Source organism: Aquarana catesbeiana, linkage group LG01, assembly GCF_042186555.1.
Source record: "Aquarana catesbeiana isolate 2022-GZ linkage group LG01, ASM4218655v1, whole genome shotgun sequence".
Taxonomy (NCBI): domain Eukaryota; kingdom Metazoa; phylum Chordata; class Amphibia; order Anura; family Ranidae; genus Aquarana; species Aquarana catesbeiana.
Window position 1 is genome coordinate 39,950,601 of NC_133324.1, and position 288,358 is coordinate 40,238,958.

The 288,358-nt window shown below is 43.5% G+C and overlaps 2 protein-coding genes across 2 annotated transcripts in view; both read right to left on the bottom strand.

Annotated features, from left to right (window-relative positions):
* Positions 1-15,547: 15,547 nt before the first annotated feature.
* On the bottom strand, positions 15,548-232,377 carry LOC141129130 (vomeronasal type-2 receptor 26-like). The gene is made up of 6 exons (XM_073617334.1): positions 232,160-232,377; positions 136,698-136,989; positions 130,242-131,024; positions 52,768-53,001; positions 42,546-42,669; positions 15,548-16,440 (listed from the first exon to the last, which is right to left on the bottom strand). The coding sequence occupies exons 1-6, from the start codon at positions 232,375-232,377 to the stop codon at positions 15,548-15,550; spliced, it is 2,544 nt and encodes an 847-aa protein (XP_073473435.1).
* A 55,497-nt stretch (positions 232,378-287,874) lies between these two features.
* Positions 287,875-288,358, bottom strand: part of LOC141129958 (vomeronasal type-2 receptor 26-like) — a 239,840-nt gene continuing 239,356 nt past the window's right edge. The window contains exon 6 of the mRNA XM_073618127.1: positions 287,875-288,358. This exon is cut by the window's right edge and continues 409 nt beyond it. Coding sequence (XP_073474228.1) covers positions 287,875-288,358 — 484 coding nt within the window.

Below are 288,358 nucleotides of genomic sequence, written 5' to 3' on the forward strand. Positions count from 1 at the left end.
CAACCTGGCAGGCCACAGGAAAAGGGGGGGGGTGAGGGAACAGCCCCCCTCCTGAACCATATTAGGCCACGTGGCCTCATCATGGGGAGGATGCTTTGGAGTCACCCACAAAACATCTTGCCCGGTGGTTGTGGTTGTGGGGGTCTGCGGGTGGGGGACGTATCAGAATCTGGAAGCCCCCTTTAACAAGAGGACCCCCAGATCCCGGCCCCCCTATGTGAATTGGTAATGGGTACATTGTACCCCTACCATTTAACAAAAAAGTGTCAAAAATAGTAAAAATGACAGGAGACACTTTGGGACAAGTCCTTTATTTAAAAAAAATGTAAATCCATCTTACGCTGCACCAACGAACCGAAAAACAAACAAAAAAAACATGCAACAGTTCCGCCTTCATGGGAGGCTCCTGCACACTGCACACTTCTTCTCGATCACAGCTTTTATATAGCTGGGGGAGGGGCCACTCGGTGACATAAATGGGTGACCCCGCCTTCTTCTGACGTCATGTGGCATCAGAGGGGGCGGGGTCACCCGTTTACGGTAATGCTATGCTAATTTAATGCTAATTTTGTGCAATTTACTTTAACAGACCTGCCAATCCCTACAAGCCCTACACTAATCTCTCCCTGTGTAGTTTATCAGCAGTACTCCTTATGCTTTCCCTATCACAGATAAAGCACATGTAACTATGGATGCTGTGACTTCACCCTATTATAGTGAGGGGGGCTTGGTCATCCAAAAGCCCACTTATGGGCCTTGTAAGCCAGATTATCTAAGTTCAAAGTTCAGCAAGTGCATTATGATTTTTTTTTTACTTTTATCTGGCAATCCATGCACTAATTGTGATTGGGATAACCTGGGATGCCTGATTGCTTAATTTGAATCACATTAAAAATAAAATGAATTTGTTTTCTTTAAAAAAAAAATCATCCACAACAAATTCTGCCAGGGGTATGTCAAATTATGAGCACAGCTGTAACTCCAGCCCTGTACAGTATATACATGTAATAAAAGAGAGAACATGTAATAAAAGAGAGAACACTGATCTCAGTAAAGATCCCCCTGAGGATGCCCGCACAGGACCACCAGGGATGCCACCCAGGACCACAAGGGATGGCCACCATGGATGCCCACCATTTATGCCCAGCCAGGGCCACCAGGGATGCCACCCAAGACCACCAGGTATGACCACCAGGGTTGTTAATCAGTGCCTATTAGAGGTGCCAATCAGTGCCCAGCAGTAAAGCCTGTCAGTGCCTCCTCATCTGTGCTGCCTATCAGAGCCATCTATCAGTGCCCATCAGTGCCACCTATCAGTACCCATCAGTGCCGCCTCTCAGTGCCCAAAAGTGCCACCTATAAGTGCCTATCAGTGCCACCTATCAGTGCCCATCAGTGTCGCCTATCAGTGCCCATCGGTGCTGCATATTAGTGTCTCATCATCAGTGCCCATCAGTGCCACCTTATCAGTGCCACCTCATTATTGCCCATTGTGCCACCTTATCAGTGCCCATCAGTTCAGCCTCATCAGTGCCCATCGGTGAAGGAGAAAATATACTTATTTACAAAATTGTATAGCAGAAACAAAGAATTTTTTTTTTTTCAAATTTTTTTGTATTTATTTACCAATAAAAAGGAAACCCCAGTGGTGATCAAATACCACCAAAAGAAAGCTCTATTTGTATTTATTTACCAATAAAAAGGAAACCCCAGTGGTGATCAAATACCACCAAAAGAAAGCTCTATTTGTGGGAACAAAATGATAAAAAATGTGTTTGGGTACAGTGTTGCATGACCGCGCAATTGTCATTTAAAATGTGACAGTGCTGGGGGGGCGTGGCCGGCTAGCGAAGGAGATGGCCGCTTGAAAACACTGCTCTGCATACAGCCAGCTCGCCGGAGCTTTTAACGGTCATCCAGCGCCATAAAAAGAGGCATAATTATCTTCCAGCAGGTCGGGCATCCTTCCGCTACATGCCCCGTAAGCAGAAAGACCGGAATCCCTCTAGAAGAATGACGGACTTCTACTCACAGCCCCGTCGCTCCTCCAGCCAAGATGGCGCCGGCGGCTCCCAGCCGCACAAACGTGGCTTCACTAAAGACACAGAGAGACGTCTGCAGCACTTCTCCCCAGACTTCTCTAACCCACATCAGACGCAAGGCAAAACCTCCCAGTCCTCCTCCTGCTCTTCCAGCCCAGTGAAGGCTAAGCTCAAATACCAGGACACACCGATCTCAACACTGGAGGTGAGTGACATGACAAGCCCCCTAGACGACACCAGGGAACTGCAGGACTCCATTACTGAATTCCCCACAGTAAATCAACCAGTGATGGATACTACATTGAAAGATATGCTGGTATCCTTACGTAGCACACTCCATGCAGACATTTTGTCACTTGCTCAGCAGTTTAAAGCAGAAGTCAGAGAGATTGGGGAAAGAGTCACACATGTGGAACATAAAATGGGAGACTTTGCCTCCACTTTTAATGAGCTAATAGATGCCCACAATACCCATGAAGATGAAATCACATGGATGAAAACCAAAATCGCAGATCTGGAAAATCGCTCCAGGCGCAATAATATTAAAATTAGAGGAATCCCCGAAGAAATCAAAAACACAGATTTAATGTCTTTCTTTACCGAGGTGATGAAAGACGCCCTACCAGACCTCCCGCTAGAAGATTTATTAATCGACCGCATACATAGGTTACCAAAACCTAAGCACATCCCTGCGCATCTACCCAGAGATACGATAGCACGTATCCACTTCTTCACGACGAAGGAGAAATTAATGGCGGCCTTCAGACATGCAGATCGACTCCCGGATCATTTGCAGTCACTGTCGCTGTTTGTAGATCTATCTGCTCATACCACGCATCAAAGAAGACAACTTGCCACCATAACGAAGCCCTTGCGAAACCACCACATTTCTTACCAGTGGAGGTACCCGGCAAAACTCCTTGTCACAAAAGATGATCGCCTCTACACAATCAATTCCTTAAAAGAGGGCATTCGCATTCTCCGTGATTGGCAAATCCTGGATCCAGACACTGAAACTACAGACAAGGCGATACCACTGCACGCCTCTCCTCATGACAAGTTTCCTTCCACTAATCTAGGGCCTGGATAAAAATCTTCATAATCAAGCTGATTTGGCTCCGGCGAGCTAGTACAATGCATAAGCTATCCAATCTTATCACAGTTGCAGTTGTTCCCCTGAATGTTGCGGACAACTACCCGCTCAGGTTCTACATAGAACCATACCTTTTTTTTCCTTCCATTTTTGGATATCTGTCCCCATAAGAACAGTTGGTTCTTTTACCCTTTTCCTTACCTATCCTCCCTTCATTATCTGACTGTGACATACCCAATTGCCAACTCCCAGCACTAGTTGCACCATATTGACTAATTTGGACTTACTCGCAATAGGGACCCCTGCGATACCCTTAAAACACGGATTACCATCTACATCCCACTTTCTTAATCCTCTGTCAGTTGTAATAACAAGTTAAAGATGGCATTTAAAATCTCCTCACTGAATGTTAAAGGCCTGAACAGTCCATTTAAACGACAAACAGCATGGAAAGAAGCAGCACGTCTCAATTGTGACATTTTTTGTTTACAAGAAACACACTTTGCCTCGAAAAACCCTCCGACATTCAACCATAAAAAATTTCCCCATATATTCCAAGCTAATGCTCCAACAAAAAAAAGAGGAGTCCTCATTGCGATAAAAGACTCAGTAGCATTCACTCTGACCTCCTTGACAGTGGATCCTCTGGGAAGATACCTGGTGCTAGTAGGACAGATTAACAATATTCTCTACACTATCGTCAACGTATACTTGCCCAATATCAGACCGATCTCAGCTTTGAACAAAATTTGGAAAAAGGTCCACCCTACTTGCCAGGGTCACATTATCTTGTGTGGAGACTTTAACGTCATAACAGACCGCAAAATGGACTTGTCCAACTCCTCACCAAGTCGTTCTCACAGAACAACCCTAGCGAACTTCCTGGACTCAGCTTCCCTATTTGATGTGTGGAGATGTCAACACGCCACAGAAAAGGACTTTACCTTTTTTTCTCATGCCCACAAATCCTACACCCGCATTGACTTTTTCTTTACAGATAAATTTCTTTTGCAGGAGATCCAACAATCAGAGATTGGAAATATTACGTGGTCAGACCACGCGCCTGTGTCCATTTCACTGGGGAGGGGGAAGCTAGGGACGAGAGCGAACAGATGGAGAAATGATGCTGTGCTCATGGCTAGGCCTGAGAACAAGCTACAAATACAAAAAGCACTACAGGAATTTTTTGACATAAACGCTCCGTCCACGGCGGACCCCTTCACGCTGTGGAATTCGCACAAGGCATTTATTAGAGGAATATTAATAAAGCAGAGTGCCACCGCTAGGAAGCTTAGGTCACAGCGGCTTAATACTATACTTGCATCTATAAAATTATTAGAACAAACCCACAAATTGAACCCTCTTCCACATATATTGACGAAACTCAATCAGGCGAGACTTGATCTGAGAGAAATCCTAACAAACCAACACCTTAAGCAACTAAGAGCTTCAAAAGCAAACTTTTATCTCCATGGCAACAAAGCAAGTAAATTACTTGCAAGCCAACTTAAAGACAGAACAGCCAAACAAAAATTATCCCACATATTCCACCCCAATTCAGGACAAAAATTACTGAACCCCCAAGACATTGCAGAGGCCTTTAGGATATATTACAGTACACTATATAATCTCAAACAACAGGAAGGCATCCCTCAACCCACACCAGATACCATAGACAAATTCTTGAACTCAATTAATCTACCCCTCCTATCTCCAGAAGACAGACTGATTCTCAACCAGCCCTTTACACAAGCAGAAATCCTTAAAATAATTCAATCACTCCCACATGATAAAGCACCCGGTCCTGATGGATTTTCCTCGGAATACTACCAATTCTTTCAAAATACCCTTTCCAAATATATGGAGGGGGTATACAATGCCGCTGTGTCCAGAGCTTCCTTCCCGGAAGAAATGTTAACTGCAAACATTATTACCATACCAAAACCGGGGAAGGACTCTGCATATGTACAAAATTTTAGGCCTATTTCGCTTTTAAATGTTGACCTGAAGATATACGCGAAACTTATCTCCAATAGGCTACAACCCTTTCTACCTGATCTGGTGAAACCAGATCAAATGGGCTTTGTTCCGGGCCGCCAGGCCCCTGATGCTACCAGACGGGTCATAAATCTAATCCACCAGGCGGAGACCTCTCGAAGGCCTTCTCTGCTGTTGACTTTGGACGCGGAGAAGGCCTTCGACAGGGTCCACTGGGGTTACCTGGCTAAAGTACTGGAAAAATTTGGTATAATAGGTGAAATTTTCTCTGCCATCACGGCCTTATATACGGTCCCGTCTGCCTATGTTTTTTCAGAAGGTCTATTCTCTAAAAACTTTATGATTTCAAATGGCACAAGACAGGGATGCCCCCTATCCCCGCTCATTTTTGCATTAGTAATGGAACCCCTAGCGGAGAAAATTAGGTCCCATAATGTCATTAAAGGGATAAAGGTAGGTGAAGATCATTACCCAATAACTCTCTTTGCAGATGACATTATTTTAACACTGGAAGACCCAGCCGAATCCTTGCCAGAAATACATCAGATCTTAACCGAATTTAACCAAGTCTCCCTGTACAAAGTCAATGAAACTAAATCTAACATATTAGGCATTAACATTAGCAACTCTTTACAAACCTCCCTACAATCCAAATTCACATACCCATGGTCTTCAGGTGCTCTATCCTATCTAGGTATTACCTTAACATCACCCCTATCCAATCTTTATAAAGAGAACTTCGTACCACTTTTATTAACAATACAAAAAGACACGACCAAAATAAGTAAGTTTTTCCTATCCTGGGCAGGTAGACTGGCAGCTTTTAAAATGTCCGTCCTACCAAAAATTTTGTACTTTTTTAGAACACTGCCAATCCAGATCCCAGCAGCCTTCTTCAAAAACTCTCAGAAAATTCTCTCTACATTCTTATGGAACAAAGGCAAATCTAGATGCAATCATCATATTCTTCGGAAACATAGAAAAGCAGGGGGCATGGGGGTACCTGACTTAAAGGACTATTACTCAGCCACACTATTAGACCAATTAAGGTTCTGGATTACACAACCAAATTGTAAATCATGGAGTAGTATAGAACAATCAGCAATCTCACCGAATACCCTGCAATCACTTCTACTAGCTAACGCTATTTCCCCCTCATTAAATACAGGCTTAAACCATCCTACCATATCAGCTTCCATTCTAGCTTGGAAACAATTCCTACAACATGGCAATAATACAAACAAACAAATAGATACCCCACTCAACATAGGAGTACTTAGACTCATTAATCCAAATATAACAACTTTCAAATGGGAATTAAAAGGAATCAAAGAAATTGCGTCCTTATTTAGGGATGGTGAAATCATCTCTTATGAGGAGTTAACATCTAAATATGAGTTGCCAAAGGGTGAGTTTCTCACATATGCGCAAATAAAATCCACGTTAACTCACAATTTGAATTTGAATGTAACGATCTCACAAGATGCCTGGAACTTCTGGACATCCCCAATACCCAAAAAGAAAGGTATATCATACTTCTATAACTGTCTTCATGACAAGCTCACCTTTTGTGTAACCAAACCCCTGAACAAATGGGCCATAGAACTAAACGATGATATCTCAACCAATCAGTGGCAAAAAGCAATATCAAACAATGTATCATTTTCTAAGTGTGCTACGTATTGGGAAATGGCACAAAAACTCCATCTTAGGTGGTATTACACACCATACACAATAGCTAAATTTACCCCTGAACAAAATAACCAATGCTGGCGAGGCTGCGGCCTGATAGGAACTCTATCACACATGCTATGGTTTTGTCCCAACATACGTAGTTTCTGGAACTCAGTGTTCAAACTCATCACTAAACTAACCAGGCTCATAACTAAACCTAACTTTAAATTAGCTATTTTGAGCATCGACATAGGAAACTTTCCAAAGAGTCTCAGGCATGTGACTTTACATACCCTGTTTGCAGCAAGACTGATTATCATGAGGCATTGGAAGTCAACCAAGGCCCCGAATGTTAAAGAGGTGACGGGCCTACTGTCTGAGACGTATTCTTTGGAACAACTAATGGCATATAAAGCAGGTGGACTAATCAAATTCTATGAAAAATGGGCCCCATGGAGAGAATTCCACAATCATACCTAGTCCAATTCTCGAAAAATTAACAGGTCATGTCAGGACAGAACATTACAAGCAATTGGGTATCCCTCCTATCATACCTTTACCTACCCCCCTTCCCCTATCCTTCCCAGCTTTTCTTCCTTGTTATGGTTCACCCTCATCTTCTTAGCTAAACAGAGTTCGAAATAGAATGGTTATTCTTTAATTAGACTTCCACAGATTGTTAATACCTTGGACATATAATTTGTCTTTACATAACAACTATGCTAAGATATATAATGCTTATGTTGAAATTCATCTATGTACATGTATAACTTTTCGAGCTACCATTACTTTAACCTACTGTGTTGTAATTTTTTCTTAAATTTAATAAAAAACATTTGAAATAAAATGTGACAGTGCTGAAAGCTAAAAATTGGTCTGAGCAGTGGGGGGGGGGGGGGGGGGGGGCTGTATTGAAGTGGTTAAACCAAAGAAGTTTATGGAGTGGAAACAAGATGCCCATTGCAGGGGAATATTCTCAGTGGCTTTCAGGCATCCAGCTATCCCAGGGGGCAGCGGTGGGGCATTGTGAAATCACCCACAGCTCTTGAAAGTATTGGAAGTTGAGGCTTAGGATACCATTTTTTTTTTCAGCAACTCCTTTATTTTTTATCTCCTTTGCAGGAAATTTGGTTTCAGGGCTAAGATCCATTTTAAATAACAACAGGAGAAGATGCCTGGACAGTGTGCATGAGCACAGATTCTTTGGGAAAGCATTTATGTACAAGAAAAAATTGTGGGCATTGTCACCCCATAATTTAAAGTGTAAAAACAAGGACTTTATATCAGTATCACCAGCTGCTATTTTCATGAAAACTAGTGTTTAAAGTAAAAAAAGGGCTTTGCAGGTCATACTATCATGTTAAATCTTATATTTAAATGGTTACAATTACACCAACATGCTGGAGTTTTATTAATTGACATCTATTCCCTTACATAGCATGTGTAGCAGGGCAATCTAGTACCTCAAAGGCATAATGGTCACCTTCAGCCAATAGTACATCCTTGGAACTAGGGATGGGCCGAACGACCCCCTGTTCGGTTTGCACCAGAACTTTCGAACATTGTGAAATTTCGTGAACCACATAACTAATCCCATTGGAGTCTGTAAAAAAACTGTAAAAATCAAAAGTGCACATTTTGAAGGCTTATATGCAAGTAATTAGGCATACAATGGTTATGGGGGTCCGGGTACTGCCCTGGGGGACATGTATCAATAAAACAAAAGTTTGTAAAAAACGCAATTTTTAAATGATCAGTGATTTATTGATGCTTAAAATGAACGCATTAAAAATTAAAAATTCCGTTCAACTAAGGGGTCCCCTTAGTCTACCTGTAAAGTTGTGCATCTGTACTGTGTACAGAAGATGCTGAACATATAATTGCATTTATAAAGTCAAAAAAATTACTTTTTCCCTGCAAGCTTTCTTTATTTTGTAAGCAACAGCTTGTGGAGCCAGTCTGCATGATGATGCCACAATGTAGTGCACTGGGAACAAGATTAGAGATTTTTTGGATAAATTCTGGTGTCTCTTCCGCAAGACTTTGTATAGAAGTAAGAGGTTTGGAAAAATTGCTCTTTGGGTATCGATGGCACCTTCACACTGTAACCCTATAGAGGTACTCTTGATGTAAGCAAGAATTGGCCTTGCTGCCAAAAATTTAAATGATATGCACCTGTCAAACAGGTGTGAATAAAGTGGATCGTCGACTGGAAAGCTCTCCATCTCTGTTTTCGCCCATAGATAATCGTCCACCATGTGATGCAGACGCTGCCTATGTGATGTGGAAGCTGACAGCCCTGGGCGGCAAAGAACTAAAAAAATTGTGAAATGCATCACTTAGGCAGCCGCCTCCTCCACCGCTCCTCTCTTGACCAACAGAAGCCTCAAAACTACATTTTTCATGACACTGTAACCTACCAGAGTCAGGAAAAGCATTGGATAAACTCCTTTTTAAGGTGTCTTCAAAAGATTTCATCTTCTGCTCTCCATTGGGACGGGATGAGTTCTAAGGCTTTCCCCTTGTATTGGTGGTCAAGGAGGGTTGCCAACCAAAAGTGATCCTTCTCCTTTACGCCACATATTCTTGGGTCCTTTCGCAGGTTTTGAAGCATGAGGGAGCCCATACACCACAAATTTGTGGAGGCATTAGAATCAGACTCCTTGGGGTCACTGAGAATTATAGTATCTGGAACTGCCTCCTCCCAGCCACGTACTACCTCCAAGGGTTCTGGGGATGGAAAGCCATCTCTTACCATTTGATGTATGTCTTCCTCTGCTTCAATGCCTCCCAAACTGACAGAATCCTCCTTCTCCCTCTCCTCTTGTGTGTTCTGTGGTGTAGGAACAATGATGTGGGCATTGAGAGGAAAGGAAGTCCTCCTCTTCGTCCCGCTGCTCTGCCTCAAGTGCCCTATCCTAATGCCACACAGAGTCTGCTCCAGCAGGAACACAACAGGGATTGTGTCATTGATGCATGCATTGTCACGGCTCACCATCCTTCTGGCCTCCTCAAATGGTGACAGTACAGTGCATGCATCCTTTATGAGCAGACATTGGCTTGGGGGAAAAAAGCTGAGCTGAGCTGGCCTGAGCCTGTCATACTCACACAGGTACTCATTGATGGCCCTCTGTTGCATGTGCAGCCGCTTCAGTATTGCCAAATTTGAGTTCCACATAGTGGACATGTCACAAATCAGGCAGTTTACAAGAAACTGGAATTCCCGCTCAATTTCAGCCAACTGAGCACTGGTTGTGTATAACTTCCTGAAATGGTTACAGACTCTTGCAGATCTTCCAACCCTGGGCACCTATTTAGAAAAAAGCTGCACTACCAGGCATGGCACATGTGTCAACATTCCCTGTCTAAGGGCGAACAGGAGGTTTGTGCCATTATCACACACCACCATTCCTGGCTCCAGCTGGCATGGCATGAACCACCTCTGGGCCTGCCCCTGCAGAGCTGCAAGAATCTCTGCTCCAGTTTGGTTCCTGGAAGCACTGCATGACACCTTTAAGCCTGATTTATTGAATAGCCCCTTGAATGCTTAGGGGGTACTTTTGGTTCATAGGACAATTCAGCAGAGGAGGGCATGGAGGAGGAGGAGGAGGAGGAGGGGGTAGATCTGACAAATCTTGCATCATCACCACTAGCTGTATGGAGACATGGGGGCACAACAAGTTGCAGCACTGAGCCCTGTCCTGCATCCTTCAAGCTGCAAGCAGAGTTACCCAGTGTGCTGTGAACTAAATATATAATCTCTGACCATGCTTGCTGGACCACGTGTTAGCAGTAATGTGGACTTTGCAGCTGACTGCCTTGCCCAACTATGCCACAACATTGCCTTTCATGTGATGGTACAGAGCTGGAATGGATTTGCGTGAAAAGAAATAGCAACTGGGAACCTGTAATTGTGGTACAGCACATTCTGCAAAGTGACCATATCCATCTTTGCCTGTGGACACAGATACTGCTGGCCCCCTGACAGTGCCATGGGAATGTCTGCCTCTCCTTGTTGTCCTCCCAGACATGATGGGGGGTGCTTATTAACAAAATGTAATAAAGATGTGGAAATGTGTACGTGGATGCACTTTAATCAATGGATAGTGGTGTTTGGTGCACTTTAACTTGAATACTCACTACACAGACACACTCCACTGATACACCATAATATGCTGCAATAAAACTGCACTGATGCACTGCAATATACTGTGTCAAATGTGCAGTAATGCACAGAAATATACTGAGTTAAACGTGCACTAACGCAAAGAAATACACTGCGTTAAGTGGCACATAACGCACTGAAATGTACAGCGTTAAACTTGCAGTAACGCACTGAAGTATACTGTGTTAAATGGAAGGTAACCCACTGAAATATATGGCGTTAAACTTGCAGTAATGCACTGAAATTCACTGCGTTAAACATGCACTAATGCACAGAAATATACTGCATTAAACGGCATGTAACGCACTGAAATATACAACGTTAAACTTGTAGTAACGCACTGAACTATACTGCATTAAACAGAAGGTAACACTCTGAAATATATGGCATTAAACATGCAGTAATACACTGAAATATCCTGCGTTAAAAGGCACGTAACGCGCTGAAATATACGGCGTTAAACTTGCAGTAACGCAATGAACTATACTGCATTAAACGGGAGGTAACCCACTGAAATATACAGCGTTAAACTTGCAGTAACGCACTGAACTATACCACATTAAACGGAAGGTAACACACTAAAATATACGGTGTTAAACTTACAGTAATGCAGTGATTGAACTATACTTCATTAAACGAAAGGTAACGCAGAGTAACGCACTGAAGTATACTGCGTTAAATGGAAGGTAACACACTGAAATATATGGCGTTAAACTTGCAGTAACGCACTGAAACTGTAAGAGAACTATTAGTGTGCACTCGTTCGCATGATGGCTGCAGATGCCTGTGCTTATCAATGCGCATGCACGGCAGATGGCGTACATGTGCAGGAGCGCGCCCATAATGCCAGTTGGCACCAGGCGGACCATTTTAAAGAAGTGTTCTGACCCCAGACTGTTGCTGACTGGTCTTTAGCTGTACCCTGATACCTGAATCCTACTACTACCTGCTTGTTACCGTTTGATGAACCTGGTTTGCCTTGACTCTGCTTCTGGATCCTGCTTCTGCTCTGACTACTGGTTTCTGATCCTGGCTTCCCATTAGACTCTGCTAATGCCTGCTGCCTTGTACTGCACTGCTCGCCTGTTACCAGACTTCGCTCCTGCCTGCTGCCTTGTAACTTGCTGCCCACCTGTTACCAAACTCGGCTACCCTTGAGACTCTGCTCCTGCCTCTGGCGTTCTTCCTCATCACTCTTCAGGTGTCTGCAACCACGGTCCTGCGACCCGCTGCGACTTCTTGTTGCAAGTCCAACAGGAACTTTACATCACCTTATGTTCCAGTACCACAGTTCCTGCGGAGTGCCTCCTTAAGCCCAGGTGATCCTTGGTGCAGCACCACCTATCCTGATCTGACAGTTTCCCTGTTCATCCTGGATCGCATCCTCTGCCGCAAGTCTCCGGGTCTGCAGCTGCAGGCACTCATGTTCCTCCTGGTCCTCGGTTCCCTCTGTTCCACTTCCAGCGGGACCTGGGCTGGAGATACAAGAGAGGCCGACCTTGCCATTTCAGTCTCCAACCAGGTGCGTGACAGAAGCATACTGTGTTAAATGGTCACTACACTCACACTGACTGAACTATCACTAGATTCACACTAAACTGCTATTCTACACTGACAATAGAATCAGAATTACACACTATAGCACACTAACTGTCTAGTAACACTGAACAGAGCCCTGTTCTATCTCTCTCCCCACAGATATCACACTAAAATGGGCGCTATTGAAAGAATACTTTTATAGTGTGGGGCAGGACTAAGAGCAATGAGCTATGATTAGATAGAGTCATCATGACAGTGTCCAGTCATGGCTCTGACAGTGCTCTGTGCCCTGATTGGGCAAAGCTTTCATTGCTTCAGCCAATTAGGGATTTCAATGCACGGTGCGGTGGCACAATGCATTGTGGTCATTTGGCAGGCCGAACAAATGGTCGAATGCACCGATAATTTGGTTGTTCATTGGCTCAAGTCTCATCTGGTACATCTGAGGTACCCCTGCCCAGCAGTGCATTCTACTCATCCAGATGCCAACCAGCAGACATCTCATCACTCAGCCTATCGCAGCTGGCAACCCCTGCTTCTTTGGGCACTGCACCCCCTGTCACAACCTTCAAGGGTGCCCTGCACTCAGCTGCAAGGGAAGCCTTCTCAGCACTTCAGCCTTTGACCAGGTAGGTGACAGTAATAATGTATATATTTTTTCATGCCTGATGTGTGAGTGAGAGAGTCGGGAGGACTCAAAGGTATCATGAGAGGACTGGGTGAAAGCAGTCCTGTATGGATGCAGAGTCAGTTTGGGAGGACTGTGGAAGCTTAGCCAGGAGGGCTAGTGAAAGGGGCAGCTGCAGCCATTAGGACTGCCAGGGCCTGAAGAGTTGGTGCTGGGATCAGTAGCCACAGGAAAGATAGCTGGGCTGTAGGACTTTGCTACACAAACAAGGAGCCCGTGCTCCCTGCCTGTAATGGGCCTTTGCTACCTACCTGATTTAGACTTTTTGTCAGATCATCCAACAGTGTGCCGTTTGGTCCTGGGAGTTATAGTGCCTCAAGTGTTGTGCTGGAGGGAGTTTTGTATCTGCAAGCAAGTTTGTGCAGGAGTCAGAGGAGAAGTGTACATATGGACTGTAAATCGTTGTGTCCCTGAAAATTCTTTTTGTTGAAAAGTCAAGTGGGAATCCCATAATACCCCAATCCCTATCCAAGTTTATCCTCGTCAATAAAATATAAAACAAAGCAAGGGATTGTACTTTGACTTAAGTGTGCTGTAAAAATGCGGTGTGTGGCTGTGCAGGGTGGGGGATCCCTTTATACTTGTGACTCCTTAGGGGTGCGCTACACTTATAAATTTGAGTGGATGGTAAATTGGGGGGTTCATGAAGAGATCGTTTGAACAACACAGAGGGGCAAGATTCTTCCATGTCACTGAGGAGGGGATTTTTTGCACTTAATATTGTGGAGACTTGATTTTCACATGTTGCTTGTGATTTAAGGGAATTTGATCATTTTGCACATTATTTGGCACTTTTATTGTGGTTTGAGTTTTTGTATGTTAAATCATTAGAGATGGCATACATACACTATTATGGGGCCCTTATGAGTAAGAACATTCATTTCAAAATATATTAAAGTGATATTAAAGGCAAAAAATTAAAAATACATGTCATACTTACCTGCTCCTGGCCCCTCCCTACTATCAAGTGCCCCCAGAACAAGCAGCTTGCAATTGGGGAACCCAAGCAGATGCGCTCCTGAGCTGCTGGTCTGCGTGTCCATTTAGTCATGGAGCTGTGTTTCAGCCCCACCTCCTCTCTCTCCTCATTATTTCCTCATTGGCTCACTGGCCGTGATTTACAACAGTGCTGCTGTCTCAGCCAATGGAGGGGAGAGTCCCCAGAGAGCCGACTCTCTTATGCACATTGCTGGATGGAGAAAGAGCCCAGGTAAGTATCAGGAGGTGCTGGGGGGGGGGGGGGGGGCTGTTGAACACAGAAGGCCTGTTATAATTATGTTAGCTTAAAGTGGTTCTAAAGGCTAATGTTTGATGTCTTCTTGGGAATAAAACCTCTGATTGAACAATGAGCACCTGGAACCTGTTTTTAGCTTTGGAAGTTTTCATATCCGGATCTGGCAAGGTTGGAGTAAGAGTATTGTCTCTTCGGCATTGCATGGGGAAGCAGCAGTTTTGAGCCCATGTTCACATTGGGCTGATTTGGCATGCGATTTGACAAATCGGCGGCTATTGCTGGCAATGGCACTGTCCGAATCGGTGCACTGCCGGCTTTGTGCCGCCACACTGATTCCCAAAAGTAGTTCCTGTACTACTTTTGGTGACTTCGGGGGCGATTTGAATATATATCTGTGCATAAACTTGCACAGATGTCTGTCAAATCACCCCCAATGTCGAACTGCATTGCCGGTTTGAAATTGTGCAAATGAGTCAGTGTGAGCCTGGGCTCAAAGAAATTTATACAAGGAGAACATTTTTTTATTAGGTCCTATCAATAAAATACCCTTTAAATGGAGTCAACTTATCACTTAAAATGTGAACTTACTAAGAATATGCTGCCATCAACTTTAAATAATATTAAAAATGAATTTAGAATACACCAGCAAAATGTGTTTATTAATTTAGACAGAATCATCTACATACAATATAATCAAAGTGACCCTGACACTTAAATAATGAGATTACAATTAGCTTATAAAAGATCTTTCCAGAAGACGGTGAGTGAAATTTTCCCTCTTTTGCAGAGTGATGGGTGGCTCTGATATCTGATAGTTTAGGATGTTTTGGATACTTTGTCCCCCTCTGGTCACTGTGGTTCCTCCTCAATGACTACATTGTTCTGTAGTGATGTATCTGCTGGTTGGAGGAACCACTACACCCAGCAGGGGACAAGATTTCCAAGGAACCCAAAGCGTTTGATACCACCTGTGTCCCGAGCAAAAATTAAATTCACCTTCCAAAGGAGAAATAAGTATTAAATGTCCAAATTTAACAGTCTTCATTCTCAATACACTAACAAAATATGAAAAATAAAAATAATAACCCAGTAACCCAGTGTTGCTTCATATATATTAGTGGATAACTTTTTTTGTATTCAGGTCAGGTCTGAACAGAATTATGTAACATTTTGGGAAAAATATACAGCCAAGAAGTCCAATACTTGATGCCATTATAGCAAAAACCTCCACAGCCACCATGTATTTTCCTCTGGTGCTCAGATAGGCCGGGATCATGGCAATCCAGACACTGCAGAACACCAGCATGCTGAAGGTGATGTACTTGGCCTCATTAAAACTGTCCGGTAATGTCCTGGCTAAAAACGCTATACTGAAACTCACAGCTGCCAGAAGCCCCATATATCCCAGGACAGAGTAGAAGCCGATAACTGAACCCTCATTACACTGAATGATGATCTTTCCCTGATAAGAGTGAATGTCCTGGTCCTGGAAGGGCGGAGAAATAGACAACCAAGTGATGCAGATTATTGCCTGAACCAGTGAGAAGACACAAATAATGAAATTGGGCAGTGTGGCTCCCATCCATTTCCTCCAGGGACTCCCAGGTTTGGTGGCTTTAAAAGCAATACACACCATGATACTTTTGGCAAGTAGAGAAGAGACAGCAACTGAGAAGATGACACCAAAAGAGGTTACACGCAGCATGCAGGTCACATCTACTGGATGGCCGAGGAACAAGAAGACACAGAGGAAGCTCAGCATGATGGAGACCAGGAGAAGATAGCTCAGGTTCCGGTTATTAGCTTTAACAATGGGGGTGTCCCAGTAATGTATAAATATCCCCAATATTAAACCAGTCAGAAGACAACAGAGGATGGAGACAACTGAAAATACTGCAACAATGTTATCATCAGTGTAGGAGAGAAATTCCACCAATTTTGGAACACACCGATCCTTCTTCTCATTTGGCCATTCATCATCAGGACATTTCATGCAGTTTTCACTATCTGCAGGAAGAACAATACAAACACAATGAGCATCGGTGTCAGAGTTTCTGAGAAAACAGCTTGTCTTGTGTTGCATCACAGCTAGCAGCTGAACTCCCATCAAAGCTTTAAGAGAAATTATAATAAATATCGAATAAAATATAGGTCTCATGCACACAGGGCATTAGAAAAAATGAGCAAAGCCACTACCAACGCTGGGAAAAAGCACCTGTAAAAACATGCTTTTAGTAGCTTTTTGCATTGGCGTTAATGCAAGTTTAGCCACGCTAGCTTTTAGCAGTGTTTCTCTGCCTCTATTCAAAATTAATGGTTCCCCATGAGAGCCCATTGATTTGAATAGAAGTCGCACCACAAGTCGGATCATGATGATCCGACTCACAAGTCGGATCATCATGACCCGACTTGCAGTGCGGCTTGTGCGCTGAGGATCTTGAAGAGGAGCCCTTGCCAAAATGAAAAAAACTGGCGTGGGGTTCCCCCCCAAGAGCATACCAGATCCTTTGGTCTGGTATGGATTTTAAGGGGAACCCCCACGCCAAAAAAATTGGCATGGGGTCCCCCCAAAATCCATACCAAACCCTTATCCAAGCATGCAGCCCATGCTTAGACAGGACAGTCAGGAAAGGGGGAGGGATGAGCGAGCCCCCCCTTCTAGACCATACCAGGCCACATGCCCTCAACATAGAGGGGTGGGTGATGTTGATGGGGACAATGGCCTCTTCCTGACAACCCTGGCCTGGTTGTCTGGCTCTGCGGGTGGGGGACTTATCAGAATCTGTAACAGGGGGGCTCCCAGATCCCGGCACTCCACCCTATGTGAATGAGTATGGGGTAATGCTGGGTCTGTCGTGTGCCATTACTTATATAGCCATGGGGCGGGGCCACACAATGATTTAATAAGGAGGCCCAACCCTTTGTGATGTCACCGCCCAGGACATGATGGGGACGAGGGCGCTTTAATTTTTTTTTCTTATTTATTTATTTATTTATTTTTATTTAACACTGCCCCTTTAAAAAATATATATCTGATCACTTTTATTCCTGTCACTATAAACATCCCTTGTGACAGTAATAAGCAGTAACAGGTACTCTTTATGGAGGGATCGGGGGTCTAAATGACCCCAAATCCCTCCTTTGCACTTCAAAGTATTCAAACCGTCAAAATCTGTGTTTTAGAATACTGACATTTTTTTAAAGTCTGCGCCATTGGCACCTGAGTAAACTGGAAGTGATGTTGTGATATCGCTTCAGGATTTTTACATCGGAGACCCGATCAAAGTAGATTCTAGCTTCGTTTGGGACTCCACACAGCTGCAGGCATCACCCCAGTACAACCACTTCAACTAAACGTACACGTACGTGATTTGGCATGAAATGGTTAACAAGGGGGCCCCCAGATCCTGTCCCCCCATTGTTTCTCCTCCTTTTTAGTAATAATCCCCTGTTCAAATCCCAATGAAAACAAAGTTTTAAGGGCTTTGTTAACCCCTTCACACCGACCATACGCAAGTTTGCGTTCATGGCTTGAAGAGGTTTAACTGGGGTGATGCGTGTAGCCAGCGGTCGGCTCTTTAGTGATAACTAAAAAAATGACAGAATTCAGAATTGCCATTTTTGGCGACCTAAATACTTTTAAGTGCAAAGGAGGGATTTGGGGTCTTTTAGACCCCCTATCTCTCCATAAAGAGTACCTGTCACCACCTATTGCTATCAAAAGGGATGTTTACATTCCTTGTGACTAGGGATGAGCCGAACACCCCCCCCCCCCCCCCCCCCCGGTTCGGTTTGCACCAGAACATGCGAACAGGCAAAAAGTTGTGTGAACACTGTTAAAGTCTATGGGACATGAAGATGAAAAATCAAAAGTGCTACTTTTTAAGGCCTATATGCAAGTTATTGCCATAAAAAGTGTATGGGAACCCGGGTACTGCCCCAGGGGACATGTATCAATGCAAATAAAAGTTTTTAAAACAATAGTTTTTTCAGAAGCAGTTATTTTATTAATAATAATTATTAAAACAATAATTAAAACAAAAAAAATTAAATATTCCTTTAAATATCATGCCTGGGCGGGGGGGGCTGGGGGGGGTCCCCTTAGTCTGCGTGTAAAGTAGTGCATCTGTATGATGAGTTTTACAGTCCCACAGCAAAATGACATTTCTAAAGGAAAAAATGTAATTTAAACTTGCTTGTGGCTTTAATGTATTGCCGGCTCCCGGTAATATAGATCAAATTCCAGGAAAAAAACAGTGTGGGTACCTCACCCGGTCCATACCATACAGGTCTGGTATGGATTTTAAGGGGAAATCCTTGCCAAAAAAAAAATGGCATGGGGGTCCCCCCCAAAATCCATACCAGACCCTTATCCAAGCATGCAGCCTGGAGGACAGGATAGGGGGGGCGAGCGAGCGCCCCCTCTTCTGAACCATACCAGGCCACATGCCCTCAACATGGGGAGGGTGCTTTCGGGTCCCCCCCAAAGAACCTTGTCCCATGTTGATGAGGACAAGGGCTTCATCTCAACAACCCTTGGCTGGTGGTTGTGGGGTCCTCTGGGGGAGAGCTTATCGGAATCTGGAAGCCCCCCTTTGACAAGGGGGTCCCCATATCCCAGCCCCCCCTATGTAAATGGGTACCAAAAATGTGTATTGTACCAAAAAAGTGTCAAAAAGTAAAAAACACAAAAGACAGTTTTTGACAATTCCTTTATTAAAAAAAAAAGAAAAAAGTGTCCCGTGATGTCCATTCTTCTTCAATCACAGCACATGACGTCACTGGGTGGCCCCGCCCTTGCCTATATAACAGCTGTCGCCGTGAAAAGACAGCAGTCAGTGGGACGCCTCCTATTGAAGCAAAAGGACATCACTGGACACTTTTTTTCATTTTTAACCACTTCAATACAGGGCATTTTCACCCCCTTCCTGCCCATGCCAATTTTCAGTTTTTAGCGCTGTAATATTTTGAATGACAATTGAGCGGTCATGCAATGCCGTACCCAAATTAAATTTACCATTTTTTCCCCCACAAATAGAGCTTTCTTTTGGTGGTATTTGATCACCTCTGCATTTTTTTATTTTTTGCGCTATAAACAAAAGAAGAGCGACAAGTTTGAAAAAAACACAATATTGTTTACCTTTTGCTATAATAAATATCCAAATTTAAAAAAAAAAATGTTTTCCTCAGTTTAGGCCGATATACATAGTTACATATAGTTACATAGTAGGTGAGGTTGAAAAAAGACACAAGTCCATCAAGTCCAACCCATGTGTGTGATTATGTGTCAGTATTGCATTGTATATCCCTGTATGTTGTGGTCATTCAGGTGCTTATCTAATAGTTTCTTGAAACTATCCATGCACCTCACTGAGACCACCGCCTGTGGAAGGGAATTCCACATCCTTGCGGCTCTTACAGTAAAGAACCCTCTACGTAGTTTAAGGTTAAACCTTTTTTCTTCTAATTTTAATGAGTGGCCACAAGTCTTATTAAACTCTCTTCTGCAAAAAAGTTTTATTTCTATTGTAGGGTCACCAGTACGGTATTTGTATATTGAAATCATATCCCCTCTCAAGTGTCTCTTCTCCAGAGAGAATAAGTTCATTGTTGCAACCTTTCCTCATAACTAAGATCCTCCAGACCCTTTATTAGCTTTGTTGCCCTTTTTTGTACTCGCTCCAATTCCAGTACATCCTTCCTGAGGACTGATACCCAGAACTGGACAGCATACTCTAGGTGCGGCCGGACCAGAGTCTTGTAGAGCGGGAGAATTATCATTTTATCCCTGGAGTTGATCCCCTTTTTAATGCATGCCAATATTCTGTTTGCTTTGTTAGCAGCAGCTTGGCATTGCATGCCATTGCTGAGCCTATCATCTACTAGGACCCCCAAGTCCTTTTCCATCCTAGATTCCCCCAGAGGTTCTCCCCCCAGTGTATAGATTGCATTCAGATTTTTGCCACCCAAATGCATTATTTTACATTTTTCTACATTGAACCTCATTTGTCATGTAGTTGCCCACCCCATTAATTTGTTCAGATCTTTTTTCAAGTATCCACATCCTGCGGAGAAGTTATTGCCCTGCTTAGCTTAGTATAGCCTGCAAATACAGATATTGAACTGTTTACCCCATCCTTCAGGTCATTTATGAACAAATTAAACAGGATTGGTCCCAGCACAGAACCCTGGGGGACCCCACTACCCACCCATGACCATTCCGAGTACTCCCCATTTTTCACCACTCTCTGAACTCGCCCTTGTAGCCAGTTTTCAATCCATGTACTAAGCCTATGGTCCATGCCAATGGCCTTATTTCGTACAGTAAACATTTTATGGGGAACTGTGTCAAATGCTTTTGCAAAATCCAAATTCACCACGTCTACGGGCCTTCTAGCTGGCAACTCACCTCCTCATAGAAGGTTAGTAGATTGGTTTGGCAAGAACGATTCTTCATGAATCCATGCTGATTACTGCTAATGATACCGTTCTCATTACTAAAATCTTGTATATAGTCCCTTATCATCCCCTCCAAGAGTTTACATACTATTGATGTTAGGCTAACTGGTCTGTAATTTCCAGGGATGTATTTTGGCCCTTTTTAAATATTGGTGCTACATTGACTTTTCTCCAATCAGCTGTTACCATTCCAGTCAGTAGACTGTCTGTAAAAATTAGGAACAACGGTCTGGCAATCACTTGACTGAGTTCCCCAAGGACCCTCGGGTGCAAGCCATCTGGTCCCGGTGATTTATTAATGTTAAGTTTCTCAAGTCTAATTTTAATTCTGTCCTCTGTTAACCATGTAGGTGCTTCCGGTTATGAGTCATGAGGATAAACACTGCAGTTTTGGTTACTGAAGCCCCCCGATTCCCTCATGAAGACTAAGGAGAAGAATAAATTCAATACCTTCCCCATCTCCTCATCCTTTGTAACCAGATGTCTTTCCTCATTCTTTATGGGGCCAATATGGTCTGTCCTCCCTTTTTTACTGTTTACATACTTAAAGAATTTCTTGGGATTTCTTTTGCTCTCCTCCGCTATGTGTCTTTCATGTTCTATCTTAGCCATCCTAATTGCACCCTTACATTTCTTATTGCATTCTTTATAAATTCTGAATGCTGAGGATGATCCCTCAACTTTGTATTTTTTGAAGGCCTTCTCCTTTGCTTTTATATGCATTTTTACATTTAAGTTGAGATATCCAGGACTTTTGTTCGCTGTTTTAATGGGATGCATTGGCTAATGCCCTTATTTAATATGCTCTTAAAGCAAACCCATCTCTCCTCCGTGTTCTTTGTTCCTAAGATTTTATCCCAATTTATGCCCTCTAGCAAGGTTTGTAGTTTAGGGAAGTTGGCTCTTTTGAAATTCAGTGTCTTTGTATTCCCTTTATGTTTCCTATTTGTGTGATTTATACTGAAACTAATTGACCTGTGATCGCTGTTACCTAAATTGCCCAATAATTCCACATCCGTGATCAGGTCTGTATTGTTGGTAATCAACAGATCCAGTAATGCTTTATTTCTAGTTGGTGTGCCTATCATCTGACCCATAAAATTGTCCTGCAAGACATTAAGGAACTGGTGAGCCTTAGATGAATGCGTGGTTCCCTCCGCCCAGTCTATGTTTGGATAATTAAAATCCCCCATCACGATAACACTTCCCATCCTTGCTGCTAATCCAGATTGTGATAGGAGATCTGTCTCCACTTCCTCCCTCAGTTTAGGGGGCCTATAGCATACTCCCAGTATTATTTTCCCCTTACCTTCATCCCTTTGGAGCTCTACCCAAAGGGATTCCACCTCCTTCCTAGCTCCCTTAGTGATGTAATCTCTCATATTCACTTGTACATTATTCTTGATATATAGGCATACCCCTCCCCCTTTTTTACTCTCTCTATCCTTGCGGTAAAGGGTATACCCTTGAATGTTTGCCAGCCAATCATGAGAGCTGTTGAACCAGGTCTCTGAAATCCCCACAAAATCCAAATCCTCCTCCTACAACAGTATCAACATTCTTCTACATATTTAAAAAAAAGAAAATCTCAATAAGCATATATTGATTGGTTTGCGCAAAAGTTATAGCGCCTACAAAATAGGGGATAGATTTATGGCATTTTTATTATTATTTTTTTACTAGTAATGGTGGCCATCTGCGATTTTTATCATGGCTGTGACATTACAGTGGACATATCGGACACTTTTGACACTATTTTGGGACCATTCACATTTATACAGCGATCAGTGCTAAAAACGTGCACTGATTACTGTAAAAATGTCACTGGCAGGGAAGGAGTTAACACTAGGGGGCGATCAAGGGGTTAAATGTGTTACCTAGGGAGTGATTCTAACTGTAGGGGGAGTGGACTGACTAGGGGAGGAGACCGATCGGTGTTCCTATACTAGGAACACACGATCAGTCTCCTCTCCCCTAACAGGACGTGGATCTGTGTGTTTACGAACGATTGTGAGTGCCCGGTGGACGTTGCAGCCTGGGATAAGCTCCTTGGTGACGCGGTGGGCACGTTCGCACCCCTTATACTGCCGGGAAGCCGAGGACATCATATGACACCCGCCCAGGATGGGAGATCCTATATGAGGACATCATATGACAATGGGCAGGTAGGGAAGTGGTTAATACAGTAATTAATTAAGTAAAATAAAGGAATTGTCAAAAACTGTCTTGTGTTTTTACTTTTTGACACTTTATTGGTGAACGGGTAGGGGTACAATGTACCCCTACCTATTCACATGGGGGGCAGGATCTGGGAACCCCTTTGTTAAAGGGGACTTCTAGATTCTGATAAGCCCCCCACCGGCAGACCCCCACAACCACCGGGCAAGGGTTGTGGGGATGCGGCCCCCAAAGCACCCTCCCCATGTTGAGGGCAAGCAGCCTGATATGGTTCAGGAGAGGGGGCACTCGCTCGTCCGCCCCCTATCCTGACCTGCCAGGTTGCATGTTTGGCTAAGGGTCTGGTATGGATTTTGGACGCCAACACCATTTATTTTTCAATTTTGGCGCGGGGTTCCCCTTATCTACTTCAATAAACTGTGTTATATATACTACACTGCCTGCACTGACTGAATATAGAGTCTACACTGAATGCAGAGTGTATATATATATGAAATACACTGCCTGCACTAAATAACCTGCCTGCCTAATTTAGCTCAATCTCTCTCTCTCCGTCCACCCCAACATCACTATCACTACATCGCCGTTGGAAGCAGCCTTATATAATGTGGGGTGTGGGGACTTAGTCTCCCTGAGCCATGATTGGCCAAAGGTACCCTGCCTTTGGCCAATTATGGCTCTCACAGCAGAGCGTGCTATGAATGGCCAAAGCGTATAGGTCAGGTGCATGCTTTGGCCAATCATTAGACACCAATGTGTCAGGGCTGGGCTCAGCCCTTCCTTCTCAAGGCTGGTCGTGCAGCTGTCGACTAATTGCCAGCTCCTTTCTTTCAACCGTGACTTACCTGTTGATGATATATGATATACCTGCTCATCAGCCTGCCTACTTAAAGTGGTTGTACACATTATGTACAACCACTTTTACCTACAGGTAAGCCTATATTAAGGCTTACCTGTAGGTGCTTGAAATATCTCCTAAACCTCCACGGTTTAGGAGATATTTACTAAACAGACGAGTGTCGATGACAATGGTGCATGCGTAGTCATGACTACATCGATGACTACGGCACATTGTCGATGACTATGGCATATTGTGCCATTTCTATTAGGGGTCATGCCGTGACTGGCGGCTCCCGCGTGCATGCGTGGGAGTGATGTCATGCGACTCCGGCCAGTCACAAAGCCGGAAATTGCAGCCCCAGAAGGAAGAGGGGCGAAGATGGAAGCTCCCTGCTCAAGGGGACAACAGCGACAGTGTGGGCTTCTGTGTCAGGTAAGTGACATATAATGGGCTACTATGTGATGCATAGTAGTTCATTATGTTTTACCTTTGCAGGGAAATAAAGAGGAAGTAAAACCCACCAGGGTTTACTTCCTCTTTAAGTCATCAAGCCCAGATGATCTCTGCCTTCGCCTTGGTCACATCTCTAGAGAATTTCTCCTGTGTTCCTGTTAAAGACTTGCTTGGCTGACATTCCTTCTGGCTCCAGATCTTGCTTGCTGTTCTACTACGCTGTTCTCTGGCTCCCTGGTATTTTGACTTGTCTGACTATCCGTTCCGGTTCCTGAACTTTGGCTATGTTTTGACTACGTTTACGTTTTTATTATTATTATTTTTTTATTAGTGTGATTTAACTGTACCTCAGTCTGATTCATGGTTTCTGACAGTAGGCAAAGGCCATGAATTCAGAAGATGCAGTCAAACCACTTGTTGGTAATATTTTTTCCAGATTGGATGAGCAGGATCACCACATGGATCAGTTTGCCATGGGGTTACAAACGCTTCTCCAGTAAACCTGTGTTGCAGGCTGTCCCTGCTGCTGCTCAAGTCTGTGCAGGCACCTGACTCGAATATTACCTCTATAAGAATTAAGTCTGGTTCCGCTCTGCTTCCCCAGCGATTTGGGGGTGACCCAGTCCAATGCAGAGGGTTTCTCAACCAGGTATACTTTGAAATGCTGCCCCAGGCGTTTCCCACGGACAGAGGCAAAGTAGGTTTTGTGATATATTTGCTTTCTGAGAGAGCCTTGGCCTGGGCAAACCCTCTATAGGAGACGCAAAAACCTGTTGTCTTGAGTTACCCAGAGTTTGTGGCTTCTTTTAAAAGGGTATTTGACGTTCCCGCACGCTCTGCTTCAGCTCCCAAGTGCCTAATGTCCTTAAAACAGAGTACAAGAACTGTTGCCCATTACGCCATTGAATTCCCTACTCTGGCAGCAGAGGTTGCTTGGAACAATGAGGCCCTCGTGGCTGCTTTTTCCCATGGTCTCTCGGATACCATCAAGGATGAGATAGCAGCATGAGACATACCCACTGAGCTGGAGAAGTTGATCACGTTTGCCATCCTCATTGACTCCAGACTCAGAGAAAGACCTCCTTTTAAGGAGCGCTTACGGAAGCCTCCTGTACATCGGTCGTATGATTGTGCAATTGACCTTCAACCTGGTGCCATACCCCCTCGTGGCTGGGTTTACCCTTTGTCAGTCTTGGAGGATAGGGCCATGGAGGAGTATGCTGCAGACACACTTTTGAGGTTTCATCGGCAAATCCTCATCTCCTGCTGGTTTCTTCTTTGTGAAGAAGAAGAGTGGTGAACTGAGACCTTGTATTGATTATAGGGGTCTCAATCATTTCACGATTAAGAATACCTATACGATTCCATTGATTACGGAGTTATTTGACCGCCTCAAGGGAGCAACAGTTTTCACAAAGCTTGATTTGAGGATTAAGGAGGGCGATGAGTGTAAAACTGCGTTTAATACCAGAACAGGCCATTATGAGTACCTCGTAATGCCTTTTGGCCTTTGTAACGCCCTGGAAGTTTTCCAGGAATTTATTAATGATGTCCTCTGAGATTTGTTGCAGTTATGTGTGGTGGTTTATCTCGATGACATCCTCATATTTTCCAAGTCCCTGGAGAGCCACCACACAGATGTCTGAGATGAAATCTGGCTATGTTTTGTCTATGTTTACTTTGTTTACTTTTTTTTATTATTATTATTATTATTATTATTATTAATAATAAACAAGTGTGAATTAACTGTACTTCTAGCACCAGACCTCCTCTGTAACTATAACCTGGTAACCGTTACATTTTTTTAAATCGTTGCCTATGGAGATTTTTAGGTACCATACTTTGTCGCCATTACATGAGTATGCGCAATTTCAAACAATAACATGTTAGTTATGTTCTTACTCAATGATCATCTTTCACATTATAAAAACAAATTGGGCTAACTTTACTGTTTAGTTTTTATAATTCATGAAAGTGTCTTTTTTCCCCCAAAAAAAAGTGTTTAAATGACCTCTGTACAACTACCATGTTACATAACATATTGCAACAATCACCATTTTATTCTCTCGGCCTCTGCTAAAAAAAAATATTATAATATTTGTGGGTTCTAAGAAATTTTCTAGCAAAAAATATGGATTTTAACTTGTAAGCAACAAATGTCAGAAATTGGTTTAGGCATGAAAGGGTTAAACTTATAGGTGGGGCTATTGGAAAATTCTTTATACGTGTTGGTATCATTTAGAATATTTTAGGATTCTTTTATGTGGTCCTGTTTATCGCAAATCACTACTCCCTCACCCTTGTCAGCTGGTCTGATCTCCAAGTCCTTTTTCCTTAATAAACTTTTCATACTACTATCAATCTGGTTTATATATTTGGGTGTTTTTTTTAAGGATATTTGTCTAGTAAATTTATGTATATCAATATACAGTATATATTTGAAAATTGATTAATTCTGATGTATTGCCTACCTCATTTCTTGAGGCCATAAAATGTCGGGACAATTCCCCCCAAATTACCCCTTTTTGGAAAGTAGACCTTTGAGGCATTTAGTAAGAGGCATGGCAAGTTTTTTGAAGTTGCAATATTTTGTTACATTTTTTAAAAACTGAAGAAATTGAATACATTTTTTTCATCATTGTTTAAGCTTTTTTTAAAAAAAATACTGGTGATAATATTTTTTTTAAAATAAGGAAAAAAAAGGTGAAAGTGCATTACAGCATTAACATATACCTGATGTGGTGGTGATCAGGGACACTGACTAATAATATGTTATAAAAATTAAAAAATAAACAATTTTTTATTAGATTTCTTTAAAACATGTTTTTCATTTTTTACTTTTTCCTTCTACATTCTTTCATCAGAGTAGTTCAGTGTTATCATAATAATACAATACTACTCTGGGGTCTGATCAGGGTTTATTTGTTTATTTTTTTACACTTTGCTGTTATAATAAAGATCATAATAACAGCAAAGTTTTCATCTGTCATGAATGGGTTAACCAGTCATGAGAGCTAATTTACTAGTTAGCTGCAATTGGCTACAGCTAATTTCATGGTACAGGGTGCTTTGCCTGGCCCGGGAGCCATATGATAGCTGTGGGCCAATCACAGCATAGGCATTACAGCTGTCATGAATTAATTTATTCATGACAGCTTTGTTACCATTGTGATCATGTGATCACATAGCGTAATGTAAATTGTACATTCATATACTGGTGTTTTTTCAACTCTGGAAACTTGTGGGTAAACCAACTATGCTCATTGCACCATAATAACCAATAACGCTCTGGGGCAGTAGGCATTGTGCCATTAGTTGGTATGATTTTGGCAGCCAGCCTGCCTGCAAAAATGGCAACTCATGATGCTAATCCAGAGCAGGCAGCATGCAAGGCCACCCCATCATTCAGGAGTGTCAGGAAACATGAATCAGACTCAAACAGAAGTGCAGTAAAAATCACACTTTAAATGTTAAAATAGTACAAACAGAATAAATGTGGTCAAAGGTCAAAACATAGCCAGGGTTCAATAACCAGAGTGGGTAGTCAGAACAAGCCAGTAAAACAAGAATCCAGAGATCAGCGTAGTCAGAAACAGCAAACAGAATCAGGAACCAGAAGGGAAGTCAGCCAGGCAAAAGTCTTTAACAGGAGTTTGAGGCTTGATGAGTTTATTCTCCCCCTGGTGACGGGCATGCGCCTCTCCAGCAGGGGGCGAACTTTCCATCTAGGTTGGTGACGCTGAATAGTGTCCCTTACTGTGGGGCTGTTGCGCGTGCACATTGCTGTTCTCACGCATGTGCAACAGGGAGAGTCGGACCCGGTGACGTCAGCACTTGACGTTGTGCGGCGCCGTACGTACATCTGGGTTGGGGGTTATGTAAGGCGATCTCATTGGCCGCTTCTACTCAGACGGCTGACACCCAGGATTTCCCATAATCAGCTGTGCAAGGTAAGCTTTGCTGTTTACCATGGATTCGAAAAATGAAGTTATTCTTGCCTTATCCTCTCCTCCCTCTAGCCTTGTGTTGTTTGGTTCATTAGCAGGGCTCCATATCCTAGCGAGCTCCATTCTGACCATACACCCTTGGCAGGTCATGGGGAGTTTGTAGGCACTGTTTCATACTGAGATTATTTGCCTTATTATTATTTTTATCTTTATTTTTAATTATTTTTGTCATTTTTTTCAGACCCCTCTATATTACTCCAATCATTGCTGAGTATTTTTGGCTATTCCCGGGTGTCATAATATTCTTTATTGTTGGGTGGGTTATATATTATACTATTTATGCCAGTGCACTCTATCCCTGGTGTCCTGTAGGATCTGATGGCTTTCCTCCTTCTTGCTTTCCTTCCTTCTACTTTTCCCTCTCAGTTTCTCTTTTTCCCCCCTTCCCACTCTCCCCATCCCTCATTCCCTTACCTTCCCCCTTCCCTGTCCCCCCTCTTTTTCCCCCCTTTTTCCCTCCCCTCCTTCTCCCTTCCCATCCCCCCCTTTTTAATTTTTTCTTTTCTATTTCTCTTCTCCCTCTTTTCTCCCCTGTCCTTCCCTATTCCCATCCACAGTGTCCCAGTCAGAGCATATCTCAACCCTATTGGTACTAAAACCAATATATTTTTTATATTTTTTACCTTTAGTCTGTCCCAATAGCCCCCCGTGTCCGCCCCCCAAGGGAACATCCGTCTTGAGTGTCTCAGAATTTGGGCAGTTATTGGTGAGTTTTGCTATACATTGCTCAAACACTCCAATATTACTATGTATTACCATGCATTTTCAGTTCACTGCACCTTACGAATCTTTTATTGTAATTCTTATTATAAGTTTTCTAGATGTTATGATTGGAGGCCTCCTGAGGAAGCGGCATTGGCCACGAAACTGTTGAGGCAAAACGTCCTTTTTCACATCATTGTGCCTCCACCTATACATGGGGGTTTTATTCATTGTCATTTTAAATGTGTGCTTAATTGTCTACCTTGTAACAACTTTCAAGTTGTTCTTGTTGTAAATTGTATTTTTTTTTTGTAATTAAAATAAATTGTATTTTTTATCTATGTCTTACTCTTTACCTGGGTACCACAATAGTCCAAAAAATTGTCTTTTTGGAGCTCTAGGGCATTCTTGGAGTAGCCCTTGTTATATTCTCTTCATCTTATCTAGTATACTATTATAGGATGATGGTACCCTTCCCCATATGATATCCCTTGTCAAACCTCTGTGGCAATACCCTTTCATGTACTAACTGGGTGGACAACACACCCTGATCTTTGGATCAAAAGACCTTTCTCTTTATTTGCCACTAATTTATTTTGTTCACAATTGTGTATTTCATTTTTTCTTTTTTGGACTATTCTTCTAATTTGTTAATAACTTGGTGTTTTTCTCCCATCTTCTAACTATATTTTGCAATTCCACATTCTTAGGAACTGTTTCTGGTACATATTGTTTGGGGTTATGGATGTTCTGGGTCCAGCATGGATGGACTTTATGTTCACCATCCAGGCAGGTTGTTTAAACAATCAAAAAACAGAAGATGAAACCAAAGTCTTCCTGGATAGGATGTTTAACTTACTGAAAAGAAAGTCACATCTTTATTGGCACATCCAATACTTTGAGTCTTATATTAGAGAAAAGGTATGTCCTCTAGGCCTTCAAATACAGGTCTTCCCAACTTTAAATATTCTTCCCTTGAGTTCAAAAAATCATGGGAAGACACGCTGACTAAATGCAGCATGGAATTGATGATACAATTAACTACCCAGTACCGGGCAGACATGATAGTGCTGGATGGGGAGATTGATCGACTTATTGACCAATTTCCCAACATCAAAGACTCCACCTCCTTCACTGTCAAGTGGAAGGAGGTGCAAGAATGCCTAGAGGCCCTCAATAAAAACATTATCGTTAAAAAACAAGGTAAATTTATCCAAGATAAGCTGGCCTTCTCTGAAGGGTACGCTTACAAATGGACAGGGAAACAATATCCTAGAAGGAACACGTTCCGAAATTGGACCACAAGAAACTGCTACTGTAACTGACCTTACTGAATCTGATTCCTCTATCTCCTCATTCTCCTCACAGGCTACATCACGGTCGATGAATCTACGTGCACCGGGTATCCCCCAAAGAAAGATCCCTCACTGGCGAAGTCCACCCCACTAAGGATCCCAAAAAAGGAAAAAACATGGTAAAATATTCAAAACACAACAGCCACCACGACCGGGGGTGCAGACCCCCCAAGATGGGGTTCTGCAACCCACCCTACACAATATTATCCCAAAATTACTTCAACCTAATATTCAAACATTGCTTCCTCATCCTAGTTTTTTAGCACAGACGACTCCAGAATCCACCCGACAGGGGAACCTGGATGCGTTCGTGCAAAAAACCCCCACGCCCGGCACTTCTCCAAATCTACTAATGTAGATTCAATCGATAATTCACATACATTTAACATTATCAATCTCACACCCCACGTCTTGACTCTGGAGGAGAAACAGGTTCTCCAGCTGGGTTTGGGCTTTTGCCCTTCGATATCCATTGATATATATGAAACCATTAAAAATGTATACCTTTTTGCTCGGAACCTTACATATAGTTTCATCTATGACCAGGACCGCAAATAATTAAATCTTGAGAAGGAACTAGCAGAGAGGACCAAGAACTTTACCATGGCTGAATTTAGGGCCTTGCACGACTTGATGCTCCTTTATGATGAGGGAGCGATTGAGTCACCAGACCCTGATACTAACATTGATCCACCTGGGCTGACCTCTGGAAATTTTCCCGACTCATCTCAAGTCAATCAAAAAAGACCGCAAATAAATTCAAACTCAAGTCTCGTACATTCCCTGACCTTATGACATGTCCCTTGGTGTGGGCCTTCTTATATGAATCCATCAAATCCCTTAAAAAGCAAGACTGGCCAGTACTACCTTCTAATCTAACCAAAAAACAAAGCAGGGCTGTTAGCAAACTCCAAAAGAACCCGGACCTGATAATCAAACAATCAGATAAGGGGGGCAATTTGGTGCTTATAACACATCAGCAGTACCAAACTATGTGTTTGAATGTGTTATACAATGCTACCTGGTACTCTCCTATTGGTCCTACCCTTATTCAAACTTTTACTGCCGAGTTTCAGAAATTAATTGTTGGGGCATTTTGGGAGGTCCTCATTGATGAGGACACCCTAAAATTTATCAATACTCAGATGCCACGAACGCCAACTTTCTACGCCCTGCCTAAGACTCATAAAAATCTTAAATAACCACCTGGCCGACCCATAGTCTCTGGCAAAGGATCCTTGACTGAAAATGCCAGCAAACTAGTTGATATGTTTTCATGCCACACGTATCAAGCCTCCCCCCTTTTATTAGGGACACTACAGATCTTCTGCGACACATCAAGGGGGTTCAGATCCCTCCAGACGCCCTCCTCATGGCCATCAACATCGAAGCATTGTACTCGAGCATCCCCCACGAGCAGGACATCCGGATGGCTGGCTCCTTCCTTATGGAACAAGATTGCAATACTTGGCCGTTGAATAACTTCATTTTGAGTTAGATTAGAGTTTATTCTTACCAGAAACTACTTCATTTTCATGGGTCAGCTATACTTACAAACCCAAGGCGTGGCCATGAGCATGTCCTGCGCCCCCTCCTATGCCAATTTATACCTAGGGGGGCGGGAAAGATCAATTTTTGGAGATGAATCTCTACAACCATTCTTAAACCATGTGCTCTGTTGGCACAGGTTTATAGATGACCTATTGGTCATCTGGACGGGCACTGAACAACTCCTTCTTGATTTTGTCAAACGGTTAAATGTTAACCAATTTCACCTTCATTTTAACTTTACCTATGACACCCATAGTATTTCCTTCCTGGATGTGAAAATCATCAAAAATCCCTCCGGTAAATTGATTACTGAACTAAATCGCAAGCCTACAGCAGACAACACACTTCTTCATGCTTCTAGCTCTCATCCCCATCCTCTGGTATACAGTATTCCCTATGCTCAGTACTTGAGACTGATACGGAACTGCACAGAGGACGGGGATTTTCATTTACAAGCAGATGCTCTAAGTACATGCCTGTTGGCTCTGGGATATAGTCGCACCAATCCAAGGAAGGCCTTCAATAGCGCCTTTGCTCGTACCCGACAATCGCTTCTATATGGCCCTCCTTGTACCAAGCAATCTTCAACTGTTAAAATCATTACAAAATTCTCGATCCATCATAATCATTTGCGCAATCTTTTGTCACAACACTGGCATCTACTTACTGAAAAAAATATGTAGGATCTACTCCGGAATTGGTCAATAGAAGAGCCACTTCCCTTAGGGATAAATTCACCAGCAGCCACTCTAGGACCCATTTACTATTATCGGAGGGTCCGAGTGGCACTTTTAAATGTGGAGATTGTCTACACTGCCTGTGGATCCAGGAAGGACAGAATTTTACCCTCCCAAATGGAGAGATACTTGTACCTCGGCAACATGCCAATTGTGGCACTAGAGGGGTCGTGTACCTGATGGTCTGTGCCTGCAAGGCCTTTTATGTAGGCAAGACCATCAGGGAACTACGACAGAGGTTGGGTGACCATTCGTATGCTTCCACTAATGGCAAGCTCACCACAGTGGGCCGCCACATAGGGATTCACCATCAATTCAACTCTGATTGTGTAAGATTTTTTGTTCTGGAAGTGATTCCAGAAGATCCCAGAGGAGGTGACTGGGACTGTAAAATCCTAAGACGAGAGTCAATTTGAATTAATGCCCTCACACCTCCGGGCCTCAATGAGGCGCATTCATACAAATATTTTCTATAACTTCTTTATGATTTCCTCCAACATGCCCTTCTCATCCTCCCTTTTGTGGTTCTCCTCTTCTGCTTGTGTCCAGGACATCTTCCCCTTGTGGGTTTCTCCTGGCTTTTTGTTTTGCGTTTTCTGTGCTCCCCATCTAATGTGATTTTCTTGTCTTATTAATCATTAAACATACCCCCCTTTGTTCTTCTATTACTTTTCCTCTGGTCCACGTGTACTAACATACACCTCTGAGATGTGCTAGTGCAATTCAATGTCCTACTAATGTAATTGCTTTTTTTTATATCATTTTTTAGTTCTATCCATTTGTTGTTAGATTTTAGTTGGTGAGATTTATTGTCTTGTAAGCAGGGCTTTTTTTGGCAGACAATAGGTGCAGGAACTCACCCTTCCAGCCCAAATCCCCTCCCACAAACATTCCCAAACCCCACCCCAAATAACGCCCAAACTCCACCCCCAGACACACCTTCCTTAGAGGAGAGAAGTACAGTGGCGTCAAATAACTGTAGTAAGTGAGGCCTTAGAACCGTGTATCACACATGGTTCAGGAATGTGTAACACACAAAGTACAGGAGTCAGGATTTTAAAACACACAGGGCTCAGGAGTGTGTATTGTGCAATTGTGAGCGGTGCATATCACACAGGGTGCAGAAAAAAAAAACAGCAAACAGGATAGTACTTACATTCAATGCGAAGCGTCCCTTGTTCTCAGAAATATGGAGCATATAGCCCTGTGTACAAAGTGCAGAGGTCAGGAATATATAACATAGAGCCCAGCACACAGAGAACAGTAGTAAAGCTATGTAATATGCAGTCCAGCATACAGAGTGCAGGGCTCAGGGGTATGTAATACAAAACCCATTATACAGCATTCAGGAGTACTATCCGGAGGCCTTTAACCACTTGCTTACTGGGTACTTAAACCCCCCTCCTTCCCAGACCAATTTTCAGCTTTCAGCACTGATGCACTTTGAATGACAATTACGCAGTCATACAACACTGTACCCAAATGACATTTTTATACATTCTTTCCCACAAATGGAGCTTTCTTTTGGTGGTATTTAATCACAGCTGGGATTTTTATTTTTTGCTAAACAAACAAAAAAAGATGGAAAATTTTGAAAAAAAAATCATGTTTCATAATTTGTTATAAAATTTTGCGAACAGGTAATTTTTCTCATTCATTGATATGCGCTGATGAGGCGGCATTGGTGGGCACTGATAGGCTGCACTGATGGGCTGCACTGATGGGCATGGATAGGCACAGTTAAGGCGGCACTGATGGGGACACATAAGGCGGCACTGATGGCCACTGATAAGATGGCACTGATGGGCCCTGATAGTTGTTGAGGCACTGATTGTGGGCACTGATAGGTGGACACTGTGGGCACTTATAGGTGGCACTGATGGGTGGCATTGTGGGCACTGATGGATGGCACTGTGGGCACTGGTAGGCGGCACTGTTGCCTACTGCTAGGTGGCACTGGCAGGGGGCACAGGTGGGCACTGAGGGTCTGCAGCAGCTCGCTGTGATCGGGACTGATGTCCCTCTCACAGCCACTGGTGATCAGCTTTCTTTTCCTCCTCACGCTGTCCACTGAGCCAGCAGATGACAAGTCTGTCTCTGCACTCTGTGCAGGGACAGACCTGTCAGAGAGTCCACTCTCCCCTATGGGGGGGATCCGATGATTATGGACCGCCTGTTCATTTTCATCCGATCCGATCCACCAGACGGATGGAAAATAGGGTTTCCATCCCTCTGGATTTTGCGGATCGGGGCGGATCAGATGTCAGCGGACATGTCACCGCTGACATCTGTCGCTCCATAGAGATGTATGGAGCGACCATTTAGATCCGCCTAAAAAACTGCCAGGCGGATCTGAACGGTCCACGCATGTGAAAGGGGCCTAAAGCTTGCCCCAATCCACAGCTCTCACCTTTGCCACCCACCTCTGCACCCCCAGCTTTCCCTACAGCTCTCATCTCTACACAACCTCCCCCACCCTCCACAGCTCTCATTTTACACAACCTGCCTTCTGCCCTCTGCAGCTCTTACCTCTGTACAAAGCTCCCTTCCCAGTTCTCCTCTCTGGACAAATTTCCACCCCCCCCCTTACTGCACAATCACCCCCCTTTCCCTTCTTTCACAGTTATCCTCTCACTGTGAACTCAGTCTCTGGAGGGCTATCCCCCCCCTCATTTTTCATTCAGAACTCCCTCACCTTTTCCACTGATGATCCAGTGCTCCAGTCCATGTGTTATGCCTCAGACAATTGAGAACTGTAGCTGGGGCAGATTTTCAGGGCTTCTCTGCTCCCTGCTCTGTGCTATAATGTGAGAAGAGGCGGGGACAGAAGCTGCTGCTTGAATCAACACAGGCAGCTGTATATTGCCGTGCTGGGACCCGAAAATCTCAAAAGGCAGCAGCCCTGTGTGCACAGCGCTCGTGTGAGATAGGTCAGAGCAGAGAGGGCTGCCTGTCAGAGGTGCCGGAACTGCGTTCCACCGAGTTCCGGCTGAAAAAAAGCCCTGCTTGTAAGAACAGTCCTCTGTAATTTCATAACTCTATTTATGTATTAATTTGGATCTTGCATTGGTGTCCCTTCTGGGGACTAGTCTCTCTTGCTTCCCCACCATTTCGGCACACTATTCACCTGATTTTATTCAGATCTATGCCCTTCTCTACCAACATCACCCCCCAATATCTGTAACGGCTTGAGGAGTTTATTTTCCCCCTAGTGGCGGGCATGCACCTCTCCAGCAAGGGGCGAGCTTTCCATCCAGGTTGGCTCCTCCCCCTGCTTCCCTGTGGTGATGCTGAATAGCGTCCCTTACTGTAGGGCTGTTGCACATGTGCATTGCTGTTCTCGTGCATCCGCAACAGGGAGAGTCATACCCAGTGACATCAGCGCTTTACGTTGTGCTGCACCGTACATACATCTGGGTTGGGGGTTATGTAAGGAGACCTCCTTGGCCGCTTCTACTCAGACGGCGGACACCCAGGATCTCCCATAATCTGCTGTGCAAGGTGAGCTCTGCTGTTTACCATGGATTCGAAAAATTAAGTTAATTCTTGCCTTATCCTGTCCTCCCTCCAGCCTTGTGTTGTTTGGTTCATTAGCGGGGCTCCATATCCTTTTCAGACCCTTCTATATTACTCCAATCATTGCTGAGCATTTTTGGCTATTCCCGGGTGTCATAATATTCCCTTCTTTATTGTTGGGTGGGTTTTACATTATACTATTCATGCCTTCGCACTTTATCCCGGGTGTCCTGTAGGATCTGGTGGCTTTCCTCCTTCTTGCTTTCCTACCTTCTACTTTTCCCTCTCAGTTTCTCTTTTTCCCCCCTTCCCGCTCTCCCCATCCCTCATTCCTTTACCCTCCCCCTTCCCTGTCCCCCCTCTTTTTCCCCCCTTTTTTCCCTCCCCTCCTTCTCCCTCCCTTCTTTCCTCCCCTTCCTTTTCCCTCCCCCTCTTCCCCTCCCCGTCCCCCCCTTTTTAATTTCTTCTTTTCTATTTCTCTTGTCCCGCTTTTCTCCCCCTGTCCTTCCCTATTCCCATCCACAGTGTCCCAGTGTCTCAGAGCATATCTCAACCCTCTTGGTACTAAAACCAATATATTTTTTATATTTTTTACCTTTAGTCCATCCCAATAGCCCCCCATGTCTGTCCCCAGAGGGAACACCCATCTTGGGTGTCTCAGAATTGCCTTGCTCTGCCCATTTGGACAGTTATTGGTGAGTTTTGCTATACATTGCTCAAACACTCCAATATTACTATGTATTACCATGCATTATCAGTTCACTGCACCTTACAAATGTTTTATTGTAATTCTGATTATATGTTTTCTAGATGTTAGGATTGGAGGCCTCCTGAGGAAGCGGCATTGGCCACGAAACTGTTGAGGCAAAACGTCCTTTTTCACATCATTGTGCCTCCACCTATACATGGGGGTTTTATTCATTGTCATTTTAAATGTGTGCTTAATTGTCTACCTTGTAACAACTTTCAAGTTGTTCTTGTTGTAAATTGTATTTTTTTTTGCAATTAAAATAAATTGTATTTTTTATCTATGTCTTTACCTGGGTACCGCAATAGTCCAAAAAAAATTATTTTTGGAGCTCTAGGGCATTCTTGGAGTAGCCCTTGTTATATTCTCCTTATCTTCTCTTGTATACTATTATAGGATGATGGTACCCTTCCCCATTTGATATCCCTTGTCAACCCTCTGTGGCAATACCCTTTCATTTAACAGGAAACCACAGCAGAGTGTATCTGGATATGTTGACCAAGGCGAAGACATAGGAGACATGATCCAGGGAATTTAAGTAGCCAGCAGGGCTAGCTGACGAGCAGGATATGAACATCAGGTGAGTTATTGTTGAATGATGAGTGCTTGCAATTAACCGACAGCTGAGCAGCCTGAGCTCTGAGAAGGGAGGGCTGAGCCCAGCCTTGACAAGGAGAGGATGGAAGTGTGTTTCTTCCAGACTTGCTCCACTTTCCACCTTCTACCACACTGCTGGAGGGCTTTGATGTGAATATGTGGCTGTGTGATTGGGAGTACTGTGTTATGGGGGACTGTATGATGGGGGGGGGCTGTGTGATGGGGAGCTCTGTGATTTGAAGGGGCTCTGTGATAAGAAGACTTTGTGATGGGGATAACCTGATATGATGAGAGGACTCTGACATATAATGGGGACTTTAACAGATAGGGAGGACTCAGATGTATGGGGGGGACTCTGACATGCTGGGGGCTCTTTGATGTGAAGAGAGGCTTTTGATGGGAAGTTAATTAATCAAGGTAGGTGAGTGAATGAATGAATGAATGAATGATTTGTAAAGCGCTGCAATTGCGAACTGAATCGCCTCAAGGCGCTAGATGTATTCTCTGTAGCCAGCTTCTAGAAAAGGAAGGTCTTTCGTTTTTTCCTGAAGGCCTGGTGGTTTTCTTCCATGCGGAGGTTGGTTGGGAGAGCATTCCATAGTCGAGGTCCTTGGACTGCAAATCTACGTTCTCCCTTTGCTTTGTAGCGGTATTTGGGAATGATGAGGAGGTTTTGGTTAGCTGATCGAAGACTGCGATTCGGTGTGTAGTGTTTTATTTTTTCCCGGAGATATTGCGGAGCGTTTCCTTGTATGCATTTATGGGTGAGGCAGAGGGTCTTGAATATGATCCGATTCTTCACAGTTAGCCAATGTAGGCTTTTTAGGGATGGGGAGATGGATTCCCAGGGCTTTTTTCCTGTTAACAGTCTTGCCGCCGTATTTTGGATGAGTTGCAAGCGCGCAAGCTGATATTGGGGTAGACCTACGTAGAGGGAATTTGCGTAGTCGAGTCGGGAATTGATGATTGTTCCCACAACTGCCGCTTTGTCCTCTTCTGGGATGAAGGGGATGAGTCTGCGAAGCAGGCGGAGGAGGTGGTGGGATCCGCTCACCACCGATCCTATTTGTGCATCCATTGTCATTCCTGAGTCAAAGATGACTCCGAGACTCTTGACTTTGGTGCTGGGGGAGATGGTCTGTCCGAGGATGGAGGGTGGTGTCCACGGAGTCTTAATTTTGGAATTTTTGTTGGCTTGCAGGAGAAGAAGTTCTGTTTTTGATCCGTTGAGTTTGAGGGAGCTAGTGGTCATCCAGTCATTGATTAAAGTGAGGCATTTCTGTAGTTGCTGATGATGATCTTTTTGTCCGTTAATGCGAAGGTAGAGTTGGGTGTCGTCTGCGTATGAGTGGAAGCAGAGGTCCGTTTTCCTGATGATATTGAGAAGCGGGCGGATGTAGATGTTAAATAGCACTGGTGACAAGGGTGAGCCCTGAGGGACTCCACAGGAGACTGCCCGAGATTCCGAGGTGAATGTTCCTAGTTTCACTGTCTGAGAGCGATTCTCTAAGAAGGATGTAAACCATTTTAGGGCAGAATCTGTGGCTCCTGCAACTTCTGAGAGGCGGACAAGTAAAGTATTGTGGTCCACTGTATCGAATGCTGCGCTGAGGTCTAACAGTACCAGGAGACTCAGTTCTCCGTCATCTGCTGCTTCGGGGGGGGTCGTCCCATATTTTGAGAAGTGCTGTTTCTGTGCCATGGCCTGGGCGGAAGCCTGATTGCAGAGGGTCCAGGAGGTGGTGTGTCTCCAGGTGGTGTTGTAGCTGCTGTACTACTGCTTTCTCTATAATCTTGGAGATGGTGTTGAGGCTTGTTATTGGTCTGCGGCAGTTAGGGTCTTTAGGGTCGAGATTAGGTTTCTTTAGCAGGGGTTTGACGATGCCTTGCTTGAGGGAGGTTGGCACAGTCCCTTCTTTGAATGATTGATTTATGAGATGTGTTAGGGTGGGGGCCAGGATGTCGGAACATTCTTTGAACAATTTGGTGGGGATGATGTCGTTCGGTGATGTGCTGTCGCGAAGGCTTCCGATGATGTTTTTAGTCGTGTCCGTAGTGATTGGGGACAAAAAGAACTTCGGTGGTTGAGTGATGTTCGTGTCGATATGCTCTTTTTGCATTGGTTGGGTGAGGTTGGTTGTTATTTTCTGATGAATTGCTTTCCGAATGTTGTCGATTTTGTCGATGAAGAAATCTGATAACTCATTGCAGAATTCTTGAGTATCGTTTGCAGGGGGCTCTAGGCAGGTCGGGTTCATTGATTGAGCAACTATTTTGAAAAGTTCCCGTGGGCGGTTTAAGGCGGATGAGATGGTGTCTGCAAAATGTTCTTTTTTGGCTTTGAAGATTGCCTTGTGGTATTTCACCGTGAGTGCTTTGTAGTTAGCATGGTTTTCCTTGGTGGGATTTCTTCTCCAAGTTCTCTCAGCTCTTCTGCGTTCTTGCTTGAGTAGGGTGAGAGTGCCATTAAACCAACTCGAGTTTTTTTTGCGGACGGGTGTTCTGCGTTTTGGCGCCACGGAGTCTGCTGTTTGTAGTAAAACATTGTTTAGGGAGTTGAGTGTTTGTTCCGTTGAGAGGTTTGGGTTTAGCAGAAGAATTTTGCTCGACAATGTAGTTTTGAAGAGTTCAGAGTGTAGTTTCTTCTGAGATCTATTCCAGTGTGTTGCTGTTGCCCGTTTCTGTTTTCGGAGGATGGTGTTAGTGGTGATTTTAAATTTGATAGCATGGTGGTCCGTCCATGGTAGTGGAGTGTTGTCAAATACGTCGATGTCCATATTCTGTTTGAAGATGAGATCTAAAGTGTGTCCTGAACCGTGCGTAGGAGCATTTATCAGTTGTTGCAGGCCAAGTTCTTCCATTTGGTTAACGCAGGCGGTTGCAATAGGGTCTTGGGCAGAGTTTGCCCACAGATTGAAATCCCCAAGTACCAGAAGGTTTTTGGTTTTCAAGGTGTGCATTGAGAAGAATTCAGTGAGCGGCGTGAGGAGATTGGTCTTTGGTCCTGGTGGTCTGTAGCATAGTAGTATGTGAATGGTGTCTTGAGGTGTTGTTTGAAGATGCAGTGAGAGTGTTTCCATGAAAGGCACTGAGTTCTGTAAGTTTGGTTTGGTGAACCCCAGGTGCGATTTGAAAATCACTGCTAGACCAAAGTGCATCATCAAAGTTTTAGGTTTCCCATTGATAAGAAAAATTTACATTTTTTATATTTTAGACAGGGTACCTCTGGAATTTGCATACTTTTAAAGGGTGCCGCATCTGGAAAAATGTTGAGAAACACTAGTCTAAATATATTTTCCTGGTGCTACCCTATTGTCCACCAACAAGTGGAGACTTTGCATAGGTCCCATACATGTTAACTACATACATATTCCTCCCCTTTCTTTAATTTAGGTAGATACTGTATCTTTGGGATGTCAACACACCTGTAAATAAGTAGATTATCTTGTTAATAATATAAATAATATAATATAATAATATTTTCTCCCCCACGTGCCTTTTCCCCTGTCTTCTCTTTCAAGATCAATGGCATAACCATCAAACAATCCCCGCATGCCACCATTCTAGGTGTAATCTTGGACTCTAAACTCAACTTTCCCTTTGGCCTCGCATCCAATCACTGTCCAAAGCTGTTTTATGAGAACATTTCAGTCCCTGTGAAGGAATCACGCACAACTTTTGCTTAATAAGAAGAGGTGAAAATTCCAGACCAGCCTGAAGACTGCAGCAAGAAAATAAATTATAGGGGGGGCTACATTTCAACTTTAAAAGATATCTTTCATGTAGTATATGGACTTTGAAGTTCTAGATCTCAGTGCTATGATCTTAACACAATAAGAGCCCAGTAAACTGTTTGTAGTTAGTTTGAACTCTGAGTACACAACGGTTTCCCTCAATAGTCCAAAAACCTATAAGTTACAAGTAGTATTACACCATCCCACATGCTATTCCCTGCACCACTAGAGCATAATATACTCTGCTTTTTCACCCCAGATGATGCCCTATGGGACGAAATGCATCAGGACGGACTATTGATGCCACTGATACCGCCATTGTTTTTACTATAATCACTTTTTAACTACCAGAAATGTGAATGTTATTCTTTCATTATTAATAAACAAGATATGAGTTTTTACGGAATTACGCACTTTCTTGTTCCCTTCTTCTTTTACACACATTTGACGTGTTTGGGCAGGGGTCTTCAAACTGCGGCCCTCCAGGTGTTCAGGAACTACAATTCCCATCATTCCTAGTCATGTCTGTGAATGTCAGAATTTTACAATGCCTCATGGGATGTGTAGTTCTGCAACAGCTGGAGGGCCGTAGTTTGAGGATCCCTGTGTTTGGGCATACTCCTCTAACATATTATCGGAAGTTTTGCTGGTCCCCTGGAGTTCGTGTCTTCTGTGGCAGCTGTCTTTTGGGCCGATTACTATAGATTGACCCAGTGGGTGTATACCCATCTGTGTCCAATCTTTCTGGTAAGCCTTTAAGAATATAAGGTAGTGGATTTTCTATCAATTCTCTCACCAAAGTCACATCCTTATCATATATTTTATTCACTTTTTTGGATCACCACTATCAAGTTCTCTATGGACTTTAATGAGATTGTGATTTACATTTATGTCATCAAGGACACTTATATGATTTAGTGATTTTTCACTAATACAACGTTCAACACTTTTTACATATTTTTATGTGATTTTATTTTTTCTTACATGATTTTTGCACAGTCATTAGACATTTGAGATTTTCATATTCTTAGCGCTGCACTTTTTTTCACTGTATGTTACATTTCGCATAAGTTGGTCCTCTGCTGTGCTGGCTGCTTCCATTGTTTTAAAGGGATAGCGCTGTATATATATATATATTTTCTTTCCATGATATACTCTGCTTTTGCACATCCGTGAATTTCAGTGTAAACTTAAAAACCATTAATAAATAAAACTGTATATAATTAAGGTATACCTGTCTTATTGGATATTTGCCCTTCTGAACATGGGACACAGTCATAGCAGCAAGAGTGGATTGAAGCTCCTGGCTTTTTTCTGTATCCGGGCAAACAAGAGTCCACACACTTAGATTCCAGCTTCTAAAGAAGAAGTGGAAAAAAAAATTAAGTCTCCTTGTGTGAAATAACATTGGAGATTCAATATTAGTGTGTTGCAAAATGTTACTGTATCTCCTATCCATTGTTTCCATTGCACTTTAAAGTGCATGCAAACCCCAAATCTATTTTTCAGTGGGGCTTCCAACATAGTGTGTATAGTCTGGAGATCCTGCCAGGAACAACACTTATTATTTCATTCTTCAATACTAAGCCACTGCCCCACACTGTAGGAATACTCATGGCAGGCTGACAATGCTGCTGCTAATAATGAGGCAGTTGTTTAGCATTGTCAGCCTTCTACAAGAAGTCCTGCTACTGGTGTGATTTCCATGTAAGAAACTGCAAAGGATTCCCAAAAAATGAATTGCTTAAGAAAACTGAATACATACAGTTACATAGTTACATAGTTAGTCAGGTTGAAAAAAGACACAAGTCCATCCAGTTCAACTTTAAAAACAATAAATAAATGAAATAAAAAATATTGTACAAGCCAATATACCCAATTTTATACCCTCAGTTGATCCAGAGGAAGGCAAAAAACCCCAGCAGAACATGCTCCAATTTGCTACAGCAGGGGAAAAAATTCCTATCTGATCCCCCAAGAGGCAATTGGATTTTCCCTGGTTCAACTTTACCTATAAATGTTTGTACCCAGTTATATTTTGTACATTTAGGAAAGTATCCAGGTCTTCCTTAAAGCAATCTACTGAGCTGGCCAGAACCACCTCTGGCGGGAGTCTATTCCACATTTTCACAGCTCTTACTGTGAAGAAACCTTTGCGTATTTGGAGATGAAATCTCTTTTCCTCGAGACGTAAAGAGTGCCCCCATGTCCTCTGGGTTGACTATAAAGAGAATAACTCAACACCAAGTTCACTATATGGACCCCTTATATATTTGAACGTGTTGAATACAGTATATCCCCCCTTATTCTCCTCTTCTCAAAAGAGAATAAATTCAGTTCCTCTAATCTTTCCTCATAGCTGAGCTCCTCCATGCCTCTTATCAGTTTGGTTGCCCTTCTCTGCATTTTCTCCACTTCCCTGATATCCTTTTTGAGAACTGGTGCCCAAAACTGAACTGCATATTCCAGATGAGGTCTTACTAATGATTTGAACAGGGGCAAAATGATATCTCTCTCTCTGGAGTCCATACCTCTCTTAATACAAGAAAGGACTTTGCTTGCTTTGGAAACCGCAGCTTGGCATTGCATGCTATTATTGAGCTTATGATCTACCAAAACCCCCAGATCCTTCTCCACCACGGATTCCCCCAATTGTACTCCCCCTAGCATGTATGATGCATGCATATTCTTAGCCCCCAAGTGCATAACTTTACATTTTTCAGCATTAAACCTCATCTGCCACATAGTCGCCCAATTAGACAGTGCATTGAGGTCGGCTTGTAAATTGGAGACATCCTGTAAGGACGTTATTTCACTGCATAGCTTGGTGTCATCTGCAAAGACAGAAATGTTACTTTTGATCCCAGACCCAATATCATTTATAAAGATATTGAAGAGTAAGGGTCCCAGCACTGAACCTTGGGGTACACCACTGATAACCTTAGACCATTCAGAGTAAGAATCATTAACCACTACTCTCCGAATTCTGTCTTTTAGCCAGTTTTCTATCCATTTACAAACTGATATTTCCAAGCCTGTAGACTTTACCTTACACATGAGCCGCGTGTGGGGAACTGTGTCTAATGCTATTGCAAAATCCAAGTATACCACGTCCACAGCCACCTCTCTGTCCAAGGTTTTACTTACCTCTTCATAAAAAGAAATCAGGTTTGTCTGACAACTTCTGTCTTTCATGAATCCATGCTGTTCGTTGCTTAAAATGTTTTTTTCCAGCAAGAACTCATCTATGTGGTCTTTTATTAAATGCTCCAGTATCTTCCCGACTATAGAAGTTAAACTAACAGGTCTATATTTACTTGGTAAAGACTTTGATCCCTTTTTAAATATAGGCACCACGTTTGCCCTGCTCCAATCCAGTGGTACTATTCCCGTCATTAATGAGTCCCTAAAAATTAGATACAATGGCTTTGAAATTATAGAGCTCAATTCTTTTAGGATCCCTGGGTGGATTCCATCAGGTCCAGGTGCTTTATCCACCTTTATTCTGTCTAAATATTTCTGGACCATATCACTTTTGAGCAATTGTGTATCATTCGGGGCTGTGTCACTACCACCCCCATTATGGACATGATCTCCCCCTCTTTTGTATACACAGAGCTGAAGAAAGTATTTAATAAATTTGCCTTTTCTTTGTCCCCAGTCACCCACTCTAGATTCTTTTGTAAAGGGCCTACATGCTCAGACCTGACCTTTTTATTATTAATATATTTGAAGAATTTTTTGGGGTTTGTCCTACTATCTTTTGCAATCTGTCTTTCGTTTTGAATTTTTGCATCCTTGATTTCCTTTTTACATATTCCGTTAAATTCTTTGTAACATTTAAACGACACTAGTGTTCCTTCATTTTTATATTTTTTAAAAGCTCTTTTCTTTTTGTTTATAGCTTCTTTAACTTTGGCCATGAGCCGCATAGGTTTTGATTTTAGCCTTTTAAACTTATTGCCCATGGGAATATACTTTGCAGTGAGGTCCCAAACAGTCTTTTGAAGAATTCCCATTTCTGTTCTGTGTTTATCAATGCAAATATTCCCTCCCAGTCTAAATCATGGAGAGCAGCCCTCATCCTTGGAAAATTTTCTCTCTTGAAGTTAACTGTTTTTATCTTTCCCGTATGTATTTCTTGTTTACAGCTAACATCAAATGAAATCATGTAAAGATCACTGCTACCCAGGTGTTCCTTTATCTGGACATTAGTAATAAGCTCTGCATGGTTTAAGATTACCAGGTCCAACAGAGCTTCATTCCTAGTTTGGGCCTCAATAAACTGGACCATAAAATTGTCCTGTAATAGGTTTATACATTTTTGCCCTTTAACTGTCCCAGCAGTGCCATTACTCCAGTCAATTTCTGGGTAGTTAAAATCCCCCATTATTATCACTGTCCCAGCCCTTGCAGCCCTTTCCATCTGTGCAAGGAGCTGAGTCTCCACCTCCTCGTTAACATTGGGTGGTCTATAACAAACCTCAATGATTAACTTTGAACTACGCCCATCTATATGCAGTTCCACCCATAATGCTTCAGACTCATCACACTCTCCATCAACCAGGTCCTCTTTCACACTTGCTTTGAGATCACTTCTCACATAGAGACAGACCCCATCACCTTTCCTTTTTACCCTGTTTCTCCGAAAGAGTGCATAGCAAGGAATATTAATAGCCCAGTCATGTGAGGATTGAAGCCAAGTTTCAGCAATACCGATTACATCATAGCTCAGTGAGACATGATGCCTAACATACTGAAAAAATGATTTTGGGATTACATGCACTTTGAAGTGTAATAAAAAATATTTTTTGTAACTGAATGGTGTCAGCTTTGCCCTGTTTATTTTTTTCATTTTGAACAATTATAACAAAATGATGTCAATGGTATATTTTCCAGAGCAAACAGGAGGAATAAGAGAGTATGGGTTACATACACTTGAAATAATTTTATATATATTATGATGAACCACCGAAGGTAAACTATATCACCTTCAATGTGTTGCCAACATCCCAAATTAGTGCGAAAGAACAAGAACCCTAGAAATAGGGAACTTATGTACCCCCAGTACATTGGGACTGTATAGGCGAACAGAACAATTACGTTTTAAGTAAAATTATTATTTATTTAGAAAAGACATAAAAACAAGACATACTGAACATAAATCTCTACAAAAGTGCTTATGCAGTGAATTTTCTTTCATATGATAATTATATACTTCCATCTATAGATACATGTTTCTCTGTAGGCCTAACATGTTTCAGGACGATGTCCCTTCTTCAGAGGCATATTGCAGAGAGAAATATTATATGTATGGAAGACACATTCTGAAAGAACAAGTGAAAGCAATTTACATATTGAAGTATTATGCAGAATGAGCATTTCACAACATAGCATCCGACAATGTCCACTATACGTACCAAAAAGCTGGTCCTTAAAATGAGAATAAAGTGCATAACATATGCACACAAGCAAACTTTTATATCAGATGAAAAAAGAGAAAAAAAGGAAGTGATTTAATAAAATAGCAATGGCCATCAGTTAGCCGAATGACAGGAATAGCTCCGCAAAGGCTCCCAAATGAACGGATGACCCTGCCACATCCCCAGAGTGGCCCTAAAAAGCGGAGCGAAGAAAAGGGAAGGTTTGTATGAATTATCAGATCATATTAGCTTATTATAAGCGTTTTGATTTGCTATAGATTGCTTTCTCCATAATTTTAAGCAACATGTATGGCTTTATCTTATAACTACAAAACCAATAATTCCAAAACTTCTAACTTCAAAAAGGGAAAAAGGGAAAAGTATCAAAAAGAATTTTAAACATCAAAGGCACCGCTTGTACCCCAATCTTTATATTAAGTGAATGTATTTTTCCCTTGTATATAGACAGGTGGAAGAGGATTAATTATACAGCTACAGGCTTAATCACCTGAGCATGGTTAAGGAAGTAATAGGGGGGATGGCAGGTATCCCTTCTCCTTCCTTGCAAAGTGCATAACAATATATAAAACAATAAAATTTCTCTCATTACTTACTTATTTGGGTTTGGCTATATCGACCGGGCAGCTAGAGTGTGATGAGCCTTGATAGATAAGATTTCACACTGGGCAAGACGCCAAAAGCGGCTTTTAAATAGCCACCGGCACCTGCGCAGTGTGGATCGCGCATGAAGTGTCAGCAGAGGTGGATTAGTGTCGTTGCACGTGCGTCATACAAAGCGACGAGCATAGGCAAATTACATGAGTGATGGCCTAAGGAAACTACCGGGCCGCGACGTCCTGTAGTCCCTGGAAGATTGCGTCACCGCAAACAGCACACAGCGCAGTGACGTGATGAGGGTGCAGTGCATAACGCAGAAGAAGACCGTGCAATATACCACTAAGGAAGGGAGAGTCCAATCATCGCCATGACAAGTGAGGGGGCGGTGCAGGAAACCAAAAAACGGGCAGCTAAGCCGTGTGATAGGCTGTTAAGGAAACCTTTTAGAGGAACATATTACAAAGGAAGCTCCATCACGACCAGACAAACAGGCAAAATTTAAGAAAAAATCAGACAAATTTCCGTCTTTCACAACTAATCCTAAGCTAGCAGCATTCATAACATCCATCACATCAGAGATCAAAAAATTAAAAAACACTAAATCACAAATTTCTCAAAGTAATCTCACTAAAGATGAACAATTAGTTTTAAAATCCCAAAAAAGAGAACACTCCCTCACGATCAAGCCATCGGACAAAGGTGGGAACATCGTCATCATGACTAATGAGCAGCATAGAGACATGTGCCTGAAGGTTGTAACCAATCCATCATGGTACAAACCTATCTCAAAGGGCACCATAGACAAATTTCATGGTGCCTTCTATGATTTAGTTGATAAAGCATTTTGTAGCGGGGCCAAAATACATAAAAACAAAAAAAACCCTCCTGGTCGTCCCATCATCTCCGGGAACGGTTCTATAACCGAAAATCTAAGTAAATTCGTAGACAGCCATCTCAGACACTATGTTGCGGGTCTATTCTCATATATCAAGGACACCATTCACCTGTTGCAAAATCTGGAGGAGTTACATACATTACCACACTCGCTTCTAGTGGCCATTGACGTAGAAGCACTATACAGTTCTATCCCGCACGGTTTAGGCCTTTCAGTCATTAGACACATTTTATCACAATCTCACAAAGATGACCGCAAACTAAATTCTTTTCTTTTGGAAGCGTTGGATTTCATTCTAACGCACAACATTTTTTCGTTCGACGGCTCCCACTACCTACAGGTGCAGGGGGTTGCGATGGGGACTTGTTGTGCCCCATCATATGCCAACCTGTACCTGGGGGAGTGGGAGCAGTCTCTTCTGTCAGATGATAGCCTTTCGCCATATACCACCCATGTAGCGGCATGGTTCAGGTATATAGACGATATATTCATGATATGGAATGGTACATCAGAGGCCCTACATACCTTTATACAAATCATGAATCAAAACAATTCTAATCTATATTTTTTGATGACTTTCAGTGACACCTCTATCACCTTCCTTGATTTAAGTATAACAAAATCCATAGACGGTTCCTTATCCAGCGGCCTCTATCGGAAAGAGACCGCTAGAAATACCATCCTACACGCGTCAAGTTCACATCCTAAATCATTAGTCCTATCTATCCCATATGGGCAATATTTAAGACTTAGACGCAACTGCTCAACTGACACTGATTTTGTCCGGGAGGCAAACAAATTAAGAGAAAGACTCCTAGAGCAAGGATACTCGCCCACATGTTTGAAAAAAGCTTTTAAATGAGCTCACGGACAATTAAGGCATAACATTTTGTTCTCTAAAAAAAATCTTCTAATTCCCAACCAGTTATTAGATTAATCACCACTTATAATAAACAGCATGGGACTATCAAAAGCATCTTACAGAAACATTGGCATCTATTACAAATAGATCCCAACCTAAAATCACATATATCCGCAACACCCACCATTACCTTTAGAAAAGCACGCTCATTAAGGGACCACCTTGTAAAAAGCGAATATATGGGTACCTTTCGATCCGATACATGTAAGAGATTTGGAACCTTTACCTGTGGTGGTGGTTGTCCGTGCTGCCGTTGTATGAACACACAAACTAAATTTAAATTACCAAATGGCAGAGTGTATAGGCCAAGACATTTTGCTAATTGCAAGACCTCTGGGGTCATCTATTTTTGACATGCCAATGTAAATGCTTTTATGTCAGAAAAACAAAGTTGGAGTTTCATAAAAGGGCGGCACGACATATCACCAGCATGAGGCAAGCGGACCCGGACCTTCCTCTGGGGCGACATGTGCGAGACCACCACACGGGAAAATTTCCCCTTATCCATTTCACCATTCTCGACCGGATTCATCCGGACACGAGGGGTGGTGATTGGAATAAGATCTTGCTCCAGAGGGAGGTCCGCTGGATCGCGAGCCTCAATGCAACACAATTTCCAGGCTTAAATACCCAAGTGAGCTTCTGTCCATTTCTAGATGGTTTTGTATCAGGAGGATGCGAAAAAGAATAAGAATCTAATATTGCATACCCAAAAATATCAAGGATATGCATACTTAGAGGAAATTCCTAAACAATCTAAGGGTAATGGGATAATTGATTTTGATTTTGTGAAAGATTTTTCCTTTCATATTTTTATAATGCTGTTTTCTCTGTTATGTAATGCTGTTAATATATCTGTGAACGCACACTGTTTTATATATTGTGCTTAATATACTTATATACTTGTGCATGGTGCCGACATCATTATAAGATGAATATATTGAATATATGTATATATTTGATTGCCTTTTTAATCTCTGGCTATGAAATTCTTTCCCTCCTCCCATTCAAGATAATGCACAGTTTCATACGTTGTCCTGCATTCATTCATTCTTGTTACCCTTTCGCCATATGTATCCAACTGTGTCCACTGCATTTAAATTATTGAATCATTTCTGAGAATTAATATGTCTATACACTCAGATGTATGCTCACTAAAGACATTATTTTTGTTTTTGATATACAATTTTTTTGCCCTTGGTTTTAGATTTATCTCCGCCCGGCGCACAGGGGCCATGCCGGTCCATCTATGATGACGGCCTGGCATCTTCCTACACTGCAGATTTGTCCGGTTCCCAGGCATGTCATGACGGTGTTCCGTGCGTCGGTGGGACTTGCCTGCATGACGCTCCCCCAGCGCTTAGGCGCTGGGTGGGCAGCCTGCAGACTTGTCCCTGGGGCTCCATCATTGGATGTCCCTAGCCTTAAGTCCCCTGTTCTTTCATCACTTCCCTATTTTTATTGGTTTAATATTTATTATTTTACTAGTATGCCTATGTATTTTTTGGTTTCCATGGTGGTGGCTGTATTTTCCTTAACAGCCTATCACACAGCTTGGCTGCCCGTTTTTTGGTTTCCTGCACCGTCCCCTCAGTTGTAATGGCGATGATTGGACTCTCCCTTCCTTAGTGGTATATTGCACGGTCTTCTTCTGCATTATGCACTGCACCCTCATCACGTCACCGCGCTGTGCGCTGTGCGCAGTGACGCAATCTTCCAGGGACTACAGGATGTCGCGGTCCGGTAGTTTTCTTAGGCCATCACTCATGTAATTTGCCTATGCCTTTGTATGACGCGCGTGCGTCATATGCGACGACACTAATCCACACTTCAAGCGCGATCCACACTGCACAGGCACCAGCGGCTATTTAAAAGCCGCTTTTGGCATCTTGCCCAGTGTGAAATCTTATCTATCAATGCTCATTACGCTCTAGCTGCCCGCTCGATATAGCCAAACCCAAATAAGTAAGTAATGAGAGAAATTTTATTGTTTTATATATTGTTATGCACTTTGCAAGGAAGGAGAAGGGATACCTGCCATCCCCCCTATTACTCCCTTAACCGTGCTCGGATGATTAAGCCCGTAGCTGTATAATTAATCCTCTTCCACCTGTCTATATACAAGGGAAAAATACATTCCCTTAATATAAAGATTGGGGTACAAGTGGTGCCTTTGATGTGTAAAATTCTTTTTGATACTTTTCCCTTTTTCCCTTTTTGAAGTTAGAAGTTTTGGAATTATTGGTTTTGTAGTTATAAGATAAAGCCATACATGTTGCTTAAAATTATGGAGAAAGCAATCTATAGCAAATCAAAACACTTATAATAAGCTAATATGATCTGATAATTCATACAAACCTTCCCTTTTCTTCTCTCCCCTTTTTAGGGCCACTCTGGGGACGTGGCAGGGTCATCCGTTCATTTGGGGGCCTTTGCGGAGCTATTCCTGAATCCAGAGGATAACCATCACGCCCGCCATTCGGCTAACTGATGGCCATTGCTATTTCATGAAATCACTTCCTTTTTTTCTCTTTTTTCATCTGATATAAAAGTTTGCTTGTGTGCATATCTTATGCACTTTATTCTCATTTTAAGGACCAGCTTTTTGGTACGTATAGTGGACATTATCGGATGCTATGTTGTGAAACGCTCATTCTGCATAATACTTCAATATGTAAATTGCTTTCACTTGTTCTTTCAGAATGTGTCTTCCATACATATAATATTTCTCTCTGCAATACACCTCTGAAGAAGGGACATCGTCCTGAAACATGTTAGGCCTACAGAGAAACATGTATCTATAGATGGAAGTATATAATGATCATATGAAAGAAAATTCACTGCATAAGCACTTTTGTAGAGAATTATGTTCAGTATGTCTTGTTTTTATGTCTTTTCTAAATAAATAATAATTTTACTTAAAACGTAATTGTTCTGTTCGCCTATAAAGTCCCACTGTACTGGGGGGGTACATAAGTTCCCTATTTCTAGGGTTCTTGTTCTTTCGCTTGAAATAACCTGAGTCTAATGCCCAGTACACACGGTCGGATTTTCCAATGGAAAATGTCTGATCGGAGCATGTTGTCAGAAATTCCGACCGTGTGTGGGCTCCATCGGACATTTTCCATCGGATTTTCCGACACACAAAGTTGGAGAGCAGGAGATAACATTTTCTGACAACAAAATCCGTTGTCAGAAATTCTGATCGTGTGTACACAAATCCGACGGACAAAGTGCCACGCATGCTCAGAATAAATAAAGAGATGAAAGCTATTGGCCACTGCCCCGTTTATAGTCCCGACGTACATGTTTTACGTCACCGCGTTTAAAAGAATCGGATTTTCCGACAACTTTGTGTGACCGTGTGTATGCAAGACAAGTTTGAGCCAACATCCGTCGGAAAAAATCCTAGGATTTTGTTGTCGGAATGTCCAAACAAAGTCCGACCGTGTGTACGCCCTATAAGAGTATGCGTAAAATTCATGGTTGATGCTCAGAAATTTTATTGCTTGAAATAAATTTTACATATCTTTTGTGAAAACTGTAAAATGAGTGACCAATGTCATGAAAAGTGAGTGCCTTATGTGCTTCTCCTCACCGTATTATTGCCATAGTTCCATGTTATATTGCTGGGGTTCATATAAAGTTGGTCTTCTTCTTTACCCCATGGTGTGTACGAACCAACATACGTATCACCTGTTCTAAAGTTTCGGAAAGACTTCACCCAATTTACTATTTTGTAGTGGAAAGGAAATTCACCATTTTCATCAAAGAAGGTCATTCTGTCTTCTGTCCTAAATCGATTTTTTATTTTTTTCACATATTTATGCAACTGGAGGACAGAAAAAAAAACCTTAAACAAGTTAAATCTATAAGTTTAATTTTTTTATATCTTGCTTTCCCTTGTTTCTTCATTCCCCTTTATCAACACTTTTTTTAAAATAAAATATTCTGGTTATATTATATATCTTATTTTAAGTGCAATCGTTTTTTATTGATTTTGTGGTACACGCAGGGGATGCCAAAAGTAGGCTTAGCAAAACAGCGTGATCAAGTACGCATGTGGAATATGTTTTAAAGGAAATAATATTAATCAACAGGGGCCCCTGAACAACGCCGAAGGCCAACATAGTGTGCCTGAGCGCTCAGGGGCTGAGGTGTGGAATAAACCACAAAAAAAATTATGGAAACAAGTCTTAGACAGGGTATTTAAAAAGGCTAAAGGAATTTTTTGGGGGGGGGGTCCAAGGGACAGGGGGGAAAGAGAGAGATAAAAAGAAAGACGATGAAAGAGGAAAAGAAAGGAAGGTAAAGGAAGAAAGGTACCCCAGGCCTGGGGAATGGGCAGGGTCAATTAATCAGGCCTAGGCTGGTCGGATGCAGGGTAGGGAGAGCTTAAGACCACCATGGGACCCACACCTTGAGAAATTTAGTGTGAGAGTCATGGAGGATACTACTCATCTTCTCATTGATCATGAGGGCCACCAGGATGTTCCCCACCTCCGCAAATGAAACAGTCGGCTTTTTCCAGGCCCTGGCTATTATGCGTACATAGGTACATGAAAGAGGGTAAATAACTGTCCAAAGTCCCTTGACCAGAATCACACCAGACACAGGCAGGACAACCAGATATGAAGTTTGTATCCTCGACGGCCGCATCCCTGAAAACATCTATCATTGTAGGATGAGTTCTATTTGGTGATGCGGGCAGGGACCCAATACCAGTGTAGGAGCACCTTTTAGGCTGCCTCCAGAGTGGTCGTGTTAAAGGAGCACTTTGCAATATTGGGTCAGGCATTACTCCAATACACCAAATCAATTTAGGATAGGTCTCATTCCCATCTTGATACATAGATGGTGAGGCTGGGGTACTGCTGGAATTGAGGGAGTTAAATATCTAGGAGATGGTACTTGGGGCTCCTGGGGAACTCAGACAAATATGTCCAAGGGGTGTTTTCTGGTATGGGAAAGTATCATGGTGTCTGAGTGAAGATATACATTGTCACAATTGGAGCTAGCAATAAAACTTGACTGAAGGAGCTTTGAGGGTCTCTTGGATCGAGGGCCAGGAGGGGAACGTGCGAGATCTGAGAAAGTGCCGAACCTGCGAGAACCATGAAAAGACATGAGGTTGTTCTAAGCCCAGGGGAAACATGGGGTTATTCAAAAGGAAGAGGCGTGGGAGGAACAGAGACATGAGCCTGCCAGAGTACCGGAATGAGTCCCAAAGCTTTAGGCTATGGGCCATTAGGGGGCTACTAGATGGGGGGCGAAGTTTGGGGGCGTCAAAGCAGGCTGGAGATGAGGACCGATGCACTGTTTGGAATCTCCTGAAGAACACAGAGAGGGATGTCAGATGTGGTCTGGAGCAGGGTGAGCTGGGAGAGTTGTGCTGCTTGGTAGTATTTTGTAATGTTTGGCACTCCAAGCCCTCCTCGCAAGCTATGGGCATTTAGGGTAGAGAGTGAGACCCTGGGGCACTTGTTGGCCCAAATAAAGGAAGGAGGGAGGGGGTGTAGGTAAAATGTAGGGATTCTAAATGGCAGGACCCGAAAGAAATACAAGATCTTTGGGAGGACAGTCATCTTGACTGAATGAATGCGGCCAATCCAGGGTGGGAAATCTCCAGAAAGCCATAAGAGCTGTGATGGAATGTAATAATGGATAAAAATTGGTGGGAGGGATAGGAAGGGGTCCGTTTGATACCTAGGTAGTCTCGCAAGGAATCGGCTCAGCGATATGGGAAGGTAGCTTGGAGGTGTGAGACAGAGGATCCTGGAAGAGAAATGTTTAGTGCGGTAGTTTTGTGTGGATTGATTCGGAGCCCAGAGATGGCAGAAAAGCGGGTCAGAAGGGACTGTAAATTAGGTAAGGAAACTAATGGATTGGTCAGGGTTAGTAGAGCATCATCTGCACACATATTCACCTTTAGGGTTTGCACTAGAACTTGCGAACAGGCAAAAAATTTGTGCGAACACGCAAACATCGAACATTAGAGAGGAAGTGTCAGATAAGGGTACTCACCGAGGCCGAGATGCTGAGAGCGGTAACCTCTTGCGACTAAGCGCACTCCACTCCTGAAGATGGTACAGGGGTGAAGGGCACAAAGAGGCACGAGTCACAAGCAGGCTGGGCAGGTCTTGCGTGAAGGTCACTAGCAGGGAGACAGCGGTGCAGGACTGGAAGGTGCTGAAGCTCAAGTAGGAAGATGAACAGCTAATCCAACAACAGGCTGGGGGTCAAACACCGATGACTAGCAAGAGTCTCTTAGATTGGCAAAAACAGTCTAGTGCAAAGGACTGTTAGCAGGTCTGTCAGCAGGCTGATGACTTAGTACTGAAGATTGATAGCAAAGTCCGTAAACAGGCCAAGGGTCAAACACAGGTAACTGGAGACAAAGTCTGTGAGCAAGCCTGGGGTCGAGCACTAAAGAAAATAGCAAAGTCCAGGAGCAGGCTGAGGGTCAATCACTGGAGACAGGAAGCAATATCCGTAGACAGGCCGAGGGTCAAACACAGGAAGCAAGTGGAGAAGTCTGAGAGGCAAGCCGAAGGTCAGATGCAGGAAGAGATCAGAGCAGGTCAAGGTCAATCTGGATCACAACAGGTAATCAAGAAACAGGATACAAGCAGGAAACACACAGGAACCAACAGCCTTCAAATTGCTGCGCATCCTCCAGCAGCTTGTAACCGTCACTGTGGTCGAATAATTCTGGGGACTCCTCCGTGCATGATGGTTGGCTTATGGAAGGAGTAACATCCATAAGCCAACACGACAAGGAGCCGGTGCAATAGGTCATTTTGGCAGCTGTGTTGGAAGGCAAACTACTATGAGCCTAGGTGACAGAGGATGAGGAGGATGAGGACGGCTTTGTTATCCACTCCACCAACTCTTCTGCATGTTGTGGCTCAATAACATGGCCAGCAGCAGAAAAAAAGGACAAGCATGCCCCACGGCCACCTGCAGAGAATGCACCATGTCCACAACCACCACTGTTAACTGTAGACACAGAGGCTGCTTGCCCACTTTTAGTGGCCTGTGAGTGTCTGCCCCTCCATGGTCTTCCAGACATGATGGGGATTTTTTTCTTTTCACAGCACACTACACTGTATTATATACTGTGTACACCACCTGAAGTGTAATAGAAACTGTACACTGGCTGCACTGTATTATATACTATATTATATATTATATATATATATATATATATATATATATATATATATATATATATATATATATATATATTGATGCCACAATATGCTGCAAAAGTCCACAGTGGGAGAAGGGCTCAGAGGTATGGTCCAATACAGAGGAAAGGGTATAAAGGATAACCAAAAACCACGATTGGGTCACCGGGGATAGTGTGTCCTTCACCAGATATAAGAGGTAAACACTCTTACTGGATGGTGTGGACTCATATGCCAGCGGTAGTGGGTCAAGCAAGCAGGAAGAACCAAGTAGGGGAACTCCAAGGTTGGACACTGGACCTCTCACACAAGGGATTGGAGTTGGAGCTCAAGCGGAAGTCCTCCAAAGTGTAGGTAGTATGGGTCAGCATGTACATCCAATGAACAGTATGAGGATCATGGAAAGAAAAATGCCTCCATATGGTGTAGATTAAATGGGTAGGTTTATTTAAAAAGTAAAAACATCGGGGGGCGCATGCGCGGGTCAAAGCTGGACGGTCGCATCTGAGGGGAGCTCCAAGCACAGCGGGGACTTCAGCACCTTCCCTGGGGCCATTAAACTGCTCCTTTCACTTCAAAATCTACCTGCAACCCCGGGGGAACGAGCGGTGCGTCCAAGTCTCGCCGCGGGAAACCAGCGCAAAAGTCCCTCGCAAACTATCTCCTTAGGGTCCCAGAGATGGCAGGAAAGCCTCAAGATGGTGCCGAGACACAGCACACTCCGGCCACCGCACACAGCCCAGCGGTCTCCCCTGTTCATTCGTCAGGAGATGATGAGTACACAGTGCAGCTCACCAAGGCTGACCTGGGTGATAGCCTTGCCTCTATGTATACAAAGATTGCAGAGAAGTTCCTGACCGAACTCCATAAATCTACAAATACACTGCAGCAAGAGATAGCAGTCTTAGGGGGCAGAACAGATCTCCTAGAGACAAAACATGATGAGCTGCAACTGGCTTACACGGGTCTCCGCAGAGATCATGAATCCCTCACTGAGTCTGTCTCCCAGCTCCAGGCTCACCTGGATGATTTGGACAACAGAAATAGACAGAAAAATATGAGGATAAGGGGGGTCCCTGAGGTGGTCATGGATTTAATCCTGGCTGTCCACAAACTGTTCCGGTCCCTATTGCTTGCATCCCCTGTGGCTGCTTTTTCCTGTGAAAGGATTCATAGAGCCCTTCGCCCCAAACCACCAGAGGACAAACCACCTAGACATATTATCCTATGCCTTAAAGAATACCTGGTGAAGGAGGAGATGCTTAAGGCTTCCTGCAATACCCCTAACATTATGCTAGATGGGATCAGGATACAGATTTTCCCTGACATATCCCCATCCACACTAGATAAATGCAGCAAGATGAAGGAGATCACTACACCACTCCAAGAGGCAAGAATCCGTTTTAAATGGGGATTTCCTTTTAAACTGAAAGTCCTACATAATGGTACTACATACACTGTGGTCACCATCCAAGAAGGGAAGGAGCTCCTGGTCAAGCTAGGTTTATTGACTAAAGAGGATCTACCTAGGATGCCCTCCACCTCTTGCCCTTCAGCCACCTGGGCAACCCCTTCAGCACAGGGGGATCGCAGAATACAGAGGCAAGATCTCAGGGATAAAATAAACTGACCTAACAGCACTTTCCACTAGTTCTGGACCCCATACCTTTATTTTTTCCAAGATCTGGGACAGGACTAAATATTTAAAGAGAACCACCAATACATACGAGGGAGGTGAGAATTGAAAAGCTTTTTCCAGTAACTGTGCCTCACCCCCCCTGTGGGTCATTTACTCCTTTTTGCACCATTTTTCAACTTGAGTGCTCCCCACTGTTCCAGAGCACAGCAGCTCCCATTTGATTGTCCCCCCATTCTTTTTAAAGTGCACAGTGAGGCTGAGACAGACATACTCAGGTTTGGGGTGGTAGGTTCCAGACTTCCCCACTGTCTCGCATTAAAAGGGAACAAAAAAAAAGAAGGAACAATTATTCTTTTTTCCAAGTGCCCTTTTTTTGCATTATAACTTTTGGGTTTCTTTGTTTCCCAGCAGGTTGACAAGAGTGTTGGACACTAGTGTCCTATTGTTCAGGAATTTTTTTTACCTGACCCCAATGGTTTGTTTTTTTATGGTTTTGTCCTATGTTTATGCCTTTTCTGTTTACGGGACTCTTTATTATGGTAGAACCTACCTTGCAGTTCTGGGTAGTGTCACCCTACTGGCTCCACCTACAGGCAGCCCTCTCAGGGGTATCACAAATATACTTAATACGCCGGGTGCTCTCACCCTGCGTGGGTGGAAGTCCCCGGCAGTCCGCTCCTCGGGACCCTCCCCCAATAACCCATGCCTATTTAGCAGCCCTCATTTAAAATGGGTATTAAAGTAATTTCCCACAATGTCAGGGGCTTTAACTCCCCCAAAAAAGGAAAAAAGCCTTTAAAACATATAAACAACTAAAAGCTGACATCTTACTCCTACAGAAGACCCATTTCTCTGAAGCCAATCACCCAACCTACTTTGATAGATCCTATGGCCTTGGGCATTATACTGCTTTTGGGTCCAGGTCCCAAGGAGTGGCGATCTTTATTAGAAATAACATAATGTTTGATGTTGAACACATATACAAGGATTCAGCGAGCAGGTTTATTATCCTTCAAGGTTCATTACAAGGGAAGAAAGCTATTATAGCCAAAGTATATGCCCCTAATGATTCACACTCAACCTTCTTTGAATCTTTTTTCCAGGTCTTAGACAAATACTCCTCCCCACACTTACTGCTTGGAGGTGACTTTAACTTGGTGGCACACTCAGCTCTTGACAGAAGTCGAGTTGATAGTGTCACCAATGCTTTCCCCAAAACCCTGAAAACACTGCTTCACTCACACCAATTGGTAGACACTAGGCGGGCACACAAGGTGGGAGCCCGGGAGTATACTTTCTATTCCCACCCCCATGACAGCTATTCCAGATTGGATTACCTGTTCTGTACCGCTATACTCCTTGCAAACTCTACCACTGCAGCTATACATTCCTGCCCTTGATTAGACCAGGTAGTCTCCCTAGACATCACACACATCACTTCCGTCACTGGTTGGAGACTCAATGAATCCCTCCTCAAGGACCCAGTCCTAGTATTCAAAATTTCTAAACACATAGAAGAATATTTTGCCACTAATGACACAGGCAATATCTCTCCCACAGTTTTATGGGCCGCTCATAAAGTGGTAATTAGAGGACACCTGATCCACATAGCAGCAGCTAGGAAGAAGGAGAGACTTGCTGATATCACCAGACTTACTACAGACCTTGATAAACTATACCTTCTGCATACCCAAAATCACTCCCCAGACCTACTACATCAAATTAATACTAACAGATTAGAATTCGATAAAATCCTTTCAGAACAGACTAAGAAATCCTTGAGATGGTTGAGAGCCAAGTTCCTGCTACACAGTAACTCGGCCTCAGCCATGTTTGAGAAAAAGCTCAACCAATCCATCCAACCCCCCCACACATACAAACTTAGAAACCCCAATGGAAACTTGGTCTCCCACCCTTCAGAGGTATTGCAGATATTCTCCAATATTTACAATGAACTTCTCTCACCACCTACCTCATCCCCTGACCGCTCCCTCAAGACTTGGCTAGATAATTTACCTCTCCCTGCCCTTACACAAGAACACCTTCAGGAGTTGAATGTCCATTGCTCCAACTCTGAAATAATCACCATCATCAAATCTCTAAAACCATCCAAAACCCCTGGCCCAGATGGATACATGGCTTCATATTCTAAAAAATTTCAAAGCAATTTAATTCCCTATCTTAAATCCCTTTTCAATCACATCTTTAAAGGTTACGTTTTCCAAGATGATATGATCATGGCAAATATGTCCCTGATCCCTAAACCTAACAAGGACTAATCTCCCCCCCAAAATTATAGGCCAATTTTGGTCATCAACACCAACCTGAAAATAATTGGCTGCATCCTGGCAGACAGACTCTCTAATAACATCACCTCCTTAATCTCCCCTGACCAAACGAGATTTATCCCGACCAGGCAAATCACAGATAATATTAGACTTGCTTCCAATATCATACAAGATCTTTTCTCATGCAAGATGCTTCTCGTGAGCCTTGACATCCACAAGGCCTTCGACAGCGTGTTATGACCGTATCTCGAATTGATCCTTGAGAAGTTTGGCTTCCTAGGGGCCTTTGTCCATGAATTCCGACACTTTACCATCTCCCTTGCACACGGATAAAACTCCCAGGCTGCAACTCAGATTATTTTACACTGGGCAGGGGAACAAGACAAGGTTACCCTTTGTCACCACTTTTATTTGCCCTAGCTATTGAGCCCCTGGCCCGTTCTATCAGCCTAGACCCTAATATTAAGGGATATTTAAATGGGAACCAAGAATTCAAACTTAGTTTGTACGCAGATGACGTCCTATTGTTCTTGACAGACCCAATCGTTTCTATGCCCAATCTAATTTCCATTCTACGCAAATTCCAAGACATCTCGGGTTTGGGAGTTAACCTCTCCAAATGCTCTGCCCTCCCAATAAATTTTCCCAAAATATGTTTTCCTCCATTCAATCTAACTTTAGCTTCCCAATGGAAGGACAGACGCTGCCTTATCTAGGCATCAAATTAGCCCATACGCGCCACAGACTTTACCTTGCTAACTACCCTCCAGCATTTGCACGCATTTGGCAGCTACTACACACATGGAGCCCATACTACATCAATAGGGATGAGCCGAACACCCCCTGATTCAGTTTACACCAGAACCTGCGAATGAACTGAAAGTTTGGGCGAACTTTAGAACCCCCCATTAAAGTCTATGGGACTCGAACGTTCGAAATCAAAAGTGTTAATTTTAAAGGCTAATATGCAAGTCATTGTCCTAAAAAGGGTTTGGGGACCCGGGTCCTGCCCCAGGGGACATGTATCAATGCAAAAAAAAGTTTTAAAAATGGACGTTTTTCGGGAGCAGTGATTTTAATAATGCTTAAAGTGAAAAAAAAAGTGAAATATTCCTTTAAATATCGTACCTGGGGGGTGTCTATAGTATGCCTGTAAAGTGGTGTGTGTTTCCCATGCTTAGAACAGTCCCTGCACAAAATGACATTTTTAAAGGAATAAAAGTCATTTAAAACTGCTTGCGGCTTTAATGTAATTTCGGGTCCCGCCAATATGGACGAAAATCAGTGAGATGAATGGCATGGGTACCCCCCCAGTCCACCAGTCCATTACCAGGCCCTTTGAGTCTTGTATGGATATTAAGGGGAACCCCACACCCAAATTTAAAAAAGGAAAGGCATGGGGCCCCCAGGCCCTATATACTTTGAACAGCAGTATACAGGTGGTGCAAACAAGACAGGGACTGTAGGTTTGTTGTTAAGTAAAATCTGTCTGTAATTTTGAACTGGTACATTTTTAAATTGTAGTTCCAGCCAAAAAATAAATTTTTAAGCTTTTAACCACTTGAGCCCCGGACCATTATGCTGCCTAAGGACCAGAGGTCTTTTTCCAATTTGGCACTGCGTCGCTTTAACTGCTAATTGCGCGGTCATGCAATGCTGTACCCAAACAAAATTTGCGTCCTTTTCTTCCCACAAATAGAGCTTTCTTTTGATGGTATTTGATCACCTCTGCGGTTTTTATTTTTTGCGCTATAAATGGAAAAAGACCAAAAATTTTGAAAAAAAATGATATTTTCTACTTTTTGTTATAAAAAAAATCCAATAAACTCAATTTTAGTCATACATTTAGGCCAAAATTTATTCGGCCACATGTCTTTGGTAAAAAAAATGTCAATAAGCGTATATTTATTGGTTTGCGCAAAAGTTATAGCATCTACAAACTAGGGTACATTTTCTGGAATTTACACAGCATTTAGTTTATGACTGCCTATGTCATTTCTTGAGGTGCTAAAATGGCAGGGCAGTACAAAACCCCCAAATTAACCCATTTTGTAAAGTAGACACCCCAAGAAAATTGCTGAGAGGCATGTTGAGCCCATTGAATATTTATTTTTTTGTCCCAAGTGATTGAATAATGACAAAAAAAAACAAAAAAAAAAAAATATTACAAAAAGTTGTCACTAAATGATATATTGCTCACACAGGCCATGGGCCTATGTGGAATTGCACCCCAAAATACATTCAGCTGCTTCTCCTGAGTATGGGGATACCACATGTGTGGGACTTTTTGGGAGCCTAGCCGCGTACGGGACCCCGAAATCCAATCACCGCCTTCAGGATTTCTAAGGGCATACATTTTTGATTTCACATCTCACTACCTATCACAGTTTTGAAGGCCATAAAATGCCCAGATGGCACAGAACCCCCCAAAATGACCCCATTTTGGAAAGTAGACACCCCACGCTATTTGCTGAGAGGCATGTTGAGTCCATGGAATATTTTATATTTTGACACAAGTTGCGGGAAAGTAACAATTTTTTTTTTTTTTTGCACAAAGTTGTCACTAAATGATATATTTCTCACACAGGCCATGGGCATATGTGGAATTGCACCCCAAAATACATTTAGCTGCTTCTCCTGAGTATGGGGATACCACATGTGTGGGACTTTTTGGGAGCCTAGCCGCATACGGGGCCCCGAAAACCAAGCACCGCCTTCAGGATTTCTAAGGGCGTAATGTTGTGATTTCACTCCTCACTACCTATCACAGTTTTGAAGGCCATAAAATGCCAAGATGGCACAGAACCCCCCCCAAATGACCCCATTTTGGAAAGTAGACACCCCAAACTATTTGCTGAGAGGCATGTTGAGTCCATGGAATATTTTATATTTTGACACAAGTTGCGGGAAAGTAACACTTTTTTTTTTTTTTTTTTTTGCACAAAGTTGTCACTAAATGATATATTGCTCAAACATGCCATGGGCATATGTGGAATTACACCCCAAAATACATTCTGCTGCTTCTCCTGAGTACGGGGATACCACATGTGTGGGACTTTTTGGGAGCCTAGCCGCGTACGGGGCCCCGAAAACCAAGCACCGCCTTCAGGATTTCTAAGGGCATGAATTTTTGATTTCACTCCTCACTACCTATCACAGTTTTGAAGGCCAAAAAATGCCAAGATGGCACAACCCCCCCCCCCCCAAATGACCCCATTTTGGAAAGTAGACACCCCAAGCTATTTGCTGAGAGGCATGTTGAGTCCATGGAATATTTTATATTTTGGCACAAGTTGCGGGAAAGTGACAATTTTTTTTTTTTTTTTGCACAAAGTTGTCACTAAATGATATATTGCTCAAACATGCCATGGGCATATGTGGAATTACACCCCAAAATATATTCTGCTGCTTCTCCTGAGTACGGGGATACCACATGTGTGGGACTTTTTGGGAGCCTAGCCGCATACGGGGCCCCGAAAACCAAGCACCGGCTTCAGGATTTCTAAGGGCGTTAAGTTGTGATTTCACTCCTCACTACCTATCACAGTTTTGAAGGCCATAAAATGCCAAGATGGCACAAAACCCCCCCAAATGACCCCATTTTGGAAAGTAGACACCCCAAGCTATTTTCTGAGAGGCATGGTGAGTATTTTGCAGCTCTCATTTGTTTTTGAAAATGAAGAAAGACAAGAAAAATGTATTTTTTTTTTCTTTTTTCAATTTTTCAAAAGTTTGTGACAAAAAGTGAGGTCTGCAAAATACTCACTATACCTCTCAGCAAATAGCTTGGGGTGTCTATTTTCCAAAATGGGGTCATTTGGGGGGGTTGTGCCATCTGGGCATTCCATGGCCTCCGAAACTGTGCTAGGCAGTGAAGAGTGAAATCAAAAATTTATGCCCTTAGAAAGCCTGAAGGCGGTGCTTGGTTTTCGGGGTCCCGTGCGCGGCTAGGCTCCCAAAAAGTCCCACACATGTGGTATCCCCGTACTCAGGAGAAGCAACAGAATGTATTTTGGGGTGTAATTTCACATATTCCCATGGCATGTTTGAGCAATATATCATTTAGTGACAACTTTGTGCAAAAAAAAAAAAAAAAAATTGTCTCTTTCCCGCAACTTGTGTCACAATATAAAATATTCCATGGACTCGACATGCCTCTCAGCAAATAGCTTGGGGTGTCTACTTTCCAAAATGGGGTCATTTGGGGGGGGTTTGAACTGTCCTGGCATTTTATGCACAACATTTAGAAGCTTATGTCACACATCACCCACTCTTCTAACCACTTGAAGACAAAGCCCTTTCTGACACTTTTTGATTACATGAAAAAAAATTTTTTTTGCAAGAAAATTACTTTGAACCCCCAAACATTATATATTTTTTTAAAGCAAATGCCCTACAGATTGAAATGGTGGGTGTTTCATATTTTTTTTTCACACAGTATTTGCGCAGCGATTTTTCAAACGAATTTTTTGGGGAAAAAAACACACTTTTTTAAATTTTAATGCACTAAAACACACTGTATTGCCCAAATGTTTGATGAAATAAAAAAGATGATCTTAGGCCGAGTACATGGATACCAAACATGACATGATTTAAAATTGCGCACAAACGTGCAGCGGCGACAAAATAAATACATTTTTAAAAGCCTTTAAAAGCCTTTACAGGTTACCACTTTAGATTTACAGAGGAGGTCTACTGCTAAAATTACTGCCCTCGTTCTGTCCTTTGCGGTGATACCTCACATGCATGGTGCAATTGCTGTTTACATTTGACGCCAGACCGCTGCTAGCATTCGCCTTTGCGCGAGAGCAGGGGGGGACAGGGGTGCTTTTTTTTTTTTTTTTTTTTTTTTTCTTTATTATTTTTTTGCTTTTTTATCTTATTTTTAAACTATTCCTTTCATTTTTATTTTTTTTTATTAATTTTATTGTTATCTCAGGGAATGTAAATATCCCCTATGATAGCAATAGGTAGTGACAGGTACTCTTTTTTTTTTAAAATTGGGCTCTATTAGACCCTAGATCTCTCCTCTGCCCTCAAAGCATCTGACCACACCAAGATCGGTGTGATAAAATGCTTTCCCAATTTCCTAATGGCGCTGTTTACATTCGGCGAAATCTAAGTCATGAAATGCTCGTAGCTTCCGGTTTCTTAGGCCATAGAGATGTTTGGAGCCATTCTGGTCTCTGATCAGCTCTATGGTCAGCTGGCTGAATCACCGGCTGCATTTTCAGGTTCCCTGTTGGGACAGGAGAGCCAGAGAAAAACATGGAAGACGGTGGGGGGGCATTCCCTCCCACTGCTGGCAAAAGCAGTCTAGAGGCTAATTAGCTGCTAGGATTGCTTTTACATGAAAGGCGACCGCTGGCTGAAAAGAATGATACCAAGATGATACCTAAACCTGCAGGCATCATTCTGGTATAACCACTCAAAGTCCAGCAACATACCAGTACGTTGCTGGTCCTTGTTGGGCATATATTGTAAACTTTTTTTTCATGCAGCCTGTGGGCTGCATGAAAAAAAGATATTGATCGGTGGGTATGCCCACCATTAGAATACCTCCCTTCATCCACCCACTTCTAATGATGGGCATACATGCACCATTTATATATGCCGAAGCATGGGGGCATCCTCCCGCAAAAGGCAGGAGCAAATTGCTCCTCCACCCACTGCTGCCCCCACGCTTCGGCATATATGCTGAAGTATGTAACTGTAGTGGTGAAATCACCTCCGACAGCGCTGGAGTCACGGCTTTATATATCGTGAGAGCAAACGCTGTTGCTGTCAAGATAAATAAATCCGCGCTGCAACTGAATGGCGTACCTGCTAAGCAATACAAAAAAAAAACATAGTAAAAAATAAAACATTTAACGCAACCTGTGCCTAAAATATATATATGCTGAAGCATGGGGGCATCCTCCCGCAAAAGGCAGGAGCAAATTGCTCCTCCACCCACTGCTGCCCCCACGCTTCGGCATATATGCTGAAGTATGTAACTGTGATGGTGAAATCACCTCCGACAGCGCTGGAGTCACGGCTTTATATATCGTGGGAGCAAACGCTGTTGCTGTCAAGATAAATAAATCCGCGCTGCAACTGAATGGCGTACCTGCTAAGCAAATGATGGTTAACAATAAAACAAAGTAACATTACAGTATAACAGTAAGACTTACCATACCTGCAAAGCAAATACAAAAAAAAACATAGTAAACAATAAAACATTTAACGCAACCTGTGCCTAAAATATATATATGCCGAAGCATGGGGGCATCCTCCCGCAAAAGGCAGGAGCAAATTGCTCCTCCACCCACTGCTGCCCCCACGCTTCGGCATATATGCTGAAGTATGTAACTGTGGTGGTGAAATCACCTCCGACAGCGCTGGAGTCACGGCTTTATATATCGTGGGAGCAAACGCTGTTGCTGTCAAGATAAATAAATCCGCGCTGCAACTGAATGGCGTACCTGAAAACAATAAAATGGTTACCAACAAAACACAGTAAACAGTAAAGTATAAAAAATCTGAAACACAAACATGGTAAAACATAATAACAATAAAACATTGCAGAATAGAATAGAGTAAAAAAGAGCAGAACAATAGAGAGAGAATAGAGAGAGAGAGAACAATAAAACAACAACTATTTTTGGTTTTTTTATTTTATATTTTTTTTGTGTTTTTATTTTTTTTTATTTTTTTATTTTATTTTTTTTTTTACACTTTTTTTTAGTAACTTTTAACTTTTGTAACTGGTTCCAGGTTTGGGTCTCTCAAAATGCAATGGCATCTTGGGAGACCCTGTGTTAGTGTGCCTAGTCTGTGCAGTGTTGAACCCTACGCTAATACTCAACTAGTGTATGGTAGCGTTCAAAGCATTCACCCATGCAAAGACCAGGATTGCCAGGACAGGAGGGACAATAAGACCGGGTGTCACGCCTAAATCCGCGCTTGCTACAGACACAACATCTTTTTTGGGGGGCTCGTTGGGTAGGGGTACTCGGGATGGCATAAAGAAAATGCCTCTCATGCAGCCGGCTTACTGCATTTGGTTGGGGAAGGTGAGGTAGAGCACCGTCTGGAAACAGAAGGGCTCTGACGATCTCTTCCTGGAATTTAAGGAAGGATCCAGTCCATCCTGAAGCTCTGTATAGCACATGAGCGTTCAGCAAAGCCAATTGAAATAAATAAACAGACACTTTTTTGTACCAGCGTCTGGCCTTACGGGCAACTAGGTACGGCGCCAACAACTGGTCGTTGAGGTCCACCCCTCCCATATTAAGGTTGTATTCGTGGACACAGAGGGGTTTCTCCACAACACCAGTCGCCGTAGGAATTTGGGTCATCGTGTCTGCATGAAGGGAGGTGAGAACGAAAACATTCTTCTTATCCCTCCACTTCATAGCGAGCAAATTATTATACTTCAAGCAGGCTCTCTCCCCCAGCCTAAGACGGGAATCTACAAGCCGCTGGGGAAAGCCCCGGCGATTAGGTCGCACGGTGCCACATGCTCCAATCTGCTGATCAAACAAGTGACTAAAAAGTGGCACGCTCGTATAATAATTGTCCACGTACAAGTGGTACCCCTTTCCGAATAAGGGTGACACCAAGTCCCACACTATCTTGCCAGCGCTTCCTATGTAGTCAGGGCAGTTTGTCGGCTCTACGTGACTATCTTTGCCCTTGTAAACCATAAAACTACATGTATAGCCTGTGGCCCTGTCACAGAGCTTATACATCTTGACCCCGTATCTGGCACGCTTGCTGGGAAGGTACTGTTTCAATGACAAGCGGCCAGAAAATTTAATCAGGGACTCATCAACGCTGACAACTTGATGGGGGGTAAACAAGTCTGCAAAACATTGGTTGAAGTGGTTTAGGAGGGGCCGAATTTTGTAGAGCCGATCGTATGCAGGGTCTCCACGAGGACGACAGAGTTCATTGTCGTTGAAGTGCATGAACCGCAAAATCTGCTTGTATCGTGCCCTGGCCATAGAAGCAGAGAACAAGGGCGAATGGTAAATTGGGTCAGTGGACCAATATGACTGCAACTTACTCTTTTTATTCAACCCCATGAGGAGGGAAAGGCCCAGAAAGGTCTTAAATTCGGAGACCGTAATTGGTCTCCAATCTCTGGCAAGGGAGGACTGGGGATTAGCGGCGATGTGTTGACCAGCGTATAAATTGCTTTGGTCCACAATAGATCTATAGAGATCTTTGGTGAAAAACAGTGAATAAAAATCCAGTGGCGTAAAGTCAACTGTTTCCACCTGAATTCCGGGTTGGCCAGTGAAAGGGGGAAGTACGGGTGCTGCAGAAGTGGTGGGTTCCCAATTTGGATTGGCCAATGCAGCAGGAAGGGCACTATGGGCACGACGGGCCTGTCTTTGTCTTCTTGGTGGCAGCGGGACACTACTAGTGCTTGCCACCTCACCAGCTTGAACTGCACTTATGGGACTCGCCACGTCACCAAGTGTTACTGCAGTGCTGGATGTACGACCAGGGTGTACTAGGCCGCTGGTGCTTGCCAGTTCACCAGAAGGAATAGCGGCGCTAGTACTTCTCTGCTCCATACGAGAGCCCTGCAGTTCTTGCACTTCAAGGACAGAAGAAGAAGATTGGGGTCTGATACGCCTGACTCTAGCAGGGACCACAACTCTGTCGTCAGAGCTATCTGTCATGGAGCCGCTGTCCTCTACAGGTTCGTATTCTGAGCCTGAACTTGACAGATGAGTGACTTCCTCTTCACTATCTGTCATACTCAGAAACGTGTAGGCCTCTTCACTAGTGTACCTTCGATTTGCCATTTTGGGCTCTAAATTTAGGGGTACACTAGTGAGACTCACAGGCAAAAAAGCTCCTGACTGTCAGCGACTAATTCAAAACGCTACCAAAAAACTGTTAGCGATCGCAGGGATCAGGCCTGACTCTGCGAACGCTGCAGTTATGTGTGCTTAGTGTTTTGTAAGTGTCAGTTATCGATCGATACTGCACTTGGGTGGGCTGGGCAGGGCTGGGCCGAGGGGCAAAACGCAGGTGCTAGCAGGTATCTGGGCTGATCCCGCTAACACTGCGTTTCAGGGAACCGTAAACTGCTGGGGAGTATAGATCTGATCGGATCAGATATCGATCCGCTCAGATACTATAGCACTAAGGGAGGTGTATGCTGCGTGCGTGGGTTTTAGCGGTACTGGCGCTAACCTGACGCTGCCTGGGGCGACGCAGACCTTAGCTGACCCTAAAAATGTAATTTATATCACCGCCGGGCAATTAGGGGGTTAAACCTTTATAAGGTAATAAACGGCGGGTGCCCTAAAACTATAATAAACTGTAATAAACTATAATAAACTACAAAAAACAAACTAGCTAACCAGCGTCACCCGTAACACTTATACGGTGATCGCTGGCGAAAGGGTAAACTAGGGGGCAATCAGGGGGTTAAAACCTTTAGCAGGTAGTATATGGGGGTCCCTGTCGCTATAAAACACTGACAGCGAACCTATATACTTACCTCCCTAACTAGCGTCACCTGTGTCACTAATACAGCGATCAGAAAAACGATCGCTTAGCGACACTGGTGACGGGGGGTAATCAAGGGGTTAACCTTTATTGGGGGGGTTAGGGGGGTACCCTGGACCTAAGGGGGGGTACCCCAGACCTAAAGGGGGCTAACCTAACTGCCCTAACACTTGTAACTGACACAAACTGACACCAATGCAAAAAAAAAAAATGCTATTGGTGTTAGAGTGACAGGGGGTACAGGGGGGTGATCGGGGGGTGATCAGGGGGTGATGGGGGGGTGACAAGTGTGCCTGGCGTGTTCTACTGTTAGTGTAGTGTTGTGCAGACTTACTTGATGTCTTCTCTCCTCGGCGCCGGATCAAAAAGACCGACTCGAGGAGGGATGACATCACTTCCTTTCCCTCTGTTTACATTACAGAGGGAAAGGAAGCATTTTCATTCGCCGGGAGCGATCGGGAGGGGGTGGCCAACAATGGATGGCCTCCCCCTGACCTCTCATCGCCCGGGAACAAATGGCGACTGCCTTGGGCACCAGGGGGGGGTCCGATCGGACCCCCCACCCGCGGAAGGCAAATCACGTATATGTACGTGATTTTGCCTGTCCGTGCCACCTTGCCGACGTACATCGGCGTGAGGCGGTCGTCAAGTGGTTAAGTTATCACCCCTGTAACATTTGTTTTGCTGTCTGTGCAACTCTTCAGAAGATTTCACCTCACTTTCTGTCCCAATGACAAATGTTTTTTGAAAATTTGGGGTTTTTAGTGAAACAAGGATTGGTGATAAAGCATCTGTGAAGAGGAGACATGTTTTTCCCATATTAACTCTTACAGGAGAGAATTTCCCTTCCTAGGGGTAGATTTTATCTTACTTCCTGTTGTCTCCTTCCGTTTGCAAGTAGGAATCATTTGTAAGTTGGATGTTTGAAAGTAGGGGCCTTCCCTATATACTCTGCAGAAATTGGGGCCTCAGGTGTTGGTGTTGCCACAAAACTGTAAGTCCTCACAGTTACACTTAGTGGGCGCTTGAACGGGCCCTGCTGTAAAATATTATATCAAGAATTGTATTTACATGCACCTGTTGAACAGGGGCAGAAAAATTGGGCCTTTGGTGGTGGTGGTGTTGCCACAACACTATAAGCCCTCACAGTTACTCTTGGTGGGCGCAGGAATGGGCCCTGCTGTGAAATATTAGATCAAGAATTATAATTACATGTCCCTGTTGAACAGGGGCAGAAAAATTGGACCTTAGGCACTGGTGCCACAACACTGCAACCCCTCACAGATGCTATAGTTGGAGTGCAGGAATGAGCCCTGCTGAAAAGTATTGCATCAAAAATTGTAATTATACGCCCCTGTGGGGCTGAAAAATTGGGCCTTGGGTACTGGTGCTGGTGCCACAACACTGCAACCCCTCACAGATACTCTAGTTGGAGTGCAGGAATGAGCCTTGCTGCAAAGTATTGCATCAAAAATTGTAATTACACGCCCCTGTTACACAGGGGCAGAAAAATTGGGCCTTAGCCACTGCTGCCACAACACTGCAACCCCTCACATATGCTATAGTTAGAGTGCAGGAATGAGCCCTGCTGCAAAGTATTGCATCAAAAATTGTAATTCTACGTCCCTATTAAACAGGGGCTGAAAAATTGGGCCTTGGGCACTGGTGCTGGTGCCACAACACTGCAACCCCTCACAGATGCTATAGTTGGAGCGCAGGAATGAGCCCTGCTGCAAAGTATTGCATCAAAAATTGTAATTACACACACCTGTTAAACAGGGGCTGAAAAATTGGGCATTGGCCACTGGTGGCGGTGCCCAGAACCAAAAATGTTCTTACAAGCTATCAGCATGAAAATTGAGGAGGAAAGGGATTGTAACTCAGCATAACAGAATAGTCACTCAGCATCAGCATAGGCAGTCTTGAAGGGATCTCACATTAAATAAAGAAATCAATCGGTTACATCAGCATCAGGTGCTTGGTAGCTGGTGATCCAAGACTGATTCCTTTTTATGAAGATCAGCCGATCGACCGATTCGGTGGACAGGCGCACCCTGTGCTCGGTTACAAAGCCTCCAGCAGCAATGAATGTGCGTTCCGAAAGAACGCTGGATGCTGGACAGGCCAGTAGCTCAATTGCATACTGTGCAAGCTCTGGCCAGTGATCCATCCCCAAGACCCAGTAACCCAGAGAATTTTCGGTGGGAAAGGTGTCCAAGTCTGATCTTGCCCCTAGGTAATCCTGCACCATGTGAATCAGACACTGGCGATGGTTGCTGGAACCAATCAGACCTTGGGGCTGCGGACTAAAAAATTGTCTGAACGCATCGTTCAGACGGCCACCTTCTCCACCACTCGTTCTGTGATTGACCGAAGCCTCAGCAACACGTTTTCCAGGAGGACCAGGAAATCGTAACCTCCCAGGCTCTGGAAACGCATTGCACAAACCTTTCTGCAAGGCCTCCTGAAGATGTTTCATCCTCTGCTCCATCTGCGATGGCAAGATAAGGTTCGCAACCTTACCCTTGTAACGTGGATTAAGGGTTGCCAGCCAGTAATCATTCCTCCCCTTGATACAACGAATATGAGGATCCTTCCGCAGGCTTTGCAGGATCGGGTTTTGGTCCAGAGTCCTCTGGGTCACTAAGGACGACCTGATCAGCAGCCACCCCCTCCCAGCCACGTACAAGTCCATGGGTTTCTTCGGACTGTAAACGATCCCTTGAAGACTGCTGCTGATGCTGAGTGCCAGGCTCCACCTCCATGCTGACACAATCCCCCTCCTCCTCCTCCTCCTCTTCCTGTGTGATCAGCAGGCATGCAGGAACACTGTCTGGATAAAGAGGGGTCTTGAGAGGTAAGGAAGTCCTCCTCTTTCTCCCTCTGTTCTGCCTCAAGTGCCCTGTCCATTATTCCATGCAGCGTGTGCTCCAACAGGTGGACAAGAGGGACAGTGTCACTGATGCATGCACTGTCACTGCTCACCATCCTCATGGCCTCCTCAAATGGTGACCCTGATCATAGCCCACTGGCGTGTGGAAAAAAAAACAAGGTCCCCTGACCCTGTCCTGATGCCATAGTCACATAGGTACTCATTGATGGCCCTCTGCTGTGTGTACAGCCGCTGCAGCATGGCCAATGTTGAGTTCCACCTGGTGGGCATGTCACAGATTAGGCAGAGAGGAGGTTGGTGCCATTGTCGCAAACCACCATTCCTGGCTTAAGCTGGCATGGCGTCAGCCACCTCTGAACCTGCCCCTGCAGAGCTGACAGAATCTCTGCCCCAATGTGGCTCCTGTCCCCCAAGTACACCAGCTCAAGCACTGCATGGCATCTTTTGGCCTGCGTACTTGCGTAGCCCCTTGAATGCCTATGGAGCACCGCTGGTTCCGAGGACAAAGCACAGGAAGAGGCCATGGAGGAAGAAGAAGAGGAGGGGTGGAGGAAAGCGGTGTGTCAGAATCACCATTAGTAGCATTTTGGAGGCGTGGTGGCGGAACAACCTCCAAAATTACTGGACCTTGTCCTGCATCCTTCCCAGCTGCCAGCAGAGTCATTCAATGCGCCGTGAAACTTATGTAACGTCCCTGTCCATGCCTGCTGGACCATGAGTCAGCGGTAATATGCACCTTACTGCTGACCGCCCTGTCCAGCGAGGCCAAGACATTGCCTTCCACATGCGGGTAGAGAGCCGGAATCGCCTTCTGTGAGAAAAAGTGGCATTTGGGAACCTGCCACTAAGGAATCGCACATTCCACAAACTCACAGAAGGGGGCAGAGTCTACCAACTGAAAAGGTAGCAGTTGAAGTGCTAGCAATTTTGCCAAGCTAGCATTCAACCACTGGGCATGTGGATGGCTGGGAGCAAACTTCTTTCTGTGGTGTAGCAGCTGGGGCAGGGAAATTTGCCTGGTACAATCTGACATTGGTGTACCGATAGCAGATTGCCCCCAAGTACTTGGCTGTGACACACCTAATTCTACATCTTCTTTCCTCTCAGTGCAGGTCTCAAATAGGACTGAAGGTATAAAGGGGTTGGAGATTCAAGCTGATGAGGAGCAAGGAGAGGTTCTCTTCGTTCTTTGGTGTGGGTCTTTTAGGTACGCTTGCCAACGAACTGCATGGCAGGTCAACTTATGTCTGGTCAAGCATGTGGTGCCCAAGCGGGAGATGTTTTGGCCACGCGAGATACGCTTGAGACATATGTTGCAAATAGCAGCGGTGCGATCTGATGCACTCATCTCAAAAAAGGCCCACACCAAAGAACTTTTGGAATAACGCGCAGAGACAGCATCGCTGTGCACATTGCGGAGCTCTGCGGTGTGATGCAGTCAGTGTGCTGCACTTAAGCTGGCCCCTGGAGGGCATCCTGCCTCTTTGGTGATGTGCCTCCTCCTCTCTCCTATCAGGCACCTACATGGAGTCAGTGACCTCATCATCCCCTCCCTCCTCATCACTGGAGCAAACCTGGCAGTATGCTGCAGCAGGGGGAACATGACTGCCAGATTGCTGTCCTTCTTGGGCACCCCCTCTCTCTGGGCTCACGTTACTGTCTTCCTCTAGCTGAGTACCATCATCGGAGCCTTCAAAATGCTGGGTATCCTCCTGGAGCATGTACCCAACACTGTGGTCAAACAGTTCGGGGGACTCCTCAGGAGGACATGCTTTGGCTAGGGAAGGAGTGACTGATGCCATTGAGCCGAGGGAAGAGGCCGCGTTGGCAGCTGTTTTGCCAGACAAAGTACCCTGAGCCTGGGTGAGAAAGGATGGGGAGGATGAGGACGGCTTGATCATCCACTCGACCAAGTCTTTCGCATGTTGTGGCTCAAGACGTCCAGCTGCCGAAAAAAAGGCCAAGTGTGTCCCACGGCCACGTGCTGATGAGGATGCACCGTGTCCACGACTAGCACTGTTGCCTCTAGACACAGAGTATGCTTGCCCTCTTTTATTGGCTTGTGACTGTCTGCCTCTCCTTGTTGGCCTTCCAGACATACTAATGGCCTGCAGTGAGATGTAGCTGCACAAAACTGGGATGTATATATATACCGATTATACTGCAGCTAGCAGAATCAACTGCTTGCCTGTAGTATTATTAGTATGAGAACACCTGCACTTGTCTTCAGGTAGCTATGCTGTAGGTGCAACTGTGCAGGGTAAACAGTACACTAACTGGAAATACTTCAAGAGCCTTCCTGTGCTATTAATAGGATAATAAGAAGCACACAAGCACTTGGCTTCAGGTAGCTATACTGTAGGTGCAACTGTGCAGGGTTGCACAGTACACTAACTGTAAATACTTCAAGAGCCTGCCTGTGCTATTAATAGGATCTGAAGAAGCACACAAGCACCTGGCTTCGGGTAGCTATACTGTAGGTGCAACTGTGTAGGGTTGCACAGTACACTAACTGGAAATACTTCAAGAGCCTGCCTGTGCTATTAATAGGATCAGAAGAAGCACACAAGCACCTGGCTTCAGGTAGCTGTACTGTAGGTGCAACTGTGCAGGGTACACAGTACACTAACTAGAAATACTGTAAAAACAACCGCCTGCCTGTTAGTATATTAGTAAGAGAATAACAGGAATGGATCTAGCTAAACTGAATACAGTGTATATATATATATATATATATATATATATATATATATATATATATATATATATATATATATATATATATATATATAACACCTGGGATGTATATATATGCACAATATACTGTAAGTGCAGCTAACTGACTCGACCTGCCTACTCTATCTAACTTAAATCAAATGACACTGTCTCCCTGTCTATCTATCTCTCTCCACTGCAACACACTATACATGGCCACCATGTAGGTGGCCTTATATAGTGTGGGGCATGTACTAAACCCCCTGAGCCATAATTGGCCAAAGCCTCCCTGGCTTTGGCCAATTACGGCTCTCTGTACACACGGCACTTTGGTTGGCCAAGCATGCGGGTCATAGTGCATACTTGGCCAATCATCAGCCAGCAATGCACTGCGGAGCTGCAGTGAATTATGGGCTGTGACACGCCACTCGAATTTGGAGCGAACGGCCCATAACGTTCGTAATTCGGCGAATGGCTGAACACACAATGTTCGACTCCAACATGAAGCTCATCCCTATATATAAGCCTTTAAAATTAGCACTTTTGATTTCTCCCATAGACTTTTAAAGGGTGTTCCTCTGCTTTCAAATTTGACGCGAACACCCCAAATTGTTTGCTTTTTTGACTACTGTAAAACCTAAATCATGTGGGATACAGGTATCCCAGGCATACAGGCAGCAACATCTGCCATTATCAATATTAGGTCCTCTTGGTACTCCACTTTCTCCAAAAGTCTGATGGTATCTTGGGTATCCTTAAGGTAGGAAGGAGCCAACTTAACCAATGGTTGAAGATGGAAATTGATGTAGCGTCCTATTCAGGATGTGACTGAGTAAATCCCACATACTATGGGGCATCCAGAGGGATTGACAGGGTCTCTATGTACTTTTGGCAAATAATACATTACTGGAATACGGGAGGCTAGGGGGACCAAAAAGTCTTTCTCCTTTTTATCCAAAATCCCCAAGGCCAAGCCTTTTTTAACCAACTCAACAAGGGTCTTTTTGTACCCAGGAGTTGGATCCCTGCAAAGTAAACTGTAAGTGATCTGATTGTTAAGAATCCTATTCATATCTTTGTTGTAATCATCTTTGTCTAATATGACAATCCCCCGCCGTTGTCTGCAGGGCAGATGGTCAAATTTTTACGTTCACATAGTTGTTTCAATCCAGCCTTGATGGCTGGATTAATGTGAACTCTTTTATTTGCATCCAGAGTTCTTTCTGAATGCACATTCAGTGCTTCTGGAGGCTTTGTAATGGATCATAGAGTGCGCCTGTCCACAGACTCCGTTGATAGGCTCACATTCACAAAAATGAATCAGTCTTGGATCAGCAGCTATCAAGCACCTGATGTTGTAACTGATTGATTTTTCTATGGATGTGGGATCCCTTGAAGACTGCCTATGCTGAGTGACTATCCTATTCCTCCTCAATCTTGATGATACTAGCTTAAATAACAATATTTTTGGTTTAGGGCAACACCACTGCCTAAGGCCCAATTTTTCTGTCCCTGTTTAACAGGAGCATGTAATTACTGCGCTGTTCACAGATAATTCAAATAGAGAGACAATTGTGCTGCTAAAGGTACACATAAAATAAATGCAATTTCATACAAATAATAAATGGCAAATGTGACTGATATCAAAGTGCACAATGCATGATAAATTACTACTGAGACTTATATCAAAGTGCAAGATGCATAATAAATGCTAAAAGTGCAATATTACTTCTGTATCTTAGATATGTGCAAGAAAAAAATATAAAAAACATCAACCAGAGTGCGCATGCGCGAGAGCTCCGTAATGGCTGCTTGAGCCGGAGCTCCGCTTTACCCTGGACCCACGGAGCACACCACCAGACCAGCCAAAAAATTGGCATCCCACCTCGGGCAAGCATCCCAGCACCCTCCCGCATGTCCGGTCCTGCGCCAAGACGTGACCTCAGACCGCAATTCGCACAAGCACAGCGGGAAGGGAGTACCAAGATGGCCGCCGGCAATGCTGTTATGCAGCCACATGCGGCCTTGGAAAACAAACTTCCAGAACAAAGGCAAGTGATTTTCCCTGCCATTCTCACTTACTCCCAGGTGACTCAGGGCACCTTTCAGGCCCCTCCAGTACCATCAACGGCCTCCATGTAATCCCTAATAGGGATGAGCCGAACACCCCCCTGTTCGGTTCGCACTAGAACTTGCGAACAGGCAAAAAATTTGTTCGAACACGCGAACACCATTAAAGTCTATGGGACACAAACATGAATAATCAAAAGTGCTAATTTTAAAGGCTTATATGCAAGTTATTGTCATAAAAAGTGTTTGTGGATCTGGGACCTGCCCCAGGGGACATGGATCAATGCAAAAAAAAGTTTTAAAAATGGCCGTTTTTTCAGGAGCAGTGATTTTAATAATGCTTAAAGTGAAACAATGAAAGTTTAATTTTCCTTTAAATTTCATACCTGGGCGGTGTCTATAGTATGCCTGTAAGGGGGCGCATGTTTCCCGTGTTTAGAACAGTCTGACAGCAAAATGACATTTCAAAGGAAAAAAAGTCATTTAAAACTACTTGCGGCTATTAATGAATTGCCGGTCCGACAATACACATAAAAGTTCATGGATAAAAACGGCATGAGAATTCCCCACAGGGGAACCCCAAACCAAAATTTAAAAAAAAAAATGATGTGGGGGTCCCCCTAAATTCCATACCAGGCCCTTCAGGTCTGGTATGGATATTAAGGGGAACCCCGGCCAATTTAAAAAAAAAAAATGGCGTGGGGTCCCCCTCAAAATCTATACCAGACCCTTCAGGTCTCGTATGGATTTTAAGGGGAACCCCGCGTCAAAATTAAAAAAAAATGTCCCCCCCAAAAATCCATACCAGACCTTTATCCCAGCACGCAACCTGGCAGACCGCAGGAAAAGAGGGGGGACAAGAGAGCACCCCCCCTCCTGAACTGTACCAGGCCACATGCCCTCAACATTGGGAGGGTGCTTTGGGGTAGCCCCCCAAAACACCTTGTCCACATGTTGATGGGGACAAGGGCCTCATCCCCACAACCCTTGCCCAGTGGTTGTGGGGGTCTGTGGGCGGGGGGCTTATCGGAATCTGGAAGCCCCCTTTAACAAGGGGACCCCCAGATCCCGGACCTCTCCCCTGTGTGAAATGGTAAGGGGTTCAAAAGTACCCCTACCATTTCACAAAAAACTGTCAAAAATGTTAAAAATGACAAGGGACAGTTTTTGACAATTCCTTTATTTAAATGCTTCTTCTTTCTTCTATCTTCTTTCTTCTTCCTTTGGTTTCTTCTTCTTCTTCTGGTTCTTCTGCTCCTGAAAAAACAGCCGTTTTTAAAACTTTTTTTTGCATTGATCTTTGTCCCCTGGGGCAGGACCCAGGTCCCCAAACACTTTTTTTGACAATACCATGCATATAAGCCTTTAAAATTAGCACTTTTGAATTCTCCCATAGACTTTTAAAGGGTGTTCCGCGGCTTTCGAATTTGCCGTCAACACCCCAAATTGTTTGCTGTTCGGCGAACAGCCGATTGTGCGGCCTATTAGGGATGAGCTTCGTGTTCGAGTCGAACATGAGTTCGACTCGAACTCGAAGCTCATCCCTAATAGGCCACACAATGGAGGATCTCTCCTTCTCCCCAGAAGGGCCTGCTCTGCCTCACCTGCAAACATCACCATCCTCAGGCATGCTGGCGCAGAATCAGGCTACACTGCATCATTACATATTCTTTAAATTATCTGACCTCCTGGACAGGGGACTGGCCAATACAGCAAACAAAATCACACAAGACCTCAAGTCAGACTTTTCCAACCTGGGTTCACGAATGGAGGCCATTGAACATAAGCTGGACATTATGGTTGCTAAAACCAACCAGAATGCCTCACACATACAAGTTGTCCAAGACCAACTGGACATTGCCCTCTCCAGAATCGACGACCTCGAGAATAGATCCAGGAGAAACAATTTTAGAATCAGAGGCTTACCCCAATCTGTCACAGAGGTCTCTTCAGCAGTCCAGAGCCTGATTAAAGACTTGTTGCCCAATATTTCATCCCATCGCCTGGAGCTTGATAGAGCCCACAGGCCCCTAGGGCCACCTAGGAAGGACGGGTCCCCAAGGGATATTATGGTGAAGCCACACCACTATACGGTAAAGGAGGAGGTCATGCGACAGTCACGCTACAAGCAGAATCTACTCTGCCAAGGCCATCAAATACAAATCTTCACTGATCTCTCCCCCACAACCATACAAAAGAGAAGATCTCTAAAACCCCTTCTCACAGTCCTCGCCCAGCAAGATATCAAGTATAAATGGGCATTTCCATTTGCAGTCAAATTCTCTATACAAGGAAAATCACACTCCTTCTCCAACCTACCGGAGGGAGAGAAACTACTCCTGCAACTCAAACTGATTTCACAAGAAGCTTCCATGGATCTAGCTATGGCTACAGCGAGTTCTTCCAAGCGCCCGACCCCTACAAGTCCGGTCTCCCCCCTCTGAGACACAGGAATAAGCAAGAAATCCAAGGACGGCAGACCACCTTAAGACGAAAGATTACCGCAAGTTAAGTTATATCTAGTCTTCTCCGGGCCTTCAACCTCACCAGGATGGCGATCTTTCCTGTTGTAGGGGCTAAAATGCCCCCTATTTTTGTTGCCATACGGGACAGTCTCTTCAGATTTATTCCCCAGTTAATGTTCCAGCAGGGGTCTACATTTCCCCCTTTTTTTTATGAAAAGCAGACTCTCTCACACTACGTCTTAATAGAGTTTTGTCCAAGATGATTCTCTGTTCAAAGTTTACTGTAATGACACAGGTACTCATCACCTTTGATGCACCTAATGGAGACCTCAAGATACATTTTCCCCTTTTCCAAATATGGACTAGCGGGGAGGAACCCGTTCGGTCTCTCTATTTAGTGAGGATTCCAGGAAGGGATCCCCTTGCTGTCTCCCCTTGAAATCTACACTTTCCCACAAGCACAGATTGGGGGGTTGCCCCGAGAGATCTCACTCGGGAAGTTCTCCAAGTTTTTCCTGTTACGGTAAAAGGGAGAGAGGAACAACTTCTTTTCTGCAACTTATGTTTCGAGGGGGGACTGTTCCTTTCTTTGCTAGGTTTATTTGATATAAATGCATTTGGTAAAAGTTAACTAAGGATGGTTCCATACAACCCAAGTGGGTTTAGGCTGTGTTTCATTATATGTTGATTCCCATGCTGACACAGGGGTCCGGGGTGACCCACATGTGCATCCACCTATCACTAAGAAATTAGTTTTGGTTTCAGAGTGATGGGTCGTCGACCTCCATATAGGGGTTTTAGACGCCCACAGGCAGGAGTCTGGCTGACTTATTTAAAGTCAGACCGACTAGTCTTCATAAAAGACATTTTGTTTTTCTTATTGTTTTTTTTTCCTTCTCTTTACTCTTCCATAACTCTTTTTCTTTTTCAAGCCGGTCAACAACCCGGGCTGTGGCTTAAATTCCAACGCAAGACAGGACCCATTCCTACACGCTCCCAGGCCTCCAAAAGCAGAAGTTGGCAAAAGGTAGGTGACGGTATACACGGTAGCACTCCACCCCTCTGTTCGGATGGCTAACCCCTCACTAACTGGGTCGTTACTTAAAATCGCTTCTCACAATGTCCAAGGACTAAATTCCCCTAACAAAAGGAGAAAAGCTTTCGAAAATTACCGTTCCCTTAAAATAGATATCACTATGCTACAGAAGACCCACTTCCCAGCCCGGTACAACCCCAAATTTCTCCACGCACATTATCCGACCTTCTATTTAGCCAATGCAGCTAACAAGACCAAGGGAGTTGCATTATTATTCTGTAAGCACTGCAATTCCTCCCCTATCTCAGAATATAAAGATCCAGAAGGCCGATATATTTTGATAAAGGGGACAGTGGAAGGCAGGTTGTATTCTCTTGTATCCTACTACACTCCAAATAAAGGCCAATCCCAATTCTTTCAAAACCTATTTAGGACCTTGAGCCCACTCCTAGGGGGTTCGATCATATATGGGGGGGACTCGGACCTGGCCTTTGACCAAGGGCTAGATAAATCAAAACCACCAGCAACCCAACTAACACGTCCCACCAAGACAAGCCTAAGTGTAGTAAGACTTTTTAATTCACAGGACCTGGTTGACATATGGAGGGAATTGAATCCCACAAAAAGAGACTACACACACTATTCCTATCCACACCAACTTTACTCTAGAATCGACCATATTATGGTCTCCCCTATATCGATTCTGACTGCACAAAAAGCCTCCATCATTAATACTGCATGGTCGGACCACTCGTTGGTCTTACTCACCCTGCAGAACACTATTATCAGAACTCTGATGTCTCACTGGCGTCTAAACGAATCGCTCTTCAGTAATCCCGTACATACCTCAGAGATTGGAAAGGCCCTAAAAGAGTACTTCACAATAAATGACCAGACTGACATATCCCCCGAAACGCTTTGGGCGGCCCACAAAGTTACCATTAGGGGTAGACTAATTCAGATAGCAACCAGAATGAAAAAAGAAAGAATGCTGGATGTGCTCAGACTAGAAAAAACTTTCTCTGACCTTAAAGCTAAACACAAAAAAAAACCCTCTAAAAACCTTCTTGACAGACTTGACGCAGCAAGATTAGAACTCAACCTGACCTTAACTGCCAAGGGGAAGAAACACATTCGCTGGAGCTGAGCTAAATTTTATACACAAAAGGACAAAATGGGCCATATGCTGGCAACAAAGCTTTCACCAAGATCCCACAATTTCACCCTCCCCAGGATTAGGAGACCAGGACAGACGGCAACAGCAAATCCCGACAAAATATTAGCTGCCTTCCATGACTTCTATTCAGCACTATACGCCCCCTCCGCCACAAACAGAGGCTCCTTGATCACTGACTTTATACGAGACTTACCCATGCTGACCCTATCTGCAGAACACAAACACATAATGGAAAACCCCATTTTAGCAGATGAAATTAAAGATGTCATTAAAAACCTCAAGAAGGGATTGGTCCCAGGACCGAATGGTCTATCTACCCCTTATTATAAAACCTTTGGAGATATCCTTGCCCCATATATGGCTAAGTTCTACAACTCCAAAACTTCAGGCTCCCCATTGTTCCCCCATCTCAATACTGCCTACATAGCAGTAATCCCCAAACCAAACAAGAATCTAGAAGAAGTCGAAAATGATAGGCCCATATCCCTAATAAATAATGATCTAAAGATCTTAACAAAAATCCTAGCCAACTGTCTGTCCTCCTTTATTAGTAGATACATCCACAAGGACCAGGTGGGGTTCATACCTGGGAGACAGGGGCCTGACCAAACTAGGAGAGCCATAGATATCATTTCTATTTTACAGTCTAATTGGAACAACGGTCCTAAGCAAGAAGGGATGCTTCTGTCAATAGATTTACATAAGGCGTTTGATTCCATTGATTGGCCCTACATATTCGCTATTATGGAAAGATAGGGGTTTGACCGTCGCTTCATGGGGCTACTTCACTCTCTATACTCCTCCCCGAAAGCCTCGATTCGCATACATGGTCAATACTCTAAGCGTTTTAACATTTCTAAAGGTACTAGACAGGGATGTCCTCTTTCCCCTTTAATTTTCGCTGTCGCCATCGAAACGCTAGCAACAGCAATACGCACAAATACCAACATTCAAGGGGTAACGTGCGGCTCACAAATACATAAGTGCGACTTATTCGCCGAGGACATGCTTATATTTCTAACATACCCGATTACATCTCTACCAAATCTCTGCAAAACGCTCAAGGACTTCTCAGCCATTTCAGGTCTCAAAGTAAATTATGACAAATCACACACTCTAAACATTTCCCTGAAGCCAGACATAGTTAAATCGTTACAAAGCGCCTTCCCCTTCAAGTGGAGTAAGAGTTCTATAGATTATCTGGGGATTACCCTTACAGCCAAAATTGAGAACCTGTACTCCTCTAACTTCATTCCCTCATACTGGAAGCTGGAATCTGATTTAAAAAATAGGGCGAAAGGCGAACTTTCCTGGCTAGGAAGGATTCACGCCGTAAAGATGACATTACTGCCCAGACTGTTATATCTTTTCATCCTGATTTGTGTCCATAAGGATCACTTGAAATCTTTCCAACAAAAAATTAACAAATTCATTTGGGGGGCTTCAGGTCACAGACTACCGCAAAATACACTATACAGACTGAGGGAGAAAGGGGGACTGGGTTTGCCGAGACTGCTCTGGTACTACCAGGCAGCCAGACTCTCACAGCTTTCTACAGTGCATTCTAAAACAGAAAAACCTGATTAGACTCAAATAGAAAGACAGGCGGCCCCCTCTTATACCCTTGACTACCTTTTAGGGATTCCTGCCAAAAACAGACCCCCGATCCTTTTGCCCATCCTATCCCAATCTCTTGCCTTGTGGGATAAAGTAAGAATGAATCACTTATTGATCTCAGAATGTCAACCCCTCTCACATATCTTTAATAACCCCAATTTCATCCCAGGTTTAAAAATCAGATCCTTCAAGTGGTGGTTGGATAAGGGGTTGTACCTGATCGGACATTTTTTTACATTGGCAGGCCCCATCTCCATGAAATTCTACACGGAACAGCTGGAAATCCTGACCTCGGAACAATTCAGATTTCGGCAGATCCAGCACTTTCTCCAAAAGATCTGGAAATCTAAACCAGCCCCTCCTGCGTTCACCCCATACGAGACTTGGTGCCACGGAACAGAGGGGTGGAATATCCATAGTCTACCGGTCACTGGCCCAAATGCCCAATAAAGCCCCTTATATGACTTCTTGGGAGGAGGATCTCCAAATAAGATGGAGTCTGGAGACTTGGCAGACTTGGCAGACATCTTTTTCCAGAGCTTTTAAGGGGATTCAGAACATTTCTTTGATCAAATCCAATTTGAAAATGATGACCAGCTGGTACCTTACACCAGCTAGGTTGGCAACCATGTACCCTACAGCCAATCCTCAATAGTTTAGAGGTTGCCAACTAACAGGCACTATGGTCCATACTTGGTGGGAATGCCCAAGTACTTAGGTCTTAGGTCCTTCTGGAACAGGATGTTTGCCTTAATCCAGAAGGTCACCACACATCAAATCCCCAAAACCCCGGCTATTGCTCTTCTTAATGCCAATTTGCCTAGGATACCTAAACCGACACGCAAGCTGATTCAATTCATGTTGCATTGATTATAATGGGCAGTCATTTTCCTGTAGCCCAATGCCTAAATAACTTAGCAGCCATTTTTCAAGGGATCGTCTGTACTATAGGAGCACAGCCATTTTGTTGGTTATCCAATAACATGAATACAGTACAGTTCAGTACAAAAGGTGCAGGAGGGCCCTGCTCGCAGAGCTTACATTCTAAAGGGATGGGGTGGTGGTACAAAGGGTAATAGCTGCAAAGAATAATTTGATGGGAGTGGCTCGGGGACAGTTGTTATGTGGTTTGGGATAGGCATCCCTAAATAAATGAGTCTTCAGGGATCTCCTAAAGGTAGACAGTGTAGGGGCTGATCGGACATACTGGGGCAGGTAGTTCCAGAGGATGGGATGAGGTGTATTAGTCTAGCAGCAGCATTCATAATAGACTGAAGGGGGGGTAGCCTGCTTAAGGGTATGCCATTAAGGAGAGAGTTGCGGTAGTCAAGGCGGGAAATAATCAAGGAGTGAATAAGTTGCTTTGTGGTGTCATTAGTTAGGAAGGGTTGAATTCTGGAGATGTTGCGGAGGTTAAGGGCAGGATTTAGCCAGTGATTGGATGTAGGGGCTGAAGGAGAGGTCAGAGTCAAGGAGTACACCCAGGACACTGACATGTGTGGAGGGACCAACGGTTGTGTTGTTGATTAGGGATGAGCCGAACACCCCCCTGTTCGGTTCGCACCAGAACATGCGAACAGGAAAAAAGTTCGTTCGAACACGCGAACACCGTTAAAGTCTATGGGACACGAACATGAATAATCAAAAGTGCTAATTTTAAAGGCTAATATGCAAGTTATTGTCATAAAAAGTGTTTGGTGACCTAGGTCCTGCCCCAGGGGACATGGATCAATGTAAAAAAAAAGTTTTAAAAATGGCCGTTTTTTCAGGAGCAGTGATTTTAATAATGCTTAAAGTCAAACAATAAAAGTGTAATATCCCTTTAAATTTCGTACCTGGGGGGTGTCTATAGTATGCCTGTAAAGGGGCGCATGTTTCCTGTGTTTAGAACAGTCTGACAGCAAAATGACATTTGGAAGGAAAAAACACATTTAAAACTACCCGCGGCTATTGCATTGCCGACAATACACATAGAAGTCCATTGATAAAAACGGCATGGGAATTCCCCAGAGGGGAACCCCGAACCAAAATTAAAAAAAAAAAATGACGTGGGAGTCCCCCTAAATTCCATACCAGGCCCTTCAGGTCTGATATGGATATTAAGGGGAACCCCGGCCAAAATTTAAAAAAAAAATGACGTGGGGTTCCCCCTAAATTCCATAGCAGACCCTTCAGGTCTGCTATGGATTTTAAGGGGAACCCCGCGCCAAAAAAAAAAAAAAAAACCAGTGTGGGGTCCCCCCAAAAATCCATACCAGACCCTTATCCGAGCACGCAACCTGGCAGGCCCCAGGAAAAGAGGGGGGGACGAGAGTGCGGCCCCCCCTCCTGAACCGTATCAGGCCACATACCCTCAACATTGGGAGGTTGCTTTGGGGTAGCCCCCCAAACCACCTTGTCCCCATGTTGATGAGGACAAGGGCCTCATCCCCACAACCCTGGCCGGTGGTTGTGGGGGTCTGCGGGCGGGGGGCTTATCGGAATCTGGAAGCCCCTTTTAACAAGGGGACCCCCAGATCCCGCCCCCCCTGTGTGAAATGGTAAGGGGGTACTTACCCCTACCATTTCACTAAAAAACTGTCAAAAATGTTAAAAATGACAAGAGACAGTTTTTGACAATTCCTTTATTTAAATACTTCTTCTTTCTTCTATCTTCCTTCATCTTCTGGTTCTTCTGGTTCTTCCTCCGGCGTTCTCGTCCAGCATCTCCTCTGCGGCGTCTTCTATCTTCTTCTCCTCGGGCCGCTCCGCACCCATGGCATGGGGGGGAGGCTCCCGCTCTTCTCTTCTTCTTTTCTTCCTTCTTCTCTTCTTCATTTTCTTCTCCGGGCCGCTCCGCACCCATGCTGGCATGGAGGGAGGCTCCAGCTGTGTGACGGCGCTCCTCGTCTGACAGCTCTTAAATAACGGGGGGTGGGGCCACCCGGTGACCCCACCCCCCTCTGACGCACGGGACATGATGGAACTTCCCTGTGGCATTCCCCGTGATGTCACGGGGAAGTCCCGTCAAGTCACCGTGCGTCAGAGGGGGCGGGGTCACCGGGTGGCCCCGCCCCCCATTATTTAGGAACTGTCAGACGAGGAGTGCCGTCACACAGCGGGAGCCTCCCTCCATGCCAGCATGGGTGCGGAGCGGCCCGGAGAAGAAAATGAAGAAGAGAAGAAGAGAAGAAAAGAAGAAGAGAAGAGCGGGAGCCTCCCCCCATGCCATGGGTGCGGAGCGGCCCGAGGAGAAGAAGATAGAAGACGCTGCGGAGGAGATGCTGGATGAAAACGCCGGAGGAAGAACCAGAAGAGCCAGAAGAACCAGAAGAACCAGAAGATGAAGGAAGATAGAAGAAAGAAGAAGCATTTAAATAAAGGAATTGTCAAAAACTGTATCTTGTCATTTTTAACATTTTTGACAGGTTTTTTTTTGGGCTACCCCAAAGCACCCTCCCAATGTTGAGGGCATGTGGCCTGGTACGGTTCAGGAGGGGGGGGCGCACTCTCGTCCCCCCCTCTTTTCCTGTGGCCTGCCAGGTTGCGTGCTCGGATAAGGGTCTGGTATGGATTTTTGGGGGGACCCCACGCCGTTTTTTTTTTTTTTGGCGTGGGGTTCCCCTTAAAATCCATACCAGACCTGAAGGGTCTGGTATGGAATTTAGGGGGAACCCCACGTCATTTTTTTTTAAATTTTGGCCGGGGTTCCCCTTAATATCCATATCAGACCTGAAGGGCCTGGTATGGAATTTAGGGGGACTCCCACGTCATTTTTTTTTTTTAATTTTGGTTCGGGGTTCCCCTGTGTTGAATTCCCATGCCGTTTTTATCAATGAACTTCTATGTGTATTGTCGGCAATGCAATAGCCGCGGGTAGTTTTAAATGAGTTTTTTCCTTCAAAATGTCATTTTGCTGTCAGACTGTTCTAAACACAGGAAACATGCGCCTCTTTACAGGCATACTATAGACACCCCCCAGGTACAAAATTTAAAGGGATATTACACTTTTATTGTTTGACTTTAAGCATTATTAAAATCACTGCTCCTGAAAAAATGGCCGTTTTTAAAACTTTTTTTTGCATTGATCCATGTCCCCTGGGGCAGGACCTGGGTCCCCAAACACTTTTTATGACAATAACTTGCATATTAGCCTTTAAAATTAGCCCTTTTGATTTCTCCCATAGACTTTTAAAGGGTGTTCCGCGGCATTCGAATTTGCCGCGAACACCCCAAATTGTTCGCTGTTCGGCAAACTTGCGAACAGCCAATGTTCGAGTCGAACATGAGTTCGACTCGAACTCGAAGCTCATCCCTATTGTTGATACTAATGGTGAAGTCAGAGGGGGGGGGACCGTGAAGGAGGAAATATAACAAGCTCAGTTTTAGAAAGATTAAGTTTGAGGAAGTGGTGTGACATCCATACCGATATTTCATTCAGTAAGTTTGAGATCCGTGAGGAGATCGAGGGGGTGAGTTGAGGAGTGGAGAGATAGATCTGGGTGTCATCGGCATAGAGGTGGTATTGGAAGCCATGGGATGTTATCAATTGGCCCAGGGAAGAGTGTCATGTACCTGAAGGGAGACTGAAATGACAAGGTCGGCCTCTCTTGTATCTCCAGTCCAGGTCCCGCTGAGAGTGAAACAGAAGGAGCCAAGGAACAGGAGGCACACAAGTGCCTGCAGATGGAGACTTGGAATCCTGTAGCAGGAAGTTGCAGCTGGTCGCAGGACTGTAGTTGCAGCGCAGGAAGTCACAGCTGGTCGCAGGACTGTAGTTGCAGGCACTCGGTTAGTTGTGCTGGGCCGAGATGGGCACCAGGGCAAGGTCACAGGGATAGCCAGGTTTGTCAACAGGCGGGCAGCAGGGTACCGGAACATCAGGCAGAGACGGGTCAGATGGGAAGCCTGGTTTGTCAACAGGCGGGCAGCAAGGTACCAGAACATCAGGCAGAGACGGGAAGCCAGGATCAGAAACCAGAGATCAGGTAAAGCAGAGTTCAGAGCCGGGTAAACAGGAGTCAAGGTCAGCAACAGGAATCAGGCAGAACAACACAGGTTTCAGGGTAATGGGAACACAGCTGAAGACCAGTCAGCACCGATCAGTTGCTGGGGCCTCCTTTAAATAGGCCGACTGGTGCCAACTGGCACTAAGGCGTACTCCTGCGCGTGTACACCGGGCACCGTGCACAGTCATCTGTGGTCTCCCTTGCGCGCGCGCATGTGCACCAGCGCGAGCCAGCGATTTCTGCTGGTTTCCTTACAAAGAGGTATAGAGTGAGAATAGGAGAGGCCCAAGGATGGAATCTTGAGGTACCCCAACAGAAAGAGTAAGGAGAAGAGGAGATGGAGTTGTAAGTGACACTGAAAATGCGCTGAGATAGGTAGGAGGAGAACCAGGATAATGTAGAATCACGGGGGCCAAGGAAGTGTAATTTGCTGAGGTGGAGCAGGTGGTCGACTGTGTCAAAGGCAGCAGAGAGGTCTAAAAGTATGAGTATGGAGTAGTGGCCATTGGTTTTAGCAGTTAGTAGGTTATTGGTGAGTTTTAGTAGAGCAGTTTTAGTAGAATGTTGTGGGCGGAAGCCAGACTGTAGGGGGTCGAGAAGGTTGTTGTCCATGAGGTAGCGGCTCATTTGGTCATGGCCAAGGCATTCGATGAGCTTGGAGGCAAACGGGAACAGGGAGATGGGTCTTAACTTATTCAAACAGGTGTGGTCTAGTGAGGGGTTTTTGAGTATGGGGGTAACCAGTGCATGTTTGAGCGGGGAAGGAAAGGTGCCAGAGGAGAGAGAGAGGTTGAGGATGTGGGTTAGGGAGTTGAGGATAGAGTGGGAAGGTGGTCGCAGTAATTAAGAGGGGACAGGTTCCAGGGGACAGGTAGTGAGGTGGGCCATGGAGAGGAGTTTATCAACTTCATCTGTGGTAACTGGGCAAAAGGAGGAGAGTTTGAGTGTGGTGTTGGACCTGATATGTTGGGTAGGGGAGGAATTAGAATGCTGGATATCTCCTTGCGAATTATGTCGATTTTGCTATTGAAGTGGTTGGCAATCTGTTGAGCGGTAAGCAAGTTGCTGGGTGGGGGCAGTGGGGGGTGAAGTAAGGAATTAAGGGTAGAAAAGAGTTGATGAGGTTTGGATGAGAGGGTTTTGATGAGAGTGTTGTAAAAGGTTTGTTTAGCAGTGTGGAGGCAGGAGTTGTATTTGAGAAGGGCAGATTTGTAGAGGGTAAAATCTTGCAGGGATTTAGATTTATGCCATGCACGCCATGCATATATTAATGTATATATATAAAATACATGTAAAAACTACATATATAAAATATATATATATATATATATACACATAAAAGGGGGGGTGTATCTAGGCGGGCATATAGGATCGGATTGAATAGCACACTGAGAAACGCAATAAAAGAGAGCTAAAGATAAAAATATAAAAATATTAAAAATAAAATTCCTAAAAATTGCTAAAAATCGATAAGGATAAGGAAGCAGTTGAGGTCAAATTCAATGTTCAGGCTACGGGGCGAAAAAGTATCTAGTGTAAAAATCCATTCAGACTCTAACTGACTAAGGGTCCTAACCTTATGGCCTCCCCATCAACGTTTGATGTATTGTTCTATTCCCCAGAATTTTAATTCACTTGGGTCTTTATTATGGCATAGAAGAAAGTGTTTTGATACGCTATGTTTATCATACCCATTCATGATATTTTGAACGTGCTCCTTGATGCACACCTTTAAGAGTTTTTTGGTGCACCCAATGTATTGTAAGCCACATTTACACTCTAGCGCATAAATAGCTCCTTCTGTGTTGCAGCAAATAAAGTCTTTGACCTCATAGATGTCTCGTGTACTTGGATGTACGTGGATGTGAAATTAAATTTCTTTTCATTTGGGCGTTTGGTTCTTGTACATGCAAAACATCCTTTAGCGTGTAGAAAGCGAAACCTCTTGTTTGTGGATCCAGTACATTTTTCACTACTTTGTCTCGTATAGTTGGTGCTCTTTTGTATATGAATCTAGGGTAGTTTGGTAGTACTCCTTGTAATTGTTTATCTGCCAGAAGGATGTACCAGTGTCGCTTGATAATTCTTTCTATCTTCTTGTGTTGTACATTATAATCAAGAATGATAGGTGCTACTTCTATTGTTGACTCCTGCTTGTTTTTTTCTTAGATTAATTCATTTTAAATCATTTCTGTCACTTCAGTTATCTTCTCTTTAATGAATAGACTATTATATCCTTTCTTGGTGAATCGTTGTTCCATCTTTTCTGCCTGCTCCAGGAAAGTGTCTAGATTGGTGCAATTCCATCCCAGTCGCATTAGTTGTCCTTTGGGGGCATTGAAAAGCCAATTCTTGTGGTGGCAGCTCTCAACAGGGAGATAGCTATCCCTATCTACGTTTTTAAAGTGTATTTGTGACATTAATTTGGAGTCTTCTTGTAAAATTTCCAGGTCGAGAAATGTTATATTTTTCTCACTAATGTCCCAGTTCAATTTAATATTTCTGTCATTGATGTTTAAGTGTTCGAAGAATAGGGTCAGCTGGTACTGGTCTCCTTTCCACAAGATGAAGACATCATCAATATATCTTTTGTACATCATTAGTTCCTCACGTCTATTTTTAAAAATATTTTCCTCTTCCCATTGGGCTATGAATAGGCCTGCCACACTCGGGGCAAAAGTGGTTTTAGAGGAAATTAAGGATCTGAAGTTAAAGAAGAAGGAAGAACCAGGCTATATAAGAAGTGGCATTAGAAAACTGATGAAAAGCAAAGATCTTGTCATCAGACCAGCGGAGGCGAAATTGTAATGCTCTCTAAAGAAGAATACCAAATCAGTATGACGAGTATGCTGGAAGATGAGAATACATATAGTAGACTACTGAGTAATCCCATGTTCAAGTGCAGAAATGCACTTGAACAAGTAGTACACTTAGGGTATTTAAAATATACTCAACAAAAAAGAATCCAGATTTTTAATACCGGACTCCTGCCGTACACTGATTGTATATTCACTTCCAAAAATACATAAAGACAAAACAAATCCACCTCCTAGGCTAATAGTAAATGGAATAGACTCGCTCACCTCCAGAATGGGCCAATAAATAGACCATTGCCTGCAACCAACCGTACAAAATACAAGGGCATACCTTAGGGACACAAAACAGATATTGATTGAGAACATCCCGAAAGAAGATGGACCCTGGGTGATGGCCCCTGCAGATGTATCATCCTTATACACCATAATACTCCATTACCAAGCGTGTGAAGCTGTTAAATGGGGTTTGAGGACACATACCAAACTGCCCTGTGTACAAAGAAAGATTTTAATAAAATGTCTAGATATTTGTTTAAAGAATAATTACTTTTGTTACAACAAGAATTATTACAATTTGCCCCGAGTGTGGCAAGCCTATTCATGGCCCAATGGGAAGAGGAACATTTTTTTAAAAATAGATGTGGTTGTGGGGGTCTGCGGGCGGGGGGCTTATCGCATTCTGGAAGCCCCTTTTAACAAGGGGACCCCCAGATCCCGGCCTCCCCCCTGTGCGAATTGGTAATGGGGTACATCGTACCCCTACCATTTCACAAAAAAGTGTCAAATATGGTAAAAAAAGACAAGAGACAGCTTGGGACAAGTCTTTTATTAAAAAATAACCCCCTCAATGCTACAGGGGCTTCCCCATGGCTTCCCCATGGCGTCCCATGGAGGCGGATCGATTACAGCTTTTTATTTTCTTTTTCAGTCCATTGGGCGGCATGATAGAAGATGAATGGACATCGCTGGACATTTTTATTTTTTTATTTTTTTTTAATAAAGCCTGTTACAGTTCAGGAGGTGGGCCACTCTCTCATCCTCCCTCTTTTCTTGAGGCCTGCCAGGTTGCGTGCTCGGGTAAGGGTCTGGTATGGATTTTGGAGGGGACCACTACACCATTTTTTTTTAAATTTTGGCACAGGGTTCCTCTTAAAATCCATACCAAACCCTCAGGTCTGATTTGGATTTTGGGGGCACCCCTACACCATTTTTTTTTTAAATTTGGCGCAGGGTTTCTCTTAAAATACATATCAGACCTGAAGGGGCCTGGTATGGATTTTAAGGGGATCCTCACACAATTTTTTTTTTACATTTTGGTTCGGGGTTCCCTTAATATTCATATCAGATCCAAAGGGCCTGGTAATGGACTGGGGGGAACCCATGCTCTTTTTTTCAATGAGTTTTATCTATATTGCCGAGACCCAACAATTCATTACAGCCGCGATCAGTTTTACATGACAATTTTTCCTTTAGAAATGTCATTTTGCTGTGGTAATGTTCTAAACACAGGAAAAATGTGCCATTTTGCAGGTATACTATAAACAGGCACAATATTTAGAGGAATATTTCATTCTTATTGTTTCACTTTAAGCATTATTAAAATCACTGCTCCCGAAAAAACTGGCGTTTTCAAAACTTTTTTTGCATTGATACATGTCCCCTAGGGCAGGACCCAGGTCCCCAGACACTTTTTTATGACAATAACTTGCATATAAGCCTTTAAAATTAGCAATTTTGATTATTCATGTTCATGTCCCATAGACTTTAACGGTGTTCGTGTGTTCTGCCAAATTTTTTGCCTGTTCGCATGTTCTGCTGCAAACCGAACCGGGGGTGATATCCAAGATACAACAAAACATCATGAGGAAGTGTTGAATTCTCTGTTAGATCAAATGGATAATCAAGAAAATAGAGACCATAGGCAAAATATACGTATAAGGGGCCTGCCTGAAATAAAACAACATTTTGCTGCATGAGCGGGACAGGGATTTCAGTTATTATTCCAAAGTACACAGTGTATATTGAAGGATCGATATGTTGACCAATATTATCTGTGTTATGTAGATTCATCAACTATTGAGTCAATCACCATGTCAGACCATGCTCCAATAAGTTTCTTTTCCAATATTTTTATTCAAAATTTTTTCAAAAGATATAAGATTCAATTTTTTTTACATATTTTGTTTAAGGTATAAGAACCGATAACAAGTTATTTATACACAATAACCAAAAAAAAAAACAAAAAGAAAGATATAGGGAGGTTACACGACAGATAATTCCATATTGTTATTAATTCCTTATTGTGTTTCATGCATAGCTTGAGGAGTCGCAGGTGGGGAATTCTCACTCCCTGACTCCTTGACTTGGTGTAACCTTCTAATGATACTCCAAAAGCAGCCCTAGGGCTTCAATTAGCCCCATACTCTTCGAGGCTTATTATATATAGTAAGGTAAAGAGAAAGAAAGAAATAGGAAAGTGAAGAGTAGCGAGTAGAAGAAGGTGGGATAGGCGCACTCTTGTCTTAGAGCGAGGGATTCCTAGGTATCCCATCGCATTATGTATTCGAGATATATTTTATCCAAGGGTCCCATATTCTTTCAAACAATGCCATTTTGTCATTTAAGATAGCGGAGAGACATTCATTAACCATAATCCATGACAGTTTAGATTTTATGAGATGAAAGGGGATCGTTGGGGACTTCCATGATTTAGCTATTGCTATCCTTGCTGCTACAAATATAAAAGTTATGAGTTTTCGCATGTGTTTCGATGCTCCTTCCACTGGGCGTCCCAACAGTGCCTGCAAGGGTGACTTGATAATGTGCACTTGGGTAAGTGAGTATATAAAGTTGTATGTACAGATCCAAAATCTACGCACTTTTGGGCAGGGCCACCAAGTGTGTATCATGGTGCCTTCAATGTTGCATCCCCTAAAGCACTGCGGGGAGGCCCCCGGAACAAAAGCTGCCACTTTCACTGGGACCATATACCATCTCACCAGAACTTTATAGTTTGCTTCTATCAAAGAAGTATTGATATATGATTTGGATGCCTGGAGAGACAGTTTGTGCCAGTCTTCAGCTGTTAGGCTGATACCTGTATCTTGTTCCCATTTTTGCATGTAAAACAATTTCTGAGAGGTTGATGATAAGATACTATATATCAATGAAATATGACCCGAGTGTTTGTCTATGGTTCTGCAAAAATTTTCCATTTGGGTGGATTTAGTTAAATCTGGACTACGGTTCAATGTAGTCAAGAAGTGCGCTATCTGGGAATAGCGGTATATTTCTGAATTTGGTAATTGGTACTTTTCTTGCAGAACCTCTTTCGACATAACCCCTCTGTGGTCGCATAGATCAGCTATCCATAGCAATCCCTTGTTGGTCCACCATTTAAATTCATGGGGACGGAGACCTGGGGTGAACATAGGATTATTTAGTATTGGGGCCAATGGGATATGAGGAGATTTAAAATTATAGGTAGTAGCCAGTCTATCCCACAAATCTAATGAAAAGGATAAAGTTGGACACATTATTGTCGGCCTATCCTTCGGTTTCATCCACATTAGGTGGCTAATCTCCTTATTTGGAAATAACGCTGTTTCCATTATCATCCAAAGTGGATTAGATTGTCGGGTATGGAATCGTACTAACTGAGATAATTGTGCTGCATGATAATATTTTATCAGGTCTGGTACTCCCAGTCCACCTTTTAATTTAGGAGTGTATAATGTTCGTCTATTCACCTTGGGTCTCTTATTCCCCCAGATAAGTTTATTCTGAAACTTCGCTAGGTCTGCTCTATCTATTGCTATGGGAAGAGTCTTGAACAAGTATAATACCTTCGGTATTATAGTCATTTTAACTGAGTACAGTCGACCGAACCAAGATGGAGGATTGTTTGACCATCGTTTGAGATCCTCTAATAATTTTTTAAACATTGGGGGGTAATTATATTTGTATAGTGTAGCTAGTGATGGGGTGAAGAAAATACCCAAATATGGAAGAGCTGTGTCTTGCCACTTAAATGTGTATGAATTTCTTAAGGTCCGGATTATATGCGTTGGTAATACCACATTAAGGGCTTGGGATTTCGAGTGGTTCACTTTTAGGCCTGGGATTAACGTAAATTGTTTTAGTAGCATATGCAAAGTGGGCAGTGTGGTGATCGGAGAGGAGAGGAGCATCAACAGATCATCCGCGAACAATGCGCACTTATGTTCCCTGTCGCCACACTTAACTCCCTGTATATCTGGGTGGGCTCGTATCTTTATAGCTAATGGTTCTAATGCCAGAATGAACAATAAGGGGGATAGTGGACATCCCTGCCTGGTTCCTCTGTGTATGTCTATAGGTTGAGACCGAAAACCCTTGACAATTAGGTGTGCTGTGGGAGTGCTATAGATATTTTCTAGTATCTTCAGGAAATTCGGGCCAAACCCATAGCGTTTCATTATGAAAAATAGATAGTCCCATGACAGGGAGTCAAAGGCCTTGTGTAAGTCCAGGGAGATCAGAAGCGCTCCTCTCTGACCCCCCCCATCCCATCCTGAGTTCAAGGCAGATATTATGTTAATAATTCTTCTGGTCTGGTCTGGGGCCTGTCGATTGGGGACGAATCCCACCTGGTCTGGGTGAATATATTTTGATATAAACGAATTTATTCGAGTGGCCAAAATTTTTGTCATTATCTTCAGGTCTAAATTAATTAGTGATATTGGGCGGTAATTTGCGTAGTCTCCATGATCTTTATTTGGTTTAGGTATTATATGAATATAAGCATTGTTTTCATGTGTTGGAAGTGGGTTTCCTTTTCTTAATTCATTAAAAAAAGAGCATAAATGGGGAACTAGTATTTCAGTGTATTTACGGTAGTAATGTCCAGAGAAACCATCGGGACCTGGTGCTTTGGAAGGGTTTATGTGTTTAACCACTTCCCGCCAGCCCTATAGCGGATTGACGTCCAGGAAGTGGTTCTGTTATCCTGACTGGACGTCATATGACATCCAGCAGGATAACATGCCGCAGCGCGCTCCCGGGGGCGCGCATCGCGGCAATCGGTGGAGCGGTGTGTCAGTCTGACACACCGCTTCACTGATCTTGGTAAAGAGCCTCCGGCGGAGGCTCTTTACCACGTGATCAGCCGTGTCCAATCACGGCTGATCACGCTGTCAATAGGAAGAGCCATTGATCGGCTCTTCCTCACTCGCGTCTGACAGACGCGAGTAGAGGAGAGCCGATTGGCGGATCTCCTGGCAGGGGGGTCTGCGCTGATTGTTTATCAGCACAGCCCCCCCTTAGATCACCACACTGGACCACCAGGGATCGCCACTAGGACCACCAGGGAAGGGGCAACATGTGGATGGCCAGGTATGTACCCCATGGCCATCCACATGTGCCCAGTGTGCCAATCAATGCCCACAAATGGGCACTGATTGGCACCATTATGTTGCAGTGATGCCCAGCAATGCCACCCTTAGGGGCATCACTGCAAACAAGCAGTGCCATCAGTGCCACCCATCAGTGTCCATTCATGCCACCTGTCAGTGCCCATCCGTGCCCATCAGTGCCCATCTATCAGTGCCCATCCATGCCCATCTGTGCCAACTATCAGTGCCACCCATAAGTAACCATCAATGCCACCTATGAGTGCCCATCAGTGCCACCTATAAGTGCCCATCTGTGCCACCTATGAGTGCCCATCAGTGCCGCATACCAGTGCCACCTATCAGTGCCCATCAGTGCTGCCTATCAGTGCCCATCAGTGCCGCCTATCAGTGCCCATCATCAGTGCCCGTCAGTGCCACCTCATCAGTGCCACCTCATTGGTGCCACCTCATCAGTGCCCATCAGTGCCGCCGTATCAGTGCCCGTCAGTGCCCATCAGTGCAGCCATATCAGTGCCCATCATTGAAGAAGAAAACATACTTATTTACAAAAAAGTTTTAACAGAAACAAAGAAAAACTTGTTTTTTTTTCAAAATTTTCGGTCTTTTTTTATTTGTTGCGCAAAAAATAAAAACCGCAGAGGTGATCAAATACCACCAAAAGAAAGCTCTATTTGTGGGAATAAAATGATAAAAAATTTGTTTGGGTACAGTGTAGCATGACCGTGCAATCGTCATTCAAATTGCGACAGTGCTGAAAGCTGAAAATTGGTCTGGGCGGGAAGGTGTCTAAGTGCCTGGTATTGAAGTGGTTAATAGCTGCGGCCCCTTCCCCTGCTGTAAACTCCGCCTCCATTAGTTCTGTGTGGTCCTGCTCCAATGTGGGCAATGTGATGTCGCTGAGGAACTCTTCTGCTTTGGTTTTATGTAGAGGTGTAGGGGCCTCATACAGTTTAGAATAAAAAGAGAAGAATTCCTGCAGTATTAGCTGTGGGTTCTGTGTAGTCAGACCATTATGTAATCGTAATTTAGGTAGGGCTGGTGTGTATGGTCTAGGAGTTAGTTTCCTAGCTAGGAGTTTATTAGGTTTATCCCCCATGGTATAGTATCTATGTCTGGACCATCTTATGTTTTTTTCCGCTTTTGTGGTAAGGCTCAAATTAAGGGCTGTGCGAGCTGTATCGATCTGATCTCTGAGATCAATAGATTGATTTGTCCTTTGTTCTTGCGTGAGACGTTGTAGTTCCTCCGTTTGTTGTTTTATCGTGTGTTCGCGCTCTCGTTTCGCTCTAGAGGCTAGCTGAATCAGCTTACCGCGGATGGTGGCCTTGTGTGCCGCCCATGTTATAATTGGGTAAGGGGATGAGGGAAGATTGTCTCGGAAATACTCCTTAAGCGCTAGCTCTATTTCCTTCGCAATAATAGGATCATTCAATAAGGATTTGTTTAATCGCCACGACGACGGTTGTGATTTTGACCATAGGTCTGTAAGAGTGATTTGTATTGAAGAATGGTCTGACCAGGCCATGGGAATGATTTTGGTCGATGAAACAAATGGAAGTAGCGGGGAAAGTGTAAATAGATGGTCCATTCGGGAATATGTTTTGTGTACATAGGAATAGAATGTAAAGTTTCTAGACATGGGATGGGCATTTCTCCATATGTCAATCAAATCATAGCTATGGAGCAGGCGGGCAATCTCTCCGCTTTGTTTTGGGGTATGTTTTAGGAAAGTTTTGCCCGGGTTGGATTTATCTAAAATTTGATCTAATGAGGTATTGCTATCTCCTCCTAGGATCACGTGTCCCTCCACATGAGGCATTATAGTTGTTAGCATTGTGCGTAAGAACTGTTTTTGTCCTGTGTTAGGGGCATAGTAAGAGAGTAATGTAACTACCTTATCATGTATTTTCCCCTTAGCCATAATATAATGCCTTTCTTTGTCCCGAATGATATTAGTGGGTGAAAATGGTATATGTTTTGCTAAGCAAATTGCTACTCCCCGTTTTTTGTCCGGTCCATTTGATAAAAAAAACGTGGAGTATCGTGCATGCAAATATTTAGGGGCAGACGTTTTCGAGAAATGTGTCTCTTGAAGTAATAAGATATCAATTCCCATTTTATAGTATTGTTGGAAGGCCTTGATTCGTTTGACAGGGGAGTTCAGACCCTGTACATCATGTGTTAATACGGTGTATTTTGTAGAGGATCTATTGGTCATAAGTGTTCGGCAAACTGTACTCACGTTTTAGAGGTCTTCTCAGATGTGTATAAGAGTCCCATTTCTGTTTCAGGAGTGCACCAAGAGAGAGAGAAGTTAGAAGGAAAGAAAAGCAAATAGGTAGAGTTAGAGACAAATTGCGCTTCGTTCTTTAAACTATAACAATAACAATTCAACAGTGTTATTAAGTAAAAAATAACCATCGCACTGTTTAGCATTACGATCTCGGGGATATTTAGCCCCATTATGTTGTAAAGTTGCCTCCACTCGTGAAGTAGAGGCAAGTTCACTAAAAGTGGCATGCGTTACTGCCCTGACCCTCCTTGTGCTGTAACTGAGAGGGACTTAAAAAAGAAAAAAAAAAAAATTGGGGGGGAGGGAAGGGAAAATCCAAAATGAAGAGCAGTGTCAAAAAAAATAGACAAGGGGGGGGGGGTAGGGAATCAAATGTAGCCTGTAAAAAAAGTGGGCAAGCTTTCTAGCATGGTGTTCGCCTAATTAGGCATTAAGGCAGTCTGTTCTCAACAGGTAGGTATTCTTCAGTAGATTTTGACCAAAGTCTGGCAGATTTTGCCTGAGCAGTGTGGCTGATGATCTATGAAAGATTTTGTTAAGCGTTCAGGTTAAAGGATGCGATTTCCTTGTAGTAGATCTTCTCTGTTGAGCCCACAGGGGCGAGACCGGACGACCATCATTATTTGGGGATTCAGGATGATGTGAATCTCTATTGATTATTCCCAATTCTAGAAGTAACTCCTCTCCCGACTGGAAACTAGCGAAGGAATGCGACTTCCCTCTGTAAGTAAAGGACAGTCTGAATGGAAAAGACCAGCGATACTTGATCCAATGGTTAATCAGGTGTGTCAGCAGGGGCTTCAGTTGTCTTCTCTTGCGGATTGTCGCCTGTGATATGTCTGCAAAGATCTGGACTTTATTTCCTTGTAGCGAAATATCTCCTTTGTTTCTTGCTTCCAGCATTATTTTTTCTTTAACCCGATAAAAGTGCGGTTTGACTATCACATCGCGGGGCAGACCATCCGGTCAAGGAGCTGTGAGAGCTCTATGAACTCTATCTAGTTCCAGCTGGTGAGTTGCAATGTCGGGTATTAGATCCTTCATCAAAGCATGAACAACATCTTCCAGATCATTTATTGACTCGGGAAGACCTCGCACGCGAAAATGATATCTTCTTGACCTATTTTCCAGGTCCTCAATTTTCGCATTGGCTTGATCCAATTGGTCTTGTAGTGATTATAACATTCTGGAATTTTGGTTAACTCTTTTTACAGTACTATCCATTTTTGATTCTATGGTGTCTAGCCTCTCTCCTATGGTTTGGAAATCATCTTTTATCCCAGTAGTAATAATTGTGCAAGCTTTGGAAAGTTCCTGTTGAAGGAGGGCAGAAAATCTGGCAAGTAGGACAGCATCTCCTGAATAAGCAGTGGGCTCTGATGTTTGAGGCTGTATTGAGCTATTTTGGCTCAGTGCTATCTCTGCTATTTCTGCCATGTGTCTGTCTGTGGATGAGGCAGGAGAGTTATTAAACTGTACCACTCTGTCTGGGGAGACTGACAGAGGGGACATGTCCAAACAGGCTTGTCGGGGGGTCAGTGGTTCTTCCTGGGACTGGGATGAGAAGGGGTCTCATCCCAAGCCATCCATGGATGCTTCTGGATGTGAGAGGGTGGATTGCTGCGGTGCCGTCTGAGTGATGGGAGGCTTTGGCTGTTGTACTTGAGCGCCAATCTTCCCCTGGGCCCTCTGGTGTAATGGAGGCGCTAGCTGGGGGGAATGGTGCTGGGATCGGGGGCTACCCCACTCCTCCTCCTCTGTCCCCTGCACCTTACCGGGCTCTGGTGTCTGTCTGTCCGCATGTGATCCACCTCCGCATGCTCCCCTCTGTCTCACCGCCGCCATCTTAGGCCGAGGAGACTGCTGCTGGGCCCGTGTGAAGCGGGACTGTTGTGGCTGTTTCTTCCCTTTTTTTGAGCTCCCCGCAGCCCCCGCCTCATGATCCATTCTGTGGATATGGGCTGGCTGTTCAGTGGCAAACCGGGCATCCCGTCTGGCTGATTTTAGCTTCTTTCAGGTCAGGGCTTGCGGAGCTCAGTTACTGCATGTCCTGCTCCAGCGCTGCGCGCATGTGCACTCGCTCCAATAAGTTTAACGACATGTCCGGTATAGTTTGGGAGCCTGGAAAGAACATGGCGATTGAATGAATCTATTTTGGATGATAAACAGAATGTGGAATCCTTGTCCTGCACACTAGCACTATACATTGAGACCAATATATCAGAGGAGGTGTCTGGCCAAGTGGTATGGGAAGCCCACAAGGTTGTCATCAGAGGGGAGTTAATTTCAATGGGTTTGAGTATTAAAAAAGAGAGACAGAAGGAAATGGTTATGCTCTTAGAGGAAATACATAAACTTGAAATTAAACATAAGGCCCATTTAAAACCTGGGGACGCGCAGAGACTGGAGAAACTGCGGACAGACTTACAACAGCTTCTCGATCAAAAGTTCAAAATAAACATAGATACTTTGCCCACCGATTTTATGAATAGGGGAATAAGGGTGGGAGACTATTGGCTAGACAAAGAAACAACAGGATTCACGCCATGTTAACACTATAAAGACAAGCGATAAGCAGATAGTGGACTCCCAAGCAATAGCAACTGAGTTTTTTTTGCTTTTATGCGTCTCTATATAACATAGACTCAGTTCCTGTGGGGGTGGAGGAGGGTGGATGTTTGGATAGAGTTCGGGAATATCTTGAGGCCTCAGGGCTACATGCCATTCCATCTGTGGCCTTGGAGGAAATGGAAAAAGCAAACGCCATTGAAGAGCTGGGTGGAGTGATTGCGGCTTTGCCATTAGGTAAAAGCCCATGACCTGATGGTTTCACAAATATGTATTATGAAAAGTTGTCCTCAATCCTGTTGGTTCCTCTTTGCAGATACCTTAACTCTATCTTGGTCTCTAACCCATTGCCTCCAGAGGCATTGTTGGCTTATGTGACGGTTCTCCCGAAGGCAGGGAAAGACCCTCAGTGCTGTGCCAGCTACAGACGCATCTCCTTCCTTAACTCTGACACTAAGCTCCTGGCTAAAATTCTGGCCCTAAGGTTGCAAGAACATATAGTTAAATTGATTCACCCAGATCAAACAGGGTTTATGAATGACCGAGAGGCTAGAGATAATACTATTCATGCCCTGCATGTATTGCATTGGATGTATAATGGACTGAATCGGACCCCAAGTGTAGTAATTTCAATGGATGCTGAAAAAGCATAGGGTGGGGTGGGAGTTTATGGTCAGAGTTTTGAGCATATGATGGGATGTGTGACGGCACTGTATTCAGATCATAGAGCAAGGGTTAAAGTTAATGGTAGACTATCACATTTTTTTGAGATACGGAATGGGACTAGGCAGGGATGCCCACTGTCCACATTGTTATTTGCTATGGTGCTGGAAACCTTTCTGTGCACAGGAAATAAGAAGATCAAGGGAATTTGTATTGGATCAATGGAACATAAGATCTCAGCCTACGCAGATGATTTACTGTATCTCTCTCCTCCTCAAGAGTCTTTGACGGAACTGATGTTGGAAATAGACAGGTTTGGCCTTATATTTAATTTTAAAATAAACATTATGAAATGAGTGTTGATGCCGAGCCATGTGCCTTTGAGGATGAGGACCACCTTGCAACAATCTTTTCCTTTTGTTTGGCGCCTTGATTCTGTATTCTATTTAGGGAACTATATCTCTTTAGATATAAAGTGCCTATATGATCTAAATTTTAGACCCTTAATGGTATCCATAATAAAAGACTTGTAAAAGTGGAGAAGTCATACTCTGACATGGTTTGGCAGGGTAAACATACCGTACCCACAGATATTCTTTGAACAAATCAGGTTGGCACACAAGATTTTGAGGAGACCAAAACGGGAGAGTGGGATGGGACTCCCGGAAATAGCGTTTTATTACAGAGCCATGGCCTTGGTTCGTATAATGAACTGGTGCCATGACTCTGCTAGTAAAATTTGGGCACCCTTGGAGAAAACATTAGCAGGTAGGAACTTGGCTGGAGCCCCTTGGATTCCAGTTTTTTTATAGGGGGTTGTCAGGCTATGCATCACCATTTACAAAGACAACACTATCCACTATCCACTTGGGATAGAATGAACAGTATGGGAAAGTTTGCCCCCCCAATATCCCCTATAACCCCATTGGAAGGATTTCCCTGGTTTTCCCTGGGGGAAGAGAAAGGGAATTTAGATCGTTGGGGATTGGATGGGAAGGGTAATTGCGCTGTCGTGGCCCCACAGGATAAATTGCTTCCATTGATGGATTAGATTTGAATACTGGGGGAAATACCATCAACCGACAGACTTGTTTAATAAGTGGAAGCATCAGATCAGGCCAGGGAACCCGCTTACTATTTTTGAGGAATGGTGTGTTAACTTATCAGAGCCGGGTCATATGTTATCTCAAATGTATAGGCTGGTTCTGAGCACCCAAAATATGACAATTCCCTATTTCTAGGAATGAGCCAAACACCCCCCTGATTCGGTTCGCAGCAGAACATGCGAACATGCAAAAAGTTTGTTCGAAAGCGCAAACACCGTTAAAGTCTATGGGACACGAATGTGAAAAAACAAAGGTGCTAATTTTAAAGGCTTATATGCAAGTTATTGCTATAAAAAGTGTTTGGGGACCTGGATCCCTGGTCCTGCCCCAGGGGACATGTATCAATGCAAAAAAAAGTTTTAAAAACAGTCATTTTTTCAGGAGGTGTGATTTTAATAATGCTTAAAGTGAAACAATAAAAATTAAATATTCCTTTAAATATCATGCCTGGTGGGTGTCTATAGTATGCCTGTAAAGTGGCGTAGTTTTCCTTTATTAAGAACATTACTACAGCAAAATTACATTTCTGAAGGAAAAAAGTCATTTAAAACTGCTTGCGGCTGTTGGGTCCATGCAATATAGATAAAAATCACTGAGAAAAACTGCAGCCCTTTACAGGCCCTTTGGGTCTGTTATGTATATTAAGGGGGACCCCGCCCCCAAATTTAAAAAAAAATGGCATGGGGGGCCACCGGGCACTATATACTCTGAACAGAAGTATATATACTATACGGCCTGCCCTATAGACTATGCAGAAAATTGGGCCTTAGGTGTTGGTGGTACCAGAACACTGTAAGCCCTCACAGTTACTCTTGGTGAGTGAAGGCATGGGCCCTGCTGTGAAACACTATATCAAAAATTTTAATTACATGCCTCTGTTCAACAGGGGCAGAAAAAATGGGCCTTTGGTGGTGGTGGTGCCACAACACTGTAAGCCCTCAAAGTTACTCTTGGTGGGTGCAGGAACGGGCCCTGCTGTGAAATATTAGGACATGTGCCAAACATGGATCATTGGTCAAGTGTCCCTGTCGGAGGGCAGAGAGAAGGTTGGTGCCATTGTCACACACAACCCTTCGTGGGTGAAGCTGGTGTGGCATTAACCACCTCTGAGCCTGCCCCTGCAGAGCTGACAGAATCATTGCCCCTGTGTAGCTCCTGTACTCTAAGCAGACCAAATCAAGCACTGCATGGCATCTTTTTGTGCTTGCGTAGCCCCTGGAACGTTTATGGAGCACCGCTGGTTCAGACCACAAATCTACAGAAGAGGCCGTAGAGGAAGAAGAAGAGGAGGCGGTGGAGGAGAGAGCTGTGGAAGAATCACCAATAGCATTTTGGAGGTGTGGTGGCGGAACAAGCTCCAACAATACTGGACACTGTCCTGCATCCTTCCCAGCTGCCAGCAGAGTTACCCAGTGCGCTGTGAAGGAAAGGTAACGTCACTGCCCATGCCTGCTAGACCATGAGTCAGCAGTAATATGCACCTTACCCTGTCCAATGAGGCCAAAACATTGCCTTCCACATGCCGGTAGAGAGCCGGAATGGCCTTCCGTGAAAATAAATAGCATTTTGGAACCTGCCACTGAGGTACAGCACATTCCACAAATTCATGAAAGGGGGCAGAGTCTACCAGCTGAAAAGGCAGGAGTTGCAGTGCTAGCAATTTGGCCAAGCTAGCATTCAGACGCTGAGCATGTGGATGGCTGGGACCGAATTTCTTTTTACGGTTTAGCAACTGGGGTTGCCTGCTAAAATCAGATGGTGGTGTAATGATAGCAGACTGGCTGCAAGAACTTGGGACACCTATTGCTATACCTTCATTCCTCTCACTGCAGGTTTTTGAGAGGACTGGAGGTATAGTGGGGTTGGAGATCCCAGATGAGAAGCAAGGAGAAGTCCGTCTTTTTTTATGATGTGGGTCTTTCACGTGCTGTTGCCAATGGACTGCATGGGAGGTTGTAATATGTCTGGTCAAGCATGTGGGGCCCGAGCGGCTGCTGTTCTGGCCACGCTTGATCCGCTTCAGACATAGGTTGCAAACAGCAATGGTGTGATCTGCTGCAAACATGTCAAAAAAGGCCCACACCAAGGAACTTTTCTAAATGAGCGGGGAGTCAGAAACGCCCTGCACCTGCGTAGCTCTGCAGTGTGATGCAGTAGGCTGGCTACCCTTAAGCTGCCCCCTAGAGGATATCCTGCCTCGTTGGAGTTGTGCCTCCTCCTCCTCTCTTCTATCAGGCACCCAAGTAGAGTCAGTGACCTCACCATCCCCTCCCTCCTCATCACTGGAGCAAACTTGGCAGTATGCTGCAGCTGGGGGAACATGACTGCCAGCTTCTTGTCCTTCTTGGGCACCCCCTCTCTCTAGGCTCACGTTACTCCCTTCTTCAACCTGGGAACCAACATCGGAGCATTCAAAACACTGCGCATCCTCCAGCAGCATGTACCCGACACTGTGGTCAAATAGTTCGGGGGACTCCTCCGTGCATGATGGTGGGGCTATGGAAGGAGTGACTGTGGACAAGGAGCCAGTGGTATAGACCGCTTTGGCAGCTGCATTGGAAGGCAAACAACTCTGAGCCTGGGTGAAAGAGGATGAGGAGAAGGGGGACGACTTTGTTATCCACTCCACAAACTCTTCTGCATGTTCTGGATCAATAACATGGCCAGCAGCAGAAAAAAAGGGCAAGTGTGCCCCACAGCCACCTGCAGAGGATGCACCATGTCCACGACCAGCACTGTTGACTGTAAACACGAGCCAGGTTACAGACTTTTAGTGGCCTGTAAGCCTCTGCCTCTCCTTGGTGGCCTTCCGGTCATGATGCAGATTTTGTTTTGTGTACTGTGTACATCACCAGAAAAGTAGTAGCAACTGCATTATGGCTGCACTGTATTGTGTAATGTGTAGTATACCAACAGAAAAGTAGTAGCAACTGCACTATGGCTGCACTGTATTGTGTACTGTGTACACCACCAGAAGTGTAGTAGCAACTGCACTACAGCTGCACTGTATTGTGTACTTTGTACGCCACCAGGAAAGTAGTAGCAACTGCATTGTGGCTGCACTGTATTGTGTGCTGTGTACACCACCAGAAAAGTAGTAGCAACTGCACTACGGCTGCACTGTATTGTGTACTGTGTACTGTAATATTCTATTTTTTTACGGTAATAATAACGATATTTCAATCATTCATATTGATGAGGAAAGTTCCTGTAAAGTCAGTTCAGTTCTCGTGTAAAAACTTAAAAATTGATTTAATAATAAAAATAGCAAAATACTATAAGAACAAAATCAAAGTATAGAATGGCATTAATAATGTATTGTATTCTTAAGATGAAGATTGAATCAGATGTGTGTGTTTATGTAGATTAGGGATGGGTTAAACATCCCCCGGTTCGGTTCGCATCCAGAACATGCGAACAGGCAAAAAATTTGTTTGAAAACGCAAACACCGTTAAAGTCTATGGGACTCGAATGTGAAAAATCAAAAGTGCTAATTTTAAAGGCTAATATGCAAGTTATTGTCATAAAAAGTGTTTGGGGACCTGGGTCCTGCCCCAGGGGACATGTATCAATGCAAAAAAAAGTTTTAAAAAAGGCCGTTTTTTCGGGAGCAGTGATTTTAATAATGCCGAAAGTGAAACAATAAAATTGAAATATTCCTTTAAATTTCGTCCCGGGGGGGGGGTGTCTATAGTATGCCTATAAAGTAGCGCATGGTTCCCATGTTTATAACAGTCCGAGAGCAAAATGACATTTCTAAAGGAAAAAAAAGTCATTTAAAAATGGTAGCGCTAGTGCCAGCTATTAATGAATTGTCGGTCCCGACAATACACATAAAAGTAATTGAAAGTCATTGAAAAATTAAAAAAATGCGTGGGGGTCCCCCAAAATTCCATTACCAGGCCCTTCAGGTCTGGTATGGATATTAAGGGGAACTCCGTGCCAAAATTTAAAAAAAAAATGGCGTGGGGTTCCCACAAAACTCCATACCAGACCCTTATCCGAGCAAGCAACCTGGCAGGCTGCAGAAAAAGAGGGGGGATGAGAGAGCAACCCCCTGCTCCTGAACCGTACCAGGCCACATGCGCTCAACATTGGGAGGGTGCTTTGGGGTAGCCCCCAAAGCACCTTGTCCCCATGTTGATGGGGAGAAGGGCCTCATCCCCACAACCCTTGCCCAGTGGTTGTGGGGGTCTGCGGGTGGGAATCAGCATATCAGGATCTGGAAGCCCCCTTTAACAAAGGGGACTCCCAGATCCTGGCTCCCCCCATGTGAAATGGTAATGGGGTACATTTTACTCCTAGCATTTCACCCAAAAAAGTGACAAAAAAGGTAAAAAAACACACACACACAGCTTGGCACATTAAATAATAAAAAAATTTCCAGCGATGTAATCCTATGATCCACGAACGATACAGCCTCCTCCATAGGAGGCGCCCAGCAGAATGATGTGTGACTTGGATGACAGTTCTTAAATAACCAAGGGCAGGGCCACCCGTGACAGGTGACCCCGCCCCCCTCTGATGCAAGGGGAAATACCGGGGTTACCTAGTGACATGTACGGGTGACTCCACCCCCTCTTTTTTCACTTTTCTGAGTGAAATGGTAGGAGTACAATGTACCCCACTACCATTTCACAAAGGGACGGGGCTGGGATCTGGGAGTCCCCTTTGGTAAAGGGGGCTTCCAGATTCCGATAAGCCCCCCCGCCCGCAGACCCCCACAACCACTGGGCAAGGGTTGTGGGAATGAGGCCCTTCTCCCTATCAACATGGGGACAAGGTGCTTTGGGGGGCTACCCCAAAGCACCCTCCCAATGTTGAGGGCATATGGCCTGGTATGGTTCAGGGGGGGCGCTCTCTCTCCCCCCTCTTTTCCTGTGGCCTGCTAGGTTGCGTGCTCCGATAAGGGTCTGGTGTGGATTTTTGGGGGAACCACACGCCATTTTTGGGGGGAACCCTACGCCATTTTTTTTTTATTTTGGCACGGAGTTCCCCTTAATATCCATACCAGACCTGAAGGGCCTGGTAATGGAATTTTGGGGGACCTCCGTGCATTTTTTTTTTTTTCAATGAGTTTCAATGACTTTTATGTGAATTGTCAGGATCGACAATTCATTAATATCCGGCACTAGCGCTAGCACTTTTAAATGACTTTTTTTTCCTTTTAGAAATGTCATTTTGCTCTCGGACTGTTATAAACATGGGAAACATGCGCTACTTTATAGGCATACTATAGACACCCCCCCAGATACAAAATTTAACTTTTATTGTTTCACTTTAAGCATTATTAAAATCACTGCCCCCAGAAAAAACGGCAGTTTTAAAAAAAATTATTTGCATCGATACATGTCCCCTGGGGCAGGACCCAGGTCCCCAAACACTTTTTATGACAATAACTTGCATATTAGCCTTTAAAATTAGCACTTTTGATTTCTCCCATAGACTTTTAAAGGGTGTTCCGCGGCTTTCGAATTTGCCGCGAACACCCCAAATTGTTCGCTATTCGGTGAACAGGTGAATGGGCGAACAACCAATGTTTGAGTCGAACTCATGTTCGACTCGAACAGACAGCCCATCCCTAATGTAGATGTGTGAGAAGCTGTCCAAGCTTTCTTCAATGTCTTATGGTGTCTCGTGTCTGCTAGTAAAACTCTTGTTCAACTCCTTTTACTCCTAAATCAAACCCATGAAAATAGCCCCCACCTTCCTAAAAAGGGTTGGTTTGTCTTATAGTTATATATACTTTAACTAGACCCCAGTCTAACGCCAGATGTTGAAATACAACACCATCTCTATTCAAATCATTCCATGGGGATTGGCAAGACTGCTATGTGTAACGTTTTAAACATATACAATATAAGTTTCCTTTAACTTCTAAATCAAATACTACATATATCAGTAGGTATATTATATTCACTTAAAACACAATGTTCTTAACACAATTAGGGTTGTTGTCACTGCTGGTTTATGCTGCCTGGACAGGTCCCCTCAGCTCCGGGACTGACATTAGTGGCCAGGTTGACTTGCACGGCTGTGCTCCCCCCTCTGCGCAACCACATGCATGTAAGTAGTAAGGACAAATGTATGGAAGTGTGAGGGGATGTTGCACATTCCCTGCATTTGCCCACCCATTTTCCCGATTATCACAATGTCCCTACTATTATTTTTATCTTCTCAGATGTTTATTACGGTCTTGCTCCTGACGAGTGACATAAGGTCCCGAAACGCGTAGAGCTAACAACTACCATTACAACTATCCATTCATGAATTCACTACGGCCGTTCTTCTCTACCAAGTATTAGTTCTCCTTTTTTCCTAATGTGATGCTTTAATGCATCCTTTTACTGATTTCAGTATTACCTACACTGCAATTAATCACGCCCTTATGTGACCCGTGCAACTGTAAAATACTGCCTTACATTTTCTACTAGAGTCCAGATGCAAGTTTTTAATATTAATTTCCTACTTATCTTATCTCCACTATTATTTCTAATGATGCTTTAATGCGCTAGCTACTTTTATGAGCATTCCTACAATACAATTAATCATGTTATTACGTGACCTGTGTATCTGTAAAATATTGTTTTATAATATGATAATGTATCTATATGTGATGATTTATCTTGAAACAATGACATACTATATGCAATGTATTTTCAATCTATGTTCTAAAAAAATTGACTCAATTAATAAACCACTTCTTAATTCATTTCTTTACTGTATCCATGTGCTTCACTCAAAGTCCCGCCCCTTCACAAACCTTTCTAATATACTAAACAGGATGGAGGATGGGATGTAGTTGGTCCCCCATCCTCACTTAAAGTCCCACCTTTCCATTCCTTTGTTCACAATGTTCTTATTAATATCCTAATCAAGAAATATTGTAATATAAAGAAATAATGATTTTAACTAAAATATTAACCTTTACATCTTTAAAGTATGTGAATCCTTCCTTCTCACCTGTGATGGGGGAGGTGAGAGCTCAATTATTATTTAAGATCTAATCCATTCATTCATTTGTTAATAATGAATATTCTATCATTTCCCTCTCAAAATGATTGATTAAACAATCTTAATCATTTTCTTATCTAAATCCATTTATACTTCAAATGCATCACATTCATATCCATACATACTTTTAGATCTTAAGATAATTGATTAGAATATATTTTTTTCATTTTGATTCTATATAAGGAAAGGTGAACTTTTTAAACCTTTTGCTTCATATACCATAAAAATATTTTCACCCTTATTTTTTTGTTTTTCTTTTACCAAATAACCAATCACCTTAATTTCATAATTCATAAATGTAACATTGTTGTACAATACTTTGAAATATGGATGTCACTTCAGAAATATATGTTTCATACTTTCCCTCCAAATTATGTTTAGCATAAATCTATAATCCATACAACCTTTCAAATAATCTTTGTCAAAATTTTAACTTAAAATATGTTTCTTAACTTCAAATCATTCATATATGTGAAATGATTTTTAAAAATAATTACATATTACAATGTAACCGTTAGTCGTAACTATTTGTCTATTTGACTTTAGTCCTTGTCTATTTGACTTTAGGAAAAATTTACTGTTATCTTAATTAGCATCAGATGTTCCTTCTAACTAGAATGACTCTATTGTAAGGATGTTTAACCTTTCAACTCCGAAAATACACTATTTGCGATTGTAAAAATTGATGTGTAAAAAATATCTCATCTTGATATGATAAACATATCATGTCACATAAAAATGGTTTATGTATAAAAACTGCAATATATCTGATAGATACATTATTTTATCAGTAGTCAAAAAGTCAAAAGTCAATTATTTTTAGAAGTTTCTCTCTTATTAGAGATCTTGAGGTTTTTTTCTTCTTCTTCTTCCTGCACTCTGTAAAGTTGGGAAAACTTTATTGAACATTTAAACGACAACAATAATTATAATGAATGAATCTCTTGTGTCAAATCTTCTCCCAGAACTGATGATATTAATCTTCAAGGTTTTGTTTTCATCTGGAAGGTCTAGCAATATAAAATGTCTCTTCTTTTGGTGACTTACAATTCAAATCCTGAAATAGAATGCAGTATCATGATTTTGAATTTAAATTAATGCAAAATATACCTTCATTTAACTTATTCATTTTACATATCACAATCCTAATATTTTATTATGACATAAAAGTCATATTTTAATAATAACATTTCTAATTACCTTACTTTGCTCTATTTCTCTTAAACTGACCTATACTCCTTACACTATTATTATTATTAACAAGAAATGTTTCAAATCAACCCCAAAAGACTGAAGCAAACTGTATCCATTCACTTCTCCTCTTTAAGATTTAGAGTAATGCAGGCTGTACTGTAATTTTTTTTGGCACCATTCACTTTAGCATTTTCTGTAGAATTTTTGCTGAATACCATAACCATTCTTTGGATAACACAAAGAAAGACCTGCTGAACAACTCTTAATATTATTAACAAATGCTGGCTCAAAGCCTCTCTCAGCACTTGTTCTAAAAATACAATTTACAGGCTTTCTGAATACATTTAACTGAGAATGTTCTGTTACCAAATTTACCTGTATAGTTTTAAATGGTAAAGTTTTGAAAAATGGGCAATATTTGTCATACAATTCTCCTAAATTAATTCTCTTTAAAATAATTTTTAATGACAGATCAGGTGTCTGTAATAGGATCCTACTAGATCTCACAATCTTTTCTATTACTTTGACTGCAAAATAAACACTTAACAATTGCTTCATATGTGTGTCAAAAGTCTTTTCCATTTTTAAGAAAAAAGGGTGGGGGGGCGGTGAGACTTTATATGAAGCACAACACCAAAACCAGATGAATCAATTGGCTGATACTATAAAATATTTAATGGCGCACATGGATGCATGTGGGACCGTAAGTAACATATAGCAAATAACATAATAATATGTTATGTTAATATTTTATAATATAGTATTATAATACATACATAGAAATGTACACACACATGTAAGTGTTGGAAATGCATACATATACATAAAGTTAATACATAGTAAATATTTTTAAACATATTAAATGTAGCCCAAACTTGCATATAAACATGATTAATTGCACACATGATAATATAGAATTGATATAAGGTTCTTCAAGGTAGTCACATGGTAAACGCATGGTAGCCGTGACAATACATCAGTATATAGCTCTACGCTGGTTAATGGTTAATCTGTGATATAAATCTGTCAATATTGTTTATTTATATTAATTACTGAAGGATGCTTCTACCTAGGGTTGTGATTGTGCTGAGGGTGCATTTTGTTTGCTTCACTCCCAAAGACTGCAACGCGCACTGGGGCCCTCCCCTCCTCTCCTGTTTTTCAGACATGGGGGGATGGGCAGACACTCACTGCATGTCGACACCATGCCCACACGCCGTGCCTTTGACGCCACGGGCCGACGTTGTATATCCGTCTGAATGTGATTGGAAGGAGGGTCGTGATGGTCAGTTTCGAGTTTTAATTTTCACTCTAACATTGACTCCACCTTCCCATCAGCATGCAGCGTGACGTGGGTGGGGTCCTGTGGCGATGTGGAGGGTATTCATTCCACACCCTTGTGGAGCACACACTCAGTCTGCTCCTTGCACCTTGATGACACTATGTACATCTCTGGACTATGCTTTATACTTCATACCAAGGGTAATAATCGGTCCTCTATTTATGGTCTTTTGTGCTATCCTTCTTACCATCACTCATTCTATGGTGAGCTACTCACTTCTTTCTACTTTACACTTACGATCTAGTCTCTGCTTTTCTTTCCTTCTGTGTTGATTCTTGTTATCTTCCCCAATCATTTATTGTGTAGGCACTTTGCTGATATACTTTATTTACAATTTTTTCCACAGAAGCCCCATGGGCCCCTATTCAGCATTTTTATTACAACCACAGTCATTTATTGGGGATGACATCTCTATTGATGCTTACTTCCTGTTTTCCATTCACCGCTGCTGCAGTCACCCCCACCTCAGTTTCCGGGGATGATGTTTCCTATAGTGCCTCCAGATACTAACACTACCCATGTTTTTTTAATATTGTAGCCTACTTATAGGTAAGAGTGCTGGGATTCAGTTGTGGTTCCCCCTCTTCCTGTTACTTTAGTTTACTATACTATTTGGTATTTATATTTTATTACAGACATCCCTAGATTGCATTTGCTCCTGATGAGTGTAATTTATCCACAAAACATGTGTAGAGCTATATACTGATGTATTGTCACAGCTACCATGCGTTTACCATGCGACTACCTTGAAGAACCTTGAATCAGGTCTATATTATCATGTGTTCAATTAATCATGTTTATATGTAAGTTTGAGCTACATTTAATACATTTAAAAATATTTACTATTTACTATGTAGGAACGTTATGTATATGTATGCATTTCCAACACTTACATGTGTGTGTACATTTCTAAGTATGTATTATATTACTATATTATTTGCTACATGTTACTTACTGGTTTTGGTGTTATGCTTCATGTAAAGTCCCACCATTCCCCTCCCCCCCCCCCCCCTTTTTTTTCTATGATTCAGGGATGGAGACATACAAACTCTGTAGTAGTTATTGTCTCATACAAAGTCCCAATATATCCCAAATATTTATTAATGAACCTTTTCCATATTTGTCAAACCCCTGGAGAAAAAAACTATTATTTTCTGATCACCTTCTTTTAATTGAGACTAAATTACTGAGATGGAATTCTCAGATACATCAGTTTGCAAAACAACAGGCATTGACTCACCAATTTCGACTGTATTTAATGAAGGAGCAATCTGCAAGTCCCCTTTCAACATTTAAAAGGCATCAATGGGGAGTTTGACCCCATTGATCGAACACAACATCTTTTTGTCTCAAGAAATCAAATAATGGTTTAACTTTATCATCATATTTCTGTAAAAAAACTCTTTTCAACAATTTACTTCACTCAAAAATGTATATAATGCCTTGTAAGATGTTGGAATTGGAATAGCAGAAATATTTCTAACTTTTTCCTGTGATAACTGTCTCTGTCCATGACTAATTTGCATATGAAGAAATGTAACTTGATCTTTCATCAACTGAACTGACCCCATGTTCAGTTTTAGCCCTGCTGTTTGTAACAGAGTAAATAACTCAGACAAAAGATTGACATGTTCCTCTACACTAGGGATATGCAATTAGCGGACCTACAGCTGTTGCAGAACTACAAGTCCCATGAGGCATAACGAGACTCTGACAGCCACAAGCATGACACCCAGAGGCAGAGGCATGATGGGACTTGTAGTTTTGTAACAGCTGGAGGTCCGCTAATTGCATATCCCTGCTCTATACTCTGTGTAGACAGCAAAAACTTGTCCACTTTCTGGAAAATACATTCTGGTCTAGAAATTTTTGATAATACTTTCTCCAAACACTTGTGCACTAAACCGTCACTAATATCCAATCCTGGAACTATTCTTGTGCAGGCATACATTTCTTTATTAAAGTTGAAGGCAAATTTATATTGACAACTTTTACTTAATGGTACTGAAAAATGACTATTGGCAATTTCCAGTACTGAAAATACTTTGACCTTGGCATCCATGTGTGACATTAACCACTTCAGCCCCGGAAGGTTTTACCCCCTTCCTGACCAGAGCACTTTTTACAATTCGGCACTGCGTCGCTTTAACTGCTAATTGCGCGGTCATGCAATGCTGTACCCAAACAAAATTTGCGTCCTTTTCTTCCCACAAATAGAGCTTTCTTTTGATGATATTTGATCACCTCTGCCGTTTTTATTTTTTGCGCTATACACGGAAAAAGACCGAAAATTTTGAAAAAAAATGATATTTTCTACTTTTTGTTCTAAAAAAAATCCAATAAACTCAATTTTAGTCATACATTTAGGCCAAAATGTATTCGGCCACATGTCTTCGGTAAAAAAAATGTCAATAAGTGTATATTTATTGGTTTGCGCAAAAGTTATAGCGCCTGCAAACTATGGTACATTTTCTGGAATTTACACAGCCTTTAATTTATGACTGCCTATGTTGTTTCTTGAGGTGCTAAAATGGCAGGGCAGTACAAAACCCCCACAAATGACCCCATTTTGGAAAGTAGACACCCCAAGGAATTTGCTGAGAGGCATGTTGAGCCCATTGAATATTCATTTTTTTTGTCCCAAGTGATTGAATAATGACAAAAAAAAAAAAAAAATTACAAAAAGTTGTCACTAAATGATATATTGCTCACACGGGCCATGGGCATATGTGGAATTGCACCCCAAAATACATTTAGCTGCTTCTCCTGAGTATGGGGATACCACATGTGTGGGACTTTTTGGGAGCCTAGCCGCGTACGGGGCCCCGAAAACCAATCACTGCCTTCAGGATTTCTAAGGGCATACATTTTTGATTTTACTCCTCACTACCTATCACAGTTTTGAAGGCCATAAAATGCCCAGATGGCATAAAACCCCCCCAAATGACCCCATTTTGGAAAGTAGACACCCCAAGCTATTTGCTTTGAGGCATGTTGAGTCCATGGAATGTTTTATATTTTGACACAAGTTGCGGGAAAGTGACAAATTTTTTTTTTTTTTTGCACAAAGTTGTCACTAAATGATATATTGCTCACACAGGCCATGGGCATATGTGGAATTGCACCCCAAAATACATTTAGCTGCTTCTCCTGAGTACGGGGATACCACATGTGTGGGACTTTTTGGGAGCCTAGCCGCGTACGGGGCCCCGAAAACCAATCACTGCCTTCAGGATTTCTAAGGGCGTACATTTTTGATTTTATTCCTCACTGCCTATCACAGTTTCGGAGGCCATGGAATGCCCAGGTGACACAAACCCCCCCCAAATGACCCCATTTTTGAAAGTAGACACCCCAAGCTATTTGCTGAGAGGCATGGTGAGTATTTTGCAGCTCTCATTTGTTTTTGAAAATAAAGAAAGACGAGAAAACATTTTTTTTTTTTTCTTTTTTCAATTTTCAAAACTTTGTGACAAAAACTTAAGACTGCAAAATACTCACTATACCTCTCAGCAAATAGCTTGGGGTGTCTACTTTCCAAAATGGGGTCATTTGGGGGGGGGTTTGCCACCTGGGCATTCCATGGCCTCCGAAACTGTGATAGGCAGTGAAGAGTGAAATCAAAAATTTACGGCCTTAGAAAGCCTGAAGGCGGTGCTTGGTTTTCGGGGTCCCGTACGCGGCTAGGCTCCCAAAAAGTCTCACACATGTGGTATCCCCGTACTCAGGAGAAGCAGCAGAATGTATTTTGGGGTGTAATTTCACATATTCCCATGGCATGTTTGAGCAATATATCATTTAGTGACAACTTTGCGCAAAAAAAAAATAAAAAAAATAAAAAATTGTCTCTTTCCCGCAACTTGTGTCACAATATAAAATATTCCATGGACTCAACATGACTCTCAGCAAATAGCTTGGGGTGTCTACTTTCCAAAATGGGGTCATTTGGGGGGGTTTTGAACTGTCCTGGCATTTTATGCACAACATTTAGAAGCTTATGTCACACATCACCCACTCTTCTAACCACTTGAAGACAAAGCCCTTTCTGACACTTATTGTTTACATAAAATAAAAATTTTTTTTTGCAAGAAAATTACTTTGAACCCCCAAACATTATATATTTTTTTAAAGCAAATGCCCTACAGATTAAAATGGTGGGTGTTTCATTTTTTTTTTTTCACACAGTATTTGCGCAGCGATTTTTCAAACGCATTTTTTGGGGAAAAAACACACTTTTTTACATTTTAATGCACTAAAACACACTATATTGCCCAAATGTTTGATGAAATAAAAAAGATGATCTTAGGCCGAGTACATGGATACCAAACATGACATGCTTTAAAATTGCGCACAAACGTGCAGTGGAGACAAACTAAATACATTTTTAAAAGCCTTTAAAAGCCTTTACAGGTTACCACTTTAGATTTACAGAGGAGGTCTACTGCTAAAATTACTGCCCTCGATCTGACCTTCGCGGTGATACCTCACATGCATGGTGCAATTGCTGTTTACATTTGACGCCAGACCGACGCTTGCGTTCGCCTTAGCGCGAGAGCAGGGGGGACAGGGGTGCTTTTTTTTTTTTCTTTATTATTATTATTTTTTTATCTTATTTTTAAACTGTTCCTTTCATTTTTTTTTTTTTTTAATCATTTTTATTGTTATCTCAGGGAATGTAAATATCCCCTATTATAGCAATAGGTAGTGACAGGTACTCTTTTTTTGCAAAAATTGGGGTCTATTAGACCCTAGATTTCTCCTCTGCCCTCAAAGCATCTGACCACACCAAGATCAGTGTGATAAAATGCTTTCCCAATTTCCCAATGGCGCTGTTTACATCCGGCGAAATCTAAGTCATAAAATGCTCGTAGCTTCCAGTTTCTTAGGCCATAGAGATGTTTGGAGCCACTCTGGTCTCTGATCAGCTCTATGGTCAGCTGGCTGAATCACCGTCTGCATTCTCAGGTTCCCTGTTGAGACAGGAGAGCCAGAGAAAAACACGGAAGACGTTGGGGGGGGGCATTCCCTCCCACTGCTTGTATAAGCAGTCTAGAGGCTAATTAGCCGCTAGGATTGCTTTTACATGAAAGCCGACCGCTGGCTGAAAAGAATGATACCAAGATGATACCTAAACCTGCAGGTATCATTCTGGTATAACCACTCAAAGTCATGAATGGTGTACCTGAAGACAAAAAAATGGTTAACAATAAAGCACAGTGAACGGTAAGGTATAAAAAATTGCATACCTGAAAAGCAAACATGATAAAACATAATAACAATAAAACATTGCAGAATAGAATACAGTAAAAAAGAGCAGAACAATAGAGAGAGAATAGAGAGAGAGAGAACAATAAAACGCCAACTATTTTTTTTTTATTTTATATTTTTGTATGTGTTTTTTTTTTTTTTTACACTTTTTTTTGTAACTGTAACTTTTATAACTGTAACCGGTTCCAGGTTCGGGTCTCTCAAAATGCGATGGCATCTTGGGAGACCCTGTGAAAGTGTGCCTAGTCTGTGCAATGCTGTACCCTACGCTAATACTCAACTAGTGAATGGTAGCGTTCAAAACATTCACCAATGCAAAGACCAGGATTGTCAGGACAGGAGGGACAATAATAGCGGGTGTCACACCTATATCCGCGCTTGCTGCAGACATGACATCTTTTTTGGGGGGGTTCGTTGGGTAGGGGTACTCGGGAGGACATAAAGAAAATGCCTCTCATGCAGCTGACTGCATTTGGTTGGGGATGTGAATGGGGGAAGTACGGGCGCTGCAGAAGCGGTGGGTTCCCAATTAGGATTGGCGAATGCAGCAGGAAGGGCACTATGGGCACGACGGGCCTGTGTTTGTCTTCTTCTTGGTGGCAGCGGGACACTACTTGTGCTTGCCACCTCACCAGCTTGAACTGCACTTATGGGACTCGCCACGTCACCAAGTGTTACTGCAGTGCTGGTTTGACTACGACCGGGGTGTACTAGGATGCTGGTGCTTGCCAGTTCACCAAAACGCTACAAAAAAAACTGTTAGCGATCGCAGGGATCAGGCCTGACTCTGCGAACCCTGCAGTTATGCGTTTAGTGTTTTGTAAGTGTCAGTGATCGATCGATACTGCACTTGGGTGGGCTGGGCTGGGCCGGGCAGAGGGGCAAAACGCAGGTGCTAGCAGGTATCTGGGCTGATCCCGCTAACACTGCGTTTGTGGGAACCCTAAACTGCTGGGGACGCTAGTATAGATCTGATCAGATCAGATATTGATCTGATCAGATACTATACCACTAAGGGAGGTGTATGCTGCGTGCGTGGGTGTTAGCGGTACTGGCGTTAACCTGACGCTGCCTGGGGCTGGTGCTTGCCAGTTCACCAAAACGCTACCAAAAAAACTGTTAGCGATTGCAGGGATCAGGCCTGACTCTGCGAACGCTGCAGTTATGTGTTTAGTGTTTTGTAAGTGACAGTGATCGATTGATACTGCACTTGGGTGGGCTGGGCCGGGCGGAGGGGCAAAACGCAGGTGCTAGCAGGTATCTGGGCTGATCCCGCTAACACTGCGTGTTTGGGAACCCTAAACTGCTGTGGACGCTAGTATAGATCTGATCGGATCAGATATTGATGCGTTCAGATACTATACCACTAAGGGAGGTGTACGGTGCGTGCGTGGGTGTTAGCGGTACTGGCGCTAACCTGACGCTGCCTGGGGCTGGTGCTTGCCAGTTCACCAAAACGCTACCAAGAAAACTGTTAGCGATCGCAGGGATCAGGCCTGACTCTGCGAACGCTGCAGTTATGCGTTTAGTGTTTTGTAAGTGACAGTGATCGATCGATACTGCACTTGGGTGGGCTGGGCCGGGCGGAGGGACAAAACGCAGGTGCTAACAGGTATCTGGGCTGATCCCGCTAACACTGCGTTTTTGGGAACCCTAAACTGCTGGGGACACTAGTATAGATCTGATCGGATCAGATATTGATCCGTACAGATACTATACCACTAAGGGAGGCGTATGCTGCATGCGTGGGTGTTAGCGGTACTGGCGCTAATCTGACGCTGCCTGGGGCGATGCATATCACCGCCGGGCGATCAGGGGGCTAAACCTTTATTCGGTAATAAACGGCGGGTGCCCTGACACTATAAAAAATAAACAAACTAACCAGCGTCACCCGTAACAGTTATACGGTGATCAGTGGTGAAAGGGTTAACTAGGGGGCAATCAAGGGGTTAAAACATTTATTAGGTAGTATATGGGGGTCCCTGTCGCTATAAAACGCTGACGGCGAACCTCAATATTTACGTCCCTAACTAGCGTCACCAGCGACACTAATACAGCGATCAGAAAAATGATCGCTTAGCAACACTGGTGACAGGGGGTGATCAAGGGGTTAAAACTTTATTAGGGGGGGTTAGGGGGGTATCCTAGACCTAAAGGGGGGTAATACTCACTGCCCTAACACTGTAACTGTCACAAACTGACACCAATACAGTAATCAGAAAAAAAAAAAAAACTGCTTGGTGTCAGTTTGTGACGGGGGGGGTGATTGGGGGGGGATCGGGGGGCGATCGGGGGGGGGATCGGGGTGTAATGTGTGCCTGGCATGTTCTACTGTTTGTGTGTGTGTTGTGCACTCACATTACAGTCTTCTCTCCTCGGCCCGGAACGGAAAATACCGAGCCGAGGAGAGATGACATCATTTGCTCTGCCTCAGTGTACAATACAGAGGCAGGGAAATGATCCCATTGGCTGGGAGCGATCGCGAGGGGGGGCCACGAATGGATGGCCTCCCCCTCACCACCGATCGCCGGGGGACATTTGCCGACTGCCGCAGGCACCGGGGGGGGGTCCGATCGGACCCCCCACCCGCGGGCAGGCAAGGACGTACAGGTAAGCCCTTTTGTCTGCCCGTGCCGCTCTGTCGACGTACATCGTCATGCGGCGGTCGGCAACTGGTTAAATTAAAAATTGGAACAATAGGTTTGTTTTTTGTAATGCATTTATTCAGTAAATCAACTGATAAAGAATATGAATCAGCAGCAAATACAATTATTTACCACTGATTGTGCCTTCTTTAATATTCCTTGTTGTAAAAATTATTGTACAATGTCAGAAACTGGACTTATTGATTCTTGTGGCAACTTATTTTGAATTTGAGGCTTAGGATCTTTTCCATCAATTTCTATTTCAGTATCTTTAAACAAATCTGTACCAATTTTGGTCTGACTCCAAAGACTTTTATGAGATCAAACCAATGGATCCAATATGAGATTGGTTCCTGTATGTAGCCAAATATAATCTGAAGACATGTCAGTGACTGCTGTACAAATACTTCCAACATTACTGTACATTGAGGGTTCTATTAACATAGATTTGGGCCTAGATGAATCTTTCCATATAGTAGAATTACTTAAATCAATAATCCAATTTAATTTACTAATCACATCTATGCCTAAAATAGTCTCTGTATTTTGGCAACACCAGATATCTATCTTAGTTTTCAAAAGTCCTGGAATTTCAAAAGTCACATAAGAAACTTTAGTTGCAACTGTATTTTCTTTCCACTGAAACCAATTAAATTACATTTTGGATAATTAATACTCACAGGTAATTTGTGTTTAGTTAAACAGAGTTCAGCTCTTAAATCTATTAACCATTTAGTTTTCCTACCATTTAATAAACCATGTACCCATGGCCTTCTACCTTCATCTATTAAAATTGGAGAAACATAATTTAATGTTGGAGAGGTCTCAGAAACTTTTTTCTTAAATCCTGATGGCAATGGAAGTAATCCATCTCTCTCTTTTTCAGTATTGTTTGTCATATTGATTGAACTGTCATTAACAGTCAACGAACTGATCTGTTTGACTTCTGAGGCATAAGGCAAATCAATCAACCTATAGTTTGGAGAAGGATAAATAAATTGCTCAAAAATGTACTCATTTTCTAATTCCAAAGTTTTTCTTTGTGAATCTACTTTATATTTTAAACATTCTTTCTATACATGGCCACATTTCTTACAATGTAAGCAAGTAACATTTTCTGTCTGCTCTGAAACTTTAGTTCTGCCTGTAACGTGTATCTCACCACCTCTGGGTGTGGTCTTACACGTGGCAACTCTCTGATCACCATTTTCCTTTTGTCTGTCTAGATTTGTGCTTACTGCATATTTATTCATTAATTTTGGTTTAAGCAAACCTTCATGATCCTGGTCTTCTATTTCTATAGACCGCATATCTGGTACAAAAGACTTCTGTTTAGAGTTTGCACTATCATTACTCACTAAACTCTTTACTTTATTTTGAATAACTGAATATATTTTATTTGAATTGCACTCTGCAAATCTTCTATCCACTCAGCCAAACATACACTGTTATCCTGCTGAGTCTCTGTTTTCCCTTTTCTACCAACAACATTTCTTTTAGGAACTCCTGCCATCATTGTTTCATAAACTTTAATTAACCTTATCAAATTTATAACCCATTTGCTGAATTTCTTAAAAGTAAATTTTGATTGTTGTATCTTAATATTGGCCCGTTGGCATTCATTGAACAAATAACTCCATAATTCATCATCTTTAACAAATTTTAACAGATTTTTTAATTCTAATTTACTCTCGATAGACAATTCATCAATAAAATTCATTACTTACCAATGTAGAAACAGCTTCCTTCATGTAACTCGTGTTCCCTCTCTTGGCAGGAAATTACGTCATCAAGAAACAGGATTTTCTGGCACGTGCACAAACGTCTCACGAATTCTGATGATTCTATGATTCCAAGTTCATTCAATGATGCTAAAAGTTAATTTGCTGTTTCTATTTCTCCTGAAAGCTTGACTGCATAGTCAATACTTGTGCTTGTATTCCCTCTCAGCAAGCGGAAGGAGAAATAATTCAAAAATGTTCGATATTCGGACAAAATTAAGCTGGCAAAGACTTTTATATTCTCATTTCTATGGTAATTATAATGATATTTCAATAATTCATATTGATTAGGAAAGTTACAAGAAAGTCCTTCAGTTCTCGTGTAAAAACTCAAAAATTGATTTAATAATAAAAATAGCAACATATTACAAGAACAATATCAATGTCATTAATAATGTATTATATTCTTAAGATATAGATTGAATCAGATGTGTGTGTGTGTGTGTGAGTGTATGTAGATGTGTGAGAAGCTGTCCCAGCTTTCTTCAATATCTCATGGCGTCTCGTGTCTGCCAGCAAAAAACTTTTTCCAATTCTTTTACTCCTAAATCAAACCCATGAAAATAGCCCCCACCTTCCTAAAAGGGGGTTGGTTTGTCTTATATTTCCACAGACTTTTTTTTTTTGTATAATTCTCCTTTTTTTTATTGCCACAGACTTCTAACTTCCAGTCTAACGCCACATGTTAAAATACAACACCATCTCTATTCCATGGGGATGGGCAAGACTGCTATGTGTAAAGTTTTAAACATATACAATATAAGTTTCCTTTAACTTCTAAATAAAATACTACATATATCAGTAGGTATATTACTTTCATTTAAAACGCAATATTCTTATTAATATCCTAATCAAGAAATATTGTAATATAAAGAAATTATGATCTTAACTAAAACATGAACCTTTACATCTTAAAGTATATGAATCCTTCCTTCTCATCTGTGATGGAGGAACATGAGTGCTCAGCTCAAGATTCCTAATTACAAACACATGTTTAGTTCTCCATAGAAATGCTTATAAAGCTTATAACCATGCATATCACTTTTTCCATACATAGAAGAGATATAAATATATATATTTATATATACAATTAAATTATTATGTAAGAGCTAATCCGTTCATTAATTTGTTAATAATGAATATTCTAACATGTACACCACCAGAAAAGTAGTAGCAACTGCACTACAGCTGAACTGTATTGTGTAATGTGTACACCACCACAAAAGTAGTAGCAACTGCACTACGTCTGCACTGTATTGTGTACACCACCAGAAGTGTAGTAGCAACTGCACTATGGCTGCACTGTATTGTGTAATGTGTACACCACCAGAAAAGTAGTAGCAACTGCACTACGGCTGCACTGTACTGTGAACTATGTATGCCACCAGAAGTGTAATAGCAACTACACTATGGCTGCACTGTATTGTGTACTATGTACACCACCAGAAAAGTAGTAGCAATTGCACTACGGCTGCACTGTATTGTGTACTTTGTACACCACCAGAAAAGTAGTAGCAACTGTACTATGGCTACACTGTATTGTGTACTGTGTACACTACCAGAAAAGTAGTAGCAACTGCACTAAGGCTGCACTGTATTGTGTATATATATATATATATACAAGACTGTAAAGACTGTATATATAATATATATATTAATACACCGCCTCTAGTGTATTAGAAACAATACACCACGGAATGCACTGTACATTTAGGCTACACTGGATGCAGAGTATATATATAGATATATATCTATCTATTTATATATATATATAGATAGATAGGTATATATCTATATATATATACACTACCGTTCAAAAGTTTGGGGTCACATTGAAATGTCCTTATTTTTGAAGGAAAAACACTGTACTTTTAAATGAAGCTAACTTTAAACTAGTCCTAACTTTAAACAAATATACTCTATACATTGCTAATGTGGTAAATGACTATTCTAACTGCAAATGTCTAGTTTTTGGTGCAATATCTACATAGGTGTATAGAGGCCCATTTCCAGCAACTATCACTCCAGTGTTCTAATGGTACAATGTGTTTGCTCATTGGCTCAGAAGGCTAATTGATGATTAGCAAACCCTTGTGCAATCATGTTCACACATCTAAAAACAGTCTAGCTCCTTCCAGAAGCTACAAAACTGACCTTCCTGTGAGCAGATTGGGTTTCTGGAGCATCACATTTGTGGGGTCAATTAAACGCTCAAAATGGCCAGAAAAAGAGAACTTTCATCTGAAACTCGACAGTCTATTCTTGTTCTTAGAAATGAAGGCTATTCCATGCGAGAAATTGCAAAGAAATTGAAGATTTCCTACAACGGTGTGTACTACTCCCTTCAGAGGACAGCACAAACAGGCTCTAACCAGAGTAGAAAAAGAAGTGGGAGGCCGCGTTGCACAACTAAGCAAGAAGATAAGCACATTAGAGTCTCTAGTTTGAGAAACAGACGCCTCACAGGTCCCCAACTGGCATCTTCATTAAATAGTACCCGCAAAACACCAGTGTCAACATCTACAGTGAAGAGGCGTCTGCGGGATTTTGGGCTTCAGGGCAGAGTGGCAAAGAAAAAGCCATATCTGAGACTGGCCAATAAAAGAAAAAGATTAAGATGGGCAAAAGAACACAGACATTGGACAGAGGAAGACTGGAAAAAAGTGTTGTGGACGGATGCCAAAGGTGTGCAATGCTGTAATTGCTGCAAAAGGAGGATTCTTTGATGAAAGCAAAGTTTGATGTAAAAACAATGTTATTTCAAATACAAATCATTATTTCTAACCTTGTCAATGTCTTGACTCTATTTTCTATTCATTTCACAACGTATGGTGGTGAATAAGTGTGACTTTTCATGGAAAACACAAAATTGTTTGGGTGACCCCAAACTTTTGAACGGTAGTGTATACTAGATTGACTGTATATATATATATATATATATATATATATATATATATATATATATATATATATATATATATATATATATATATATATATATATAGATAGATAGATAGATAGATAGATAGATAGAGATATAGATATAGATATCTATATATCTATATATATTTATATATATAGATATATAGATATATATATATATATCAGATACACTGCCACTAACTGAATAACCTGCCTGCTTAATATAAATCATGCTATCTCTCCGTCCACACCAATAAAATTACACAGGCCACCATGTTCACGTGTTCATACAAATATTTTGTCTGTTCGCAAGTTCTGGTGCAAACCGAACCGGGGTGTTCAGCTCATCCCTATGCAGGAGGAGAGAGGAGTGAACATTAGAGAGGAAGCGATTTGCAGGAGGAGATAGGAGTGAACATTAGAATTGAATTTCATTGAATTGAATTGAATTGAATTGAATTTTAATGTTCAAAGTTAGAGGGGTTTTTAAACTAGGCGATGGGGGGGGAGGGTCCAGAGGTAGAGATAGTCAGCACGGAAGATATTCCAGAGGGTAGTATTGGGGGCATTAGTGGTAGGTTAACCAAAGCACAAAAACACAAGGTAAGTATAGTAGCAAGTCCTAGTTGCAATCTCGAAACACCCAATACAAGGACAATATGCGACCGGTCTAAACTATGTGGCATGTTCACCAATGCCAGGAGCATGGCGGACAAGAAAGGTGAACTAGAGATACTGTTGTACGAGGAGGATTTGGATTTTGTGGGAATTTCAGAGACCTGGTTCAACAGCTCTCATGATTGGCTGGCAAACATTCAAGGGTATACCCTTTACCGCAAGGATAGAGAGGGTAAAAAAGGGGGAGGGGTATGCCTATATATCAAGAATAATGTACAAGTGAATTTGAGAGATGACATCACTGAGGGAGCTAGGGAGGAGGTGGAATCCTTATGGGTAGAGCTCCAAAGGGATGAAGCTAAGGGGAAAATAATACTGGAGTATGCTATAGGCCCCCTAACCTGAGGGAGGAAGTGGAGACAGATCTCCTATCACAATTTGGATTAGCAGCAAAGATGGGAAGTGTTATCATAATGGGGGATTTTAATTATCCAGACATAGACTGGGCGGAGGGAACCGCGCTTTCATTTAAGGCTCGCCAGTTCCTTAATGCCTTGCAGGACAATTTTATGGGTCAGATGGTAGACGCACCAACTAGAAATAAAACATTACTGGATCTACTGATTGCCAACAATACAGACCTGATCACGGATGGCAATTTAGGTAACAGCGATCACAGGTCAATTAGTTTCAGTATAAATCACACAAATAGGAAACATAAAGGGAATACAAAGACACCGAATTTCAAAAGAGCCAACTTCCCTAAACTACAAACGTTGCTAAAAGGCATACATTGGGATAAAATATTAGGAACAAAGAATACGGAGGAGAGATGGGTTTGCTTTAAGAGCATATTAAATAAGGGCATTAGCCAATGTATCCCATTGGCTAATAAATTTAAAAGAGTGAACAAAAGCCCTGGATGGCTTAACTCCAATGTAAAAATGCATATAAAAGCAAAGGAGAGGGCCTTCAAAAAATACAAGGTTGAGGGATCATCATCAGCATTCAGACTTTATAAAGAATGCAACAAGAAATGTAAGCGTGCATTTAGGACGGCTAAGATAGAACATGAAAGACACATAGCGGAGGAGAGCAAAAAAAATGATTTAAGTATGTAAACAGTAAAAAATAGAGGACAGACCATATTGGCCCCATAAAGAATGAGGAAGGACATCTGGTTACAAAGGATGGGGAGATAGCGAAGGTATTGAATTTATTCTTCTCCTCAGTCTTCACGAGTGAATCGGGGGGCTTCAGTAACCAAAACTGCAGTGTTTATCCTCATGACACAACACAGGAAGCACCTCCATGGTTAACAGAGGACAGAAGAATTAAAATTAGACTTGAGAAACTTAACATTAATAAATGACCGGGACCAGATGGCTTGCATCCGAGGGTACTTAGGGAACTCAGTCAAGTGATTGCCAGACCGTTGTTCCTAATTTTTACAGACAGTCACTGACTGGAATGGTACCAGCTGATTGGAAAAAAGTCAATGTAGCACAAATATTTAAAAAGGGCCCAAAATACATCCCTGGGAATTACAAACCAGTTAGCCTAACATCAATAGTATTTAAACTCTTAGAGGGGATGATAAGGGACTATATACAAGATTTTAGTCATAAGAATGGTATCATTAGCAGTAATCAGCATGGATTCATGAAGAATCGTTCTTGCCAAACCAATCTACTAACCTTCTATGAGGAGGTGTGTTGCCATCTAGATAAAGGAAGGCCCATAGACGTGGTGTATCTGGATTTTGCAAAAGCATTTGACACAGTTCCCCATAAACGTTTACTGTACAAAATAAGGTTCGTTGGCATGGACCATAGGGTGAGTACATGGATTGAAAACTGGCTACAAGGGTGAGTTCAGAGGGTGGTGATAAATGGGGAGTACTCGGAATGGTCAGGGGTGGGTAGTGGGGTCCCCCAGGGTTCTGTGCTGGGACCAATCCTATTTAATTTGTTCATAAACGACCTGCAGGATGGGATAAACTGTTCAATCTCTGTATTTGCAGACGATACTAAGCTAAGCAGGGCAATAACTTCTCCGCAGGATGTGGAAACCTTGCAAAAAGATCTGAACAAATTAATGGGGTGGCAACTACATGGCAAATGAGGTTCAATGTAGAAAAATGTAAAATAATGCATTTGATTGGCAAAAATATGAATGCAATCTATACACTGGCGGGAGAACCTCTGGGGAATCTATGATGGAAAAGGACCTGGGGGCAGGCCTGTACTGGCCATCGGGACTACAGGGAGTTTCCCGGTGGGCCGATGGCTCAGTGGGCTGGTTTCAGTGACAGCCTGTCAAAGTAATGGCTTTCTTGGTTCACCCTCAACTTCACACAGTGATGTGAGAAAGATGAGAAAAATACAGAGGAGAATAAGTGAAATAGTAAAACAGGTTAGTGAGGACTCCTTATGTTATGCTACTTATGTTTTTTTGCACAATTGCGTATAGTTTATATACTGTTTTTGTGCTTGTTTGCACAAATAAAGTGGGCCGGTCTGGATGAAGTCCAGGGCCAAATTTTTATCCCAGTCCAGCCCTGCCTGGGGGTCCTAGTAGATGCTAGGCCCAGCAATGGCATGCAATGCCAAGCTGCTGCTAACAAAGCAAACAGAATATTGGCATGCATTAAAAAGGGGATCAACTCCAGAGATAAAATGATCATTCTCCCACTCTACAAGACTCTGGTCCGGCCGCACCTGGAGTATGCTGTCCAGTTCTGGGCACCAGTCCTCAGGAAGGATGTACTGGAAATGGAGCGAGTACAAACAAGGGCAACAAAGCTAATAAAGGGTCTGGAGGATCTTAGTTATGAGGAAAGGTTGCGAGCACTGAACTCTCTAGAGAAGAGATGCTTGAGAGGGGATATGTTTTTGATATACAAATACCGTTCTGGTGACCCTACAATAGAAATAAAACTTTTTCGCAGAAGAGAGTTTAACAAGACTCGCGGCCACTCATTAAAATTAGAAGAAAAGAGGATTAACCTTAAACAACGTAGAGGGTTCTTTACTGTAATGCCCCGTACACACGGTTGGACTTTGTTCGGACATTCCGACAACAAAATCCTAGGATTTTTTCCGACGGATGTTGGCTCAAACTTGTCTTGCATACACACGGTCACACAAAGTTGTCGGAAAATCCGATCATTCTGAACGTGGTGACATAAAACATGTACGTCGGGACTATAAACGGGGCAGTGGCCAATAGCTTTCATCTCTTTATTTATTCTGAGCATGGGTTGCACTTTGTCCATTGGATTTGTGTACACACGATCGGAATTTCCGACAACGGATTTTGTTGTCGGAAAATTTTATATCCTGCTCTCAAACTTTGTGTGTCGGAAAATCCGATGGAAAATGTGTGATGGAGCCTACACACAGTCGGAATTTCCGACAACAAGGTCCTATCACACATTTTCCGTCGGAAAATCTGACCGTGTGTACGGTGCATTAGAGCGGCAAGGATGTGGAATTCCCTTCCACAGGCGGTGGTCTCAAGGGGAGCATCAATAGCTTCAAGAAACTATTAGATAAGCACCTGAATGACCGCAACATACAGATATATAATGTAATACTGACACATAATCACACACATAGGTTGGACTTGATGGACTTGTGTCTTTTTTAAACCTCACCTATTATGTAACTATGTAACTATGTCCCATAGACTTTAATAGGGTTTGCATGTTCGCTAGAACTTTTTGTCTGTTTGCGGTGTTCTGGTGTGAACCGAACCGGGGGCGTTTGGTCCATCCCTATTAACAACCAACCCTCTTTGCCAATTTGTCCACTGGCTTGCGCTCACCCAACAAATACATTTCAAACTAACTTTACCTGATTAAATCTGGTAATGTTAAAACAGTGATTAAACTTGTTGAAAATATGTATAGCTTCAGCCATAGCTTCTACCGCAATAAAAACTCGTACCGATTCTCTGAAAAGCACACTTTTGTCAATTGCTGAAATAAGGAATCTTAATAAATTCTGTCTAGAAATGGGAACATTTTGGAAATAAATATTTCCCCCATTTTGAGTTGATGTTATATTGTAAAATGTAACGATCAGATCATCCATCAGCTGTTCAATTTGTGAATGTTTTGACAGTAAATTGACATCAAACATAATTTCATCTCTAAGAATTTGTGGATCAGAATACTGTAAAGACAAACTTGTTATAAAACCTATGAAAGCAGTTGTCATTATGATTCCATCTAAAGACCAGCCTGAGGAAAAGATAAGAATATTGTTTATATTGATCTGAGTGTATTCAGAAAGGTATTTCCCAGCACTGCTTGTGAAGGAGCCACAAAGTATTAAAACGTTACAATGTACTTTACTAAGTGTGTCTCTCCACTGATTTATTGTAGCAGAATTGTCAATCATTCTTTTTTCAAAAGCCACACAAATCTCCTGGGAAGCCAAATGTCTCTTCAGAATTTGTGCTTCATTCTCTCCGGCATCATTGTCTGAAAAAAGTATTCCAACCCAATTCCAGCCAAAATGCTTCACTAGTTTGGTAATTGCTAAATAATGGACAATATCATTCTGAACGGTCCTGAAAACATGCTGGTAAAGGCGTCTGTCACTTAATGTGTAATCGGTGGCTCCATAGCTAATCTGAAAAGATAAGGATTAACTATAAATTCTAATGTTGATATATTTGCAGATTACATTCATATCCAGCTGCCACTAAAATTATCATTTGAGACCGCACTGTACAAATATATAAATCTCTGATCTTTCTGATTAAATCAGCTAAATATCTTCCATGTGCATCAAAACAAAAGTCTTACAGAAGCTGGAGTAGTCAAGCCTGGCCCCTGCCAGCATTCTGTAGAGAAGGATGTTTACTCTTTGCATTGAAACAGTGGTCTGCCTGAAGAAGTGCAATGTGCCCCCTGTTGTGTCAGTTTTATAGCTCTCCAATCAACAGCAAGGGTCATAAGAATTATATGCCAAAGCTTGGACTTATCAGTGGGTATGTTGGACCTTATTTAGAAAACATTGACCCCTTTCTGTAGCAGGCTGGCAGGGGACTGACTTTCCTACTCAGGCAAAATTTTGCATAACAGTGGCTTTGCTACGGGGTGGCTTCTAGGGCTATAGCCCTGAATCTGGGGCCCAAAGCCCCAAGTCTGTTACTGGGTGCAGCCACCCATGCTGTACTCCCGCTGCGGCAGTCCCGGCTTCTGCTCGCCACTAGGGATGAGCTTCGAGTTCAAGTCAAACTCATGTTCTACTCGAACATCGGCTGTTCGCAAGTTCACCGAACAGCGAACAATTTGGGGTGTTCGCGGCAAATTCCAATGCCTCGGAACACCCTTTAAAAGTCTATGGGAGAAATCAAAAGTGCTAATTTTAAAGGCTTATATGCAAGTTATTGTCAAAAAAGTGTTTAGGGACCTGGGTCCTGCCTCGGGGGACATGGATCAATGCAAAAAAAAGTTTTAAAAACGGCCGTTTTTTCAGGAGCAGTGATTTTAATAATGCTTAAAGTCAAACAATACAAGTGTAATATCCCTTTAAATTTTATAGCTGGGGGGTGTCTATAGTATGCCTGTAAAGGGGCGCATGTTTCCCGTGTTTAGAACAGTCCGACAGCAAAATAACATTTCAAAGGAAAAAAGTCATTTAAAACTACTCGCGGCTATTGCATTGCCGGTCTGACAATACACATAAAAGTTCATTGATAAAAACGGCATGGGAATTCCCCACAGGGGAACCCCAAACAAAAAAAGGCCCTTCAGGTCTGGTATGGATATTAAGGGGAACCCCGGCCAAAATTAAAAAAAAAATGACATGGGGATCCCCCTAAATTCCACTGGTATGAATTTTAAGGGGAACCCTGCGCCAAAATAAAAAAAAAAAACGGCGTGGGTCCCCCCAAAAAATCCATACCAGACCCTTATCTGAGCATGCAACCTGGCAGGCCACAGGAAAAGAGGGGGGACGAGAGAGCACCCCCCCTCCTGAACCGTACCAGGCCACATTCCCTTAACATTGGGAGGATGCTTTGGGGTAGCCCCAAAAACACCTTGTCCCCATGTTGATGAGGACAAGGGCCTCATCCCCACAACCCTGCCCGGTGGTTATGGGGGTCAGCGGGCGGGGGGCTTATTGGAATATGGAAGCCCCCTTTAACAAGGGGACCCCAGATCCCGCCCCCCATGTGAAATGGTAAGGGGGTATTTACCCCTACCATTTCACTAAAAAACTGTTAAAAATGTTAAAAATGACAAGAGACAGTTTTTGAGAATTCCTTTATTTAAATGCTTCTTCTTTCTTCTTTCTTCTATCCTCCTTCATCTTCTTCTTCTGGCTCTTCTGGTTCTTCCTCCGGTGTTCTCATCCAGCATCTCCTCCGTGGCCTCTTCTATCTTCTTCTCCTCGGGCTGCTCCGCATCCATGGCATGGGGGGAGGCTCCTGCTCTTCTCTTCATCTTCTTCTCTTCTTCATCTTCTTCTCCGGGCCGCTCCGCACCCATGCTGGAATGGTGGGAGGCTTCCGCTGTGTGACGCGTCTCCTCTTCTGACGGTTCTTAAAAAACAGGGGGCGGGGCCACCCGGTGACATGACGGGACTTCCCTGTGGCATTCCACGTGACGTCACAGGGAAGTCCCGTCAAGTCACTGTGCGTCAGAGGGGGGATGAAGAGAAGAGCGGGAGCCTTCCCCCATGCCATGGGAGCAGAGCGGCCCGAGGAGAAGAAGATAGAAGACACCTTGGAGGAGATGCTGGACGAGAACACTGGAGGAAGAACCAGAAGAGCCAGAAGAAGAAGATGAAGGAAGATAGAAGAAAGAAGAAAGAAGAAGCATTTAAATAAAGGAATTGTCAAAAACTGTCTCTTGTCCTTTTTAACAATTTTGACAGTTTTTTAGTGAAATGGTAGGGGTACTTTTGTACCCCCTTACCATTTCACACAGGGGGGGCCGGGATCTGGGGGTCACCTTGTTAAAGGGGGCTTCCAGATTCTGATAAGCCCCCCCACCCGCAGACCCCCACAACCACCGGCCAGGGACAAGGTGTTCTGGGGGGCTACCCCAAAGCACCCTCCCAATGTTGAGGGCATGTGGCCTGGTACGGTTCAGGAGGGGGGGCGCTCTCTCATCCCCCCTCTTTTCCTGCGGCCTGCCGGGTTGCATGCTCAGATAAGGGTCCGGTATGGATTTTTGGGGGGACCCCATGCCGTTTTTATTTTAAATTTTGGCGCGGTGTTCCCCTTAAAATCCATACCAGACCTGAAGGGTCTGGTATGAAATTTAGGGGGACCCCCACGTAATTTTTTTTTACTTTTGGCCGGGGTTCCCCTTAATATCCATACCAGACCTGAAGGGCCTGGTATGGAATTTAGGGGGACCCCCACATCATTTTTTTTAAATTTTGGTTCGGGGTTCCCCTGTGGGGAATTCCCATGCCGTTTTTATCAATGAACTTCTATGTGTATTGTGGGACCGGCAATGCAATAGCCGCGAGTAGTTTTAAATGACTTTTTTCCTTTGAAATGTCATTTTGCTGTCAGACTGTTCTAAACACGGGAAACATGCGCCCCTTTACAGGCATACTATAGACACCCCCCAGCTACGAAATTTAAAGGGATATTATACTTTTTATATTTTTTTTATTTACTTTTTTATTGTTTGACTTTAAACATTATTAAAATCACTGCTCCTGAAAAAACTGACGTTTTTAAAACTTGCATTGATCCATGTACCCTGGGGCAGGACCCAGGTCCCCAAACACTTTTTATGACAATAACTTGCATATAAGCCTTTAAAATTAGCACTTTTGATTATTCATGTTCGTGTCCCATAGACTTTAAGAACTTTTTTCCTGTTCGCATGTTCTGGTGCGAACCGAACAGGGGGGTGTTCGGCTCATCCCTACTCGCCACTGACTCACATTCCTGTGGTGGTTGGTTGCTAGGACCACCCAGTGTCTAGCAACCAACTATGTGACTCCGCCCTCTCGGAATTCAGAGGAGAGCGGAACTTTCATCTCTTGCATTCCTGTCCTGGGCTGGCAGCTGCCACACCTCCTGGCTCACTGTCTCCTCAGTGGTTGGTTGCTATCAACCAATCAACCAAGTTTTTCTAACTCCAATCCCTCCCAGTGGGAAACATTCTCATTTTGACCTGGCTGCTGCCAGTGCCCCACCTCCCCCTTCACACATTGTGTATCTAAAGAAGGTAAGAAACTTTAGAAAGCGTATATTTAATGCTAGAGGAAGAGCAGCTCTGGGGACCCTGATGTAAGGGGGTGGCTCTCTGGGGACCCTGAAGTAAAGGGGGGGCTCTCTGGGGACCCTGATGTAGCAAAGGGAGCTCTCTGGGGACCCTGATGTAACAAGTAGGGCTCTGGGGACCCTGATGTAAGGAAGGGGCTATCTAGGGATCCTGATGTATCAATGAGGGCTCTGAGGACCCTGATGTAAAGAGGGAGGCTCTCAGAAAACCCTGATGTGAGGAGGGGAGCTCTCTGGGGGCCCCAATGTAACAAGGAGGGCTCTGGGGACCATGGTGTAAGGAGAGGAGCTCTCAGGGGACCCTGATCTAACAAGGAGGGCTTTGAGGACCCTGATGTAAGGAGGGGGCTCTCTGGAGACCCTGATGTAAAGCGTAAGATTTTCCTTACTTCGCTGCTTTGGGCTCTAGCCCCAGGTCTTTTGTAGACCTCGCAACGTCCCTGATGCATAACCAGAAAAATTATACTAATCAGGAGATCTGACATCACCCTGGCTTTACTTGTGATCTGCTTGCTCTGGATCACTGAGTCTAGCTAGCCAGAAAAGCCAGTTTACCAGCATATTCAGAATGAGGCCAGCAAAGGATAGTCTACATGCTTCTCATGGTACATATAAGGTACATACAGTATGTACCTTATATGTACAACTTTAAAAGCTAAGAGCAAACTGGAAATTAATCAGAGAGCCCAGTAAATGCAGTACAAGCTCTAATACCTCTTTGCATTGATTCACCAATAAGCTTCAAAGGATTTTAAAAACTGCTAATTAAGTCCTTTTAGCAGCAATTGCCTGGAAAAAAGTAGCAGAATCAGAGATGGAGTGAACAGGTAATGACTAGGGATGGGCGAACGGTTCAGCCTGAGCATAAGTTTGGGCCAAACTTTGGTTGTTCGGATGTTCGGCGAACACTGAACATTATGTGGTGTTCGTGACAAATTCGAAAGCTGCAGAACACCGTTAAAGTCTATGGGCACTAACATGAAAAATCAAAAGTACTCAATTTAAAGGCTTATAGACATAGACTTCAACGGCGTTCATTTGTTCATCCAAATTTTTTGCCTGTTCAGATGTTCTGGTGCGTATCGAACAGATGGGGTGTTCAGCCCATCCCTAGTAATGACTAGATTTGTCCTCACTCTGGATCAACAGGTATTTTTTGAACCTATACTATAGAATACCTTTCAGTGGTATGTTTAACAAACCAAAATGGACCAATTAAAAAAATCTAAAGTGTCAGTAACCCCCCAATAACCCCCCCACCCGAAAAAAAAAAAAAAAAAAACATGGTCTCTACAAAAAACGAGTCTGTCATTGTGTGCCTTCTATTTTGTATCATACATTTACTATAAACTAAAATATACCAATTGATCCTGACAGTCACTTCTTCCTGCATGTTGACAGTGACAATGATCTGCAGGCTTTTCTACATTCTACAGTGTTGCTACAACCTGTGAGCATGCTCCAAGTGTCTATTGCGTACCCTGTTCTCTGTACAATATGGGTAGAATTTGGGACCTCTGCACTGCATTGCCACCACTTGTGTAAATGCTCCAGGCATCTAAGGTATCTAAGGTACTTATCTCTCTGAATGGACCTCTACTCTGCTGTGAACAGTAATGACAGGGGAAGCCACTGTAAATAAACCCCTACTCACCCCATCAAACAGTGCTGTTGGTGAAGTAGGCAAATAGGAGCCTAACCAAGGTGGATAAAAGTGTAATATTAATAGTGGTTCATCCTATCCTATAGCCCAGCCCTCATCACTATAATTGGCAGCCACTCCTATAGGTTTTCTTCATTCTTTGCCCCTAGACCTCCAAGCAGCAGGAGAAAAGGAGACTGAACAGTCACATGACCATAGATGAAAGCCCTAAAAAAGGTAATTGGGTTGGATTTTAATTATGGAAATTAGTGATAGTGATGTTTGACTGACTGCATTTACAAACACTTTAACTTTCAAGAACTGGCATGTTTTTATAAAATGTATATTGATGGCTCTGTTGACTTAGAATAATATTACACATATACAAGTAGTTTTCACTCACCTGTGTGTATCTGTACAAACCGAGGATTTGGGAAATTGGAATTGTAGTAGATGAATGGTGATCTCCAATAACACCAGCCAGCTGGCCTTGTCCTTTACAAGAATAATTAGGAAATGTCCCATTTGGTCCAGATAAGATCTGCAGAACACTCTGTACAGCCTTCCTGGGTTCCAGCCATGAGTCATATAGATGGAAGCCTAGAGTGATATTGGGTAAGATGTCTGGATCCTGGTTAATTTTTTCATTTGCCGAAAGGAAAGCTAGGAGGTTTGTGTAATACCGGAAAGAGGGGCTACAAAACAGTAAGTTAACAATTTCTGTATATATGTAACGTTTTTTAAAAATATTCATACATGGGATCAGCTTAACATTACATACAGAGGGAAAGACTTTTAGGCAATGCTTCCTGGGGGATATATAAAACAGCAGAAACAATGTTGAGGTAATAGTAAGTTTTACACAGTATGTCTCTAAGTTAAAGTCTCACCACAAGGTGTTTAAACTAATCATGTAGCCTTTTTAGATTCAGAATACCTACTTGTGGTCTGTTTTGGTATATTCTGCACAGGTCTGGTATATTCTGCACAGGTCTATCACAGGTCTGGCAGGTGGTTATGAGCCAGACTGCCCTGGGTTCAGTTCAGCAGGAATTAAGTGAATTTCGCTGAAAACCAATTAAATAAAAAATTCTCATTTTCTGTGCTAATAGGCAAAGGGGTGTCAAAAAGGGGGTGGGCATTGCCCTGGGGAAAATGTACCAATGCAAAAAAAATAGAAGAATCAATTGGGCCCGGAGTAGTTATTTCTTGCAATGCTTAAAGTGAAACACTTTTAAAGGGAAGTCCAACACTAAAATCGCTAAATCTACAGGCATCCACGATCTAAGACTAACCTATCTAGCTCTGTAAAGAAGAAATACAGTATCTCACAAAAGTGAGTACACCCCTCACATTTTTGTAAATATTTTATTATATCTTTTTATGTGACAACACTGAAGAAATTACACTTTACTACAATGTAAAGTATGTGAAGTATGGTATTACAATACAATGGATGCAAAGGATATCAGAACAAAATAAGGAAAGCAGAAGTTAAGCAAGGAAATATAAAAGGAGTTAAAAGGAATTGAGAGAATGATATGCATGTGTTGTGTGCAAATGGGAAAAATGAAAGCGATTTTAGAGAGATATTCGTGTATGTGTGTGAATGCTGGAACCTTTAGTTCTATCGCTTGTGTGTGTCATGTATGCAGATGTGACCCCCTCCTTTGTGCTCTCATGAAAGAATGTGGCTGGGATGAGAGGTCAGTGATAAGCTGGAAGGACACCATGCCAATTTTAGTTTTTTAGGCAAAACATTTATAACAAAATGTGTCGGGTTAACTAATCTAATGATAAACAATGTGATCACAATTATTTTTGAAACTGTTTTCCAAACATGGTAAAATTAAGGTGACATTTAACCGTGTATTACACAAATTGAATATCCTTTGATAGTGGAAACAGTGCATTTAAAAAAGGGAAATTGAATAAAATTAAGTAATATGTCCCCCTTTAAGGAAATATATCTTTGGATATATATTAGAAATAGGGTATGATATTGAAATTATCATTTGAGTATTGATTTCTAATATGAGTTTAACAATTTTGTAATTTTACATTTATACAATAAGCCCTTATTGAGAGAAAAGAAAAGAGAGATGAAGTTGTTAATTGAAATACAGCTGCCATGGGGGGGCAGGAGGCGGAGCCTAGCGGAGCAGACATGCATTGTTAGAGCTCCACACCGCTGAGGAGAGAAGAGAAGGACAAAGCGGAGCCTGCAGGCTCAAAAGGTATCCATTTGAACCTTTTTGCCCCAGGGAACAAACTGTGAAAGTTTGGGCAGGAAATATGGTACTGGGAGGAAACCGTGGCAGAAATAAAAATCACCTCACAAAGAGCTCACAGGCACTCACTGCAGCTGAAGCAGCTCCAGTCACCTCACAAGATACAGCATCAGGGCGCTCTCACAGACAGAAAATGTCACAGCAAGACTCTCCATTTGAGTCAGATACAGAAAAAATCCTCTCACAAACTTCTCCACAAGCCTCCTCAGCATCCCCAGTAATATTATTACAATTTGAAAAGATGCTTCATAAGGCTTTAAAACAAACCTCAGACCAAATAACAAAAAGCCTAACCAAAGAAATAAGAGAGCTGGGAAACCGCACCGCAGCCTTAGAAATAAAAATGGATGAAATTGAAATTACAACCCAAGAAAATATAACAGAATTGGAACAATTAAAAAGAGAGAATTTAATACTTCAAACTAAGCTCGAAGATTACGAAAATAGAGCCAGACGTTCAAACTTGCGCATAAGGGGAATACCTGAAACTGTGACAGACCTGCAATCTGCTATTACTGCTCTATTACAAGAACTAAAGCCAGATATCCCTATTGAACGTTTAGAACTGGACAGAGTACACAGAGCCCTCACAGCCAAAAAGAAAGATGGACCCCCACGTGATATAATCACAAAATTTCATTATTACAGAACGAAAGTACAAATACTAATTGCTGCAAGAGAAAAAAAGGAACTTTATTTTCAAGGACACAATTATCAAATTTTTGCTGACCTATCCCAACTTACTATTACTAAAAGACGATCCATGAAACCCCAACTAATGGAACTGCAACGCCACAACATTATGTATCAATGGGGCTTCCCCTTTTCAGTCAGATTTAACTACCAAGGTACAATTTACAGAAGCAGATCAGCAGATGAACTACAACAAACCCTTTTAAAATTAAATCTGACAGAACCCACAAGCAGCAGCACTCCCACTCGCAGAAGAATGGCATCATCTTCACCTTCAGGCAGCACCCAGAAAATTTCAGAACAAAATGGGAATCATCATTCTCACAAAAGAGGCCGTTATGCCACATCATCCATGGACCAAGAAGATTCAATGGACTGACATCCTAATTCCTGATATCTCTTCATTTATTATACTAAGAGATGGTTTTCTATAAAAAACCTGTATTTATAACTGAATGTAACTGCATTCTGATAGTCACACACTGTGTGGGATCATGTTACATTCCAGTTATATTTCTTATTACTTCTGATTCATATAGCCTTAGAATATATAAGTGAAATAAGGAAATTCTTGTTCAGTTATATATTTTCAGGTAATAACAAAAAAAAAATGTATTACTTTTTAGGACAAATATGTTCAATAATCCAGAAGTAATGGAAGCTTTTTCTTTCTTTTCTTAAAACAAATATATTATGACCTAACTAGTTCCTAGAATTATGTTTTTATTTATTCTAATCTGAAGCAATACAACCTCAATTTTATGAGTTAACATATCTAAACAGTTGCATATGAATAAAATATGTAATTGTTTACTCTAAAAGGGTTAAAATCCCAAAATAATTCAAACTATCTTCATCAATACCAAAGTTATTAACAGTACCTTTCTAACTGAATTATTTAGCCTAGGGCAAGACTAACCATATACAACCACCCTGGAATAAATAATTTCAACAAAAACTATATTCTGCACTCCAATTAATGAAACATCATTTTGATGTCTTTTGACATAGCACTTCTCTCCTGTAAGCGGAAGATTCGTGTACCCCCATTAGCCCTCCTCATTCTCCCAACCATATTATGTGGGAGTGTGACGAAGGCACTTATTCCCCTGAGAGAGATATTTATTCTCTTTCACGGGTAAATTGTGATTACTTGCAAAAAATAATTTATACAATGTATCATCTAATCTCATATGTTTTTTGTTTACTCTTTACTCCAGAATTCACTGGTTTCTTTTCTATCTATTCATCTCTTCAGTCCACACAGGTTGATCTGCGCAGTCAGCTCTGCATAACAAAAAGTAAGTCAAAACTATTTGATCTATTGCCATGGCACCACTGAATATACTTTCCCTGAATGTTCAGGGAATAAATGTCCCTCAAAAAAGGACCAAAGCCTTCCGTACTTTCCATAACAAGAAGGCTCACATAGTATGCCTCCAAGAAACACACTTCACCAAACATTCTACTCCAAAATATATTTCTCCTTTTTATCAACAAATTTACACGGCTTCTGCCTGTACCAAGCAAAGGGGAACTCTAATTGCATTTCACCGATCCACACCATTCACCTTATCATCAGAAATTAAAGACCCAGAAGGTAGATACCTGATACTCATGGGTTATATAATGGATACAGCAATCACGGTGATTTCCTACTACGCTCCTAACAAACAACCTACACCATTCCTCTCACATATATTACAAGTGATTAATACACACAAAATAGGAACAGTGATAATGTGTGGGGATTCGAACCAGGTCCTCCTCCCATTTCTAGATAAATCACCTTTTACACCATCCAAAATAACCTCTAGATTACCTTTTTCTCAACTTCTTTCCAAATACAATCTGGTAGATTCGTGGAGAGAAAGTAACCCAATGAAAAAGAAATTCACTTATTTCTCGCACCCTCATCAAACCTTCACCAGAATAGATCATATTTTTCTAACAATAGGAATGATACCAGAAATTATTGCATCAGATATAATTCCGATTCCGTGGTCTGACCATAATGCAGTATACACTACTATAGCCTCAGCCATACCAAAAGCGCATGACCCAACGTGGTACTTACCGGACATAATGCTCAAACACCCACTACATCAGATGGCCATTGAACAAGCTTTAAAGGAATACATATCAATTAATAATACAACAGACATCTCCCCAATAACACTGTGGGAAGCTCATAAGCCTGTCTTGCGTGGTACAATACAAAGACAAATGGCACTATTTAAACGGGAACGCAAAAATCTAGCAAAAAAACTAGAACTCAATTTTAATGCAGCCTACATATCATTTCAAGATAATCCATCTCAGAGTACAAAATCTTATCTGGAAAAATCTAGATTGGAATACGATCTATTTCTCACTGAGTCAGTTGATAAATCCCTCAAACGCTCCAAACACAATTTCTACATGAATACAAACAAACCAGGTACATATTTGGCTCGGGCATTAAATTCAACTAACAAATCTTTCAAACCAATACGTTTGAAATTATCAAAAAATGTTTACACTTGTAATCCAGTTAAAATAGTCCATAAATTTCACTCACATCTCGTAACTTTATACAAAACAAACAATGAATTTAATCCTACAGAGGCTGAATCCTTCTTCTCAAAAATAACCTTACCTGAGTTATCTCAGAATCAAAAAAGCAGTTTGGATGAGCCTATAACTATAGATGAAGTTGCTAACGCCATAAAAGACCTAAAACTTAACAAAAGACCAGGCCCAGACGGCTACTCGGCTTTATACTATAAAACATTCTCAGAAATACTCTCTCCCATTCTCACTGAAACTTTTAACAAACTTCTAGATGGACATTCTTTTCGGCAAGAAACACTAATGGCAATTGTTTGTATGATCCCAAAACCCCTTTCTGATGATACTTCCTGTGTGAATTATCGTCCTATCTCTCTGTTAAACCTCGATATTAAATTATTAGCAAAAATAATAGCAAAACGCCTCAATAGCATTATAGGAAAATTAATACATAGAGATCAAGTAGGCTTCATGCCAAATAGACAGGCAGGCGATAATATACGCAGGGCAGTGTTATTGGCACATATTGCTAAAAAACGGAAAATCCCTTTATGTTTTCTATCTCTCGATATTAAGAGGGCATTTGACACAGTATCCTGGCAATATATGCAATATTCATTACAAAAATGGGGTTTTGGACCCCACTTTTTAACATGGATCAAAGCATTATATAATAAACCCAAAGCCTATATAAAATATGCTGGATACAAATCTGAAGCCTTTAATATCGAAAGAGGTACCCGACAGGGTTGCCCATTATCTCCCTTATTATTTGCCCTTATACTCGAACCCATGGCCCAATACATCAGAACAAACCAAACTATAACTGGCATTGAAGTAGGAGGTATTACACACAAATTATGTATATTTGCAGACGATATATTACTTTTTCTATCATCACCACAGGTCTCTGGTCCTAACTTAATACCAGCTCTTGATGGATTTGCAGCCCTATCTGGCCTTATGATTAATCCTAAGAAATGCCTAGTGCTTAATATTTCACTCACAAACATGGAATTGATCCCGGCTAGGGCTGCACTCCCATTCACATGGGCAGAAAAATCAATCCCATATCTTGGAATTCATTTAACAGCATCTCATTCTGACTTATTCTCAACCAATTATCCTCCTGTATTAAGACAGATCACAAATCTAATAAAACAATGGTTGCAACTTCCTTTATCCTGGATAGGGAAGATTAATGCAATCAAAATGACTATTCTACCCAAATTGCTTTATCTATTCAGAGTCCTCCCTATTCCAATTCCTTCCTATTTTTTGAGAATAGTACAAAAAAGAGCAACTTCGTTTATATGGGGCTCTTCTAAACCACGTATACCTATACACACACTACATCTTCCCAAAAATAAAGGAGGCCTGGGATACCCTAATTTTACTAACTACTACAGAGCAGCACATTTGGCCAGTCTGTCCAAATACCATGCAAAACAGGAAATCCCATTATGGGTATTTATAGAGGCTTCAGAAAATGACCCTCTATTAATATCAAATTTATTATGGCTTGATCCTAAAGACCGCTTTAAAATTCATAATCCCATAACTAAACACTTCTTATCTCTCTGGGATAAACTAAAAACCAAATATCAGTTACAATCTCCACACAATCCTCTCCTCTCTTTTATCAGAAATCCGGCCTTTTATCCGGCATGGATCTACCCAAACTCTTTTAAAGCTTGGACAACATCAGGCATTCAGACACTAAATGACTTCATAGCATCTAAATCATTCCTTTCATTCCCATCGCTTAGAGAAAAATATGATCTACCAAACTCTGAGATATTTAGATATCTCCAAATCAAAAATTTCTATACACCATTCCTAAAGGGGGATACACCATTATCCCAATTATCCATTTTTGAATCAATCTGTGCAAAAGATCCATTTGCTAAAGGTACAATTTCATCACTTTATAATCAATTATATGGAGTAGCAAATCTTAATAGACCCTCTTACGTTCAGAGGTGGGAGGAGGACCTGGGACGAACTTTAGAAGACACAGACTGGTCTAACATATGGCTCACATCTAAGTCATCTTCACCCAACATCTTAGCACTGGAGACAAATTATAAAGTCCTAACTCGCTGGTACCTTGTACCCGCTAGAGTGGCAAAATATTCACCTAATACCTCAGCTCTTTGTTTTCGAGGATGCCCAGAAATAGGCACATATTTACACATATGGTGGACGTGCCCAGTAATCCAAACCTTCTGGAAGGAAGTCTTCGTGATTGCATCTAAAATATTTAAAAAAATAATACAACCAGATCCATATTTAACTTTACTTAATCTAAAACCGGAATGGTTAACACTCTCTCAATTCAAACTTATGATCCAACTAATAACGGCTGCAAAACAAACAGTGGCCAAGGCATGGAAATCTCCTACATTGGTACTAGCAGAAACAATTCACAGAATGAATAATACAATGTCCCATGCTAAGATGGTAGCCATCGATCAAAATCAAATTCCAAAATTTGAAAAACTTTGGCATCCTTGGATAAAACAACAGTTCCTGTCAAACTTCAATGACTCTGTCCTGTTGCCATGGTAACAGATTAAATGACTTACAGAGACACCCATTCTAAGGCTTCAAAGAGAACTAAAAAAAGAATAATAAACTGACGAGCGGGACAACCTTGTGGACCATACCTCTACCTTTCAACCCTTTTTCTTCTTTCTCTTTCCTTTTCTCCACCTTATGATTAAAGCTCATTATCAGAATTTATTTGACCTATATACACTCTACTTGTAAACAATATGTATAGTAGGTATAAATCATTTAAATACCTACAAAAGTAACTAAGGAAATGATATATATATCTTTAATTTAGGTTTACGTGAACCCAATGTTTAATATTTGAAATTTCATGATATTTACCTATATAAACCCTACTGTAAAACAATGAGCTTACTTTATAGATCCTTGTAAACTTACTTTATGTATCTTTATAACATTGTATACTCAATAAACTTATTTTGACAAGGAGAAATACAGCTGCCATAATGTTTAACAAAGCCAAGATGGATGGGATACATAAGAAGTTTTTCTACAAAAATGAAATCTTAAGGGCTGATAATAGCTTGATGTGCAGTCCATGATGTGAGAGTAATAATAAATAAAATATAAATATAACAGACCCATCACATCAAGTCCACACACCCTGTTAGGATAGATGCCACCTGCAGCCAGTTGTTTTAAAGTTTTTGATGTGGCTGAGTGCTTTCTGGTCCATCATATAGATTGTTGGTCCTTTTGTTTTTATTTATTTTTATTTTTGAAATCCAAAGCAGAATGTGTGGATTGTAAAGTGATGTGTCCCTTTTCCTTGTAAGTGCCATGGTATAAGCAGAAGAATATTTTGGATTTATGGAAATCTCTGCATGACCGCAGGGTATTGTTATCATTTATTATAATATTGCCAGGAAAAAGTTGTCTTTTTGAAACATGAAACTGGAGTTCTTACACAAACAGCATGATGCAAAGGTGCTATTAGACAAAGTTAGATATTATTTTGGTCAAACATTTAATTTTTAATGGTCCGACATTCTGCGCAGAAAATATACAGCTAACTAAATGTTTGTCTAATGAAAGGTTTAAAATATGAGTTTGTTTATGTACAAATCTAACAATGAAAAATGCATACATTTGAATCCAGCCACCTTATTGCCTCTATTGGAGGAGGCTGGAGACAAAGAAAAACCACATGTGCTAAACTGATGATGTAGGAATCAGCTGCTGTGAGCCCAGTGCAGGACACACTCCCTGAAGACCCAGATATTTAATTTTTTGTAGAGTTATTCCTGGTTTTATACTGAGGATGCAGTTTATCACCCAGAAGGATACTCTATATTTAGAGTCATTGGATCCTCTCCCCCAGCTCAAGAAGCAGAGCTCCATGGTTTAGCAAAGCCTGTGAGCTATAAAAAGAGTGTATATTTATATAGATAGTCAAGATATAGAGAGCTTTTGGTTCTATTTGAAGGGCCAGAAGTTTGTTTTAACTTAGGCAGGTAAACCGATCTAGCATGCCAAGTTAATTTTATTGGCTGTTTTCAGCCTTCCAGCTTCTTGCTGAGGTAGCCATATTAACTTTAAAACTCACACATGGAAGTAGACCAGGTGACTAATAGGGCGTACACACGGTCCGACCTTGTTCGGACATTCCGACAACAAAATCCTAGGATTTTTTCCGACGGATGTTGGCTCAAACTTGTTTTGCCTACACACGGTCGCACAAAGTTGTCGGAATTTCCGATCGCCAACCACGCGGTCACGTACACCACGTACGACGAGACTAGAAAAGGCCAGTTCAGAACCAAGCGCGGCACCCTTTGGGCTCCTTTTGCTAATCTCGTGTTAGTAAAAGTTTGGTGAGAGACGATTCGCGCTTTTTCAGACTCGTGGCTTTCAGATCGTTTTCTGCCGTTCAGTTTGTGCTTGTGGGTTTGTATCTGCTCTTCAGTGCGTGCAGTCAGTTCGTATCAGAGTTTTCTGTGTGATCTTGCCTGCTCGTTGCTGTTTTTCAGGTTGCTCTTCACAGGCCTTGCTGTTCTTCAGTGCGTTCTGTTACTTCGTTCTGAGCAGCCGACCGTTTTCTAGCCATGTTTCGTATGCGTACTTCTCGTAGAGTTTGTGCTGTGCGGGGGCTTGGTGTTGGGGTCCTGACCTTGACACAAGTCCAGTCCATGAACAGGGTGGGGAGGAGTTCATGGACCAAGAATTGGTTGCTTCAGCGTGACCAGTTCTGTCATATGCCTTTGCTCCGTGAGATCGGTGAGAATAATCCTGATGATTTCAGGAACTTTCTCAGGATGACGGACCCCGTGTTTCACTGTTTGTTGGCTTCGCTGACCCCCTATATCAGCAGGCAGGATACCTGCATGAGGCAAGCCATCTCTCCGGAGCAGAGGCTGGTCGCTACCTTGCGGTATTTGGCCACAGGGAGAAGTCTGCAGGACTTAAAGTTCTCGACAGGCATCTCCCCCCAGGCTCTGGGGATCATTATCCCAGAGACCTGTTCTGCCATCATACAGGTCCTGCAGAAGGAGTATATGAAGGTAAGATTTTTATCCTTTAATATCACATTTTATTGTATTGAATGTTTGATAATATATTGTATTTCTTTCCTCATTCCCTAATTACCATGATTGTAATATGCTGTGAATGTCCCCTTTGTCCTCATGCATGCTGGATTTTTAGGTAATTATTATTTTAGGTCCTTCATACATATTTGCCCTTCACTAACCTCCCCAGCATGTTGTCTCCTGCCCTATATGCACCTCATGTAGTCACTTAACAATGTATTTTATCAGCTCCATAGTAGTGCTTTACCCCAAACACCCCCTAAAATGTTTGGTAATGTTATTTTTGATTTAAATTCAGGCAGAGAGGCAGAGGCTTTTTTTTGTGGTGTCCCCAAATAATTTTTAGTAACCCTCCCTCCCCCAAATGCTAAGTCAGCTGATCCCAATTCTCTATCTGCTGACTTTGCCAAACCCATACACACTATACCCATCTCTTTACTGGTCAGATTTATGGATGAATTCCCCAAAGCATGTAGTGCAAGGGCCTGCCTGTATACTTTCCAATGGTACTGTTTAAAGTTCTTGTATCCTATTATTATCTTGATAGGTAATAGCAGAATGTCCAAATGTCCTCAAATGTGTACAATGTGTATTTATATCTTTGTATTATGACACTTCTTACCTGTCCAGTGGGCTGCCAATAGTGTAACTAAGGAGGGGCTGTTCCAAGTAATTCCCTGTATTTAGGCATTCATCTCTCAATGAAGTGAAGAGGGTTACCTGTCCAAGAGTTCCCCCCTATAATGTTAGAAATGGCCCATGAGAGGGGGAAGGGGGAATATGATAGGTGTACCTTATACTTTGGCCTTGTTAAATTCCCCTTAATAAATGCTATCTGGAGGTTGCCCAAGAATGTTTGTGTCTAATCTGCTTGCCATGTTTCTGTAAAAAAATAGTAATGTTTCTTGTTTTTTCCTCAACAGTTTCCTTCCACGCCACAGCAATGGCAGACTGTGGCCTCCCACTTTGCCCAGCGGTGGGACTTTCCTAACTGCAGAGGGGCAATTGATGGGAAACACGTCCAATTCGTCCCACCACCTAACTCGGGGTTGTACTATTATAATTACAAGGGGTTTAATAGTATAGTGATGTTGGCGGTGGTGTCGGCTAATTACGACTTCTTGTATGTGGACGTGGGGAAGAATGGCCGGATGTCCGATGGTGGAGTCATCGCCCAGACGGAGTTCTACAGGCATCTCCAGAATGGCAGCTTGGACTTGCCAGCTCCACAGGATAATGTGGAAGGTCTCCCATTTGTGTTCGTTGCTGATGAAGCGTTTGCGCTGGGGGACCACCTGATGTGGCCATTCCTGATGAGGACCCTCACCCCCGAACAGAGGGTTTTTAATTACCGGCTGGCCAGAGCCCGAAGAGTGGTGGAGAACACATTTGGAATCCTGGCCAGCCGGTTCCGCCTATTTCTGACACCTATCCATATGGCAGAGTATAAACTGAACCATATAATACTGGCGTGCTGTGTTCTCCATAATTTTTTAAGAAAACATTCTGCCAACTATGCTGGCTCAGTTGGGCCTGAGGCCGGAATGATGCATCAAACCACACTGACGGCGCTTGAAAGTGGCTGTCCTGGCTTGCCCTCCCTGAGTGCCCGTGATGTCCGGTTACGCTACCTGGAGTTCTTTGCGGGTAGGGGGGCTATCAATATGCCAGACAATCTGTGAAGCCTTTTTATAATAAAAAAAAAAAAAAAATTCTTGGTGGACATTTACTTCTTGTGTTTGTTTTAGCTGACCCTTACAGAAATGTGTGGAGTCCAGAAAATGGCGTGATTGTGTAACCTTATTATATAAAGCACTGTTGGCTGTTATTTACTAAATGCAAAAAGTGCACTTGCAACTGCACTGAAACTGCACTTGTAGTGCAAAGAGGATTTGCCCTTAGGAAATAACCCCCATTTTCTCATAAAACAACAATTACATCACCCCAAAAACGTTGTAGCATTGAGACCATAATCCACACATTCTTGATGAACAATCTTTTTAATACCTGCACAATCACATGTGCATTTAACCAAGGTTTTTCTGACAAACCAACATGTTTGTTGTATACTAATTTTTGTGGTGATATTATACAAAGTCAAAATGTACATTTTATAGAAAACAGGCCTGTGTAAAACCAACAAGAAAGACACAAATCTTGATCTTACAAAATTCACATTAGGTAAAACCTGAAGGCTATATCAGACATCAGTATTTAGGAACTGTGTTTGATATAGCGTTCAGATGGGGGGAAATCACCCCTGGAAAAGCCTAATTTGGAAGATGCACACAAATTAAACAATGTCAACATGTGCTATCTGCCATCAGGGGGGATCAAGGGATGTGTTTTGGGGGAGAAACTCCTTCCTCACCGCTACTTTATTATTGAGGAAGGGGTTGCACCCCCAAAACGCGCTCATTGATCTCCCGTGATGGCAGATAGCACATGTTGACACACTGTGTGCATCCTCCAAATTTGGCTTTGGGAAAAATCACAAAAACATTTAGCACATTGTAGCACACAAAAAAAGAAAGTGATTTGGAGGGGCTTTTAACTCGCCCCAAAACATCAATGATGTTTTTATATTTTGGAATAAATAAATGGAAGCCTATATTGTAACAAGATTAGGGGAGTTTGGCCTGACATTAGGGTTTGTCTTGTGTTGTGTCTTGCAGAGAAAATGGATGGGTTCAACGACCACAATTTCCTGCCCCTGTTCATAGACAAGTACAGGAAGCTGCCCTGTCTGTGGCAAGTGAGACACCCCCACTATAATCACAAACAGAAGAGGCAGGCAGCGCTGGAGAAACTGCTGGAGTTGGTGACACTGGTGGTCCCCACGGCAACCATCCCCTATTTAAAAGCCAAAATTGGTGGCCTGAGGAGCACATATCTTAGGGAGCGCAAGAAGGTCACGGATTCCCAGAGATCAGGAGCTGCAGCAGATGACGTTTATGTCCCCAGGCTGTGGTACTACGAGAGACTGCGATTTCTGTCAGACCAGACTGAAGTCAGGGAATCCCTCTCCACTCTTCCTTCCACACTTCCTTCCACCCCAGCTGAGGCTTCCGATGTCCAACCTGGGCCTTCCAGCCAGGAAGAAGTGGAGGAGCCCAGCTGGAGTCAGGTATAGCATTCTTCTACAGATTTCTGGTCAATAAATAAATGATGTTTACTAGATGTTGTTATTAATCACTAATTGCTGATAAAAAAAAGTGTTTTACATATCAATAGACAGTAGTGGGCACCCAAAATTGGGACACGAATGAAAACTGCTGGGCTCAGAAGGATAGTCTGTTATATTTGTTAACATTGAATTTGCAGCAGTCAGGAGGTGAAAATTGTGTGTGATTGATGACTAAAAATCTCAAACTATGTCCCTTTTTCATACACAGGAAGACCTCAGCCAGGAGGAGGTTGTGGAATGTGGCAGTCAGGAGGAGGCGGGGATTAGTGGCAGCCAGGAGGAGGCGGGCCTAAGTGTCAGCCAAGAGAAGCCTGGGACCAGTCGCAGCCTGACTGAGTCTCAGGTTCCTCCCCTCCGCCTGCCACATAAACGAGCCAGGAAGACGACTCCGAGTCCCGTGCAGGATTCAGCGTACAGGCTGATCCAGGAGGCTTCTGCGTCCCTCAGAGCCTTCCCCAGTCCTGAAGAGGCCTTTGCCTGCATGGCTGCCACAAAATTGCAGGGCATGCAGGAGGGCCAACGCAGGCTCTCTGAGGACCTGATTTATAAAGTCCTACGTAAGGGGTTGAGTGGGGAACTAACACCCAAGACTGATGTCATTGAGATTGACGATCCTCCTCCTCCTCCTCCTGCTGCCACAACCCACCACCACAGCCACAGCGTGGAAGGAAGTGTGGAAAGAAGACCAAAGAGTGATGACCCTGGGCTCAGTCTGGTCTGACAGAAGGTGCAGTCTCTCGTATGACCACAGCCTGGGGACACAGATGTCATCTGCTGCTTTCCGGATCTCTGGGACTTCTGGACCAGACTGCCCTCCCTTAGATAAGGACTCCTCAGGCCACCAATTTTGCTTTTAAATAATTGATGTCTGCCCTGGGGGTCCAAGGCTTCACCCACTTCTGCAGTTTCTCCAGCGTTGCCTCCCTCTTTGTTTAGTTGTGAGCCCTTAATAAAATTTTTTAGGTAAATTCTACTCTCCTGTGTGTGTTTTCATCCAAAAAGGACAGTTTGTTGGTGACGATTCAGGTACATTTCTAAAGTACAATGTGAAATTAACAAGGGACAACAGCACGAAGCAATCTCCTACAGATTAAATAGAACAACATATCAATGGTGTTGTGGGAACTTGTCACAAAAAACACACACAAACATTTTCGGGAGTACAAATCAAAATCACCAAAAAAAAAAAAAAAGAGAAACACAAAAAAAGAATCTACATTAAAGACAAAAAAAAATAAAATATAAAAAAAATGTTGTCAGATGTGAGAAATCAAAATATATTGAGGGAATCCAGATAAATAGTAACGAAATAAGTTTGTAAGAAGTGTATGTGAATATGAGTATCAAAACTACTTAATTCTTGTCACATTATAAAGAAGAAGAGAGTGCGCTGTATTAAACCATTTTTAACATTGCAGCGTGACGAAAGTGCTGTATCCATTGCGAACGCTAAGTTTACCAGAACGAGCTGTCCCGTCTCTGAATTTCTTCTGAGTATGCGTGGCACTTTGTGAGTCGGAACAGGCCACACACGGTCGGAATTGACGCGATCGGATTTTGTTGTCGGAAAATTTTATCTCCTGCTGTCCAACTTTGTGTGTCGGAAAATCCGATGGAAAATGTCCGATGGCGCCCACACACGGTCGGAATTTCCGACAACACACTCCGATCGGACATTTTCCATCGGAAAATCCGACCGTGTGTACAGGGCATTAGGATGCTGCATTACAGCCCCGGACACTTGATGGGTCTGTGCAACTCACAGATTCCACCCTAGTTCTGGCCCTATATAGCTGGGATTAATAATTCAACTTTAAGGACCCCAGAACGAGAAGAACAAGTGGTCCACGGGGAGCAACTTCTTATGTAAAAGATGATCATATATGTCTGTAAGCCACTCTTTTCCCTCCAGCTTGACACATTGACCATGTCATCAGTCACAAGCAGTTATGGCTGCCTTAGTAAATGAGCATGGGATAGAGCCAGGGTTCACCACAGTTGTTTTTATAACATACCCCTTATTGTTTTACCTGTTACCAAAGGTGTTACTAAATCTGAACATCCCTTCCAGAGATTACAAAAAGATATATCCAGATGCCCAAGTTAGGATCTTACGAGTATGCATTTTATCTGTATGGAGATGTTTTCTGGAAGTCCAGTGGCAAATGCTATCACAAAGGCCACAGTAAGAAGTGTTATCAAAAGTAGTTTGTAAGTACAGAGTGCAGAATCTACAGAGACTAGCAGAGGAAAAAGTTTTTATAGGAGAGTCCTTACTAGAAATTTTTAGGTTTTATTTTTACACTCCCTACTGTCTACAATGTAGCGGACAAAGTAGAGTAAGAAACTAGAAAACTTTTGCCTAAATGTTTTCTTATATTTTATCAAGCCCCTAAGGGGATGTTGGACAATCTCCCTATGGGATTTGGTTTGGGAGTGTGTTACTCACTTGCTTATATTTTGTCTCGGCAGCTGAAGTCCTCCATTTGGATCTCACAAAGAATGTTGCTGATCTGTTAAGGTTTTTGACAAACTCATTTATGTGTTTTCTCCCCAATTCCAGATCCTAAAGGTTTGGAAGGAGACTTGTGGATGGTCAAGAGACATTTATATATAAGGAAATGTTTGGAGACTCAATACAGCATCTATTTCATGTACAAGTTGTGCAAAACTTGAAGGAAAAGTCACCTGGATCCACACCAGATACTGCAAAAATGACTAGATTAAAGAAATCTCTGTGTTGATTTTTTTCCCTCTTTGAATCACAGTCTAGGGTATTATTTATTCAAATACTGTAATTGTAAGGGATATATATATATATATATATATATATATATATATATATATATATATATATATATATATATATATATATATATATATAGTGATTTGAAAAGTAGTTTAGCCAAGTTGAAGTCATATTTGTCTTTTGTACGTCTTCCATTTTATGTAGAATTGTCTGTGTTTACATATGCTGATAAGTCAGCATGCCAACAATTAAGCTAGAAGGCCATTCTGGCCACAGGAGTGTACAGCCAGTACTCTGTAAATATGTCTTATCATTCATTTGTTTTTCCCAATGAAAAGTCATTTTGTAATAAAAAAAGCTGCTCAGCTATTATTTTCTCCACAATGGAGTTTTTGCCTCTTTGGCCAAGACTACCTCCACCTAAGCGTGTGGAGGTTCCAGGTTAAAGGTGATAGCAGGTATGGTTAGTGATCAAAATATTGATCAAAAGAGAGGAGACTGTAATGGAAATTTGTAAGTTCTGTATATAATTGTATTCTATTTTATATGTATTGCACACTGCCCTCACTGTGCACACGGCACTAATAAAGTTTTCAGTACATGTTTACATTCTTTCGAGTCCTGATTAGGGATAAGCTTCGAGTTTGAGTCGAACCCATGTTTGACTTGAACATTGTATGTTCGACGAATTGCGAACGTTATGGGCCGTTCGCGCCAAATTTGAGTGGCGTGTCACGGCCCATAATTCACTGCAACATCGCAGTGCATTGCTGGCTGATGATTGGCCAAGCATGCACTATAACCCACATGCTTGGCCAATAACAGCACCATCTGTACAGAGAGTCGTAATTGGCCAAAGCCAAAGTGGCTTTGGCCAATTATGGCTCAGGGGGTTTAGTACATGCCCCACACTATATAAGGCCGCCTGCGTGGTGGCCTTGTGTAGTGTGTTGCGGCGGAGAGAGATAGACAGAGAGACAGTGTCATTTGATTTAAGTTAGATAGAGTAGGCAGGCGAGTCAGTTAGCTGTACTTACAGTGTATTGTATATATATATATATATATATATATATATATATATATATATATATATACAGTATATATATATATATATATATATATATATATATATATGCATCCTAGGTGTTGTGTGTATATATATATATATATATATATATATATATATATATATATATATATATATATTAGGGTTGTCCCGATACCAATACTAGTATTGGTATCGGCAGCGATACCGAGCATTTGCCCAAGTACTTGTACTCGGGCAAATGCTCCCGATGCTTCCCCCGATACCTGGAAGTCAGCTGTGATCGGCGCATGGGGGAGTTACAAGATTCTCACCCAGCGGCTTTCAGTGGCTTTAGTGACATACAGAGGTGATCGGTCACCGCTGACTGTCACTGCATCCTCCGCCATGCCCCCTCAGTTCCTCTGTCCCTCTCCGCTGTCCCCCTCCATTCCGCTGTTCCCCTCTCCTTCTCTGTCCCCCTCCGCTGTCCCCTCCATTCTGCTGCCCCACTCTCCTTCTCTGTCCTCTCCGTTCTGCTGTCCTCCTCCTCCTTCCTTTGTGAATGGACAGAGTCAGCTGACTCTGTCCATTCACATAACTGAAACATTGTAATCTCTTGTGGTTACGATGTGTCAGTTTATGAATGGAGAGGAGACGCTGAGGCTGCAGAGAAAGGGACTGGGGAATCTCTATTCTCCATCTCTTTCTCTGTCTCAAGGGGGAGATATCAGAGGTTTGTTAAGACCCCTGATATCTCACCAAAGCCCCTCAACAGGGCTGATTAAAAAAAAAAAAAACACATATTGCAATAAAGAATAAAAAAAATATTATTGTAAAAAATAAAAATTGTAAATAAAAAAAAAAAAAAAGAAAGCACTGTTAAAAAAAAACCAAAAAAAAAAAACACTGTTACGTGACATTAAAAAAAAGTATCGGTAATCGGTATCGGTGAGTACTTGAAAAAAAGTATCGGTACTTGTACTCGGTCCTAAAGAAGTGGTATCGGGACAACCTTAATATATATATATATATATATATATATATATATATATATACACACTGTATTCAGTTTAGCTAGATCCGTTTCTGTTATTCTCTTCCTACTGACAGGCAGGCAGGTGTTTTTACAGTATCTACAGCTACCTGAAGACAATTGCTGGTGTTCTTCTGATCCTATTAGTACCACAGGCAGGTAGCCACAGTATTTACAGTTAGTGTAGTGCGTCCTCTGCACACTGTGCACCTAAAGATACCTGAAGACAATTGCTGTTGTTCTGATCCTATTAATACCACAGGCAGGCAGCTGCAGTATTTACAGTTAGTGTAGTGAGTCCTCTGCACAGTGTGCACCTAAAGTGTTGCTACGCAGCTATCTACAGAGTCGGCTTATCCTCGTCTGTCCTTCCCGGGAGCACGGTGGGAGCGGTGAGAGGTTAGAGGGGAATGCACGACTGACATAGTATTGATGTTACATGCCCTTATTTTATGCAATCATTGTGAGTGTTTTTTTGTGGGATAATTTTCAATAAATAAATAATTATTGTACTGGATTACGCTATGTGGAATTTTTTTATCTATTGCTTGCAATGAGCAAAATTCAGATGAAAAGTGTCCAGTGAACAGCAATTATCCCTTTGATTGATAAGCGTGTTAACCAGCAGGATCTAGTAAGTGCATTACCTACAGGGCTGTGGCAGAAGTGGTGTGGTGATGGAGACTTGGGATCGCTGCTAAAATTTTCTTCCATGATCATCTAGTTTATACTCACCTGCCTTTCCTTAATGGACTTTCACTGAGTGTATCACCATTTGATACTTTGTTTAGGTTGACTCTTAAGCAATTTCATTGATATTTTCAAATATTTGCTATTTTTGCACTAGCTCTGCTAATGTTTTAGAAATTTTCCTTGACATACATTTGATGCATCTCATTTTAGTATAGCAGCTGCTGACCATTGTTTTATCAATATTTTCTCTGTGTGCGCTAAGGGAGGGATACTGAACATAGTTTTTTATCTCTCATTCTTTGGTATTTGTGCACCTAAAGCTACCTGAAGACAATTGCTGTTGTTCTGATCCTATTAGTACCACAGGCAGGCAGCTACAGTATTTACAGTTAGTGTACTGTGTCCTCTGCACAGTATGCACCTAAAGCTACCTGAAGAAAATTGGTGGTGTTCTTCTGATCCTATTAGTACCACAGGTAGGCAGCTACAGTATTTACAATTAGCATAATGTTTCCTCTGCACAGTGTGCACCTAAAGCTATCTGAAGAAAATTGGTGGTGTTCTTCTGATCCTATTAGTACCACAGGCAGGCAGCTGCAGTATTTACAATTAGTGTACTATGTACTCTGCACAGTGTGCACCTAAAGCTACCTGAAGACAATTGCTGTTGTTCTGATCCTATTAATACCACAGGCAGGCAGATGCAGTATTTACAGTTAGTGTACTGCGTCATCTGCACAGTGTGCACCTAAAGCTACCTGAAGACAATTGCTGTTGTTCTGATCATATTAATACCAAAGGCAGGCAGCTGCAGTATTTACAGTTAGTGTACAGTGTCCTCTGCACAGTGTGCACCTAAAGCTACCTGAAGAAAATTGCTGGTGTTCTTCTGATCCTATTAGTACCACAGGCAGGCAGCTACAGTATTTACAGTTAGTGTACTGTGTCCTCTGCACAGTGTGCACCTAAAGCTACCTGAAGAAAATTGCTGTTGTTCTGATCCTATTAATACCACATGCAGGCAGCTGCAGTATTTACATTTAGTGTACTGTGTCCTCTGCACAGTGTGCACCTAAAGCTACCTGAAGACAATTGCTGTTGTTCTGATCCTATTAATACCACAGGCAGGCAGATGCAGTATTTACAGTTAGTGTACTGTATCCTCTGCACAGTGTGCACCTAAAGCTACCTGAAGAAAATTGGTGGTGTTCTTCTGATCTTATTAGTACCACAGGCAGGCAGCTGCAGTATTTACAGTTAGTATACTGTGTCCTCTGCACAGTGTGCACCTAAAGTTACCTGAGGACAATTGTTGTTGTTCTGATCCTATTAGTACCACAGGCAGGCAGCTACAGCATTTACAGTTAGTGTACTGTGTCCTCTGCACAGTGTGCACCTAAAGCTACCTGAAGAAAATTGGTGGTGTTCTTATGATCCTATTAGTACCAAAGGCAGGCAACTACAGTATTTAAAGTTAGTGGACTGTGTCCTCTGCACAGTGTGCACCTAAAGCTACCTGAAGAAAATTGGAGGTGTTCTTCTGATCCTATTAGTACCACAGGCCAGAAGCTGCAGTAATTACAGTTAGCAGTTAGTGTACTGTGTTCTCTGCACAGTGTGCACCTAAAGCTACCTGAAGAAAATTGTTGGTGTTCTTCTGATCTTATTAGTACCACAGGCAGGCAGCTGCAGTATTTACAGTTAGTGTACTGCGTCCTCTGCACAGTGTGCACCTAAAGTTACCTGAAGACAATTGGTGGTGTTCCCCAGTTGAAGTCACGAGCGGTGACGTAACGCATAGGGCGTGGCAGAGAGCAGACTTTACCGGAAGTCACGTAAGGTCACGTAAGGAGGCGCCTCGGACGCCGCTCCTTGTGTTTTTTATGCTTTTAACTCTGTTTTTAATGTAAGAGACCACTTTTAAGATATAATAATAAAGTATACCGAAATTACTACACCATCAGAGGCCTCCTCTCTCCTCCCCCTCCTCCCACCGGGTCGGCACAGCCGAGGTGGAAATATCCCCTTCTATTTTAATAGGTGCCTGCCAGACTGAGAGGAGATTTCAGCCATCACCATACCAGCATGTGGTAACGCACATCAACACTTTAAAGTCACATATTGATGCCTGAAAATTCTTTACCTAAGGTGAGAGTTTAGAGAGCCCGCAGGGCTGGCAGTTCATATATGAAGAGAAATATCAACATTACCACTACATATTTACATCTCTCCATGTACATTACCCCAAAGGATAATATATATTTCTTATGGACTTTTTAGCGGAATAGCTATATTTAACTCTTTTGGGGACTATCACTTTTTTATATATTTTTTGGTAATTTTTGCACATTTATATCAGTGTTTTGAAACATTTTTTCTCCATCCTTTATTGAGAATTATATATCTTAACACTGTCTTTGAATGATTTATTTACACGGGTAATTTGGTGTAAAATTTTTGTCTTTTATTTTTGCATATTTTAGCACAATTTTATATAATATTAATTTATTTTATGTGATTGATCTGAAATTTTATTTAATGAATTTTTTATGATAGATTTGATGCGCAAAAACTTTCCATTTTTATTTAGTTCTTCTGATCCTATTAGTACCACAGGCAGGCAGCTGCAGTATTTACAGTTAGTATAATGTGTCCTCCGCACAGTGTGCACCTAAAGCTACCTGAAGACAATTGCTGGTGTTCTCATACTAATAATACTACAGGCAGGCAGTTGATTCTGCTAGCTGCAGTATCAGTATATATATATATATATATATATATATATATACATCCCATCTTTGTGCAGCTACATCTCACTGCAGGCAATTAGTATGTCTGGAAGGCCAACAAGGAGAGGCAGACAGTCACAAGCTAATAAAAGAGGGCAAGCAGACTCTCTGTCTAGAGGCAAGAGTGCTGGTCATGGAGACGGTGCATCTTCATCAGCACGTGGCCGTGGGACGCGCTTGCCTTTTTTTTGGCAGCTGGCCATGTTGAGTCGCAACATGCGGAAGACTAGGTAGAGTGGATGACCAAGCCCTCCTCATCCTCCTCATCGTCTCTCACCCAGGCTCAGGGTACTTTGTCTGGCAAAGCAGCTGCCAATGCGGCCTCTTCCATCAGCTCAATGGCATCAGTCACTCCTTCCCTAGCCCCACTATGTCCTCCTGAGGAGTCCCCCGAACTGTTTGACCACAGTGATGGGTACATGCTCCAGAGGATGCCCAGCATTTTGAAGGCTCAGATAATGGTAACCAGCTATAGGAAGGCAGTCAGAGAGGGGGTGCCCAAGAAGGACAGCAATCTGGCAGTCATGTTCCCCCAGCTGCAGCATACTGCCAGCTTTACTCCAGTGATGAGGAGGGAGGGGATGATGAGGTCACTGACTCCACGTGGGTGCCTGATAGGAGAGAGGAGGAGGAGGAGGAGGCACATCTCCAATAAAGCAGGATGGCTTCCAGGGGCCAGCTTAAGGGCAGCACACCGACTGCATCACACCGCAGAGCTCCGCATGTGCAGGGCGCTGCTGTCTCTGCGCGTTATTCCTAAAGTTCTTTGGTGTGGGCCTTTTTTGAGATGAGTGCATCAGATCCCACTACTGCTATTTGTAACATATGTCTCAAGTGTATCTCGCGTGGCCAAAACATCACCCGCTTGGGCACCACATGCTTGACCAGACATATGTCGACCTGCCATGCAGTTCGCTGGTAAGCGTACCTTAAAGACACACACCAAACAACAAAGTGGACCTCTCCTTGCTCCTCATCAGCTGGGATCTCCAACCCCACTATACCTTTAGTCCTTTCTGAAACCTGCACTGAGAGGATTGAAGGTGTAGAATTAGGTGTGTCACAGCCAAGTACTTAAGGGCAATCTGCTATCGGTACACCGACGTCAGATTGTACCAGGAAAATTTCCCTGCCCCAGCTGCTGCACCGCCGAAAGCCATCTATATGCCCAGTGGTTGAATGCTACCTTAGCAAAATTGCTAGCACTTCAACTGCTGCCTTTTCAGTTGGTAGACTCTGTCCCCTTCCGTGAGTTTGTGGAATGTGCAGTTCCTCAGTGGCAGGTTTCCAAATGCCACTGAGGAATCGACACGCGATTCCGGCTCTCGGCATGTGGAAGGCAATGTCTTGGCCTCACTGGTCAGGGCGGTCAGCGGTAAGGTGCATATTACCGCTGACTCATGGTCTAGCAGGCATGGACAGGGACGTTACCTATCTTTCACCGCGCACTGGGTGACTCTTCTGGCAGCTGAGAAGGATGCAGGACAGGGTGCAGTAGTGTTGGAGGTTGTTGCGCCACCACGCCTCCAAAATTCTACTAGTGATGATTCTGCCACACCTCTCTCCTCCACCCCCTCCTCTTCTTCTTCCTCCATGGCCTCTTCCTGTGCTGATTTGTCCTCAGGACCAGCAGTGCTCTGAAGGCATTCACGGGGCAACGCAAGCACGCAGGCAAAAAGATGCATGTGGTGCTTGAGCTGGTGTGCTTGGGGGACAGGAGCCACACTGGGGCAGAGATTCTGTCAACTCTGCAGGGGCAGGTTCAGAGGTGATTGATGCTACACCAGCTTAAGCCAGGTATGGTGGTTTGCGACAATGGCACCAACCTCCTGTCTGCCCTCCGACAGGGACAACTGACCCATGTGCCCTATTTGGCTCACGTCCTTAAGTTGGTGGTGCAGCGGTTCTTGGGCAGGTACCCAGGCTTAGAGGATGTCCTGAGGCAGGCCAGGAAAGTCTGTGTGCATTTCCACATGTCATATAATGTCAGTGCTCGGCTGGCTGACCTCCAAAAGGAATTTAACCTGCCCAAGAACCGCCTAATCTGTGACATGCCCACCAGGTGGAACTCAACGCTGGCCATGCTGCAGCGGCTGCACATGCAGCAGAGTTCCATCAATGAGTACCTATGCGACTATGGCACCAGGACAGGGTCAGGGGACCTTGTTTTTTTTCCCCACGTCAGTGGGCTATGATCAGGGATGCATGCACTGTCCTGTCACCATTTGAGGAGGCCACGAGGATGGTGAGCAGTGACAGTGCATGCATCAGTGACACTGTCCCTCTTGTCCACCTATTTGGAGCAAATGCTGCGTGAAATAATGGACAGGGCACTTGAGGCAGAACAGAGGGAGGAAGCGGAGGACTTCCTCACCTCTCAAGGCCCCCTTTATCCAGAAAGTGTTCCTGCGTGCCTGCCGATTACACAGGAAGAGGAGGAGGAGGATTGTGTCAGCTTGGAGGTGGAGCCTGGCACTGAGCATCAGCAGCAGTGTGCAAGGGATCATTTACAGTCTGAAGAAACCCATGGACTTGTACATGGCTGGGAGGAGGTGGCTGCAGATCATGTAGTCCTTAGTGACCCAGAGGACTCTGGACCGAATGCCTCAGCAAACCTATGCTGCATGGCCTCCCTGATTCTGCAAAGCCTGCGGAAGGATCCTCATATTCGTGGTATCAAGGCGAGGGATCATTACTGGCTGGCAACCCTCCTTGATCCATGTTACAAGGGTAAGATTGCAGACCTTATCTTGCTTTTGCAGAGGGAGCAGAGAATGAAACATCTTTGGGAGGCCTTGTAGAAAGGTTTGTGCAACATGTTTCCAGAGCCTGGGAGGTTACAATTTCCTGGTCCTCCTGGACAATGTGTTGCTGAGGCTTCGGTCAGTCACAGAAGGAGCGGAGGAGAAGGTGGCCATCTGACCGATGCATTCAGACAATTTTTTAGTCCGCAGCCCCAAGGTCTGATCGGTTCCAGCAACCATCACCAGCGTCTGATTCACATGGTGCAGGATTACCTAGGGGCAAGATTAGACTTGGACACCTTTCCCACCGAAAATCATCTGGGTTACTTGATCTTGAGGATGGATCACTGGCCAGAGCTTGCACAGTATGAAATTGAGCTACTGGCCTGTCCTGCATCCAGCGTTCTTTCAGAACACACATTCAGTGCTGCTGGAGGCTTTGTAACCAATCACAGGGTGTGCCTGTCCACCATGTCGATCGTCTGACCTTCATAAAAATGAATCAGTCTTGGATCACCAGCTACCAAGCACCTGATGCTGATGTAACCGATTGATCTTTTTTTTTTTTTCTTTTCAATGTTTTTATTGAGGTTTTCAAAAAGAACATAAGAGCAAGCAGATATGTAAAATTTGTCATACATTAGGCATTGTAAGTGATCATAATACTAACAACTTGTACTAAGTTAGTTAACAGTCATAAATCATGTGTATGAATAGTATCAAAACATTGCTAGGAATGAGGAGAGTTCCTCCGCTTCCCTCGCCACCCCAAGTGGGTGCAAGCTGTGGCGGGGGAGAGAGAGACACATCCCCTTGTATATATACCAAAAAAAAAAATAGGAAAGGTTCAGAGGAAGGTCTAATTATCTATTGCCGTATGTGGGTGATATTCTAATTCGAACAACAATGAACTGAGGACAGGGGTAACAGATGTTGCCGCCATTCCTGTAACAAAGTTAGCTGTCTACATAATTCAGCGTGTTCACTATATTGATATAACAGAGGTACACAGAATAAGTGATCAGAACAGTGTGAGCAACTACATAACATATACTGTATTAACATTATTGTTAAGGCTTGTTAAACACTTCTTTGTACCAGATGGACTAGTGAGACCACTCTGCTTGTGTGGAGCATAGACGGCCTTTGCTTGATGCAAACAAACATTCATAAGTACTGTGTAGTTGAGTAGTGGTTATGACTTCTGAGCAAGAAGGACTTAGTTTAGAGCGCCAGTTACATGTGAGGATCAATTTAGCCGCTAATAGTATGTGTGTAATTATACATCTGAGTGAGTAGGGGAATTTCTCAATTCCTAAATTTAAAATGGCAAGATCTGGAGAGGGATTTATCTGGAGGGTGACACTTTGGATGAGTGTGAAAACATTAGACCAATATTGAGTGAGGAATCTGCAAGACCACAGAATGTGTAAGAGTAAACCGTGGAGCCACACTCTCTCCAACACAATGGAGATCTGGAGGAGTCTATTGTGTGTAGGATATGTGGGGTTCGATACCTTCTGAAGGCAATCTTATACGATAATTCCCATAAATTGGCTGATTTGGTTGCTTTATATGGCACATTTTGGGCCACTCTCCATTGCTCTTCTGAGAATTGTGTTCCTAGTTCTATTTCCCATTTGTTCTGGGGTTGGGTTTTAGTGAAGAATGATTTATTTTTTAACGTTTGGTAGAAAAGAGATATACCTTTCATTTGAGGGCTCTCCTCAAACCAATATTTCAATAGTTGGCTAGGAACATTTTGGAATACTGCAGATAAGTGAATTAGGCAGTGGGTGATTCTGAGGTATTGATAATACTCTTTGTAAGGGAGATTGAACTCCTTTTGAAGTGTCGGGAAGGATTTAAGTGCCCCGGATGTGTATAGGTCCGAAGCTAAGGTGATGCCTCTCATTGTCCATGTTGAAATACTGATGCCGGTGTTAGAAGAGAGATCATTTTTAGTGGGATGGGGATTGGTGATAGGGAGCCTCTATGTGGAGATTTGAGGATCAGATGTTGGAAGGCTGACATGGACGCTAATACGGTAGGGGATAGGAGTGTATCTTTGTTGTGTTTGTGAAGTGTACTGATGATCCAGCTGTGGAGGTCCTTACCTGGAACTTGTAGAGTTTCTAAGTTCCTCCATAGACACTGCGTGAGTGGCGTAAACCATACCTTTAATTGTGCTAATAGTGTGGCTAGATAATAGTCCCTGAGGTCGGGTAGTCCCATGCCTCCAGCTGCTTTATGTTTGATGAGTTTAGCGTGTGAACATCTCGCTTTTTTCCCCTGCCATATAAAGTGGTTTAACACTGTCTGTAGCTTATGGAAATATGATGCGGGTATCGGAATAGGTAGGTTGCAGAAGAGGTATAATAGTTGTGGGAGCTTAAGCATCTTGAAAGACGCCAGTCTTCCCATCCATGAGAGTGTGAATTTGGCAAGTTGCGCTAATTCGGATTGTAAGGTTTGTAGGTAGGGACTGAAGTTTTCTTGGAATAAGGATTTAGGATTGGCTGTGATCTGTATTCCAAGGTATTTTATAGATTTGTCTGCCCAGAGATATGGGAAACGGTCGGAGAGGATCGATTGGGTAGTAGGGGGGATATTAAGCCCTAGGATGTGGTATTTGGACTTGTTGACCTTATAATAGGAGATGGAGCTAAATTCCTGCAGTGTTGAGTACACAGCATCTAGAGAAGATTGTGGGTTTGACAACATAAGAATTACGTTGTTCGCAAAGAGATTCATTTTATGTTCCTCAGTGCCTATTTTAATCCCTACAATGTTTGGTTGGAAGCGAATCTTGTGGGCTAATGGTTCCATAAAGAAGTTGAAAATCAACGGGGATAGGGGACAGCCTTGGCGGGTCCCATTTGATATAGGAAAAGTGTAGGAGAGCATTGCCGAGCAATAAACCTGAGCTGAGGGCTTGGACTAAAGAGCCATTATAGCGGATAAGATGTGACCTTGGAATCCAAATTTTTGTAAAGTCTTCTGGAGATATGACCAGTGTATTCTATCAAATGCCTTCTCTGCATCCAGAGCTAGAAGAAGAGAATGCATTTTTTGATGATTGGTGTGATGGATTATATTGATTACATGCCTTGTAGCATCAACTGTTTGTCTCCCTTTTGTGAACCCGATTGATCTGGGTGGATCAACGCGGGGAGGATGTCATTAATTCTACTTGCTATTATCTTGGCAAAAAGTTTCAGATCATAATTCAATAATGATATGGGGTGGAAATTTTGAGGGGAAGAGGCTTCTTTACCAGGTTTAGGCAGTGTAATAATTAAAGCTTTTAACATATCATCAGGGAAAGAGGAAGAGATTGCAGCTGCATTGAATACTAAAGTGAGAGGATCCAATAGAAGAGGTGTGAATTGTTTGTAGTATTCGGCAACAAAGCCATCAGGCCCAGGTGCTTTGTTGGTAGGAAGGAGTTTAATAGCTTTTGCTATTTCCTGAATGGTGAATGGGGAGTTCAAGGTTTCAAGTTGGAGAGTGGACAGAGTGGGTAAATGAATAGATTGTAGAAAGGCTGTCAGAAGGTGTGGGTTGCTTAGTGTCAGGGTCTCCTTTCAAATTATATAAGGAGCTGTAGTATGCACTAAACGCATTAGCTATATCTTGGGAGTTGATCAATTTTTCTTTAGTGAACGGATGGTAAAGAAAGGGAATGGATGATTTAGTGCGTGACCCTTTAATGTGTTTGGATAGGAGTTTCCCCGCTTTATTACCAGTGGCATATTGGGTAGATTTAAAATGTTTGTGGTTGAATTCAAATTGATCCAATAATATGAATCGAAGTTCTAAACGGAGTTGGCCCAGTTTGGTTTTTAAGTGATCGGTTGCTTTTTGTTTGTTTGAGGAGTCAAGATCATCAATTTCTTTAATGAGGGTATCAATGCGCTACGATCTCTTTCTTTTAGCCCTAGAACTTTGCTGAATAAAAATACCCCGCATGTAGGCCTTATGAGCTGCCCATATTGTTGCTGGGTTAGAGACTGAGTCCTTGTTGGTGATGAAGAACTGTTCCAGATGGTCCTTTAGAATAGCGCTGTAGGGGTCTTTCTGGAGAATGTTAGGGTTCATCCGCCAAAGGAAAGTTGGTGAGTGGTGAAAAGAGTCCTCAAAGGTAATACTCACTGGAGAGTGGTCTGACCAGGTTATAGAGTGAATGTGAGAGGCTGAGATTTTCTGAAGCATCCACTGATCGGATAGGAATAAGTCTATCCTGGAGTATGAGTTATGACACGGTGAGAAGAAGGTAAAGTCGCGTTCTGACACGTGTTGGCATCTCCATATATCTTGCAACTGAAATTCTTTCAGGAGAGGACCCAAGGAAAGATTACGTCGCCTAGATGGGATTGAGGAGTCCAAATTGAAGTCTGGAGTTAAGTTAAAATCTCCACACCAAAGAAGAGCACCTTTTTGAACAGTGTCAATTTTTCTTTTGAGTTTTCTTAGGAAGCTGATTTGGTGAACGTTTGGCGCATAGACATTTACTAAAGTAAACAAGGAGTTGTTTAGGGAACATATTAGTGTGATGTAATGGCCCTCGTGGTCCAGTACCTTGTCATGCAGTTCAGAGGTTATAGAAGAGTTTACTGCTATTAATACCCCTCTTTTCTTAGAATTCGTGCTTGCTGTGAAGAATAGATATGCAGGAACTGGCTATTGGAGCAATTGGAGATGAGGCTTTGAAGTGTGTCTCCTGCACACATAAAATGTCGCAGTGAGATTCTTTAGCCAGTTTCCAAAGGGAAGCCCTTTTTGCTGGATGATTGAGGCCTTTTGTGTTTATCGTTTGGAATTTGATAGGCATTCTGAATGTGGAGGAGACAAAACTTCCAAGAAGATCTAAGATGTTAGCTTGGTAGGAGTACTGTAGAAGTTGTCAGCAAGTGGTAGCTCTATAGAGTATGTGCTCCGAGGTTAAGCTGTATGGTAAAATAAGACTAGAAATGATAGGCAACAAACAATGACACAAAACTAAAATTAAAAAAAATAAAAGTAAAAAATAATAAAGTTAGATAAGAAAACGAGAACTGTGTGCCAAGTGGCCGAACAGTCGGCCTATCAGGAAAGTGTTGTGCACTTACTTGGCTAACTTGTGGGGAAAAAGTTCAAGTGGCCAGTCAGAGCCATGTAACAGACCAGGACATAGATGCTGACTTAGTAGGACCCCGTTCAGCGACCGGAGAAGTAGCGGGGGCGCTAAGTAAGTTGAACATCAGGATGCGGGATAGAGTGTCTGCGATTCTCAAACGGTGGATTTGTGGATTATTCCCCAGGAGATGCTGCAAACCTTCATTCAGTGTAGAAGCTGTGAATTTAGCACCTTTGTAAGTAATCAAAAGCTTAGCAGGATTAATACACTTGTATGGAAGATTATGGTTTCTCAAAGCTTTGGTAACAATATTACGTTCCCTACGCGATTGGAGGGTATATTGTGATAAATCCGCAAAAATTTGGAGGTGTGAATACGGATCCGGTAGAGATTTCTCATTTCTGGATGCCCGCATGAGTTGTTCCTTGACATGGTAAAAGTGTATGCGTAGAATCACATCCCATGGAATTGTGTCAGGAAGGGATGTTGGTTTTGGCAGACAGTGGATACGATCAATCACCATTTCCATATTTTTTAGGTTGGGCAGTAATGCTTTGAAAAGCCCTTTTGTATAGCTTGTTAGTTCGTGGGGTTGCACTGTTTCCGCTACTCCTCTGATTTTGATGTTGTTGTGACGTGATCTGTCCTCCAGGTCCGCCAGCTTGCGTTTGATCCAAGCGTGATCCTCAAGATTATCCTCATGTGCATCAATGAGGTCCTTTACGGTCAATGCAAAACCCCCAAGTTGGTTTTCAATTTGTGACGCTCCGCCTGAGACTGAAGTTATATCAGCATGTAGGCGCTGCATAATGAATAGCATATCTGACTGCAAAGAATTCCTGAGGGTGGATAGCATGTCTTTGAATGTAGTGTCTAGTATAGGCTGATTATTAGTTGGGAAGCTGGCAAATGGGTCAGGAGCACTGCAGGGGTTAACAGCATGTATAAGGTTTAGGCTCACCTCTGGCGTTGCTGTGTTGTCTGTGTCCAGCCTCATCCTAGCCTTAGCAGGGCTGCCTGTTTGTGGAGTGCCCGGATAGGAGGTGGGTAAGCCTTGCTCAGGGTTGGTGAGCTCCATAAACCCCTCTTCTTTGTCCCCAGTGCTGTGGCTCTGTGAGGCAGAGAGCCGGGAGGGGGGAGAAGCAGGCGCTGCAGCCGCGGCGCCATCTTGGATTCGTACGGCGGCGAGCTGAAAATATGCCGTTATTTTCTGTGGGTGCCTTTCCCCTTTCCGTTTGGCAGACATCATGCCACGCTTCAGGGGGGATAGGAGGGTCTCTGGGTGCTGTGAGGGGTTGCAGTGTTGTGGCAGCAGTGGCTAAGGCCAAATTTTTCTGCCCCTGTTCAACAGGGGCATGTAATTACAATTTTTGATGCAATACTTTGCAGCAGGGCTCATTCCTGCGCTCCAACTAGAGTATCTGTGAGGGGTTGCAGTGTTGTGGCACCAGCACCAGTGCCCAAGGCCCAAATTTTCAGCCCCTGTTTAAAGGGGCGTATAATTACAATTTTTGATGCAATACTTTGCAGCAGGGCTCGTTTCTGCCCCTGTTCAACAATGGCATGTAATTACAATTCTTGGTATAATATTTCACAGCACGGACCATTCCTGCGCCCACCAAGAGCATGCTGTAAGCAACACCAACACCTAAGGCCCCAATTTCTGCAGAATATATAGGGCAGGCCCCTACTTTCAAACATCCAACTTACAAACGACTCCTACTTGCAAATTGTAGGAGACAACAGGAAGTGAGATGAAATCTACCCCTAGGAAGGGAAATTCTCTCCTGTAATGCCCTGTACACACGGTCGGACATTGATCGGACATTCTGACAACAAAATCCATGGATTTTTTTCCGATGGATGTTGGCTCAAACTTGTTTTGCGTACACACGGTCGCTCAAAGTTGTCGGAATTTCCGATCGCCAAGAATGCGGTGACATACACCACGTACAATGAGACTAGAAAAGGCCAGTTCAGAACCAAGCACAGCACCCTTTGGGCTCCTTTTGCTAATCTTGTGTTAGTAAAAGTTTGGTGAGAGACGATTCAGACTTGTGGTTTTCAGATCGTTTTCTGCTGTTCAGTTTGTGCTTGTGGGTTTGTATCTGCTCTTCAGTGCGCGCAGCAAGCTACGTGTGACTCTGTCATTGTGTTCTTGTTCGTTTGTTACTGTTTTTCAGGTCGCTCTTCACAGGCCTTGCTGTTCTTCAGTGCATTCTGTTACTTCGTTCTGAGCAGCCAACCGTTTTCTAGCCATGTTGTGTATACGTACTCCTCGTAGAGTTTGTGCTGTGCGGGGGCTTGGTGTTGGGGTCCTTACCTCGACACAAGTCCAATCCATGAACAGGGTGGGGAGGAGTTCATGGACCAAGAATTGGTTGCTCAAGACCAGTTCTGTCATATGCCTTTGCTCCGTGAAATCCGTGAGAATAATCCTGATGATTTCAGGAAATTTCTCCGGATGACGGACCCCGTATTTCACCGTCTGTTGCCTTTGCTGACCCCCTATATCAGCAGGCAGGATACCTGCATGAGGCAAGCCATCACTCCAGAGCAGAGGCTCGTGCGGTACTTGGCAACGGGAAGAAGCCTGCAGGACTTGAAGTTCTCGACAGGCATCTCCCCCCAGGCTCTGGGGATCATTATCCCAGAGACCTGTTCTGCCATCATCCAGGTCCTGCAGAAGGAGTATATTAAGGTAAGATTTTTATCCTTTAACATCAAATTTTATTGTATATAATGTTTGATAATTTATTGTATTTCTTTCCTTATTCTCTAATTACCATGATTGTAATATGCTGTGAATGTCCCTTTTGTCCTCATGCATGCTGGATTTTTATGTAATTATTTTTTTCTCCTTCATACATATTTGCCTTCACTTACCTCCCCAGCATGGTCTCCTGCCCCTATATTCACCTCATGTAGTCACTTAACAATGTATTTTGTCAACTCCATAGTAGTGCTTTACCCTAAATACCCCTAAAATGTTTATAAATGTGATTTGTGCTTTAAATTCAGAGTGCCAGAGGATTTTTTTGGGGGGTCCCCAAATCATTTTTAACCCTCCCTCCCCCCAACTGCTAAGTCAGCTGATAACAATTCTCTATATATCCTCAATCATCAATCTGCTGACTTGCCAAACCCATACACACTATACCCATCTCTTTTGTGGTCAGATGTATGGATGAATTCCCCAAAGCATGTAGTGCAAGGGCCTGCCTGTATACTTTCAAAGGGTACTGTTTCAAGTTTTTGTATCCTATTATTATCTTGATAGGTAATAGCAGAATGTCCAAATGCTCAAATGTGTACAGTGTGTATTTATTTCTTTGTATTATGACATTTCTTACCTCTCCAGTGGGCTGCCAATAGTGTAACTAAGGAGGGGCTGTTCAAAGTAATACCCCCCCAAATGTTAGAAATGGCCCATGAGAGGGGGGAGGGGAAATCTGATAGGTGTACCTTATACTTTGATCTATTATAATTATAAGGGGTTCAATAGTATTGTGATGTTGGCGGTGGTGTCGGCTACATATGAGTTCCTGTATGTGGACGTGGGGAAGAATGGCCGGATGTCCGATGGTGGAGTCATCACCCAGACGGAGTTCTACAGGTGTCTCCAGAATGGCAACTTGGACTTGCCACCTCCAGAAGACAGTGTGGAAGGACTCCCATTCGTCTTCGTTTCTGATGAAGCGTTTGCGCTGGGGGACCATCTTATGCGGCCATTCCCGATGAGTAGGGATGAGCCGAACACCCCCCTGTTCGGTTCGCACCAGAACATGCGAACAGGAAAAAAGTTCGTTCGAACATGCGAACACCGTTAAAGTCTATGGGACACGAACATGAATAATCAAAAGTGCTAATTTTAAAGGCTTATATGCAAGTTATTGTCATAAAAAGTGTTTGGGGACCTGGGTCCTGCCCCAGGGGACATGGATCAATGCAAAAAAAAGTTTTAAAAACGGCCGTTTTTTCAGGAGCAGTGATTTTAATAATGCTTAAAGTCAAACAAAAAAAGTGTAATATCCCTTTAAATTTCGTACCTGGGGGGTGTCTATAGTATGCCTGTAAAGGGGCGCATGTTTCCTGTGTTTAGAACAGTCTGACAGCAAAATGACATTTTGAAGGAAAAAACTCATTTAAAACTACCCGCGGCTATTGCATTGCCGACAATACACATAGAAGTTCATTGATAAAAACGGCATGGGAATTCCCCAAAGGGGAACCCCGAACCAAAATTAAAAAAAAAATATGATGTGGGAGTCCTCCTAAATTCCACACCAGGCCCTTCAGGTCTGGTATGGATATTAAGGGGAACCCCGGCCAAAATTAAAAAAAAAAAATGACGTGGGGTTCCCCCTAAATTCCATACCAGACCCTTCAGGTCTGGTATGGATTTTAAGGGGAACCCCGCGCCAAAAAAAAAAAAAAAACGGCGTGGGGTCCCCCCAAAAATCCATACCAGACCCTTATCCGAGCACGCAACCTGGCAGGCCGCAGGAAAAGAGGGGGGGACGAGAGTGCGGCCCCCCCTCCCTCCTGAACCGTACCAGGCCACATGCCCTCAACATTGGGAGGGTGCTTTGGGGTAGCCCCCCAAAACACCTTGTCCCCATGTTGATGAGGACAAGGGCCTCATCCCCACAACCCTGGCCGGTGGTTGTGGGGGTCTGCGGGCGGGGGGCTTATCGGAATCTGGAAGCCCCCTTTAACAAGGTGACCCCCAGATCCCGGCCCCCCCCTGTGTGAAATGGTAAGGGGGTACATAAGTACCCCTACCATTTCACGAAAAAAGTGTCAAAAATGTTAAAAATGACAAGAGACAGTTTTTGACAATTCCTTTATTTAAATGCTTCTTCTTTCTTCTATCTATCTTCTTCTCCTCGGGCCGCTCCGCACCCATGGCATAGGGGGGAGGCTCCCGCTCTTCTCTTCTTCTTTTCTTCTCTTCTGTTCTTCTTCATTTTCTTCTCCGGGCCTCTCCGCAATCCATGCTGGCATGGAGGGAGGCTCCCGCTGTGTGACGGCGCTCCTCGTCTGACAGTTCTTAAATAACCGGGTGGGCGGGGCCACCCGGTGAACCCCGCCCCCCTCTGACGCACGGTGACTTGACGGGACTTCCCTGTGACGTCACGGGGAATGCCACAGGGAAGTCCCGTCAAGTCACCGTGCGTCAGAGGGGGGCGGGGTCACCGGGTGGCCCCGCCCCCCGTTATTTAAGAACTGTCAGACGAGGAGCGCCGTCACACAGCGGGAGCCTCCCTCCATGCCAGCATGGATTGCGGAGCGGCCCGGAGAAGAAAATGAAGAAGAACAGAAGAGAAGAAAAGAAGAAGAGAAGAGCGGGAGCCTCCCCCCTATGCCATGGGTGCGGAGCGGCCCGAGGAGAAGAAGATAGAAGACGCCGCGGAGGAGATGCTGGACGAGAACGCCGGAGGAAGAACCAGAAGAGCCAGAAGAACCAGAAGAACCAGAAGATGAAGGAAGATAGAAGAAAGAAGAAGCATTTAAATAAAGGAATTGTCTGGTCTGGTATGGATTTTTGGGGGGACCCCACGCCGTTTTTTTTTTTTTTTTTGGCGCGGGGTTCCCCTTAAAATCCATACCAGACCTGAAGGGTCTGGTATGAAATTTAGGGGGAACCCCACGTCATTTTTTTTTTTAAATTTTGGCCGGGGTTCCCCTTAATATCCATACCAGACCTGAAGGGCCTGGTATGGAATTTAGGGGGACTCCCACGTCATTTTTTTTTTTTAATTTTGGTTCGGGGTTCCCCTTTGGGGAATTCCCATGCCGTTTTTATCAATGAACTTCTATGTGTATTGTCGGCAATGCAATAGCCGCGGGTAGTTTTAAATGAGTTTTTTCTTTCAAAATGTCATTTTGCTGTCAGACTCTTCTAAACACAGGAAACATGCGCCCCTTTACAGACACACTATAGACACCCCCCAGGTACGAAATTTAAAGGGATATTACACTTTTATTGATTGACTTTAAGCATTATTAAAATCACTGCTCCTGAAAAAACGTCCGTTTTTAAAACTTTTTTTTGCATTGATCCATGTCCCCTGGGGCAGGACCCAGGTCCCCAAACACTTTTTATGACAATAACTTGCATATTAGCCTTTAAAATTAGCACTTTTGATTTCTCCCATAGACTTTTAAAGGGTGTTCCGCGGCATTCGAATTTGCCGCGAACACCCCAAATTGTTCGCTGTTCGGCGAACTTGCGAACAGCCAATGTTCGAGTCGAACATGAGTTCGACTCGAACTCGAAGCTCATCCCTACCGATGAGGACCCTCACCCCGGACCAGAGGGTTTTTAATTACCGGCTGGCCAGAGCCAGAAGAGAACAGGTGGAGAACACGTTTGGAATCATGGCCAGCCGGTTCCGCCTATTTCTTACACCCATACACATGGCGGAGTACAAACTGAATCATATTATCCTGGCATGCTGTGTTCTACACAACTTTTTACGGCAACATTCTGCCAACTATGCTGGCTCAGTTGGGCCTGAGGCTGGACTTCAAAATGAAACAACCCTGACAGCGCTTGAAAATGGCCATCCTGGCTTGCCCCCCCTGAGTGCCCGTGATGTCCGGGTAAGATACCTTGAATACTTTGCAGGTAGGGGGGCTATCAATATGCTAGACAATGTCTGAAACCTTTTTCAAATAAAAAAAAACAAATAACTACTCAAATCTTTCGTGACATTTACTGCTTGTGTTTGTTTTAGCTGACCCTGACAGAAATGTGATGAGTCCTGAAAATGGCGTGATTGTGTAACCTTACAAAGCACTGGTGGGTGTTATTTACTAAAGGCAAAGACACTTTACACTACAAGTGCACTTGAAACTGCATTTGTAGTGCAAAGTGGATTTTACCTTAGGAAATAACACCCATTGTCACAGAAAACACCAATTAGAGCACCACAAAAGTGTTGGAGCGTTGAAACAATAACCCACACATTCTTGATTAAAAATCTTTTTAATACCAGCACAATCACATGTGCATTTAGAAAAGGTTTTTAAAACAAACCAACATGTTTGTTGTATAACAATTTTTTGGGTCACATTAGAAAAAGTAGAAATGTCCATTTAAGATGAAACAGGCACGTTTAAAACCAACAAGAAAGACACAAATCTTGAACTTACAAAGTTCACATTTGGTAGAACTTGAAGGCAATATCAGACATGAGTATTTACAAACTGTGTTTGATATTGCATTCAGATGTGGTGAAGTTACCCCAGGAAAAATCAAATTTTGAAGATGCACACAAATTTACGAATGTTAACATGTGCTACCTGCCATCACGGGGGATCAAGTGACGTATTTTGGGGGTGCAACCCCTTCCTCACAGCTACTTGATTATTGAAGAAGGGGTTGCAACCCCAAAACGCTTCCATTGATCTCCCGTGATGGCAGATAGCACATGTTGACACACTGTGTGCATCTTCAAAATTTGGCTTTTCTCAAATTTGTCAAAAAATGTCAAAATTTTTTAGCAAAAAACAAAGGGATTTTGAGGGGGTTTTAAACTCTCCCTAAAACATCAATGATGTTCTTCATTTTTTGAATAACATCATTGATGTTTTTCTTGATGTTTTCCAAGTCCCTATTAAACCCCATGATTTCCCCGATCAGGATCTATGCGCTTTCCGAGGTGAAAGGATCTGGATCCACAACATCACGATCACCTAAAAAGATAGAAACCAAAAAACACCATGTATTATAAATATGCCGGCATCCATCTCTTACCTGAGCCTGTGGTCGCAGACACTCACCTGTTGTGGTGACAATTTCCACCACGTCTTGCTCCTCCTGCTGTGCTTGTTCTGGGTGGATTTCCCCTTCTTCCAGAGGTGGGGGGTCTCTGGTCTCCTCGGATGAGGGGTGTCCTCCGAGTCTTTTCTCCCCTATGTAAAAAAAATTAGGTCTACTTAGCACACAGATATTTGATGTCAGAACTGTAAATATGAAACATTGCTTGGAAATGGGGTACAATTGTCTGTTTTGGCAGAGTTCCAAGATGTTGCATTTTTCCTGTCCTTTGTGAAGCTTCAATACTTACCTGTTTTGTACAAGCTTCACAGATGGAGACACCCCTATAGTATACACTGGAGCACCTGTGTGGCCCCCTAATAAAAAGGGTGTTCTTGTGTCCCACACTAGTGCTCCAGCGTCCAGATGTGTAAACAGCTGCTGAGTGTCCTCTCCTTACACAGAATCTAGGTTGCATTTCATTCTAGTAACAAACCGATCTACACAACCAAATTAGTTTCACACAAGTAGGCCCTAAAAAATGTGGGTAAATGCATGTGGCCAAAACAATGGTGTTTTATAGGCCGAAAGAAAAATGTTTGATATGAACGAATAATGTGCCAATGAACATGAAAGTTGACATTTTAAACTGGATAACAGTTAAGAAAAGCACATGGAGCAGCACAAAGTAATAAACACAAAAAGACTAGGAACACAGCACAACTTCTTACTTTTTTGCAGCACTCTATGGATCTTTCTGTACTGCTCGTGCTCTCTTAATTTTAGGTCCGACCACAGCTTCCTGAAATTCCGGCCCAGACTTTTGACCACTTTCGCCATGATCTTGGCCTCTCGGACATTGGGGTTGGGGTAAGGTCCATACTTCCCATCATAGTCGGTCCTCTTCAGGATGTCCACCATCTCCAACATCTCCCCAAAGGACATATTTGATGCCTTAAATCATCTCCTTCTGGATCGGGAAGTTTCTGCCTCCGGGCTTTCCTCCTCCTCCTCCTCATTGGTGTAATTATCAGACACCTGCTCTGACTCCGCCATGTGCTCTTCCTCACTGCGATGAATGAGAAGGGGCGGGGAATAGACTATAAAGAACGTCAGGGGTGGGTGGAGTTTCACGCATGCGCAGTGTCTATAAAGCGTAACACGCATGCGTAGTAAGTACGATCTGTGAGCGGAGGAAGGAGTAACGGAGGCGCCGATCGTGATTGCGAAGGTAAGATTTAACATTGGGCCTATACTGCTTCTAGATTGAGGCTTGTATTTGCACAAGTTTAAAAGACTTTAGGCTGACATTAGGGTTTGTCTTGTGTTGTGTCTTGCAGTGAAAATGGATATCTTGAAAGATAAGGACTTTATGCCAATCTTCATTGATATGTTCAGGGAGCTGCCCTGTCTATGGGAGATAAACCACCCTGAATATAAGAACCAAACAAAGAGGAAGGCAGCGCTGGATCAATTGCTGGAATTTGTGAAGACAGCAATCCCCACGGCAGACATCACCTATTTGAAGATCCTAATTGTGGCCTGAGGGGCACTTATCTAAGGGAGCACAAGAAGGTCCAGGATTCCCAGAGATCAGGAGCTGCAGATGACATTTATGTCCCCAGGCTGTGGTAATATGACAGGCTGCATTTTCTGGCAGGTCAGACTGAACCCAGGCCAGCACTCTCCAATCTTCCTTCCAGGCTTCCTTCCCCCCCAGCTGAGACTTCTGACGCCCAACCTGGGCCTTCCAGGCAGCAACACGTGGAGGAGCCCAGCTTGAGCCAGGTATAGCATTCCTCTAAATCTTCATGGTTGTCCAATCAATGATGTTAACTAGATGTTAGTTTGGAGTACTAATTTATGATTGTGATTGATGATGCAAAAACTACAACCATGTCCCTTTTTCATACACAGGGAAGTCTCAGCCAGGAGGTGGCCGGGCCAAGCAGGCTGCCTGATATCCAGGTCCCTCCCCTACACCTTCAAAGACAAAGTGGCTGGAAGAGGAGTAACCTGGAGGAGGCTGCCATAGGCCTCTTTTGGAAGGCTACAGAGGCCCTGAGAACCCCCCACACTGTGGAGGAGGACTTTGCTGGCATAACTGCCTGTAAAATGCTGCAGATGGAGGAGGGCCAATGACTCCTGTGTGAGTCCTTAATTTTGGAAGCTTTCAATAAGGGGTTGAGGGGCCAAATAACATGTGCTACCCACATTTGTAACCTCACACATAGTCCTCCTCCTCCTCAACCTCCAGGTCCTACTACTCCTCCTCCTCCTCCTCCAGGTCCTACTCCTCCTCCTGCCACATCTCTAACACCAGATCCACAGCCAGGAAGGAAGCGTGGAAAGAAGACCAGAGAGCGATGACCTTGGGTCCAGTCTGGTCTGGCAAAAGATGCAGCCTCTTGTAGTACCACAGCCTTGGGACATAGATGTCATCTGCTGCTTTCATGATCTCTGGGACTTCTGGACCAGACTGCACTCCCTTAGATATGGACTCCTCAGGCCACCAATTATGCAGTAAAATAATTGATGTCTGACCTGGGGGTCCAAGGCTTCACCAACGTATGATGTTTCTCCAGCGTTGCCTCCCTCTTTGTTTGGTTCTGAGCCCTTAATAAAGGATTTTTTGTTTCAATTATACTCCCCTATGTGTGTTTTCCTTAAAAAAGGACAGTTTGTTTGTGAGGATTCAGGTACATTTCAAAAATACAATGTAAAAATTAACAAGGGACACCATCACTGGGCAATCTCCTTGAGATTAAATAATACAAGATAATAATGGTGTTGTGGTAACTTGACACACAAAACACACACAAAAATATTATGGAGTAAAACTAAAAATAAAATAAAACAAAGATCAGCCTTGAAAAAAATACAAACCCAGAAAAAAAAAACCAGCCTTGAAAAAAAAAAAAAATAAAACAACAAAAAAGAAATTTGGTCAGATGTGACAAATCAAAATATATTGAGGGAATCACGATAAATAATAAAGAAAGAAGTTTGTGTGAAGTCTGTGTGAATATGAGCAGCAAAACTACTTCATTCTTCTCACATTATAAAAAAGAAGAGAGTGCGCTGTATTAAACCATTTTTTACATTGCAGCGTGACAAAAGTGCTGTATCCATTGCGAACGCTAATTTTACCAGACCGAGCTGTTCCGTCTCGGAATTTCTTCTGAGCATGCGTGGCACGTTGTGCGTCGGAATTGTACACACACGGTCGGAATTGACGCGATCGGATTTTGTTGTCGGAAAATTTTATAGCCTGCTCTCAAACTTTGTGTGTTGGAAAATCCGATGGAAAATGTCCGATGGAGCCCACACAAGGTCGGAATTTCTGACAACACGCTCCGATCGCACATTTCCGTCGGAAAATCCGACCGTGTATACGGGGCATAATAGTTAATATAGGAAAAATGTGTCTCCTCTCCACTGATGCTTTATCACCAATCCTTGTTTCACTAAAAACCCCAAATTTTCAAAAAAAACATTTGTCATTGGGACAGAAAGTGAGGGGAAATCTTCTGAAGAGTTGCACAGACAGCAAAACAAATGTTACAGGGGTGATGACCCTTCCCTATGTTTTCCAAAAAGCTTAAAAATAGATTTTTTAGCTGGAGCTACACTTTAAAAATGTACCAATTCAAAATTACAAACAGATTCTACTTAACAACAAACCTACAGTCCCTGTCTTGTTTGCACCGCCTGTATACTGCTGTTCAGAGTATATAGGGCCTGAGGGCCCCACGGCTTTACTTTTTTAAATTTGGCTGCGGGGTTCCCCTTAATATCCATACAAGACCCAAAGGGCTTGGTAATGGACTGGGGGGGTGGGGGGTACCCATGCCGTTTGTCTCACTGATTTTCATCCATATTGTCGGGACCCGACATTACATTAAAGCCGCAAGCAGTTTTAAATGACTTTTATTCCTTTAAGAATGTGATTTTGTGCAGGGACTGTTCTAAGCACGGAAAACACATGCCACTTTACAGGCATAATATAGACACCCCCCCAGGTACGATATTTAAAGGAATATTTCACTTTTTTTTTCACTTTAAGCATCATTAAAATCACTGCTCCCGAAAAAACGGCCATTTTTAAAACTTTTCTTTGCATTGATACATGTCCCCTGGGGCAGGACCCGGGTCCCCAAACCCTTTTTAGGACAATAACATGCATATTAGCCTTTAAAATTAGCACTTTTGATTTTGAACATTTGAGTCCCATAGACTTTAATGGGGTTCTAAAGTTCATGCAAACTTTCGGTCCGTTCGCAGATTCTGATGCGAACTGAACCAGGGGGTGTTCAGCTCATCCCTAGTCCTGATTAGAATTAGCCTGCCTATTTAACGCCCCCTGTTACCATAAACGTAAGATTGTAATATTAATGTGATACCTACGTATTCATGTGTATAAAAACCTTCAATTCAGTCATAATAAAGCAGAACAGTTATTTGGAAAGATGCTGAGTGTATCTTTTGTGTCTATTCCCTACTGCAGTAGTTATTAATAATTTGGAACCACTAATCAATATGAGGATAGGAGTTGTCTATCATTAAAATGTTCAACTCACTCCCCCAAATCATATCATGCCACATGCACTGATCAAGAGGTTACCTTGCTAGGGTCAAGCCCATGGTATAGCAACCTGTCCATGTTAATGAGAACAAGGGCCTCTTCCCTTGGAATCTAAAAGTTCCCTTTTATAATAATGGGGTCTGTAGGTACCCCTACTCATTCACAAAAGTTGAAACCAAGAAATAAAGACATTCAAACATTTAGCAGCAAAAAAAAAAACGTAAATCCTCAAAAAATATTCCTGATTTTAAATCCATCGTCACTCATGTTGCCTGACACCTGCTTAATTGCTGGAAAAGAAACAGATGTCCTGGCACATGCAGCGAACCTGATGGTAACACTAGCTGAATAGCAGCTCCCTGAACTGTTGTTAGCTATATAATGTATGGGACACGGATAGAAGATAGTCAATGTAATTACCCAAATATGGTCATTCACCGTAACTGTGACAGGAGCACTCAGGGTGCGTGCTCTCGGCACAGCTCTGTTTACATTCTGGTAAGCATACAGTATATGTGCAAAGAAGTTAAATTTGTTGCCCTTCGCTAAACTCTTCCTAATTCAACAATGTCTCTCTGAGGACTCGTGACCAAAACTGAACTGCATATTGTCTTCTTGGAGAAAGCTATTTAATAGGTGGAAATAATGTTATACTGTGCAAAAGCTTTAGGCAGGTGTGAAAAAAATGCTGTAAATGAAGAATGCTTTAATCACTTCAGCCCTGGAAGGATTTACCCCATTCCTGACCAGAGCACTTTTTACAATTTGGCACTGCGTCGCTATAACTGCTAATTGCGCGGTCATGCAAAGCTGTACCCAAACAAAATTTGTGTCCTTTTCTTCCCACAAAGAGAGCTTTCTTTTGATGTTATTTGATCACCTCTGCGTTTTTTATTTTTTGCGCTATAAACGGAAAAAGACCAAAAATTTTGAAAAAAAATTACATTTTCTACTTTTTGTTATAAAAAAAATCCAATAAACTCAATTTTAGTCATACATTTGGGCCAAAATGTATTCGGCCACATGTCTTTGGTAAAAAAAAATGTCAATAAGCGTATATTTATTGGTTTGCGCAAAAGTTATAGCGTCTACAAACTAGGGTACATTTTCTGGAATTTACACAGCTTTTAGTTTATGACTGCCTATGTCATTTCTTGAGGTGCTAAAATGGCAGGGCAGTACAACCCCCCAAATTACCCCATTTTGGAAAGTAGACACCCCAAGGAAATTGCTAAGAGGCATGTTGAGCCCATTGAATATTAATTTTTTTGTCCCAAGTGATTGAATAATGACAAAAAAAAAATTACAAAAAGTTGTCACTAAATGATATATTGCTCACACAGGCCATGGGCATATGTGGAATTGCACCCCAAAATACATTCAGCTGTGTGGGACTTTTTGGGAGCCTAGAAAACGTATGGGACCCCGAAAACCAATCACCGCCTTCAGGATTTCTAAGGGTGTAAATTTTTGATTTCACTCCTCACTACCTATCACAGTTTTGAAGGCCATAAAATGCCCAGATGGCACAAAACCCCCCCAAATGACCCCATTTTGGAAAGTAGACACCCCAAGCTATTTGCTGAGAGGCATTTTGAGTCCATGGAATATTTTATATTTTGACACAAGTTGCGGGAAAATGACATACTTTTTTTTTTGCACAAAGTTGTCACTAAATGATATATTGCTCACACAGGCCATGGGCATATGTGGAATTGCACCCCAAAATACATTCTGTTGCTTCTCCTGAGTACGGGGATACCACATGTGTGAGACTTTTTGGGAGCCTAACCGCGTACGGGGCCCCGAAAACCAATCACCACCTTCAGGCTTTCTAAGTGTGTAAATTTTTGATTTCACTCTTCACTGCCTATCACAGTTTTGGAGGCCATGGAATGCCCAGGTGGCACAAACCCCCCCCCCCCCCAAATGACCCCATTTTGGAAAGTAGACAACCTTTTTTTTCAATTTTCAAAACTTTGTGACAAAAAATGAGGTCTGCAAAATACTCACTATACCTCTCAGCAAATAGCTTGGGGTGTCTACTTTACAAAATAGGGTCATTTGTAGGGGGTTGTGCCACCTGGGTATTCCATGGCCTCCAAAACTGTTATAGGCAGTGAAGAGTGAAATCAAAAATGTATGCCCTTAGAAAGCCTGAAGGCGGTGCTTGGTTTTTGGGGTCCCGTGTGCGGCTGGGCTCCCAAAAAGTCTCACACATGTGGTATTCCCATACTCAGGAGAAGCAACAGAATGTATTTTGGGGTGTAATTTCACATATTCCCATGGCATGTTTGAGCAATATATCATTTAGTGACAACTTTGTGTAAAAAAAAAATGTGTCTTTTTCCCGCAACTTGTGTCACAATATAAAATATTCCATGGACTCGACATGCCTTTCAGCAAATAGCTTGGGGTGTCTACTTTCCAAAATGGGGTCATTTGGGGGGGTTTTGAACTGTCCTGGCATTTTATGCACAACATTTAGTAGCTTATGTCACACATCACCCACTCTTCTAACCACTTGAAGACAAAGCCCTTTCTGACACTTTTTGTTTACATGAAAAAATTATTTTTTTTGCAAGAAAATTACTTTGAACCCCCAAACATTATATATTTTTTTAAAGCAAATGCCCTACAGATTAAAATGGTGGGTGTTTCATTTTTTTTTTTTCACACAGTATTTGCGCAGCGATTTTTCAAACGCATTTTTTTTGGAAAAAAACACACTTTTTTAAATTTTAATGCATTAAAACACACTATATTGCCCAAATGTTTGATGAAATAAAAAAGATGATCTTAGGCCTAGTACATGGATACCAAACATGACATGCTTTAAAATTGCGCACAAACGTGCAGTGGCAACAAAATAAATACATTTTTAAAAGCCTTTAAAAGCCGTTACAGGTTACCACTTTAGATTTACAGAGGAGGTCTACTGCTAAAATTACTACCCTCGATCTGACCTTCACGGTGATACCTCACATGCATGGTGCAATTGCTGTTTACATTTGACTCCAGACCGACACTTGCTTTCGCCTCAGCGCTAGAGCAGGGGGGGGCAGGGGTGCTTTTTTTAATTTTTTTTTTCCTTTATTATTTTTTTGCTTTTTTATCTTATTTTTAAACTGTTCCTTTCATTTTTTTTAATCATTTTTATTGTTATCACAGGGAATGTAAATATCCCCTATAATAGCAATAGGTAGTGACAGGTACTCTTTTTTGAAAAAATTGGGGTCTATTAGACCCTAGAGCTCTCCTCTGCCCTCAAAGCATCTGACCACACCAAGATCGGTGTGATAAAATGCTTTCCTAATTTCCCAATGGCGCTGTTTACATCTGGCTAAATCTAATGCCGCGTACACACGAGCGGACTTTACGGCAGACTTGGTCCGGCGTACTGGATTTCGTCGGACAGTTCGTTCGTGTGTGGGCTCCAGCAGACTTTGCTCCAAAGTTGGATGGACTTAGATTTGAAACATGTTTTAAATCTATCCGACGGACTCTTCTTTCTAGCGGACAAACCGGTCGTCTGTGTGCTAGTCCGATGAAATCAAACTGACGCATGCTCTGAAGCAAGTACAAGACGGAAACGCTCAGTCTGGTAAAACTAGCCTTCGTATTGAAGCTAGCACATTCCTCTTCTGTGATCTTTTAATACAGCGCTTTTTTTTTTATTTATAATGCGAGAGGAATGAAGTTGTTTTTCTGTTTTATATTCACACAGAGTTCTCACAAACTACTTTCTTTATGCTTTATCTTCATGCCATGACTAATATGATATTTTTAAAAAGCCAGATCTCCATAAATAAAGTTTTAAATTAGATTTTGGACTCATCTTTATTTTTTTTTATTGATTTCAACACTTATCTGTTTTACAATGTGTGCTAAATTATACCAACATTTTTTTTTCTGGATTTTCTAGTTACCACAATAACCTTAATATTTTGTGTTGTTTTAATGAGCCTTAATGAGGTTGGTGTCCCTTGTTAATTAGACATAGGGGGGTGTTTTTTCCAAAGGCAAATTCATTTTTCACTACAAGTGCAAATTCTACTTGGAATTGCACAGAAAGATCATTTTGAAGTGCCTTCGCTGTGGATCCAAGGGGCACATGCAAGGACCCCCCCCCCCCCAAAAAAAAAAACCTTTTTATTGCACATGATTGTATGATAAAATCAGCAGAGCTTCCCCTCATTTCAGCTCTTCCCCTCAGATTTACAGCGACTGCACTTTCAACAAGTGCACTTGCTGTGCAATTTCTAAAGTGAACTTTTCACTAGTACTTTTAACTTGATTTTAGAAATGATTTAGCCTTTTGGCAAAAACACACATAGGGGTTGATTTACTAAAGGGAAAAAGACTGTGCACTTTGCAAATTGCAGTTGTCCTCTGCAAGAGCAGTTGCTCCAAAGCTTAGTAAATGAGCAGAAGCTCTGCTGACTTCCATCATCCAATCATGTGCAAGCAAAAATGCTGTTTTTAGAATTTTCCTTGCACAGGATTGGGTACTCTTTGCAAAGTCAAGCCTTACCTCATTTCTGAAGCTCTGGAGCAATTGCACTTGCAGATGGCAACTGCCCTCTGCAAAGAGCACAGTCTATTTGCTTTTCTTAAATCAACCCCATAGCCTTTTTGACCTGTACCTGCCTACTCCCAAACAAAATGGTGTTTTTGAATCAAAACACATAGTCAATAATGTAAGGTAACATAAAAATCCATTTATTTTGGTCAAAAAAAAATTAGGAAGGCAACACTGGAGACACTTTTAGAATCTGTGAAGCCTTTCATCCCCCAGGACACACATCAAGTTTTAGGACAAGAAAATTGGTATCTTGCAACTAGGGAGCACAGGGAGCACAGTCAGACCAGACAGAAACCAGGCAATCACTTTTGACTCTTCCGTGGAGCCTTCCCTGCACACTTCTCTGCAGCCTTTCCTCCACACTTCTCTGCAGCCTTCCTTGGAGGTTGGGCCTCTGGTGGTGTACTTGGGGCAGGAGGAGGAGGAGGAGGAGGAGGAGTGGTGGCTTCATCTGCCAGATACGTGGTAGCAGTAAGCTCCCCTCTCAAGCCCTTCTGATATGCCTGAAAAATCAAACACTCACAGAGGAGGCGTTGGCCCTTTTCCAACTCCAGCAATTTGCTGGCTATATAGGTGCCATACGCCTCCTCTGCATTGGGTGGTGTACTCAGGATTTGGCTTGCTTCCCATATGAGGGCTAGGGATTCCTGCTCAGTTTGTGTCATTCTCCTGGGCCTTTGGTGGAGAATGTGGAGGGGAGACACCTGACACTCCGTACAGCCTCCTCCTCTCTCCCACTGGGCAAGGCCTCCTCCTCTCTCCCACTGGTCAAGGCCTCCTCCTGGCTGAGGTCATCCTGTGTCAAAAAAAGGGACATAGTTGTAATTTTGTGTTACGCAATCACACACAATTTTCAGCTCATGACTTGCAAAAATAATTCTCAACAAATAGTAAAGGCTATCTATTTGACACCACCATTATTTCAGGTGATCAACAATATCTGAAGTACATAGGCGTGCGCACAGGGTGTGCCAGGTGTGCCTGGGCACACCCTAATTGCCTTGTGTGGTGCATATTCCCCCCTGTTTAGACTACTGATATTTCATCCACCCCAAAAATGTTACACAAGCTACAAATTTTTGGGACAAGAAAATTAACAAAATTACACTGTCCACTGCCCTACTGACACCATCAGTACATATACACAGGCATATGTATTTGAGCTTTGGGGCGCACACCCTAATGCAAGAGGCTGCGCACACCTATGCAGAAGTATATTTTTGGCCACTACTGTCCAGTGATATGTCTACATATTAATATTTGTGATGAAGTCATTTTTTATGAAGCACTTAACATTTTTAGATGTTTACATCATTAATAACATTTACACAATCACAAATTCCACAAAAAAGGATACCTGTCTGAAGCTGGGCGCATCCACTTCATCAATGATGAAAAGGCCCAGTTCTTCCTGGGACTCCTCAGCTGGGGTGGAGGTGGATGGAAGGCTGGAGGGAAAAGTGGGGGGGAAGGCTGGAGGGAAGGGTGGGGGGAAGGGTCGAAAGTGATTGCCTGGCTTCTGTCTGGTCATCCAGGAATCGCATTTTGTGGTAGTACCACAACTTGGGTACATAAACTTGGTCAGCTGCTGCACTGGATCTGAGCGACTACTGTATTTTATTGTGTTCCCGCTTGTACATATTTTGCAAGATACCAATTTTCTTGTCCACAAACTTGAGGTCTGCCTGGGGGACTCGAGTCTTCACAAATTATAAAAGTGTGCCCAGTGTTGCTTTCCTTACAGCTCGATTGTAATATAGTGGGTGTTTGACCTCCCACAGGTTCTTCTTTTCCTGATATAGCTCAATAAATTGGGACAAAAAATCTGCCTCTTTAAAGGGATTCATTGTTTCTGAAAGACAAGACACAAGATCCAAACTAATGTCAGTCACAAATCACAGGATTATTTGTGTTTTAATTTTAGGGGACACATACATACACACACACACACCAAACACATTCACCAAACACACACACCCCCACTTTAATCTTACCTTCGTTTCTGACACTCGCTACTTCCGCACGGACATAAGTAGGCCATCGTAATAGCTTTATATACACTGCGCATGTGTCATGCTCCGCCTACGTCGCCCGCCCCTGACGTTCTTTAGTACGATTTGTCCCACCCCTTTACTCTTCATTGCGCAGTGGGAGTATATAGCTAAAGATGGCGGAGAGAATCAGTAGAAGTAGCGCGGAGGAAAGCCCGGAGCCACAACCATCCACATCCCGGAGGGGATATAAGGCCACCAACATGGCTTTTGAAGAGATGGTGGAGATGGTGTCCCTATTGAGAAGGGAGGACTACGATGGTAAAAAAGGACTGTACACACAAGCGAATATGCGCAAGGACAAAATAATGTCCTCAGTTGTCACCGCTCTAGAAGCAAAATTTGGCACTAAACGGTAGAAAGAACAATTGAGGAAGCGATGGTCTGACACCAAAAGTAGGGAGCAAGAACAATATTGGCGAATAAAGAAGCTGCTTAAAAAAAGTAAGTACTTGTGTTTTCATATTGAGATACTTAACTTGCATGCTGATCCATATTTTTTTACTTTATACAGCATCGTTCGTAAAGACCGTTCTTTGTAAAATACATATGATGCTTTAGAAAATGACGTTATTTTTTCGCCAAATACGATGGTACAGGGTTGGACATATATTTATGTCTTGATAGTTTTTCGTATTCCCACAATTTGTTGATGTGGTGTAGATGTGTTTGAAATTATAATGCTTCTTCAAAAATGAATCAGTGTAATGTAAGGACAGGACACAGCAGCTGGTTCCACATCTGGACTCACGAGCACTATAGTGTACTATGTGACCATAAATCAATTTTTGAGGGGTAATACACATAGGAGATAATTGAGGTGTCTGCATCTGTGAAACTTGCCTGAAAATGTGCATTGTTTATAATTGTTGTTTAGAGGGAATGTTCATCCTGTCTTCTAAATTTTTGAGGACAAAAAAAGGCAATTGTCCACAACTCCTAACCAACGTTTCATATTATTTGATAAAATCTAAAATATCACTGTGTTTTAACTGTACCTTCTGTTGAATTATCATAGGGGAGAAAAGACTCAGACAACAGTCCAAGGATCCCAGGACCCCCCAAGTCACCAGCCTGAGGTTGAAGATACCCCAAGCCCCAGCCCAAGACCACGCCCACCTGAAGACCTGGAGGAAGGAGAGGTGGAGGAAGTGTGTGAGGTTTCAACCCCACCAAGTGAGTGACTGACACCCCAGCTTAAGGTAATGTATTTTGGCATGCATATTTTAACCCTTGTTTTTATTCACTCATTTTAGGTGAGCTTCTGGTTGTGGAAGGCCAAGCAGCAGAGCCATTCAGCACAGACAGTGCCCAAAGACTGATTGACCAGATAATGCTGTGGAATGGCCAAATTGATAAAATGCGTGACCAAATTCACAGCATGCAACTTCGCCTGGACTCCATGCAACAGGAAATGAAGAACATGATTGATGTTTTGGGCAGAATATAATAACTTTTTTCCTAAAAACATCAATCATGTTCTTCATTTCCTTGTGAAGTTTGTTTCTTCTAGAAATTTGTTTGTAATTTTTTTTTGGATCCCAAAAATATTTTTTGGATGCACATCGTGTGCTATCTTCCATCATGGGTTATCAATGTATTTGTTTTGTGTTTGCAAACCCTTCATCCTCAAAATTATTTAGTGGTGATAGGAACAAAGGGATTGCACACACAAAACACGTACATTGCTCACCCATGATGGGAGATAGCACATGTTGACTTGGCCCTTTTGTAATGCTCAATTTTGAGCATATTAAAAATTAACGATTTACAAGGGTGACATCACATGCACCGTTCTTAAAATGTTGAACTTTGTAAGTTCTTTAATTTTTTGGTATGTTTTTCAAAACACTGTTGTGAATGTAAAGATTAAAACAAAATAAATATTTTTACCCCCCCAAAAAAAAAAGTTTTAAAAAATGCACCTTTCAATGTGCACACAGTAAAATGTTTTTACTACTACAATGTGTGTGGCTGATTATTTCTCAATAATACATATTTTTTTGTGTGGTTACAGTGACAAAGGGCCTGATCAACTAAAGGTAAATGTACTTGCCACTACTACAAGTGCACTAGGAGACAGACCAAACTAAATGCAAACAAGAATAAAAACAAGATATTTTTTATCAATTTTTGTAATTGTATTTTTTTGAAAAATTAAAGCTCTTGCTGAATAGCAATGGCCCCTGACCATTAAAATAATTCACATATCACTCACGCACTTGACGTGCGGTTCCAGGGGCCAAGCCAATACGGCCAATTTCTAGGCCTGTCATTGTTTGATCTTGTACCAGTCTGGCCTCAGGCCCAACAGAAGAAATATATGTCGCAGAATGTCTCCGTAAAAAGTTATGTAGGATGCAGCAAGCAAGTATGACGTAATTTAGTTTATAGTCCGCCAGATTTATTGCTGAAAGGAACAAACGGAACCAGCTGGCCAGAATCCCAAAGGCATTCTCCACAACTCTTCTTGCTCTGGCCAGCCATAATTAAATACCCTCCTCTCAGGGGTGAGTGTCCTTTGGGGGAATGGCCTCATCAAGTGCTCACTGAGAGCAAACGCTTCATCAGCGATAAAAACTGAGGGGAGTCCATCAACATTCTGGTCATCAGGTGGCAATCCCAGGTCACCAGTCTGGAGACGCTGGCACAGCTCGGTCTGTACAAAGACTCCTCCATCAGACATCCGGCCGTTCTTCCCCACATCCACAAACAGAAAGTCCAAATGTGCCGAGATCACCGCCATCAAAACTACACTATGGAACCCCTTATAGTTGTAGAAATAAGACACCGAATGCGGTGGTGGCACAATGCGGACATGCTTCCCATCAATCGCCCCGACACAGTTGGGAAAGTCCCAACGGTCAACGAACTGGGAGGCCACAGTCTGCCATTCCTGTGTACTGGAAGGAAACTGGAGTGAAAAAAAAATACAAACATTAAGATAAGGACTTTTAAACATAACTTGGATATCAGATTACACAAAAACATTAGTGAACAACAACAGTCAAACATTATTAATATGTGTGTGTGTAATTTAAATTGTAAAAAAAATAAGGCCCACTTATAAGATTAATCACCCCCTCTGATGGCCCATTGATCCATTTGAATGTGGGGGGAGGGGTTCTAATTAGGTTAACAAACACACCTGACTGTTTTAAACATTTGTGGGGTGGGGGAGGGGTTCTCATTAGGGTCCAAAACACACCTGACTGTTTAAAACATTTGTGGGGTGGGGAGGTGTTCTCATTAGGTTAACAAACACACCTGACTGTTTTAAACATTTGTGGGGTGGGGGAGGGGTTCTCATTAGGGTCCAAAACACACCTGACTGTTTAAAACATTTGTGGGGTGGGGGAGGGGCTCTCATTAGGGTCCAAAACACACCTGACTGTTTAAAACATTTGTGGGGTGGGGGAGGGGCTCTCATTAGGGTCCAAAACACACCTGACTGTTTAAAACATTTGTGGGTGGGGGAGGTGTTCTCATTAGGTTAACAAACACACCTGACTGTTTTAAACATTTGTGGGGTGGGGGAGGGGTTCTCATTAGGGTCCAAAACACACCTGACTGTTTAAAACATTTGTGGGGGGGGGAGGGGTTCTCATTAGGTTAACAAACACACCTGACTGTTTTAAACATTTGTGGGGTGGTGGAGGGGTTCTAATTAGGTTAACAAACACACCTGACTGTTTTAAACATTTGTGGGGTGGGGGGGGGGGCAAACAAGACAATGGAGCAGACAATATACATTGTTCAAGGGATTATAGGCTAGAGATATAAATGGACCTAGGATTGCATGGTGGGGAGGTTATTGAAGGTAAATATGCATGTAGGGCAATAAATAATTAATGTCCAAAAACAGGCATGCATGAAGATAAAGGGGACATTCACAGCATATTGAAAGCATGGCAATTAGGTAAGGAGGACATTTAGACAATACATTAGCAAACATTTAATACATATCATGTAATGTTAAAGTAGAAAACTTACCTTCATATAGTCCTTCTGCAGGACCTGAATGATGGCAGAACAGGTCTCTGGGATTATTATCCCCAGAGCCTGGGGGGAGATGCCTGTTGAGAACTTCAAGTCCTGAAGACTTCTCCCAGTCACCAAGTAACGTAACGTGGCAACTAGCCTCTGCTCTGCACTGATAGCTTGCCTCATGCAGGTATCCTGCCTGCTGATATAGGGGGTCAGCATAGCCAGCAGATGCTCAAAAACGGGGTCCGTCATCCGGAGATAATTCCTGAAATCCTCAGGATTATTCTCACGGATCTCACGGAGCAAAGGCATGTGCGAGAATTGGTCACACTGGTGCAACCAATTCTTCATCCATGAACTCCTCCTCGCCCTGTTCATGGACTGGATTTGGGTCAAAGTATTAACCCCAACACCAAGTCCCCACACAGCACAAACTCGAGAACGAGTACGTCCACGCGCCATGGCTTCAAAATGCTCGGCTGGTCAAACAAACAAACTTATAACAAACGCACTGAAGAACAGCAAGACCTATGAAGAACGACCTGAAAATCAGGAACAAGCGGACCAGAACGGCCTGCGAGGCAGGTTACAAACTGACCAACACGCACTGAAAAGCAGATACAAACCTCACAAGCACAAAATGAACTGCAGAAAACGATCGAAATAAGCTGAAGTGTGAAAAGCGTGAATCGTCTCTAACCAAATTTCTACTAACACAAGATTAGCAGAAGGAGCCCAAAGGGTGCCGTAGTGGGGCTTGAACTTCCTTTTTATAGTCCCGTCGTACGTGCTGTACGTCACCACATTCCAAACCAGCGGACTTTTGCAGTGATCATGTGTGGCCAAGTCCGTCCCTTTTTAAGTCCGGCGCAAGGAGTCGTCAAAGTCCGGTGAAAAGTCCGCCGAGCAAAGTCTGCTGTAAAGTCCGCTCGTGTGTACGCGGCATAAGTCATGAAATGCTCGTAGCTTCTGGTTTCTTAGGCCATAGAGATGTTTGGAGCCACTCTGGTCTCTGATCAGCTCTATCGTCAGCTGGCTGAATCACCGGCTGCATTCTCAGGTTCCCTGTTGAGACAGGAGAGCCAGAGAAAAACACGGAAGACGGTGGGGGGGGACATTCCCTCCCACTGCTTGTAAAAGCAGTCTAGAGGCTAATTAGCCACTAGGATTGCTTTTTCATGAAAGCCGACCGCTGGCTGAAATGAATGATACCAAGATGATACCTAAACCTGCAGGTATCATTCTGGTATAAAATCAGAAAGTAGGGAGTGGCGCTGTGCATAAAAGAGGGAGTATCAATATATAGTGATCCTCTTAATTAAAGTGACTAACGTGTCTTTATACTATTCTCAAGGGTGTGAATTAACAATGTGATAGTAGGTACAGTAGTGTGTACCACACATATAAAGTCCTAATTATTGTGAAAAATTAAATGATATATGTTGGTGCAACCATAATCTCATATACTCAAAAAAGGGAAAAAAAGAAGAAAAAAAAATGTTTTTAAATGATTATTTTTGTTAATATAATTATGATCCCATGTACAAAAACAAAGAGATCATGAATAATAAGCATTAAAGGCCTATAGGTTGATCCGTTTTATATTAATCAGTCTATTTAATAAAGATAAACAAATCCAAAGTGACAAGTGCAAAAGTGTCAGGTGCAAACCAATAATTAGTATTCCAAGCACAAATGGGCAATGTGCAAATAAACTATATATTCAATATAAAACAGAACCATAAAGTGTTAAATAGCAAAATGAACCAATTGTTGGTATTCCCACCCCTAAAGTGATAATGTGCAAATAGACTTCCTCTATACTCTCAAATAATATATAATATAATATATAATATATATTTTTGTTGAATCTTCAACCCAAGAAAAAAGTCCTATATAATGTGAAATGTCAAATGTTCGTCATATATCTTCCAACCGAATTCTTCCTGACTTTAACAAACTCCCCCTGATGTGATTCCACTCACCGGAGCGCTATACCCCTGCAGGGGTATAAGCGTAAGATGTTTGTTTTCCAGGTTCCGATATCCTTCCAGGTCCTTAGATGTTAATATCCTTTCAATTCCAATTCTTCAATCTGGGTCATCCACTCATGCAAAGGGAGGGGGTGGGGGGAAGGTGCACTATCCCCTATTTCAATCCTGCTCGCAGCCGAACATCCACTTTAGCGTATTTGTATAAAAATAAAAATAATCCACATAGCGTAACTCAGTTTGGATAGATTTATTAAAAGTACTGATAAAAAGTCCAAGGAGTACAGCCAAGTCCAAGGAATATAGTTTAACCACTTCAAAACCAGCCTCGTTTTGGATTTTAGGTGTTTAAGAGTTTAAAACAGGTTTTTTTGCTAGAAAATTACTTAGAACCCCCAAACATTATATATTGTTTTTTTTCTAACACCCTAGAGAATAAAATACTTTGCAATCATTGCAATACTTTTTTCTGCACCGTATTTGCGCAGCGGTCTTCTAAGCGCACTTTTTTTGGAAAAAATTCACTTTTTTGAAAAAAAAATATAAGACAACAGTAAAGTTAGCCCAATTTTTTTTTATATTGTGAAATATAATGTTACGCCAAGTAAATTGATACCCATCATGTCACGCTTTAAAATTGCGCCCGCTCGTGGAATGGCGTCAAACTTTTACCCTTAAAAATCTCCATAGGCGACATTTAAAAAATTCTACAGATTGCATGTTTTGCGTTACAGAGGAGGTCTAGGGCTAGAATTATTGCTCTCACTCTACCGGTTGTGGTGATACCTCACATGTGTGGTTTGACCACTGTTTTCATATGCGGGCGCTACTCACGTGTGCGTTCGCTTCTGCGCGCGAGCTCGTCGGGACAGGGTGCTTTGAAATTTTTTTTTTATTTATTTATTTATTTTACTTTATTTTATTTATTTTTTCACTGTTTTTAAAAAAAAAAAATTTGGATCACTTTTATTCCTATTACAAGGAATGTAAACATCCCTTGTAATAGAAAAAAGCATGACAGATCCTCTTAAATATGAGATCTGAGGTCAAAAAGTCCTCAGATCTCATATTTAGACTAAAATGCAAAAAAAAAAAAAAAAAAAAAAGTCGTTTAAAAAAAATGACACAAAAAAATTGTGCCTTTAAGAGAAGTGGGCGGTGCCGTCGTAATGACGTCGCTCCGGCCGTCACATGGTATAGAGACGGGTGGGGGCCATCTTGGCCTCACTCGTCTCAGTACCTCAGCTGCTTCCAAGTTCCTTATTTAAAATGTAAGTTTTTTGGTGTTGGTGGTGCCAGAACACTGTAAGCCCTCACAGTTACTCTTATTGGGCACAGCAACAGACCCTGCAGTTAAATATTAGATCAAAAATTGTAATTACATGCCCCTGTTAAACGGGGCAGAAAAATTGGGCCTTGGGTGGTGGTGGTGCCACAACACTGTAACCCCTCACAGTTACTCTTGTTGGGTGCAGGAATGGGCCCTGCTGTTAAGTATTATATCAAAAAGTTTAATTGCATGTCCCTTTTAAACAGGGGCAGAGAAATTTGGCCTTGGGTGGTGGTGGTGGTGGTGCCCTAAACCAAAAATATTGTTGGAAGCTAGTATCATCATGATTGAGGAGGAATAGGATAGGCAGCTTAGTCAGTCTTCAAGGGATCCCACATCCATAGCAAATTAAATAAGTTACATCAGCATCATGTGCTTGATAGCTGCTAATCCAGGACTGATTCATTTTTATAAATGTGAGCCTATCAACAGAGTCTGTGGACAGGTGCACTCTTTGATCTATTACAAACCCTCCAGCAGCACTGAATGTGCCTTCAGAAAGCACGCTGGATGCAGGACAGGCCAGTAGCTCAATTGCATATTGAGCAAGTCCTGGCCAGTGGTACATCCTCAAGACCCAGTAACCCAGTCGATGCTCAGTTCGAAAGGTCTCCAAATCTGCTCTTGCCCCTAGATATTCCTGCACCATATAATGCAGATGCTGGCGATGGTTGCTTGAACTTATAAGACCTTGGTGCCGAGGACTGAAAAGTTGTTTAAAGGCATTGGTCAGCTGGCCACCTTCTCCACCGCGGTTCCTATGACCGAACGAAGTCTCAGAAATATGTTGTCCAGCGCCAGGAAATGGTAACCTCCCAGGGTCTGCAAATGCATTACACAAACTTTTCTTCAAGCCCTCCTGAAGATGTTTTATCCTCTGCTCCCTCTGCAAAGGCAGGATGAGTTCTGCAACTTTACCCATGAAACGTGGATAAAGAAGGGTTGCCAGCCAGTAATGATCCCTCTCCTTGATACCACGAATCCTAAGGTCCTTTTGCAGGCTTTGCAGAATCAGGGAGGACATGCAGAGTATGTTTGCAGAGGCATTCAATTCTGAGTCCTCTGGGTCACTAAGGATCACCTTGTCTGTAACTACCTCCTCCCAGCCACATACAACTTCTTGGATTTCAGGGGACTTAAAATCATCCCTTGAAGACTGCTGCGTGTTATCATCAACATCCATGCTGACACAATCCTCCTCCTCTTCTTCCTGTTCTTCCTGTGTGTTTGGCGGCCCTGCAGGAATGCTATCTGGATAAAGGGGGCCTTGAGAGGAAAGGAAGTCCTCCTCTTCCTCCTGCTGTTCTGCCTCAAGTGCCCTGTCCATGATTCCATGAAGCGTGTGCTCCAGCAGGAAGACCAGAGGGACAGTGTCACTGATGCATGCATTGTCACTGCTCACCATCCTCGTGGCCTCCACAAAAGGTGACAGGACAGTGTATGCATCCTTGATCAGTAGCCACTGGCGTGGCGAAAAGAAGCTAAGCTCCCCTGGCCCTGTCCTGGTGCCATACTCGCACAGGTACTGATTGAGGGTCCACTGCTGTATGTGCAGCCGCTGCAGCATTGCCAACATTGAGTTACACCTGGTGGGCATGTCACAAATGAGGCAGTTGGTGGGCAGGTTGCATTCCCTTTGAATGTCAGCTAGCCAAGCACTGACATTGTATGACTGGCGAAAATGACCACAGACTTTTCTGGCCTGCCTCAGGAGATCTTGTAAGCCTGGATACCTGGTCAAGAAACACTGGACCACCAAATTCAGGATGTATGCCAAACATGGAACATGGGTCAAGTGTCCCCGTTGGAAGGCAAAGATAAGGTTGGTGACATTGTTGCATATAACCATTCCTGGCTGAAGCTGGCTTGGCTTCAACCACCTCTGAGCATGCCCCTGCAGAGCTGACAGAATCTCTGCCCCAGTGTGGCTCCTGTCCCCTAGGCAGACCCACTCAAGCACCGCATGGCAACTTTTAGCCTGACTGCTTGCGTAGCCCCTTGAGTGCTTAGGGAGCACTGCTGGTTCAGAGGGACATTCTGCAGAAGAGGTCATAGAGGAAGAAGAAGAGGAGGGAGGGGAGCAGACATATGTTGTGGCAGAATCACCAACAGCTTTTTGGAGGAGTGGTGGTGGAACAAGCTCCAACACTGAACCCTGCCCTGCATCCTTCCCAGCTGCCAGCAGAGTTACCCAGTGTGTCGTGAAAGAAAGGAAACATCCCTGTCCGTGCTTACTGGATCATGAGTCAGCAGTAATATGCACCTTACTGTTGACTGCACTGTCCAACGAGGCCAAGACATTGCCTTCCACATGCTGGTAGAAAACTGGAATGGCCTTCCGTGAAAAGAAATGGTGATTGGGAACCTGCCACTGATGTACCGCACATTCCACAAATTCACGAAAGGGGACAGAGTCTACCAGCTGAAAAGGCAGGAGTTGCAGCGCTAGTAATTTGGCTAAGCTAGCATTCAGACGCTGAGCATGTGGATGGCTGGGACCGAATTTCTTTCGACGGTTTAGTAACTGGGGTAGGGAAATTTGCCTGCTAAAATCCCATGTTGGTGTACCACTAGCAGATTGGCTGCAAGTACTTGGGACACCTATTTCTATACCTTCATTCCTCTCAGGGCAGGTTTCTGAGAGGACTGGAGGTACAGGGCTGTTGGAGATCCCAGCTGATGAGGAGCAAGGAGAGGTCCACCATGTTCTTTGATGTGTGTCTTTTAAGTGCTGTTGCCAACGGACTGCATGGGGCGTCGTCAAATGTCTGGTCAAGCATGTGGTGCCCAAGTGGCTGCTGTTTTGGCCACGCTTGATACACTTCAGACATATGTTGCAAACAGCAACGATGCAATCTGCTGCACACGTGTCAAAAAAGGCCCAAACCAAAGAACTTTTCAAAATATGTGGGGAATCACCTGCTTAGCTCTGCGGTGTGATGCAATCTTTCTGGGGACTCCTCCGTGCATGATGGTGGGGCTAGGGAAGGAGTGACTGTTGACATTGAGCCAATGGAATAGGCCACTTTGGCAGCTGCATTGGCAGGCAAACTACTCTGAGCCTGGGTGACAGAGGATGAGGAGGATGAGGAGGGCTTTGTTATCCATTCCACCAACTCTTCTGCATGTTGTGGCTCAATAACATGGCCAGCTGCAGAAAAAAAAGACAAGCATGCCCCACGACCACGTGCTGAGGATGCACCGTGTCCATGACCAGCACTGTCAACTGTAGACACAGAGCCTGCTTGCCCTCTTTTAGTGGCCTGTGAGCATCTGCCTCCCCTTGGTGAGCTTCCGGATATGCTGTAAATTTTGTTTAGTAAAACCACACTACACCGTATTGTGTACTGTGTACACCATCAGAAAAGTAGTAGCAAGCACTAGGGGTGCACGGTACTGTGTACACCAACAGAAGTGTAATAACATCTATGGGTGCACTGTATGTATTGTTTACTGTGTATACTACCAGAATAGTAGTAGCAACTGCACTATTGGTGCACGGTACTGTGTACACCAACAGAAGTGTAATAACAACTATGGGTGCACTGTATGTATTGTGTACATCACCAGGAAAGTAGTAGCAACTGCACTAGGGGTGCACGGTACTGTGTACACCAACAGAAGTGTAATAACAACTATGGGTGTACTGTATGTATTGTGTACACCACCAGTAAAGTAGTAGCAACTGCACTGGGGTGCACGGTACTGTGTACACCAACAGAAGTTTAATAACAACTATGGGTGCACTGTATGTATTGAGTACTGTGTATACCACCAGAAAAGTAGTAGCAACTGCACTATAGTCGCATGGTACTGTGTACACCAACAGAAGTTTAATAACAACTATAGGTGCACTGTATGTATTGTGTGTAACAAGCCTCTGCTCGCTCGGTTCCACTCTCCCGACACTCCTCTGCTCTATAGAATCAGATTGCAGATCGCAACATCTGATGGTTCGGTCATCTGATGCTCCGGGATTAGAACTACAGCTATGTGCCGTTCTAATCCAGTTGTGTAGCTCAGAACAAACACCAGGCAGGCTGTATGTAAGTTCAAACAGGAATCTCATTAATTGCAAGGAATACAGGCTCTTTTATACAGTAAAAGAGGAGGTGTATACCTCCTCCTCATATTACACTGAACATACACCTGTGACCAGAAACCTAATTAACATGGGCTAGTTAACTAATCCCTTTAGACGGCCTAGATGACTCAGACATGACCTTTAGGCCAGACTGGCCATCTTGTAGCTCAGGAAACCCAATCAACATTATCACAATAGCAGAGTTAATTAACAAAACAACAATGGGAATCTAATGACTCTTAGATCCCATACTAGACTTATTTACAATACACATTCTAGCAGGCAACAGACAGACAGGTGGCTGGAATTGACTTCAGCATCTCCTAACAGTATTTGTCCCAGCATTATGAATCAGCCAGTATTTCTAATATGTCAAATCCAGGGTCCTCAGAGTCTGTGTGTCCTGGGGGACCAGGACCCGAATCTACAGTAATACCAGCTCAAGGTTCCCCAGGCATACAGCTCACAAAGAGCACCGTTCCCCCAAATGCCAGGGCCCACGATCAATCGGCAAGAGGCTAGCATTCAGTCCCCTCCAAAAGTCTCTCTCCCGGCTAGGTCTGTCACATTGTGTACTGTGTACACCACCAGAAAAGTAGTAGCAACTGCACTAGGGGTGCACGGTACTGTGTACAGCAACAGAAGTGTAATAACAACCAGGGCTGGACTGGCCTACCGGGATACCGGGAGATATCCCGGTAGGCCGCCTGCCGTGAGGCCGCTTTGAGTTGCGGCTGCAGTGCTCCCCTCTCTCCTGCGTGTCACTGAGCTGGCTGGGTCTGTGTTCGGCGGCGGCGCTGTAACACGGTCCCGCCCCCCTAGAATGGCTTGTGTGATAGTAGATAGAATCAGTGTTTCGCCTATCACACGAGCCGGTCTAGGAGGGCGGGACCGTGTTACAGCGCCGCCACCGAACACAGACCCAGCCAGCTCCGTGATCCATCATCCACATGAGTAGATGCCCGCCCTTTGTGCCTGGATAGGAGGATCGGCGGGGGGGGCGCATATAGAGGAAATTAGCTTTCTATATTCCTCCATGCAGCCGCTGAATACTTGCAGGAGGGAGAGGAGGAGAATCAAGCATTCAGCGGCTGCATGGAGGAATATAGAAAGCTAATTTCCTCTATATGCAGCCCCCCTGCCGATCCTCCTATCCAACTTCTTTTACTGGCCCCCCCAGTTCTCCTTGTGCTCCCTGGCTCCCCCCCCCCATGCTCTCCTCCCCTCACCACACTCTCCAGCCCCCCCTCACAGTTCTTCTCCCCCTGTTTTTTCTGCCCCCCCTGCTCTCCAGCTCTCCCCATCCTACTCTAGCCACCATCCCAGTGCTCTTCACTCCCCCAGTGCTCTCCACCCATGTTCTCCCCCCCCCAGTGCTCTCCAGCTCTCCCCATCACTCTCCAGCCCCCACCCCAGTGCTCTCTGCTCCCCACAGTGCTCTCCAGCCCCCCATTCTCCGCACCCCTGTTCTTTCGGTCCCCCCCGGTGCTCTCAAGCTCCACCCATTGCTCTCCAGCCCCCCCCTGCTCTTTGCCCCCGTGCTCTCCACCCCTGTTTTTTTTTGCTCCCCCTCCAGTGCTCTCAAGCTTCCCCCCCAGCACTCTCCGCTCCCCACCCCTGTACTCTCCACTCCCCCCTGCATTTTGCCCCCACCCATGTGCTCTCCAAACCCCGCCAGTGCTCTCCAGTCCCCCGTGCTTTCCACCCCTGTTCTTTCTGGCCCCCACTAGTGCTTTCAAGCTCCCCCCATTGCTCTCCACTCCCCCCTGCTCTTTGTACCCCCCAGTGCTCTCCACCCCTGTTTTTCTGCCCCTCCCCCAGTGCTCTTCGCCACCCCACACTCTTAGCCCCCACAGTGCTCTCCACCTCTGTTCTTTTGGACCCCCAGTGCTCTCAAGTCATCCCCCCCAGCGCTCTCCGCTCCCCATCCCTGTGATCTCCACTCCCCCCTGCTCTTTGCCCCCACCCATGTGCTCTCCAACCCCGCAGTACTCTCTGCTCCCCCTTCTTTCCAGCTCCCATCCAGTGCTCTCCACTTCCCCAGGACCAGAGGACAGGCTGACTGGGGCCGGAAAATGAGGATGGCTGAAGGTGCAGGTGGCCAGGGACCACTCCATCTCACAGCAAACAGATCCTCTGGAAGGAGCACTGTCCCCATCCAAAATGAGAACAGACCCTGCCTGCTGCTGGCCATCATGGATATCCTGCTGGCATGCAAGGTACCGTACCAAGCATCAACAACACACCTTCCCACAGACAGGGAATGCTGACTGGGCCATGGGGCACAGGAGGGGCTGCAATGAATGGGCACAGTGAAGCTGCATTCCTGGGCACAGTGAGACTGCATTCATGGCACAGTAAAGCTGCATTTGATGGGCACAGTGAGGCTGCATTGATGGGCACAGTGAGACTGCAATGATGGGCACAGTGAGGCTGCAATGATGGGCACAGTGAGGCTGCAATGGTGGGCACAGTGAGGCTGCAATGGTGGGCACAGTGAGGCTGCAATGGTGGGCACAGTGAGGCTGCAATGGTGGGCACAGTGAGGCCGCATTCATGGGCACAGTGAGACTGCATTCACGGGCAGAGTAAAGCTGCATTTGATGAGCACAGTGAGGCTGCATTGATGGGCACAGTGAGGCTGCATTGATGGGCACAGTGAGACTGCATTCACGGGCAGAGTAAAGCTGCATTTGATGAGCACAGTGAGGCTGCATTGATCGGCACAGTGAGGCTGCATTGATGGGCACAGTGAGGCTGCATTTGATTGGTACTGATTAGGCTGCATTTGATGGGAACTTGTGAGGCTGCATTGAGCTCCTGTATCATGTCTGCAGTCTCTGACCATCTCCTGTATCATGTCTGCAGTCTCTGAGGGAGTCTGCAGAGGAGTCGAGAGTGGGAGCACCGCCGGGATGGGGGGTCATGGGAGAAGTCAGACAAGTGTGGACTGTGAAGAGAAGACTATAGGATAAAAACAGAGCCACCGAGCTGGAGCCGACTGACTGAGCCCTACACGGTGCACCTGAGAGGAGGTCAGTGACAGCACCACTAGGCCAGTCTGAAGGGGGGGTCACTGATGTAAGGGGGAGTGAATACGATAATGTAAGGGGGCACCGATATAAAGCACAGCCTTATATCAGTAACCCACCCCCCCTTACCTTAGTGTATTCTTTCTGCGGAAGGTGGTTCCCCCCCTCCCACGTTCTGAATCCTGGGGTCCCCCTTGATGATTGATCACTTACGTGCATTTTATGGTTTTCCCTTTCATGAAAAAGAAATCAATGATGTAATGCTGTTGCGGGGGTATAATAATGCTGTGGGGCTGGTATGACATTTTTTCCAGGGCTGGATGTTATTCCCAGTCCGGCCCTGATAACAACTATGGGTGTACTGTATGTGTTGTGTACACCACCAGTAGGGATGAGCTTCATGTTCGAGTCAAACCCATGTTCGACTCGAACATCGGCTGTTCGGTAGGGATGAGCTTCGTGTTCGAGTCGAACCCATGTTCGACTCGAACATCGGCTGTTCGATCGTTTGCCGAATTGCGAACGTTATGGGCCGTTCGCGCTAAATTCGTGTGGCGCATCACGGCCCCTAATTCACTGCGGAATCGCAGTGCATTGCTGGCTGATGATTGGCCAAGCATGCACTATGACCCGCATGCTTGGCCAATCACAGTGCCGTCAGTAGAGAGAGCTGTAATTGGCCAAAGCCAGGGTGGCTTTGGCCAATTATGGCTCAGGGGATTTAGTACACACCCCACACTATATAAGGCCGCCTGCACGGCGGCCCTGTGTAGTGTGTGTTCCGGTGTGCTGAGAGATAGAGAGAGAGAGAGAGACAGTGTCATTTGATTTGAGTTAGATAGATTAGGCAGAACAGTCAGTCAGTTAGCTGCACTTACAGTGTATTGTGTATATATATGCATCCCAGGTGTTGCATATATATATATACACTGTATTCAGTTTAGCTAGATCCGTTCCTGTTATCTTCTATCTAGACTATTTACATTTAATGCAGTGCGTCCTGCTCACAGTGTTCAGCTAGATCCGTTCCTGCTATTTACATTTAGTGCAGTGCGTCCTGCTCACAGTGTTCAGCTAGATCCGTTCCTGTTATCTTCTAGACTATTTACATTTAGTGCAGTGCGTCCTGCTCACAGTGTTCAGCTAGATCCGTTCCTGCAATTTACATTTAGTGCAGTGCGTCCTGCTCACAGTGTTCAGCTAGATCCGTTCCTGCTATTTACATTTAGTGCAGTGCGTCCTGCTCACAGTGTTCAGCTAGATCCGTTCCTGCTATTTACATTTAGTGCAATGCTTCCTGCTCACAGTGTTCAGCTAGATCCGTTCCTGTTATTTACATTTAGTGCAGTGCGTCCTGCTCACAGTGTTCAGCTAGATCCGTTCCTGCTATTTACATTTAGTGCAGTGCGTCCTGCTCACGGTGTTCAGCTAGATCCGTTCCTGTTATCTTCTAGACTATTTACATTTAGTGCAGTGCGTCCTGCTCACAGTGTTCAGCTAGATCCGTTCCTGCTATTTACATTTAGTGCAGTGCGTCCTGCTCACAGTGTTCAGCTAGAGCCGTTCCTGCTATTTACATTTAGTGCAGTGCGTCCTGCTCACAGTGTTCAGCTAGATCCGTTCCTGCTATTTACATTTAGTGCAGTGCGTCCTGCTTACAGTGTTCAGCTAGAGCCGTTCCTGCTATTTACATTTAGTGCAGTGCGTCCTGCTCACAGTGTTCAGCTAGATCCGTTCCTGTTATCTTCTAGACTATTTACATTTAGTGCAGTGCGTCCTGCTCACAGTGTTCAGCTAGATCCGTTCCTGCTATTTACATTTAGTGCAGTGCGTCCTGCTCACAGTGTTCAGCTAGATCCGTTCCTGTTATCTTCTAGACTATTTACATTTAGTGCAGTGCGTCCTGCTCACAGTGTTCAGCTAGATCCGTTCCTGTTATCTTCTAGACTATTTACATTTAGTGCAGTGCGTCCTGCTCACAGTGTTCAGCTAGATCCGTTCCTGTTATCTTCTAGACTATTTACATTTAGTGCAGTGCGTCCTGCTCACAGTGTTCAGCTAGATCCGTTCCTGTTAAATTCCTACTGACAGGCAGGCTTGTCTGGTTACAGTATATAAAGCTACCTGAAGAAAATTACAGGTGTTCTATTTGATCCTATTAGTACCACGGTCAGGCAGCTAGACTATTTACATTTAGTACAGTGCGTCCTGCTCACAGTGTTCAGCTAGATCCGTTCCTGTTATCTTCCTACTGACAGGCAGGCTTGTCTGGTTACAGTATATAAAGCTACCTGAAGAAAATTACAGGTGTTCTATTTGATCCTATTAGTACCACGGTCAGGCAGCTAGACTATTTACATTTAGTACAGTGCGTCCTGCTCACAGTGTTCAGCTAGATCCGTTCCTGTTATCTTCCTACTGACAGGCAGGCTTGTCTGGTTACAGTATATAAAGCTACCTGAAGAAAATTACAGGTGTTCTATTTGATCCTATTAGTACCACGGTCAGGCAGCTAGACTATTTACATTTAGTACAGTGCGTCCTGCTCACAGTGTACAGCTAGATCCGTTCCTGTTATCTTCCTACTGACAGGCAGGCTTGTCTGGTTACAGTATATAAAGCTACCTGAAGAAAATTACAGGTGTTCTATTTGATCCTATTAGTACCACGGTCAGGCAGCTAGACTATTTACATTTAGTACAGTGCGTCCTGCTCACAGTGTTCAGCTAGATCCGTTCCTGTTATCTTCCTACTGACAGGCAGGCTTGTCTGGTTACAGTATATAAAGCTACTTGAAGAAAATTACAGGTGTTCTATCCCAGCTTAGTGCAGCTACAGGCCATTAGTATGTCTGGAAGGCCAAGAAGGAGAGGCAGACAGTCACAAGCCAATAAGAGAGGGCAAGCAGGCTCTGTGTCTAGTGCTGGTCGTGGAGACGGTGCATCCTCATCAGCACATGGCCATGGGACACGCTTGGCCTTTTTTTCGGCAGCTGGCCGTGTTGAGCCGCAACATGCGGAAGACTTGGTCAAGTGGATGACCAAGCCGTCCTCATCCTCCTCATCCTCTCTCACCCATGCCCAGGGTGCTTTGTCTGGCAAAGCAGCGGCCTCTTCCCTCAGCTCAATGTCATCAGTGACTCCTTCCCTAGCTCCACCATGTCCTCATGAGGATTCCCTCGAACTGTTTGACCACAGTGTTGGGTACATGCTCCAGGAGGATGCCCAGCGTTTGGAAGGCTCTGATGACGATACTGAGCTCGATGAAGGCAGTAACATGAGCACGGACAGAGGGGGTGCCCAAGAAGGACAGCAATCTGGCAGTCATGCTCCCCCTGCTGCAGCATACTGCCAGGTTTGCTCCAGTGATGAGGAGGGAGGGGATGATGAGGTCACTGACTCAACGTGGGTGCCTGATAGGAGAGAGGAGGAGGAGGAGGAGGAGGAGGAGGAGGAGGAGGCGGCGGCACATCACCAACGAGGCAGGATGCCCTCCAGGGGCCAGCCTAAGGGCAGCACATTGACTGCATCACACCCCAAAGCTCCACATGTGCAGGGCGCTGCAGTCTCTGCGCGTTATTCAAAAAGTTCTTTGGTGTGGGCCTTTTTTGAGACGAGTGCATCAGATCGCACCGCTGCTATTTGCAACATATGTCTCAAGCGTATCTCGCGTGGCCAAAACATCTCCCGCTTGGGTACCACATGCTTGACCAGACATATGTTGACCTGCCATGCAGTTCGTTGGCAAGCGTATCTAAAAGACCCACACCAAAGAACAAAGAGGATCTCTCCTTGCTCCTCATCAGCTGAGATTTCCAACCCCACTAGACCTTCAGTCCTCTCTGAGACCTGCAGTGAGAGGAATGAAGGTGTAGAATTAGGTGTGTCACAGCCAAGTACTTGTGGGCAATCTGCTTTTGGTACACCGACGTCAGATTGTACCAGGCAAATTTCCCTGCCCCAGCTGCTGCACCGCCGAAAGAAGTTTGCTCCCAGCCATCCACATGCCCAGCGGTTGAATGCTAGCTTGGCAAAATTGCTAGCACTTCAACTGCTGCCTTTTCAGTTGGTAGACTCTGCCCCCTTCCGTGAGTTTGTGGAATGTGCGGTTCCTCAGTGGCAGGTACCCAAACGCCACTTTTTCTCACGGAAGGCGATTCCGGCTCTCTACCGGCATGTGGAAGGCAATGTCCATGCCTCGCTGGACAGGGCGGTCAGCGGTAAGGTGCATATTACCGCTGACTCATGGTCCAGCAGGCATGGACAGGGACGTTACCTAAGTTTCACGGCGCATTGGGTGACTCTGCTGGCAGCTGGGAAGGATGCAGGACAAGGTGCAGTAGTGTTGGAGGTTGTTCCGCCACCACGCCTCCAAAATGCTGATTGTGACACACCTCTCTCCTCCACCCCCTCCTCTTCTTCTTCCTCCATGGCCTCTTCCTCGGAACCAGCGGTGCTCCGTAGGCATTCAAGGGGCAACGCAAGTACGCAGGCCAAAAGATGCCATGCGGTGCTTGAGCTGGTGTGCTTGGGGGACAGGAGCCACACTGGGGCAGAGGTTCTGTCAGCTCTGCAGGGGCAGGTTCAGAGGTGGTTGACGCCACGCCAACTTAAGGCAGGAATGGTGGTTTGCGACAATGGCACCAACCTCCTCTCTGCCCTCCGACAGGGACAAATGACCCATGTGCCCTGTTTGGCTCACGTCCTTAACTTGGTGGTGCAGCGGTTCTTGGGCAGGTACCCGGGCTTACAGGATGTCCTGAGGCAGGCCAGGAAAGTCTGTGTGCATTTCCGCCGGTCATATAATGCCAGTGCTCGGCTGACGGACCTCCAAAAGGAGTTTAACCTGCCCAAGAACCGCCTAATCTGTGACATGCCCACCAGGTGGAACTCAACGTTGGCCATGCTGCAGCGGCTGCACACGCAGCAGAGGGCCATCAATGAGTACCTGTGCGACTATGGCACCAGGACAGGGTCAGGGGAGCTTGGTTTTTTTTCCCCACGCCAGTGGGCCATGATCAGGGATGCATGCACTGTCCTGTCACCATTCGAGGAGGCCACGAGGATGGTGAGCACTGACAGTGCATGCATCAGTGACACTGTCCCCCTTGTCCACCTGTTGGAGCACACGCTGCGTGGAATAATGGACAGGGCACTTGAGGCAGAACAGAGGCAGGAAGAGGAGGACTTCCTTAGCTCTCAAGGCCCCCTTTATCCAGACAGTGTTCCTGCGTGCCCGCCGATCACACAGGAAGAGGACGAGGAGGAAGAGGAGGAGGAGGAAGATTGTGTCAGTATGGAGGTGGAGCCTGGCACTCAGCATCAGCAGCAGTCTTTAAGGGATCAGTCCCAAGAAACACATGGACTTGTACGTGGCTGGGAGGAGGTGGCTGCGGACCATGTCGTTCTTAGTGACCCAGAGGACTCCAGACCGAATGCCTCAGCAAACCTACGCTGCATGGCCTCCCTGATCCTGCAAAGCCTGCGTAAGGATCCTCGTATTCGTGGTATCAAGGAGAAGGACCAATACTGGCTGGCAACCCTCCTTGATCCACGTTACAAGGGTAAGGTTGCGGACCTTATCTTGCCATCGCAGAGGGAGCAGAGGATGAAACATCTTCGGGAGGCCTTGCAGAAAGGTCTGTGCAACGCGTTCCCAGAGACTGGGAGGTTACAAACTCCTGTTTCTGGACAACGTGTTGCTGAGGCTTCGGTCAGTCAAAGAAGGAGCGGTGGAGAAGGTGGCCGTCTGACCGATGCGTTCAGACAATTTTTTGGTCCGCAGCCCCAAGGTATGATCGGTTCCAGCAACTATCGCCAGCGTCTGTTTTACATGGTGCAGGAATACCTAGGGGCAAGATCAGACTTGGACACCTTTCCCACCGAAAATCCTCTGGGTTACTGGGTCTTGAGGATGGATCACTGGCCAGAGCTTGCACAGTATGCAATTGAGCTACTGGCCTGTCCTGCATCCAGCGTTCTTTCGGAACGCACATTCAGTGCTGCTGGAGGCGTGGTAACCAATCACAGGGTGCGTCTGTCCACCGACTCGGTCGATCGGCTGACCTTCATAAAAATGAATGAGTCTTGGATCACCACCAGCTACCAAGCACCTGATGCTGATGTAACCGAATAATTTTTTTTGAAATCTCAGATCCCTTCAAAGACTGCCTATGCTGATGCTGAGTGACTATCCCTGAGTAATTATCCTCTTCCTCCTCAATCATCACGCTGATAGCTTGTAAGAACATTTTTGGTTCTGGGCGCCACCACCAGTGCCTAAGGCACAATTTTTCAGCCCCTGTTTAACAGGGGCGTGTAATTACAATTTTTGATGTAATACTTTGCAGCAGGGCTCGTTCCTGCATTCCAACTAGAGTGTCTGTGAGGGGTTGCAGTGTTGTGGCACCAGCACCAGTGCCTAAGGCCCAATTTTTCTGCCCCTGTCTAACAGGGGCGTGTAATTACAATTTTTGATGCAATACTTTGCAGCAGGGCTCGTTCCTGCGTTCCAACTAGAGTGTCTGTGAGGGGTTGCAGTGTTGTGGCACCAGCACCAGTGCCTAAGGCCCAATTTTTCTGCCCCTGTCTAACAGGGGCGTGTAATTACAATTTTTGAAGCAATACTTTGCAGCAGGGCTCGTTCCTGCGTTCCAACTAGAGTGTCTGTGAGGGGTTGCAGTGTTGTGGCACCAGCACCAGTGCCTAAGGCCTAATTTTTCAGCTCCTGTTCAACAGGGGCATGTAATTACAATTCTTGATCTAATATTTCACAGCAGGGCCCTGTGAGGGCTTACAGTGTTGTGGCCACAGCAACACCTAAGGCCCAAATTTCTGCTGAGTATATAGGGCAGGACCCTACTTTCAAACATCTAACTTACAAACGACTCCTACTTGCAAACGGAAGGAGACAACAGGAAGTGAGATGAAATCTACCCCTAGGAAGGGAAATTCTCTCCTGTAAGAGTTAATATGGGAAAACAATTTCTCCTTTCCACTGATGCTTTCCAATCCTTGTTCCACAAAAAAACCCAAATTTTCAAAAAACATTTTCATTGGGACAAAAAAGTGAGGTGAAATCTTCTGAAGAGGAGGAAAGACAGCAAAACAAATGTCACAGGGGTGATAACCCTTCCCTATGTTTTCCAAAGAGCTTAGAAAAGATTTTTTGGCTGGAGCTAAACACGTTAAAAATGTTCAAAATTACAAACAGATTCTACTTAACAACAAACCTACAGTCCCTATCTTGTTTGCACCGCCTGTATACTGCTGTTCAGAGTATATAGGGCCTGGTGGCCCCACACCTTTCCTCATTTTAATTTGGGTGCGGGGTTCCCCTTAATATCCATACAAGACCCAAAGGGCCTGGTAATGGATCCCAGGGGGTACCCATGCCGTTTGTCTCACTGATTTTCATCCATATTGCCATGACCCGACATGACATTAAACCCGCAAGCAGTTTTAAATGAGATTTTTTCCTTTAAAAATGACATTTGGTGCAGGGACTGTTCTAAACATGGGAAACACGCGTCACTTTACAGGCATACTATAGACACCCCCCAGGTACGATATTTAAAGGAATATTTCACTTTTTTTTTTTACTTTAAGCATCATTAAAATCACTGCTCCCGAAAAAACGGCCGTTTTTAAAAGTTTTTTTTGCATTGATACATGTCCCCTGGGGTAGGACCCGGGTCCCCAAACCCTTTTTAGGACAATACCATGCAAATTAGCCTTTAAAATGAGCACTTTTGATTTCGAACGTTCGAGTCCCATAGACGTCAATGGGGTTCTAACGTTCGTGCGAACTTTCGGTCCGTTCGCGGGTTCTGGTGCGAACCGAAACGGGGGGTGTTCGGCTCATCCCTACTGTTCGGTCGTTCGCCGAATTGCGAACGATATGGGCCGTTCGCGCCAAATTCGTGTGGCACGTCACGGCCCATAATTCACTGCGGCATCGCAGTGCATTGCTTGCTGATGATTGGCCAAGCATGCACTATGACCCGCATGCTTGGCCAATCACAGCGCCGCCTTAACAGAGAGCCGTAATTGGCCAAAGACAAGGAGGCTTTGGCCAATTATGGCTCAGGGCATTTAGTACACGTACCACACTATATAAGGCCGCCTGCACGGCGGCCCTGTGCAGTGTGTTCCGGTGTGCTGAGAAATAGAGAGAGAGAAAGACAGTGTCATTTCATTTGAGTTAGCTAGATTAGGCAGGACAGTCAGTCAGTTAGCTGCACTTAAAGTGTATTGTGTATATATATGCATCCCAGGTGTTGCATATATATATATATATATATATATATATATATATATATATATATATATATATATATATATATACACTGTATTCAGTTTAGCTAGATCCGTTCCTGTTATCTTCTAGACTATTTACATTTAGTGCAGTGCGTCCTGCTCACAGTGTTCAGCTAGATCCGTTCCTGTTATCTTCTTACTGACAGGCAGGCTTGTCTTGTTACAGAAAATATAGCTACCTGAAGAAAATTGCTGGTGTTCTTTTGATCCTATTAGTACCACAGTCAGGCAGCTAGACTATTTACAGTTAGTGCAGTGCGTCCTGCTCACAGTGTTCTGCTAAACCTACAAGTTAGTGGGGTGCGTCCTGCTCACAGTGTTCAGCTAAACCTACAAGCTAGTGGGGTGCGTCCTGCTCACAGTGTTCAGCTAAACCTACAAGCTAGTGGGGTGCGTCCTGCTCACAGTGTTCAGCTAGATCCGTTTCTGTTATCTTCTTACTGACAGGCAGGCTTGTCTTGTTACAGTAAATACAGCTACCTGAAGAAAATTGCTGGTGTTCTTTTGATCCTATTAGTACCACAGTCAGGCAGCTAGACTATTTACAGTTAGTGCAGTGCGTCCTGCTCACAGTGTTCTGCTAAACCTACAAGTTAGTGGGGTGCGTCCTGCTCACGGTGTTCAGCTAAACCTACAAGCTAGTGGGGTGCGTCCTGCTCACAGTGTTAAGCTAGATCCGTTTCTGTTATCTTTTTACTGACAGGCAGGCTTGTCTTGTTACAGTAAATACAGCTACCTGAAGAAAATTGCTGGTGTTCTTTTGATCCTATTAGTATCACAGTCAGGCAGCTAGACTATTTACAGTTAGTGCAGTGCGTCCTGCTCACAGTGTTCTGCTAAACCTACAAGTTAGTGGGGTGCGTCCTGCTCACAGTGTTCAGCTAAACCTACAAGTTAGTGGGGTGCGTCCACCTCACAGTGTTCAGCTAAACCTACAAGCTAGTGGGGTGCGTCCTGCTCACAGTGTTCAGCTAGATCTGTTTCTGTTATCTTCTTACTGACAGGCAGGCTTGTCTTGTTACAGTAAATACAGCTACCTGAAGAAAATTGCTGGTGTTCTTTTGATCCTATTAGTACCACAGTCAGGCAGCCAGAATATTTACAGTTAGTGCAGTGCATCCTGCTCAGAGTGTTCTGCTAAACCTACAAGTTAGTGGGGTGCGTCCTGCTCACAGTGTTCAGCTAAACCTAAAAGCTAGTGGGGTGCGTCCTGCTCACAGTGTTCAGCTAGATCCGTTTCTGTTATCTTCTTACTGACAGGCAGGCTTGTCTTGTTACAGTAAATACAGCTACCTGAAGAAAATTGCTGGTGTTCTTTTGATCCTATTAGTACCACAGTCAGGCAGCTAGACTATTTACAGTTAGTGCAGTGCGTCCTGCTCACAGTGTTCAGCTAAACCTACAAGTTAGTGGGGTGCGTCCTGCTCACAGTGTTCAGCTAAACCTACAAGCTAGCGGGGTGCGTCCTGCTCACAGTGTTCAGCTAAACCTACAAGCTAGTGGGGTGCGTCCTGCTCACAGTGTTCAGCTAGATCCGTTTCTGTTATCTTCTTACTGACAGGCAGGCTTGTCTTGTTACAGTAAATACAGCTACCTGAAGAAAATTGCTGGTGTTCTTTTGATCCTATTAGTACCACAGTCAGGCAGCTAGACTATTTACAGTTAGTGCAGTGCGTCCTGCTCACAGTGTTCTGCTAAACCTACAAGTTAGTGGGGTGCGTCCTGCTCACAGTGTTCAGCTAAACCTACAAGCTAGTGGGGTGCGTCCTGCTCACAGTGTTCAGCTAAACCTACAAGCTAGTGGGGTGCATCCTGCTCAGAGTGTTCAGCTAGATCCGTTTCTGTTATCTTCTTACTGACAGGCAGGCTTGTCTTGTTACAGTAAATACAGCTACCTCAAGAAAATTGATGGTGTTCTTTTGATCCTATTAGTACCACAGTCAGGCAGCTAGACTATTTACAGTTAGTGCAGTGCGTCCTGCTCACAGTGTTCTACTAAACCTACAAGTTAGTGGGGTGCGTCCACCTCACAGTGTTCAGCTAAACCTACAAGCTAGTGGGGTGCGTCCTGCTCACAGTGTTCAGCTAGATCCGTTTCTGTTATCTTCTTACTGACAGGCAGGCTTGTCTTGTTACAGTAAATACAGCTACCTGATGAAAATTGCTGGTGTTCTTTTGATCCTATTAGTACCACATTCAGGCAGCTAGACTATTTACAGTTAGTGCAGTGCGTCCTGCTCACAGTGTTCAGCTAAACCTACAAGTTAGTGGGGTGCGTCCACCTCACAGTGTTCAGCTAAAGCTACCTGTAGAAGGTTGGTGGTGTTCTCATACTACAGGCAGGCAGTTGATTTTTCTAGCTGCAGTATCAGTACATATATATATATGTATATATATATATATATATATATATATATATATATATATATATCCCAGCTTAGTGCAGCTACAGGCCATTAGTATGTCTGGAAGGCCAAGAAGAAGTGGCAGACAGTCACAAGCCAATAAGAGAGGGCAAGCAGGCTCTGTGTCTAGTGCTGGTCGTGGAGACGGTGCATCCTCATCAGCACGTGGCCATGGGACACGCTTGGCCTTTTTTTCGGCAGCTGGCCATGTTGAGCCGCTACATGCGGAAGACTTGGTCGAGTGGATGACCAAGCCGTCCTCATCCTCTCTCACCCATGCCCAGGGTACTTTTTCTGGCAAAGCAGCGGCCTCTTCCCTCGGCTCAATGTCATCAGTGACTCCTTCCCTAGCCCCACCATGTCCTCCTGAGGAGTCCCTCGAACTGTTTGACCACAGTGTTGGGTACATGCTCCAGGAGGATGCCCAGCGTTTGGAAGGCTCTGATGATGATACTGAGCTCGATGAAGGTAGTAACATGAGCACGGACAGAGGGGGTGCCCAAGAAGGACAGCAATCTGGCAGTCATGCTCCCCCTGCTGCAGCATACTGCCAGGTTTGCTCCAGTGATGAGGAGGGAGGGGATGATGAGGTCACTGACTCAATGTGGGTGCCTGATAGGAGAGAGGAGGAGGAGGAGGAGGAGGCAGCACATCACCAACGAGGCAGGATGACCTCCAGGGGCCAGCCTAAGGGCAGCACATTGACTGCATCACACCCCAAAGCTCCACATGTGCAGGGCGCTGCAGTCTCTGCGCGTTATTCAAAAAGTTCTTTGGTGTGGGCCTTTTTTGAGATGAGTGCATCAGGTTACACCGCTGCTATTTGCAACATATGTCTCAAGCGTATCTCGCGTGGCCAAAACATCTCCCGCTTGGGTACCACATGCTTGACCAGACATATGTTGACCTGCCATGCAGTTCGTTGGCAAGCGTATCTAAAAGACCCACACCAAAGAACAAAGAGGATCTCTCCTTGCTCCTCATCAGCTGAGATTTCCAACCCCACTAGACCTTCAGTCCTCTCTGAGACCTGCACTGAGAGGAATGAAGGTGTAGAATTAGGTGTGTCACAGCTAAGTACTTGTGGGCAATCTGATTTTGGTACACCGACGTCAGATTGTACCAGGCAAATTTCCCTGCCCCAGCTGCTGCACCACCGAAAGAAGTTTGCTCCCAGCCATCCACATGCCCAGCGGTTGAATGCTAGCTTGGCAAAATTGCTAGCACTTCAACTGCTGCCTTTTCAGTTGGTAGACTCTGCCCCCTTCCGTGAGTTTGTGGAATGTGCGGTTCCTCAGTGGCAGGTACCCAAACGCCACTTTTTCTCATGGAAGGCGATTCCGGCTCTCTACCAGCATGTGGAAGGCAATGTCCATGCCTCGCTGGACAGGGCGGTCAGCGGTAAGGTGCATATTACCGCTGACTCATGGTCCAGCAGGCATGGACAGGCACGTTACCTAAGTTTCACGGCGCATTGGGTGACTCTGCTGGCAGCTGGGAAGGATGCAGGACAAGGTGCAGTAGTGTTGGAGGTTGTTCCGCCAATACGCCTCCAAAATGCTAATGATTGTGACACACCTCTCTCCTCCACCCCCTCCTCTTCTTCCTCCTCCATGGCCTCTTCCTCGGAACCAGCGGTGCTCCGTAGTCGTTCAAGGGGCTACGCAAGTACGCAGGCCAAAAGATGCCATGCGGTGCTTGAGCTGGTGTGCTTGGGGGACCGGAGCCACACTGGGGCAGAGGTTCTGTCAGCTCTGCAGGGGCAGGTTCAGAGGTGGTTGACGCCACGCCAACTTAAGGCAGGAATGGTGGTTTGCGACAATGGCACCAACCTCCTCTCTGCCCTCCGACAGGGACAAATGACCCATGTGCCCTGTTTGGCTCACGTCCTTAACTTGGTGGTGCAGCGGTTCTTGGGCAGGTACCCGGGCTTACAGGATGTCCTGAGGCAGGCCAGGAAAGTCTGTGTGCATTTCCGCCGGTCATATAATGCCAGTGCTCGGCTGACGGACCTCCAAAAGGAGTTTAACCTGCCCAAGAACCACCTAATCTGTGACATGCCCACCAGGTGGAACTCAACGTTGGCCATGCTGCAGCGGCTGCACACGCAGCAGAGGGCCATCAATGAGTACCTGTGCGACTATGGCACCAGGACAGGGTCAGGGGAGCTTGTTTTTTTTCCCAACGCCAGTGGGCCATGATCAGGGATGCATGCACTGTCCTGTCACCATTTGAGGAGGCCACGAGGATGGTGAGTAGTGACAGTGCATGCATCAGTGACACTGTCCCCCTTGTCCACCTGTTGGAGCACACGCTGCGTGGAATAATGGACAGGGCACTTGAGGCAGAACAGAGGCAGGAAGAGGAGGACTTCCTTAGCTCTCAAGGCCCCCTTTATCCAGACAGTGTTCCTGCGTGCCCGCCGATCACACAGGAAGAGGACGAGGAGGAGGAGGAGGAGGAAGATTGTGTCAGTATGGAGGTGGAGCCTGGCACTCAGCATCAGCAGCAGTCTTTAAGGGATCAGTCCCAAGAAACACATGGACTTGTACGTGGCTGGGAGGAGGTGGCTGCGGACCATGTCGTCCTTAGTGACCCAGAGGACTCCTGACCGAATGCCTCAGCAAACCTACGCTGCATGGCCTCCCTGATCCTGCAAAGCCTGCGTAAGGATCCTCGTATTCATGGTATCAAGGAGAAGGACCAATACTGGCTGGCAACCCTCCTTTATCCACGTTACAAGGGTAAGGTTGCGGACCTTATCTTGCCATCGCAGAGGGAGCAGAGGATGAAACATCTTTGGGAGGCCTTGCAGAAAGGTCTGTGCAACGCGTTCCCAGAGACTGGGAGGTTACAAACTCCTCTTTCTGGACAACGTGTTGCTGAGGCTTCAGTCAGTCAAAGAAGGAGCGGTGGAGATGGTGGCCGTCTGACCGATGCGTTCAGACAATTTTTTGGTCCGCAGGCCCAAGGTATGAACGGTTCCAGCAACCATCGCTAGCGTCTGTTTTACATGGTGCAGGAATACCTAGGGGCAAGATCAGACTTGGACACCTTTCCCACCGAAAATCCTCTGGGTTACTGGGTCTTGAGGATGGATCACTGGCCAGAGCTTGTACAGTATGCAATTGAGCTACTGGCCTGTCCTGCATCCAGCGTTCTTTCGGAACGCACATTCAGTGCTGCTGGAGGCGTGGTAACCGATCACAGGGTGCGTCTGTCCACTGACTCGGTCGATCGACTGACCTTCATAAAAATGAATCAGTCTTGGATCACCACCAGCTACCAAGCACCTGATGCTGATGTAACCGAATAATTTTTTTTGAAATCTCAGATCCCTTCAAAGACTGCCTATGCTGATGCTGAGTGACTATCCCTGAGTAATTATCCTCTTCCTCCTCAATCATCACGCTGATAGCTTGTAAGAACATTTTTGATTCTGAGCGCCACCACCAGTGCCTAAGGCACAATTTTTCAGCCCCTGTTTAACAGGGGCGTGTAATTACAATTTTTGATGTAATACTTTGCAGCAGGGCTCGTTCCTGCATTCCAACTAGAGTGTCTGTGAGGGGTTGCAGTGTTGTGGCACCAGCACCAGTGCCTAAAGCCCATTTTTTCTGCCCCTGTTTAACAGGGGCGTGTAATTACAATTTTTGATGCAATACTTTGCAGCAGGGCTCGTTCCTGCGTTCCAACTAGAGTGTCTGTGAGGGGTTGCAGTGTTGTGGCACCAGCACCAGTGCCTAAGGCCTAATTTTTCAGCTCCTGTTCAACAGGGGCATGTAATTACAATTCTTGATCTAATATTTCACAGCAGGGCCCTGTGAGGGCTTACAGTGTTGTGGCCACAGCAACACCTAAGGCCCAAATTTCTGCTGAGTATATAGGGCAGGACCCTACTTTCAAACAACTAACTTACAAACGACTCCTACTTGCAAACGGAAGGAGACAATAGGAAGTGAGATGAAATCTACCCCTAGGAAGGGAAATTCTCTCCTGTAAGAGTTAATATGGGAAAAACCTTTCTCCTTTCCACTGATGCTTTCCAATCCATTGGGACAAAAAGTGAGGTGAAATCTTCTGAAGAGGAGGAAAGACAGCAAAACAAATGTCACAGGGGTGATAACCCTTCCCTATGTTTTCCAAAAAGCTTAAAAAAGATTTTTTGGCTGGAGCTAAACACGTTAAAAATGTACCCGTTCAAAATTACAAAGAGATTCTACTTAACAACAAACCTACAGTCCCTGTCTTGTTTGCACCGCCTGTATACTGCTGTTCAGAGTATATAGGGCCTGATAGCCCCACACCTTTCCTTATTTTAATTTGGGTGCGGGGTTCCCCTTAATATCCATACAAGACCCAAAGGGCCTGGTAATGGACTGGGGGGTACCCATGCCGTTTGTCTCACTGATTTTCATCCATATTGCCAGGACCCGACATTACATTAAACCCGCAAGCAGTTTTAAATGAGATTTTTTCCTTTAAAAATGACATTTGGTGCAGGGACTGTTCTAAACACGGGAAACATGCGTCACTTTACAGGCATACTATAGACACCCCTCAGGTACGATATTTAAAGGAATATTTCACTTTTTTTTTTTACTTTAAGCATCATTAAAATCACTGCTCCCGAAAAAACGGCCATTTTTAAAAGTTTTTTTTGCATTGATACATGTCCCCTGGGGTAGGACCCGGGTCCCCAAACCCTTTTTAGGACAATACCATGCAAATTCGTTTTTAAAATGAGCACTTTTGATTTCGAACGTTCGAGTCCCATATACGTCAATGGGGTTCTAACGTTCGTGCGAACTTTCAGTCCGTTCGCAGGTTCTGGTGCGGACCGAACCGGGGGGTGTTCGGCTCATCCCTAAAGAAGATCAAGATTCATTGAGGGACACATGGGAGCATATGACAAAGAGGAGGGACTGTTATGGAAATTTTTTTTTAATGTATGTTGTCAGATGTCCCCCAGTGTCAGTTTTGCTGTAATACGCTCATGCGAGTGTATTCACACATACAGTCTTTGGTGGAAGACCATTGGCTGTTGAAACCTTTCTCATGGACACGGCAGATCTGTTTGCTTTACTGAAATGTGACAAAAGACAATAGCCAGTTTTTGACAATTGCTTTATTAAAAATTTCTTCTTCTTTCCCCTCTGCTTCTTCCTCCATCTTCCTCCGGTCTTCCTTCAGTTTAATCCTTTTTCCTCCAGCTTTTTCTTCCCCCACTTCTTCCTCCGGTCTTCTCCATCTACCTCTGGCTCCTTCTTCCCCCGGTCCATCCTCCGGTCTTTCTCCTCCACCACTCCCACTGAAAATTCAAAAAAATGAACCTCCTCCGATGCTGCAGATGACATCACACGGAGATCTCGCCCCTTGTGACTTCACCACTCGGGGCATAATGGGTCAGTGATGTCACAAGGGGACGGGGGTCTCCTGCTGACATCAGTTATGTTATATATATATGATATATGTGCTATGGAAGTGGACAGATTGGCTGGCCGCAGCATCGGAGGGGGTTAATTTTTTTATGTTCAGCAGGTCGGTGGCGGAAGCGGCGGTTGAGAAAGACCGGAGGAGGAAGAGAAAGCCGGAGGATGATTGAGAAGACCAGAGAAAGAAGTGGAGGAAGATGGAGAAAGAAGCAGGGGAAGAAGAAGAAAACTGAAGGAAGATGGAGGAAGAAGCAGGGGAAAGAAGAAGAGATTTTTAATAAAGGAATTGTCAAAAACCGGCTATTGTCTTTTGTCACATTTCACTACTTTTTTTGGTGAATGCGTAGGGGTACAATGTAACCGATACTCATTCACATAAGGAGGGGGGTGGGATCTGGGGACCCCCTTATTAAAGGGGGCTTCCAGATTCCGATAAGCCCCCGTCCGCAGACCCTCACAACCACCGGGCAAGGGTTGTGGGGGATGAGGCCCTTGTCCCCATCATTGTGAGCCTGCTGGAACTCTGTGTAAGTGGAACTGGTCTAAGTGGTGAGTTAAAAACCAGAGGGAGCATGAACAAGTCTTACTTTTTGTTTGCTGGATTGCATTTTTGGGGCTTTTCCTTTTAGCTTTTCAATCACCTTTTTTCTGTCACTTTTTTAAATAGCTTTTTTTTTTTTTCTTCTTTGGTTTCAGACTAACAATTAAGGGGAGTGGTTAATTACTCACAGGTGCTTGAGGGCTATATAACTCATAAGTGAGCCTGCTCATTGTGAGCCTGCTGGAACTCTGTGTAAGTGGAACTGGTCTAAGTGGTGAGTTAAAAACCAGAGTTTAAAACAGGAGGTTATAACAGGGGTCATAGTACCTGTGTAGTGTAAGTACCTGAGTGTTGTCTGAGTAGTGTGTGGATCATTAGTACTTGTGTATTATGTACTGTATACTTGTGTATTGCGAGTGCACGTAGGTCTGTGTGTACCTGTGTATTGTCTTGAGTACCTGTGTATTGTCTTGAGTATTAGTGCCAGGAAGCTAGCTGTTAGGTAATTTGAACAGGGTAAAATCCCCAATCCTCACTAAATTTAATAGGTACGATGCCCGGCGGGTGTGGAGAGGTGACTCTTTGTACATCTTGCTGCATATATGCGTTCCTTGATCATCCGATTGAGGGCGAATACTGCTGTGCAAAATGTAAGCACATTGTTTCCCTGGAAGCCCATGTTCTGAATCTGGGGAAGCAACTGTCAGCACTGAGAAGTCCCTCCATACTAAAGGAGAGCCAGGAACGTACATGGCAGGTGCCAGCTGGGGCCAGCACAGAGGCGGGTGGAGACAAAGAGGTGCAGGCACTAGCAAAGAGTAGATGGGTGACAGTCAGGAGGGGTAGAGGGGGAAGTGCCAGGGAGGCCGATCCAGGACTGGAGCATCCCAATAAGTACGCTCTATTGAGTGACATTGGTGAAACCAGTCAGGGACCAGCACTGCTGGAGCTAAGGGACTCTCCTAGCTGCCGGGGGAAGAGCTCCTCCAGTGAGAGTGGGGGGGCAGCGAAGGGAAAGGAAAGACAGGATCTGTTGGTAGGGGACTCAATTCTTAGAAGGACAGAGAGGGCAATCTGTAACCAAGACCTGAAGTGCTGAACAGTATGTTGTCTACCGGGCGCTCGGGTTTGGAACATCACGGATCTTGTGGACAGATTACTGGGAGGGGCTGGGGAAGACCCGGCTGTCACGGTCCACGTTGGCACCAGTGACAAAGTCAGAGACAGATGGAGTGTCCTAAAGAATGATTTTAGGGACTTAGGAGCTAAATTGAGAAAAAAGACCTCCAAGGTAATATTCTCAGGAATACTACCGGTACATCGAGCCACACCAGAAAGGCAGAGGGAGATTAGGAAAGTAAACAAGTGGCTGAAGAGCTGGTGTAGTAAGGAGGGGTTTGGGTTCCTGGAGGACTTGGCCGACTTCTCAGTCGGTAACCAGTACTATAGAAGGGACGGACTGCACCTAAATCAGGAGGGTGCAGATCTGCTGGGAATGAAGATGGCCAAAAAGTTAGAGGGGTTTTTAAACTAGGCGATGGGGGGAGGGTCCAGAGGCAGAGATAGCCAGCGTGGAAGATATTCCAGAGGGTAGTATTGGGGGCATTAGTGGTAGATTAACTAAAGCACAAAAACACAAGGTGAGTATAGTAGCAAGTCCTAGTTGCAATCTTGAAAAACCCAATACAAGGACAATATGCAACCGGTCTAAACTATGTGGCATGTTCACCAATGCCAGGAGCATGGCGGACAAGATGGGTGAACTAGAGATACTGTTGTACGAGGAGGATTTGGATTTTGTGGGAATTTCAGAGACCTGGTTCAACAGCTCTCATGATTGGCTGGCAAACATTCAAGGGTATACCCTATACCGCAAGGATAGAGAGGGTAAAAAAGGGGGAGGGGTATGCCTATATATCAAGAATAATGTACAACTGAATGTGAGAGATGACATCACTGAGGGAGCTAGAGAGGAGGTGGAATCCTTATGGGTAGAGCTCCAAAGGGATGAAGCTAAGGGAAAAATAATACTGGGAGTATGCTATAAGCCCCCTAACCTGAGGGAGGAAGTGGAGACGGATCTCCTATCACAATTTGGATTAGCAGCAAGGATGGGAAGTGTTATCATAATGGGGGATTTTAATTATCCAGACATAGAATGGGCGGAGGGAACCGCGCATTCATTTAAGGCTCGCCAGTTCCTTAATGTCTTGCAGGACAATTTTATGGGTCAGATGGTAGACGCACCAACTAGAAATAAAACATTACTGGATCTACTGATTACCAACAATACAGACCTGATCACTGATGTGGAAATACGGGGCAATTTAGGTAACAGTGATCACAGGTCATTTAGTTTCAGTATAAATCACACAAATAGGAAACATAAAGGGAATACAAAGACACTGAATTTAAAAAGAGCCAACTTCCCTAAACTACAAACCTTGCTAAAAGGCATAAATTGGGATAAAATATTAGGAACAAAGAATACGGAGGAGAGATGGGTTTGCTTTAAGAGCATATTAAATAAGGGCATTCGCCAATGTATCCCATTGGGTAATAAATTTAAAAGAGCGAACAAAAGTCCTGGATGGCTTAACTCCAATGTAAAAATTGATATAAAAGCAAAGGAGAAGGCCTTCAAAAAATACACGGTTGAGGGATCATCCTCAGCATTCAGACTTTATAAAGAATGCAACAAGAAATGTAAGGGTGCAATTAGGACAGCTAAGATAGAACATGAAAGACACATAGCGAGGGAGAGCAAAAAAAATCCCAAGAAATTCTTTAAGTATATAAACAGTAAAAAAGGGAGGACAGACCAAATTGGCCCCATAAAGAACGAGGAAGGACATCTGGTTACAAAGGATGGGGAGATGGTGAAGGTATTGAATTTATTCTTCTCCTCAGTCTTCACAAGTGAATCGGGGGGCTTCACTAACCAAAACTGCAGTGTTTATCCTCATGACACAATACAGGAAGCACCTCCATGGTTAACAGAGGACAGAATTAAAATTAGACTTGAGAAACTTAACATTAATAAATCACTGGGACCAGATGGCTTGCATCCGAGGGTACTTAGGGAACTCAGTCAAGTGATTGCCAGACCGTTGTTCCTAATTTTTACAGATAGACTACTGACTGGAATGTTACCAGCTGATTGGAGAAAAGCCAATGTAACACCAATATTTAAAAAGGGCCCAAAATACATCCCTGGGAATTACAGACCAGTTAGCCTAACATCAATAGTATGTAAACTCTTGGAGGGGATGATAAGGGACTATATACAAGATTTTAGTAATAAGAACGGTATCATTAGCAGTAATCAGCATGGATTCATGAAGAATCGTTCTTGCCAAACCAATCTATTAACCTTCTATGAGGAGGTGAGTTGCCAGCTAGATAAAGGAAGGCCCGTAGACGTGGTGTATCTGGATTTTGCAAAAGCATTTGACACAGTTCCCCATAAAGGTTTACTGTACAAAATAAGGTCCGTTGGCATGGACCATAGGGTGAGTACATGGATTGAAAACTGGCTACAAGGGCGAGTTCAGAGGGTGGTGATAAATGGGGAGTACTCAGAATGGTCAGGTGTGGGTAGTGGGGTTCCCCAGGGTTCTGTGCTGGGACCAATACTATTTAATTTGTTCATAAACTACCTGGAGGATGGGATAAACAGTTCAATCTCTGTATTTGCAGACGATACTAAGCTAAGCAGGGAAATAACTTCTCCGCAAGGTGTGGAAACCTTGCAAAAAGACCTGAACAAATTAATGGGGTGGGTGACTACATGGCAAATGAGGTTCAATGTAGAAAAATGTAAAATAATGCATTTGGGTGGCAAAAATATGAATGCAATCTATACATTGGGGGGAGAACCTCTGGGGGAATCTAGGATGGAAAAGGACCTGGGGGTCCTAGTAGATGATAGGCTCAGCAATGGCATGCAATGCCAAGCTGCTGCTAACAAAGCAAACAGAATATTGGCATGCATTAAAAAGGGGATCAACTCCAGAGATAAAAACGATAATTCTCCCACTCTACAAGGCTCTGGTCCGGCCGCACCTGGTGTATACTGTCCAGTTCTGGGCACCAGTCCTCAGGAAGGATGTACTGGAAATGGAGCGAGTACAAAGAAGGGCAACAAAGCTAATAAAGGGTCTGGAGGATCTTAGTTATGAGGAAAGGTTGCGAGCACTGAACTTATTCTCTCTGGAGAAGAGACGCTTGAGAGGGGATATGATTTCAATATACAGATATTGTACTGGTGACCCCACAATAGGGCTAAAACTTTTTCACAGAAGAGAGTTTAACAAGACTCGTGGCCACTCATTAAAATTAGAAGAAAAGAGGTTTAACCTTAAACTACGTTGAGGGTTTTTTACTGAATGACCGCAACATACAGGGATATATAATGTAATACTGACACATAATCACACACATGGGTTGGACTTGATGGACCCCAAAGCACCCTCCCCATGTTGAGGGCATGTGGCCTGGTATGGCTTGCTCGTCACCCTCTTTCCTGACCTTTCCTGTTGCGTGCTCGGATAATGGTCTGGTATGGATTTTGGGGGGACCCCTATGCCTTTTTTTATTTACTTTGGCGCAGCATACCCCTTAAAGTCCATACCACATCTGAAGGGCCTGGTATGCACTGGGGGGATCCTACACTGTTTTTTCCTTGATTTTTGAATAGCTGGATTTTTGGAATTCCACACCATATTATTGAATAATTACATACCATTGCATGCATTTGAAATGAGTTAAAAGTTAAAATGATGGAATAAACCAAACTAATGTGCATTCACTAATTATGCTGCTGAGCACAATAAACATTTTCAGGAGGTGATACCATTGGTGGGATTCAAACCCATAGCTTAAACCTTTGAAGGTAGCAGGGCATACCACTACATTATGGAGCTGAGCACAACCATACATAGAAAATACTATTTTTAATGTTTGATTCTTTTCATTCTATACAATAATGTTTTGCAATTGAGGCATTAATATTATGGTACCAACCATGCTCATGTGCCATTGGCTATTGAGCCGAACACCCCCAGTTCAGTTCGCACCAGAACTTGCGAACAGACCAAAAATTTGTGCAAACACTGTTAAAGTCTATGGAACACGAACATGAAAAATCTAAAGTGCTAATTTTAAAGGCTTATATGCAAGTTATTGCCATAAAAAGTATATGGGGACCCGGGTCCTGTCCTAAGGGACATGTATCAATGCAAAAAAAAGTTTTAAAAATGGACGTTTTTTTCAGGAGCAGTGATTTTAATAATTCTTAAAGCGAAACAATAAAAATGAAATATTCCTTTAAATATAGTGCCTGGGGGTGTCCTTAGTATGTAAAGTAGCGCATATTTCCCATGTTTAGAACAGTACTGCAGCAAAAAGACATTTCTAAAGGAAAAAAATGTCTTTTAAAACGGCTTGGGGCTGTAATGTATTGTCGGATCGTGGCTATATAGATAAAAATCATTGAAAAAAAAATGGCGTGAGTCCCCCCCGCAGTCCATTAACAAGCCCTTTGGGTCTGGTATGAATATTAAGGGGAACCCCGCATCAAAATAAAAACAGACCTTCAGGTCTGGTATGGATATTAAGGGGAACCCTGCACCAAAATTTGACAAAAAAATGGCGTGGGAGGGGTCCCCTCCAAAATCCATACAAGACCCTTATCTGAGCACACAACCTGGCAGGCCTCAGGAAAAGAGGGGGGACGAGAGACTGCCCCCCCAACCATAGCAGGCCACATGCCCTCAACATGGGGAGGGTGCTTTGGGGTCCCCCCCAAAACACCTTGTCCCCATGTTGATGGGGACAAGGGCCTCATCCCCTATGTGAATGGGTATCGGGTACATTGTACCCCTACCCATTCACCAAAAAAGTGAAAGTGAAATGTGAATAAAAACAATAGCCGGTTTTTGACAATTCCTTTATTGTAAAATAGCTCTGAGTGGTCTTCTCCCGCCGTCATCTTCTCCTGGTGCTGTCTCTCTTGCTGCCATCTTCTGTTGCTGTCTCTCCTGCCACCTCCTACTTCTTCCGCTGCTGTATTCTTCCTCGCCGCCGTCTTCCTCCATTGTGTTGTCCCCCGCTGTCTGGCGTCTCTTACACACGTGAGCATCCATTGATGTCACATGGAAAGCCCGTCCCCTTTTTTCCAGAAAAAAAGAGGGCGGGCTCTGCATGTGACATCAACGGATGTTCATGCCCCATGGCTGTGTAAGAGACGCCAGACAGCCGGAGGACAACACAACGGAGGAAGACGGCAGCGAGGAAGAACACGGCAGCAGCGGAAGTAGGCGGTGGCGGGAAAGACGGTGACATGAGATGGCGACAGAAGATGGCGGAAAGAGAGACAGCACCAGGAGAAGATGATGGTGGGAGACACGGCTCGGGGGAGAAGACCACTCAGAGCTATTTTGCAATTAAGGAATTGTCAAAAACTGGCTATTGTTCACATTTCACTGCTTTTTTTGGTGAATGTGTAGGGGTACAATATACCTGATACCCATTCACATGGGGGGGCGGGATCTGGGAGCCCCCTTGTTAAAGTGGGCTTCCAGATTCTGATAAGCCCCCCCGCAGACCCCCACAACCACCGGGCAAGGGTTGTGAGGATGAGGCCTTTGTCCCCATCAACATGGGGACAAGGTGTTTTAGCGGGGACCCCAAAGCACCCTCCCCATGTTGAGGGCATGTGGCCTGGTACAGGTCAGGAGGGAGTGCCGTCTATCACCCCCCCTCTTCTCCTGTGGCCTGCCAGGTTGCGTGCTTGGATAAGGGTCTGGTATGGATTTTGGGGGGGCACCCCAGGCAATTTTTTTTTTTACTTTTGGTGTGGGGGTCCGCCTGGGTTCATACTAGACCTGAAGGGCCTGGTATAGACCTGGGGGAACCCCAAGCCATTTTTTTTATTTTGTAAAGATGCGGCGGCTGGCTTCCCAGCCCCCCAGTTAGCAACCAGGTATATACAGTGTTAAAATCACAACCGCAAAAAACATTAAAAAACGCATCACAAACACAACAGTTGTGTTTCTGGTGCGGTTCGATTGAAATCTATTACCCACAAATTGCGTGAAAAAAGTCCCCGACCATTTCCAAAAACGCACTGGCCACAAAATGCATAGGTGTGAACTAGTGCCATAGGAAAGCATGTTAAATGGACTGTTGTGTGTTTCTGCAAACTGCAAAACACACTAAAAAATGCATGGGTGTGAACCTAGGGTCAGAGCCAGTTCACACTGGAGCGATGTGGGTACCCTGCGAATCCAGTGCGGGTTCCCACATCGCATACAACTCGCAGGCAGTTCACACTGCCATATGTGAACTGTTGGAAGTGTCAGTAGAAAGCTAATGACACCACCAAATCAGTTTGCATATCACAGAGCAAACTGCAAATTCAGATAACACCCATGCAATCAAATTCAGATAACACCCATGCAATCAGGGTCCTGTGCGAGTTTGGTCCGAATGCGATGCAAAGTTTGCATCACACAGACATCGCATGTGATTTTCGGTGTGGGGCAAATCACATTCGATGTCGGACAGCACAGCAGTGTGAACCAGTCCTAAGGCCCCTTTCACACTTGTCCAACTTGTCCTGCGACTCTTGCGTCCATAGACCTCAAGATTACACTGGCATTGCTTCAAATCACATCAAATGTGCGGCAAAAAGCGATACAAAATTTGCAGACTTTCAGGTCGCACAAGTGTGAAAGGGGCCTTATGGATCTCAAGTTGTATGAAAAGTCGGCCAAGTGTGAAAGGAACCTAATGAGATTCATTGATAACACCTTTGAATTAGGCCCCATTTGCACTTGTGCGACCAATGCCTGTGTAAACTTGTGATATATGGACCTCAAGTTACATCAAAGTCAAACCAAAGTAGTGCAGGGATGAATTTGACCTACTTGCAGGATGCACAAGTGAGAATAGTGCCTAATTCAAAGGTATTATCCATGAATCTCATTCACACTGCTGCAACCTGAAAGTCACACTACTTTTCTGCCACTTTGCTGCTGCAACTTGGCCCTAACTTCTGGGAATGCCGGTCTAATATTGCGCCTTATGTACCTCAAGTCTTATGAAAGTCACACCAAAGTAGTACAGGGACTGCTTTGAAGTAGTTGCTACTTGAAGTAGCACAGATATGAATGGTTATCATTGAGAATCATGGGGTATTGTCATGCAACTGGGAGGCCCAAATTTGCTGGAAAAGTTGCCCAACTGTGAAACAAGTCATATATATTTTAGTAGAAAGGAGCTCTCATTTATATTTTCATAGTCCTTACTGATTTACATCAGCAGAACAAATGCAGGAAGTGATGTGTGCACATGAGCCAGAAGCAAATGTGTGGTGATGCCAAACAAATCGATGAACCCCACCTCCATATGGAGTAAGTACATATCCTACACTTACCCGGCAAATGAGCAGCACCTCCTCTTTGCTAAAGAGGGACCTCACTATGTCCACCTAGATGGAGATCCTGACCAGCACAGGGACTTCCAGGTGATTACAATGACTCATTTCCGGGTCAGAAGATGAAACCACACTCTTTGGATTGCAACCGTGATAAGAATTTTTTTATTTTTGTTTATTTGCAGATATTCAAATCTGTATTTCTACATATGATATTTGAAGGTAGACTTAAGGGAGTTTGATAAGAATTACAAAGGTGCAGTTTGAGCCCTGGTTCACACTGACAGTAGGAGGAAATTGTGCCAGTTCAGCTGAACTCACACAAATTCATTCCTGCATGCCAGTCCAGACTGCGGGGGAAATTTCAGAGACATCTGTGCAGGTTTCTGCACTAATGTCAATAAAATTTGCACCCCAAAGTCACCAAAAATGAGTACATAAACTACTTTTGGTACACTGCCTATCCACCACCTGAATTCATTACCTGCAATTCTCCACAGCTGTTATATATAAAGATTCTACATTTATCATTTACTTGCAGGTGTGCTAAAGAGATTCGTTTTTTTTTTTTTGGTGCACAAATACATATAGAAATGATAAGATAGAAAAGATATTGCACTTCCCCAAAACTAATTAAAAAGAAGAAGAAAAGAGAAAAAAAAGACACAACAAAAAAGCTCAATAATGTACTTTTATTTTGCCAGCAGAAACAAAATTATGTACATTCATTTACTAGCTTCAAAAAAATTTCTACAGGATATATGGTGCTACATTTAGCATAGGAGCTTACAATCTAAAGTTTGTCTAAAACTTAGAGTGGACACAGCTTTACTTTCCGTGTATAATGGGCAACACATCACATTTTTATCTGCAAGATTATAGAAACATACTTAAGTCATTATTCTTACAAAAGCATTCCAACGTAATATTAAAAAAGGCACATATTCAAAATAGAACACCCACCATCAGCCCACATTCCACACACATACATACATTGGTGAGTATGTTCTACTGGAAGCTGCGTTTCTGTGTGCATGATTAAGCAATGGGATCAAAGAGTAGAAAGTCAGCACATGCTCACAAACCATGTTTGCATGGTTAGACAAGAACAATACACACAACATTGACAGCATGGCCAAAAACCCACTTTTGATTGAAAAAATGCACAAGAATTTCAGCAAACAGCTCTAGTTGGGCGTTTGTCAATATGCACAATATCATTCCTTCTTCCCTACAAATCATAGCAAAAAACCTGGCCTTCTCAGGCCAAACAAACCTCCCTACTGCAGCCCTTTATATAAGATGGGCTGTATTGTTAGCACACTGACACATGCCCAATAGAAGTACACACCCACCAGTATCTTTCAGTCTGTCTCTTCATGTATGTTTAAAGTGATTGCACCTGATGAGCAGGAACACATAATACTATAATACTGTTAGCCCTTGGCTATGTGCTTCAAATCTCCAACTACAGGCCAAAGATCGAAGTCCATTTGCATTCACATAAACAAAGCAACAGTTTTCTAAGCATATGTACTTGTGCAGTGTAAACCGTACAATTTTAAATGTCCAAGTCCCTGGGCATGATTAGTGCTAACAAACATTAACATCAGTCCCTGGCTGCAATGAGCTTCCAATCTAAAGTCCAAAACTAACTTTCTTACATTAGAGACTATTTCGACAGGAGACAAATAGGATGCCAGCATGTCTTCAAATTGTGGTGAGAAATCCACACAGGTAGAACAAATAAACTTCACTGGGGAATTGAACCAGCAACCCCAGTGCTATTAGACAGAATTGCTACCCACTTAGGCAGAAGGCAGCCTCACACACATTGGCAGTATTTCTGTGGTGTGAACCAGCCCTAAGTCCATAGCCATGCTCAGTGTCACAAGCAATATAATATTATATTATATTATATATAATATAATATATAATAGCCTAAATTTTGGGACGCCTGCCTTTAAACGCACATAAACTGTAATGGCATCACAGTCTTTGTTCCGTAGGGTTCAAAATTCATTTGGCCCACCCTTTTCAGCTATAACAGCTTCAACTCTTCTAGGAATGCTGTCCACAAGGTTTAGGAGTATGTCTATGGGAATGTTTGACCATTCTTTCAAGTGTATTTGTGAGGTCAGGCACTGATGTTGGATGAGAAGGCCTGGCTTACAGTCTCCACTCTAATTCATCCTCAAGGTGTTCTGTTGTGTTGTGGTCAGGACTCTGTGCAGGCCAGTCAAGTTCCTCCACCCCAAAATCACCCATCCATGTCTTTATGGACCTTGCTTTGTGCACTGGTCCAAATCATTTGGTGGAGGGGGGATTATGATGTGGGATTGTTTTTCCAGGGGTTAGGCTTGGCCTCTTAGTTCCAGCGAAGGGAACTCTTAAGGCATCAGAATACCAAGACATATTTGAAAATGTCATGCTCCTAACTTTGTGGGAAGTTTGGGGATGGCCCCTTCCTGTTCCAACATGACTGCACACCAGTGTACAAAGCAAGGTCCATAAAGACATGGATGATCGAGTTTGGGGTGGAGGAACTTGACTGGCCTGCACCGAGTCCTGACCTCAACCCGATAGAACAGCTTTTGGCTGAATTAGAGCAGAGATTGCGAGCCAGACCTTTTCTACCAACATCAGTGCCTGGCCTGCACTTCTGGAAGAATGGTCAAACATTCCCATAGACACATTAAACCTTGTGGACAACCTTCCTAGCCTTCCCAGAAGCTGTGGGCCAAATCAAATTTTAACCCTACAGACTAAGACTGGGCTGCCATTAAAGTTAATGTGTGTGTAAAGGCAGACTTCCCAATACTTTTGGCTAGATAGTGTATCTGGCATGATTTACAATGGTGGTGGAACCCTCCTACACATAAATACTACATTTAGACATAGTTTAAGGTCTTGGGAGATGAGACAACTTCCCTACATGAAGTGGCATGTTTGGGACTCAAACCCAGACACCCAGGGATACATAAGCAGAAGTTCTAACCTCTAAGCTACAGAGCTGCCACATGTGAGTATCTCCTACACATAAATACACACTAATGTGTGATATTTGATGGTTCCTTGTGGGTGAGTGTAGAATAGTGATATTACCCTCAGTTTTTTGGGAATTATATTTTGATTTCTGATGTTGGTACACATATCACATTTTTTGGGCTCAAATTATGATTATTTGGAAATAATAAAAAGCACAAAAAAATGTGACTTATTTTAAATTTGCATCAGCAATGGTATTGTTTGTGGATTGTAAAGACACCTGTGTGAGTTTGGATAAAGATTGTTTTGAGATGGAGAGTAACAATTGAGAGTGACAGAGAAACAAATATTTTACCAAAACATCAAAACATTCCACATTCTAGCATTCTTAAAAACAAAATAGATTAAGTAGAGTCAACAATGTTGCAAAGTAAAATTTATTTCAGAGAAAGATACATTTCATCTCAACATTAAAAGGATTTATTTGGGGAAGTTACAAGTGTACCATTAGAATCAATGGCTAAAACTTGCATTGGACAATAATAGTGCCGATTTTCACTCCCAAAAAATGCTCTTTAACACAGCGCTCATTTTTGGTATTTACTAAAGCGCCCTGTAAAAAATACTTTGGAGCTAAAATGAGAGCTATTTGCAGATCTGAGCATGCTCAGTTGTGTTGGCACCTTGTTGTACAAAAACTGTGAATTTATCTCTTCTCAGACTTTTAAAGATATTTCAGTGTAGAAATCACTTTTTCACACAGTTTAAAAGCAGATAATCTTTAAACAATAGGGATGGGATATCTGTTCAAGTCAAACCTGAGTTAGACTCGAACATTGGCTGTGCGCTCATTCGTCAAACAGCAGAAAATTTGGGGTGTTCGCAGCAAATTCAAAAAGCCACGGAACACCCTTTAAAAGTCTATGGGAGAAATCTAAAGTGCTAATTTTAAAGGTTAATATGCAAGTTATTGTCATAAAAAGTGTTTGGGGACCCCGTCCTGCCCCAGGGGACATGGATCAATACAAAAAAAAGTTTTAAAAAACTGACGTTTTTTCGAGAGAAATGATTTTAATAATGCTTAAAGTGAAACAAAAAAGTGAAATATTCCTTTAAATTTCATACCTGGGGGTTGTCTATAGTATGCCTGTAAAGTAGCGCATGTTTCCCATACTTATAACAGTCCAAGAGCAAAATGACATTTCTAAAGGAAAAAAAAGTCATTTAAAAGTACTAGCGCTAGTGCTGGCTATTAATGACTGGTCGGTCCCGACAATACACATAAAAGTAATTGAAAGTCATTGTAAAATAAAAAAAAATGCGTGTGAGTCCCCCAAAATTCCATTACCAGGCCCTTCAGGTCTGGTATGGATATTAAGGGGAACTCCCTGCCAAAATTTAAAAAAAAATGGCGTGGGGTTCCCCCCAAAAATCCACACCAGACCCTTATCCGAGCACGCAACCTGGCAGGCTGCAGGAAAAGAGGGGGGGAAGAGAGAGGCGCCCCCCCTCCTTAACCATACCAGGCCACATGCCCTCAACATGGGGAGGATGCCGGGGTTTCCCAGTGACGTGTACGGGTGACCCCGCCCCCTCTGATGCAATGCAGGATTCGCATTTCCCCTTGTCAGAGGGGGATGGGGTCATGTGACGGGTGGCCCTGCCCTTAGCTACATAAGAGCTTTCAAGCTAGCGCCGTGTCATTGGTTGGGTGCAGGATCCTGTGCGTGTTCCTCACTGGTGTCGCTGGAGATCATCCATTTGTTGGAGATTGAGAATTGGATTACATCGCTGGAGTAGGAGCATGGATTTATTGGATTACATCGCTGGAATCTCTTTTTTATTTTATTATTTTTAATAAAGGACTTGTCCCAAGCCGTCTCCTGTGGAAACCCACACCATTTTTTTAAATTTTGGCACGGAGTTCCCCTTAATATCCATACCAGACCTGAAGGGTCTGGTAATGGAATTTTGGGGGACCCACACGCATTTTTTAAAAATTTTTCAATGACTTTTATGTGTATTGTTGAGACCGACAATTCATTAATAGCCGACACTAGTGCTAGTACTTTTAAATTACTTTTTTTCTTTTAGAAATGTCATTTTGCTCTCGGACTGTTATAAACACGGGAAACATGCACTACTTTACAGGCATATTATAGACACCCCCAGGTACGAAATTTAAAGGAATATTTCACTTTTATTGTTTCACTGTAAGCATTATTAAAATCACTGCTCCCGAAAAAACGGCCGTTTTTAAAACTTTTTTTTGCATTGATACATGTCCCCTGGGGCAGGCCCCGGGTCCCCAAAAACTTTTATGACAATAACTTGCATATTAACCTTTAAAATTTGCACTTTTGATTTTTCATGTTCGTGTCCCATAGACTTTAAAGGTGTTTGCGCGTTCGAACAAATTTTTTGCCTGTTCGCATGTTCTGGATGCGAACCAAACAGGGGGGTGTTCGGCCCATCCCTATTAAACAATATACCACATATTTTAGTACCATTTAGGCAATTTTATCATGCTCTAAACATTATTTCCATGTGCACTACTCCAGGTTTTTAGTAGAGTAAGGGTTTGGGCACTATATGTTTTCAGGGAACTATAGTAAATTCGATTTTGGGAGTATTTTTTTTACCAGCGCTATAGTGAATACCGTTTTAGCGCTAATTTGCACGATTTGTGCTAATTAGGGCTAATTTGCAGTAATTAGCGCTAATTAGCACCACGGCGCTATAGTAAATTACCCCCGGTGTGTCTCACGATAAGCTGACCGCATGGCTCTGCACATGACCATCTGCTCGCGTCACTACTGGAATTCTATATGAATGTATACATGTGTGTGATTGGTTCTTTTGAAAGAATAGAAGTGTCTATTTGGCTGATTCTGAAGCCACCACATTCCTTTGTTATTCATGTTTACAGTATGAATAAAAGCAGTAGATCATTCTATTGCAGACTTTTGCTAAGCTCAGCATGATACCAGCGTCTGTCTGTGTTACTTGGTGATAAAGAAGAGCGCTTTCCAAGCATTATACCAGAGAGCTATGATTGTGCTTATTAGTGCACGGAATTAATTGCTTATAGGAGAAGCTTATAATTTCCACCACATCAGTCAGTCAGTCATTTTTGTGTGTGCGAAAGCATATGCAATGGAGAGGTTTAATTTTTTTTTAAATGATCTCCTTTATCCTGAGGTTTATTTGTGTCTGGGAGGCTGTCAGTTGTGGTACAGTAGTTAAGAATATCTTGTGGGTACAAGGACCATTATATGTGTGCAGTGTATATAGCAACTGTTTATTGATCCCCTTTTAATCCCCTCCCACTGTTAGCCAAAATCTGGTCATGCATACTGATCAATGTGGTGTGCTACGCACACCGCAGAACTGTTTTTCTGTTTCATCCCAGGGTGCCCCAGGTCTTTTATCCTAGTAATGCTCACATTTTGTCACTCTGTTTGGAATGTTTCATTGTAAAGCCAGCAGATTATCATTATCTAGTTATCGTTAATGTTTATATATGTTTATACTACTTAAATATGGATTGTCTGAGTTTATAATAGGAGTTTCTGTCATAATTCAGGCTGTCAATAAAAATGTTCTCCATCAGTACATTTTCTACACTACAAGGTACTGCTCACTGTCCCACCTCATACTGAAGGGAGCACACTGGTTGCTATATCCCTTGGGGCTAATTAAATATTTAATTTTGGGGGTAAATATAGTGTAGTTCTGGTGGTTAATAATGCACAAACCTGACGGTTTATTGATGTGCTGGGAGTCACTGTGCCATGCTGGGATTTAATAATTGTGCCATGCTAAGGGGTTAATTATTGTGCATTGTTGGAGGTTAATTGTTGTACAGTGCTGGGGGTATATTATTTTGCCATGCTGATGGTTCATTATTGTGCCATGTGGGGTTAATTATTGTTTTGTGCTTGGGGCTAATTATTTTGCCAGGCTAGGTGTTTAATTTTGATCCATGCCGGGGGTAAATTATTATTCTGTTCTGGCCTTTACACTTGCTGGGGTTATTGCTGACCCTGACACTTGCTGGAGGATATCATTGCTGATCCAAGTTGGGCTTATTTTACTCCAACAATCTCTTTAGTGTGCCCCAAGGCCCTATTTCATCTATACAATGGGGGAGATCATGTAAAAACACCCACTTTTTGGCCACACCACCTCTGGTCACACCCACTTTTTGGCCAGGCCCACATGAGCGCGACAGGCGGTGTGCATAGTGCGCCACATTAGCTACCCCACTAATACTTTCAGCACCACATACCAACCCCCCAAAAAAATGTCTGGGGCCGCCCTTGCTAGCAAGAATGTTACATACCTGTACATCTTTTCTTCTGGTGAATTGAGGCTATCTTTTTTTGACCTCACAGTGAACACTCCTCCAATGATCAAATCTCCATCCTGAAAATATTGGAATTCATCAAATACATCAGTAAAATGAAGGGTACAGGCCGGACTCAGCATTCCTGATCTCCAGAGTGTCATACATTGCAGGATCACACAGAACTGGAAGATGTAGGTATATGATATGACCATAGCTCCAATCACTGGGTTCTTCTTTAATTAGAGTCTATAATTCTCCATTGTGACACAGACCTCTGCAGCATGGGTATCACAAAGACAATACAATGAGATGGCTTCTCTCTCCCTCTTTTTATACAGTTTAGTACCATACATCTCTCTTTGTTCTCAATATACTGATATCATCTTCTTTCTACTATTAGTTGTTTGTAGAGGTAGTTTATTTGTGAGTGGTTACATTTACTCCTCTATTATTCATCTTATTTTAACAACTTTAAACCAAGACAAGAAATAATTTTAACATAAACTCTATTCAGCAAGGATCAGTGCTAAATATTCTGCATGCTGAATAAATCATACAATTGAAATACCCAGGCAGTACCAGGAAATATTATAACGATTCTTCCACTTACAATAACAATGCACATAACTGTTCTATATGACTGTTTTATTATCTTAAAGTGACCCTGTAAACTAAGCACGGCCTGTAAAAAGAAGCACATTGTTACTTACCTTTGAGTTAGCCATTGCCTTCAAACACTTTCAAGTGTGTGAATACTTACTTCTCTATGTCTTCTGTATTTACACTCATTAAATAGTAATGATTTTGTGTTTTTCTTTTCCTACAGCTATCCTTCTACTTGGCTCCTTCTGGAATGGTGGGAGTAGATCTACCAAAATGTTCCCCTCGTATTGAGAAGGGGTGACACATCTCCCTTGAAATGTCCCACTATATTTCCTGCTGTTGCCAGTGCTTCAACACTCCTCCCAACCTTCAGCACCCCAACACTCTTCCACTTCTTATTCCTCTCTTTTCCTCCTGCTACCTTATGGCATCTCACATGCTGAAAGAAGACAGGGAATGACCTTTTTGTGCAAAATAATAGCACTGGCTTGAACTTTGTGTAATCCAAAAAATTACTGATATGCACCCTTATGGAGGAGAAAAACAGTCACTTAGTATCCCAAGTACTGTTTGATATGAGTCCTTAAAGAAGAATTCCAGGTATGGCAGCTTGGACCAATGTACCGATGCATATACCATACCTGCGGAATCCCTCTAGAACAGGGGTCTTCAAACTTTCTAAATGTACCAAAGTCCTGAGTCCCTTGAGGCCTAAAGATTTAGGGGCAGCTGACATCCTTCTGTGTAGAGTGAGTTGCAAGGCATGGTGGGTGTAATTCAAGATGAAAGGGTGGGCGCCAGTCACTTTTTGAATGCAAAGAGATTTATTGTCTCTTGAACAGAACTGTGGGAGAGAGGGTTAGGACCAGGACACGCTTAAGTAGATGCAATGATAATTGGCAGACTCAGAAACTTCTATAGGAAGACGGATATACAGAGAAAGGCCCCTAGATGGATGCCACATCTGTATAGGTAGGACCGCCGTCTCCTATGGCAACAGTCTTGTAGTAGTTACTAACAGTAATATAGAACGCGGTCACGTACACCACGTACGACGAGACTATAAAAGGGCAGTTCAGAACCAAGCGCAGCACCGTTTGGGCTCCTTTTGCTATTCTCGTGTTAGTAAAAGTTTGGTGAGAGACGATTCGCGCTTTTTCAGACTCGTGGTTTTCAGATCGTATTTCTGCTGTTCAGTTTGTGCTTGTGGGTTTGTATCTGGTCTTCAGTGCATGCAGCGAGTTACCCTTGACTTGTCATTGTGTTCTTGTTCGTACGTTACTGATTTTCAGATCGCTCTTTACAAGCCTTGCTGTTCTTCAGTGCATTCTGTTAGTTCATTCTGAGCAGCCGACCGTTTTCTAGCCATGTTGCGTATACGTACTCATCGTAGAGTTTGTGCCTTGTGGGGGCTTGGTGTTGGGTTCTTGGTTCATGGACCAAGAATTGGTTGCTCCAGTGTGACCAGTTCTGTCACATGCCTTTGCTCTGTGAGATCTGTGTGAATAATCCTGATGATTTCAGGAACTTTCTCAGGATGACGGGCCCCGTATTTCACCGTTTGTTGGCTTTGCTGACCCCTTATATCAGCAGGCAGAATACCTGCATGAGGCAAGCCATCACTCAGGAGCAGAGGCTAGTCGCCACCCTGCGGTACTTGGCGACGGGAAGAAGCCTGCAGGACCTCAAGTTCTCGACAGGCATCTCCCTCCAGGCTCTGGGGATCATTATCCTGAAGACCTGTTCTGCCATCATCCAGGTCCTGCAGAAGGATTATATTAAGGTAAGATTTTTATCCTTTAACATCACATTTTATTGTATATAATGTTTGCTGTATTGTATTTCTTTCCTCATTTCCTAATTACCATTATTGTAATATGCTGTGAATGTCCCCTTTGTCCTCATGCTGGATTATTATGTAATTTTTTTTTGTCCTTCATGCATATTTGCCTTCACTTACCTCCCCAGCATGCTCTCCTGCGCCTATATTCACCTCGTGTAGTCACTTAACAATGTATTTTGTCAGCTCCATAGTAGTGTTTTACCCTAAATACCCCCTAAAATGTTTAAAATTGTGATGTGTGCTTTAAAATCAGGCAGAGTGCCAGAGGCTTATTTTTTTGGGTCCCAAAATCATTTGAAACCCCCCTCCCCCAACTGCTAACTCAGCTGATGCCAATCCTCTATCTGCTGACTTTGCCAAACCCATACACACTATGCCCACCTCTTTTGTGGTCAGATTTATGGATGAATTCCCCAAAGCATGTAGTGCAAGGGCCTGCCTGAATACTTTCAAATGGTAATGTTTAAAGTTTTTGTATCCTATTATTATCTTGATAGGTAATTGCAGAATGTAAAAATGTGCTCAAATGTGTACAGTGTGTATTTATCTCTTTGTATTATGCCACTTCTTACCTGTCCAGTGGGCTGCCAATAGTGTAAGTAAGGAGGGGCTGGCCAAAGTAATACACATTATTTAGGCATTCATCTCCTAATGAAATAGTTAGGGTTACCTGTCCAAAACATCTCCCCCCCATAAAATTTCTAAAATGGCCCATGGGGTGGGGGGGGAATCTGATAGGTGGACCTTATACCTTTGTCTTTAAATAGTCCCTAAAATAAATGTTATACTGATGTTGGCCAAGAATGTTTATCTAATCTGCTTTCCATGTTGATGTGCAAAATAAATAATTTTTTTATTCTGGTTTGACTCCACAGTTTCCTTCCAACCCACAGGAATGGCAGACTGTGGCCTCCCACCTTGCCCAGCGGTGGTACTTTCCTAAATGCGGAGGGGCAATTGATGGGAAACACGTCCACATCGTCCCACCACCCAACTCGGGGTCATATTATTACAACTACAAGGGGTTGATTAGTATTGTGATGTTGGCGGTGGTGTCGGTTACTTACGAGTTCCTTTATGTGGACATGGGGAAGTATGGCCGGATGTCAGATGGTGGAGTCATCACCCAGACGGAGTTCTACAGGCATCTCTAGAATGGCAGCTTTGGCTTGCCACCTCCAGAAGACAATGCAGAAGGACTCCCATTCGTCTTAGTTGCAGATGAAGCGTTTGCTCTGGGGGACCATCTTATGCGGCCATTCCCTATGAGGACCCTCACCCCGGACCAGAGGGTTTTTAATTACGGGCTGGCCAGAGCCATAAGAGTGGTGGAGAACACGTTTGGAATAATGGCCAGCCAGTTCTGCCTATTTCTTGCACCCATACACATGGCGGAGTATAAACTTAATCACATCATCCTGGCTTGCTGTGTTCTCCACAACTTTTTAAGGAGAAATTCTGTGAACTATGTTGGCTCAGTTGGGCCTGAAGCCGGAGTTATGAATCTCAATGAACCAATCCTGATGGCGCTTGAAGCTGGCCGTCCTGGCTTGCCCCCCCTGAGTGCCCACGAGGTCCGTCTAAGATACATGGAATACTTTGCGTGTAGGGGGGCCATCAATATGCCAGACAATGTCTGAGCCTTTTTTTAAATAAAAAAAAAATTAACTTCAAAAATATTTGCTTACATTTACTGTGTGTTTCTTTTAGCTGACCATGACCTAAATTTGGGCAGTCCTGAAAATGGTGTGATTGTGTAAAATTAAAAAGCACTGTTGGGTGTTATTTACTAAAGGCAAAGACACTTTGTACTACAAGTGCACTTGAGACTGCATTGAAACTGCACTTGTAGTGCAAAGTGGATTTGCCCTTAGGAAATAACCCCCATTGTCACTGAAAACACCAATTTTCACACAAAAAAAGTTTAGGAGCATTGAAAGAAGAAGCCACACATTGTTGATTCTCAATATTTTTAATCCAAGCACAATCACATGTGCATTTATAAAAGGTTTTTAAGACAAACCAACATGTTTGTTGTATACAATATTTCTAGGTGACATTAATAAAAGTAGAAATGTCCTTTTAAGGTAAAACAGGCATGTTTAAAACCAACAATAAATACACAAATCTGGAACTTACAAAGTTCAACTTTAGTATAAATTGAAGACAATATCAGACATGAGTATTTATAAACTGTGTTTGTTATTGCGTTCAGATGGGGTGAAGTCACCCCTGGAAAAGCCAAATTTTGAAGATGCACACAAATTGCCGAATGTCAACACGTGCTAGCTGCCATCACGGGGTATAAAGGGACGTGTTTTGTGGGTGCAACTCCTTCCTCTCAGCTACTTTATTATTGAGGAAGGGGTTGCACCCCCAAAATGCATACATTGATCTCCCGTGATGGCAGATAGCACATGTTGACACACTGTGTGCATCTTCAAAATTTGGCTTTTTGAGACTATTTCAAAAAAGGTGCAAAACATTTTCAGAAAAAAAAGCCAACTAAATTAGGGGTTTTGAGGGGTTTTAAACTCTCCCTAAAACATCAATGATGTTCTTCATTTTTTTTAACATCATTGATGTTTTGATTGATGTTTTCCAAGTCCCTATTACACCCCATGTTCTCCCCAATCAGGATCTGGGCACTTTCACTGGTGAAATGACCTTCATCCACAACATCATGATCACCTAAAAATATAGAAACAAAAACACACAATGTATTATAAATATGCCGGCATCTATCTCTTACCTGAGCCTGTGGTCGCAGACACTCACCTGTTGTGGTCACTATTTCGATAACGTCTCCCTCCTCCTCCTCCTGTTGGCTTCGGGTGATTTCCACTTCTTCATGAGTCCTTGTCTCCTCTGATGAGAGGTGTCCTCCGAGTCTTTTCTCCCCTATGTAAAAAAAAATAGGTATACTTAGCACACAGATATTTTATGGCAGAAATATAAATATGAAACATTGCTTGGAAGTGGGGTGCAATTGTCTGTTTGGTCAGAGTTCCAAGATGAAGAAATATTTTTTTCCTTTGTCAAGCTTGAATACTTACCTGTTTTGTACAAGATTCACAGATGTAATCACCCCTATAGTATACACTGGAGTACCTGTGTGGGCCCCCTAATAAAAAGGGTGTTCTAGTGTCCCACACTAGTAGGGATGAGCTTCGAGTTCGAGTAGAACTCATGTTCGACTCGAACATCGGCTGTTCGCCAGTTCACCGTACAGCGAAAAATTTGGGGTGTTCGCAGCAAATTCGAATGCCGCAGAACACCCTTTAAAAGTCTATGGGAGAAATCAAAAGTGCTAATTTTAAAGGCTTATATGCAAGTTAGGGCCTGGGCCTGGTACGGAATTTAGGGGGACCCCCACATCATTTTTTTTTTAAATTTTGGTTTGGGGTTCCCCTGTGGGGAATTCCCATGCCGTTTTTATCAATGAACTTCTATGTTTATTGTCGAACCGGCAATGCAATAGCCACAAGTAGTTTTAAATGGCTTTTTTCCTTCGAAATGTCATTTTGCTGTCAGACTGTTCTAAACACAGGAAACATGCGCCCCTTTACAGGCATACTATAGACACCCCCCAGGTACGAAATTTAAAGGGATATTACACTTGTATTGTTTGACTTTAAGCATTATTAAAATCACTGCTCCTGAAAAAACTGCCATTTTTAAAACTTTTTTTTGCATTGATCCATGTCCCCTGGGGCAGGACCCAGGTCCCCAAACACTTTTTATGAAAATAACTTGCATATAAGCCTTTAAAATTAGCACTTTTGATTCTTCATGTTCGTGTCCCATAGATTTTAACGGTGTTCGCGTGTTCGAACAAACTTTTTTCCTGTTCGCATGTTCTGGTGCAAACCAAACAGGGGGGTGTTCTTGTGTCCCACACTAGTGCTCCAGCATCCAGATGTGTAAACAGCTGCTGAGTGTCCTCTCCTTACACAGAATCTAGTTTGCATTTCATTCTAGTAACAAACTCATCTAGACAACAAAATTATTTTAAGAGAAGTAGGCTAGCAAAAATTTTTTGAAATGCATCTGGCCAAAACATGGTGTTTTCTAGGCCGAACAAACAATCTTTCCTACGAACGAATAATGTGTACATGAACATAAAAGTTGCCATTTTAAACTGTACTACAGTATAAAGAAAAGCACATGGAGCAGCATGAACGTTATAAAAATGAATAGGAACACAGGACAACTACTTACTTTTTTGCAGCACTCTCCTGATCCTTCTATACTGATCGTGCTCCCTTAATTTGAGGTCCGACCACCATTTCCGGAGTTGATCCTTGGATCGTCGTACCCCAAAATTCTTCTGCAGGCTCTTCACAACTTTCGCCATGATCTTGGCCTTTCAGACATTGGGGTTGGGGTAAGGTCCATACTTCCCATCATAGTCGGCCCCCTGTAGGATGTCGACCATCTCCAACATCTCCCCAAAGGACATATTTGAGGCCTTAAATCGTCTCCTCCGGGATCGTGACGTTTCTGGCTCCGGGCTTTCCTCCTTCTCCTCCTCGTTGCTGTAATTAGCACGTAACTGTTGTGTCTCCGCCATGCGCTCTTCCCCACTGTCCCGTACAAGAAGGGGAGGGGAATAGACTAGAAAGAACGTCAGGGGCGGGCGGAGTTTCGCGCATGCGCAGTGTATATAAAGCGCAACATTCGTGCACAGTACGTACGATCTGTGAGCGGAGGAAGGAGTATCGGAAGCGCAGATCATGATAACGAATTTAAACTTTAGGCCTATACTGCTTAGAAATTGAGGCCTATATTGGGACAAGATTAGGAGAGTTTAGCCTGACATTAGAGTTTGTCTTGTGTTGTGTCTTGCAGAGAAAATGGATATATTGAATGATCAGGACTTTATCCCCATTTTCATTGATATGTTCAGGGAGCTGCCCTGTCTGTGGCAGGTAAACCACCCTGATTATAAGAACCAAACAAAGAAGAAGGCAGCGCTGGATCAATTGCTGGAAATTGTGAAGCCGGTGATCCCCATGGCAGACATCACCTATTTGAAGATCCTAATTGGTGGCATGAGGAGCACTTATCTAAGGGAGCACAAGAAGGTCCAGGGTTCCCATAGATCAGGAGCTGCAGATGACATTTATGTCCCCAGGCTGTGGTACTGTGACAGGCTGCATTTTCTGGCAGGTCAGACTGAACCCAGGCCAGCACTCTCCACTCTTCCTTCCACGCTTCCTTCCCCCCCAGCTGACGTCCAACCTGGGCCTTGCAGGCACTAACATGTGGAGGAGCCCAGCTTGAGCCAGGTATAGCATAATTCTAAATATTTCTGGTTGTCAAATTAGTGATGTTAAATATATGTTAGTATGGATTAATAATTTATGATTGTGATTGATGAAACAAAAACTAAAACGATGTCCCTTATTCATACACAGTAAAGTCTCAGCCAGGAGGTGGCCGGGCCAAGTAGGCTGCCCGATACTCAGGTCCCTCCCCTCCGCCTTCAAAAAAAAAGTGACAGGAAAAGGAGTAACCTGGAGGAGGCTGCAATTGACCTATTTTGGAAGGCTACTGAGGCCCTCAGAACACCCCACAGTGTGGAAGAGGATTTTGCTGATCTAACAGCATGCAAAATGCAGCAAATCGAGGAGGGCCAACGACTCTTGTGTGAGTTTCTCATTTTAGAAGCTCGAAATAAGGGGTTGAGGGGCCAACTCACATGCCAACGCCACATTTGTGAGCTCACCCATGGTCCTCCTCCTCCTCCAGGTCCTCCTCCTCCTCCTCCTCCAGGTCCTACTCCTCCTCCTGCCACACCTCCAACACCAGAGCCACAGCATGGAAGGAAGCATGTAAGGAAGACCAGAGAGTGATGGCCTGGGTTCAGTCTGGTCTGGCAAAAGATGCAGGCTCTTGTATGACCACAGCCTGGGGACATACATGTCATCTGCTGCTGTTCATGATCTCTTGGACTTCTAGACCAGATTGTACTCCCTTATACATGGACTCCTCAGGCCACCAATTTTGCAGTAAAATAATTGATGTGTGCCCTGGGGGCCAAAGGCTTCACTAATTTCTGCTGTTTCTCCAGCGTTGTTTGGTTATGAGCCCTTAGTAAAGGAATTTTGGTTTTAATTATACTCGCCTATGTGTGTTTTCCTTCAAAAAGGACAGTTTGTTTGTGAGGAGGCAGGTACATTTCAAAACTACAATGTGAAATTAACAAGAGACACCAGCACCAAACAATATCCTTGAGATTAAATAATACAAGATAATAATGGTGTTGTGGTAACTTGACACACAAAACACACCCAAAAACTATTCTGGAGTAAAAGAAAATTAACAAAAAAAAAAAAACACAAGATCAGGCTTTAAAAAAATACAAACAAAAAAAAAAAAAATCCCAAAATGATAATTTTTTAGTCAGATGTGACAAATAAAAATATATTGATGAAATCACGATAAATAATAAAGAAAGAAGTTTGTGAGAAGTCTGTGTGAATATGAGCAGCAAAACAACTTCATTCTTTTAGTATTATAAAGAAGAAGAGAGTGTGCTGCATTAAACCATTTAAAACATTGCAGCCTGACGAAAGTGCTATATCCATTCTGAGCGCTAATTTTACCAGACCGAGTAGTTCCGTCTCGGAATTTATTCTGAGCATACGTGGCACTTTGTGCGTCTGAATTGTCCACACACATTTGGAATTGACGTGATCGGATTTTGTTGTCAGAAAATTTTATAGCCTGCTCTCAAACTTTGTGTGTCGGAAATTCCGATGGAAAATGTCCGATAGAGCCCACACACGGTCGGAATTTCCGACAACAAACTCCGATCACACATTTTCCATCAGAAAATCCGACCGTGTGTACAGGGCATTACTGTTATACTGCTGGGATAGTAGGTATACCTCTGCTGTTCTCCACAACACATCTAACTGTTACCTGTGTTTACAAACCAAATACAACCAAAAATTTCATCTGGCCACTGAATGTCATTACTCTCTAGTGGGCACCTGTCATTTCCAAAAGTGTCGAAGGCGCATATGTGTGTGCAGATGCAGGTTGGCAGGTAGCCATGCAGGTGTGCACAGACGTGCGTATATGTGCAAGCCTGTCACTAATACTGGTGCAAAATGGACTATTAAAACAGGGCTACTGCACTGGTTCATTGCTGTCTGATCTACAATGCCCTCGTGTAACCTGCTACCTGCTTCTATACTTGATTTGTTTGTTGCTGACCCGGCTTGCCTTTGACTACCTTTGAATGCCACCTGCGCTGACCCAGGATTGTCTCTATAATTTGCCTCAGCCTTCTGCTTTACTTGATCTGCTCCACTACTTCTTTGCTTGCCATTTATGGTTGATCTGCTCATCTGTTACTGACCTGCCTTGTCAGACAGTGCATCCTGCCTTACTCTGCCTGCCAAAGTGCCCGTTGACTGGTCCTCTTCCTACTTGTTCCTCAACAGCCTGCCCAGCACTTACAACCAGTTACCAGCCTACCAAGCATCTGCTAGCCTGCTGTCTTCAAGCCCAGGTCCGCCAGCACTTACCTGTTATCTGCTGGGGAGAATGTGACCATGATTAAGTTAGGGCGCAGGTTATTCATTTGCTGGAAATAAGAGGGCAAGAGCTTCACTCACTTCGCAGTGGCCCTGCAAAAGCTATGGAAACGGCTGGAGAAAAAAGTCCTGCAAGGGTGCACTGACATACAGTGAGTGCTCCAGACAAGTTGCCACCGGGACCAATTCATCCAGAGGATCCTACAAGAGGAAATGGGCTCTCAACTGTCCTTCGGTTTCAATGATGTAGTGGTAGAAGCAATGGCTCAAGAACAGAAGGACGCAGAGGCCACTATCTCAGTGACCAAGAAGAGTGAGCCTTTCTACTTAGAAGAGGAGGTTTTAGCCTCTTCACCATTGTCAGCTCTACAAACAGCCATATGAGAGTTGGCACAGAACATGGCTTCCATGTGGCAATGGATGACGACCAAAGGTGAAAATCCATGTGTCAAGAGTTTAAGGACTTGATCTGCAACTTGCTGAAAAGTGAACTAATCAAGGAAAGTTGCAGTCCTTGGGCCACACCTGTTTTCTTAGTGCAAAAGAAAAATGTCAGTTTACGGTTCTGTGTGGACTATCGCAAAGTTAACGCCTGAACCCGCTTGGATGCCTACCGACTACCTTGAAAAGAATAGCTGCTTATGGCATTGGGTCAGGCCTGCTATTTCTCTGTTCTGGACCTAGCTAGTGAGTACTGTCAGGTACAAAAACAAAAAGAGTTGTCCTGAGAGTCTTACTCAATGAACCCTAAACGGGGGGAGAGGTACTCACCTCCATTATAGGGGGAGGGTGATAATATGCAGAACAACTATCAAAAAGAAAAAAACAAAAAAGATATGATACACACACCCTATTGAGTAAACTTCTCCAATATATATATTAGAAAAAAATGCATAATATTAACAGCATCATGCCCAAATTCCCCTATCCCCCCACCTCCCATGAACCCACTTCCCCCCTAACTCAGATACCATACCCCACAACCTACCTAACCAACTAAATCCCCTCCCAACCAAACCTATACCCTACCTAATGCACATACATCCACCAAGTAGGAGCTGATGGATACCCTCCCAAAATGGGTCCCCCCTCCCTGTAATACACCTGCACCACAAGTATAAGCACAACCTAAGATAACCCCCGAGGAGCCAGCACCCCACCTTAAAACCTCAGTGGGTGAATGGAGTGCCAAGTTCCTCAGGAACCGATCCAACGTAATTCAGGCCAGAAACATGAAATCCTTCAGTGCCCAAAGACACAGAGGTAATGGACAGTCCAGGGCTAGTGGGTCTGCTTAAATCACAAAATCCTTAGTACAAAGATGAAAGTAATAGAATGTAGATATTACTGGACATATATTGGTAAAGCAGTGTCAGGTACCAAAACATCACTACATACAGGCAGCTCAAGTAGATATCACATCATAAGTTGAGTATTAGATATGTGCATTTGTTTTCATCCGAATGCATTTTTGTCCAAATTTTTGGTATTTTCGTTATCGTTTGTTAAAACGATAACGAAAATACCAAAAATTTGGACAAAAATTTTTGCATTTTTGTCCAAATTTTTGGTATTTTCGTTATCGTTTGTTAAAACGATAACGAAAATACCAAAAATTTGGACAAAAATGCATTCGGATGAAAACAAATGCACATATCTAATACGTGCAGAGTCTGAAAACCGAAAGATCTGATATAAACAAATGCTTCATTTTTGTTTTCGTTGTGACAACAGTTCGATATAGTTAGGAGATTCGACATGACGCTGACAATAGCGATCTGTGTTCATCAAACCTGTGGTTGAATGTGCTTAACCTTAGCTCTATTACTTCAAGATTATTCTACATAGAGAGAAAATATTCAACATAGAGAGAAAAGATTCAACATTATAGAGACAATAGCAAAACTCTATTAGTCCAAGATTATTCGACATAGAGAGAAAAGATTTGACATGAAGATTTGACAAAGCAGTCGCCGTGAGCGGACATTTATGGTCAAATGCTCCGCCCATAGGCTATAGAAGAATTCTAATGTTGGTTGACTAGTAATAATAATTAATAAATATAATTATTACTAGTGTCATACAACATTAGAATTCTACTATAGCTTGTAGGCAGAACATTCGACCGGAAATGTACGATTGCGGCGGCGTACAATTTAGCTGCTCCGTTGAATCCTCTTAGAGCATTCGACAGACACCATAAGCCTTCAATGACAGATTCAACCTTAATTATTTTGGCTTTTTTGGACGAATGCATTTTTTAACAAAACAAAATAGATAAAAACAAATTTCGGGAGTAACTAAATACATTTATTATTATTATTATTTTTCGGACGAAAACGAAATTCCAAAACAAAATATTTCAGTGTGCACGTCTATTGAGTATACTGCTGCTGGACTACAAAAACAATCACGATGGACTGGCAGGTCCAAGTGTGAGAGCAGGATCCGGATAAACAGCATTCATCACCCTACTAGGGCTGTATGAGTTTAATTGCATGCCTTGTGGGATAACCTGCTCCCTCAGTACTTTTCAAAGACTGATGGAGTGGTGCCTAGGAGACTACAACTTTTAAATCTGTATTCATCTATCTAGATGATATCACCATCTTCTCCAGGACTTTTGAAGACCACATTCAGCATCTAGACTAATTGTTAAGTAAGTTAGAGCCTTGGTGGGAGACCACCTTGTATCGAGTAGAAAAACAACAGTTCCCACCATCTCCTGTATATGATATGGTGTCCAGAGGCTGACTAAAAATGCCTCCACCAAAACCTATTGAGCCCTTGTGTGCTGGGCAAGGATTGTTTTCTCCAACCGCCGGCCGTCTGGAAGGACTCCTAAAACACAGGCCTTTCCTCTTTTCCGGAGGTTACCATGGAATGATATCTGCCTCCTGTTAAATCCTAGCGTCTGATCTCAGACCCTTCTGACAGTTCCACCGTGTGAGAACGTTTAGCATCCAGATGAGTCTGAGGACTCTTCTTTGGACACTGGCCTAGGGGAGGATGTTATGCCTGACCATGATAACCCCCAAACCCCTGAGGCCTCTGAGAATCCTACAGAGATTGAAAGCCCTGCTGCTTGCACCAGAGGAGACGGTGAAGTCTGTCGCCCTATCAGGTCTAACTAAGGGCAGTTACCCGCAAAGTGTGCTGATTATGTTGTGTAGAGTTATCCATTCATTATGGTAATTTTTGTTTTCTGCAAGATGGATTTTGTTTATGTATGTTTCCAGTACTGAAGAGGGGGGGGGGAGTATAGGCAGGTGCAGTGTGGCATCCTGTCTGTAGGTAGCGCTGTGTCACGGCCACTGTACTGGAGGTAGGAATGGAAGCTAAGAGGAATTATGTCCCTCTGGAGATTCTGTCAATGTCATCAGAGGAGAAGCTGTCAAATTGGACACTACAAGCCTGGTTAAACTCTGTGGCCAGCTTTAGTGAGAGCTGTGCTAATAAATAGAATTGTCCCACTGCAGTTGGTGCACATTTTGCGAAGTGGGCAGTGCGCAGGGATAGAGCTCCTTCTGGTTAAGGACAGTGTAGTAGAGATAGGTTCAGCTTTCTGGCAAGAAGGGACAGGATGGGGACACCTCAGCTATTGTGAGCTATGGGGCTTAAATCAGAGACTGAAGGCCTTCCCACAATGCTAGTACATCAAACCATAGTTTCAGCTATGACCAACCTCTTCCATCAGTTGCTGACGCAAAACCTGTACACACTGTGCAGTGAGTCTCCAAATTCTGTGGCTATGTTACAAAATGATAGTCTGGTTACCTGTTGAATTGTTGTTTCTCCAAGACTTACTGATATACTGATGGGATCGTGGGCAGGCCTTTGCTGCTCCTCATACCACGTGTAACTGTTACCTGTGTTTACTCCAATACAACTGAATATCTTGTCTGGCCTCTGAGTGTTATTATTCTCTAGTGGGTACAAATGCTGGGACCTACCTATAAGCAGGTCCAAATGAAAATGGCTGCTATGCACACCAGGGCCATCTTTAATATTGATTGGACCCTGGGAAAACATTTTCTTGGGGCCCCCATGCAATTTCACTCCCTGCCTGCTCTGAGACATACAATAAATACCAGCTAGACGCAAAATCAGTTTACTGAAGCAGATCAGACAGCGATTGTGATTGGTTGCTAGAGGTTACAGCATGTCATTACTGCTTACTGACACGTTGTTAGAGGTTACAGCATATCATTACCACTTACTGACTGGTTGCTAGAGGTTACAGCACCCATTACGGCTCACTGATTAGTTGCTAGAGGTTACAGCACATAATTTCTACTTGTTGATTGGTTGCTAGAGGTTACTGCACATCATTACTGCTCACTGATTGGTTGCTAGAGGTTGCAGAACATTTTTTTTACCGACTGCCATACACGTGACCTACATCTTTATCCACCCTGTCAGTACATCTTTGCATTCTAAAACCCCTGCTAACCTCTGCACCCCAAACCTCCCCCATCCTCTCCACTCCAACTCTCCCCTCCTTTAACTCTACCTGCCTCCTCTGCTTATCTTTGCACCCACCTTTCTTACCTCTATACATCCCCTCCTTGCTCACCTGTACACCCCAAACTGTAATTCCTTCTCTGCCTACCTCTGCACACCCCACACTACCCTCCCCCCACCAATTTGCTTACATTTGCAGAACAGGCTGATGGTAGGCTTACACAATAGGGCAGAGCTGGGCAGCATTAGTAGCAGCAATTTACACTGAGATATTGGGACACAGCACAGGACTAAAAATTCAAGGGACAAGGGAATTTAAACCAGGATAGTTGGCAAGGATGAGGCAGCTGCTTTGGACCCCACAACAATGACAGGGCCCAGGGCAGCTGCTTTTGCCCTGCCAAAGAAGGCCCTGATGCACACTTGATTAGGAGGAGAAAGTCAGACAGTGAGGCTATGTGTGTGGGAAGTCCAGGAGAAGCACTAATATGCACAGCAGCTGGCTTTTGTCTTTTTAACGGTGGGATGTGGCTTGCTATCTTCCTGTGCTTGCACATGAGTGGATTTTACATGATTCACATCAAGGAAAATTTTTTTAAGTGCATTCTGAAAAACTAGGGTTCAAAGATTATTTTTTCTACCCCTTATCAAAAACCTTTAGGGGTCAAATTTTCTAAACAGAGTCATTGTCCTGGGGTCCTGCCACTCCTGAGCCCTGGTAAATGCAGTTCATTGCCAAAAATTAGACATACCAGTCTTAGCTATTCACAGCAGAATGCCCTCCCTTATTTCCAGGCTCTGCCATTTTTATTACACATGATCAAGAAATACTTATGTGATGTTCACATTTATAAGAGTAGTAGTATAAAGTATTTAATAGCACCGACTTACATACATACAATCAATGAAAAACACATAGAAATAAAAACATTTAATTATTTTCTGTTTTTTTTTTGCTTTAATTTCAAGTAACCCTAATATAAAAAGGTAATTACATATTTTCAAAACATAACACTTCACACTGATTGGGATAAAAAAAAAGTGCAGCACTACAAATTATGCCATAAAAAGTGATTGTGCGTATAAATACATGAAAAAGTGATATATACACACAGTGAAAAAAATATCTCTAGTGTAAAATAACCAGTGCGCTCAAGCATAATCAATATATGATGCATAAATTAAAAGCATCAGTCAATTAATAAATCTAAAAGTCCTTGGATTTATGTGGTAAAAGGTCATTGCAAATGTGATTTTAGACAATGAAGAACCACAGTCCATTAAATCATATGTAGAGATGTCACCACAAGAGAAGGTGTGACGGACCCTCGCACTCAAGAGGAGTATGTCTGCCATATAAGCTTCCTATGCCCGGTACCAGCATGATCTACGATCCCTTAGCCCACCCAGTCACTTGTTGATCAGTGTAGGGTAATGAAAAACATAATACTGTTCATTCAAACACAGGTACAAAGAGATATACACTCAGGGGAAAATCCTCCTTCTTTGCATAATGACACAGGGTGGGGTAAACTATATTCAGTAATAAGAGACACACAGACAGCCTTTAGGAAGGGCTGCAGGAAAAATCCCCCCTCCCTTCTAGTGGCTATTCCACATACACATGTACATCCCATAATAGGTTGCCCCCAAAGCAGACAAACAGAATAAAGGGAGACAGCCACTTAAAGTGATTGTAAACCCTCATTTTTTATTTTTATATAAATTAACAAACATGTCATACTTGCCTCCACTGTGCAGCTCGTTTTGCACAGAGTGGCCCTGATCATCCTCTTCTGGGGTTACCTGGTGGTGCTGGTAGCTTCTCCCCACATCAGGAAACCCCCTAGGAGAAGAGCTCTCTGGGGGGGTTACCTTAAGGGCGCGCTCCCGAGTCCAGGATTCGGCATCCATAGACACAAATGCCGGACTCGGCCCCGCCCCCGGTGCCCGCGTCATTGGATTTGATTGAAAGCAGCGGGAGCCAATGGCTGCACTGCTATCAATCTATCCTATCAAGAGCCGGGACCCCGTGCAGAGAGGGACAGCGTATATCTGCCGAGAGAAATATGGGGCTCAGGTGTGTAAAATAGGGGGGCTGGTCACTGCCAGGGTTTTTTTCACCTTAATGCATAGGATGCATTAGGGTGAAAAAACACGTGGGTTTACAACCCCTTTAACAATAAATACTTAACAAACCCCACCTCAAACGATCTAGCAGTCTAAAAGGTGGAATTATTTATCTTCATATATTTCTTGAGGGATATTGTTCAGAAATATGACTGTCCAAAGTGAAAGAACCCCTTCATTCTTTCAACACAAACCACGCATAGAACCCAGGATAACAGGGGTAACACAAAATTCTGAGTCTGGTGTGGTTGTATAGGCAGTCTGGTTAGGGAAAACCAGACTCTGGTTCTCGGTCACCCCGTGCCTCTAATAGCCACAGGGTAACTTAGACATAAGAGGGGCCTGAGGAGCTGGAAAATGGGTTTCCAGAGCTCTCTAAGGTAAGCTGGGTTCCACGAGCCCCCCGCCCAAAGCAACTCCCGTCACAGAAGGTGTAAAGGAGAATCCTAAAAATGCCCAAGGAAAGGTTACTCCACCAAATGTGATACAGTGGGGGGCTTACCGGACGATTATGACCCCGTTTAAGATGGTCAATATGGGCCCTAGTAGTATGTTGGGGCATTAGTTGTAGCCTCATTCCTAATGTGGAAATTAATGGACCCTTATACACTCCTGTCAGCTGCAAGAGGATAGCCGTCTCCAGCCCAATCTCCAGCACAGTCAGCTGGTATCACTCATCACATTTAAGGTATAGATGGAATAAAACAATAGACCATCCATACCACCCGTATTTAACCACTTCCCGCCCGGCCTATAGCAGAATGACAGCTGGGCGGTGGTTCAGTTATCCTCACTGGGCGTCATATGATGCCCTGCAGGATAACAGCCGCCGCGCGCCCATGGGGGCAAACATCATGGCGATCGGTGGTGCGGTGTGTCAGTCTGACACACCGCTACACCGATCTCGGTAAAGAGCCTCCGGCAGAGGCTCTTTACCACGTGATCAGCCGTGTCCAATCATGGCTGATCACAATGTAAACAGGAAGAGCCGACGATCGGCTTTTCCTCACTCGCATCTGACAGACGTGAGTAGAGGAGAGCCGATCAGCTGCTCTCCTGACAGGGGGGTCTGCGCTGATTGTTTATCAGCACAGCCCCCCTCAGATGCCCACACTAGACCACCAGGGAAGCCCCCAGGACCACCAGGGAAGCCCCTAGCATGTGGATGGCCAGGTACATCCCCTATGGCCATCCACATGTGAAAAAATATGCCCAAAATATGCCAATCAGTGCCCACAAATGGGCACTGACTGGCACCTCTGTGACACATTATAAAACAGGGATGCCCAGCAATGCCACCCATCAGTGTCATCAGCGCCACCCATCAGTGCCACCTATCAGTGCCCATCCGTGCCCATCAGTGCCCACCTATAAGTGCTAAACAGTGCCCATCCATGCCACCTATCAGTGCCACCCATAAGTACCCATCAGTGCCACACATAAGTACCCATCAGTGCCGCATATGAGTGCCCATTAGTGCCGCCTATGAGTGCATATCAGTGCCGCCTACAAGTGCGAGTGCCCATCAGTGCCGCATACAAGTGTCACCTATCAGTGCCCATCAGTACCACCTATCAGTGCCCATCAGTGAGGGAAAGAAAGCGGCACCTTCTAAGCGTAGCATATTAAAAATGTAATGGATTCAATGTAAAAAAATAGCGAATACACTCACAGACAGATGAGAGAGACAGGCATGTATAATGGGTGTCATCCGCACTTATCCAGAGGATGCAGGGCTGGGACCAGTGTGTACCGAGAAGCCGTCCTCTGTAGCGAATGCAGTGGTGGAGTCCAAAGCCTTCAGTATCCAGAGGAAGGGATCCGTGAACACCGAAACGTCCTGCTGCGATGTCGTCACTTCCGGATTAAAGTTCAGTGGGAGGGTGCACGCGTTTGAAGCAGGCATGCCTCAGGCTCTGATGGGGCCATCTTAGAAGTGATATGTATTATGCTCCCAGTCACATGATAAGCCAGAGATAAATCACACTGAGCACTAATGGAGATCAGGCTTGTTCAATTAACACAATCAAAACTAATATAGACAACTATCATCTATGCTAAAGTGAACTGGTGATGAAATGAGACTATGATGGAAAATTGTTAAATGACAGGTGTTAACTGTGTTCCCTGTGTGTGTTTCTAAATGTAGGGGGAGGGGACTGACCTAGAGGAAATGACAGATTGTGCTTCCTAGCTATTAGGAACTCACAATCTGTCTCTCCTCACAGAATAGAACAGGGATTTGTGTGTTTACAAACACACACGTCCCTGTTCTGCCTCTCGTGCCTGTGATCACTCGTGGCCGGCGGTCATTCCGACCGATGGCCACGAGCATTGGCAACCCCGCAGTGCAGCGGGAGCGTACCTCCGACGGAGCACATGCGCCTGCTATCCCGCTTAAAGGAGCCAACATACAGCTACGACGGCTTACGGGATCGTGCCGACCAGCCGCAGTATAATGACGGTGTCTGGTTGGCAAGCGGTTAAATTATTATTATTATACAGGATTTATATAGCACTGACAGTTTGTGCAGCGCTTTACAACATTAGGGCAGACAGTACAATTACAATACAATTTGATACAGGAGGAATCAGAGGGCCCTGCTCGTTAGAGCTTACAGTCTAGGAGGGAGGGTCAAGTGATACAAAGGGTAATAACTGTGGAGGATGAGCTGATGAAGAAAATAAAATAACAGTTGTTGGAGGCAGGGTAGGCTTCTCCAAAGAGAAAAGTTTTCAGGGATTGCCTAAAAAGTAGATAGATTTGCAGATAGTCTGACAGATTGAGGAAGGGTATTCCAGAGGATGGGAGAGGCTCAGGAGAAGTCCTGGGGGTGAATGTTGGAGGAGGCGATGAGAGAGCAGGAGGTCTTGGGAGGAATGAAGAGGATGATAAGATTGGTATTTTGAGACTAGGCTAGTGATGTAGCTGGGGGCCGAGTTGTGGATGGCTTTGTAACTTATTGTTAGTATTTTGAATTTAATTTGTTGGGCGAGTGGCAACCAATGGAGGGATTGGCAGAGAGGGGTGGCAGACACTGAGCGGTTTGTAAGGTGGATGAGTCTGGCAACAGCATTCGTGATGGACTTAAGGGGGGATAGTCTATTTAACAGTAAGCCAGTGAGGAGGGAGTTTCAGTAGTCAAGGTGAGAGATAACCAGGGAGTGAATTAGGAGCTTTGTGGTTTCATTGGTTAGGAAGGGAAGTAGTTTGGAGATGTTGCAGAGGTTGAGGTGGCAAGCTTTGGAAAGGGATTGGATGTGAGCCGAAAGGAGAGTTCAGATAACACCTAGCACCCTGGCATGTGGGTATGGGTGGATGGTTGTGCCATTGCTCTTGACAGAAAAGTCAGGGGAAGAGGCACATGGGGGAGGAAATAATATGAGTTCGGTTTTGGACACAAGTTGAGTTTGAGGAAGTGGTGTGACATCCAGACAGATATGTCTGTTAGTAAGTTAGTGATGCGTGAGGAGACTGATGGAGTGAGTTGAGGGGTGGAGAGATAGAGATTTGTGTGTCATTAGTGTAGCAATGATATTGAATTTTTATTGAATCAGCTGACCCAGGGAAGAGGTGTAGATTGAAAATAAGAGATGTCCAAGAACAGAACCTTTGGGGACCCCGACGGAGAATGGAAGAGGAGAGGAGGAAGTAGAATTGCAAGTGACACTGAAGGTGCATTGGGATAGGTAGGATGAGAGCCACCGAAAAGTGCCATCACAGAGACCGAGGGCGTAAAGTTTTTTGAGGAGGAGGGGGTGGTCAAACATATCAAAGGCAGGATATAGGTCCAGAAATAGGAATACAGATTAGGGATGAGCCGAACACCCCCTGGTTCAGTTCGCACCAGAACTTGCGAACAGGCAAAAAATATAGACGAACACGTCAACACGGTTAAAGTCTATGGGATATGAACATGAAAAATCAAAAGTGCTCATTTTAAAGGCTTATATGCAAGTTATTGCCATTAAAAGTGTTTGGGGACCCGGGTCCTGCCCCAGGGGACATGTATCAATGCAAAAAAAGTTTCGAAAATGGCCGATTTTTCAGGAGCAGTGATTTTAATAATGCTTGAAGTTAAACAATAAAAGTGAAATATTCCTTTAACCACTTGCCTACAGGGCACTTTCACCCCCTTCCTGCCCAGACCAATTTTCAGCTTTCAGCGCTCTCACACTTTGAATGACAGTTACTCATTCATGCAACACTGTACCCAAATGAAATTTGCGTCCTTTTTTCACACAAATAGAGCTTTCTTTTGGTAGTACTTAATCACTAGAGTTGTTTTTTTCTTTTTTGTGCTATAAATAAAAAAAAGACTGAAAATTTGGTGAAAAAATGCCTTTTTCTTTGTTTCTGTCATACAATTTTACAAATTAGTAATATTTCTTCATACATTTTGGCCAAAATGTATACGACTACATATCTTTGGTAAAAATAACCCTAAATAGTGCATATTATTTAGTTTTTGTGAAAGTTATAGTGTCTACAAGCTATGGTGCAAATCTTTGAAAATGTATCACATCTGATCACACCTGATGTACTGAAGACCTAATTTCTTGAGACACTAACAAGCCAGGAAAGAACAAATACCCACAAAATGACTCCATTTTGGAAATCAGACACCCCAACGTATAATCTATGAGGCATAATGAGTCTTTTGAACGGTTCGTTTTTTTCCAGAAGTTTTTGGAAACTGTGGACAAAAAATGAAAAAGCATTTTTTTCCCACAAAGTTGCTAATTTTTAAGATATTTCCAACACATAGCATGTACATAGCAAAAATGACACCCAAAATACATTCTGCTACTCCTCCTAAGTATGGCGATACCACATGTGTGAGACTTTTACACGGCCTGGCCACATACAGAGGTCTACTGTTGAAGTAACACCTTTAGGCGTTCTACAAGCATAAATTACAAATTTAATTTCACAACCACCTATTACACTTTTGAAGGCCCTGGAGCACCAGGACAATGGAAACGCCCTCAAAAAGACCCCATTTTGGAAAGCAGATACCCCAATGTATAATCTACAAGGCATAATGAGTCTTTTGAATGGTTCATTTTTTTCCAGAAGTTTTTGGAAAATGTGGAAAAAAAATGAAAAAGCATTTTTTTTTCCACAAAGTTGTCAATTTTTAAGATATTTTCAACACATAGAATGTACATAGCAAAAATGACACCCCAAAATACATTCTGCTACTCCTCCTGAGTATGACTATACCACATATGTGAGACCTTTACACAGCCTGACCACATACAGAGGCCCACCATTGAAGTAGCACCTTCAGGCATTCTACAAGCATAAATTACACATCTAATTTCCTGACAACCTATTATTTTTGAAGGCCCTTATATTTCTAACAAATAGCATTTACATACCAAAAATTACACTCCAAAATAAATTCTATTGAGGAAAGGGTAAAAAAAAAAGTATTACCTGTGGTTTTAGTAGTGTCCCTAGAGGAGAGAATTGGTGCAGGCAGCAGGCAGCAGGAAGCAGGCAGGGATGTGCTTAGCAACAATAGTAATTATCCAGGCAGCAGGCAGGAATAGTGTCTATAGTCAGCACAAAGATATCGTCAGCACAGCCAAAGTATTTGTCCATAGAAATTGTCCAGGCAGAGACAGCCAGCACAACCATAATATTGGTCCTGGTACACCGTTACCTCCCTGCACTCATTGTACTGCTCTCCAGCCCTTCATAAACATACTGCCTCTTGCTACAGCTAATTATTTCCATAGTCCAGGTAGCAGGCAGAGGTGTGGTCAGTTTATGCTGCAGGCAGGGGGATGACGGCGATAAGTCAGCAGCAGGCTGAGGGCCGCAATCAGGTAAGACCTGTGCACAGGGGCACAGGGGTAGAGGCTTAGACCCACCCAAATCTCTATGAAGCCTCCGGACTCCAGACCCTAATCTGGAAATTACGAAACCAGGAGACAACAAAAAAAATTGTTTTCTCCATCCGGAAAAACATTTCTGGAGCCCCTCACATGTGAGACCTCTGTGTCCTACAGTAGCAGGGCAACAGATCAGTCCAAACAGTAGACAAAAGCATAGTCCATAAAACAGGCCAGGATCAGATGACGTGCAAGCAGTCCAAACGGTGGGCAGAAGCATAGTGTCAGGTCACCTGAGACCAGGTAACAGATGCACTACATAGGAATCGGAAGTGTACAGCTAAGATAGTGGACCCTAGGTCTGACTGCTGCGGATAGTACCCAGGGAGATTCAGGAAGCAGGTCTACTGGATCACTAACACAGATCCCAGTGGGAGCTAGAGCATAGATTCCCCAGGTTGGGGTCTAAGAGCCAGCAGGTGTTCACCAGAGCCTCCAGTGGTGAGGATGGACTGCGCTACAGTCTGGCTCCAGGTCACGGCCCCCAGGGTCTCACAGCTCACGCTCAAGGTAGACTACAGGAGGAGAGGAAGCAGCAGGCTGGAACAACAAGCATAGTAAGGGGATAAGGCAGAGGTCATGGCGACTAGCAGACAGGAACAACAGAGTACACGTGAAAGGTTCAGGGTCACAGGCAAACAGGTATAGTCAGGGACACGCCAAAAGGTCAGGATCACGAGCAGACAGGAATAGTCAAGAACACGCCAAGGTTGGTAACAGAGACAAACGTAGAGCACACGGCAAACAGGAAGCCAAACACACAATAGATACACAATGGTTGATCAGCACCGCTAGCTTGCAGTGCACAGGTTAATATAAGGTTCCCTGATAGGGCCTGGAGTGAAGCCATGCTTAGAGGAGAGATTATAAAAACGGCCAGGTGAGAGTGACTTGCCTCTTAGTCTGAACTCATGAGATGAGGTAAGCTGACATAGAAAGATCACTGCATAACCATGACATGTAGTTGGTAAAACAGGCCATGGTCAGTTCACATGTAAGCAGTCCAAACAGTAGGCAGAAGCGTAGTTGGTAAAACAGGCCAGGGTCAGTTCACATGTAAGCAGTCCAAACGGTTGGCACAGGCATAGTCAAAAAACAGGCCAGGGTCAGTTCACAAAGGCAGTGGCATGGTTATTTGAGGAAGCATGGGAAATGATGATGAAAATGGGGAAATGGTTAAGAATATGGGCTAATATTTTAGAGATGTGTGATATAGTCTAAAGCATTCACCAATGCTTTCGGGGGGACACTGGGGACAATGGTAGCTGGTATCTTCTCAAAATCCTTTATTGCTGCATACTCGACATCTTTTTGGGCATTTTCGGCCTGCTTCAGATGGTGGAATGTGGTCCTGGAAGTTCCGTTCATGAAGTCGGCTAACAGCATTAGAGCAAAGGTTTTCTAGGGTGGGGGGTCTTTGATGGTAGATGAGGGACGTGACAACTTCCCTATGAATTTTAGGAAGTGGGCAGGGCTTTCAGTGAATTTGGTATAAATTATGTAGACATTATAAATGGCCAAATGAATTAAACAGAGTGCTACTTTCTTGTACCAGAAACGGGACCTCCTTATTGCTAAATAAGGCTGAAGCATTTGGTCGTTGAAATCCACCCCCCATGTACAGATTGTAATCTTGTACACATTTTGGCTTTACAATGGGACTTCGTCTTCTCTGAACTTCAACTGTAGTGTAGTCATGGATGGTGGACATCATGTACATTCCTGGTAGCCTTCCACATCAAGGCCAGCACTTTGTTGCATCTCAAAGTTGCTCTTTCTCCCCTTCACAATTTCTTATTTACTATGGCTTGTGGGAAGCCCTTCCTATTCTTTCTGGAGGTTCCACAGGCCAGGGTTTGTGCGAGGTATAGGTGTTTGAAAAGGGGCAGGCTGGTGTAGAAGTTATCCAGGTATATGTGGTAACCTTTCTTTAGTAGTGGGTATGCCAGGTCCCATACAATTTTACCAGTTGTGCCCATGAAGGCCGGGCACTCGGGGGGCTGGAGCTGGGAATCTCTTCCTTCGTATATGCAGAATGCATACAGATATCCGTGACTCTCTCGCAAAGCTTATAAAATTTCACTCCGTATTTGGCCCTTTTGCTAGGAATGTATTGTTTTATTCCTAGCCGGCCTGAAAAGGGTACCAGGAACTCATCTACACATATATGCTTATCAGGGACCTAGAGTTCTGCAAATCATTGGGAAAAGAAATTAGTGAGTGGGCGAATTTTATATAATTTATCGTAATTTGGATGATTGCGGGGAGGGCACTGGGTGTTGTCACTGAAATGAAGAAAGCGCATTATCATCTCGTATCGGGGCCTGAACATTACGAAATAATAAATGGGCATGTGGTGGATGGGGTTGGTGGACCAATAGGCATGTCCTTCATTTTTTTTGTAAGCCCCATGTTTATGGTGAGGCCCATCAACACTTTGAACTCCTCTAGAGTCAAATCCTTCAACTCAAATGGACGGGCGTATGAAGATTGGGGGTTGATGGCAATATGCTGCTGGGCATATAAATTGGTCTGGTCCACGATGAGTTACAGCAAAGTGTTGGGCAAAAATAAATGAAAACAATATTTCAGAAAAATTTTGGGTATTGGCCTGCACACCTGGCTGTGCGATTAAAGGGGGAATTCTTTCTGATCCTGAGTCTGAAGGCAGCCATGTTGGATTGGCAAGACCATCTGGGAGATATGTAGTGGCCCTGGCTCTTGGGGGACGTGGCACTCCAGTGCTGGTAGTTTGAGTTCCTGTGCTGGCATTTGGGCATGATGCTGCGGCAGTGCTGGTACTGGACATTTCTTGTGGCCTTTCTCTGGTGGCAGCTCTGGTACTGGGCCTTTGGTTTTGTGGTCTATCACTCGCAGCAGCGCTGGTACTGGGCCTGGGCCTGGGAATTTGATCCTGGGATATATTGCTGGTGGCCGCCTTGTTTCTAGAGCGCCGTGCTCTTTTAGGAGGGATCCATTCTTCCTCTGATTCATTTGCCGATCCACTACTTTCGATCGGTTCAAATGCTAAATTTGATTCACAATTGGAAATGGCATTTGAATCTGGAACGCCTCCTCACTTGTATAGAATTTTTGGACATTTTTTTTGATGGGGTGTGTGCTGGGTGACAAATGACGGTCACTGATAGGTGATGGGTGACAGGTGACGTTCACTGATGGGCGACAGGTGATGGGTGACAGGTGACGGTCACTGATGGGTGACAGGTGACATGTGACGGTCACTGGTGGGTAGCAGGTGACATGCGACGGTCGCTGGTGGATGACAGGTGATGTGTGATGGTCACTGGTGGGTGACAGGTGACAGTCACTGATGGCAGTCTCTGATGGTGACTGGTGCACTTTATGGGACTGATAGGTGACAGATGAGGGTCACGGATGGGTCACTGATTGCGGTCACTGGCGATGGTCACTGATGGGTGACAAGTGCACCGCTGACGGCAGTCTCTGACGGTGATAGGTGCACTTTGTGGGCAATGATGAGTGACAACAAGACACTGGTCACCGCCCACACCCATAACTGGCCTTCACAGTAAGGAGCACATGGAGGGCATATACATACAAGAAAAGGACAATTCCATAGCTCAACTCACCAACCAGTCTGCTGACCAACCAAATTTACCTGTCTAACCGTATGTTAAAAGCAGGGGTTTAGTTAGCACACATTTGCAAACGCATGTGAAAGCTGCAAGGCCTCGTCAAGGCACCCTGTATTACTTGCAGTCCTAACACTAAATTTATAAGTGTCTCCACAGTGGAAGCACATGCATTGAATGGATAGGTGTGAGACAGGTGAGCCTGGAGGCCGCCCTAGCCCCCTTAAAGGGACAGGACACACACTGGACACCCAGCAAGAGCAGCAAAGGCATCCAGTGTGTCCCCGACCCAAATATACAAACGGTAACAAGACACTGGTCACCGCCCACACCCATAACTGGCCTTCACAGTAAGGAGCACATGGAGGGCATATACATACAAGAAAAGGACAATTCCATAGCTCAACTCACCAACCAGTCTGCTGACCAACCAAATTTACCTGTCTAACCGTATGTTAAAAGCAGGGGTTTAGTTAGCACACATTTGCAAACGCATGTGAAAGCTGCAAGGCCTCGTCAAGGCACCCTGTATTACTTGCAGTCCTAACACTAAATTTATAAGTGTCTCCACAGTGGAAGCACATGCATTGAATGGATAGGTGTGAGACAGGTGAGCCTGGAGGCCGCCCTAGCCCCCTTAAAGGGACAGGACACACACTGGACACCCAGCAAGAGCAGCAAAGGCGTCCAGTGTGTCCCCGACCCAAATATACAAACGGTAACAAGACACTGGTCACCGCCCACACCCATAACTGGCCTTCACAGTAAGGAGCACATGGAGGGCATATACATACAAGAAAAGGACAATTCCATAGCTCAACTCACCAACCAGTCTGCTGACCAACCAAATTTACCTGTCTAACCGTATGTTAAAAGCAGGGGTTTAGTTAGCACACATTTGCAAACGCATGTGAAAGCTGCAAGGCCTCGTCAAGGAACCCTGTATTACTTGCAGTCCTAACACTAAATTTATAAGTGTCTCCACAGTGGAAGCACATGCATTGAATGGATAGGTGTGAGACAGGTGAGCCTGGAGGCCGCCCTAGCCCCCTTAAAGGGACAGGACACACACTGGACACCCAGCAAGAGCAGCAAAGGCGTCCAGTGTGTCCCCGACCCAAATATACAAACGGTAACAAGACACTGGTCACCGCCCACACCCATAACTGGCCTTCACAGTAAGGAGCACATGGAGGGCATATACATACAAGAAAAGGACAATTCCATAGCTCAACTCACCAACCAGTCTGCTGACCAACCAAATTTACCTGTCTAACCGTATGTTAAAAGCAGGGGTTTAGTTAGCACACATTTGCAAACGCATGTGAAAGCTGCAAGGCCTCGTCAAGGCACCCTGTATTACTTGCAGTCCTAACACTAAATTTATAAGTGTCTCCACAGTGGAAGCACATGCATTGCATGGATAGGTGTATATTTGGGTCGGGGACACACTGGACGCCTTTGCTGCTCTTGCTGGGTGTCCAGTGTGTGTCCTGTCCCTTTAAGGGGGCTAGGGCGGCCTCCAGGCTCACCTGTCTCACACCTATCCATTCAATGCATGTGCTTCCACTGTGGAGACACTTATAAATTTAGTGTTAGGACTGCAAGTAATACAGGGTGCCTTGACGAGGCCTTGCAGCTTTCACATGCGTTTGCAAATGTGTGCTAACTAAACCCCTGCTTTTAACATACGGTTAGACAGGTAAATTTGGTTGGTCAGCAGACTGGTTGGTGAGTTGAGCTATGGAATTGTCCTTTTCTTGTATGTATATGCCCTCCATGTGCTCCTTACTGTGAAGGCCAGTTATGGGTGTGGGCGGTGACCAGTGTCTTGTTACCGTTTGTATATTTGGGTCGGGGACACACTGGACGCCTTTGCTGCTCTTGCTGGGTGTCCAGTGTGTGTCCTGTCCCTTTAAGGGGGCTAGGGCGGCCTCCAGGCTCACCTGTCTCACACCTATCCATTCAATGCATGTGCTTCCACTGTGGAGACACTTATAAATTTAGTGTTAGGACTGCAAGTAATACAGGGTGCCTTGACGAGGCCTTGCAGCTTTCACATGCGTTTGCAAATGTGTGCTAACTAAACCCCTGCTTTTAACATACGGTTAGACAGGTAAATTTGGTTGGTCAGCAGACTGGTTGGTGAGTTGAGCTATGGAATTGTCCTTTTCTTGTATGTATATGCCCTCCATGTGCTCCTTACTGTGAAGGCCAGTTATGGGTGTGGGCGGTGACCAGTGTCTTGTTACCGTTTGTATATTTGGGTCGGGGACACACTGGACGCCTTTGCTGCTCTTGCTGGGTGTCCAGTGTGTGTCCTGTCCCTTTAAGGGGGCTAGGGCGGCCTCCAGGCTCACCTGTCTCACACCTATCCATTCAATGCATGTGCTTCCACTGTGGAGACACTTATAAATTTAGTGTTAGGACTGCAAGTAATACAGGGTGCCTTGACGAGGCCTTGCAGCTTTCACATGCGTTTGCAAATGTGTGCTAACTAAACCCCTGCTTTTAACATACGGTTAGACAGGTAAATTTGGTTGGTCAGCAGACTGGTTGGTGAGTTGAGCTATGGAATTGTCCTTTTCTTGAATGATGAGTGACAGGTGCACTTTGTGGGCACTGATGGGTGATAGGTGCAAGGTGCACTTTTATAAGCACTGATATGGTGACTGATGGGACTGTTGGGTGACAGCTGTAATGGGGGGTGATGTGACAGGTTCTCTTTGTGGTGTTGGTGCAGTACACTACAATACACACATAGATCGGTCACTCACTGCTTCTGGCTCTTCTCTCCTCACACTGGAAACGGTGTGTGAGGAGAGAAGAGCCGGTAACAGCTAGTAACCGGTCTTTGTTTACATTTAGCCATTGGCTGTTTACCCATGTCGGTGATGAGCAGTGTTCCTGGAAACACGCCGCCACCACGCTGCGTGCTCCCGATCGCGCGGATGCGCGGTCTAAAGTGGGGAATATCCATTGTGTTCGGCCGTGATGTAATCGCGGCCAATCACATGGTGAACAGCCATGCCCAATGACTGTTCACCCCTGTCAGTGACGTGATGTGTCTCCGGGACATAGCGACACCAACAGAGCAGGGCTGCGCGCCCGTGATCGCGCACATGCCCTGTGTGAATCAGCTGCCATCATATGACGGCGGCCCGGAACAAGAGCTGCACCTCTACGCCGTCATATGACAGGTTAAATAATGTGCCTTGGGGGTGTCTATAGTATGCTTGTAAAGTGGTGCAGTTTTCCCGTGCTTAGAACAATACCATAGCAAAATTACATTTCTAAAGGAAAAAAGTCATTTAAAACTGATTGCGGCTGTAATGAATTGTTGGGTCTCAGCAATATAGATAAAATTCATTGTAAAAAATGGCATGCCCCCCCTCCAGTCCATTACCAGGCCCTTTGGATCTGGTATGAATATTAAGGGGAACCCGAACCAAAATTTAAAAAAAAATGGCATAGGGGTCCTCCTAAAATCCATACCAGAACCTTCAGCTCTGGTATGGATTTTAAGAGGAACCCTGCGCCAAAATAAAAATAGCGTAGGGGTCCCTCCCAAAATCCATACCCAGACCCTTATCTGAGCACACAACCTGGCAGGCCACAGGAAAAGAGGGCGGGGATGAGGGAACAGCCCCCCTCCTGAACCATACCAGGCCACATGCCCTCAACATGGGGAGGATGCTTTGGAGTCACCCCCAAAACATCTTGGCTCCATGTTGATGGGAACAAGGACCTCATCCCCACAACCCTTGTCCGGTGGTTGTGGAGGTCTGCAGGTGGGGGGCGTATCAGAATCTGGAAGCCCCCTTTAACAAGAGGACCCCCAGATCCCGGCCCCCACTATGTGAATTGGTAACGGGTACATTGTACCCCTACCAATTCACAAAAAAAGTGTCAAAAATAGTAAAAATGACAGGAGACACTTTGGGACAAGTCCTTTATTAAAAAAAAATGCCCCGCAATGTAAATCCATCTTACGCCACACCAACGAACCAAATAACGAAAAAAAAAACCACGCAACAGCTCCACCTTCATGGGAGGCTCCCGCACACTGCACGCTTCTTCTCGATGACAGCTGTTATATAGCTGAGGGAGGGGCCACTTGGTGACATAAACGGGTGACCCCGCCTTCCTCTGAGGTTACGTGACGTCAGAAGGGGCGGGGTCACCCATTTACGGTAATGCTATGCTAATTTAATGCTAATTTTGTGCAATTTACTTTAACAGACCTGCCAATCCCTACAAGCCCTACACTAATCTCTCCCGGTGTAGTTTATCAGCAGTACTCCTTACGCCTCACCCTATTATAGTGAGGGGGGCTGGGTCATCCAAAAGCCCCCTTATCGGCCTTGTAAGCCAGATTATCTAAGTTCAAAGTTTAGCAAGTGCATTATGATTACAAAGACTTTCATCTGGCAATCCATGCACTAATTGGGATTGGGATATCCTGGGATGCCTAATTGCTTAATTTGAATCACATTAAAAATAAAATGAATTTGTTTTCTTTAAAAAAAAATCATCCATAACAAATTCTGCCAGGGGTATGTCAAATTATGAGCACAGCTGTAACTCCAGCCCTGTACAGTATATACATGTAATAAAAGAGAGAACATGTAATAAAAGAGAGAACACTGATTTCAGTAAAGATCCCCCCGAGGATGCCCACCCAGGACCACCAGGGATGCCACCCAGGACCACAAGGGATGGCCACCATGGATGCCCACCATTTATGCCCAGCCAGGGCCACCAGGGATGCCACCCAGGACCACCAGGTATGACCACCAGGGTTGCCAGTCAGTGCCTATTAGAGGTGCCAATCAGTGCCCAGCAGTAAAGCCTGCCAGTGCCTTCTCATCAGTGCTACCTATTAGTGCCCATCAGTGCCGCCTTTCAGGGCTCAAAAGTGCCGCCTATAAGTGCCTATCAGTGCCACCTATTAGTGCCACCTATCAGTGCCCATCAGTGTTGCCTATGAGTGCCAATGAATGCAGCCTATCAATGCCCATCAGTGCTGCATATCAGTGCCCATCAGTGCTGCCTATCAGTGCCCATCAGTGCTGCATATTAGTGTCTCATCATCAGTGCCCATCACTGCCACCTCATCAGTGCCACCTCATTATTGCCCATTGTGCCACCTTATCATTTTTGGTCTTTTTGTATTTGTTTACCAAAAAAAAGGAAACCCCAGTGGTGATCAAATACCACCAAAAGAAAGCTCTATTTGTGGGAACAAAATTATCAAAAATTTGTTTGGGTGGGTACAATGTTGCATGACCACGCAATTGTCATTTGAAATGTGACAGCGCTGAAAGCTGAAAATTGGTCTGAGCGTGGAGGGGAGGGGGGGGGGGGTTTGCCCTGTATTGAAGTTTATGGAGTGGAAACAAGATGCCCATTGCCCATTGCAGGGGAATATTCTCAATAGATTTCAGGCATCCAGCTACCCCAGGGGGCAGCAGTGAGGCACTGTGAAATCACCAACACCTCTTGGAAGTATTGGAAGTTGAGGCTGAGGATGCCATTTTTTTTCCAGTAACTCCTTTATTTTTTATCTCCTTTGCAGGAAATTTGGTTTCAGGGATAAGATCAATTTTAAATAACAACAGGAGAAGATGCCTGGACAGTGTGCATGAGCATAGATTTTTTGGGAAAGCATGTATGTACAAGAAAAAATTGTGGGCATTGTCACCCCATAATTCAAAGTGTAAAAACAAGGACTTTATATCAATATCACCACACCAGCTGCTATTTTCATAAAAATTAGCGTTTAAAGTAAAAAAGGGCTTTGCAGGTAATACTATCATGTTAAAGCTTATTTTTAAATGGTTAGAATTACACCAACATGCTGGAGTTTTATTAATTGACATCTTTTCCCATACATGGCATGTGTAGCAGGGCAATCTAGTACCTCAAGGGCATAATGGTCACCTCCAGGCAATAGTACATCCTTGGCATTAGGGATGGGCTGAACGACCCCCTATTCAGTTTGCACCAGAACTTTCGAACATTGCGAAAGTTCAGAACCACATAACGAATCCCATTGAAGTCTATGGGACCCAAACTGTAAAAATAAATAGTGCCCATTTTGAAGACTTATATGCAAGTAATAGGGCATACAATGGTTATGGGGGTCTGGGTACTGCCAAGGGGGACATGTATCAATGAAAAAAAGTTTGTAAAAAACACAATTTTTAAATGATCAGTGATTTATTGATGCTTAAAATGAACGCATAAAAATAAAAAAATCCTTTCAATATAGTGCCTTGGGGTTGGGGTCCCCTTAGTCTACCTGTAAAGTGGCACATCTGTACTGTGTATAGAAGATGCTGCAGATATAATTGCATTTATAAAGCCAAAAAAATGACTTTTTCCCTGCAAGCTTTCTTTATTTTGTAAACAACAGCTTGTGGAGCCAGTCTCCATGATGAGGCCAAAATGTAGTGCACTGGGAACAAGATTAGAGATTGTTTGGGTAATTTCTGGTGTCTCTTCTGCAGACTTTGTATAGAAGTAACAGGTTTGGAAAAATTGCTCTTTGGGTATAGGTGGCGCCTTCACACTGTAACCCTATACAGGTACTCTTGATCAAAGCAAGAACTGGCCTTACTGCCAAAAATTGAAATGATATGCACCTGTTAAACATATGCGCAAAAATTGGTCTTTGGGTATTGGTGGCACCTTCACACCGTAACCCTTTAGAGGTAATCTTGATGAAAGCAAGAATTGGCCTTGCTGTTAAAAATTGAAATTATATGCACCTGTCAAACAGGTGCGGAAATATTGGTCTTTGGGTGTCAGTGGCACCTTTGCACCGTAATCCTATAGAGGTACTCTTGATGAAAGCAAAAATTGGCCTTGCTGTCAAAATTTGAATTGATATGCACCTGTCAAACAGGTGCGGAAAAATTGGTCTTTGGGTATTGGTGGCACCTTCACACCGTAACCCTATAGAGGTACTCTTGATGAAAGCAAGAATGGGCCTTGCTGTTAAAAATTTTAATTATATGCACCTGTCAAACAGGAGCGGAAAAATTGGTCTTTGGGTGTCGGTGGTGCCATTGCACCATAATCCTATAGAGGTACTCTTGATGAAAGTAGGAATTGGCCTTGCTGTCAAAATTTGAATCAATATGCACCTGTCAAACAGGTGCAGAAAAATTGGTCTTTGGGTATTGGTGACACATTCACACCATAACCCCATAGAGGTACTCTTGATGAAAGCAAGAATTGGCCTTGCTGTTAAAAATTTAAATTACATGCACCTGTCAAACGGGTGAGGAAAAATTGGTCTTTGGGTGTCGGTGGTGCCTTTGCACCGTAATGCTATAGAGGTACTCTTGATGAAAGCAAGAATTGGCCTTACTGTCAAAATTTGAAACAATATGCACCTTTCAAACAGGTGTGGAAAAATTGGTCTTTGGGTGTTAATTGTGCCCATGAAACCTACACCAAAGAAATTCTTCCAGATGAAATCAAGACCCACAATGCTAGGTAGCCTAGAAGTCCTTCCCCATCCCAAAAACACTTAATCAGCGACATCAACATCAGGGGCTTCATAGCTGCTGGTAATCCAGGACTGATTAATTTTGATAAATGTCAGAAAGTCCACCAAATCATCCGTAACAAAACCTCCAGCAGCACTAAATGCCCATTCGGAAAGGATGTTGGATGCAGGGCGGCCCAGCAGTTCAATTCCATACTGGGAAAGTTCTGTCCAGTGGTCTATTCTCATGACCCAGTAAGCCAGTGGATCGTTGACTGGAAAGCTCTCCATCTCTGTTTTCGCCCCTAGATAATCGTCCACCATGTGATGCAGTACAAAACAGATTACAGCGCACAATGTGTGCGCTGTAATCTGTTTTGTACTGTTTGTTGGTCTTATAGCAGCACCATCTTGAATTTAAATGCATTTTAGGGTGTGCCCCCCAAATATGTTTGTGTATTGTAATAGACCCTGACCAGGTTTTTTTGGGTTGGAGCACCCCTCCCCCTCTTCATTACCTTTTATTTAGTGGTCACCAGTGTATAGGAGGAATCCCCTTTTAGCTCCCATGGTTGAGACGCAGGATCTTCCATTCTATTACTAGGGTAGGACCCACTAATTTGGGGTACTTTGTCGCAGTAAGTGGGCTTAGCACTATATGACCATATTGTGTGACCAAACCCCCGTATTTTTTTTAATATGTTTAGGTGTTTTTAACTAGCCTTGCAGGAAATGTCATTCTTGAATGTGTGTGCTGTAATCTGTTTTGTACTGTTTGTTGGTCTTATAGCAGCACCATCTTGAATTTAAACGCATTTTAGGGTGTGCCCCCCAAATGTGTTTGTGCACTATGTGATGCAGATGCTGCCGGAGGGATAGGCAAAATAAATAAGGATTCTCCTATGTAAAATAACCAAATACACTCCTGTGCAAAATAAAACTCCTGTGCAGAATTGGGCAATAAAGTGTACCGTGCAAAATGTCAATAAATAAAACATAATGCAAAATACACTCCTGTGCAAATAACGTATCGTGCAAATAGCTAATAAATAAATAAACAAATAAACAATCTGTGCAAATGAGTATGAAGTCCCAGATAGCTCAAAGTCATGGAACTATAGCACAAAACTATGTAGTGTAATAATATAGTCCACTATGTCTGAAATAGACAAATAAAGTGCTGAACGTGTCATCAAAGGGAATCTTCAATAGGAAATCTTCATAAACACCACTTAATGCTCTCTGGACTCTTACCTCAGTATGAAGTACATACGGCGTTAGCAATCCGCTTAGCTGGGGGACATCTACGGATCTCCCGACCTCTGAAGCCAGTAAAAGCCAGTGGTGTTTTGCAAATAGTATATTCCAAATGATGGGTCCTGGATTCACAGCATAATCATTCATGGAACACTGGCATATAATGGGATAAAAGAAAAATCTCCCATAGGGCAAACTGTTTAAAATAATGAATTTATTAAATGGCCAAATGGGCACTTATAAAGAAAAGGTTAAAAAACAGCAGAGATGTAAAATACACGGCATCGCAGACGCCTCTTACGTCACTTCCGGTTTGTTCGATATCCGGCCACTCCCTATGCAATTGGTTCTAAAACACATCAATTAATATGTAAAACCAGGAAGTGCATTGGTGGCCATTTTGTTGGAGTCCTGTCTCCGTCATGGAAGCAGCCATTTTTGAATGGTCCGAAAACAGATATAGTGCTCTATTATGTTTATAGTGGCGGCCATATTTTTGGTGGATAGATAAATCAAAAGGGCAGATAATAATAATGTTAATATATTGATTGCGCCCAAAGTATCTATATTAAAAATATCTTTATTAAAAAGGGGGGTGTATGAAGGAAATGTATGTATAAAGAAGGTGAATAAAAATGGGAATGGGTAGTTTATCCTTTGAGAATGGCATAAATAGATAGTAACATCCTATGACATGACAAACAAAAAATGCAGCGCTCAATGGGACCGGCAATGAAAAAAAAACAACAACAACTGGCAATGAAGAAGTAAATAAAATCAAGTCACACTGATTAAAAACAGTTCATTGCTAGAAGTACCAAATGTGATGAAAGCGATACTGCTATGACTCCGGAAAGTACGGGGTTAATAACAGCAAGTGTGCCTAGTGTAACAATCCTCAATAGCGGGCCCTATGAGTGGGATGTGTCCAAAAAAGAAGGAAGAAAAAAACGTTCTCTGTAATGTAACAGTGCTAAAATGACGGACTCACTTGGGCGGATAGTGTCCTGTTGAACCCGTCATAGAAACCTCGCAGTTGGGCTGGCTTAGCAGACAAGCGGGAGCCTGGCTTTCAGACCGGTGCTGTGGAACATCCACGGTGGATACGGGGACTGGAACTCACTTGCAGAGTCGGCAGTGAGGAGGAGGCAGATGCTGGGCGGATCGTCAACTACGTAGTATCGCCGTGGCGACCGAGACTAACATGTTTCGTGCACCTGCGCTTTGTCTAAGTCTCGGGCGCCATCAGCAGAGGCAAAATTAAATAGGCTTGTGAGTATGGAGGGGAGAAGAATGGTGGATCTTGTGGTATTAACCCCTTGTGTACACCTGATTAATGAAAAACAAAGGTACACAGGTTATACAGACTAATAAATATAAATGACAAAAAATGTTGCAATCTCAACGACAAAAATAAAATTAAATGAAAATATATTATAATGAATGGAGTGGGAAAAAAAGGAAAAAATATCTATATATAAACAAATGAATATGGACATGAAAAAAATAAACCTAAAATTGAAAATAAAAATAAATAAATGTAATTCAAAATTGAAAAATATGATGAAAATAAAAAATGAAAAATGATCAATAGATAATGGTACAAAATAATGTTTTGAGTAAAATAATATTTTGAATAATGAAAATGGTAATGATGTACAAATTACTGGGTGGCAATCATGTGATATTAAACAAATGGCATGTGGACAACAATTCCTAAGGTTGTGAATATGTTTTTAAATTGAAATAGATGTGAATAAATATTAATTAGATTAAATCAATAAAATTGGTGTGGGTACGGGGGTGGGAGGTACACTAAATCAATAAAGGACATGAAGGATGAAGAACAAGAAATAATAATAATATAGTGGCAGCCCCAAACTACTTGTTATTTGATAACACTAAGGACATCAATTTCCTCATTAAGGCCCTCAGGCGAAAGAGAACCCAATAAATATATCCAAAAAGTCTCCCTCCTACAAAGAAGGGAGAACCTCTCATTTTCAGTTAGGGTCCCCTTAGGACCCCATGTACTTCCATATGTTTAAAATCTTTGTTGTGTACTTGGCGGAAATGTCACGGAACGATGTGTTTGATGCACCTCTTCTTGGTTAGTCTACGATGTTCACCTATTCTGGTTCGTATTGTGTGACCAACATATAAAAGACCACATGAGCAACGTAAGACATATATAACAAATTCCGTAGAACACATGATGAATTGTTTTATCTTAAAGGACTTGCCTCTATTGTTAGTTATTGTTAGTTATTTCTGAACGACCATGGGGAACCGATTGGCAGGTGAGACTGCCTCTCTTGCAACACTGAAATATCCCGGTCCTATTGTCAAAAAAGGTTCTAATGTCAAGAAAGGATCCATGGTTAAGTTTTGTTAATTTACTGGGGGCAATGATGTTTTTTACCGTGCGTGACCGTCTATATGTGACTTGTGGCCTAGATGGGAGTGTGGGAGCTAGAACATGATCGATGTTCTAGCTCTAAATCCACAGCATAGATGTCTGTTTGCGCCACAATTACTTCACGTTCCTAGACCAATTTTATCTTCAAAAGAGGGGCACAGCTATGGGGGCCTGCTTTGCCCCGGCATATGCGAATTTGACCCTGGGTATTGGAAGGAGAAATACATATGGGCCGACAATCCTTTTTCCCAATATATAATCTTTTTTGGCCGTCATATTGACAATGTTCTACTAATTTGGAGTGATGTTCCAGAGCTTTTTTTCACCTTTGTAGCCTATTGCAATGACAATCCATTTGGATTGTCTTTTACACATGAGATCAACCAGAATGAATTGGTGTTTCTTGATCTAGTTTTATCTCACGATAAATATACCATTATCACCAGTAATCACAATAAGCCCACATCCGGTAATTCTTATCTCCACTATAATAGTTGTCATTATCCCATGTGGAAAAACAACATTCCCAAGGGTCAGTTTTATAGATTGCGGAGAAATTGTACAAAAACAGAGGATTACATGGAACAAGGTCGACTCATGCAAAAAAAGTTTGAGGAGAATGGATATCCAAAGGATCTAGTGATGGACGCCTTTCACCAGAACTTAATCCAATTGCCCAAAAATCAAAATACAAATGATAGGTCCTCTACAGTAAGATTTGTATCAAGATTTAATAGCAAATATAGGACCATCACCAAAATAATACACAAACATTACAATATTCTGAAACTCGATCATGTTCTAGCTCCCACACTTCCATCTATGCCACAAGTCACATATAGACAGTCACGCAAGGTAAAGAACATCATTGCCCCCAGTAAATTAACAAAACCTAACCATGGATCCTTTTTTGACAATAGGATTGGGATATTTCAGTGTTGCAAGAGATGCTGTCTCACCTGCCAATCGGTTCCCCATGGTCGTTCAGAAATAACTAACAATAAAGGCAAGTCCTTTAAGATAAAACAATTCATCATGTGTTCTACAGAATTTGTTATATATTTATTACGTTGCTCATGTGGTCCTTTATATGTTGTTTGCATGATACACACTCTGTGAACCAGAATAGGTGAACATTGTAGACTAACCAAGAAGGGGTGCATCAAACACAGCTTTCCGCGACATTTCTGCCAAGTACACAACAAAGATTTTAGACATATGGAAGTACTTGCAATTGAGGCCATTCCTAATGGGACCCTAACCGAAAATGAGAGGTTCTCCCTTCTTTGTAGGAGGGAAACTTTTTGGATATATTTATTGGGTTCTTTTTCGCCTGAGGGCCTTAATGAAGAAATTGATGTCCTTAGTGTTATAAAATAACAAATAGGTTGGCTCTGCCACAATATTGTTATTATTTCTTATTCTCCATCCTTCATGTCCTTTATTGAGTTTGCGTTGATGGCCTATGTTTCCCTACCTCCCCCCCCCCCCCCCCCCCTACCCACACTAATTTTATAGATTTCATCTAATTAATATTTATTCACATCTATTTCAATGTTAAAACATATTCACAACCTTAGGAATTCTTGTCCACATGTGATTTGTTTAGCATATTGCATGATTGCCACTCAGTAATGTGTACATCATTACCATTTTCATTATTCAAAATATTATTATTTTACTCAAAAAAATTTTTTGTTATATTATCTATTGATCATTTTTCATTTTATATTTTCATCATATTTTTCAATTTTTAATTACATTTATTTATTTTAATTTTAATTTTCAATTTTAGGTTTATTTTTTTCATGTCCATATTCATTTGTAGATATTTTATAGATATTTTTCCTTTTTTCCCCACTCCATTCATTATAATATACCTTCATTTCATTTTATTTTTGTCATTGAGATTGCAACATTTTTTGTCATTTATAATTATTAGTCTGTGTAACCTGTGTACCTTCATTAATCAGGTGTACATCAGGTTTTTCTTTAATCAGGTGTATACAAGGGGTTAATATTATAAAAAGAAATGATTTTGCACAATATTCTAGTGTATAAAAAGTAAAATTGATCTAAATGGTGTGTGTCCAGTGCACAAGAAGTAAAAAATCTATTAATAAAAATATAGTGATTAGTGAACTATGTGATATATGAAACACTCACTATAGGGACAATATAGTCTCACATGAATAGTAGATGGTAAAGATCATCATATAATAAAAGCTATAAAGGGTAAAATGTGTGCAAAAAAGTTCACTATTACCATATGTGATAATAAAACAGTAGTGAAAGGATGAATCATATATAGTTACATAGTTACATAGTAGGCGAGGTTGAAAAAAGACACGTCCATCAAGTCCAACCTATGTGTGATTATGCATCAGTATTACATTGTATATCCCTGTATGTTGCGTTCATTTAGGTGCTTTTCTAATAGTTTCTCGAAACTATCGATGCTCCCCGCTGAGATCACCGCCTGTGGAAGGGAATTCCACATCCTTGCCGCTCTTACAGTAAAGAACCCTTTACGTAGTTTAAGGTTAAACCTTTTTAAAGTCTCTTCTGCGAAAAAGCTTTATTTCTATTGTAGGGTCACCAGTACGGTATTTGTATATTGAAATCATATCCCCTCTCAAGCGTCTTTCCTCCAGAGAGAATAAGTTCTGTGCTCGCAACCTTTCCTCATAACTAAGATCCTCCAGACCCTTTATTAGCTTTGTTGCCCTTCTTTGTACTCGCTCCATTTCCAGTGCATCCTTCCTGAGGACTGGTGCCCAGAACTGGACAGCATACTCTAGGTGTGGCCGGACCAGAGTCTTGTAGAGTGGGAGAATTATCATTTTATCTCTGGAGTTGATCCCCTTTTTAATGCATGCCAATATTCTGTTTGCTTTGTTAGCAGCAGATTGGCATTGCATGTCATTGCTTTTCTACATTGAACCTCATCTGCCATGTAGTTGCCCAGCCCATTAATTTGTTCAGATCTTTTTGCAAGGTTTCCACATCCTGCGGAGAAGTTATTGCCCTGCTTAGCTTAGTATCGTCTGCAAATACAGAGATTGAACTGTTTATCCCATCCTCCAGGTCGTTTATGAACACATTAAATAGGATTGGTCCCAACACAGAACCATGGGGAACCCCACTACCCACCCCAACCATTCCGAGTACTCCCCATTTATTACCACCCTCTGAACTCGCCCTTGTAGCCAGTTTTCAATCCATGTACTCACCCTATGGTCCATGCCAACGCACCTTATTTTGTACAGTAAACGTTTATGGGGAACTGTGTCAAATGCTTTTGCAAAATCCAGATACACCACGTCTACGGGCCTTCCTTTATCTAGATGGCAACTCACCTCCTCATAGAAGGTTAATAGATTGGTTTGGCAAGAACGATTCTTCATGAATCCATGCTGATTACTGCTAATGATATCATTCTTATTACTAAAATCTTGTATATAGTCCCTTATCATCCCCTCCAAGAGTTTACATACTATTGATGTTAGGCTAACTGGTCTGTAATTCCCAGGGATGTATTTTGGGCACTTTTTAAATATTGGTGCTACATTGGCTTTTTTCCAATCAGCTGGTACCATTCCAGTCAGTAGACTGTAAAAATTAGGAACAACGGTCTGGCAATCACTTGACTGAGTTCCCTAAGTACCCTCGGATGCAAGCCATCAGGTCCCGGTGATTTATTAATGTTAAGTTTCTCAAGTCTAATTTTAATTCTGTCCTCTGTTAACCATGGAAGTGCTTCCTGTGTTGTGTCATGAGGATAAACACTGCAGTTTTGGTTACTGAAGCCCCTCGATTCACTCTTGAAGACTAAGGAGAAGAATAAATTCAATACCTTCGCCATCTCCCCATCCTTTGTAACCAGAAGTCCTTCCTCATTCTTTATGGGGCCGATATTGTCAGTCCTCCCTTTTTTACAGTTTACATACTTAAAGAATTTCTTGGGATTTTTTTACTCTCCTCCGCTATGTATCTTTCATGTTCTATCTTAGCCGTCCTTACATTTCTTGTTGCATTCTTTATAAAGTCTGAATGCTGAGGATGATCCCTCAACCTTGTATTTTTTGAAGGCCTTCTCCTTTGCTTTTATATGCATTTTTACATTGGAGTTAAGCCATCCAGGACTTTTGTTCGCCCTTTTAAATTTATTACCCAATGGGATACATTGGCTAATGCCCTTATTTAATATATTCTTAAAGCAAACCCATCTCTCCTCCGTATTCTTTGTTCCTAATATTTTATTCCAATTTATGCCTTTTAGCAAGGTTTGTAGTTTAGGGAAGTTGGCTCTTTTGAAATTCAGTGTCTTTGTATTCCCTTTATGTTTCCTAATTGTGTGATTTATACTGAAACTAATTGACCTGTCATCGCTTTTACCTAAATTGCCCCGTATTTCCACATCCATGATCAGGTCTGTATTGTTGGTAATCAGTAGATTCAGTAATGTTTTATTTCTAGTTGGCGTGTCTACCATCTGACCCATAAAATTGTCCTGCAAGACATTAAGGAACTGGCGAGCCTTAAATGAATGTGCAGTTGCCTCCGCCCAGTCTATGTCTGGATAATTAAAATCCCCCATTATGATAACACTTCCCATCTTTGCTGCTAATCCAAATTGTGATAGGAGATCTGTCTCCACTTCCTCCCTCAGGTTAGGGGTCCTATAGCATACTCCCAGTATTATTTTCCCCTTAGCTTCATCCCTTTGGAGCTCTACCCATAAGGATTCCACCTCCTCCCTAGCTCCCTCAGTGATGTCATCTCTCACATTCACTTGTACATTATTCTTGATATATAGGCATACCCCTCCCCCTTTTTTACCCTCTCTATCCTTGCGGTAAAGGGTATACCCTTGAATGTTTGCCAGCCAATCATGAGAGCTGTTGAACCAGGTCTCTGAAATTCCCACAAATTCCCAATCCTCCTCGTACAACAGTATCTCTAGTTCACCCATCTTGTCCGCCATGCTCCTGGCATTGGTGAACATGCCACATAGTTTAGACTGGTTGCATATTGTCCTCGTATTGGGTGTTTCGAGATTGCAACTAGGACTAGCTACTATACTTACCTTGTGTTTTTTGTGCTTTGGTCAACCTACCACTAATGCCCCCAATACTACCCTCTGGAATATCTTCCGCGCTGACTATCTCTGTCTCTGGACCCTCCCCCCCATCGCCTAGTTTAAAAACCCCTCTAACTTTTTGGCCATCTTCATTCCCAGCAGATCTGCACCCTCCTCATTTAGGTGCAGTCCGTCCCTTCTATAGTACCGGTTATCGACTGAGAAGTCGGCCCAGTCCTCCAGGAACCCAAACCCCTCCTTACTGCACCAGCTCTTCAGCCACTTGTTTACTTCCCTAATCTCCCTCTGCCTTTCTGGTGTGTGAATCAAAAATAAACAAAGTGAATAGAAATATGCAGTGTTAATAATGGAAAATAATTTAGTCTATAGAGAACAATTAATAATACATAAAAAGTCTCTTATGTGTGGGATTTTAATAAGAGACTTTTTATGTATTATTGATTGTTCTCTATAGACTAAATTATTTTCCATTATTCACACTGTGTATTTCTATTCACTTTGTTTATTTTTGGTTCATCCTTTCACTGCTGTTTTATTATCACTTATGGTAATAGTGAACTTTTTTGCACACATTTTAGCCTTTATAGCTTTTATTATATGATGATCTTTAGCATCTACTATTGATGTGAGACTATATTGTCCCTATAGCGAGTGTTTCATATATCACATAGTTGACTATATTGTTATTTATAGATTTTTTACTTCTTGTGCATTGGACGCACACCATTTAGATCAATTTTACTTTTTATACACTAGAATATTGTGCAAAATAATTTCTTTTTATAATATTACCACTTTGTGTTGTTGTGAACACCTAGATTTTGCTGCAATTATTTAATATTTTTGTTTTACACTGTATTATCCATTTAGCGCGAAGGACACTTTATCACTGGTTACAAGGGGTTAATACCACAAGAGCCGACATTCTCCTCCACTCCATACTCACAAGCCTATTTAAATTTGCCTCTGCCAATGGCACTCGAGACATTGACAAAGCGCATGTGCGCAAAACATGTTAGTCTCAGTTGCCACGGCAACACTACGTAGTTGACGATCCGCCCAGCATCTGTCTCCTCCTCACTCCCGATTCTGACAGTGAGTTACGGTCCCCGTATCCAACGTGGATGTTCCACAGCGCCAGTCTGGAAGCCAGGCTCCAGCTTGTCTGCTAAGCCAGCCCAACTGCGAGGTTCCTATGACGGGTTCCACAGGACACTCCCCGCCCAAGTGAGTCCGTCATTTTAGCACTGTTACATTACAGAGAACGTTTTTTTCTTCCATCTTTTTTGGACACATCCCACTCATAGGGCCCGCTATTGAGGATTGTTACACCAGGCACACTTGCTGTTATTAACCCCGTACTTTCCGGAGTCATAGCAGTATCGCTTTCATCATATTTGGAGTACTTCTAGCAATGAACTGTTTTTAATCAGTGTGACTTGATTTTATTTATTTCTTCATTGCCAGCTGTTGTTGTTTTTAATTTTTATGTGCATCCATTAAATGAACTTGACTGTTTACCTCATTCGTCATTTTTTTCATTGCCGGTCCCATTGAGCACTGCATTTTTTGTTTGTCTTGTTGCCCACTTCTTCTCCAGGAGTTAGCATCTGCACTGGGCTCTAGCCGTTCTTTTAGCATCATGACATGACAGCAGTTCTTTTTATATGTGTCAGTTCTAGCGCTTAAGAACCTATTGTGTGTTTACCACATCCTATGACATAAATGGTGCAGGTATATTAAAATAAAAATAAAAATAAATATAAAAATAAAAATAAATGTATTTTTATATTTATATTTATTTTTATATTTATTTTTATTTTTATTTTAATATACCTGCACCATTTATGCCATAGGATGTCGCTATCTATTTATGCCATTCTCACGGGATAAACATACCCATTCCCGCTTTTTAAAGATATTTTTAATATAGACACTTTGGGGGCAATTAATATATTAACATTTTTATTATCTGCCCTTTTGATTTATCTATCCACCAAAAATATGGCCGCCACTATAAACATAGTAGAGCACTTTATCTGTTTTCGGACAATTCAAAAATGGCCGCTTCCATGACGGAGACAGGACTCCAACAAAATGGCCACCAACGCACTTCCTGTTTTCACGTATAAATTGATGTGTTTTAGAACCAATCCGGTTCCCCTGATAAAGTCACGTGTCGTGACGTAATGCATAGGGAGTGGCCAGATAGTGAACGAACCTGAAGGGATGTAAGAGGCATCTGCGATGCCGTGTATTTTACATCTCTGCTGTTTTTTAACCTTTTCTTTGTAAGTGCCCATTTGGCCATTTAATAAATCCATTATTTTAAACGGTTTGCACTATGGGAGATTCTACTTTATTCCCTTATATGCCCATTTTCCGTGAATGATTATGCTGTGAATCCAGAACCCATCATTTGGAATATACTATTTGGAGAAACACCAATGGTTATTACTGGCTTCAGAGGTCGGGAAATCCGTAGATGTCCCCCAGCTAAGCAGATTGCTAACGCTGTACATACTTTATACTGAGGTAAGAGTCCAGAGAGCATTAAGTGGTGTTTATGAAGATCTCCTATTGAAGATTCCTTTTGATGACACATTCAGCACTTTATTTGTCTATTTCAGACATAGTGGACTATATTATTACACTACATAGTTTTCTGCTATAGTTCCATGCCTTTGAGCTACAGTAACTGGGACTTCATACTCATTTGCACAGATTGTTTATTTGTTTATTTATTTATTAGCTATTTGCACAATACGTTATTTGCACAGGAGTGTATTTTGCACTTTATTTTATTTATTGTCATTTTGCACGGTACACTTTATTGCTTAATTCTGCACAGGAGTTTTTTTTGCACAGGAGTGTATTTGGTTATTTTACATAGGAGATTCCTTATTTATTTTTCACAGGTAACATTCATCTTTATTAAGTTGCGCTGATCACTTTTTTTACCTTACACCAATTTTGTGCACTGTAGACACTTTAGGTCTAGCTACAATTTTTTATTAGATCAGATTGATTCACTTGATAGCGTGATGGACTACACTGTTTATCACTTAGGCAGCTGCCTTCTCCACCGCTCCTTGACCAACAGAAGCCTCAAAACTACGTTTTTCATGATACTGTAACCTACCAGAGTCAGGAAAAGAGTTGGATAAACTCCTCTTTAAGGTCTCTTCAAAAGATTTCATCTTCTGCACTCTCTGTGGGGACGGGATGAGTTCTGAGACTTTCCCCTTGTAACAGTGGTCAAGGAGGGTTGCTAAGCAATAGTGATCCTTCTTCTTTACGCCACGTATTCTTGGGTCCTTTCGCAGGCTTTGAAGCATGAGGGAGCCCATGCACCACAAATTTGTGGAGGCACAAGAATCAGACTCCTCAGGGTCACTGAGAATTATAGTATCTGGAACTGCCTCCTCCCAGCCACATACTACTTCCAAGGGTTCTGGGGATGGAAAGCCATCTCTTACTGTTTGATGTATGTCTTCCTCTGCTTCAATGCCTCCAAAACTGACAGAATCCTCCTCTTCCTCCTCCCTCTCCTCTTGTGTGTTCTGTGGTGTAGGAACAATGGGGTCTGCATAAAGTGGGCCTTGAGAGGAAAGGAAGTCCTGCTCTTCGTCCCGCTGCTCTGCCTCAAGTGCCCTATCCTTAATGCCATGCAGAGTCTGCTCCAGCAGGAACACAACAGGGATTGTGTCATTGATGCATACATTGTCATGGCTTATCATCCTTGTGGCCTCCTCAAATGGTGACAGTACAGTGCATGCATTTTTTACGAGTGGACATTGGCGTGGGGAAAAAAAGCTGAGCTGGCCTGAGCCTGTCGTTGTGCCATACTCACACAGGTACTCATTGACAGCCCTCTGTTGCATGTGCAGCCGCTGCAGCATTGCCAAATTCGAGTTACACCTAGTGGGCATGTCACAAATCAGGCAGTTTACGGGAAAGTGGAATTCTCGCTGAATTTCAGCCAACTGAGCACTGGCAGTGTAAAACCTCCTGAAATGGCTACAGACTCTTCTGGCCTGCTATAGCAGATCTTCCAACCCTGGGCACCTATTTAGAAAAAGCTGCACCACCAAATTGAGGACATGTGCCAGGCATGGCACATGTATCAACATTCTCTGTCTAAGGGTGGACAGGAGGTTTGTGTCATTATCACACACCACCATTCCTGGCTCCAGTTGGCATGGCATAAACCACCTCTGGGCCTGCCCCTGCAGAGCTGCAAGAATTTCTGCTGTGGTGTGGTTCCTGTCTCTAGACACACCAGCTGAAGCAATACATGACACCTTTAAGCCTGATTTATTGAATAGCCCCTTGAACGCTTAGGGGGTACTTTTGGTTCATATGACAATTCAGCAGAGGAGGGCATGGAGGAGGAGGAGGAGGAGGGGTAGAGCTGACAAATCTCTCATCATCACCACTAGCTGTATGGAGATGTGGGTGCACAACAAGTTGCAGCACTGAGCCCTGTCCTGCATCCTTCCAAGCTGCAAGCAGAGTTACCCAGTGTGCTGTGAACGAAATATATAATCTCTGACCATGCTTGCTGGACCACGTGTTAGCAGTAATGTGGACTTTGCGGCTGACTGCCTTGCCCAACTATGCCATAACATTGCCTTCCACGTGATGGTACAGAGCTGGAATGGATTTGCATGAAAAGAAATAGCAACTGGGAACCTGTGATTGTGGTACAGCACATTCTGCAAACTGACCATATCCACCTTTGCCTGTGGACGCGGACACTGCTGGCCCCCTGACAGTGCCATGGGTATGTCTGCCTCTCCTTGTTGTCCTCCCAGACACGATGGGGGGGTGCTTATTAACAAAATGTAATAAAGATGTCTAAACGTGTACGTGGATGCACTTTAATCAATGGATAGTGGTGTTTGCACTTTAACTTGAATACTCACTACACAGACACAGTCCACTGATGCACTATAATATACTGCAAAAAAACTGCACTGACACACTGCAATATACTGTGTCAAATGTGCAGTAATGCACAGAAATATACTGAGTTAAATGTGCACTAACGCACAGAAATATACTGCATTAAGTGGCACGTAATGCACTGAAATGTACAGCGTTAAACTTGCAGTAACGCACTGAACTATACTGTGTTAAATGGAAGGTAACCCACTGAAATATTTGGCATTAAACATTCAGTAATGCACTGAAATATACTGCGTTAAACGTGCACTAACACACAGAAATATAGTGCGCTAAACGGCACATAACGCACTGAAATATACAACGTTAAAATTGTAGTAACGCACTGAACTATACTGCATTAAACAAAAGGTAACACGCTGAAATATATGGCATTAAACATGCAGTAATGCACTGAAATATTCTGCATTAAACAGCACATAACGCACTGAAATATATGGTGTTAAACTTGCAGTAACGCACTGAACTATACTGCATTCAATGGAAGGTAACGCACTGAAATATACAGCGTTAAACTTGCAGTAATGCACTGAACTATACCACGTTAAACGGAAGGTAATACACTAAAATATACGGCATTAAACTTACAGTAATTCACTGAACTATACTGCATTAAGCAGAAGGTAACGCACTGAAATATACAGCGTTAAACTTACAGTAACGCACTGACGTATACTGCGTTAAATGACATGTAACGCACTGAAATATACAAAATATATATAAATATACAGAGTTAAACTTGTAGTAACACACTGAAATATACTTCATTGAACGTGCATTAACGCACAGAAATATACTGTCTTAAATGGCACGTAACGCACTGAAATATACGGCGTTAAACTTGCAGCAACGCACTGAAATATGCAGCGTTAAACTTGCAGTAACGCACTGGACTATACTGCAATAAATGGAAGGTAACGCACTGAAATATATGGCTTAAACTTTCAGTAACGCACTGAAACATACTGTGTTAAATGGTCACTACACTCACACTGACTGAACTATCACTAGGTTCACACTAAACTGCTATTCTACACTGACAATAGAATCAGAATAGCACACTATAGCGCACTAACTGTCTAGTAGCACTGAACAGAGCCCTGTTCTATCTCTCTTCACACAGATATCACACTAAAATGGCCGCTATAGAAATAATACTTTTATAGTGTGGGGAAGGACTAAGAGCATAAAGCTATGATTAGATAGTCATCATGACAGCATCCAATCATGGCTCTGACAGTGCTCTGTGCCCTGATTGGGCAAAGCTTTGATTGCTTCAGCCAATCAGGGATTCCAATGCACTTTGCAGCAGCACAATGCATTGTGGTAATTTGGCAGATCGAACAAACGGTCGAATGCACCAATAATTCGGTTGTTAGTTGGCTCTCCCTTTGGGCAAGTCTCATCTGGTACATCTGAGGGACCCCTGCCCAGCAGTGCATTCTACTCATCCAGCTGCCATCCAGCAGACATCTCATCAGTCAGCCTATTGCAGCTGGCAACCCCTGCTTCTTTGGGCACAGCACCCCCTGTCACCACCTTCAAGGGTGCCCTGCACTCAGCTGCAAGGGAAGCCCTCTCAGCACTTCAGCCTCTGACCAGGTAGGTGACAGTAATAATGTATACAATATCTCACAAAAGTGAGTGCACCCCTCACATTTTTGTAAATATTTTATTATATCTTTTCATGTGACAACACCGAAGACATGGCAGTTTGCTACAATGTAAAGTAGTGAGTGTACAGCTTGTATAGCAAGTGTAAATTTGCTGTCCCCTCAAAATAACTCAACACACAGTCATTCATTTCTAAACTGCTGGCAACAAAATTGAGTACACCCCTAAGTGAAAACATTCAAATTGGGCCCAAATTGTCAATATTTTGTGTGGCCACCATTATTTTCCAGCACTGCCTTAACGCTCTTGGGCATGGAGTTCACCAGAGCTTCACAGGTTGCCACTGGAGTCCTCTTCCACTCCTCCATGACTACATCATGGAGCTGGTGGATGTTAGAGACCTTGCGCTCCTCCACCCTTCACTTGAAGATGCACCACAGATGCTCAATAAGGTTTAAGTCTGGAGACATGCTTGGGCAGTCCATCACCTGTACCCTAATGCCGCGTACACACGGTCGGACTTTCTATCCTACTTGGTCCGGCACACTTTCCGACGGACTTTGTCCGCCAGGTGCGCCGGACTTTAAAACGGACGGACTTGCCCACACACGACCGGACTTTCCGGCGGGCTAAGTCCGCCCGTCTTTCCGACGGACTTTCGCCGGAGTTACGGCGGACTTTCAGAATGAACGGACTTGCCCACACACGGACAAGTCCGTTCATTTTGAACGTGACTCAGGTGCGACGGGACTAGAAAAGGATGTCAATCTTGCCGCTTTTATCGGCGAGATTGACACCTTATGAGCCCCGTCGCGGGGCATACCAGGCCCTTAGGTCTGGTATGGATTATAAAGGGAACCCCCTACGCCGAAAAAACGGCGTGGGGTCCCCCCTAAAATCCATACCAGACCCCGATCCGAGCACGCAGCCTGGCCGGTCAGGAAAGGGGGTGGGGACGAGCGAGCGCCCCCCCTCCTGAACCGTACCAGGCCGCATGCCCTCAACATGGGGGGTGGGTGCTTTGGGGGAGGGGGCGCCCTGCGGGGCCCCCCACCCCAAAGCACCTTGTCCCCATGTTGATGAGGACAAGGGCCTCTTCCCGACAACCCTGGCCGTTGGTTGTCGGGGTCTGCGGGCGGGGGCTTATCGGAATCTGGGAGCCCCTTTAATAAGGGGGCCCCCAGATCCCGGCCCCCCACCCTATGTGAATGAGTATGGGGTACATGGTACCCCTACCCATTCACCTAGGGAAAAAGTGTAAGTAATAAAACACACTACACAGGTTTTTAAAATAGTTTATTAAACAGCTCCGGGGGGGGATCTTCCTCCGGCTTCGGGGGTCCCTCCGCTTCATCTTCTCCCGGCGTCCGGTTGGTTCTTCTCCCGGTGTTCCAGTTCTTCGGCCGGCTCCTCTGCTGTCTTCAGGTAGCTCTCTTGCCAGCAGAGGTCCGGACTTCTGGGCTTCTGGGCTTGTGGGCTTCTGGGCTTCTTCTCTTCTCTTCTCTTCTCCAGATGTTGACACGACGCTCTCTCCGGCTGGACTGCTCTCCAAGGGCTGCGTTGTGACTTATATAGGCGGAGACCCCGCCCCCTTTTGATGTCACAGTCCCTGGGCATGCTGGGACTGTGACGTTTTAGGGGGCGTGGTCAACATCACCCAGTGACCACGCCCCCTAAAACGTCACAGTCCCAGCATGCCCAGGGACTGTGACATCAAAAGGGGGCGGGGTCTCCGCCTATATAAGTCACAACGCAGCCCTCGGAGAGCAGTCCAGCTGGAGAGAGCGTCGTGTCAACATCTGGAGAAGAGAAGAGAAGAGAAGAAGCCCAGAAGCCCACATGCCCAGAAGTCCGGACCTCTGCTGGCAAGAGAGCTACCTGAAGACAGCAGAGGAGCCAGCCGAAGAACTGGAACACCGGGAGAAGAACCAACCGGACGCCGGGAGAAGATGAAGCGGAGGGACCCCCGAAGCCGGAGGAAGATCCCCCCCGGAGCTGTTTAATAAACTATTTTAAAAACCTGTGTAGTGTGTTTTATTACTTACACTTTTTCCCTAGGTGAATGGGTAGGGGTACCATGTACCCCATACTCATTCACATAGGGTGGGGGGCCGGGATCTGGGGGCCCCCTTATTAAAGGGGCTCCCAGATTCCGATAAGCCCCCGCCCGCAGACCCCGACAACCAACGGCCAGGGTTGTCGGGAAGAGGCCCTTGTCCTCATCAACATGGGGACAAGGTGCTTTGGGGTGGGGGGCCCCGCAGGGCGCCCCCCTCCCCCAAAGCACCCACCCCCCATGTTGAGGGCATGCGGCCTGGTACGGTTCAGGAGGGGGGGGGGCGCTCGCTCGTCCCCACCCCCTTTCCTGACCGGCCAGGCTGCGTGCTCGGATCGGGGTCTGGTATGGATTTTAGGGGGGGGCCCCACGCCATTTTTTCGGCGTAGGGGGTTCCCTTTATAATCCATACCAGACCTAAGGGCCTGGTATGCCCCGCGCTCGCCGCAATAGGAAAATGTGTTTTTCCTATTGCAGCGAGCGCGAGATGCAATACCCTGCCCTCGTGTCGTATCTGGTCCGTCGGACCAGCATACACACGAGCGGGCTTTCCGTCGGACCAGCACACACACGAGCGGACTTTCCGCCCGAAACTGAGTCCGGCGGAAAGATTTAGAACTTTCTTCAAATCTAGGTCCGGCGGGCTTTTGGGAAAAAGTCCGCCGGAAAAGTCCGCCGGCGCCTACACACGGGCGGATTGCCCGGCACACTCTGGTCCGCCGGACCAAGTATGCCGGAAAGTCCGACCGTGTGTACGCGGCATTAGCTTCTTTAGCAAGGCAATGGTCATCTTGGAGGTGTGTTTGGGGTCGTTATAATGTTGGAATACTGCCCTGAGGCCCAGTCTCTGAAGGGAGGGGATCATGCTCTGCTTCAGTATGTCACAGTACATGTTGGCATTCATGGTTCCCTCAATGAACTGTAGCTCCCCAGTGCCGGCAGCACTTATGCTGCCCCAGAAAATGATACTCCCACCACCATGCTTGACTGTAGTCAAGACACATTTGTCTTTGTACTCCTCACTTTGTTGTTGCCACACGCTTGACACCATCTAAACCAAATAAGTTTATCTTGGTCTTATCAGACCACAGGACAAAGTTCCAGAAATCCATGTCCTTAGTCTGCTTGTCTTCAGCAAACTGTTTGCGGGCTTTCTTGTGCATCATCTTTAGAAGAGGCTACCTTCTGGGAAGACAGCCATGCTGACCAATTTGATGCAGTGTGCGACGTATGGTCTGAACACTGACAGGTTGACCCCCCCACCCCTTCAACCTCTGCAGCAATGCTGGCAGCACTCATACGTCTATTTCTCAAAGTCAACCTCTGGATATGATGCTCAGCTCGTGCACTCAACTTCTTTGGTTGGCCATGGTGAGGCCTGTTCTGAGTGGAACCTGTCCTGTTAAACCATTGTATGGTCTTGGTCACAGTGCTGTAGCTCAGTTTCGGGGTCTTGGCAATCTTCTTATAACCTAGCCCATCTTTATGTAGAGCAACAATTCTTCTTTTCAGATCCTCAGAGAGTTCTTTCCCATGAGATGCCATGTTGAACTTCCAGTGACCAGTATGAGAGAGTGAGAGCGATAACACCAAATTTAACATACCTGTTAACAATTCACAACTGAGACCTTGTAACACTAATGAGTCACATGATGACACCGGGGAGAGAAAAGAGCTAATTGGGCCTAATTTGGACATTTTCACTTAGGGGTGTACTCATTTTTGTTGCCAGCGGTTTAGACATTAATGGCTGTTTGTTGATTTATTTTAAGGGGACAGAAAATTTACACTGCTATACAAGCTGTACGCTCACTACTTTACATTATAGCAAAGTGTCATTTCTTCAGTGTTGTCACATGAAAAGATATAATAAAATATTTACACAAATGTGAGGGGTATACTCACTTTTGTGAGATACTGTATATGTTTTCATGCCTGATATGTGAGTGAGTCAGGAGGACTCAAAGGTATCATGAGAGGACTGAGTGAAAGCAGTCCTGGATGGATGCAGAGTCAGTCTGGGAGGACTGTGGAAGTTTAGCCAGGAGGGCTAGTGAAAGGGGCAGCTGCATCCAGGGGGGCTGGCAGGGCCTGAAGAGGTGGTGCTGGGATCAGTAGCCACAGGAAGGATAGCTGGGCTCTAGGACTTTGCTACACAAACAAAGAGGGGTCCCTGCCTGTAATGGGCTTTTGCTACCTATCTGATTTAGCCTTTTTGTCCAACAGTGTGCCATTTGGTCCTAGGAGTTAGAGTGCCTCAAACAAGTGTTGTGCTGGAGGGAGCTTTGTATCTGCAAGAAAGTTTGTGCAGGAGGCAGAGAAGTATACATATAGTGGACTGTAAATAGTTGTGTTCCTGAAAATTCCTTTTGCTGAAAAGTCAAGTGGGAATCCAATAATACCCCAATCCCTATCCAAGTTTATCCCCCTCAATAAAATATAAAACAAAGCACGGGACTGTTCTTTGACTTAAAGTGGAGTCCCCCCCCCAACAAAAAAAAAAAAATCATTAATGTGCATGAAAAAACTTTTTTTTTTTACTTACCTTTTTATGCCTGTTGCTATGTGGTCCCTTGAAATCTGCCTCCTTCAGCGCCTGGGCTCCTGACATCACTTCCTCTGTTGCAGGAAGGGAGAGCCCCTCTCCCCCCTCCCTCTAGGCAATCATCTGGGACATGTGACAGGTCCCAGATGATTGTGCAGCCAGTCACGGCGTGCGGCTTGCACATGCGCAGTGGGTGCCCGGCTGTGAAGCCACAGCCAGGCGCCCACAGTTAAAATGCCGGTGCCGCAGAGTGGAGGGGGAAATGAGCGGGGCTTCATTCCCCCGCATCGCTGGACCCTGGGACAGGTAAGTGTCCGATTATTAAAAGTCAGCAGCTGCAGTATTTGCAGCTGCTGACTTTTAATTTTTTTTTTTAAGCGGAACTCCACTTTAAGTGTGCTGTGAAAATACAGTGTGCCTAGCTGTGCAGGGTGGGGGATCCCTTTACACTTGTGGCTCCATAGGGATGCGCTACCCTTATAAGGTTGAGTGGATGGTAAATGGGGGGTTCATGAAGAGATCATTTGAACAACACAAAGAGGAAAGCTTCTTCCATGTCACTGAGGAGGGGATTTATTGCACTTAATATTGTGGGGGACTTGATTTTCACATGTTGCTTTTGATTTAAGGGAGTTTGATCATTTTGCACATTCTTTGGCACTTTTATCCTGGTTTGAGTTTTTGTATTTTAAATCATTAGAGATGGCATACATACCCTATTATGGGGCCCTTATGAGTAAGAACATTAATTTCAAAATATATTAAAGTGATATTAAAGGCAAAAAATTAAAAATACATGTCATACTTACCTGCTCCTGGCCCCTCCCTACTATCAAGTGCCCCCAGGTCAGCTTGCAATTGGGGAACCCAAGCAGATGCACTCCTGAGCTACTGGTCTGTGTGTCCATTTAGGCATACAGCCATGTCTCAGCCCCACCTCCTCTCTCTCCTCATTGTTTCCTCATTGGCTTACTGGCTGTGATTGACAACAGTGCTGCTGTCTCAGCCAATGGAGAGGAGAGGCCCCAGAGAGCCGATTCTCTTATGCACATTGCTGGATGGAGAAGGAGCTCAGGTAAGTATTAGGGGGTGCTGGGGGTGGGGGGGCTGCTTAAAACAGAAGGCCTGTTAGCTTTTAGAACCAATTTAAGCTAACATAATTCTAACGTTTGACATCTTTTTCAGAATAAAACCTCTGTTTGATCAATGAGCACCTAGAACCTGTTTTTAGCTTTGGAATTTTTCATATCTGGATCTGGCAAGGTTGGAGTAAGAGTGTTGTCTCTGAAGTGTTGTATGGGGAAGCAGCCGTTTTGAGCCCACATTCACTTTGGGCTGATTTGGCATGTGATTTGACATGCCAAATCGCATGCCAAATCGGCGGCTAATGCCGGCAATAGCACCGTCCGAATCAGTGCAGCGCCGACTTTGCGCCGCCACATTGATTCCCAAAAGTAGTTCCTGTGCTACTTTTGGCGATGTGAATAGATATCTGTGAATGAACTCAGTGAGTGAGTCGTGTGAGTCAGTGTGAGCCTGGGCTCAGAGAAATTTATAAAAGGAGAACATTTTTTATTAAGTCCTATAAAGAGAAAACCCTTTAAAGTAAGTCAACTTATCACTTAAAATGTGAACTTACCAAGAATATGCTGCCATCAACTTTAAATAATATTAAAAATGAATTTAGAATACACCAAAAAAATGTGTTTATTAATTTAGACATAATTATCTACATACGATGTAATCAAAGTGACCTTCACACTTAAATAATGACATTATAATCAGCTTATAAAAGATCTTTCTGGAAGACGGTGAAGAACGATGGGTGGCTCTGATATCTGATAGTTTAGGATGTTTTGGATACTTTGTCCCCCTCTGGTCACTGTGGTTCCTCCTCAATGACTACATTGTTCTGTAGTGATGTATCGGCTGGTCAGAGGAACAAGATTTCCAACGAACCCAAAGTCTCTGATATCACCAGTGTCCAGAGCAAAAATTAAACTCACCTTCCAAATGGGAGGTAAGTATTAAATGTCCAAATTTAACAGTCTTCATTCTCAATACACTAACAAAATATGAAAAATGACAATAATAGAGATAATGCTATAACTATTGGTAACCCAGTGTTGCTTCATACATATTAGTGGATAACTTTTTTTGAATTTAGGTCAGGTCTGAACAGAATTATGTAACATTTTGGGAAAAATATACACCCAAGAAGTCCAATACTTGATGCCATTATAGCAAAAACCTCTACAGCCACCATGTATTTTCCTCTGGTACTCAGATAGGCCGGGATCATGGCAATCCAGACACTGCAGGACACCAGCATGCTGAAGGTGATGTACTTGGCCTCATTAAAACTGTCCGGTAATGTCCTGGCTAAAAAAGCTATAATGAAACTCACAGCTGCCAGAAGCCCCATATATCCCAGGACAGAGTAGAAGCCGATAACTGAACCCTCATTACACTGAATGATGATCTTTCCCTGATAAGAGTGAGTGTCCTGATCCTGGAAGGGGGGAGAAATAGACAACCAAGTGATACAGATTATTGCCTGAACCAGTGAGAAGACACAAATAATGAAATTGGGCAGTTTGGCTCCCATCCATTTCCTCCAGGGA

Coding starts and splice junctions, on each gene's coding strand:
- LOC141129130 (XM_073617334.1), bottom strand. CDS start 232,377: ATGGTCATATCATATACCTACATCTTCCAGTTCTGTGTGATCCTGCAA. Junction 131,025..136,697: donor GTTTGTACAGATACACACAG/GTGAGTGAAAAC, acceptor TTATCTTTTCAG/ATTAGCTATGGAGCCACCGA. Junction 53,002..130,241: donor ACATTACCAGATTTAATCAG/GTAAAGTTAGTT, acceptor TCTGTCCTCCAG/TTGCATAAATATGTGAAAAA.